A 285,828-nucleotide genomic window follows, 5' to 3' on the forward strand; every position below is an offset into this window, starting at 1 on the left:
GGAGAGACACAGCAAAACCTGTGCCAAACAACGTGGACTTTAGGGTCAGGCAAATGTGAGTTCAAACTCTGGCTCTGTCCGGAAGCAGAGTGGGCAGAGGGCCCAGTGGAACCTCACTCTCCTGATCAGTGAAATGGGGGCGTGGTGGGAGTCTGGGGGGCTGGGGGAGGACCGTGTGGAGCAGGACATGCCGAGGGCTTTGCACAGGGATCCAAGTCCGGCAGGTGTCGTTCGCTGTTGAAAGGAGCACTGGAAAGGGAGTCCAGGCGTGTGCTTTTGTGGACACGAACTTGCTGTGTGTCTCATAACATCTCTGGCCTCAGTAAAAAGGGGCTTGTCCAGTCAGCCCCTCCTTGCAGGTCTCTCCACTCAAGAGAGTTACGGTTCTGAGATGGGCAGAGGGGAAAAGTGCCGAAACCAAGTCACCAGAGGGAGGCAGGCCGAGCACCTAGCCGGTCCCCGGGGGGAGGGCTTGGCCGGGCGTCCAACCGGCCACCCCACAAACCTGACTTTAGTAATCAAAGGTTAATGACACACACCACAGACAACAGATGGCTTTGGGTACGTTTTTGTCTACTTTTTTTTTTTTAAGATCAATATGCATTCTTGCTTCACTTGCCCTTGTAACGAAAATAGATTTTTTAAATGCCTCAAATATACAAACATCACTGAAGCACACACATTCCAGAAATGCTGAGGTACGTGCGGCGACTGCGTGGGGAGCAGGGGACAGCCTGGGCTCGCGGCCACAGACGGTGCCCTGGCCGGGCCCGGCACATAGCTGGCCACTAGCAATGCCACCGACATCCTGGGGGCGGGGGGAGCCGGGGCCTTGGGTTGAGGTACTGAGAGGCCCCCCTCTAGCTTGTCCCTGTCCCAGCCGGCCTGCGGGAAAGGCCTCTGTCGCCGTGGAGAAGCCAGGCGCATGCCACCCTGGGGCCCTGACACCCTAAAATGCCCCACTGATCACCAGTCACTGGGAGAAAGGTCTCCAGCCACGGCCTTCCCAGAGATGCTTGCCCCAGAGTGGCTGGCCACAGGTGGGGGACAGTTCATTCCGGAAACTCTGGACTGTTCCTTTCTTACCCCGCCTCCTACAGAGGATCCAAGATCAGGAAAACTCCTCAGTTTTTTAGAAAAATCTGTCCATCTGTAGATAAAATATCTATTCTTAGCTGAGGGGGACAAGCGCAGGATGAAAAGAGACTGCCACAGGGGCCACCTGGGCCGAGGGTGGCTTTGGTCCCAGCATCTCCATGAGGGGGCTGGTGGCTCTGGAAAGTCACTTCTCTGGGTGACCGGGCGACACCCCCTCTACTTGAAAGACAATGGGACTGGACAGGCCAGGCCTGTGCTCCAGGGAGACCCTCCTGGTGAGGAACGATGCGACCCTCTGGGCCTCAGTGGCTCCGGCCGAGTCCTGGCTGGCGGGTAGCAGTGGGCCACCTGCCCACCTGCACCTGCCCACCTGCCCAGCCATCTGTCTCTGGGCCTCCAGGGACTCAGAAGAGGCAGGAGCCCCGCAGGCTGCGAGCCTGGCGCAGGTCGGCGGACAGCGAGCGGCTCATCTGCTTGGTGGCGGAGCGGACGCTCTCGGCAGCCCGGACGGCCTGGCTCAGGGCCTTGTTGAGCTCCTCCAGGTCGTCCAGGTCGAGCTGGATGGAGTGCCGGTGTCCCCGGGCTGGCCGGGCGGAGGCCGCGGGGGGCCACTCGGCGGCTGGCGGGGCTGGGGGGGCTGAGGTAGGTCCTGCGGCTGCATAGTACCTGAGGGGGGAAGTAAGTGTCAGTTCCATCTGCCTGCAAGCTGGCGTGCTGGGCTCCGGGTGCAACGCAAGGAGCAAACATGGACCCCCGCAGCCCAATCAGAAGCCAGAGATCGGGGAGACCAGGATCGCCCCAGGCCTGGCAGCAAATCCCCCTCATGGAGGGGTGATATGGGAATCCCACTTGCCAAGTGTGGGGTGCTGGAGAAAGGTGGTAATAATTAGGATTCTGCAGGAGCGGGAGTCTGGTCCCATTTATCCAGAGAACTGGGTGGAAGGGCCAGTTCCCTGCCCGGTCCTGCAGGAATGTGGGGTGCTGTTTTAAAGTGCTGGGGGGATGAGCTGACAAGCCAAGAGATGAAGCACAAATCTCCCCAAGAAGTGACTATTGCATTCATTGGGGCCACTAAATTTGGGGCTCAAAGAAACCAGCAGTGGGTGCGAAGGGGGTGTGGCCCGTGTATTGCTGAATAAAGTGTGTGTGGTGGGGGGAGGGGATGAGGAAGCATTTGCCTAAATAAAGCAGGAATGAGTTTAGGAGGACTCGCAGAGTCAGTCACTGGCACCTTGCTTGGCACACTGCAAGCTCTGGTCTCATTCCTGAGGCCCCACTTTCTACTTTGCATTATTTATTGTACCGTGTGCAAAAACAGGTGGCGAAGATCTGAAAAGACGTTTCTCCAAAGAAGATATGCAAATAGCCAACCAGCTCATGAAAAGGTGCACAACATCATGAGCCAATGGGCAAATGCAAATCAAAACCGCACACGAGATGCCACCTCCCATACCTCACACCCACTAAATGGCTAAAATCAAAAAAGACAGTGACAAGTGTTGACAAGGATGCAGAGAAACCGGAACGTTCATGCACTGCTGGTGGGAACGTAAACGGGGCGGCCACTTTGGAAAACAACTCCTGAGTCCAGGCTTTTTGTTCCCTGCACAATCCTGTCATGTTAAACCCACTTTTACTTATTTTTCTTCTCTCTAGTGACAATATTGAGTAATAACAATATTCTCCATGATGGTGAAGCTTCCGTTTGCTCAGCCCGCCCGCCCTACGCTACAAACTCCACAGATCTCATTTGGTTCTTGCCACGTGCCTCACTTCATGCTCACACAGCAGTACACAGCTGAGACCATTCCCCCATTTAGCAGATGGCAAAGTGGAGGCTCAGAGAGAGCTAAGCTGTGCCAAGGTCACAGCACCAACAAGGGGCAGATGGGATTCCAACGCAGCTCCGTCTGACTCTAAACCCGAGTCACTTCTGCCTTGACCGCCACGTCTCTCCCATCTGGGCTGAGGCTACCTCCAAAGTCTGTGCAAAAAGTCCTACGAGATACCTGACCACGCCTCTTCAACACTGTCATCAAAGTCTGGGAGAAACTTTCACAGCAAGAGCAGCCTGAGGAGGCACGACCACTGAATGTGGTGTGGGATTCCGGAACAGAGAAAGGGCTTCAGATAAAAACTGAGCGGACCAGAATAAACTGCAGACGTTAGTTAGAAATACTGCATTCCTGTCGGTTCACTAACGGGTGGCAACTGTGGCAGGCTGATGTCAGATGTTAGTAAGAGGGGAAACTGCGTGTGCAGGGGTGGGACCGTGCGGGATCTCTGTCCACATCGGCTCAAGGTCGCTATAAATCTAAAACTAGTCTAAAAAATAAAGCCTATTTTGAAAAAGTGAGCATTCATCACTTGTGTGCCGAGAAGACCCACGTGGAACTGGAAGATAGTTACGGCTCTCCGTCCCCACGAAGCTGTAAGCTCCCAGGGGGCAGGACGCTCTTGCCAGTCCCAGTCACTGCCGGGTCCCCAGGGCCGAGCACTCTCCTTGGTACCTGGGTTTGTTGAGTGACTATGTGAGTGCTGGGCCCGTACGGCACATTGTCCACACGGGGATAAAACACGGGAGTCCGTGGCTTCTGGGTTCTCAGCTGCCCGACACAGGTCTGATCGCTAATGTACTCAGAGATCCAGAAAAAGGCTAGGAAGTCGGAACAAAAGGTTCTTACACAGTGGCTGGCGGATAAGGCATGATGGGAACCGAGGAGATGTAGGCAAAGCCCGCAGGGGCTGGTGCTGGGGGCGCGGCCGCCAGGTACCATAGTCCAGGGGGCGGCCGGGACGGCGACCCCGCGTGCTTGCTCCTCTGCCTGGGGCTGGAAGTGGCCGGTGTGTTTCTCCTTGTGGCTGCCTTCTCTGCACCTGTCGGGGAGACAGAGTGACCATTGGGGAAGACCCCGCCTGAAGCACCCCCTCCCCTGGGAGAGTGGGCGCTGGGCTGCCCACGCTGGGGAGCGTCACCCTTTGTGAAACGGATCCCCTGCCCCAACGGTTCCACTCCCAGGCTGGGGAGAGCAGCCGCCCAGCTAAACTCGCCAGGTCCCCGAGCCCTGGTCAAGGAGAGCCGAGGGTCTGGCTGAGAAGGAACGGAGCGTCTGTCCCTACCGGAGGTGGCTGGGCCTGGGCCATCTCCCTCTGGGGGGGCTCCAGCTCGACCACACAGGGGACAGTGAAGGACACCAGCGGGAGCTGGTCCCAGCGGGTCTCTGGTGGCAGCACCACCTACAAGAGGAGGAAAAGATGTCAGGAGAGGATTGCGTCTCACTCATGAGCCCTGGCGCCCCCGTGCAGGCTCCTGCAGCACCGAGCTTTCTGCAGGATCCGCTGCAGAGGACACAAGCCGCCTGCGTGTGAGTGACGACCACATCGACGATGACCATGGCAGTGACAGCAAGCACTCAACGCGCCGGGCCTCTGCTAAGGGCCTTTCTGCAGTGTTTCATCCAACAAGCCACTGAGCTAGCTACTTCCCCACTCCCCCATTTTACAGCTGGGAGACCCAGGCGCCAAGAGGGTGTCACTTGCCAAGGTCTCAGAGTGGGGAGCGGCAGTGCTTGGCTCTCAAGCCTGGGCTCTCCTGACCGCAGCCCTGTTCAGCCTCAGTGAGACAGGGCCGTTCTCCACGTGGGAGCGGCCCAGAACAGCCCTCTGGGGAGCCAGGGGGGTCAGCAGAGGCCTAAGGGAGCAGGAGGAGAGTAGACACCGTTGCTCTCTTCCCACGAAAATCCCCAATGCCGAGCCTGGGTGAGTTCCAGGGCGGGTCTGCTTCTCCTTCAGGCCTTAGCTCAGCCCTCCCAACCCCCTGCCCCCCCCAGGCTGAGTCATGCACCCCCAGCCCCACCCGTGCTCCCCTATCCCAGCTCTGACCACTCGGCTTTGTCAAGAGTTCCTTGGGGACAGGGCCTAGGGCCCAGTATGGGTAGGTGCTGAGTGCATGCATGAATGAATGAATGGAGAGGCCTGTTGGGACTCCAGCTCTAGCGAAGGCAGGGCAACATAGTGGTAGAGATCTGGGGCTCTGGAGTCACAAAGACCTGGGTTCAAATCCTGTCTCTACCACTTGTAAGCTGTGTGCCCTTGGGCAGGTGTCCTGCCTCAGTGTCCTCACCTGTAAAATGGACATAACAGTACTACAGTACTTACTTCATACAATTGTGAGGATTAATGCATGTAGAACCCTTAGCATGATGCCTTCTATACAGCAGGAGCTTACTAAATGACAGCTCATTATCACGAGTCATTATCATTGCCTGAAAAGGCCTCAGAGGCCATCTCTGCCAACGCTTTCATTAAGGATGTGGAACCTGAGGCTCAGAGAAGTCAAGGAATTGGCCTAAGGGCACACAGCAAGTCAGTGACAGAACTGGGACTAGAATGCGGTTCCCAGATTCTCAGGCCACTGCTGTCCACACGACACCTCCCTGCGGGGTTTGCGGGGAAGGATGAGGAGTGACCGGAGGGTGGAGGGGAGATGAGATGCGGTCACTGCGGTCAGCTCCCCTGCTGCCGGGAGCCCACCTGTCACGACCCTGCAGGAACTTCTGAAATGAAGAAGGGTGGCTTCAGACAGCAGCTCTCAGAGCAACAGGTGTGACGGCAGGCCACCCAGAACAACTCTGTCCCCTTGCGTGTACCTGCAGCCCCCCGCTGAGCTCAGGCCAGGCCCACGTCTGGCCCAGCCACACACTCCCCTGACAGCCAGAAGCTGCAGCCTTGAATGCCCCTTACCTGCATCCTGGGTCCTGATGGGCTGGCAGTGGGGACAGGTGACTGTGCCATTGCCTTTGGGGACAGTCTTAGGGGACAGAACATGATACTCCTGGCCTGGGGAAAGAAACCAGAACAGTCAGCATCGGCCCCCTGCATGGACGTAGAACTGGGGAGGATTCTGGTACGCTGATTGCTCTCCTCTTCCCCCAGATGGTTTTAATGGTCTCTCTCTGTCTCTCTTAAGCGTGCACATGTGAGTGCACACGCACACGTCATGTATGTGCACACACGTACATGTATAAATGTGACATACATATACAGCAACACACATTGTAAAATCCTTTATTATAAGCTCTCGCCAGACTCCTGCTCTGTTTCATCTCAGATCTTCGTTCCTGACCTACAGCAGCACCCAGCAGACCCCAGCCGAGCCAGGAGTTGCAGGCGGGCCGGGAGAGATGGTGAGCAAAGCCACGGTAAGCGAGGCTGAGCGATGCCACTCCCCGACCCTCCCTTGCCGGTTTGGATCTGAGGGGCCTGGGCGTGGGGTCAGTGGTGTCTCCTCCCCAGGCTCGCAGTGGCTGTAACATGGCGACGAGCATAGCGCCAGTTTCATTGGCTCGTTGGGAGGAGCCAATGGGGCCGCCTCCCTGAGGCTCTCGGCCCTCTGCGCGGCAGGTGTAAGCACTGGGCGTCACCAGGAAGCTGGACGGCCTCTTCGGTCCTCCTCCCCCAGCCCCCATCTCCGGCCTTATCCACCCCCAAGTCTCAGATAAGACCTCCAGGATGTCGCCTGAAGCCACCGTGGAGGGGCTCATCTTCTTCCCCTCCTGTGCTGTTCCGTCTGTGTCACGTGGGCTCACATGTCATACTGTGTAGGTGGCACTGGGGCCCCTGGACTCCCTGATGCTCTGGTTTCTAACTCCTCAGCGTGCTTCTGGTGTCCTGCCTCGTCCCAGGTACCTGCGGTTGGCGGCCCTCCCTCCCAGCAGGTTTCCATGAAGGACACGTCACCCTGACCGTAACTACTCATTCGGTGCTGTCTTCTCTGCTATGGAGCCAGATTCATGAAGAAACGCTATCCATATATAGCGTTTTCATGTTAAGCACTTGAAATACTACATGTCATCTCTTCCTAAAAAATTTTTTTAAATTATTTTATTTTTTTAGAGGCAGGGTCTCGCTCTGTCACCCAGGCTAGAGTGCAGTGGTGATATCACAGCTCACTGCAGCCTCGAACTCCTGGGCTCAAGCAATCCTCCTGCCTCAGCCTCCTGAGTAGCTGGGACTACACCATGCCTGGCTAAGTTTTCTAATTTTTTTGTAGAGACGGGGTCTCACTGTTTCCCAGGCTGGTCTTGAACTCTTGGCCTCAAACGATTCTCCTGCCTCAGCCTCCCAAAGTGCTGGGACTTTAGACATGAGCCACCACGCCCGGCCCCTGTGTGTCATCGCAAGCTCTATGCTGTGCCAGATGCCCAGTTCATGAGACACAGCGCCCCCTGGGGCATCAGAACCTGCAGGTAAGGCAGGTGTAAACGACACACGATGCAGTGTCCACCCTGTATGCCCCAGGGTGGCAAAGAGAAGGTGACCATAAACCCCTTTTTGATTGACCAGCTGAATGGGCTTCCCAGGACCAAGCACGCACCCTGGGAAAGGGGAGGCATCAGGAACTGTTTGCTGAATGAATGAATGAATGAACAAATACACCGAGACTCGAGGAGGCAATGCTCCCTGCTTGTTTTCTTATCACGGAATGCACAGAAGATAATAATATTGGAACGGCTCCCTGGTAAACAGAAAAGCCTCCTCATGACAGGGGAGACCACCCTGGGGATGGCTCTCACCCTGGCCCTCCCTCCCTGGACACCTACCTGTGTACTGGCCCCGGAAGGTGACTCTATCTGGCCGTCTGGCGCTGCCCACCCCTCTCTTTCCATCCTGAGCTGCCCTTGGACCGTCCTCGCTGGTCCTGCTCTTCTCAGAGAACAGCCAGGGGGAGGGCGGCTCAGATTCCAAACCTGGGGTGCAAAGAGAGGGGCATCAGAGGGAGCAGTGAGGGGGTCACATAGCTCGAGGAGTGGGCATATCTCGAGTGCAGGCTCTGGGGCAGGTGCCTGGAGCTTAATCCCCAATCTGCCCCTTAGGCATAAGAGTTGGTGTTTCCGGAACCCTGACCCCACGCTAAGTGCTAGCCTGGACGTGGTGCGTGTGCTGTGTCATGCACCTTTGCAGCGATCCCACGAGGCGGACACTTATCACTGCCCGCGTAGTTATGCTTTAATTGCTCAAGTAGGTAAACGACCTGGCCAAGGACAAGTGGAGGAGAGCTGGGGTTGAATCCCGGCCACTGACTCCAGAGCCAGGTCCCTGCAGGCAGGTCTCTTGCGCTCCCTGAGCTTCAGTGTCCTTATCCGCAGAGTGTGAATAACACGATCCCCTTGCGGTGGAGGTTAAGCGGGATGACATTTTATTAACACAAAGCCCTCACAGACACCCCACCCAGAGCAGGTGTGCGGTACCATAGAGGTGCGCTGTGCTTCAGAGCACCAAAATAGCCTAAAACAGACGCACAGAAAACCTCCACGTTTCCTTGAACTGTGTCGCCGTGGTCTCTGACCACTGAGCCAACGTGCTCAGACCGTGGCCTCTAGACATCGGTCCTGGAAGGTGGTCACTTACTCAGGGACAGTCGGGGTACCTCCCGAGGCACTGAGGAGGACCTGGCTCGCTGCCTTCCTGCGGAGACAGTCTGTCCTTCACCTCCAGGCTCACCAGACAATCTCTCTGTGGATTTACTAGCGAAAGGAAAGAGAGATAATGTCACCGTGGGAGGTTTTATGCAGCCTTTAAAGATGATCTGTGAGAAGGTCAACCTGGAGAAATGTTTATAACACAATGGGAGGAAGAGATTACAGAAGTCAAAACCAAAGACGCTGGAATCAGTCTCACAGAAAATGGCTCTGAGCCTCTCTGACCCTCAGTCTCCTCATCTGTCAAATGGGGATCACAAGGGTGATTGCCTCGGAGGGTTACTGGAAGGAGAAATGAGACAATGTCCATAAAACCTTAGTCCAGTAGCACCCTCCCCACAGAAATGCTCAACAGAAGGTAGCTGATTTCGTAAGTCATCTTCATAAACAAATGACCACTGAGTGGATGGGTGGAGAGGGTGGGCGTCCTGGAAATGTTCTTGCTCTTCGGTTGCGGGTGGGTTCAGGGATATTCACTGTATTGTGCTTTATTATTAACACACAGGTTCTGATATTCTTTTATGCAGCAAACACTACAGAGTGAACGAATGTAAGAGAGAATGAGAGCGTGGACGAGCGGGAAAGGGGTGTGGCAGGGCCCAGTCCCCACGTCCGGGAGAGCCAGAGCCCAGCCAAGCCTGTCTTCTGTGGCTGCCGCCAGGGCAGAGAGCTGGGAGTTTGGGGGTCACCCACCTGCCATAGTGGGAGCCCCAGGCGGCTGGGGAATCCGCTGGCCGGTCCCGGGTCCGGGCGGGGCGGTCAAAGGCAGATGCTGGGTGCGTCGGGCCGCCCTGGGGTGGCCGGTGCAGACTGTCCTCCAGCCGCAGACGGAGCCGGGACACCTCCTCCTGCAGCTCGCGGATGGCCTGGCTGGGGTTGGGGTGGACACAGAAACGAGAACTGATGCACGAGGAACACAGCTGCGGCCCCCGCCAGACTGTGCCCGGATGTAGCGGCCTTTGTCCCTTCCCAGCGGGTACAGGGTCCAACTCTGCCGTCAGATGATTCTAGAACTTCCCTGTGCATCACACCTTCACACCTTTCTGAGTTCACATCCCTGTGCATTTGGCAAACAAAACAGAATCTTTCTTTGAAGCTTGTCCTTCCTAACACGCAGGGGCTGAGTCGCTGTTCGGAAACACCAGCGACAAATTCTCAAGACAGAGGAGAGGATGCAGGATCAAGAGGGGACCGACTGAAGCCAAACGGTTCAGACTTTCGGCCCTCGCTGTCTGGCCAGGCCTGGCTCCTCCCGCCCCCCTCCTGGGTTCCACGGAGAAGTTTCCCGCCGCTATTCAAGCCGATCTCTGCACACCCGGCAGGAGCTCACCCATGTGTCTCCCACCCAGACAGGGAGCCCCAGGCAGGCGGGCAGGGAGCTTCCCCGTCTCAGAAGCCGAGAGGCCCTACACCTCGTGCATGCTCAGCAAACACCGCAGAACCGGCTCCAGGCTTCGAGAGCAAAGTGCCACATGTGGGGAGTGGACGAGGAGACAGCTCGCTGCTGCCCAGCACCGACTGAACAGGGACCGCTGACGGTGAGGGGGCTGGGAGCCGCAGGGCGCCGTCTGCAGGGCTGCCCAAACCCCCGTGAACCCCCCCGAGGGCTCGTTGCATGGGCACTGCTGGTATCGCGGCAGATCCCACCCAGATCCCCCCAACAAGACCCCTACACACGGAGCGGCGTTGGAGTCTGCACTGGGCATGGCCGTCCTCGGGGCGGAGGTGGGCTCTACGTCTCCTCCTGGGCTGGTTTCCGGGGTGCGAGCTCTCAGGGTCAGCGCTTGCCGGGAGGCCCCCAGACTTGTGGGTGAGTGTCCCCTGGTGCCACCTCCAGCAAACACAAGCTCTCGGTGAGTGTGCCAGGGGGTGGAGACCTCTTTCTGGCTATGGCCCAGCCCCGCGTGCGTCCACAGGCGGTGGGTTCCCCTGGCAATCCCCAGGGAGACGTCCGCCCGGGGTTTCCAAGACAAACCGCGAGGGTGGCGGCTGCTGGAGAGCGAGAGCTCCCTGTCCCTGGTTAACCCCTGACGCCGGCACCCTGTCAGAAGGCGCTGAAGGATTGGGACTGGGCTCAGCCACTAGGAGTCACTTCCCCTCCGGGTTGTTTCTATCAAGTTCTCTGTCTGCTCGACTTAACTCCGTAGTTGCCAAGTACCGGCTGCCACTTAAAGTTCATTTTTCTCTGCAAACCTCCTTCCCCGTCTCCACGCAAGGCACCAGCATCCAACTGCCTGGCCAGCCAGAAGCATGTGTCATTCTAGACTCTTCTCCTTCCCTAAATGCGCCCTGAAGTCAATCAGCTACCAAGTCCTGTGGGCCCCACGGCCCAAATGTCTCTTCCCAAGTCATCCCTCCTCCTCCTCCCCAGGATCCTCCCGAGAGCCCAGGCCCCACCATCTCTCTCCTGGGTGAGGCAGCCTTCTCGGCAGTCTCTCGGCCTCTGTTCTCACCTTCCTAGTGGCCAGAGAACCCTTTCTAAAACATACAGCTGACCCCGCCACTCCCCTGCTTAAAACACCCCTCGCTGTCTTCATGATGAGCCTTTATGCACTCAAGGAAGAGTCAGTGAATGTCTCCTTGGAGGTGAGCCGTTGTCTAAACCTCTAACCTTGGCCTTCAAGGCCCTGTGAGATCTCCCGCAGGTCTCCCCACCTACCCCTCTGCCTTTAATGCTCAACACCACACCGCCATACTGAACGTCTGGCTCCTCAAAGGTGATAGCCGTTCTCTCCCCTCTAAGCCTTTGCACATGCCATTCCCTCTGCTGGAGATACCCTTCCATCTCTCTTCCTTCTGATCTCAGCTGAGATACCACTTCCTCCAGGAAGCCCTCCCTGAAGCCTCTAATTATGCTAAATGCCCATCCCCTGTTCCCTGTGCTCCCACAGTCCCTGGGACCTCTGCCATCACTGTACTTATCACGCTGGGGTGCAACTGCCTGTCCCTTTTGTCCATCAGCCTCAAGAGGCCAAGGACAGTGTCTCATCCACTACGTAATCCCAGGACCTGGCATACCATAGACAAATAACCTCTAATCCCTACACTGATGTCAGTGGAGGCTGCAGAGGTAGACTGATTAAACTCAGACCAGGAAGCCAAACGCCAGCAGATGGACACGACTTTGCAACAGGCAACACGACAGCCTCATGACTACACAGGACGAGGCAGCCTCGGGCTGGTACCGAGCAGCAGTCTCCCCACTGCATCCTGGGACAGACACCCCATCCAGCAAAGGCGACTATAAAGGGAGAGGTGGGAGGACTGACTAATCTATTTTCCCCTCTCTGTTCAAACAAGTAAGGGTTCAACTTTCTTAGTAGAAAAACTGCATGTGGATTAAAATAAAACCAAAAACCACAGTAGCTTCTTAGTTCATATAAGAATGGGCAAACTGCAGAAAACATATCCCGGGAAAGGGCAGACTTCTCTAGGAAGGCAGATGTGAGGTGGGCGAGAGGTTTCAGCACCAGAAAGGTGAACTTTTAGATCATTTCCCACTTTCAGGAGAATTGTCCTCAAAGTCTAGGTCAATGAGGTCCCACAGAAACAGTCGTGAGCTGGGAGGCCGGGCACCCGGGTCCGTCCGGGCCTGGGACATGCACCAGCGGCCCGTGTGAGCCGGCAGGTCCCCACCTGCACCCGCCCGTGGGCGTCACGCTCTCACCCATACGAAGGGCTTGATTCCCTAGACGTGACTTACTCTCGCCCCGCTCTGGTGAGGAGGAGGCTGGGGGTGGTCTCTGTCGGTCCACGGGGCAGAGGGGCAGCTGCCGGGGCCGGGGGCGGGGGCGGGGGCGGGGGCGGGCTGATTGTCCTGCTGGGGCGCACTTGTTCAGAAATCCGATTTCGCCCCTTGAACTCCGAGCCGGGGACAGCTAGGGAGGCAGAGAGAGACCAAAGTGAGTTTAGGCAAAGAGGACCCCAAAGCTCAAACTTGGGCAGGGGGAATGATGGGGGAATGAAGAGATGGCGCCCAGGTCAAGGTCACAGACGAAGCTCCTGGGAGGCCAGGGACCCACCGACCTCAAAACCAGAAGAAGATCTGGTTTTTGCTGAAAGTGTGGGGGGCTGAGCTGGGCCTGAGGAGCTGCTTCTAACTAGACTCCCAGCCACCGTGACACCACATTACACCAGCCCGTCCACGTCTGCAGGACCTTTCCTGCAAGGAGTTAATTGCTCCTTCACTTGCCTCCCCCACCCCAGACTCTGTCACCATCTCGCCATGCTGCTCTGGGACTGGCCTCCACGTCCCTCTGAACTTACGGTCACACCTTCACATGAGTGTGTGTTTCTGGGGCAGCATTAGTAACCTTTAACTAACTTCTCAAAGGGATGGGTGAGCAAAGGTTAAAGACCATGAATCTGGCCCATGCATTAAAAATAATGAACTCTTTGGAATGCCACTTAGCACTATACAAAGGAACTAACTATTGATATGTGGAATGATCTGGATAAATTTCTAGAGACCCATGCTGAGTGGAAAAACCTAATCCTGAAAGGTTACGTTTGATATGATTCCATTTACGTAACATTCTTGAAATGACAAAACTGTAGGAATGGAGAACAGAGGAGTGGTTGACGGGCTCAGGAGGGGCGGGGCAGGACGGAAGTGGGTGTGCCTCCCAGGGGCAACACGAGGGCCCGTGGGGAGGGACGTGTTCCCCACTCCGACTGCAGCAGTGTTGACATCTGGCTGTGACACTGTACTATACTTTTATAAGATATTATTACTGGGGGAAACCGAGTCAAGGCACATGGGATATCTGGGTATTACTCCTTATAATTGCATTTGAAAATCTAAAATTATCTCAAAATAAAAAGTTTAATGAAAAAGAATTTTAAATGACGAATCTTAAAAAGAAGCAAAGCTAATCTGAGATGTTGGAGGTCAGCACAATGGTTATGTCTGGGGAGGGGGCGGCGACTGGGAGGCGCTTGAGTGGGGTTCTGGGGTTCAGATCATGTTGAGAGTCCCGTGTTCACTTTGTGGAAATTCATCCATTTTAAGTTCTTTTCTGTATGTTTGTTTTCTTTCGATCAAACGTTCATGTGCATTTTTTAAAGGTAAAAAACTGAATCACACATAGATTGCACAGATACGGAAAAGCGTTCGTGATACAATGTTTAGTGAATAAAGGAGGGTACCAAATAGCCACATATAACATGATCGTATTCCTGTCTCAGATACAGTCGTGCATCGCTTAACATCAGGAACACACTGAGAGATGCGTCCGTAGGCAATCCTGCCGTGGTGTGAACGTCACGGCATGTGCCCACACAAGCCCAGATGGTGCAGCCTACACACCCAGACTGGATGGTGGAGCCTGTCGCTCCGGGGCTGCATGTTGCCATACTGGACACTGTAGGCAACTGCAATAGGATAGCAAATATTCGTGTATCCAAACGTATCTAAATATAGAAAGGGGACAGTAAAAATATGGTATAAAAGATAAAAAATGGCCACCTGTATAGGGTCCTCACCATGACTGGAGCTCGCAGGACTGGCAGTTGCTCTGGCTGAGTCAGTGAGTGAGTGGCAGGTGAATGGGAAGGCCTGGGACGTCACTGTCCACTGCTGTAGACTTTATAAACACTATACACACAGGCTAGGCTACATTTATCTAAAAAATTTTGTTTCTTCAATAATCAATGAAGCTTGACTTATAGTAACTTTTTTACTTCAAAAACATTTTAACTTTTTAACTTTGTTAATCCTTTGTAATAACAGCTTAAAACACAAACCCATTATATAGCTGTACCAAAATACTTTTTCTATCTTTATTTTAGAAGCTTTGCTCTATTTTTAAACTTTTTGTTAAAAACTAAGACATAAACACACACATGAGCCTAGATCTACACAAGGTCAGGATCATCAATATCACTGTCTTCCGCCTCCACACCTTGTCCTACTGAAGGTTTTTAGGGGCAGTAACACACACAGAGCTGTCATCTGCTATGGTAACAGTGACTCCTTCTGGAATACCTCCTGAAGGACCTGCCTGAGGCTGTTTGACAGTTAACTTTTTAATGTATAAGTAGAAGGAGTATACTCTAACATAGCAATAAAAAAGTATAGTATAGTAAATACATAAACCAGTAACATGGTCAATTATTGTAATTACCAAGTATTGTGTATTATGCATAATTGTATGTGCTATACTGCACTTTTACACCCTGGCAGCACAGATTTGTTTACACCAGCATCACCACAAACATGTGAGTAACACATTGCGCTACGATGGCTACAACATCACTACCAACAGGGATTTTTCAGCTCCGTTAAAATCTTATGGGACCACTGTTGTAAGTGCGGTCTGCTGTTGACCAAAACATTATGCAGTGCACGACTGCATATGAAAATAAACACACATCTGTATCAGCATAGAAAACAGCCCACAGGGTCTACACCGAACTGTTAGCACTAATAGTTTTTAGCATATTATTTTTCTTTTTTTCCCTTCTGTCTACCTTCTCTGTAATTTCAAATTTCCCTGCAATGAGCCTTTATAATATTTCATATCTCAAAGGGTCATGCAAGTTTTTCTGAGTGTTTGAATTTTCAATCCCTGCGGTCCGGCCACCCCCAGGCTCTGGCCAACCCGGACTCGTCCACTCACCCATGTCGGCCGCCAAGGCCCGCTCCTGGCAGAAGCGGGGCGCCCCCTGCTGGAGAGGCCTGCTTGGGCTGGACAGGTGCCTCTGCGTTCGGCTCCTGGGTGTGCTGGGCTCAGCGGCTCTTCTGGGGACTGGAGAACCCCTGGTCTTGGGGTGGGAAGCTCCATCCGGGGCCATAGTTGCAGTGAAGGGCTGGGCTAACGTTCCTGGGGCGCTGGGGGGGCGTCGAGGGAGGGACACACAGAGAGAGGCCCTCAGGCTGCGAGTCAGAGCCCTCCACGTGCTAACCCGACCCCACGAGCTCCCAGCCTTTGGGATTCTCTGCGCCTGGCAGGACACTATTTCCCAGGATGCACGCATGTTACACATCCACTTTTTTAATAAACTGCATAGCAATATACTTGCCAAATTATTATTATGCAAAATAATAAAGCTCAATTTATTCTTTAGAATATACAAAGAGAAATAGAATTTCCTTTCTTTGCACGCACCCTTGGGTTGCCATGTGGGCCTCCCAACGGGCCACACCCGGCTCTGGAGGCCACCATCGACAGGGAGGCTCCACCACGCCACTCTGCACCCACACCTCCTCCGCCCTCTCCCTTCCCTTTGGGTTCCACGCAGTCACCCTGAGTGCCCGCTGTCCTTATCTCCTGTTCACCTGACACCACCCTCTCTGTAGTTGTTATTCACTCGTTCATTTGCTCAACAAATAGTAATTTCCCTGTCTCTTGCTAATTAGCTTATGAGACTGGGCAACTCACTCCCCCTCTCTGAACCTGTTTCCTCCATCAATAAGATGGGAACGAGGAACCATTGTTGGGGCGTCACAGGCACTTTGATCCCATGCCATCCCAGGTCTGTGGCACTGACGGGACAATGGTGGGGTCCTGGGATACCTGATGTGGGAGAGCCGGTGCTCTGGGGTCTGGGTAATGGGTGACACTCTGCTGGTTTCTGAGCCCACAAAACCACTGTCTGTCTCCGGAGATGCCATCCAGGGCTCCTGAAAGAGACAGTGTCCCTTTAAGTCTGGGGAATGTGCCCAAGGCACACTGGGAAGCCCTTCCCAAATCCTGGCCTGGGCTGGAGAGGCCGATCCAGCTCCCAGCAGCCAGGCCCAAGGGGTGAGGGTCCTCAGGCCCCAGCATGAGAATCTGGCTAACAGCGGGGACTTCATACCCTGCGAGGATCCTGAGCAAGTCCTGCCTCCCTGAAGAGCGGCAGCCACAGCCCTTGAGAGACCCGGTAGCAGACAAGGACTAGCAAAAGGAGGAGAAAGCCTATTTCCAGCGTGTCTGGCTTGGGCCTGGGATGCCATCATCTTATTTGACTGCAGAAATGCTCAGGCCCAGTGTGTTGGGAAAACAAAACCCATCACATGTGGACAGCTCCTACCCACTGGGCTTAGTGCACGCACAAAGAACACAACAGAATGACACAGGTTCCTGCCCTCCGTGAGTTCATGGTCTGGTGCAGAGATTCCTGACCACGGGCTCACTAGGACTCAGAGGTCTGTGTGTACGTGTGTGTGTGTGTGTGTGTGCACGTGCGTATGTATGCACTATTGCATGAGAGGGCCCTAGCACAAGTCACACGTCCACAGTGCTCTGTGACCCTGCAACAGTTCAAGAGTCGCCACTCTAATGGCACAGAGTCAAGAACAGCACCCAGCTGTGACGAGCCGGCTCTGAGAAACACAGGCAATGGGCTACAAGCTCTCAGAGGAGGCACAAGAGCTCTGGCAGAGGGAAGGGGCCGGGGTGGCACTGGGCATAGGCCGGCACGTCGGGCAGGAGAGTGGCTGGCAGGGACAGGGGCAGCAGGCATGCCAAGAAGGAACGGTACAAGCAAAGGCCTGGCGGCAGAAAGCTCAGGAGACCCGGGAATGGCCCATGCCCCCAGGTGGGCACTTACCTCCAGGTGGGGCCCACCGGCTTGGCGCAGAGACTTCTGTGGAAGGCGTTCAGAGAAGCCGCTTCCCTCCAGGCTGGTCGTGCTGCTCTGGTGGGATGCTGCGGACTTGCTGCCCAGACGGTGGGCTGGCGTGTCAGGGCCTGGGGGGGCTGCCTTGGCCTTGCCTGGGCCCAGCCTGGGCCTGTCTCTGGCCAGGGATGTCTGCAAGCCTGGTGGCTTCACAGACACCATCTGCTCCACGGCCTCCCTGGCAGGGGAAGAGAGGAACATCCCTGAGCCCTGCCATGAGCCGGGCGGTCCTGACCTGGGGCTCGGTCGGCCACAGGAGCCAAGGAGCCCGGGGCACAAGCTCTGGAGTCAGACACCCCTGGGTGCCCATCCCGGTTCTGCCACCTTCTAGCTGTGTGATCTTGGGCAAGACGCTTCCCCTGTCTGAACCTCACTTTTCTCAACTATAAAATGGGGTTGCCAACAAAACCCACCTGAGGCACCACAGAGGAAATTTTGGGAAAACGAGTGAGCTAAAGCAGCGTTTCCCAGATGGCAGCTTGTGCACCATCTCCCTATTCCAGCCGTTTCCCCAGACTTCCATCTACTTACAAGACTTTAGGCCACTATTACGAGCAGAAGACCAGTGTTTCAGGTTACAAATAGAAACTAACTTGAAAATAAGTACGGGAAGCCTGAAAACATTATTATATTCTAATAGATCCTGTTGTCTGCAAAAGCTCTGGGCCTGGGGCCTGCTCCCACGCTCAGTCGCGCTGTCTCTCTCTCTCTCTCCCCTTTCCCAGAGGAAGATCAAGAGAGGCGTTAAAGACATAATAGCACTAACTGAGACTTTCTCCCTGGTGTCATCAGAAGGTCAGAGACTGAAAAGGAGAATAATGTCATTTAAGGCCACATCTGTCCTCCTGAAAGTCACGTCCCCCCACCACCCCAGATGGTCTCCTGGGCTATCACACTGTGGGGAGATGGGACGGCCAAGCCATGTCTAGCTGCAAAGTGCTGTCCAGGCCACTCTGACAATGAGCATCCTGCAGTCTCAGGGTGGTCCGGGACTCTCTGTAGGGAAGGGCTCAGTGACTTACTCAAGTGGGGCGCTGTGACTTTTCTCAGCCTGTGCCAGGTGCTGCCTTGGGGGAACCCTGGTGGCCTCTGCTTTCCCTGGAGCTGGAGCTGGTCCATCAACTTCCAGGGTATGGCTCTCCTCCTCCTCCTCTTCCTCCTCTTCCCCCTTCATCCTCATGGCATCTGGGAGAGACTTCACGCTGAGGTACCTGCAAAAGAACACACAGAGGGGCATGAGCCCTGCCCAGCAGGGGCAGCCAGGATCCAGCTGCCAGTCAGGTCTGGTGGCACTCACCGCTCCAGGAGGCCATGAAAATCTTGCTCCATCTGCAGCTCCTTGTGCCTGAGTGGGGCTGGGAGGCCTCGAGGCCTGTCCTCCACCTCGCTGCTGCCAGAGCTCTCCTCCACGGTCACGTGCAACAGGCAGGGGCCAGCGGTGGCAACGTCGGGCTGGGGCCAGAGAGGTGGAGGCACAGAGATTCAGCAGATACGTAACACCACTTTTAAGTACTAACATCATGCCAGGCTTGGCTGAGTGCTGAAGAGTAAGAAATATGTTATGCTCACTCACCCCGTCACCTCTCTTTTCTTTTTTTTCTCAAGATAGGGTTTTGCTCTGTCACCCAGGCTGGATAGAGTGCAGTGGCACAATCATAGCTCACTGCAGCCTCCAACTCCTGGGCTCAAGTGATCCTCCTGTCTCAGCCTCTCAAGTTGCTGGGACTACAGGCACATACCATCACACTTGGCTAATTAAAAAAAATTTTTTTAGAGATGGGGTCTTGCTATGTTGCCTAGGCTGGTCTCAAACTCCTGGCCTCAAAGGATCCTCCCAACTCGGCCTCCTAAAGTGCTGGGATTACAGGTATGAGCTACTGCATCCAGCCCCACCACCTTTTTATGCGCATGCAAAATGTCGAGACTGGACCATGTGATCTTTACTACTGCCTGCCGTGAATACAGCGCCTCCTATGTGCCAGGCACCACACAGACAGCACTTCACAACAATCCCACCAGTAGGTATGGTTATTACAACCCATTTTACAGACAGGTAACTGAGGCTCAAATGATTTGCCCAAAGTCACACAGTGAGGGGCAGGGCTGAGATTTGAACCCAGATTCCCTGCCAGCAGCACCTCTCCTGACCCCCTCCATCCCAGTATGGCCACCCCAGCCCCCCAACACCTTCACCGCAAGAGCACGGGGGCCTCTCAAGATGATGTGCTCAGATTTTCCCGTTTTCACGTGCGAGGCGCCTGGTAGAGTTTTCCTACCCTCTGGGGCAGAGCGCAGTGGGAGAGGATTTCCCCAACCACAGGGGGGGCAAGACCTCGGCTGTCAGGAACATCCCAGCACCCCGCCCTCCGCCAGCTCCCACGCCACCTAACGTGTCCCGCCCACTAGACTCCCGTCCCCATCCTCCATAGACACGTCTTTGCAGCACAGGCGACAAGGAGTTTGGAGACAGAGACATGCCACTGTTGTCATCCGTGTGACCACACTACACTCAGATTGCAGAGGCAGCGACTGTCTCCCTAGGGGTTGTGGTGTGGGCTGGGGAGGCGTCCACCTTCCACATGTGGACCCGCCTAGGCCTCCCCCCATCATCCCTCAGTACCACACACCAGAGCCTGCGGGTCACCCCTGCCTCCCTTCCCTCCCCTGCCACTCCCAGGCCAGTCAAACACACCTTCTGACCCTCTCTCACGTCCTCACACGCCTCTCCATCTGCCCCGCACCTCAGCCTCAGACTGGTCCACCCACACATCCTCTTACGGCAGCCCCTGCTGAAAAACCCGGCAGCGTTTAAGGCCACACTCACACTGTGACCGCAAGCCCCTCTGTCACGGGGCCCTGCTGCCTCTCCAGCCACATCTCAGGCTATTATTCCTCCTCACTTTCCATACCCTGACCACAGGGCCTTGGCACAGGCTGTTTTCCCTGCTGGATGGGTTTTCTCCTTCTGGAAATTCCTGCTTACCCTCAGATCTCATTTAAACATTACTACTTCAGGGAAAGTTTCATCGATGTCCCCCTCAAACGCAATCACGTTACCCAGGTATCTATTCTCACAGAACCCCATAATTCTCTTTCAGAGCACTGATCAAAATTATAATTAAACAAGTGTGTAAGTAGTTCAACTACACAGAAAACCCCACGAGGGTAGAGGCTGTCCTCCCTGCCTCCCCCACCCCACTGAACCCTGCCCCCCCCGCCCCGTGTGTCACGGTCCTGGCATATGGTACATACTTCACAAATAAGTAGTGAAGAAATGAGTTAATGAAGAAATGAATGTATGGAGGAACAGCCCGATACAGTTGAGCAAAGAGGTACCTTGGGGTAGAGGGTCTTGACGGCTGGCGTGGGGGCTTGTTCTGAAGGAGCAGGCGGATGTGTTGGCTGGTGGGCGAAGGGCGCGGCTGGGCTGCCGTCCGGGGCTGGGTCTGACCAGGACGGCTCAGGCTCCTGCTGGGTCTGGTCCATGTGGTCCTTCAGCTCTTCCAGGCAGATTCCCAGATGGTATATATCTGCCTCCAGCTCCCTGGAACGGAGAAACGTCAGCACCAGGAGCCCAGGACGGCAGTCACAGCAGGGAGGCCCAGGAGGCCACATATCAGAGCAAAGGCCCCGGGGAACGCCCATTTATGGTCCACTTAATGTCATCATTTAGATGATAAGAACCCAAATAAACAAGGTGATAGAAGGCTCCACTGGGAATTAGGAGGCCTCAGCCTGAGTCCCCTCTGCCATCCACAGGCTGTGGGACCTTCAGTAAATCCCACGCCCCTCTGGCCTCAGTTTCCCCATTGTCCAACAAGGGGTTTCAGCTCTTATCTCCAAGGTCCCTTCTCATGGCAGTGCACCCAAAGGGACATAAATCTCAGCTTTCAAGTATTCCACCATTTGGATGTGTTGCTAATTGGGACAGGATTTCTCTCTGTTCCCCTTGTGTACAAATTATGAAGACAAAGTGTCTCCCTCCTGGAGACAGAGGGAAGCCACGGGTCTGTCCCATCTGTCCTTCTGGGCCTCCCTCCCCTGCACGTACCTGCTGGGATCAAATGTCCCAGGTGTCCCCTTGGAGCTGCTGGGCTGCTGGGCGGGGTGCTGCTCCCGGCAGGCCTTCAGGTACTGCTCCTCTAGGGCCGCGTGGGCAGCCTTTAGCCGCTGGAAACCCTGAAAGCAGACCGGGCCAGGAAGACCTGAGTGCTCAGCGCCTGCGGGCCCTGTCTCTGCAGACACAGCGGATGAGACAGCTTGCGGGAGGCCACGGGACTCACGGGAGACAGAGGCCGGGGCTGGGAACCTCTGGAGGCTGCCTGCCGCGGCCGAGCTCTCTGCCGTCAGACTGGCACAGGAGGGGCACAACTCAGAGCCTTGGCACCAGAGAGCACCAGCCCTTCCTGGGTAGACTTACCAGGACCCCAATGTACCACAACAGTCACAGCATCAAGTATACTATCACTATGTCCCCATCAGGACCTAGCACTTGAGAGACTCTGGATCCTCATTCTTGATGTGCAAAACTGTGGGCTTCCGAAAATCAGACACTCTTTCCCCAGATCCTACAGAGGATGCTGTCGTCACATCACGCAATCGAGAACCACGACTAGCATTTGCGGAGCACTGAGGCTCTGTGCTAAAGCGCTTTGCACTTACTCACTTAATCTTCAACGTAACCATAATGAGAGGGGTAAGTTATCGTCTTCATTTAAAAAGGATGAAACTGAGGCACAGAGGAGTTATTGAAGTTGGTGAAGGTCACAGAGTGAGCGAGTTGTAGAGCCAAGATGTGAACCCAGGTCCGCTGGCCCCAGAGCTCCTGGTCCTTACACTTCCGCTAGGCGCCCACGGCAAACACGATCACAGTTAAGACATGGCCCAAACTGCAGCAGGTGGCACCATCATCCCTGTATTACTGTCATCGCCAACCCACTCAGCTCTGAGGACAGATGGAGGCCAAGGACAACTGAGAATCCAGCCCCCGGTCACGCCTGACCTTCCGACTGCTCTCCGCCTCCCTGAATATGGGAGGATTAGGACAGAGGGGAAGAAACAGAAGGGTTTTCATTTCCACGGTCCTTGCGCATCCACTTGAGGATATCATACGGTGCATATCACACATTTTGTAATTGGAAAATGGACGTGGCATCTCTATAATCACATAGGACAATACGTGTGCCATGACATGTTTGTACAAACTAGGCTGCTGCCTTTGCCCCTGTAGATCGGTCCTCAGCTCCTCCCTGCTCTGTGCTCCAGGCTCGGCGGGCTCCCTGCCTGCTGGCTGCCCAGTGGGAGGAGCTGGGGAGCTGGGAGTGGGAACCAGGGATGGGGCCTCATTGAATCTCCGCTGCTGCCACACCTGTGCTGACGGTCCCCTCCTCTGATCCCGACACTCCAGCCTTGAGAGTTCACCTGCTCCTTACTGGGCCCCTGGCTGACGCAGCAGGAATCTAAATCCTGTATACGACTTGACTGGAGTTGCCTAAAACTCTGAAGTCCAAAAGGAAATAAGCCAATAAGAGTTCTGTTAAGAGTCTCTTCATCTTTTTTTTTTACCCTAGTATCCAAACTTTTGGCAACTACTTTTATAACTAAAAAAAAAAATCAAAGGAGATTTAAGAAAAAAAAAAGGAAAGGCCCTTTTCTGGCTGCCGAGAAGCAGGACAATGGGTGGGAAGCAGTGCAGGACAGTGACGATGACCCTGGATTGGGAGACAGACAGACCTGGCTCCAGGCTCAGCTGCCTACTAGCTGGGTGGCCTTCGAGTCTCCTCTCTGGGCTTTGGTTCAGTCCTGTTTAAATAGGGGTGATGACTGCAACTGCCTTACAGGGTTTTGATGATGATAAAATAAAATAGCGTATCCTAAGGGTTTAATACAGGACCCGACACACCACCATCATTGCTTAATAAGTGGTGACTATTGTGACATAATAGTTGTCATCATGGGAGGCTAAGCCAGAGCTGTTTGCTGTAAAAGGAGACACTATGTCTGGGATTCTCAGGTCCATCTGGCAGCAAAAGAGGCTTCAGAGACTCATCCATTGGAGACAGTGGCTGTCTCGCAGCTCATGGGCATCTCCTGAACTGGATCGTACCTTGAGTTGGTCCCGGGCCGTGAGCCGTCCTGCCCGCAACAGCCTTTCAAAGGACTCCACCTGGACATGGGGACGGGAAGGAAATGTGCTCTATTAATTGAGTCCTCCAGTCTCCCACACTCAGCCACATTCACACCGTACAGGAGGAGCTGGGTCTGGCCGCAGGATGTGTGGGTTCTGCCAAGCACGAGAGGCGGGTGCTGGAAATAGAAACTCCACCACCGGCCTCACCCATGGCAGCCTTGGGAAAAATCAAGGTGGAACCTGCAGGAATTTATCGACAACAAAACTCACTCACTCATGTGCGTGAAGACCTATGAGCCAGGATATTTACTGCAGCGTGGATGGAGGGCAGGGGTAACTGGAAATAGCCCAAATGCCTATCCGTGGAATAGTATGCAGCCAGCAACAAGACGAAGGCACATGTGTATGTTCTGAGGCATAAATGCCTCTCAGACCTATTTTTCAGTGTCAAATCAAAGTACAGAGCAATGTTTATTATGCTACCATCTGCATAAAATATATGGAGAATAAAAAAAGGAAATATATGTTTATATATGATAAACTATCTCTAGAAGGATTCAAGAAACTAAAATATTAATTATGTCAGGGGAGGAGAACTGAGTGGCTGGTGGAGAGGAACGGGAGGGAGATTTCTTACTATATGTTCTTTGTATCCTTTGAACAATGTGAATTCATTGCCTACCCAAAAATACATATCCAAATGTAGGATAGTAAAAAACTCAAGGTACAATATAATTTACATACTTATGCAACCATTTCTATAAATACATGTCTGTGCATTGAACATTTTGCATGGGAGGGAGAAAAAGACTTATTTTTCACTGAATAGGCCCTTTGCACTGTAAGACAGTCTTTACCATGTGCATCTATTAAATTTCAAAAAAAATTTTTAATTAGGAAAAAAAGACAGGGATGATTTGGGATTCATTTTTTAGAAAAGCTCTAGATCAGTGTTGAAATATAATATAGAAATTTATATAATTATAATACATTAAATAGAACTGTAGTATGAACTACACATTCAATTTATAATTTTTTGCTAGCCACATTAAAAGTGTAAAAAGAAACAAGTGAAATCAATTTTAACAATATATTTTATTTAATACCAAATATCATTTCAACATGTAATAATATAAAAAATTACTAGGGAGAGATATTATACTCTTTTCATACGGAGTCTTGGAAATCTGGTATGTTTTACACTCATGGGACATTTCAGTTTGGAATGACCCGTGTCAAGCTCTCAATGCCCACGTAGGGCCAGTGACTCCCATATTGGATGGCACAGCTCTCATCATTAGGGCTCAGCTGGTACCCCAGCCCCTGCTGCACGCGATGACTTGCTTTTGCTTTATTTTATGGACAAAGAAGAGAATGTCTCTCTAGTTACAGGACCATGAGTGATGGAGATAAAAAGAAATAAATTACTTGTGCATGCTACTCCAACATGGGTGAGCCTTGAAAACACCATGGTAAGTGAAAGAAGTCAGACAGAAAAGGGCAAATATTGTATGAATCTATTTATATGAAATGCCCGGAAAAAGCAAGCCCATAGAGACAGAAAGCAGCTGAACAGCTGCCTGAGGCTGGGGGAGGAGGGAATGGGGAGTGATTGCTTAATAGAGATGGGGTTTCTTATTGAGCAATGAAAACATTCTAAAGCCTGATTGTGGTGATGGTTGCATGAAATGCGAACATACTAAAAACCACTCGAGCGTATAATTTAAATGAGTGGATTGTAAGATATGTGAATTATGTTTCAATAAAGCTGTTAACAAAAATAGAAGAATGGTGGTGTTTCTCTGAAGGAATTTGTTTTATGGACATGGTGGTACATGTAACTATTGCATTTCCCTTTTTGCATCAGCAACTAGGAAGCTCAAAGCTAAACATATGACTCGGTAAAGAGCTCAGGGTCCAACAGCACATTTTGTTTACTTACTTCACCCCAAGTTAATTTATTTTTTCTACCCTTACTTCCCCTCTGTTTCAGTTTCCTCACTTCCGTTTTCAGAATGCGGTTAAAATGTATACATTTTCATAAGCCGCTTTAAAGCACTTTTGGAACAAAGCCAAATGTATAGTTATAAATAGACCTGCAAACAATTCGTGGTTACTTGGACTGTTTGATGAAAATATAAAGGCCCTTTGAGAGGTAACTGAGAACGGATTTCTCTAATAAAATGAACTAAAGAAAGTGGGGTGATTTATCCTGGAGGTAGAGTGGAGGGTCTGTTACCCTTCCGGAATCCTGAAAGAGCTGAGAGTCTCCTGTGAGCCCACCAGGAGACCATTTCAAGCACCACTGGAGGGATTTTGATGTGATGCCAAAAGGGGGTGGGGTTAAACCTAGTACTGGATAACAAGGAGGAGGCTGGAGCCTGTGGCCTCTAAAATCAGGTGAAAGGCTCCTGTTTTTGAGACAGCTAAGATGACTCGGTGCAGAGGCAGGGGATTGACAAGTGAGTCTCTCAGAGAGCCACCCGCCCAAGCAGGCAGAGGCTCTGCTCTCTCCAGGTGGGTTAAGTCTCTCCAGAGCAAAGCTAGGATTCCGCTCACCTTGGCCAGGAACCGGCTGGCCTGAGAGGCCAGCAGCTGGGCCTGTTCCGCTGAGGGCTGGTCCTTGGCATTGCCTTGGTTCTCCGAGAGCCACCCTGGGGTGGGCATGCAGGTGGGCGAGGAGGGGCTCAGGTCTCCTCGAGCGGCTGGCCACCCTGGAATACACAGCCACTGAAACCTGGGCCAAGAACAGCCCTTCCAGGGGCTGAAGGACAAGCTGAACCTCAACATCACCACCCCCGTCATCGAGGTACAGCCCGGTCACCTCGTGTGCCATCCTCACTGGCAGAGGAAGCGGGCTGGGCAGAGTACCGCCCGCCATTTACAGGGGAGAACGCGGTCTGGTTCTGGCCCGGATCACACAGCTGGAAGGAGTAGAGCCACGCCAGGCCTTGGGGTTCCCAGCCACTAGCGTGTGCTCGAACTCGGGAAGGTGAGGGTTCAAAGCCCGGCCCTTCCCCCTTGCCCTTCGTAGCTGTGTGACCTTTGGCATGTCCTCACCTCCCCGAGCCTTGGTCTCCTTAACTGCCACTGGGTAACAACGGTGCGAACCTCCCCAGGTGGAGGTGGGGATGAACTGAGGTCACCTGTGTCACAGCTTAGTGGAGGGCCTGGCCCCGAAGTGGCCTCCCCAAGGACAGTGTTCTCTGTCATGCAACTCACCGAAGATCACTGACATGCCAAGTGACAGAGCCAGGGCTTCCCCCACTGGACACTTGCCACAACTGTTTGACCTTTTCCAGTCAAAGGGCCCACTTGCCTCCCTCCCCGGCCTGAAGCCGGTGCCATCCCCAGACAAACCAAGTTCCCCCCAGAAGCAGGATCACAGGCAGAAGCAACCCCCCCAGGCACGCTCCTCCCCCAACTCACCTGAGGCCTCAGAGGCCTGGGGGTCTTCGGCGGGGCCGGGCCACCGCTCCGCTGAGCGGGGCTGTGGGATGGTGAAGGACAAGACCTTGGTCCCCCGGGGCACCGTTCCTGCATGGATGCTGTGGCTGGGCCGGGGCGGGTCCGAGTACAGGTTCACCTGTGGAAGAGGAGGGCACCGGCGGAGCTTCAGGTGGGGCCAACCTGCCCGAAGGCCTCGTCTTCGTTCGCTGCTTCATTTAGCCGCTCAGCAGACGTGCCCTGTAGTAATAAACACAACCTGCCCGGGGAGCCCTTGAGGGGCCAAACACTGGCTGAAGGGTTCACGTGCTCTTTCAGTTTCCCTGACGGGACCCTGGCAGGCCCATCATCTCTCAGAGACTCAGAGAGGTTAAGTCATTTACTCAAAATCTCCAGCTGATAAGTCCTTGGACCAGGATTAGGACACTGCTCTACATAGCCCCAAAGCCAATGGTTTTCCACTACTGAAAATGATTTTTATTAATAATACTTGTTATAACATAATTATGATAATCAATACACTGTATAATATAGAACATAATTATTTCTTAACAACAAATATAAATATTTGCAATAACAACTAGGATTATATTGATAATGATGGCAACTAATGGCTGTTTGAATGAATGAGTGAACCGTCACGTGGACAAACGGATCTGTATTGGTAGCAGACCTCCATCATTGGAGGGTGGATTTAGTAAGGCAAACAGCCCAGTGTGTGAGACAGCAGTCTGGAGTCAGGCTGATGACCGAGGAAGACCGTCTGAAGCTCAAACACAGAGGGAAGCCATGTACCATATGGTGATTTAGAGCAGAGTTTGGAGAACTATGGTCTGTTTTTGTAAATAGGGTTTTATTGAACATGGCCATGCCTCTTTATTTACGTATTAGCTATAGCTGCTTCCACACTCCAGCAGCAGAGTTGAGTAGTTGCAAGAGACTGTCTGGTCCACAGAGTTGAAAACATTCACAATCTGGCCCTTTACAGAAAAAGTTTGCCAACTCTGGCTTAGCGTGTGGGCTCTGCGGTCAGAGCCCAGGTTCATATTCAGGCTCTATCACTGCACACCTCTGAGTCCTAGTTGACTTAATTAACCTCTCTGTGCACAAAGTAAGTGCTCAGTAAACAGCAGCCACCACCCTTGCATTCATCACCATCTTCACCATCACCATCCTCACCATCACCATCACCACCATAACCATCCTCACCATCCTCACTACCACCATCCTCACCATCACCATCACCACCATCACCATCACCACCATCACCATCACCATCCTCACCATCACCATCCTCACCATCACCATCACCACCATCACCATCACCATCCTCACCATCATCATCCCCACCATCACCATCCTCACCATCACCATCCTCACCATCACCATCTTCACCATCACTATCCTCACCATCACCATCCTCACCATCACCATCTTCACCATCCTCACCATCACCATCCTCACCATCATCATCACCATCCTCACCATCACCATCCTCACCATCACCATCCTCACCATCACCATCCTCACCATCACCATCCTCACCATCACCATCACCATCCTCACCATCATCATCCTCACCATCACCATCCTCACCATCACCATCCTCACCATCATCATCCTCACCATCACCATCTTCACCATCACTATCCTCACCATCACCATCACCACCATAACCATCCTCACCATCACCATCCTCACCATCACCATCACCATCCTCACCATCATCATCCTCACCATCACCATCCTCACCATCACCATCATCACCATCATCATCCTCACCATCACCATCCTCACCATCACCATCATCACCACCACCATCCTCACCATCACCATCCTCACCATCCTCACCATCACCATCCTCACCATCACCATCCTCACCATCACCATCACCATCCTCACCATCACCATCCTCACCATCACCATCACCACCATAACCATCCTCACCATCACCATCTTCACCATCACCATCCTCACCATCACCATCACCACCATCACCATCCTCACCATCACCATCCTCACCATCACCATCCTCACCATCACCATCACCACCATAACCATCCTCACCATCACCATCACCATCTTCACCATCACCATCCTCACCATCCTCACCATCAACATCATCACCATCACCATCCTCACCACCACCATCATCACACAGCCACCATGGAGGCAGGTCCGTGGAAAAGCTGCACTCCCACCTCTCTGGCTCCTGCTCATTGTGACTTCGGGTGGGTTATCCTTAACTGCCTGCTGCTGCCCCAAGGTCGGGAGTGGGCCGTGTGGGGTGGGCCTGGTGGAGGGGCCTCCCTGCTTAAGCTGCTCTCCAGGTCCTGGCTGCGGCCGAGAAATCGACTCCAAGTGTGGCTTGGCCCTGCTGCCTCCCCCTCTCTCAGGCCCAGCCTCCCTAGATGAAAACAAAGCTGGATTTTCATAATCCCCTCTGCCATCTGCTCAGAGCCGCCTGTGGGGGCCTGCCATCAGCACCTCTCCTCCTGAGGTGACCCCAATCCCAGGGGAGGCCCAGCCCTCTGACATGTCTCCTGCCTGGGGAATCCAGGAGTCCCCTTTGTTTGGGGAGCAAAGAGGAGCTAGAAGCAGAGAAGCCACAGGCCTGTGCAGACACCCACGAAGCCACGAGAAGCGGGGAGTGGGGGTGGGGGTGTGGCACCTGCTGGCTGCTCAGGCCTGTCCCTCCCAGGACCTGTCTCCCTGCACACAGCCAGACCCACCCCAGAAAGCTAGGGCACCGCTTTTAAGCCAGGGTGTCCCTGAGCACTCCCCAAGACCAGATCAGCCCCTCGGCGGCTCTCTGTGAAGCCTCAGTCAGGATTCTGTAAGGGTGGACTGGCAGTTTGGGAAAGATCGGGTTAAACAAATGAATATTCTCTGCGCAGATGGATTTCTCAATAGCCTTTAAAATGCTAATGGGCCTTGTGAATGGGGCAGGAGGGGAGGGTGGAGAGAGAGAGCAGGAGTGTGCCCACCTCCTCTGGGCACAGGGACCACCCTCACCCCAACCCCACCAGGGGCTTCTGGACCAACCAGTGGCCATCAGAACACACCAAAAAAGGTAGCTTTATGTTATCCCCCAATTCTTTCTGGGGTAATTTCTGGTCACCTCAGCTCTTCCACATGTCCCTGCAGCTGGCATGTGGGGGAGGGGACAGGGGAGGTGCCAACATGGCAGCAAATGCAGTGAGATCACCATAAACTCTGGCCACAGGCCAGCGCGCAGGACAGAGCCCACCAGTGACTCCTGGCCAGTACTGGCTCCCTGCCCCCACCCCAGGCCCCAGATCCACTGGTGGTCCCAGGCCAGGCCCTGGGACTCCCCGGTCAGCCACCCTCGCTGCAGATTCTACAGCTATTTAGCCTATTCCTGATAGAGAGTGTGGTGTAAACAGTGGGCTTCAGAGCCAGGTTGCTGGGTTCAAACCCCTGCTCTGGCACCTACGTGCTGAGTGATCTTGGGCAAGTTACTTACCCTCTCTGTGCCTCAGCTTCCCCAATGCAAATTATTAATACTTAGGACAGCTTATTACTGTCTTATGACTAAAATCACCATTAATCTGCCTTATCCCTATGCCTCTCCCACACCCCCGGGCCAGGGCCTGAGCCACGAGAAGCGGGGAGTGGGGGAGTCAGGGAGATGGCCCAGGCAAGGGAGAAAAGAACACCTCCTCTGGAATCAGGCAGACGGGGGTTTAAGTCCCAACTCTGCCTCTTGCACCAGCTGCGGGATGTGAAGCAACAATATTAGAAACTGGCTGAGCCTCGGTTTCTGCGTGTGGAGAGGCTCAAATGAGATGACCCTTAGCCTGGGACTGGCACCTTTTGCTGCCCAGCGGATGTCAGTCTCCTTCTGTGGGTCCCCAGCCACTGCTGCCCACTTACCCACTGGGCCTGGCCCAGGTGTCCAGGACAACGTCCCCAGCCTGGCCCCCTCCTGGGTGGGTCCAGCCCTCCCCTGTGGGCTCTGAGCAGAGCGAAGGGGCTCAGAAGTCCTGGAGGTCACGTCCACTGCTCAGTTGCAGGGCAGGGACACCTCTGTGAACTGGGCTTGCTGAGGCATGCTCTGAGCAGGGTGCTGTCCTGGGGTCTCCTAAGCCTTGGGGGTAGAGAGCACAGAGCCCTGGACAGAGTAAGGAAGCCCAGCCGCTGCAATCCCAACTCCCCTCAGGCCCCGTGGGACCTGCGCCAGTCCCCTCCCGGCTGTGTGGCTTGTGTCCTCTGCACACTGGGACGGCAAGACTGCCCGATACAGCTCCCCAGGGCAGCCGCGAGATTGGGGGGCGAGGGCAGAGTCCAGCCGAACTGTGCTCACCCTTCCCGTGAGGACAGCCCTCAGGCCGAGCAGTCCTTTCTCCAGAAAGTGGGAGTGAACTGTCCTGAACCACCCACCTTCCCTCCTGGGATGCACACACATGCGCGCGCGCGAACACACACACACACACACACACACACACACATACACACGCCCCAGGGGTCTGGGCCGCTGGCCAGGCCAGGGTGCCCGCACAAGGGTGAAGGGCCTGAGTCCTACTGGGTTGGGGAGCACCATGAGAGGAGGTGCCACGGCTGCCCTCCCACGTGTCCTCCCTGCCCGTGGCTGTCACTGTGCCTGGCATATGACAGACAGTAAACACCTTGTAATAATAACATTCCCTAACTCTCATGAAGTGCCTGCCAAGTGCCAGGTAAGTGCTTCCCATACACTGACTCGCACCCGTAAATGCGGGCAGGAGGAGGGCAGGGAAGGAGGGAGGGCCAGGACGCTCCCGGCCTCCACCCCTGCCCACCCCGTGACCTTTGGCTGCCTCTACCCCAACCGGGGCCCCGGGTTCCCGGACTAAAATGGGGAAGCTGAAGGGTTTGGGCCTGATGACCAGTTCCTTTCTCCTCGGACCTTCTAGGAGTCTGTGGCCATGAGAATGTGGCTTCCTCAGAGAGGGTGACCCACCAGGCCCCTCTGTCCCTCCCCGACTCTCTGTCCCTTGCATCCCCGGATCTGGCTCAGTGGTTGGGAGAGTCGGAAAGAGCCCCGCTGGCATCCGGGAGGGAGGGCTGATCAGCCCCATTTTACAGATGTGGCCAGTGAGGCCAGGGGAGTGGGCTCTGCCCGTGCTGGGGAACAGGTGTGGGGATGCAGGACTCCTGGTTCTAGAACAGGCCCCCTTCCGCTTCTCACCATGGCTGCCTCCACCCACGGGCCCCGGAAGCGCCTCTAGAGCTGAGAGCAGCAGCTGTGGCGGGGGAGGGGTCCTGGAGCACTAAGGGGGTGCAGGCGGGTCGGGTGTCTGCATCTCTGCGCCTCAGTTCCCACCCCCTCCTCCACTGCAGCCTGATGGGGCAACAGGGGGGCTGGGAGAAGCAGGAAGCCATGAGGGGCCACCGCAGGCCCACTTCCTCCCTCACCCCAGAAAAGAGGAAGGTCCCAAGTGCAGAACTCACAGCCTCCTCCCAGGACAGGGTGGGGGCTGGGCAGCACTGCAGAGGCTCCCTGGGGTGGGGAGCGCACCCTTCATGCTCCCCCTGCCTCACGCTGGCATCCAGGTGAGGGGGGAGCCTGTGGGCGAGACAGAGGGGAAGGAGAAAGGCAGAGGTGTGATCTGGGAAGAATCAGGCCAGAAAACAAGCACCAGGGCTGAGCAGAAGTTCTGTGCCACTCCCTGGAGGCTCAGAGAGCCTGAGTAATGTCTTCAAGGTGACACAGCTGGTTGGTGATGAGATCAGGAGTCGAACCCAGGGGAGCTTACTCCAGAGCCCAGCTAGAAGCAGAGAACTTCTGGGGAAACTCCTGGGCCCTGAGGATCCCAGCATGCGAGGGTATCAAAGCTCCTCAGCAGTAAAGGCGACAGCCCAGGGAGGGCGGGGTTGCTGCCCAAGGTCACAGAGGGACCTTGGGGAAGAATGAGGACTGGGGTTCCACCGTCTCCAGGGCCTCCACGGATGCAGGAGGCAGTAGCTGTTCCCTAGGACTATGGGAAAGTGTCATGTGCTGGGGGGACCCAGCCCCACGCCTCCAGCCCACCCCAGCCTGGTACCTTGGCCCCCAGGCGCAGCTGGTCGATGGTGTTCTCGGCCTCTGCGTACTTGGTGAGGAGCTTGTGGTAGTCTTCCTGCAGGAAAGGAGAGCAACGCCGTCACACGCCGGGCACACAGCACAGCTCTCCTTGCTGTGAGACCCTGGCAGGCAACACCCCCCTCCATGGGGGCTGCTGGCTTCCTTGGAGTGTAAGCGTCTAGTGGTGTGAGCTGAGCAGAGCAATCTCCAGGCTGGCGTGCGATACAGACCCCCACGCCCGAATTCTGGAGCGTCAGAGGCAGCAGGACAAGTCATCTGCCCCCGACGACGAGTCTGGAAGGGGGGCCTCTGGCTGGTTTACTCGGATGCATGGCCCCATCACAGAGAGCAGCCACTGCTTCACTCGTCCAAATCCCCTGCCCCTCTGCTGGCTCTGCGGGGTCAGACCCGTGTCCGTCTTCCCCACGGCTCCATTGCCAGTCTTAAGCAGTATGTGCTTAACAAGTATTTTTAATGGCTGATTGAGTGAACCCCCCAAGCGTCCCATGGTAGAAAAATAGAAGACTCAAAAATCACAGTTCCACCAACTCAGAGTCACTTGCCTTACACGCACCCAAAGAGCTTCAGTACAAGAAGTCATTACAGAGAAAAAGCAAAAGCAAATGTCACTGATCACTTATGAAGGATGGGAGGGAGCTGACTCACTGTTCTGAAACGAGGACAGAACTGAACACCTCTCTCGTCTTTCCCGTACAGACGAGAACTTGGCCATCAAATAGCTGATGAGGGAAATTTTTACTTCTTAGACTTCCAGCCATTCATGCGGAAGGAGCGACAGTATTAGAACACTACCATTTTGTCACCCCAAATGCAGGAAAGACAGGGTCAAGGCAATGATCACGGTGGTGGGGCGGGGGTGGGGGATGGGGGGGGCTGCTAACATCACAAAGTGTCCCCTGAAGCAGCACACAGGCCACCCATGACGTGCCCTGGCCAAACCCCACGGCCCCGCGGAGCTCACAGTCTAGAGGGGAGACAGTCCATAAACAGATGCTTCCAATCGAGAAAGCCCCTAGACCTACCAATATCCGGGACAAAGAGAGGGCGACGGGACGCACGAAGAGACACCACAGCGCACGTCGTCGGCCAAGTCCAGAACGTGGGCTACTCTACGGGGCAGACTGATTTTCTCAACAACTAAAGTGTAAGGAAGAAGTAAGAGACAGAAAAGACAGAGTAGAAGAGATTTGAAAAAAGAAACGCAAGCAAAGCGAAAGTAAAAACAAAAAGGGAGTAGAGGCTTACAAGGCACAACCGGCCGCATGCAGTGCTAGAGCTGCGCTCGGATTCTGGCTCGAACCAACCCAAGCGAGCAAGCCATTTGGGAGACAGAGGGGTTTGAACGCTGGCTCGGTATTTGATGATATTAAGGACGGGCATTAACATTTAGGTATGATAATGGTATCGTGGTTATGTTTCAAATAAGGTCTTTATCATTAGACATGTACACACTCAAGTATTTTTGGCAAAATGACTGGATGCCTGAAATCTTGCTTCAAAATAACCCAGTGGGGGTGAGCAGGGGAAGTCCGTCAGGAGCCATCAGGAGCTGCTAACTGTGGGTGCTGGGTGGTGGGTGCATGGGGGTTCATTGTGCTATTTTCTCTCTTGCATATGTTTGAATTTTTTCATAGCAAAAGCTGAAAACAAACATCATCCTTGAAACATGAATACGATCACTGCTCTTTTGAGCAGTGCGCCTGAGTCTATCTCACGGCTCCGGTACCTCCCCTTCCACCAGCAGGAGGTTCCTGGGCCAGCCCCAAGGCCTCCCCCACTCAACAGACCTCCATCCCAGGCCAACGGATGCCTTGGTGACAGACCCACAGACACAAGTCCCGCTTACCTGGAGCTGATGAACCAGCTCAGTGGCTTGTTCGGGTGTCTGAAACTCTTGGGGTACCCTGGTGACAGGGTGGGCAGGAGGCAGGTCCTTCTCCAGGGATGCTTCTCCGCTGCTCAGCAGCACCTCCTGCACAATCTCGGCCGGTGACTTGAAGATGAGGGGCCTGGCAGGGCCCTGAGGCTGCCTGTTGTGGCTCCGGGACTTGGGGGGGCGGTAGCTTTCATCTTTGGGGAACCTCACCCGGGGCCCCACCTTGGAGAAATCAGGGAGTGGGTAGTTCAGCCGTCCCCGGCCGTACTTGGGGGCATCAGAAGAGGAGCGGCCAGCCAGAGTGGCTCCCTGCGTGGGTGCTGGTCTGCCCTGCCGGGCTGGCCTAGGCCGAGGATTCAAGGGGCTGATGGAGCCGGTGAATCGGGAGGGGAGCGGCTTAGGTGACGTCTTCGTCTGCTTCCAGCTTTGGTCCTCAGGCTGAGAGCAGGAGAGGCTGGCAGTTCCTTTCCTCCATCTATCAGTGGCATGCTGGGGGTTCTGGGCTGGGGGCGTTGAGGGGTCCTGGAATTCCGTGGGGGTTGCCCAAGCAACACAGCCTGCAGTTCTGTCTTCTGGGTTTAGGAGGTGGTGGCTGGGGCTCTGTGGCAAGGTTTCTGCCAGGGCAGTGGGCTGAGGGACATTGGTCTCTCCTTCCCAGGTGGAGTCCAGGCTGTCACTAGGGTGGTCAAGGCTCACAGTCTCACTGCTCCAGGACCTTGCTGGGCTGAGTCCAACGAACGGGTTGACCTCAGAATGTTCTGAAGGTTTGTCTCCACTGGCTTGTTTACCGGAGGCCACCCAGCCTCTGGCCTGCTCCTGCCCCAGGGCCACAGGGCTGGTGTTCCCATTGCCCTCTGAGCTGACAGCACCCTCATAGCCCATCGCTGGGGAGCTCTCTCCAGCGTCCTCAACCTCAGGACTTTCGAGGACTCCATCTGGCTCCTCTTCAGTCATGTCCAAGTGCTGGTCCTGCTGGGGGAGCCAGTTGAGAGGCAAGCTGGAACTTTCTGGGCTGTCCACATCCTCTGCTTCAATCTCTGGAAAGACAGGTCCCTCACTGCTTAGCATATGCCAGGTCTCCACTCACCGTGTAATGTCACCCCAAGTCACTTCAACTCTCTGGCTTTCATCTGCTCATCAGAGGGGAGAGCAGGAAGCCCAGTGAGCCCCCCATACAGCCAAGTGCTTGTGTGACACCTCCTCTGCTTGTCTCAGAAGTCCTTCAGACTCAAACCCCAAACCCAGGGGTCCCTCCAGGTGTCTCAGCTCAGCAGAAGCTGCATGAGCCAGAAGTCTGGAAGGCATCTTTGCCATCTCTCCTCCCGAAGGCCCCAACCCAGTCTGTCACCTGGTCCTGCCATGTTGCCTCCTACAGAGCCCGCAAGCTCACCTGCTGCCCTGAAGCCCATTACCACCACCTGTGCTCACACCATGTCCTCTCCCGCCTGGACCACTGCGGCCGCCACCTCATCATCTCCTTGGTCCTCACCCTCATCCCCCATCTGAAAACTCATCCGAGTCTTCCTGTTGTTCCCAGGACAAAAGTGGAACCTTCACTGTGGTCCCACAGTCCCTGCCACTCTGGTCCCATCAGCTCTCCCGATCCATCTCCCTCCAGGGCCCCCTCAGGTGTCCCTGCTGCTCCAGCTGGGCCACATACACCTGGGGAGTCCAGGCTGCCACTAGGGTGGTTGAGGCTCATGGTCCCACTGCTCCAGGACCCCCACGGGGACCGTGACTGTGCTCAACTCCTCTGCTGGGTGCTCTCTCCCTCCCTCTGCCTGTCAGCTCCTATCTGTCCTTCAGGCATTAGCTCAACCTTTCCCTCATCAGGGAGGTCTTAGGTCTCTCTGACTTTGGTCAAAGTCTCCCTTTCATAGGCTCTCCTGTGACTGGCTACCTCTGCTTTGTACTTCTCATCACAGTGGCAGTTACCCATTTATTTATGTGATTATTTCATTCATATTTGCCTCCTCCACTACACTGCAAGTTCCATAAGGGCAGGGACCCTCTCTGGTTTTGTTCACTGTTGCATTTGCAGAATTGGTACCCAATATTATTTGTTGCCTGAACAGAAAGAAGGAAAGAGGAGAGGGAACGAGGGGGTAATATAAACTATGTAAAGCTCCCAGGAAATGCATAGTTGTTGTAATTATTACACAGCAGTCACTCGAGAAACATTTAGCCATCACCCACCCATCCATCCAACCATCCTTCCTTTCAACCACCTGTCCACCTACCCACCCACTCACCTGCCCATCGTCCTCCCATCCATCCATCCATCCATCCTCCCATCCATCATCCATGCAGTAAATGTTGATGGAGCACCTGCTCTCTTCTAAGTCCCTGAGTTGGCCTTTGGGATAGATCCAAGGTTTGATGAGACACAGCTGATGTACCACCAAGCATGGACTTTGCCCTGGGCACGTGCACCTTTGTCATAACCCTCGCATCACTCCTCGGTGTTCCTTCTCCTAGCCTGACATCTCCACATCCCTTAACCACCTAGGTCTATAGCACACATACGAAGCCCAGAGAGGTTAAGTAACTTGCCAGAAATCACACAGTGGTTCAGAGCAGTCCTGGATCTTCAAACCCAGGCTCCAGCCACGCAGGTGAGTTTGCTTCTGCCGCTGGGGTAAAGAGCATGGGGTCTGAAGCCAGGGAGCCCTGGGTTCGATCCCGGCTCCTCTGACCCCTCACTGGGGCTGTGGGCAAGTTGCTGACCTCTCTGGCAGTCCTTCTTCAAACCTGAGGCTAGACCCTCCTACCTGGCTGAGGGCGGTGGGAGGGAACGAGAGAGGACTGGGCCTAGCCCTGTGCCTGGCACACAGTAAGGGGGGGGTTACATCACAGCAGGGGTTACCACATGACCCCAGGAAGAGATGCCTCTGCCCTGTCAACCCCGTGCATCTCAGTCACCACTCCTGGTGGAGAGCACAGAAACGGCTCCGGACGGGCAGCAGTAGGCAAACCCCACTGTAGGCAAATCAGGCATGTGAAACTGTGGGGATTGGAACCCCCACAGCCTGCTGGCTTCTCCACCCTCCGCATGGGGCCTGCAAGAGCCACAGGATCCTAAAACTGGGGCATCTCATTCCCAATCAAAGTACAATAGCTACCATGTATCAAGATTTTACTATTCTCAATGATATTATTGCTCCCATTTCACAGATGGGGAAACCAAGATTTAGAAAGAAAGAACTTGCCAAGCAAAACTAGGAATTTAGTCCAAGCTGGTCTCCATGCAAAGAGAATAGTTATTGCAGAAAACAAACAAACAAAAAATGCGAACATTCCTATTGCTAATTGGGATTTTAAAAAGTCTTACGAATGGGCATAACCCCTGGACCAAGTAATTCCAATTACCAAAGATATTATCAAGTAAAGTGTGCAAAAATGTATAAATGACATTCATCTCTGCATTATTTATAATAGAAATAACTAGAAACTATTAAAATGCCCAGCGGAAGGAGATTGGCCCAACAAACTGCAGGATAACCACACCGTGAAATTCTCTGCAGGCATCAGGCATGACATGTACGAGAAGATCTGATGAGCTGGGAAAATGTTCATATCTATTAAGTTAACTAGAAAAAGCAGGTTCCAATGGAGTAGGTAGAACGCTGTTCCATATTCATATCACATTTGCATACCCATACATAAGCAATAGAGTGCTTATCTGGGGATAGGGTGGGATGAGAAGTAATTTTTAATTTTATCTATTTTTTTATTATATTTTCTGATTTTCTGCAATGAACAGTATCACTTATGCTTTAAGTATTTTAAAATTTTAAATTATAGATTTTGTAGAATTTAATTAGAAAGTGCAAAGCTCCCTGTACTTCCCTCCCCCTGCCAGCAGGTGGGGTGTTTGGGGGACGGGACACCCCTAAGCGGGCGGGGGATCAGTCTCACCTTCTCCAGAAGACTCCCCTGACTCGGGGTCCTGATGTCCTTCAGGCTGCAGGTCTGGGTCCCACTCCGGGAGCAGCAGGCACTGCTGGGCGAAGCGGAAGTCCTCCAGGAGCTCGGGGCTGGTGGCATTGGGAAAAGTCCCCTCTTCCCCCCAGCCTTGCACGCCACTTCTATCTGCATCCTTCTCCTCCACCCAGGCCCAGCGCCGCCGTCGGGGCCCCTTCCCCAGGCCCGGGTCAGCCCAGTGGATCTCAGTCCCCGAGCTGGCCATCGGGCATGGCCTGGGCTTCACCTGGGCCACTTCATCTTTGGGAGACAGAGCTGCCGCCGGGGGCCCCAGAGTCACCTCCGGCTCCGTTCAGCACCAGCCATCCTGCCTGTGGCCTGTCAGGGACACAATGAAGGGGTAACATTAATCCTCAAGTCCCCTCCTTTATTCAGAACAAGAAGTCACCAGCAGGAAGTCTGCAATCAGACAGCCCAGCTCCATCCCCCACAGCTGTGTGACACTGGGCAAGTCACTTTGCTTTCCTTTTCTTCGCCAGTAAAACTGGGATAATAATTCCTCTCTTTCTCCAGGGATTTATAAACTACCTGAGACACAGGATGAGGAGCTCAGCGGGCAGCACACCGACCACCAGGTGTTGGGTGAGTGCCGGCTCCTGTTACTGCGCACCCGGCGGGGGCTCCCTGCACGGGCACAGGGCACAGGGCACAGGCCCTGCTCGCGGCAGAGCCAGTAGCCCAGGAGGAAGCAGACAGACAACCAGCAACTACAAATCCAGGTGAGACGTGATGGAGAAGTCAGGACAGTCCCAGTTTAGAAGCCACTTCCTCCGGGAACCTTCCCTGACCTCCCTCCATAAGAATTCAGATCGAGAAGAGGGGAACGGTGAGCAGAACATTCCAGTGCCCCAAATAATTGAAAACAGGCGCTCAAACACATACGTGTCCACACAGGTTCAGAATGGCTGCTCACATAGCCCAAGGAGGAAACAACCCAAATGTCCATCAATGAATGAATGGATAAACAATTTGTGCTATCTTCATATAATGTGATATTATTCAGCCGTAAAAAGAAATGAAGGAAAAAAAAGGAATGAAGCCCGTACATGTGCTATAACGTGGGTGAACCTCAAAAACATGCTCAATGAGAGATGCCAGACACAAAAGGCCACGTACGTTAACAGCATGGTACCAGGGATATGAAACGTCCAACCAGGTAAATCCGCAGAGAGAAGCGGATTGGCACTTCCCGGGGCTGGGGAGAGGACAGTGGGCAGTGACTGCTGAATGGTACAGGGTTTCCTTTTGCAGTGATGAGAGTGTTTTGCAATGACATAGCGGCGGTCATTACGCAACATTGTAAATATACTAAATGCCACTGAATTGCTCACCTTAAAAACGGTTATCTTTATGTTATTATCTGAATTTTACCTCAATTAAAAAAAAAAAAAAAGCATTCCAGGCCAGGGGACCTGGGGGCTGGAGGAGCGAATCTGCCAGGGACTTTCCTGGACATGGAAGTGGTCTCCCAGTGGCTGTGGTACAGACACAGGGGTGGGTGACATTGCCAGCAGGGAGTGGGGGAGGGCAGGGGTGGGCCGGACCCAGGAGGGCCTCTCAGGGCCCGTCCAGGAGTTGGACGTGCCTCCCGGGCATGGAGAGCCCCATCATGGGTGGCTTAGAAGTCTCCCTCTGGCTGCTCTGGGAGAACGAGCCAGGACGGGGGAGCTGACTGCACAGGGACCTCAGGCGGCTGTGGCAGGGGCAGGGCGGGCAGGGGCAGGACGGTGGAGAAGGGCGTCCCCTTCCTGCGCCTTCCTTCTATTCTCTCCTCCTTTCCTGCTTTTCCTTCTCCCTCTCATCTCCTTTCACTGCCTCCTGCTATTCCCCCAAGCACTTCCTCTGTGCCAAGCACTGTGCCAGGCCCAGGAAACACAAAGCTGACGCAGAGCAGGCCCAGTCCTGCCTGGGAGCTCCCAGCCACAGGTTTCAAAGGACTGCAGCATGTCGGCGTGGTGAGGTCCCCCAGGTCAGCTCATGCAAAGGCCTTCTTCTACAGGTGGGCAAACTGAGGCCTAGAGAGAGGAGGGGGCTTGCCCAAAGCCACACATGGGTCAGGCTGGGTTGACAGTCAGCCTTCTGGCCCACGGTCCGGGCTCTTCCCTCCACGCTGTGCCCAAGCGGAGTATGACTCCAGGCCTCCCAGGACAGACGTGTCTGTGTTTACCCCATCAGCCTCGTGAGCACTTGGATCCTGGTCAGGAGCCTTCATTTGCATGGTTGGGAAATGTCAGCAGGCAGCTATTTCTGGACAGAAAGTTCCCCAGGGAACAGCGCAGCCCGAGAAAGGCTGACTTCCTAAGGGCTGGGGTAAGGACATTCTTCCCTTCTTGGCTGCAACCGCCAGTCTTCCTCTCTGCCCCCCCAAACGCGGAGCCCCAGAACTCCCTCTAGATTGCCCTGCGTGCTGCGCCCAGCCCCACCGCCCCACCACACGTGCTGTGCCCGCTCTGTGTCGCCTGGCTGGAAGCTTTACCCACGTGTTCTCCATCTGCCCTCCCACAAACACAGGGTAGGTCATAGGAAAACTGTTTTTCAGATGACAAAACTAAAGCTCAGCATGGAATAGTGACTTAGCCAAGATCACCCAGGTGCTTAGCGTCAGAGCAAGATTTGCAACTGTCAATTTTGGCCCAGCTGTCGCCAAATTTTTTTTAATCACACAAACCATCAGTAAAAGTATATTTTTTGCACACCAATATATATTATACATTCCCCGTAACTTTATATATATGTATTCTCACACTAATACATTATATGTATTAGAAATAGTATTTCCAAAAGTAAATTAAAAGGATGCAATAGAAAATAAATACAGTTGACCCTTGAACAACATGAGTTTAGACTGCACTGGTCCATTCATACGTGAATTTTCTTCCTCCTCCGCCACCCCTGAGACAGCAAGACCAACACCCCTTCTTCTTCCTCCTCCTCCTCCTCCTCCTCCTCCTCCTCCTCCTCATCGGCCTACTCAACACGAAGACAAAGAGGGTGAAGACCTTCATGAAGATCCACTTGCACTTAATGAATAGTAAGTATATTTTCTCTTCCTTATGACTGTCTTAAAAACATTTTCTTTTCTCTAACTTACTCTGTTGGAACAACACTGTATATAACACATATAGCACATAAAATATGTGCTAACCAACTGTTTATGTTGTCAGAAAGGCTTCCAGGCAACAGAAGGCTGTTAGCAGTTTTGGAGGAGTCAAAAGTTATATGTAGATTTTTGACTACATGAGGGTTGGTGCCCCCAACCGCCGCCTTGTTCAAGGTCAACTGTATTTTAAGTAGAAGCTTGAACCCTTGCTTCCCATCCTCTGCAGGGCCTGGGCCACTCCTAGAAATCGCTGACAGTGATCCTAAGCTTGAGTGTGCTTAAGAATCCTCTAAGCATGCAGATTCCAGGGTCGACCTGCAGACAGCCTGCCCCAGTGGCCCCGGGATAGGGCCCAGGAATCTGCATTTTAAAGCAGGGCCTCGGGCAGGACCCACCCTTTGAAGCTCACTAGCTCCTGCTCCCATGGCAGGTGTGGGAGGTGCTATACTTTAGCCGTTGTTTTTCTCTTTCTGAAGTTTCTGCTGAAGAAGGGGCCAGGGGAGGTGTGTGGTTTTCTGACTTTTTAAAGGGCTTTTTTCTAGCCCTGCCACAGAGCAGCCTGCCCAATCACAGACGCCTTTGGGTGCACAAAGAGGAACATCCTGTCTTCTGGGATGACTCAGTCTTCGCAGAAATCTCACTTTGACCAGGGGAAGGAGCACGTCAGAGGCAGCTGCGGTTACTGGCTGGAGTTTTGCACTTGCCCCTAAGGCACCTAAACCTGTGAGCCTTTCCTGAGCTGTCTTCCACGAAAATCCCATGCAAGCCCTGGCCCTCGGTGCCATGGAGCCTGGGACTGGCTGGTCAGCTAGTCAGTCAACAAACACACCTTAGTGCCAACCACATGCCAAACTCAGGCTGGGACGATGCTGTGACAGAAAAGCAGACTGGGCGTCAGGTGATCAGGTTCAGGCCTTGGTGCTGCTGTTATTTATGGTGTGTGGCTGGGCTTAAATTTTGCTCCCTGTAAAATGGAGAAAACACCACCTGCTCTTGCTACTGCAAAGGGGTATCGCCCTGCTAGGGTGGGCCGGGAGGCAGGGGACAGGACTAAAAAACTTTGAAGTTCCCAGTTGACTCAGCTCCTGAGGGCAACAGCCTTGGAACCTTACCCTCCCTCCGGCTCCCTGAGGTCACATTTCAAAGTACCAAAGGTGTATACTGAGCCCCCAGTGGGTACAAATTAACATAACATAAAAGAAAAGAAAACCACCACCCATGACTTCCTACCATATGCCAGGCAAGATGTAAGACACAAGGAATACCGAAAAGAGTAAAAGTGTTCCCAAACTTCAAATGGCAGGGGGTGGCACAACACAGAAGAGACACTGAAGAAGGAAGCCTTCAGATGGGCTTGAGAAAACAAGAGGGTTTCGGGGAGAGGAAAGGCAGGGCATTCCAGGCAGAGGGAACAGCATGGGCAAAGGCGCGGAGGCCTGAAAGTGGGAACTGAGCTTGCAGGAGAGCCAAGGGAGGGTCCCCGCACCCCGGCAAAGGCAGGGCTGCTCAGGTCAGCCTTGATTAGGGCAGCAGGGCTGTCCGGCAAGGGCAGTGGGTCTGGTGATGGCTCCAGCCATGTGACCTGTCCCCAGGAGAGCCGACCCCTTTAGGATTAAGTCCCCCCAAGGAGGGCTGTTGACTTGGGGTCCCCATCAGCCCTGAGAAACTGCCCCTCCTTCTGTACATCTCCCCCCATCCCCGTGCCATCCCCGCAGCCCCAGCTCTCTCCTGGGTCTAACAGACCCCCCCCTCCAACCCCAAAGTGTCTTTCTTCGGTTCCTGGGTGGGACAGACTCCTCTTCCCTGCCACCTCCACAGAGCTTCTCTGCCCACCCCCCCAGCCATTCCAAAACTGAGGACCCTTCCCTTTAGGGCTCAGTTGCTCCCAGATGCCACACTCCCAGGCCAGACAGCCCCCCACCACCTCCCTGTGCCCTCTGAAGCCCCTTCCCATCCAGCCAGGGCTGTCCAAGGCACTCCCTGGCTCCCACCTCGACACTGACACCTCTCAGATGAGGAAACTGAGGCACAGAGAGGTGCAGCCCGGGGACTCAAAGCTGGAGTGCTGCGACTCTGAAAGCAAGGCTGTCAGACTTGGGCGGGGCGGGATGAAGGGGAAGGAAGACCCCCGATATCAAGTAGTTGAGCCCCCTAAAAAGGCTGGGCTGTTGGGCTCAGCCCCCCTCCCCTCCCCCAAGCTGGCAGGGCACAGACCTGCCATTCTCAAGGGGTTTCCACCAGCTGTGTAGAAAGCAGTCCCACAAGGAAGCGCCAGCCACTCCCCCTCTGCGTGTCCCCTCCCTGCCCCCAGCTTGCCCAAGCAGCAGACGCTGAAGAGAAAGAGAAACGGTGCCCGTTGTTGCCGCTGTGGTCCCCATCCTCAAGAGCTGAGCTGGGTCTGCCGGCCCTCGGGACGTCTTTGGCGCCTCTCCTGGCCCTTACAGCTGGCAGAAGGGGCCACTTCTTCTGTGGGCACCCCCGCTGCCACCCGGCCTGCTCCCTGTGGCCGCATCGTCACTGAGGCCCCTCAGCAACCGATGCCACTAACTCTCATGTGCAGGTGAGGACACCCAGGCACAGAGAGGGACCACCGCTCGTCCAAGGGCACAAGAGATCAGAATCAGAGCCGGGACTGGCATCTGGCATCCTGAGGCTTGACGAAATCCCCTACAATCCACCCCTGCCCGGGGCCAGGCCGCCCTGCGCTGAGACAAGTGGTGCAGCTGCAGCAGCGGCGACTTCCTGGCTGGGCTGGGCTGGTCCGGCTGCCAGGACTGGCCCCGAGAGTCTGTGACTGGCCCGTCCAGGAGGAGGGTGGCCTCCCGCCCTCCTCCGTCCCAATCCTTTACCTCTCTCTCGCTCCACCTCCATCCTGCCGACCCGGGTTCAGGGGACCTGCCCGAGAGGTCTTTGTTCCAAACCTGGGGAGCCCCCTGCCTCCATTGCGCCCTGGCCCGCCTCCAGGCCCGCTCTGCCAGCCGTGCTGCTTGCAGACAAGCATCGCTCCCCTCCTCTCCCCGCCCCTGCCGCGGCTGAGGCCGCCTCGCCTGGGCAGGAAGCGCCCAGCCTGATTTCCTACAAGTGTTTGTCAGAAGGAGGGGGTTTGTCTGCGTGCAGAGCCGGAGCCGCAGGAGCTTAACCCCTTGCGGGCCTCTGCAGGTCTGCGCTGCCCAGGAAAGGACTCGCGGAAACCTCTGATGTCCTGGGCTTGGGACCATCTCCACACAGGTCTTTGAGGTACGGAAAGGGACACTGAAGCCCAGAGAAGGTCAGAGGCTTGGCCAAGGTCACAAAGCCTGCCAAGCCTGGGAGGAGGCCTCCAGCTGCCTCAGACCTCTGGGAACCCCTTCCGTTCTGGGCCCTGTTCAACCACGGCATGACCTTGGCCGAGGCTCCCTCCCTCACTAGGCCTCAGGGGCCATCTGCACAATGGGCGTGCAGACTGAGGCTGCTTGTACCCTTCCAGCTCTGACCCTGGGTCCTGTCTGCCGACGTGCAACCTGGCTTCTCAGGGAGGCTTCAAGCGCTCCTGCCAGCTCACCCACTGTCCTCACCCCGAGGGGCCTGCAGCCAGCGTGGGACTGTCCAGGCTGCATGGAGGTGGTGAACTGGCTGGTGGGGTGAATTTCCCTATTGTAAGTGCCCCCCAGGGCTCACCAGCCGCCAGGGGACAGATTTATCCCGATGGCCAAGCTGCCTTTTCCCAAGCCCTCTCCTCCCATCCCTTGATTCACACACAGGTACTCACTGAGCTCCTGCAGTATGTCAGGTGGCAATGTGGTGGCAGTCCATATCCCAGGCTGCTTTTGGTAGCAGCAATGCCCAGGGCTGATCCCAGACCAACAGAACCAATCTCTGGGCATCAGGGATTTTAAGTTTCCCAGGTGAGGCCCTGGCAGACAGTAACGGGCCAGGGAGGAGGGTTATGGGATGGCCAGGGAGGTCTCTGCTGAGGAGGTGACATTCAAATAAGGGACTGGCAGGAAGAGGGGGCTAGAGCAAGCCACAGAAGGCTGGGGCAGAGTGTTCTGGAAGGGCGAGTGCAGAGGCCCAAGTTAGGCGCCAGCTGGGCTTTCCCTGAGAGCAGCCAGGCCTAACTCCCCACAGCAGAGCCACGTGGGGGCAGAGGAGGGGGCCCAGGACCTGGTCCTGGCACACATGGCTCCCAGCTCTGCCCCACCCGTCACCCAGAGGTTCTGAGTCGGGGAACAAAAAGGAAAAGGGAAATTTCAGGCCTATGCATTGTCCAAAAAGCCCTCCAGGTGATTCTGATGAACCCCTGTGTAGGAGAGAACAATGAATGTTGGAATCCCTGCATCAACGCGGACCTGAGTTCAAATCCCGCCCCACCGCCTGCCTGCTCTGACCTTCGAGGCTTCCCCTCTCTAAGCCTCAGTGTCTTACCTGTCTGGGAAACAGGGATAAGAAGCGTAGCCACCCCCCAGGGCTGCCATCGAGACTCAATGAGGTAACGCCTGCCAGCGCAGCTCAGGGACCCGGAACGTGGCTGTCGTTTATTGTGCTATTTTATTCCTATTACTTAGGTACAAGTCTCTGGTCTCCTCCAAAGGCTGGACCTTAATACCTCTGTGTGCCTGGCACGCTGTCTGTGGCTGATGAATGTGTTTGCTGAATGAATGAATGATGAATGGGCTTTCCCAAGGTCAGCTTGCAAGTGTTGTTCCAGGTGCCCTCACGTCCCAGTAATCACCCCACCTGCAGCCCCCAGGCCAACGGGGAGCAGAGCCAGATCCTACTGAGGCCTCTCCCTGCCGGCTCTGGCGACCATGTGGGCCATTGTGCGAGGGGCGGGCTCCCCTGACACCCTGTCACTCCCTCACCCTCCCTCCCTGGTCATTAGCCCAGGCGGCAACGCTGCCATCAACGCCAGGTGGCTGCCACTGCCGGGCACGCCCCGTGGCCCCTGGATAACCCCAAGCCCATCTTAGGGGCAGCCACTTAACCCCGAGACCAGCCTCCAGCGCGCTCTGTTCAACCTCCTTGCCATCCCCAAGCCCGAAGACCCTCCTCCCTGCCTTCGCTCGTGTGGTGCCCCCTCTGGGAAGCCCATCCCCACCCACAGGCCAAATTCGACCTCACCAAAGCAACGTGCCCAAAACTGCGCTCATGTCACCACCCTCCAAACCCAGCCCACCCTAGCTGGGTCCATCTTTCACCCAGACACACTGCCAGAACTATCCTCCTGGACTCTTCCCTCTCCGTCACCTGCCATAACTGATCCATCATCAACTTCTGGTGACTTTATTTTCTAAATCTCACCAGAATCTGTCTGATCTCTGCATCTCCACGTGGCCTCCTGCAGCAGCCTTGCTTGGAAAGCTCTCGGGTCCCCTAATCCATTCCCACACTGCACCAATGGCATCTTCCAAACATGGCCCCTCCAAGCTTAAGGCACTCGGATAGCTGCCCAGTGCTCTGAGGAAGACGATGCAACTCCACAGCCGGCCCGCAACTCCAGCCTCTTCTCCCGCCACCCCGCCGTGCCCTCACCCAGCGTGCTCCTCCCACACGGGCCACCTTGCTGTCCCTGGGACAGATGTGCCCTGCTCCTGCTCCTCACCCAACCCCACCTCTTCTCCCTGTTACCTTCCAGGCAACCTGCAGGTCCCAGCACCAGCGTGCCCTCCCCGGGGGCTCACCATCCGGAATCACACTTAGTGTGTGATTATCTGACTAACGTCTGTCTCTTCACTCAGTTGGGAGCCCTGTGAGGCGCTCACCCTCCTATCCCAGCACCCAGCACACAGGCCCTGCACACCATGGAAATGCAGGGCACATATACTGGATGACCCACTAAACCCAAACCCGACCCAGCCCCCATAACGACCCAGTGAGGCTGGTGTGCCATCCCCATTTTACAGCTGGGTAAACAGAGCCCGAGCAACGTGCCCAAGGTCACAGAGCTGATGAGCTCCAGCAGAGTTTCAATGGCACAAAGACCAGCTCCTGCTGAGCAAGCCTGGTGCTCATACCGCGGCAGCCCGCAGAGATCGTGAGCACCTGCGCGCGACCAGCTCCAGAGTGGAGCTAATTACCAGCTAATTGCAGCGCACTAAGCCGATGTTCTAGCTTTATAACGAGGCCCCGGTTCTACACGGAGCCTTTGGTTTCCCAAAGTGCTTTCTCACCCTTCATAGCCCTGGATGCTTAAGAACGGCATCGGGAGATGGGCAGGCCAGGAGTGTTACTGCATTGCAGAGGCGAGGAAACGGAGGCCCAGAGAAGGGAAGAGGTTAGATCCTGGTTCCCGATAAAGAAACAAGAACAAAACGAAACAAAAATTGGCCCCCATTGCCAGGGCTTGAGCACTGTCACCAGTTAGAGACAGGCCTGTGTGTGGCCACATCCGCACAGCGCTGCCAGCCCTCCCGTGGGAGCCCAGCGAGCCTTCAGCCATGGCTCCCCCCGGCCTCTGGGTCATGATGCTCCAGCACCGCAGTGACAATTTCTCACCCGCTTTCTCACGGCCCACCCACTCAACCACCCCTGCCCTCTCTCCCTCGCTCCACAATCATTTCTGAGCCCCACCTAAGTGCCAACATATTCACCAGACTGGGAGGTAGCTTTTTAATATTTTTTCCTTTAAGTCTACAGGTGCAGCCCAGGACTGGGATGGGCCACACTTGCTGACACGACAACCCCAGACAGTCAATCCCTCATTACCACGTCCTGAGGCCCAGGGGTACAGTGGGGCCACCAGGCTTCTCAGCCACACTGGTGGAAACCAGGGACTGGCAACTTCAGGAGCCCTGGGGGCTGAAGGCTGTGTTATTCCACCTTCTGCCCCTCCGTGGGCTTCCTGCCTCTCCCTTCCCTGGAAAGACATGAAAACCCACCCTAAGGTCACCCTCTCCTTCCTGCCCAGGCTGCTGAGTCTACCCCTGTAGCTGAAATCCACAGGGAGTCCGAGGCAGAGAGCAGGGAGGTCAGGATTTCGGGAGTGGACCAAGGGGAATGGATGGAAGCCTGGCTTGGGAAGTGGAGACCCAAGTTCCAGCCTGAGTGACCTGGGACAAGTGTCTTCCTGCCTCCGAGCTTTGGAACCTAGAGGCTTAATGAGATTATCTCTGAGGTTCCCAGAGATTATCTTCTAACACTAAACCTCCTGGACCCTTTATTCCATTTGCCCACACAGGCAGGAATGCCACGCTGATGAGAGGCTGCAGGGTGCAGGGGCTAAAGGCATATGGGCCTTGTTGGCAAGCAGAGAACTTCAGGGAGAACCCTTGGAAGCTATGTGGCCTTGGGCAAGTCACTTAACCTCTCTGAACCCCAGAGTCTGCATCTGTAAAATGGGGGGAATAACTGCACAAATAAATGGCTTTGCCTTATCAGTGGAATGCCCACACGGCCTGCTCCCTGCAGGGCTGAGTTTAATTTTCCTGACCCTGGAGCTTCCCCAATATCAACCACAGCCCTAGCTTTGAGCGCTAGAGACTCCCAAGTGGAGGGGAACGCTGCCTGCGGCCCTCTTCCCTGCGGTCCCCAAACCAGTTCCAGGGCTCACTGACCCTGTCAGAAACTGTGTCCCCGCTCTGAGCAGGTAAGGAGGGGAGGAAACAAGCCTTCCTCGGCCAACTGAGATATGAAGATGGTGTGGCCCTACTTAGGAAAACACACACTCTCAAATTCATGCTCTTTTCAAAGAATCAACAAAAAAAAATGTGCACATGCTAGGAATGATGTATTGCTAATGGCAAAGCTTTATTGAGCATCTATTAGGTGTCAATATAAAAGACTCTTCATGGATTAGGATCTCATTAGTTAATCCTCATACCAATCTAAGGAGGGAAAAATTATTATGCCCATTTTACAGGTGAGGAAGCTGGGTTTGCACCAAGCTGTCTGAATCCAGAGCGTACAATTTTAATCACTTTGCAACTGAAACCCACAGTAGGTGAAAAGGTTGTAAACCCCCTCAGTGTTCAGTAATAGGGGAACATTGAAATAAATTATATTTCCTCTCAAAGCAGCATTACGCAGCTATTAACAGTCATGCTATAGATGAATATGAAATGATGAAAAAAAATTGTGACGTGTTACATGAATAAGCCAGTTATAAAATAACATTTTTCTAGTTTGAGTCCATTAAGGAATAAAACAGTAAAATATGGAGAAAGAAAAAAAGAGCGAAGGATGTGCTCCAAAATGTTTATAATAATTATCACTGGGTAGTAAGACTGTAGGCAAGTTTACCATTTTTCCTGTTGAAAATAACAGCAGCGTTAAAAATAAGAATAAAATGAATATTTGCTACTCTTAAAACGAAACCAACAAATGCCACCTCACATCTGTGCAGTGCTACCTGCTGACGAGGGACCCTGGGCACCGCCTGCCTCAGTTTCCCACCTGTGACAGTTGAGCATCGAGGTTGAGCTCTTTGACACCCTTTGCAGCTCTGACATTCTGTAATCCCCACACCTTCTCCTTCTCTCTCTCTCTTTTTTTTTTTAACTCGGATACCATGTGCTGTTTTCTGCACATACAGCTGTGATGGAACACGTGGGGACACGAGAAAATGACAAAAAGGAAAGGAAGCAATCAGCCCCCAGCCTCAGCCACTCTTAGCACCATGGGGCATGGCATGTGCTGCCTGATGGGCTCCTCAGAAATAATTAGGCATTTAACAGGTGAAGAAAGGCTCAGAGAGGTTACAAGACTTGCCCAACGTCACACAGCACAGTAGGGCAGAGTTGGGTCTGCATCCACAAATACGGCATTATCCTCCAGATGAACCCCTTACTTGGAGGGGCTGAGTGCAGCCTCCTGGACCCTCCCCTCCACAGTCCTTGGTCCTTGGCTGTGGTCCCAGAGCCCCAAGGAGACTGACAGCTGGGCATCCCACTCTGGCCTTGATCCCCGCCCGGCCCCTCCCCCAGCACAGGCTCTGCAGGGAGAACGCTGGCAAGGACCTAGGGACCGGTGTGGGATCAGCCCTGGAAGCAGGGGGTCTCGCTTGGCAATCGAGCCGGAGTTCAGCTGGCACTTGGCAAGGAAGCCCAGAGCCAAGATGGGAGTGTAGGCTGGGAGGCAAGAGGGACAAAGGAGTGAAAAATGCGAGGCTTTGGGGGCAGGAAGGCCTGGGTCCAACTCTGACAGATCCTCATCTACAGACAGGATAACCCCTCCCTCCGCGGTGTGTACAATAACGGATAATGTGTTCGCACACAGGACATGCTCGGTAAACAGGGGGCTGCTGTCAGCCTCCTCCCAGCTCCCCGGCCAACGGCAGCGCCTCCTCTCAGCCACCCACCGCCACACACCCTCCAACCCCACAGCACAATGGAGAAATGTCGCAGCACCATTCTGGTTAGGCGTCTCCCCTGCTTACCGACCATTGACAGCTCCTGTCACCTTCAGGATAAAGGCCAGACATTCTGGTCTGGAATTCAGGCTCACACTGACCTTTCCTAAGTCAGAGGGCTGCCACACAGCACAACCCACATCATCAACTAGCAGCCTCGTTTCATAAAGGTTTCCTTCCCAAACCCCACGCTCGGGAGCTGTGCAGGGGAGCAGCCCTTCTGGTTTGACTCCCTTTGATACCCTGTGCCACCAGGATGCCCCCAACTACTGGCTGCCAGGCAGAAGCAAGGATGTCATTCCATCCCACGACACCCTTCACATGCAGATCTCTTAAACGAAACAAAAAGAAGACAAGAAAAGCCCTGAATTGTGGTGGTTACTGATTTCCGTGGTATCAACACCCTTACAATGGACAATTTCAAGCTCCCAGCATGCCATCCCTGGATGCAGCACTGGGAAGAGACGGGTACAAGCAGCTCTCATGAGCTAACACCAGCACACCCCTGCACATACCAAAGTAAGGACCAGCTATCCCCAGGGAAGAGCTGTGTGACTTTAGTCAAGTGACTTAACCTCTCTGAATCACAGGCTTCTCATCCGTATAATGGGGACAACAATAATGTCCACCTCAACAACATCATGAACCTAAGCGATATAATCTAGATGATCGACAACAATGTACTGAGTACCTACAATGGGCAGGCCTCTGTACGGGACGCTGGGGAGCCACAGTGGTGACGAAATGAATAGGAGCTCCTGCCCTCCCAGACCTCGCTCCTTGCAGTAAAAACCATGGCACTGTAGCTAGAATACAGCATTCAATAAGCATTAGCTATTATTATCAACGGTATTATTGTTGTCATTCCTTCCTTTTTTGTAGCCTCAGTTTCCCCATTTCCAAACTTACAATGTGGACTGAGCAAAAGCTTTCTACGATGCCACCTCACTTGAGACTTAAAATGGAGCTAGAGTGGGCATTACCATCTTCATTTTATAGAGTCTGCAGGACGGTGGGAGCTGATGAAATCCCCTTGCAAGAAACAGCCCCAATCACATGTTTCAAATGCAAACCGGCTGGACTTTGGGAGGCAGAGGCCTCATGTGGGCACCTTCTTCCTCCTGCAGAAGAACTGAGACCGTTCCTGGGAATAAACCCAAATAGAGAGTCCCCAAAACACCATAGGTTCCATCTCCCTGTTGGTAAGTAAACCAGACTTAGGCCCCTTCAAACAGATGGGCAGCCATTCTGTTTTCTTAACAAAACAAAGCAGCCAAAAAACCCAAAACCCATCAACTCCAGAGAAGATGCCTGGAAAGGGCTTTTGGGAAGTCCCTGTATGTATCTAACTTCAGTCCGTCATGCTTCAGTTTCGGCCCATTTCTTCTGTTCTAAAGGACAGGAACAATGTCTCTTTTCACTGCAGCCTGTCTCAGCTTCTCTCCTCAGCTCCAAAACAGCCTGGGTTTGTTATCAGCAACTTTCCTTTCCAACTTTCTCACTGAGAAGCAGGTTTTAAAACATGGGTAATGATCGCTCCAACCTGCCATTTCTTTCAACAAAAGCCCAGGAAAGGAGCACACGAAGAGTGTCGCCCAAGGTCACACAGCACGCAGGCTCTGGGTCTGCCTGTGCCAGCCCCATCACACAGGGGAGAGACCAGCTCTGCGCCTCCCTGCTGTGCGGCACTGGTCAAGCCGCGCCCCCTCTCTGGGCCTCTGTCGCCTCCAGTGCACCAAGAGGGGACTGGCCTTATTTCTGCAGCCCGCTACAGTTGCCAGCCCTGTCGAGGCTGCCCACCCCACACTGGCCCTCGCTCCACCTCCCTCCCCTGCCAAAAAGAGGAAAAGAAACTTGCGTTAGGCGTCCGGGCAGGGCGCGCGGCTCCGAGCCGCCGGGCTGCGTGGGTTGTTGCTGGGAGAGCGAACCTCACGCAAATCCCAGCACAGAAAAGCCCCACCTCTCCAGTAACCACAGCAACCCCGGCCACGCCTCCGGCCCAAACACAGCCCCGCCAAGGACCACTCCCGGCTCCCTCGGGACCCTCCCCTCCCTGACACCGGCCGCAGCCGGAGGGAGAGAAAAGCCAACGTCTCCATTGTGCGGAGGTGGAGACTGAGGCCGGAGGGTGCGGACCCGGGAACCCCGCAGCCGGCGGGGTGTGGACTCGGGTCCCGATCGCCCGTCCGGGGCTCCCTCCCAACCCCGCGTGGCGACCCGTCTCCTTCCCGAGCCCGCGGGGTCTCCACGTGGGAGAGACGGAAAGCAGCGCCGTCCCCGTGGAGCGGAGCCCGCCGGCGCCGGCCAGTCTTCCTCCCCATTCTCCCGACGGAGAAACTGAGACCCGGCGCGGACCCCCGGAGCCACTCCCCGCGCCTCACCTGACGGCGGCCGCCGCGCGCCCGCGGTTTCCTGGATTGAGCGGCAAACAAAGGCCTCCAATCCGGGCGCGGGGCGGCGCGGCGGCCGCTTTGCTTCCCCCCCGGGGCCCGCCCGCGGCGGCGGGGGGCGGCCCTGGGGGCGGGGCCTCGGGAGCTCCACCAATCGCGGAGAGGCGGCCGCCCGCGGCCCGCCCCCAGGGACTCGGGCACCGGGGAGCCAAATCTGGGAGGCTGCACGTCGCTATTGGAATCAGCCCGACCGCAGACGGGGAAATTGAGGCACGGAGGGTAAGACATTTGTGCTCACAGAGCCACAGTGAGGAAGAAATCAAGCTTTATGGCTGAAACGGACTGTGTCAAACACTAATAGTAATGAACTTGTCTTGAGCATTGATGAGGTGTCGCCGCTGTAAGTTCTCACGATGCTGTCCTCTCCTATGAGGTAGGTAGGTATTACCATTACACACCCCGCAAGTATATTCCAGTCCAAACCCCCATTAGACAAGCATGGAAGCCCGGGCCCCAACACCGACAAGAACTTGCACTGGGTCCCATTGTGAGTACAGGACAGGTATAACCATTGTCCAACAGCACACCTTGAAGGATGGCGGTGTACGGTGTCACACTGACCTAGGCTCTTGCCCCGGTTCTGCCACTTGCTGCTGCATCTCAGGCAAACAGGATTCATACCCCCACTTCATGGGGTTGCTGAGGGGAGTAAATAAACAAACAGCACCAGGCCCATAAAGCCCATCAAAGGCACGAATTTACAGTGCAACTCGGGACCCTAGTACACTAGGGGGTCAGTGGGCCCCAGGGCAAGAAGTGACTTGCCCAGGGTCCCTCATTCAGCTGCATCTCCTTCCTCCTGGTAGAAAGCTCTTCCCTGGGACTCCCTAGACACAGGTCTAGTAGTAATCATAGCAAGCAGCTTCTACTCACTAATGGCCTAGGGCAGGGACAAACGTTTTAGCCAATCCTTATGTGCTCTGGCCCTGAAGTATCAGAGTGGGAAGGGCCCAGGGTGCATTTTCACACTGCCATGGAAGTGAACTGTGTCCCTGGGGTTGGCAGTCTTGTCGGAGAGCCTCCTGAACAGAAGGGGAAGTGATTGGGAATCTAGTGCCTCTCCAAGCCCAGCGCCCCAGCCTTGAGTGGAGACAATTCTAGGACTAGCTACACCCCAGGGCCTCCTGAGGGACCAGGCTGAAGCTGCCCTCTGTGGACTCTGCCTGAAATCCCACCCTCCCTTGGCTTCCTCCCCTCCCTGTCCTGCTGCCCCACTCCCTCACCAGTCTCCCCTGGGAGCGCTTCCTTAATGAATCACTTGCAAACAGACCCTTATCTGGGCGTCAGCTTCTGCAAACTAACCTTAGGCCACATCTGGGTTTTAAAACATTCACGCACATTGTACCTTCTGCCCAGTAACATACCTGTGTGTTTTAAACTGAAAATATTATCTGTAAATACTTAAGTTTTGCCCTCAAACCTTCAAGGAAGGTACACCAAGATGTCCGTGTGGCTCAAGCACCCCTGTACACCCCAGTGTGTATCCAAAATTGAGCCGTGGGGTGGGGGTGGGGCTCAGTGGTGATGTGAATGCTCTGGATGCCCCCATCTGTCCTGCCCACCCATCTGTCCACACCAAAACCCCAGCCACACAGGCAGACCACACTGCACGCTGGTCCCTAACCTTGTTCAGATTTCTTTATTGAAAAATTAAAGTCATAAGCTCTGTATATAAATACAATGACATTGCTGGTCACCTGCAAGGCCTCTGGGGTAGGCTGGGGGTACAGTGGGAAGCTGGGGCCTTGGGGTCCCCAGGGGTTTGGGGAGGGAAATAAATAAATACCATGGGGGGTGAGGAGGCAGAAGGAGTGGGGTGATAATGGGGAGGTGCTCGATGCTTATTTGTGGCACTAAAGGTCCCGCAAGATGCCCCCTGGTAGGGGGCCGTGTCCACGAATTCTCATGTGACCTCACTCTGGACACAGGCTGGGTCCTGGCTGGCTGGGGGGCAGCAGCGCCCTGCCATCCAACCCAGAGAGACAGGCGCTTGCCCTTCCTTTTCCTTCCTGCAGCCCACCTGTATTGAGCGCCTGCTGTGGACCCAGCACAGCACCAGATCCTGACCTGACCTTCTGTTTGCCTCGCCGGCTCTTTTCCTCTCCCGGTTCTGGTCCATGGGGCCGGGATGGAGGGGGGATGTCTTCCTGCTACCCTGGCCATGTGGCCCTGACCCCTCAAGGAGTTTCGGCAAGCCAGGAGGGGGGAGGGCCCGGGCGCAGGGGCCGGACAGTGGTGGGAGGCCCTCGGCCTCGGCCCCTAGAGCATCACATTGAACTCAGTGACCAGGAAGTCGATGTAGTCACGGTCCTTGGTCTTGAAGGCCTCGGCGATGATGCGGGCAGCCTCCCGATGCTCCTTGCCCCGCAGCGTCAGCCCGTTCACTTCCAGGATCACGTGGCCCACCTTGAGCTGCCCACAGTTGTGGGCTGAGCCGCCTCGCTGCAGGGGGAGACACGGTGCAAGGCTTACCTGGATGCCTGAAGGTTACGTGGGCCTGGCTTTGACCACCCACTGGGTCAGGCCCGACTGCCACCCAGGCAGCCACAGTCCAGGTGTCCACTGCCCTGATTAGGAAAACTGAGGCTCAGCAGAGCAAAGGTGACATGAGCTTGGGTCTGCCCTTGGATGCTCTGTCGTCTCTGGGAGTGGCAAAGCCCTGGAGATGCTGAGAAAGGGTCCTTGGGGGGTAGGGCCCTGGGGAACGTACCTGAATAGTGACAATCCTAGGCAGGGGCTGGCGGGTGTTGGCGCCACCCTCGATGGCGATGCCCAGGGTGGCTGCACTTTTCTTCACACGGATCAGAGTGGACGTGGGCTCCAGGAGTCCAGGCTGTGGGTGTGAGGAAGGATACCACTGGGGCCTTCGCATTGGACAGGCCTGGCTGGGGGCTGGGCTGGGCCCTGACACTCCCTGGGCAACAGGGCTCAGACTGCAGTCGCATGCTGGGGGCTCAATTGTGCCAGACGCTACATCAAGCACTTGGTATACCAGTTCTTTAATCCCTACCAAACGCCCCGAGGCTCGGGAGGTTACAGGGCTTGCCCAGGGCTGCCTGGAGGTGGCATCAGGACTTGAATCCAGGCCTGACTCCAAGGACTGTCTCAGTCACCAGTCCATGTCAGACCTGAGGGGGCTTCAAGATTCTCAAGGCCAGCCTCAGCCACCCAATGTCAGTGTGGAGGCAGGACTTAAACGGGACCTCCAGATTTCTAATACAGTGTTTCTTCCGCACACACAAATCCCCGAGTGACGGGAAGCTCACTACCTTGCCTGGGGCTCACTTTCCAAGCTGAACCCTTGTCCCTGGGACCTCCCATTTTCCACCTGGGGCCTGCCTTCCTCTCAGCCCTCTGCACTGCCCACCCTCTTGCTCACCGGCTTGTTGGCCCCCTCTGTGGGCCTCTCGTTCCGAGGCAGCTCCCTGCTACTCCTGCTCTTGGTGGACGCCGTCTGTCTGCCTCGGCCTGGGGCGCTGGCCTCTGCCTCGCCGGCATCCACACCGCTGTCCTCGCTTAGAGTCTGCCCGCTGTCCGAGAGCTGGGAGAGGGTGGAGGCTGCTGGGAAGGGGAACAGGAGGAGAGAGGCAGTTTATACAGCTGGGGTCAGGGAGGGCTTCCTGGAGGCGGTGATAAAACTGGAGGCTGGAAGACTGGGGGAGTTCCCCAGGCAAAGATCAGGGGAGAAATGAAGGAATCTTGGGGCTGAAGGGCAGGGAGACTCCCTGTCACCCTGTCTACCTACTGAAGACCTGCCCTTCCAACTGGACCTGGCCCAGAGGCTGTGACTTCCAGGACACCTGCCTTGACTTCCCAGTACTCAGCCGCTAGCATAATGATTTAAACAGAGGTCAGGAGGCAAACCCAGCCCATAGATACGGGGTTTTTGTTTTGTTTTTTAGAAAACTCACACAATGCTATCTATTTCTAATGGATGGACCAACACATTCTGATGAGAAGATTTCATATAAAAATTAAATTTATAGCTTCCCAAAAAAACCCCAGAAATTCTGCCACAGCTGTCGTGTACCCCTGCACGACCCCAACTGTGGGCACGCGCCCCCCAGCTCACCAGTCAACCCACGCTGCTTCACTGCGTGCGTAACAACCCGGCCCTGAATCGGAGACCCTAGATTAAGAACACGCACTCTGGAGTCCAGCACATCCGGTCTGAATCTGTGCCGACCAGCTGTGCAAGCCGGACAAGTAACACAGCCTCTCTGAGCCTCCTATGTTCTCGTTCTAACACGGGGACCACGGTGCCTACCCTATGGGGCCATATAAAGACTCAGAGACACAATGTACAGAGGGAAGCAGTGAAGAGAACAGGCTCACGCTAGACTGCCTGGCTCAACAGCTACTTTCTGTGCCTTAGTTTCTTCATCTGTAAAATGGGGTAATAATAGTACCAGCTTCATAGGGTTGTTGGGAGGATTAAATGAGTTAATAATACAGGCAAGGCCCCTAGAACAGTGTCTGGCATGTAGAAAGTGATTATTAGCAAGGCTGTTAGCTCTTAGTGTCACGAGTGTGTCTAGTGGCAGCCTTGAGCCATCTGTGGGAGCCCTGCCCTCCCCTCGCTAAGCTGCTGGCCACCGCAGCCCTGCATTCTGCATCCTTGTCCGTGCTCTGCTCCTCACACGGCAGGCTCTCAGGTAAGGTTCCCCGACCTGGCCTGCCTTCTTCCCTGGCCACAGCCGGCCCCACATGTCACTGTAGCCACAAGATGGCAGCAGAACCCAGCTGAATGTCCCCAAACTCACTAAAGGGAGGGCAGCGATCCGGAGCTTTCTGGGAGGGGAGAGCAGGCTCTATGCTTCCCGCTACACCTCCTTAGCCGATGTCCCCTGGAAAACCAGGGGCTGCAGCCTCGGCTGGCCTCCCAGGTGTCCGGAAGATTCTTCCTGCACTCTGACCCTGCAGCCCCGTGTCAGGAGACTTGCCAGGGGTCCCGAGACTGCAACTTCAATACCCGGCTTTCCCCCAGCACCCGCTCTGTGCCAGGTCCTGGAGGACAAGGGCAACAACAGACGCCACCACTGCCGGCAGTGAGCCCTGTCTTCCTGGAGAGACTATGACATGCATGGGGGGAGGCCAGGGCTGGGGGAGCTGGAGGAGGCCTGGCAGGGCTGTCCCCGTTATCTCCGTTTTATGATGGGGAAAGCAAGGCGTGGACAGCAGGCAGCTTGTCCACAGTCCCACGGCCAGTCAACAGCAGGGCTGGGATTCTAACCGGAGTCTGCAATTCCAAAGCCACCTTAACACTGGGCTCAGGGTCCTGTCCCCCTGGCCACCCTGACCCTGAGCCAGGGAACGTCTGGGCCACCAGGCCCCTCAGCAAGCACCAGTCCCACCCTTCACTGTGTGGACTGTGTGGACAGTAGATCGGCCCAGAGAGGACAGGGACCCCCGAGGATCACAGAGCCGGGCACCCCGAGCCCAGCCCCCAGCCCAGCGTCGCGGTACTCACTGCGTGTCTGGGGCAGCGCCCTCACTTCGTTCACGTCCGGCTCGCTGTCGGGGCGGTGCACCTCCACCATGACGAAGTGCTGGTTTGTGCCTGTCTGGTCGGGGTGTCCGGAGGGCGAGGCGGGTGGAGGGCAGCCCCCAGCCACGGTGGCCTCTGCAGAGGGGCTTTTCAGGTGCGGGGGTGACTGCACCCGGGGGAAGGGGCCGATGGGGTGCTGGTTGACCAGGGCCAGATGGGTGTCCAGCGGCCTCCTGGTGCCGGCGTTGGCAGGGGAGACGGAGGCATAGATGGGGGAGGGGGGCGAGTCCTGTGCAGAGCAGGTCCCCGGGGTGGGTGCGGTGCCCGCCGGCGGGCTGCGGTTCTGCGGAGCCGAGAAGACGATGCCCGAGTGGGAGGACGCGGAGGAAGGCGGCTGGAGGTCCTCTCCCCCTGGCTTCCTCGGCTGGCCGAGTGGGTGGTCGTGGCCTTGGGCCAGAGGTGCCTTGAAGCTTGATGGCCCCTCAGAGGTGGATTTGACATCATCCTGCCAAAAGACCCAAAAGGAGTAGAAGGAGTCAGAGCCCATCGCCCTGGAAGAGCAGAGGCTGGAGCGGCCGAGTGGTGCCAGCCCCGCTGGAATTCTGTCCCCGCTCTGTGGGCTCTCGGCCACGCTGCTCTGAATAATGTAGCACCTGAGTGGAAAACTTCTCCCCAGCATCTCGGCAGCTGATAAGTGTCGGGATCTTAGAGGGTGTCTCTGGGGACGGCATCGTTACCTTTGGGAACTGAAGTTCTTGGCATCAGCCAGGGCATGTCACAGGGAGCAAGACTTAATTAGAGACGGGAGGAAGAAGATGGAAACACAAAAAAGCCATTTCTTATTAGGGGATTATCTTGGCTCCTAGAGGCGGGAGGTGTGACAGGGCTGGAAGGAGAGAGAAGGGACAGGAGGAAGATGGGCACATGGGCTGGGGTGCTGTGTGGCCCTGAGCAAGGCACAGCGCCTCTCTGAGCATGACTCTGGGCAATGGGGAAAGGCACACCTACCCAGCAGAGTTGTGTGTACCGCAGCAGGTGCGTGGTGAACAGCGGCCATGGAGGCTGTGGCTGCTAGTCCCCTCTGCCTAGGCCAGCATCTGACACCTGCACAGCTCTGGCAGCCTTACAGCACCGTCCTGCATGCTTCAATTCACTAATTAACATACTCCTTGCCATAAACTTATGGGGGAGTATATTATTATCATCTCCATTCTACATATGGGAAGACTGAGGCACAGAGAGGCTGAGAAACTTGCCCAAAGTCACACAGTGGCCCGTTAGCCAGACAGCCCCACCTAAAATCACCAGGAGCGAGCCATGCGGGCCCTTGCTAGGGATGGCAGAGCAGTGCGCGTGTACGCTGGTCTGCAGCACGGTCTGAGAGCTCACAGCACCAGCCTCTGTCCCCTTGCCCACCCTGTGGCTGCCACAGAGAGGAGCGAGCCCCTAGGGCCTGAGCAGACCAGGAAGGGCAGGACACAACCACAGGGCAGCCAGGGCCTTACCACGGACACGTCTGGGAGGGTGTTGACATTGCTCTGGACGGCCTCGCCAGTTTCCTCCAGGTCCAGAGTGTTCTAGAAATGGACAAGAAAGCAAGATGAGCAAAGAGAAGCTGACAGGGGAAAACCGGTCTGTTTTCTAGGCCATCAAGATCTAGGAGGTCTTATGACATCCTCAAGTGGTTCATGTGACGCCGACCATATCCAACTTCGTCAAGATTCACTTTATCCGTTAAAATTAAGGACAATTTGCCTGCCAGTCACTTTGAAGTTAATTTATCTTTGGGACTTTCCAGTCACTTTCAGGCCTCCCCTGAACTCCTGGTGATGCTGGGGCATCTCTGGCCTCCACTGGAAATTCCTGGGCTCGGCTGTGAGTGCTGTGGGCGCCAAAACCCAGGCCGCTGTCTCCACAGCTGGCTGATGAGTCCCAGGAAGGTGTGAAAATGGCAGAGCGGCAAGTGAGAAGTGGCTGGGGAGAGAGAGAGCGTCTTTCTTTTTTGATTTTAATCCCAAGGTGGTGGTTTAAGGTTTAAATGGGTCTTATTTTGCAAAAATGTCCATTGCTTTCTGTCTTCCCCAAGACACAGGAAGAAGGCTGGTGCTGCCTCAGGTGGCACTGAGCTGCCCAAAGGCCATCCCCAGGCTGTCTCGGGGTGGCCAGGCAGAGCTCCTCTCTGAGCCGGGCTCCCTGGAGGGCGCAGGGAGCCATTTCTTTCCACCCCACAGAGCCAGGATGGCAGTGAGCCTCTGCCACTGTGACGGTTAATTTTATGTGTCAACTTGCCGGGTCTCAGAGATGCCCAGACAGCTGGCAAAACATTATTTCTAGCTATGTCTGCAAGGGTGTTTCTGGAAGAGATTAACATTTGAATTGGTAAACTGAGCAAAGAATACTGCCCTCCCCAGTGTGGGTGGGCACAATCCAACCCGTTACAGGCCTGAACACAGCAAGAAGGCAAAGGAAGGATGAACTCGCTCTCTCCTCTGGAGCTGGGATGTCCATCTTCTCCTGCCCTCAGACATCGGTGCTGCTGGTTCTCAGGTCTTCAGACTTGGACTGGAACTAAACGACCAGCTTTTCTGAGCCTCCAGCTTGCAGACTACAGCTCGTGGGGCTTTTCAACCTCCATGACTGCACAAGCCAGTCCTTCACAACAAATCCTTCTATACACCTAGGTAGTATATGCTATTGGCCCTCGTTCTCTGGAGAACCCGAATCCAGCCACCAACACCTGGCTCCAGTCTCAAGTACATCAACACCGAGCATCTCTGAAGCTCCAGACTGACCAGGGGCTGGGGACACAGAGGAGGTGAGACATCATACCTCTGCCTTTGGGAGCTTACAGACAGTGGGGTCTGCAAACACAGACACATAACGCAGCTAGGGGAGAGGTTATCAAGGAAGGCTTCCTGGAGGAGGGAGAAAAGCTTAAAGCTGGGTCTTACAATTGAGCAGGGCAAAGAAGGGAACCACGAGTGTTTCAGACAGAGGACAGGGTGTACATAAAGCAGGAAGGAGATGGAGGATATTTAAGAATCTTTCAGTGTGGAGCTGCTAGGACTTGAGCCCGAGGGCAGTGGGTTGCCATGGAGTTGTGGTCAAGTTTGCCTTCTAGGAAGAGGCCCTTTTCTCATGTCCCCTGCAGCCACACTGGAACACCATAGGCATGTCAGGGCCTTCACACAGGCTGTTGCCTCTGCCTGGACCAATTCTCAGCTGCCCGCAGGCATACTGTTCGCTCACTTCCTTTAAGACCCTCCTCGATGAGGTCAGCCCCGGACATCCCACCTAAAACCACAACCCCCAATCCCCTGCCCTGCTTCATTCCTCCCCTTCTCACCGATCACATTATCTGCCCAGCAGCCAGGGCGTCATCCTTGAGCTATAAGTCAGGTCTTGTCTCTCCCCAGCTCATGCGCCCCCGGGGCCTTTTCATCTCAGTTGGAGGAAGTTCCAAACCCTACACTCATCGTGCCTATGTAGTGACTGGGTCCTCCTTTCTTGCTACTCCTGCAACATGATGGGATTGTTCCTGCCCCAGGGCCTTTGCACTTGCTGCTCTCTGCCTGCAACATACTTATGGCTCATTTCCTCCTTCTGTTTAGTTCTGACCTCAGTGAGGCCCTCCAGACCAGCTGGGTCTAACACATCACCGCCCACCGCCGTCTCTTTCTACCCCTGATCCTGCTTTGGTTTTCTGCATAACACTTATCACAACCTGATTTTATACTGTCCATTTGCTTATTGCCCGTCTCTCCCACTAGCATACAAAGCTTGAGATGGCAGGACTTGCCAGTGCTCAGAACAGGAGCTCAGAGACTTCTGCTTGACAAATATTTACTAACGAAATTGATGACTCCATGAATGAATCAATGGATGAATGAATCAGTCACTCTAGCCGTCATCGGGGGAGGCCCTGGCTGGCAAAGGAGTTGAGCGAGGTGGTACCTCAGGTCACATCGGGGGGCAGTAATGAAGGCTGGAATGAGGGTGAGGGCAGCAGGTGGGGACAGAAGGCCTCCCAGCTCCACACCCCTAAGGCAGAGTGCACCAGTCACACCAAACAGATCCCTGCCTCGAATGCCCTCCCTGAAGCCGCGAGCATTCCGGGGCAGACAAAGGGCACATGGGCACAGAGACCAGCGACTGGAACCCATAGGATGCTCGGCCCTCCTGGCTCTGAGCCTGGGGAACCCAGAGCTCCTCGTTTGGTCCCGTGATGGCTCTTAGGCAAAGTCATGCTGGGGCAACTGTCCCCACTTTTCCAACAAAGTTAATGCTTATGTGCAAACCTCGGCCTCCTGATCTGCTAACCGCACACCACCTCACAACAAGATGCTGCTGACAGCCGTTGTGACACAAGGACAGTGTGTGCTGGCGGGGGTGGAATGGGGGGAGGTTCTTTGAGAAGGGACAGTTGAAATGGGGCTGTTCTCTCACCCATTGATTAGTGACACTGGTTCTGCCTCTGCCACCTCTGGGGCTTGAGATCACACCCATTCTGCCACTTACAGCTGAGTGATGGTGGGCAAATCACTGAACCTTTCTGTGCCTCAGTTTCCTCATCTGCAAAATGGGGTAACAGCAGTCTTGCCTTATGCAGTATTAATGCCTACAAAGCACTCAGAGCAGGGCCTGCCACAATGTCCAAGGGAAGGTGACTGTCACGTTCACCAGAAACCTTTGCAAATCAAATGAACTGCAAGGTGTACCCCAGATTGTGTGAGCACCTCAGATGGAACTGAAATGGCAGCTCTCCTGTACAAACCCCTCCTCCAAAGCCAGAATGAACCCAATGCTCCCTGGAAACAGCCCCGCTGGGCGATGCAGACCACCCAGAGTTCAGGTAAACAGGGGTGCAGGGCTGGTTACACACAATTACTCCTCAGAATTCGACAGTCACGGCCCTGACTTCAGCAGCAGAGAAGGGGCAGAGCCTTGGAGGTGTCTACAGCAAAGACAAGGGAGCCTCTGCCACCTGCCACAGGAATCCAACCTGCAGGTGACCCTGGGGGAAGCCACGGTGAGGCTCAGATGACAGTGCGTGGTGAGACCAAAGACATGGGATTGTGTCCTGTTCTGGTGCGCCGGGAGCTTTGCACGTGGTTCCGCCGCTCAGCAAGCACTTACCAGGCAGCCGTGCCTTACGAGGGAAGCGCAGGAGGGTGTGACTTTTCCTGGAAAGGATATTAGAGAACTACAAACTGTGGAGGACCTACTGTGCGTCAGGCCCTGTGCCGGGTGTTTCACTTGCATTAGCTCAATTGATTCTCCCAGCAACCCTGTAAGGCGGGCATGAAGATTCTCTCCTAGCACATTTCTTACAACTAAAGCTCAGAGAGGGAAGTGACTTGCTCAAGGTCACGTGGCCAACCTGCAGCAGATTGGGTTTCTAACCCGGGTCTGGGTCAAAGTCCATGCTGCCCTACCCCAACCCCAGAAATGGACACGGCCTTGATATCGTGGGAACCAGAGGGCCCCACAAACAACCTCTCTGAAATGAGGGGACATGGCAACTGTTGGCCCATCCTAGAGCCAAGGATGGCGGGGAGGGGAAGGGGTGGCCGGGGGACAAATACCCAGCCGTGGGAGGAAGGCTTGAAGTGGAGCAAACGGCAGACGGGTTGGAGCCCGGCCCTGCCAGACTCCATCTGCCGAATCCAGACGCTCAGGAGTCCCGAGTCCCCGAGCCATGTTCCTTGTGCATCTGAAATAGCTGCAGACAGCAGGCTAAGAACCCCGGGGACACGTCAGCAGAAATGCCTGCAGAACAGGCTTCCAGAGGAGGCTCAAGGTCAGAACTCACACAGGAGCTGGGCTGTGCGTCCTGGCCACCACCCCCACACAGGTGCAGCTACCTGGGGCCCCTCCCCTGCACCCACCAAGGCCGGAGCCCACCTGAGCGCTTACACCCGGCCTCTCAATTAATCCTGCCAGGTGCCCTTCACCCAGTTTACAGCTGAGGCAACTGAAGATCAGAGAGGGAAGGTCACCTGCCCAAGGTCACACAGCAAGGACAGGGCAGGAAGCCGAACTCTCCGCTTCCCAGACAAGAAAACTGCTTCCCACAGAGCCAGGAAGCCTTCAAGGTCTGTTGTCATTGTTCCTGTCCCTCCTCAAACCTGTGGCAGTTCAGAAATTCCCTCCCTTTCAGAGGAAACAACTCATTGTCTGCATCGGCCCAGTTAGGGCCCAGACGTGGCAGCAGTCTGGTCTGGGGGACTTGTGAGGGGACGAATGAAGAGAAATGACAAGGGGTGATCCCCCGTGCTGACCTCTGCCGGGTGGACGCAGGAGTCTGCAAAGGAGGCAGGTGAGGCCTCGCTCGGGTGACGTCAAAGCCCAGATGCCGCCCGGGTGCCCAGGGCCACCTCAGCAGAACGGGCTCCTCCCCGGGGCCCAACCCTGGTTTCTAGGCCAGAAGGTCCTATTTTCAGCTCTTTGTTCTTCCTGCTTTCCTCTCATGTCAGCCCAACAGGCTCCCCCAGCCCCACCCCAGAATGCACCGGGGCCCCGAGGCTGGGGGACCCTTCCCCCATTAGGTATATGGGGAAACTGAGGCACTAGGTCACAAAGTCTTCTGGGAAAATCACCAGTGGGGACCTAGATTTCTGCCTGAAGGGGCTGCTGACGGGGAGAGAAGGGCAGAGGGAAGAGATCAGAGAGGGAAGAGCGGGAGTAAGAGAGAAGGGAGGGGTCCCTCAGAAAAGGCGGAGAGGGGGAGAGCAATGGAGAGAAACAGAGGCAGCAAGGAAAAGAGGAAAGCGAGGTGGTGCCTGGCCAGGGCTGGGGCTAGGAGGGGACGTTGTCACCCCAGGAAAGATGGGGCTGGGGGTGGGGGGACAGCGATGTGAGCTGGGGGGAGCCAGGAAGTCCTGGGCGGCTGCAGGGCTGCCCAGAGTGAAGGGGTGGGGGCGGGGGGGCTAGACCACTGGTGTGACCAGACCCTGGGTGACAGCTACACTGTGGAGATGCGGATCCTTGGACCCCCCCATTTATCCAAGCATGGGGGAATGGAAGCCCAGAGGCTGAAGGGGAAGGTCAGAGCAGTGGACTGGCTGAAAGCAGCTAACTGGGACCCAGACTGGCCGGTGTGGCTGAGACAGAGGACGGCCCCACCACCGGGCCGCCACTTACCTCACGGGGCGGGAGTCACTGCCTGCTCGCAGCGAGGCCTGTGTCTCCGAACAGACCACGCTTCCTCCTGCCAAGCTGAAACCTGGCCCTGCCTCTCCCTCCCTGTGGGCTTAGGGAAAGGATGTCAGTGGAAAGAGACTGACCCAGAATCTCCAGAAGGTTAGGGCTGGAAGAGCCCGAGGACAAGGGTGGAAGCCAGGCCTCCTGGGACGGCACGCAGGGCCCTGCGGACCTGGCGGGGGAAACACTGCCTCTCCGCCCGCATCAACCTCCACCTGCAACGCGGCATTTCCCCCCTTTACAAGCGGGAAGCAGCAAAGCCTCAGTCCAATCAGCCTCTGTCACCCACAGGAGTCACCGATCTTCCTACCACGTTCCAGCTGTCGCAAAATCTCATTTACACTCATCAAAGAGTCACAATTACAGCAGTCGCCGACCCTCGGCTCGAGCTAGTTATTGCTAATAAAGTAGCTCGTGTTTTACGACGTGTTTGCATATTTGGAAAATGGTACGTCATGATATGATTTCTTTTGGCATCCTGTGCATTTTATTTTTAAACAGTTAAAAACTGTTATTCTGAGAAGGGAGTCCCGGGGTGTCACCAGCCTGCCAGAGGGGTCCGCGGCACGGACACGGTGAAGAACCGTCCTAAGTCAACGCGTGGCCCGATTCCTCCACGTGGGAGCTGGGGAAGTCGGTGCCCTGAGGGGAGCAGGGGCAGCCCGTGTTCACACAGGCTCTGACCTCCGTGCGCTTGGCTCCCAGCACCCCTGAGTCTTACAAGGGGAGGCAAGTGCTCCGTAAAACCACTGCAGACACAGCAAAGCGCTGGCTGGGAGGCGTGGTCCCACTCAGACCCAGCAAGGGAAGTCGCAGCCGCTGGGAGGCATTAACGCCTCGGGCAGGTTATGGTTCTGGGTGTGCAGGGGGCGGGCGCGGAGACAGAGTGGGCTGCTCCACTCACGGAGGAAGGCACAGTCCAGCCTCACTGTGCCCCCTTCTGGTCACTCAGCAGCTTCCCGGGGTGGCGGATGTGGTGCCAACACACCTGCACACCTGGACAGGAGCAACAGCCCCTCGGGGTCACCCCCGTCCACCTGGGCTCTCTCCACACACAGGGGAGGGGAGGCATCTTAAAGGATGAAAACAGGATCACATCACTTCCTTCCTCAAGACCAGGGCACGTCCCAGTTGCCACCTCCTGACCTCGATGGCACCTGCTGCATGGGTACAAGGCTGGCCTTGACCTGTGCAGAGCTCTTTTCCAGCCTTTAGCGTGCGACAGACTCGGTTCCTCCACACTCCACACCTGCATACGCACTCGACCTCGCTGAATCTTCACAGCAACCCATAGACAGTCGGTGTCCTATCAGCCCACTGTACACATGCAGAAACTGAGGCTCAGAAGGCTTAAGTGCCCCGCCCAAGGTGACATGGCTGCCTGTCTGAGGAGCTGAACCCGGCTGGGAGGATTCCAAAGCCCGTGCAATTGAGGCCCTCTGCCGCCAGCCTGCTGGCATGGGATGAAGAATTCAAGAAATGTCGGGCAGGCCTTTCATCTTTCACCTGCTCTCCTGGCCGACATCTTTATGGGGGAAAATGATATTGTTTGAAGGCAGCAAACAATGCTCAAGGCTGACTCTCTGTCAGACGAATGGAAACTAAACGTCATTTGTGGGTGGGGGAGAGCCGTATCTGATTGCCCGACTGACTGCCGCTGGTGTGAGGGGAAACGGCTGCAGACTGAGCCACGTTTAACCTGGGATCGATACCAGCACGGCAGGATGCAGGGAAGTCAGGCTAAATGGAAACTGGCTCCATCTGGGGCAAACGTCTGGGGCATCTGGGTCACGGAGAGCCAGCCGCCTGATGCCACCTTGCCTGTCTGAACGCCAGGGCAAAGGACATCTTCCTACCCCAAGGGAGGCGAATGTCTAGAAGGTCGAATGTTGGAAGAGAACCCTGCAGGTGGCTGGGGAGCATGGTGTCATTTCTGTCTCTGCTCCACACTACCTGGGCCTCCACTCCGGGCCAGGCCCTGAGCTGGCACTGGGGACACAGACAGGAGAGAGATGTGGTCCCTGCCCGCACCCCACCAGCTCTGCCTGTCTACTGGGGAAGGGAAACCCATGAAGAAGTTAAAGCAATGTGACAGGTGACTTAGTGGAGATAGGAAAAGCGTGTGAGCTGAACGCGGGAAGGGATTTTGGCCAGGAGAAAGAAATGTTTTTGGTTCTTTTCCATTAAGATTAGTATTATCTCAAGCTTTCTCTCTCTGGAAGAAGCTAGGCCCTTGTTTGAAGACACAGAGAAGTGAGGGGAGCACAGCGAGCACGGCTATTCCGTGCTGTGCCTCCAGCTAGCATTTCCCTGCACCTCCCGACACAGGGAAGGCTCTCAGAGTTGGAGGGGCCTTGGGGGGTCTGCCTGGGTTGTACAGAGAGGGAGACTGAGGCCAAGAGTGGATGAGGGGCTTCCTTGAGGGCCCATGAGTGGGAGGGCCAGTGTGGACTAAGGATGTGGGGCTCCAGATTCCTAGGACGGGGCCTGGTGCCCTGCACAGCCCACGGGAGGGCTTCCAGGTGGAGGAGGTTCTGTCCTGTGGCCCTACGTGCAGGCAGCAGGGGTGCACATGTCCCCAGGCCTGCTGTGAGTGTATGTAGAGGTGGGGTGGCCCGTGTTCCCAGGGGACATCAAGGCAGGGGCTGGCCCAGGAGCAGGAGGAGCTGGGACCTCGTTACACCTCTTAGCACCTCAGGCCGTATAACATCCCTAAGCCCTTCTTGGCCCACAAACCTCTGGGCCTGGCTGGTTCCCGGGAATGAACCAGTTCATCTTGGTACAAACCTGTCCTTGTCTATTCTCAATAATCAGGGTGGGGAGGCCTGTTAAAACTAAGTCAGACTAAGTCAGTCCCCTGCTCTTACCTGCCAAGGGCTCCCATCTCACTCAGAGTCAAAGCCAACGTCCTCAGCACACCACCTGCCCTGCCCTGCCCAGCCCTGCACTCCCTCTGCTCTGGCCTAATTGGCCTCCTGGACTTTGCTCAGACACTCCAGGCACACCCGCACCTCAGGGCCTTTGCACATCCTGTTCCCTCCATTTGAAATGCTCTTCTCCCAGACATGGGCACAACTCCCTCCCTCACCTCCTGCCGGTCTTAACTGAAGAGGCACTACCCCCTCCCCACATCCCTTCCTGCTTTTTCTCCTTAGCACTTGTCATCACCCAACACACTGTATTTCCGCTGTCCATCTTGTTGGTTGTCTGTCATCCCTGCTCTCCTCTAAATTCCATCATGGAAAGGATTTCTCTGTTGGTCACCACTGTATCCCCCGCACCTGGAACTGCAAACAGCACTTAGCAAGTGCTCAATCAGTATCTGAACAGAAGGGAAGGAAGAGGAGGAGGAAGGAAGGAGATGGATGATGACTAGACGATGCCGAACAAGGTGTGATCCTTTGGGGGAGGGTCCCAGCCAGACGGCAGGGTTGACAGCACCAGCTCAGAGGCGAGCAGCCCTGGGTTGACCCCCAACTCCATCATTCGCTAGCTGTGTGACCTTGAGCAAGTTGCTTCCCCTCTCTGAGCTTCAGTTTTCTTCTCTGTAAAAGGGGGGTTGTAGCAGTACTTGCCACTCCTTTACTGGGAGGATCAAAGAAGATACGATGGGAAAGCATTGTCACAGTGCCATAGGGCACTCTCAGCAAATGTCAGCTACTATTATTATTATTATTAAAGGCCCAAGCTATTAATATGGGCCAGGCTCTGTCCTGAGCACAAGGCATTCAGCAGTGACACCAGTCACAGTAACTGCTCTCATGCAGCTGGTGGTCACGGATGGTAACTGGGGGACTTGTACAGCTTATCAGAATCTGATGAGACAAGAGCTGTGACTAAAGGAAGCCAGGGGCTGGGAGGAGCCAGGGGTGAAAATCACCTCCCTTGAGAAGATCAGGGAAATCTCGGAAGAAGTGGCATCTAAGCTAAGGGCGAAAGCACACATAGGAGACAGTCAGGCCATATGAACTGGGAAGGAGAACAGTCTAGACAGACAGCATATGGCATATGCAAAGGCCAAGAGGTCTCTCAACCTCATTTTACAGATCCCAAAACTGAGCTCAGAGAGGTGGAGCTACTTCCTGAGGTCACACAGGAAGGAAGTGGCAGAGCTGGGATTTGAGCGGAGGGCATTCTCCCTCCAAAGCCCGAGGAAGCCTGACCCACAGGTGACCAGGAGAGACAGTGAGCACCAGGAAGAATCCCCGGTCCCCGCCAGGGCTGGGTGCAGACGTAAGGGGGTGGCAGGAAGGGCCACGACCCCCACCCTCCGCTCTGGCTAAGGGATGCCCACAGTCCCCACCCGCAGGAAGGACGGTACCTCCATCAGGTCTATAAGCCACAGCAGCCGCTCCTGGGGAGGAAGGGTGAGCAAAAGGCAAAAAGAAAAATACATGAAATAAATATTGGGGAATGGGTGGGCACAGCAACAACCCCTTCCCAAAACGCACACACACACACACACACACACACACACACGCACGCAAAATAAACATGATTCTCCAAATCCCTGTTCTATTACCTTGAAGGCTTTGGGCAGGAACAAAGGAGGGCGAGGGGAAGGGAGAGCCCCCCTGCCGTAACCGGCACCCCCTCACGCTGCCTGCCTCCCTGAAGGAAAGGGGGCAGGTCCCCCTGCTCTGAGCAATGACACTTGGCCCTGACAGAAGGGCCTTCAGGAGGTGGTCATGCACCTTGGGGCACGGCTGGGACCATTAATCCTATTTGGCAGACGGAAAGACGGGCTCAGAGCAGGGAAGTGAATTGTCCAAGGTCACACCTGCTAATGAAAGACAGAGCTTCAAGGAGCATCCTGTTTGGAAGCCTCGATCAGAGAAGGCCTGGATTTCAGGGGGGCCCACGCCCTGTGAGGCAGAGAAGCGGAGTCTGTGGAATGGAGCCCTGGGCCGTGCAGGTGGAGGGCACCTAGGTGGGACGAAGGTCAGAGGAGCAGTGGCCGTCCCTCGGCCTAGCGCTTCCCAGAGCCTCCAAGTGGCCCTGGACGCAAATCTCCAGGTGGTCTCCCCAGCCAGGCTGAGGCACGTCAGCAAGAACTGAGGCCTCCCCTGCCCGGGGGTGTGGGCAGCTTTCCTGGGGTGCTGGTGCTAGAGGTTACTCCTCCTGGGCCCACGGGCATCCTCCTAACAAGCTGGGGGACGTGCTATGACTACCCCACTGCACGTGAGGAAACCGAGGCACCCCGAGGTGAAGTAGCTTTTCCACACTAACTCTCCTGCCTGCACTTGTTCTTAGAACCCACCTCCGGGAGCTCGTGCTGGTCCAGTCCCAACCCTGACACGCATGCGCTACCCGGTGGGTCGCGGACTCTCACAGCAACCAGTTCTCAGACTGATTCCCACCTCAGCAACGTGGGGAGGGGCTTCAGGACCACCCTTTTCATCTGTCCCCAAAAGACACAAAACCATCCTACGGCCTTTCTGAGGTCTGTCTTCCCCAGGGTGCCCCAATCTACAGGGAGAGCCCCTCTGGCAGGGCAGGGTCAACTGTCCAGCTGGGGCCCAGACTGGCCAGGGGCAGTGGTTCTCAGGTAGGAGACAGCCCCCTGGGTTGGGACAAGGTCCCTGCAGGACAGTGCTGAGCAGGGGGCTCCTGGGACCCCTGCCCAAAGCCCTTCTCAGGAGTGATGGTCACCTGATACCTCCTAGACCCCCTGGCCTGATCTGCCCTCAAGGGGCCAGCAGGGACCAAGGGGAAAGTGAAGCCCAGGGAGGCTGACTTTGAACCTAGGTCTCCAGCCGCCCAGACAAAGATACACCCCATCCCACCCACTGTATCTTTCATCCCTGATTCTAAAGGGATCGACAGTCTGCAATTCCCCAGGTGTTACAGCCGTGGCTCACGGATCCCAAAGCCCCACCACGTGGGCATTAGCAAGAATAATTTAGGGAGAAACGGCCATCAGGCCGAGGCCCTGCACCCTGAAATCAGCTCATCACCTGGGTGCCACATCCAAGCGTGTGCTCAGAGCCAAACATGCTGCCTGGGGTGGAGGACGGCCTCCTCCCCACCCCCAGAAGTCCTGAACCATGAAACGGCCTCCGTTGCAGCCATGCCCAGCCATAGAGAATGCACGGCAACTTCCGGGGTCATCCCAGGAAGGGGATGAGCACCCTTGGGGATGATGGTGACTCGGGACGGTAGGGATGGGCATAGAGGAGCAGAAGATACCCCCAGAAACCCAGAGCCCCAGAGCCAAAGAAGAGTCACACTGGGAGATGGGGTCTGCAAAAGAAAGAGGTGCACACTCCTGGGCTGTTTCCTGGCAGCTGCGAGCTCACCTCGCCGGTTGACCACATGTGTCTGCAACCTTGACATCCGTGCACCCCCTTGAGCAACTGCTCCCCCTGTCCAAGGGAACAACTAATGCTGTGTCTGTCTCGAGTCTGAGAACCACCAGTAAGAGCTCCCGGTTCAGCATCTGGGAGCAATGGCGCTTAAGAAACCCCACTTCCTCCCTCCCTTTCCATGGAGGAGAGGGATGGATGACCCAAGGGCAAGAAATGGGAGCGTGGGGGACGGTGAGCAGCCAGGCTGGCTCTCCCGGCCTCCAGCCCTGACTCTCCCACCACGTGGACGTTAGTGGCCGCTTGTTTCCCCAGGAGGATAAGCTGGCATGTCCTCCTGCCCCTTCCTCGCAAAGGCCTCCTGGGATTTGCCTCCAAGCATCCTGGGGGCAAAGCCACACCCTGAGATGGACCAGACGCTTTTCTGGGGGGCCGGTGAGTCTGCAGGAAAGTCAAGCTGGGCTTGGGGCTCCACAGACAACAGGGTGGCCCTTTGGGGAAAACAGAAATCACCGTCCAACTCACCATGGCCACTGCCACTTACCGAGAGCTCAGCAGGAGCCGGGCACCCTGCCACACGCGTCGCTGTGCTTCCTCATTTGATCCTCCCACGGACTGTAATTATTTTTCCCACCTATCTAATGACCTGTTTTTTCCCTTTTCTCCCCCAGCCCTTGGCCCCCCAGACTGTGAGCCCCATGAGGCAGGGCCACGTCTCTCTCGTCCACCAGGGGTCCCGCACAGCCCATGCCTGCAGCGGGCACTCAGCAGCTACCAGCTTGTCGCAGGTGGAGAGGCTGAGGCTCACAGAGGCGAGGCACAGGGCAGGTAGGTGGTGGTGCTGGGATCCGAACTCAGATTGGTCTCACTCCAAAGCCAGTATCTTAACTCTGCCCCGGCTGCCAAGCCAGGGACGGGGCAGGGGCAGCTCACCCTGGCGGAGCTGACAGTGGTGGAGGTGCCGTGGCTGCCCGTGGACGATCCTGTGTCACTGTAGGAGACCATGGAGTATGTGTCCCCGGCCCCAGGGCCCGGGGGCTGCCGTGCCTTCATGGACTCGATCTCGCGCCTCAGCACCAGGTGGTCGAAGCGGTCTAGGTCTTGCGGGGAAATGGTGCCTCTCACCTCGGACAGGAGTGAGAACTGGAGTGGGGACAAGAGGGGCACTCAGCAGGTCCCCCCCCTGCTGCCCTCCCTCCTTAACCATCTATGGCTCTCCAGTGCCCTCAGGAGAAAGTCCAACACCTTCAACTGGACACCGGGCCCAGCATGATCTGACTGCTGCTTCCTGGTCACCTCCTTAGCATGCACACATGACTGTGACTCCCCGAACACACCTCGTTTCACGCCACAAAGCCTGTGGCTGTCCCTTCCCTCTACTTGTCTCTAATCAGATCTTCCAAAATGTAACCCCTCCCAGTGGACTAAATTATTTCCTCCTTCGTGCAGCTCCTGAACCTCACACCGACTTCGCTAGAGCAGCGTTCTCAAAGCTGGCAGCACAGCAAGTCACCTGGGGGCTTGGGAAAACTGCCTTCCCCCGATGTGAAGCGTTAACCCGCCGGGGGTGGGGCCTGGCACTGCTTTTTTGAAGCACAATCCAGGTGATGCTAAATGTGCACCCAGTGTTGGACACCAATCACGGGTACTTTGTTTCCCCCCGGAGTCCGGGAGCTTTCCAGAGGCAAGGGCTGCCTCGGTCCCAGTCTCTGCTCAGGGTTCAGTTCAGGCCTGACTCCCTGTAGGATGCCAGGGGGGACAGAGGGAGGTGGGGAAGGATGCAGAGGCCCCCGGGAAGCCGAGGCCAGGCCAGAGGAGGGGTGCGGTCACCTTGGCGTGGGTGTTGAGCAGCTCGAACAGCGCCATGACCAGGGCCTCCACGGAGACGCTGCCGCCGCGGTACTGGTCCAGGTAGTAGGCCATGGTGGCGCGCTCCTGCTCGTTCAGCAGGTGCCGCGCCTGCTCCTCCAGCAGCACCCGCGTCTGGTTCCCCAGGCTGCTCAGGGTCACCTGCGAGCCGGCGGGGCCCTTATAAAACCCCGGCTGAAAGACAGAAAGACAGAGGCCGGGAATGCTGGGCTGCTCTGGGGCCCAGGGGCCGAGCCAAGCCAGCAGCAGCACTGCAGAGGGACGGCGCGGTTTCCAGAGGCCCCCACTCGGTGGTCTCGGCATGCACGGGAACCCCCAGGAGGCATCGTGACAGGTGGCCTCATCCGGTCACAAAGGGCTCACACGGCACTTTGTTATCTCATCCGATCCCTGCAACCATCTGAGTCGAGCAATATTATCAGGGTTCAATAGCTCCCTTGGTAAACTAGATATGATAATAGTAACTATGTTTACAAACCATAGCTCAGATGTGCACACGTGCTCCCGCCCCCATCACCAGCTGTCTGCCCTCTGGTCCCCTCTGCCCTGTCCCCTACACGGAGCTGCTGCAGCGATCTCGTGAAAGCACACACCTCTGGTGTTGCTCCCTGCTTAAAGGCCTTCAATGGCATCCCGCTATTTTAGGTTAGAAGCTGAGCCTGTCACGGTGGCCCGCAAAGCCCCGCGTGATCTGGCCGTCCTGCCCGCTGCTGTCTTGCTCCCGAGATCCCCACGCTCCCCTTTCTTCTGCTCTTCCAGCAAGCCAAGGCCCTCGCTGCCTCAGGGCCTCGGACCTGTGCTGTTCCCTCGGACTGGCTCATCCCTTCCCTGCCCCACCGACTTTGATCCTGCCAACTTGCATTTAATGTTTAGTTCACCGCTCAAGGGTTGTGTCACCACCTCAGTGAGGGCGGTCCATGCCCTGTCCCTCTGTCCTCCCACCCCGCCAACGTTAGGCATCTCGTCTCTTATTCTCTCTCCTAAGCCCCAGCACCCGCCTGGATGGGAATGAGCATCTTTTCGAGTTCGATATTTGTTTGAAGGTCTGTTTGGTTTTTCCACCTCCTCCACAGGGTGTAACCTCCGTGACAGCAGGGACCTGGTCCGTTCCGTTTGCTGCCGTGAACCCTGGTGCCAGGGGTGGTGCCCGGAACCTGGCAGGCACACAGGAGCTTGGAGGGTGGGGTGGGCGGACAGTCGGGGGCCGTGCAAGCTGCCAGCACCCTCTGCCTGGCCGGAGCTCGCCACGGGGGCTACGATGGAGCAGAGACACCCTACGGGACACCCTACCTTGTCTGTCCCTTCTGTTGTGAGGTCTGCGGGAAGCCTGTGGGGAGAGAGAACATCTTCAGGGGCACGTCTGAGGAGTTCAAATGGGCACAAGCAAGGGAAAGGCTGATTTGGAGCAGGAAGAGCGAAGCTTTGAGAGAACCGTGCATTGTGGCCACCATTTGCCACCAGCTTGGTTCAGGGGCCACTCAGGGGCACGTGAACCCCTGGAGAGACGAGCAGTTCCAGCCTAGCCTCCCAATCCGCGTGTGGACAGCAGATCCAAAACCACCCGCGGTGGGCTCCTGCGTTGTGGCCAACCCCGCAGGGCCAGGCAGGTAACGCCCGGAGTGGAGAGAAGAAACGGTGACTGACAGGTGACCTCGGGGCCAGGCCAAGCCTGGGGATGGCGGCGATGGGCAAAGCGGAGACCCCAGATGCAGCCTGCAGGTGCGGCTCGGCCTCAGCCCACGCGGGCTCAGGCTGCCAGACTTCCTGGCTTCTAAGAATCACCCAGAAACCTAGTTTTTTATATGAAATCTGATGTCTTTTTAAATGTTGGCAACTAATCGAAAAAATGCACACTACTGTGCAGGTGAAAGGGAGGAAGAGGGGGAGAGAAAAAGAGAAAGATGCTCTGGGGTGTATCTGGCCCAGGGCCAGGCTGAGACTTCTGATGTAGACCAAAAGGGAACAGGTCACACTATAGGCGACTATGCAGCCACTTGGCAACTGTATCCCATGTTGTGACTTCCAAGACCCCTTCATGCAAATTAACCAGGGGATCCTCATGAAGAGGTCTGGGGTGGGGCAGGGTTATGACCCCACTTTTAGGTGGAGCAAGGCAGGATTGAAGACTGAGCTAAGTGATGTGCCTGAGGGCAAATGAATGAGAGCTGGGTGGTGTAGTTCAGCTTTCCAGAGGGAAACTGAGGCCAGGAGAGGAGAGAGAGGAGCCCAGGTCATGCCCTGTAAATGAAAGGGGCCCTGGCATTGGGACCCCAGGCTCTGAGAGCGGGTGTGGTGGGGGGATGGGAGGGGCTGTCTCCAGCTTTCAGACGTGGCCTGGGGGTGCGCAAGTCTCCAGACCCTGCTGAGTTCGCCGCGGTCTCTCCAATCCGGGAGCTGGCGATCCACTTGGTCTCGTCCACGGTGGTGCGGGCATGGGGCAGCCTCCCGACGTCCTTCACTGTCAGGATGAGGTGCCGGGACGACTTGAGCAGCTGCACTGCCTCGTCGTGCAGGATGTTGAGAAAGCTGCGCCCGTTCACCTCCAGAATCTGGTCCCCAACCTGCGAGACCACCACACAACACAGTTAGGCCAGGGGCTTCACACCCTGATCCCGATTCTCTTGGCAGCCCGCCAAGGAGGTCATCCAGACGCAGAGAGGTTATGCGGGCGCCTGAGGATCACACAGCAGGTCAACAGCAGGGCTGGCCTTCTAATCCTGACCCTGAGCCCATGCCCTTGTCACTAGAAGGGGGCACCTTCCTGTGACCCAGCAACGGCTTTGAGGGGTGGGTCCACAAGGACATTCCCAAGGGTCCCCTGATCAAGAAATAAGTCATCTCATTGGGGGTTTTGGGGGTGGATCTAGGGGTAGAATGAGGTGAGAACTGTGAAGTCAGACTTCCAATATTTTCCTTCTACACCAGAGATTTTTACCTCGAGCATGCATTCTGCTATTGCCTTAAAAATGCAAACAACACTTTCATTTACTAAAGAAAAAAGCAATAAATGAAGAAACTAGCCTCCCATTAAAGTGATACATACTGCTTGGATTCTTACAACAAGCAGGCAGTTTTATTTTGTATTAATAGTTAAAAAATAAAAGCACTTTTTATGAAAGAATTAAAAAATAGAGCCCATCCCCCCCAAAAAACCCCAAACCTTCCAATAAAAATAAATGTGACAAAAATAGAAGAGATTGGAAGGGAAGATGCCGCAGTGTATGATGCGGCTCCTTTGAAAGACCTGCGGCACCTTTAAGCTCTCAGGGCTCTCTCTTGCAGATGGGGCAACTGAGGCATGAGGGTGGGAAGGGGCTGCCCAGGGTTAGATTGTGGCCTTGAAGGGCAGCCCCGCAATGCCAGTTACTCTCGGCTGGTTTTTCCTCTCCCCAGCTTCCCAGCCTTCTGACTGCACAGGATCAACTCCCGTGGCTTTACCCAGCGATTTTCAAAACAAGATTTGAGCCAAAGGGGAGCTTGAGGTGAGAAGATGTGAAGACAAGGCTGAGAACCAAAAGCCTGGTGCCGTTTCCTGCCTTGCCTTGAGCACATCACCTGCAGCTGGGAGTTCCCAGTGCAGGAAGTGGTTGCAAATGCAGACTTTCCCTCTCCTCCTGCACCTGCTGTGATGTGCTTGGGGGGCGGGGGCTGTCGCTGCCTCTGCCTCCAGGACCCCAGGCAGAGCGGGCTGTCTGCGCTGCATTTCAAGCGTTCATCACCACGGACTGCATGCCTACTGTGTGCCGGGCTCTGTGCTGGGCAGGACAGCCTGTCCCTGCCCCATGTGGCTCACAGTTGCGAGTGGGCTCACTTTCGTGCTATCGTTGGGTTTCCCCATCAGCCTCTCCACACTATATCCCAGGGCCCGGCACACAGTGGGAACTCAATAAAAAATCACCCAGTGAATAAAAAGACATGCATTCCCATCCATGCCAACTCCAGGACCTTCTCTGTCATGGCCCAGCAGGGACAAGCACATCACACCAGCCTTGTTTGTCCCTTGACATGTTTCTCCTTACCTAGTATCCCCACCATCCTAAGCCTCAGGAAACTGAGGCCCAGAAAGTTTAAACACAGATTGTGGCCACAGAGCTAGTGAAGAGGAGCGTTAGAGTCAGGCTGGCCCCCAGGTCCATCTGCTTTCTACTACTGGGCTCCTGCCAGAAGCTTTGTTTGGGGACCGTGTGGTATCACCTCAAACCCAGTGCACCCAAAGCTACCGTCCCACCATCCTTCCCTGGCTCTGCCTGCAGCAGCCAGATCTAAAAACCTGATGCCATCACCGACTCTGCCTGCACTCACTCCCCCGAGTAGAGCCTCCAGCAAGTCCCTTCCTCCACCCCCAGCAGCTCCCTTCCCTGGGTCCCCACCTGCTCCCTCTCCAGTTCCTGAGCCAGCATCCTCCTCACTGTGCATTTCCATCTGACCTGGCCACAGACACGGTGCCAGGTTAAGTTCATCAACTTTTGGCTTTCATGACATCCTCCCTGCTTAAAACCTCCATAGGGCCCCCAAAGGAGGCAGCAAAGCGCTATGGCTAAGCATTTCAAAGACCATCAGACCTGGGTTCAAATCCTGGCTGTGCTACTTCCATGCCATGTGACCCCACGAATCCTGCAATAGCTTTTGTGCCTCACTTTCCTGGGGTATAAAAAGGTCTGTATTCCCAGTGACTCGGGAGGCTGAGGCAGGAGGATCCCTCGAGCCCAGGAGTTCAAGCCTGCAGTGAGCTATGATGATGCCACTGCACTCCAGCCTGGGTGACAGAGCAAGACCCCATCTCTAAAAGAAACAAAGACAGGGGTCCTAGCCCAGGATTGTCCTTCTCCAAATTTCTATAGCCATCAGTATCTGTTTTCCAAATGCCACATGCTTTTACCACTGACCCCAGCAATATCTATAATCCTCTTTCTTGTTTTCTGTGTCTCCGAATTCCCTGGTTGAGAAACCAAGGCTTCCAAGAACTTAGGCAGCCCCTTCTGGTCTCCCTGTAAGGAGCTTAAGATGAGACCTAACATCTGGCTCAGAGCTAGGCACGCAGCAAGTGCTCAATAAATGCGTATGCATGAAGGTGTGGATATTGCCAGTTCCCACCTGGGGAAGGGCCTCTGCAGCCCCCTCCTCACCTCTCCCTCTGACGCTAAGAGGCAGAGCTGCAGTGAAGGACAGGACGCTCTCCCGGCACTCAGGCCTTACTGCCAGGCCCCCTCGCACCCAACTAGTTAAACAGCCCGCCCTGCGCCCTGCGGCAGCTCCGCCTCTCAGCTGCCACAGCTGCTCTGAGCTGGAGCCAGCTGCACTTTTCATCTGCTGAACTGCTTTGTTTGCTTAAGTATCCCCCTCGATAGCTTTCGCTTTTGTTGCGCTAAGGGAATCCATTTTAATCTTCCCTTTAACACACCTTCTTTCATCCAGGCAGTTTAATTAGAGGAACCAGTGTCTGAGAGGCCAGATACGTACGGGCATCCTTCTGTGTGCAAGCCTTTCCCGACGGGTCCAGGCCGGGGTAGGGGGCGTGCGGGCAGGGAACAACTCAATTCCACAAGCATCGACCTGGCCTTCTGTGAGGCTGGGGGGAGGCTGCTAGATAAAGTATAGAATGGCCAACCAAACTTGAGCTGCAGGTAAACAGCAAATACTTTAAAGATACACGCATGCCCCAGATATTGCATGGGGCATACACAGACTAAAAAATGTATTTGTCATTTATCTGAAATTCAAATTTAAATGAGCATCCTGCATTTTTATTACCTAAATCTGGCTGCCCTGTGGCAGAGGTGTCAGTGGCTCCTGTAGGGGCTGATTTAGTGCCATGGTTTCCAACCTTCGCTCGCTCTCCCTCACCCTGAGCCGGGCGCCTGCCACTTAAGCAATCTGCGTCCCTTGGATTACCCAGCATGCCACTGGCTCCAGCCTCACCCTAAGCAGTAACATCCGTGAAATCAGGGGTTTGCTGTGCCAGTCACATTTCCCTCACGCCTGTTAAGTAAATACATCCCCACCAGGCTGGTGTGAGGCAGCGTGGAGCTCTTCTGCAATCTAGCCGGGAACAGCCGGAATATGGGAGTCACACTTGGGAGACCCCAACCTCCTGGGGGACGTGGGCCCATCTTCCCAATCTCTTCAATCCTCTTCTGCCTCTTCCTCCTCCAGGGCCTATTTTCAAGCCATTTCTAGGCAGGCTTAGCTTCAGGGTCTCCACGAGGCCCTCCCCAGCTTCTGAATTGATCTAAGTTATTCCCATTTTTCTGTGCCTAGATCGCTCTCATTTCTTCTACTTGTTGGGAAGCTTCCCTGGGTCCAGAATGAGGTCAGGATAGCTGCCTGCCTGCTCGCTGTGATTTAGAGCTCACAGGCCACTTTCAAACAAGTCCAGCATCTCCCCTGCTGCCCACAGCAGCCCGGGGGGCGGCCACCGGGGTGTGCAGTCCCACCATCCACTGCAGCCCCGAGTTTTAAAGCCAGGCAACCGTGACAAAGTAGCTGAATGGCCCTGCACAGCTCTCAAGTACACGTTGAGTCTCAGTTTTCTCACCTGGGAGATGGGTGTGACACTACCAACAGTTCCTGGGCAGCTGTGAGAATGAAACGGGACCACCCCATATGGAGACAGAGCCTGAGACAAGCAAGGGCTTTTGATAGCTCTTCATTCGCTTCCCTTCCAAAGGGAGATGGGTTCAGAGATGTCAAGAGGCCTGCTTGATGTGAACCAGCATTTGAGCACAACCGTCTCATCTGCTTCCTACCACCCTGAGCCACCTTCACCCCAGCACCGCGCTGGCACACGGGAGATGTTTAGTAGATGGTGAGCAGATGGGGAGACCTGTCCTTCCTCCTCTCTCGGTCTCACTTCCATTCGTCTCCCCTTTTCCCTTGGTTTGTGCAACGTGAATTTGGAGGTGGCATGTTTAAAGGTCTCAATCTTGCTCTTTCCCAAAGAAACACTAAGAGCTCTATTTGTTCATTGCAATCTGGCTTTTTCCTACCCACTGAAGCCAACTCGAAGTTGGATGACATATAAGTAAACAAGGCAAAAAATAAAGAGGCAAAGATGCCGCCTCTGTCAGGGCCTTCCCAGGGGCCTCCTGCAGATGGGGAGACCGAGGCCCAGACAGGACAGGGACGTGCCTAGGACCGCAGAGCGAGCAGTGGCAAAGCCCAGACCCTGGGGCTAACCGTGACAACGCTCACACCCCCCAGAACTCACTGGGACGGGACACGCTGGGGAACGGAGAGACGGGCGCAAAGTGTGATCGAGCATCTAATATTGCACAGCCCTCGCGGGCGCTGACGGGGAAGACACGGAAGGATAAACGAATAAAGGTGGCTTGACGTTATTTGTCACCACGGGCGTCCTGTTTATCACCGGTGATGGAGGAGGGCGGCCCGCGGAATGTCCTTCATTTTGAAGTGGAGGAAAGACTCCTCTGTCATCCAAAGCCTGCCGAGTGACAGGCTCGTGTTCTGGACGCCCCGAGGAGAGTGTGAAGGGGCTTCGATGAGGACAGGACGCTGATTTCCCCTGAGCTTGGCCAGCCACCGGGAAGCAGGGAACTCGCGTCCCTCGGGTCTGACGGGGGCCCGGGGCGTGGAGGAGGAGGCCCTTGGAACAGCGGGAGCACTCAGCCAGCCTTGGTGAGCGAGCAGTCCCCCCTTACTCTCTAAGAGACCAGAGGAAAATAATTTTACCATTCTAAGCCCTCCTTCCCTCCAAATGGGAACAAGACCACCAAAGGCTAGTGTGTTACGCAAACTATGCAAAAGGCCATCTGGCTCTGAGCACAGACCCCGGAGTCTAGGTCTAATCCCAGACTCTGCCACCTGCTCACTGTGTGACCTTGGGTAATTTACTTAACTTCTCTGTGCCTCAGCTACCTGCTCTGGAAAATGGCGCCAATATCAGTACCTACCTCATAGGTGAGTTAATACACTTAACCATCACATCCCCAGCACCTAAAACAGTGTCTGGCACAAAGTAGATGCTCAATGAATATTTACTGAATGGACATATGGAAACTCTTGTAAAAGAATATTTAGTATACAGTAGGTGCTCAATAAATGTTAGCTGCATTTCTGGAAGGCAGCTAAGCTCACCACTATACCACCAACGCACTTTAGCTGCATTTTTAAAAACCCACGCTTACCCCTGATGTCACCCTCAATCACTCACCAATTAAATCTTGCAATTCTGTCTCCTCGGAGTCTCCCAGAGCCACCCCCACCCCCCGCCTTTCCGCCAGCCTCCTGCCTGGGCCCTGCCTCTACACGCTGACCACACCCATGAAGCACAGACCGCCATCCCCATTTTACAGATGTGGAGTCTGAGGCCGGGCAGTAAAGTCCTCAGAGCTGGGATTTGGCCTTCGTTCTGCCAGCCAGCAAAACCCCTGCTCGAGCCAATACGAACCTGTCCTTTAAGAAAAGCCAGCCCACCTTCCCTCCACGTCTGATCCTTCTTGGCCCTGGGCTCCATGCCATGCACACAGTAGGCGCTATATGCATGCCTGATGAAGGGAATTAGCGAGAAGAACCCGTGGCAGGCAGCAGGAGCTCCCTCTCCAGAGGTTGTCGGAGAGAAACCCGCCAACAACTCGACCCTCGTGCTGGGCCTGGAGCTGGGAATCCACCTACGGGGCCGTGTGCAGCAGCGCCCGCCATGCTGGGCAAGGACTCTGAGGGAAGCCAAGTTCAGGGCCACGGGCACCACCCTCCCAAGGCTGTACTGAAATGGCTTTTGCAGCTTCAAGCCAGGACCCCACTGATTGCGGCATTACCACAATGAAAATTCAAATTCTATTAAGAGTTTTACAGCAATTATGAATCTTTAATAGTTTTCCATGTCAGGTGTAAAACTTTAATGGGCTGGTTTTTTTTTTTTTCATTCAGTACGTGTGAACCATGCAGTTTTGATGAGACAGCATTAGTTTTTTGCAACAGAAGTCAGTAAACCTTGTTCATATTTTAATAAATTAAAAAGATGAAGGTGAACCCTAAGAAGGTCTCTGGAGCAAGCTCGGGTGAGGGCTGGGTCTGGGCGGGCTCGTCACACAACCCTCCGTGGTTCAGAGCTCTCACAAGGCAGAATTGACCAGAAATGCCGCAGGTGGGACCGGCAAAGCCGCTGACTCCCCACACGGCCCCTGCTTCCTTCTGGTCCCTTCTGCCACGGGCAGGTCTGTCTTGGTACCTGTGTGCTCCTTTCACGACATGGGCAGCCCCCCCGAAGGCCTGCTCAAACCCCCAGAAGTCATCAATGCAGAAACCAAAGCTAGCGCGAAGTCATACCCTGAGTCCAGGTCAGACCTAGGTGGAGAGGCCAGACCTGCGTCCCTCCCCCAGGAAAATCTGGCTTCCAGAGTAAACACAGAAATGACAGGGGCCAAACAGAAAGAAGGACAATGATGGACCCTGAGTGCCTTGCTGAGGCCAGCTACCTTGTACAATTTAGCTCTGAACTTCATACGCACCACACGAGGCACGGAAGGTTCCCTATTTTACAGGTGATGGCAGTGAGGCTCAGAGAGGTGAAGTCACTTGCCCAAGGACACCCAGCAAGCAAGCAGCAGAGCAGCATTTGGAGCTGGCCTGACTGCTATCAGCTACAATGACTCAGAGGCATTCTGAACCAGCACTGCCCAGAATTTTCTGCAATAATGGAAATGTTCCAGAGAGTAGCCACTGCTATTTAAATTTAAATTAAATAAAATTAAATGAAAAATTCACTTCCTTAGTCACACGAGCTCCATTTTGATAGCCACTTGTGACTAGTGGCTTCCGTCCCGAACAACACAGTTCTAGACACAGCCCAAGATGGAACCCCTGACCTGTTCCCATTCCTTCCTCCAAGCCTGATCCCCCTCCAGGGCTCCCCATTTCAGAGCTCAAGCCTAAACCTCCAAATCCACTGGCTCTGTCATAAACCCACTGGATTCTACCTTCCCTTCCAAAGGGACCCTCCACCTCTACTACCTCCACGCTGGTCCCGGCCATCACGGTCTCCCACCTGGACCACTGCCGCAGCCTCCTTAGCGGCCTCCCTGCCTCCGCTTTCACCACCCCCTCTAATACCGTCCCTACATAGCCGAGAGACTGACATAAACCACACATCTGATCTTGTCACCAACCCACCTCCCATCTTCCTCCAAAATTCAACCACATTCGTCATCTCTCAGCTCACTGAAGAGATAGAGCCCTTCCCCTCTCTGCAGATGCTGTTCCTCTGCCCCAAACACTCTCCCCTCCATTCGTCACCTGGATAACACCTACTCAACCTTTAGGTCTTGGCTCCAATGACACCTCTTCCATGAAGCCCTCTGACCGCTCCCTCCAAGGCGGGTGTCACCAATCTTCATCAGGGCCCCCTGCAGCACCTCCCCCCAGTTGGAGATCATGCTGGACTACAGGCGTTGAGTTCAAAGCCAGCGTGCTGCAGCCCCCTTGAACGGCACACGGGAGGCACCCAACAAACGCCTGATGGAATTCGTGAAAGACTGAATAAGTGATTAAATGAGTGAACAAGCAAGCCAGTCCCCGGCTGGTTCCGGTTTCTGCAGACACACAGGAGACATTTTTCCATTTATGTAAAGGTTAAGTGTGACAAGGCCAGGGAGTGTAGGGAGGCTGGGTACATTGCCACCCAGCTCAACAGACTGCGGCAGGGAAAGAGCATCCAATGTTTTCAATCAAAGGGAAGGCAAAGAGGTAAAAACACAAACTACAGCGTGTTTTGATTTTTGTTTTTTGGCGTTTTTTTTTTTTTTTTTTGGCTGGAATCATATTCTGGGAAATGGTGCACATTTAATCTAGCCCCTCATTCTGGAAGAAGGAACACTGGGGTGAGGGGTAGAAGAGGGGTGTCACAAGTTCAAGCCCTCCCAGTCAGTTGCAAAGCTGGCCCGGAACCCAGCCTGCTCATCCACCTGCAAGAATCAGCAAGTTCTCAAGTTCAAGTCCACAGCCTTCCTAGACACAATGGTGACCAGTCGGAAGATAGGATGGAAGGGAAACCCCATTTGTAATAGCAACAGCAGAGGAATAAACTTAGGAATAAACTGAACCAGAACTGTGCAACACCTACGTGGAGCAAACGTCACACACTCCTCAAACACTCAAAGTGGACCCCACAATAGAAAGTCCCCTGTTCTTGGCAAGGGTTGAACATCATCCAGATATCAGTCTCTCTCAGCTCACTTATAAATTGAACATTATCCCAATAAAAACACCAACAAGATTTTGTTACATAAATCAATATAAAAATTCATGCAAAAAAATTGAAATATACATGGAGGAACCTTCAATGCCTATTACTAAGGGGAAGAAGCCAGTCTGACAAGGCTGCACACTGCAGGGGTCCAGCTATGTAACCGGCAAACTGATGGGGACAACAGAAAGATCAGTGGCTGCCCGAGGCCCAGGGAAGGGGGATTAAGTAGGGCACAGGGATTTGTAGGGAGGTGACACTCTTCTGTATGACACTGTAATGTTGGCTATGTGACATTCCTAATCTAGACTATGGACTTTAATAATAACGTCATCAATATTGGCTGGTCAATTGTAACAAATCTACCTCTTATGCACGAACGCAAGATGCTAAAAACAGGGGAAACTGCATGGGAAGGAGGTATATGAGAACTCTGTAGTTCCTGCCCAATTTTCCCATATTCCTGAAACTGCTCTTAAAAAAATCTATTAATTTTTAAGACTAAAATAGTAATTTTATTTAAATATAAGAAAAAATTAAAATATAAAAATTATGTTCTTATTTAAAAAGAATAACAATTTTTTAAATTAAAAAAAATAAAAATGCAAGCATAGCTATGCAAACCCTGATACCGAAGAGCTACCACAGGCGCTGCCAGATGCTCAGGCCTGCGCTGAACCCTCAGTGATTCCACCGTGCGGCACTGACTCACGAGCAGATACACAGACGGTGGACCAGACCAGAAATAGGCCCAAGGACACGTGGAATTTGAGTGGATGACAAAGGTGGCACTGCAAGGCACTCTGGCAAAGACAGACTGTTTAATATGTAGTACTAGGATAAATGGGCAGCCATTCAGAAAAAGATAAAATATCTCACACCCTCCACAAGGATACCCGCCAAGCAGATCAGAGACCTAAAGGGGAAAAAATGCATTTATAGGTATTCAGAGAAAAATGGATAAATTCTTTCATACCTGGGGCATCAGGAAACATTTTTAAAACTAGAATTTGGATTCAACAAAAGAAAGGATTGACAATAAAACTAGATAAAAAATTTAAAAACTTTTGCGCTGAAAATGACTCTCTAAGCAAAGTCAAAGAAAATTCAGTTACGGGCTGAATGTTTGTGTTTCCCCGCCCCCCGCGCCCGCTATCAAATTTATACCATTACCCTCAATCTGACTGTATTAGGAGACAGGGCCTGTGAGGAGGGAATAAAGATTAATAGGGTCGTAGGGATGGGGTCCTAATCCAACAGGGCTGGTGCCCTTAGAAGAAGATGAAGAGACCCCACAGTTTTCCCTTAGCCTGGAGAGGACACTGTCAGAGGTGAGGCATGAGGACAGTTGTCACCAGGAACTGAACTGGCCGGCACACGGATCTTGGACTTTCCAGCCTACAGAAATGTGAGAAAATAAATTTCTATTGTTTAAGCCACTCTGTCTCTGGTATTTTAGTGAGCCTGAGCTGACTGAGATGCAGGGAGAGAACGTTTGTAATATATATCACCGGTAAAGGGCTAATTAGCTCTAATGTATAAAGAATTCTTAAGTTTTAGGGGGAAAAAAGATCCAAAATCCTGATAGCAAAAGGATATAATAAGAGGCATGAACGAGTTACAAAAAGGACATAAGAAATGTCCCCTAAATATATGAAAAGATGCTCAACTTCACTCATAATGAGAACATTTCAAAAATAAAGCTATATCACGATACCATTTCTCATCTGGGTGTGGTGGCTCTCGTCTGTAATCCTAGCACTCTGGGAAGCCAAGGTGGGAGGATCACTTGAGCTCAGGAGTTCGAGACCAGCCTGAGCACGAGTGAGACCCCATCTCTACTAAAAAGAGAAAAATTAGCTGGGCGATGCACAAACACTTACAGATCATATATGGCACCATTCACGGTTGAGAGAAGTGTAAAGAAATGTACAGATGTGTATTAAATCATAATTGCATAAAATTAACTGTAGTACAACCTGTACTACTATAACAATTTCGTAGCTACCTCCTATTGCTATTGTGGTGAGCTCAAGTGTCAGGAGTATACGCTTAAAACACCATGTGACGCTTGTCATCTCTGGATGAGCAGTTCATCTCTCCGGTAAATTGCATCTTGCAGTAAAAAGCGATCTTTCACGTTCTCACATATTTTCATCGTGTTTAGTGCAACATCGTAAATCTTGAATAGCACCATGGTACCCAAACGAAGTGTCACCGTTGATGCTGCAAGTGCTCCCAAGAAGCATAGAAAAGTCCTGACAGTGCAAGAGAAAGCTGAATTGCTTGATAGGTACTGTAGCTTAAGGTCTGTAGCTGCGGTTGCGCATTTCGGGCGGACAATTCATCTTGTAAACAGATGATGTAAACTTACGGTATTGATACATACAGTACCGTGCTGTAAATGTATTTCCTCTTCCTTAGGAGTTTCTATTTGCTTTCTCTAGCTTAATTTTTGGTAAGAATACCATATATAACACATATAACATACAAAATATGTGTTAAACGGCTGTTTTATGTTATCAGCAAGGCTTCCAGGCAACAGTGTGCTATTAGTAGTTAAGTCAACTGTGGGGGTGGATAGCGCCCTAGCCCTTGGGTTGTTCAAGGGTCAACCATACATACAAATGTAGGCACGTACATTTCCTAGCTATGTCCACCAAAAGGCCTGTAAGTAATGACACCCCAGTAGCAACAAGCCCATCTGACCCCCAGAATTTGATGTCTAAGTGCCATTCCCCACTGAAGAGTCAGGGCCCAGCTGGTTCCAAGGCTGGGGTAAGAAAAGTACAAGATGAACCTGAACCATCTTCTTGGGCCAGAACGTAAGGAAGTGCTCAAAGAATGACAGCTGCGTGTCAAAAGGACACAGGAGCCAGCTGGAAGAGACTGCCATACCCAAATCTGGGACACTTTGAGTATCAAAATAAAGAATGCCAATACTGGATTATAACCTAACACACTAAATCAATAAATAAGAGGACAAAGTTCTTTTCCATAGCAAAATGCCAATTGAATTTTTAAAAATTTTGCAAAACACCAGAATCAGGCCAAAATAGTAGGTAAAAGTTTGATGAGAACCAGGATATTTACATTCTCAAAATATCACCCGCAAATTATTCATTAATTATAAAAGGAAAAATAGTAATTTCAGAGTACAGAAACATGGCAGACATTACTGATCCAAGTGAGGGATTACCCTCACTAATGACAGGACAAACTGACACCATGGGACCCACCGATGACCCAGCACCAATGCTGCCAAAATGCATAACCTGACCCAATCATAGGAAACATCAGACAACACAGATAGAGGAACACGCTACAAAATAATGAGCCAGAGTTCTTCAAAAATACCAGTGTCATGGAAAGATAAAGAAAGGCTGAGGAACTGTTCCAAATCAAATGAAATGAAACAGTCAAGAAAACAAAATGCAAGGCGTGATCCTGGACTGGCTCCTGGACTGGAAGAAAAAAGAATCGCTATAAAAGGACATTATTAGGACAACTGGCAACATTTGAGGCTATGTAGATTAGATAAGAGTATTGTACTGATGCTAAATTTCCTGATTTTGATCATTGTTCTGTGGTTATATTAAGTGAATGTCCTTGTTCTTAGGGGAAAAAAATATCAGAGTATTTAGCAATAAAGGGACATGAAATATACAACTCCAATATTTCAGAGGGGAGAAGAAAAAAACAGAATGATAAAGCAAATGTGGCAAAACACGAAAAATGGGTGAATCCAGGTGAAGGGTATATAGGAAAGAGTTCTTTGCAGTATTCTTGCAACTTTTGTGTAAGTTTGAAATTATTTCAAATCAAAACGCTTAAAAAACAACCCCCCAAACTTCCAAGTCCAGTCCACTGCAGGGAGCATCAGACATCAGAGACTAAGGTGTGTTTCCCTTTCTGTGCTTCAAGGTCGTAAGGAAGGAAGTGGACCTCCTCTTCCAAATGCATTCGAACCCTCCAAGTGTCGCCAAGCAGAAAGCAACACAGTTGAGTCCAGCACAGGCGAAGGAAGGTGATTTGACAAGAGCCCAGAGCCAGGGCTATAACAGGTGTTGGCGATATAGCATGCATAGCCTGAGTTTCCCATAGCTGCTGGGACAAAGTACCAGAAACTTAAAAGAACACAATTTTATTATCTTACAGTTCTGGAGGTCACAAGTCTGATTCACTGGGTTAAAATCAAGATATCAGCAGTGCTGAACTTTCTGGAGAGTCTAGAAGACAATCTATTTCCTTGCCCTCTCCAAGCTTCTAGAGCAGGGGTGGGGGAGCTGTGGCCTTCTGGGTCCTTAAATGTGGCCTTTTGACTGAGTCCAAATTTTACAGAACAAATCCTTTTATTTTTGTTAATACATTTTTTGTTCACCTTTTATATTTTTATTTTATTTTTAAAATGAACATATTTAAAATACCAAAGAATAAAATGTTTCAACGAAATAATCCTCCCGGATTGACCAGCACAATTAGAACATTTGTAAGCCAAAAGGGCTATGTGGACAGCTGCTATGCTCATGATTTAGTTCTAACCTCCCCTGCCTGACTGGCGCCACTACGACACGAGGCTGGCTGGCCAGAGTTTATGAGGGTCGAGTATGCCAGTCTGTTATCAGCTTTTGACAACGGTGCACTGTGTTTCTGTTTGAAGTGGAATTTGTGAATAGTTGCATGGCTCAACAGTATTTTTTTAAATTCTGTCTGCTTAATAGCCCATTGCATCAAAGAAGACCAAGAGACTGCTGAAGGAAGAAAACAGATTTTTTAATGAGGATTGGGAATTGCAATATTATCTTGTTTCTGCTAAAGATAAGATGATTTGCTTGCTTTGGGATACTGCAATATCAACATTAAAGAGATTCAGTGCTCATCAGCATTATAACACTCATAAGAACCACAAATATTTTAAATTACAGGAAGAAGTGAGAAAGGCTGTATTGCAGAAATTAAAAGATGAAAAGCAAAAGCAAAGGCAATTCTTTCAAGCAGCAATAAGACCTGGAAATAATGCCACTGAAGCAACTTGTAAAGTAGCTTATATACTTGGGAAATAAGAGAAGCCATTCAGTGATGTACAAATTGTGAAAAAATGCATTGTCAAAGTTGTAGGATGCTTAGACCCCGATAACATTTCCAACAGCTGCCTCCTTCAAGGAGAGCCATAACTGATCGGCAGCATGAAATGGCTTCAACTTAACAGAACAACTTCATGCAATACTTCAAAAGGAAAATATATATTATTCAATCACTTTGGATGAATCAACTGATACTACTGACTTGGTGCAGGTTTTATATGTCATTCAGGCCATAACGGAAGATTTTCTTTGCTATGAAGAGTTACTTGCTTTGGTCACTCCTGCAAATGGAACATGGGGAATAGATATCTTCAACAACTTTCAAGACAAATGCTGTGAAGTTGGACTGAATTTGGTAAATTCAGTCAGTGTATTTACAGACGGTGCACCTTCCATGACAGGAAAACATGAGGCTTTATTTGCACAGATTAAAAAAGTATTAACAGATCCAGATGCTCTCATTTCTTTTCATTATATCTTGCATTAGCAAAATCTCTGCGCTAAAGCTAGTATTTTAACTGACACTTTGCAACAAGTTAGAAGTATTGTTAACTATATTAGTGTAAATGCAACACTGTATCGTCAGTTTTGTAACATGCTAAAGCCGAAGATGAGGTATTCAGTGTGGATTTGCTGTATCATTCTAAACTGTGTTGGCTATCTCAGAGACAGGGGTTGGCCAAAATTTCATCTCTGTGAGAACAGGTGGTTAAATTTCATGAAGAACAGAATCAGCAATGTGAATTATTAAAAACAGATTTCTACAGGAATGAAGCATTTCTGTGTGATATGTCAAAACGACTTGAATATTTCTTTGCAAGGTAAAACTGATTCTATATAGGATATGTGGCAAAAAATCCAAGCATTTTGCAAAAAGTCTTTTTTCAAAACACTTCTTCTTCAAAAGGAAATTTCGGATGAACAGTTTCCCCAGTTAGCAAAGGTCATCAATGAGCAGGATGATATATGCGAATCATCTGAAGAACATGCAGCTGTTGCAGACTTATTAATTGGAGAATACAGTGAAAGGCTCACTGACTTTGAGAATTATAACATCACACTCAAATTAGCATTTCGGCCTCACCTAGTTGATATCATGAAGGCACCGAAAGAACTACAGATGGAATTGATTGAGCTCTTAGTAGATGACATTTTAAAATCATTGTTTGATGCTAGCAAAGGTCCAATTGAAATATAGAAAAAATTGCCATAGAATACCCACGCCTTTGGCAACATGCCGGAAAAATGCTTTCTTCCTTTTCAACCACTTATTGCCGTGAATCTACATTCTCCTACCTAACTCAAATCAGGATACCCTTATGGTACCCATCTAGAGGATCCGCTGAAACTGCAGACTTCCTGCTGCAACCAAATATTCAAATGTTTTCCAACAAAAAGCAGATACAACAATGTCATTAAAAGGTTAGTTAACTTCAAAATTAACAAATAGTTTTCATTTTTTGAAATTCTTAAAAACATAGTAGATAGAGTTTTACAAAATAATATACATTTTTAAGGATTTCTAATTGAAGTTTCTTGAATGTGGCCTTATTTGAATACAGCTAAATTAACGTGGCCTTCCAACATGAAGTGTTCCCCACCCCTGTTCTAGAGGCTGCCCATGTTCTTAGGCTGGTGGCCCCTTCTTCCGTCTTCAAAGCCAGCATCCTTGGGCCAAGTCCTTCTCTCAAGGCCATGTCTCCTGCTCTCTCTTCCTGACTCCCACTCCCACTATTAAGAACCCTTGTGATTATACTGGCCCCACCAGGATAATCCAAGGTCATCTCCCCCTCTCAAGGTCAGCTCAGCAGCAATCTTGACCCTACCTGCAACCTTAATTCTCTTTGCCTCATAACCTGACATAGTCACAGGTTCTCGGGATTCAGATGTATATATTTTGGGTGGTCCTTTATTCTGCCCACCGTATTTGTGGTAACAGGAACATGGTGGGCACTCATGGACACCAAACAGAACTTAACACCAAAAGGCCCCACCGCCCGGTCTGGGTGAGAAAGGGTTAACAGGGCATCTGGCCCTTTCCCAGCTGGAGCACAACTTGGCTGAAAGGTGCTAAGGAATATTCCACAAAAGGTACAAAAACCTTTGCAACTTGACTTCTAGGAATTACCCCAAGCAAATAACCATGATTATACAAAATTTATATTTACAAAAAGAATCTGGACTCCCCTCCTAAATGTCTAAGAACCAGTGATTAGCCAAACACCCTACGGTATATACATACAGTGATTATTATAAAACCATTAAAAATAATGTAGAATATGTAACCACATGTAATGATTTTTCCCAAATAAACATGTTTTAAATGCCAAAATCAACGAAAGCACACAGTCTAAATAAAATAGTAAAAAGGGGGTATATACAAACTGTAAAAATCTCTCCCCAGAATATCTTTTCTCTTAAAAACATCTCTCAGGTCCTGAAATCTGAAGTTTTAGGCCCCTGGCCGGGCTAAGAAGTAACAACCACTGAGAGTTTCTTGAGCAATCTTTGAGGAACGCTCTCTCTCCCCCTTTTTTTTTTTTAAACTCTAATCCCACAACCGATTAAGGAACTCTCTTCACATATATAAGTACGTACAAATAAATATATTTCTCTTTTTAAAAAAACAAAAATGGGATCACATAACACTTTGGGCCTTGCGTTTTTCATCTAATATTTTATAAAATATTCCTTTCTGACATGGAAGGAGCTACATGCTACACTGTTACGGAGGGTGGGAAAGAAAATAGTCTGATCCCAATTTTGCTAAAATGTTTTTATCCATATTGTATTCCATGTAGGCCTAACACACTGGAAGGATACACACCAAAATTATTGCACTAGTTGCCCCTTAAGTGTAGGATTTTCTACATCTTCTCCAGTGAACATGCTTTGCTTTTGAATTCAGGCTTTTTAATGTTATCTTAACATTGCCTATCTAATGTGGTCTTCCACTGTGTTCAAAGGACTGGGGAGAAATATGCCGAACTGTTCATAAGAGTTGTCTCTGAGCTGGGCGTGGTGGTTCATGCCTGTAATCCTAGCACTCTGGGAGGCCGACGAGGGAGGATTGCTTGAGGTCAGGAATTCGAGACCAGTCTAAGCAAGAGTGAGACCCCGTCTCTACTAAAAATACAAAGAAATTAGCTGGGCAACTAAAAATAGAAATTAGCTGGGCATGGTGGTGCATGCCTGTAGTCCCAGCTACTCAGGAGGCTGAGGCAGGAGGATAGCTTGAGCCCAGGAGTTTGAGGTTGCTGTGAGCTAGGCTGACGCCACTGCACTGCAGCCTGGGCAACAGAGTGAGACTTTGTCTCAAAAAAAAAAAAAAAAAGAGTTGCCTCTGGGCCAGGTGCAGTGCTCATGCTTGTAATCCTAGCACTCTGGGAGGCCAAGGTGGGAGGATTGCTTGAGGTCAGGAGTTCGAGACCAGCCTGAGCAAGAGCGAGACCCCGACTCTACTAAAAGTAGAAAAATTAGCTGGTCATGGTGGCACATGCCTGTAGTCCCAGCTATTCAGGAGGCTGAGGCAGGAGGATCGTTTGAGTCCAGGAGTTTGAGGCTGCAATGAGCTATGATGACGCCACCGCACTGCAGCCTGGGCTACAGAGCAAGACTGTGTCTCAAAGAAAAACACCAAAACAAACTAAAAAAGAGTTGCCTCTGAGCAGTAAATTCCAGACAATAGTTCAAGCTCTTTATTCATTTTCTGCACTCTCCAAATTGTATGTGAAGACCATATGGTCAAGGGTAAAAGAAAGAAAATGCTAAAAAGAAACGTAAAAATTTAGGGGTGGGGACGCATGACACAGCACTGGCCGTCATCATCTTCCCAGCCTTCTCTAATGTTTCCCTTGACCTTGGGGGTCTGGGGAGACTGGGACTGGGCCCTGGCAGACGTGCCATGCTACGCTGGAGAGGCAGCCTCTCTATTCCACCCGGTCCCCTCCTCGCCGCTTAGTAATTTGGGATGAATCATTCCTGCCCCCCACTGGGCTCCGCAGCCTGCTGGCACAGATAGCTTGGAGGCTGTTTAAACTCCTCTCGAAAGGTCCTCTGAGGTTTCTCTCATTTGTTGCTCCTTTGAAAACTTTATTTCAATTAGAAATGGCTAAATGTCTGACTTCAAGGGAATGGTTAGGTAAATTATAATTCAGCCACAAGATGGAATAGTCTTATGCAACCATTACAAGTTGCGCTCATGAGAAGTTTTTAATTACCCGAGAAAATGCAAGTGAAAAATGTGAAATGCAAAACAGTATATACCAGATAACATAAATCATGTAAAAATATACAGAAAAAAGAAGGAAAGAAATTCCATAATGAGGCTAGCCGATGGAAACAACCCAAATGTCCATCAACTAGTGAATGTGGTATCACCATACAATAGAATATTATTCAGTCATAAAAAGGACTTTACGGATATATGCTATGACATTATGCTAAGTGAAAGAAGCCAGACACAGAGGCCACATATTCTATGACTCACTGATACGAAATACCCAAAATAGGCAAATGTAGAGAGACAGAGAGTAGACGGTAGTTTTCAGGAAGTAGGGGAAGGGGAGAACGGGGCGTGACTAATGGGTACAAGGATGTTTTAGAGGGGTGATGAAAATGTTCTGAAATTATATAGTGGTAATGGTTGCACAACCTTGTGATTATACTAAAAATCACAGATTTGTACATTTTAAAAGGGTAAATTTCATGGCATGTGAATTATATGTCAAAAAAAAAAAAAGATGCTAATGAAATCTGCCTACAGGAGGTCTGGGTCCTTCCACTTTCTGCATGTGTTTGTGCAGATATTATATACAGGACTTAGTACTTTAGCATCTGGGGGGAAAAAAAAAACTAAAAAGAAACAGGTTCCTCAAAGGGTTTGGGTCAACAGCCCTAGTGCACAGCCCCACTCCATTACTGGACACCCCAACCTTGGAAAGCTCTGTCCTCCTTCCATCTGCCCGACAACAGCTGGAATTAACACACGCTCTCCTGGTGCCATGTGCAGCTCTAGGCTCGTTGGCCAGCTGGGAAGTCTCAGCAAAGCTGTTGGAGCCAGGGTCTCCTTCCCTATCCCATGCTCCTCTCTCCCCACCTCTCCTCTCTGTCGGCTTCTTGGCCCTCTCGGCACCCCGGGGCCCCCCACCCCAGGCCACGGGGCCTTTGCTCCTGCGAGTTCCTCCTTGAAGAGTTCTCCCTTCCCTTCTCTGCCTGGCATAATCTTCCTTCCATGTGCGACGCCCCAACCAAACTACGTAAACTTCTGCTGTTTTAAGCCATCACGTTAGTGGTCATGTGTTACAGCCGCCCTAGGACACTCGGACAGGAATGAGAGTCTACTCCTCTCTCTCTTTGAACTTGTATGGACTTGTGGCAGCTCCGAACAGCAGAGCCAGCTGAGGGACACTGCCAGCCTTCTGAGGCTGGGTCATAAAAGGAATACAGCTCTACCCACCTCTCTGCCAGCACCCATGCCCTGGAAGTCCCCTCTAAGCCACCGTGCTTAAGAGCAGCCCAGACTGACCCTGTGGAAATATGACGTGGAGAGGCCCTTGCAGAGAAGAATGGGGGCCCCTGGCCCACAGCCAACATCAGCCTCCAGACACAGAGGAAACGGGCCTTCCGATCACTCCAGTGCCCAGATGCCAAGTCTTCCGTCTGCGGCTGCAGACATCATGGAGCAGCGATGAGCCACCCCGCCATGCCCTGTCCGCTTCCTGACCCACAGTACCTGTGAGCAGAATCCGTGGTTACTGCCCACCCCTACGTTCTGGGCTGGTTATGCAACCACAATAACCACAGCACTTGCTGCATCATAATTTGCACTTGACATGGTCCCTCAGCGATCCGTCACGTGCCCGGAGCACTGTCCAATATAACTCTATACCTCTCCCAAAGCCCTTCACGCGTGCCCTACGCCACAGCAGATAATCATTTCCTTATGAAACGGGGGTCCAGGCTGACCTCCAATCCAGCAAGCTAGATGCCCCCTGACAGGCAGGCATTGAACTTGGCACTGCCACCTGTGAAGCCAGAAGAGCAGCTGACGACCTTCCTGGAGCCGCCAGCTCCCCAGGCTGCCACCCCACCCCGGACCCTTTGCTCAGCCACTTGGGAAATGACAGATCAGAATGAAAGCCAGCCCCACTGGCAGCTTCCCTCTGGTGGACAAAACGGTTCACGGGGACCCTGAGCACACACGTGAACGCTCTCACCTTTTCCCGTGGCCAAGCCACAGCCGGGTTCTGCTCTCACGGGCCTCCCTGCAGAAACTAAGTTTTTTTGGCGGCGGCCTGGCTGGGAAGCAATTACCACCCTAACAGGGACCTCTGGAAAGACCAGGCAAGAGGAATAAGCCCTTCGAACGTCTGCAATTTATTGAACACCGTTCGGAGAAGCCATTCCAAAAACCCAGCTAAGAAAGTGTCCTAAAGAAGGACTGAGAATGTGGCACAGCCGACGAGGGGGGAGGTTACAACAGTCACCCAGCATGTGGCAGGTTTCTCTGGAAAGAAATCACCTTCCGGCTCCCTGAGAAAGACGTTCATCATCAGAATCAATTCATCAGCTACCTGAGCGTTCAGACGCCTCACCACGGGCACAGGCACTCGTGTGGATAAGTCAAGGCACTTGGACAATCATGGCTACCGGTTTTTGGTTGCAATCACGTGCCAGGCACTGGGCTAGGGGGTTTCTATGCATGAGTTCATTTCATCCTGACAATATAGTGCCTAGGATATAGATGGTATTATTATCATCATCATCAGAAATTGGAATCTACGGAGCCTGAGAGGCACCCCTCCTCCACAATTCCTGGCAAGGGAAGCAAGATGCCAGCTCTGAGATCCAGGACTTGTGGACCCCTGACCACAACTGAGAGGTGGCCACTGCACCTCGGGGAGAGGCAGCCCCAGGGAAATGGCTAATCAGAGAAAGCCCTGCTGCGACAAGAGGCTTTGGAAGAGAGGCAAAGCCCAGTTATCCACGCTGGGCCTCAGCAATGACACGGCAGTTGCTATGCCACCTCTGGCTGAAAGAGCCTCGGGGATTCTCAAGGCACCAAAGCACTCGGGCTGGCGAGGACGTTGCTCTGCCACGATCCTTGCAAGCAGGGGCTGTGGGGGTTGCACACAGGGCTGGCCGGCCAGCGCGGGACTGGCAGGAACAGCCTCGGTTTATTCCGCCCCAGACAGCCAACCCGGGACTGTCCCTCTGCCCAGGCCCCAGGGTGGAAGCTGCCCTGACTCGGGGTTAGAGGACAGAGCCGGGCCTGCATCCTTGGTCACCCTTGGCCAGCCGCTTCCTGGCATGTGACCTTGGGCAAATCACTTCCATTTCCTGAGCCTCACACAAGACAAATGCTAGTGACCTTACAGAGTTATACTGAAAATCAGAAATAGTTTTTTAAAGGCAATGCTGTTTTGAATACTTTATCTGCATTAAGTGCTCACTAGAGAGTCTCAGGCTGCATCTTCACGAGGTTCCTGGAGATATTACTTCTCCAGTTTTACAAAGGAGGAAGCCCTCAGGGAGATAAAGTAACGCAGCTGGAGAGTCTGACTCCAAAGCATCTGCAATTAACTACCTTGTGCCGCTGGAGCTGCCTGGGAACACCATCCCGGTCCCCGTCACGGCAGGTGTAAGTGGCTGCCATTGTGTTATTAGTTTCCCCCCAAATTAACGTTTTCTTGCTCAGATACAGCTTTCATCATAAATTCTTATTTAAATAAAAGTTGAGCTAGGCCCACGCTCTCACGCGGAGATGGCAGACCTTCCATCCTCTGGGCTGCAGGTCCCCACTTTCTGCCCCACGGCAGACACCACCAAGCGACTCTTAGCATCGGCTAAGTATTCCTTCTGGCAGAGCCCAGCTGCAAGCACACAAGGGCAAACACTTGTGCAGCCACACTAATTAAGTGGCACTCGCACGCAAGACAGACTACTTGCTATCTCTGGGAGTGGAAAGAGCACTGGATTTGGGGTTAGATAAACGTGGACAAAGCCCTTCCCGAGGTAAATAAAACGTGCTTTGCCAATCCGAGGCGCTGTGACTTCTGTACGAGGCCACCCCGTCAGTGGCAGCACACAGAGGCGGCCTCGGAGTGCCCTGTGTTTGAATCTCCGCTTCTCTGCCAACTAGAAATATGCTTTGGGGCAAGTCACTTAATCTCATTCCCAGGTTCTTTAACAGTAAAATAGGGATGATGACCCGGAGCTCCTCGTGGGGCTGCCAGGAGGACAGAACAGGAAGATTGAGATACAGCCCTGCACGGGGCTTGGCCCGCGGGGAGTGGTCAGTACACAGCTTGTTTTGTGCCGTTGTGATTCTGAGACATCAGGAACATCCCCGTGGGTGTGTGTGGGCATGAACGCACACGCCACAAACACACAAAAACAGAAGTAAAGGAAACCGATTATTCACTCCTCCCTCACTGTCAGGGAGCAGTAAACTCAAGCTGCCTACAGGGGAAGGCCCTGTCCTGCGTTTCCCTCAGTTTCCCTGAGAACCACGTTATAAAAGGTTGACCCCTCTAAGTTCTATAAGAGCCATGGGGTTGGCCAGAGACGGTGTGAGGAGAGGGAAGAGATGGGAAAGGGACTTCTGTGACTACCTGGGTTTTAATCCCAGCTCCCCCACTACTAGCTGTGTGACCTTGGACAAGTTACTTAACCTCTCTGGGCTTCAGCTGCCCATCTCTAAAATGGGGATAATGCTAGAGTCTCCTCACGGGGCTGCTGGGAGGATTAAATGATTCAGTGCAGGCACAGCACTCACTAAGCAGCAGGGGTGGCACAGAGAGTGCACTCCCCAAATGCTGGCGATTACTGTTATTATTACTGCAAAGCAGAAATAACTGGAAGACTGCTCTGCCCTAATTTACTTCTATTATTACCGTTCCCCATCATTGCCACTACCCCCACACTGCCCTACTGTCTGCCGTTTTCACCTTGCTTTTGCTTAAACACGTTTCGAAAGGCCAGAAGGAGCCTCCAGATTCCAAATGTAAAGGCAGAGTGTGCAGACACGTCGGGCGGGTGTCGCTGATGTAGTGACGGCAGAGAACCGCGCAGCAGCAGGGAGGGCCGACTGCCCAGCCGCCAAGGGCCGTCAGTCTGAGTTTCCGCCACGCAGCTTCAGGGTTACGGAGCTAACAGGGCAGGTTCTGGAGCCAGACCCCTCATCCGGGCTCCACCACTTGCTTGCCGTGTGACCTTGAGCAAGTGACCTCTCTGAGCCTCAGTCTGTTCATCTTTCAATGAAGGATGTTAGGGCATCTGCCTCGGAGACTGCTCAGGGATTCACTTAGGTGGAGCACACAGAGCACTTGGCGGGTGCCCAGCCTAGAACAGTCACCCAGTGGATGCTGGCTGCCATCACTCTCTCGCCAGTGCTCTGTCAGCACATCACCTGGGGCACCAGGGGTCTCCACTGCCTTCTGTCTCCCACTCCCACTGTCCCCATTCGACATAATTTCTACGCAGAGCACACAGCAGACACAAATCTCGGGGCTGGGTCACACACACCTCTGCCCAGCACCCACCCAAACGCCTGCAGTGCTCCAACAACGAGAAAGACTCACTGGGCCCCGGGGTGCCCAGGGAGGGACACGGCCACCCCTCTGCCACCAGCAAACAGCTCTCCAAAGCCCACTCGAGGAAGATGAAAAACTGGGCATGCCCAGGGGACACTCTGTGGTTCTTCCTTCCCCCACTGTCTTCTCTTTGCAGCAAAAGAGAAAACATTAGAGATTTTAAATCACAATAGGAAAAATATAATACCAAGACCATGAAAATACACGTTTGCTACACTTCTGAGCTTCTACTTTTGAGGAGGCCCATCTCAATACTCTGAGGTGGCAACAACTTAGTCAAAATCTTATAAATCAGAGATGTTAGGTTTTGAACCGAGAAGGGAAGCAACTTTCTAAGAGGCTGATGCTAGAATCATACAAGGAACAGAACAAACAGGAAGGATCTCAAGTCACCGTGTAGAGCAGGCCAGACCAAAAGAGAACTGGAAGGACAGGCCACCTTCTGACTGTTGTCACATCTGGGGCCAGGCGGGGCAGAGGCGAAGGACCTTCTTGCAAACATGGGCCAGTGAATTGCTTCTCTTTTCTACAACTAGCACGTACTATTTTTGTAATTGGAAAACACATTAAAGATTTTTAAAATGTATATTATACTCCGCTAAGGTGGGTGGGTGACAGGATCCTTCCCTGTAAACTTACTATTTTCTCTTTATAATTATGAAATACATTGGTAGAAATATTTTGAAATTATACCAAAAAAAAAAAAAAATCCTGTTTATGCTTAAACGTATGCCCACGTCTTAGCATCCACTGGTGCATCTTGCCTGCAGAAATGATCACTGTACCATAATGCTCTAAGGGGCATTTTCTATGCCCACGCTCCTTCTACATTTATTAATGGGAATTCTTCCTCAAGGAAGAGTTGTCTCTTCGCCCCCATCCATTTATTTATTCAGTTATTTATGTAATTACATTAGTATGGCCTCATGGCTACTTACTGTATTCTCCTTTGGCAACTAGCAGCACATTTAGGTTTCTTTTATTTGAAGAGTAGTATTTAGAAACTAAGATCTGGGTGCTAGGTGCACCTATTTTTATTGGGGTGTCCCTAACTCTAGCCCCTCTCAATATATAGAGTGAGAAACCATATATATGAATGATAATGCATATATATGGTTCACACATCTCTATTTGTTTCTGTATCTAACTCGGTGTGTACACATATACAGCATTTTTTTTCCTTTTTTTTGTAAATGAGTCCATACTGCTAGGGCTGACTCTAATCCAACACCACAGGCCTTATTCTATCTCTTCCTCTTTTTTTACTTGTAGCTTTTTCCCAGCGAGAAAGCTGGCTCTCATTATCTAAAACGTAGTTGCTAAGTTTTTATTTTTTCAACCCTAGTTGAAATAAAGTAGTCTCAGATTTCCTGATGCATACCCTTCTGAGAAACAGAAAAACTGCCAGCGGAGCACAGTGTTTGCAGACGGTTCCGGTCTTCGGCCTTATAGTATCAGCTGAACCAACGTTTCCCAGTTACTTAGATCAGCTGCTTTCTCCTCCACCCTCTGGCAGTGCGGTTGGGGGAATCCTTTGTCTTCATTCGTCTCGTCTGCATTCTATCTTCCTACCCACTCCCACAAACATGAACATCCTGGCTGAGTTTTACAAATTTATATGCAGCAAAACTCACTCTGTAATGTACAGTTCTATGGGTTTTGACAAATGCAGAATCATGTGATCATGTGTCCAGAGCTACAGTTTCAACACAAAACCATTTCCCAGGTCTTTGGCACATCGTGAGTTCTTTATATATTCTCAGCACAGAGGTTCCCTGACTCATGATGGTTCAACTTGTGCTTTTTCAACTTTATGATTAAGTAATAACGCATTTAGTAGGAGCCGTGCTTTTGAGTACTCATACAACTACTGTTTTTCACTTTCAGTATTCAATAAATTACATGAAATAATCAATACTTTATTATAAAACAGGCTTTGTGTGAGATAATTTTGCCCCACTGTAGGCTACTGTAAATGTTCTGAGCATGTTTAAGGTAGGCTGTGCTACGATGCTAAGTAGGTTAGGAGTATTAAATGCATTTTCAACTTGAGATATTTTCAACTTATGACAGGTTTATCAGGACATAGCCCCATCATAAGTCGAAGAGCCTATTAACAAGTCCTTTTTAGAAATGTTATTAGAAAGTATTTTCTTTCTGTGGTTTGTCTTTTCATGCTCTTAAATGTATCTTTTGCTGAGTAAGAACTTTTAATTTTAATGAAGTCCATTTTGTGAACAGACTTTTCTTTTATACACCATGCTTTGCCTAACCCAAGGTCAGGCAGATTTTTCTACCACGTATTCATCTAGAAGAACTATAGCCTTACATTTTACATTTTAGTCTATAACTCATTTTGAGTTGATTTTCTTATGAAATGTGAGGTTGAAGTTCATTTGTTTGCACACAGACATTCAATTGTTCCAGCATCATTTGTTCAAAGGACTGCCCTTTCTCTAGTGAATTACCTATGCACTTTTTCCAAAAATCAGGTATATTTGCATGGGTTTATTGCTGGACTCTTTCTGTTCCATTGATCCGCATGTCTATCCTTTCATTAATACTGCACTGTCTTGTTTACTGTAGCTTTATTGTAAGTCTTGAAGACAGGTACAGAGTTCTCAAACTTGTTCTTCTATTTCAGAATTGTTTGGGCTCCTCTAGTTTCTTTGCCTTTCCATAAACAGTTTAGAATCAGCTTGTAAATATCTACAAAAAAGCTTCCTGGGACTGGAATTGGGATAGTGTTGCATCCAGATCAAGTTAGGGAGACTTGACATCTTCACACTATGGAGTCTTCCTATCCATGAACACTGTATATCTCTTTTTTGTTTTGTCATTTCTCAGCATGCAAAAATTGCACACACGTTGTTAGATATTTATACCTAAGTACTTATTAGTGCTATTGTAAACTGTATTGTTTTTATTAACTTTGAATTCCAGCTATCATATAGAAATACAATTGATGTTTGTATGCTGACTTTGTGTCCTTTCACTTTGCTAAACTCATTTATTAGTTCTGGGAGCTTTATTGTAGATTCTTTGGAATTTTTTACGTAGATGATCAGTCACTGTAAATAGTTTTATTTCTTCTTTTCTGATTGGTATGCCTTTTATTTCTTTTTCTTGACTTATTGTACTAACTACAATTTCTAGTATGATATTTAATAGAACTGTTTAGAGAGAAAATTTTGGCCTTGGATTCCATGGAGAAAACTCACTTGGTTGTGGTATGTTATCCTTTTATAGATTGTTGGATTTGATTTGCTAACATTTTGTTCAGGATTTTTGCATCTGTATTCATGATGAATAGTGGTCTGTAGTTTTCTTTTCTTGCAAAGTATTTGGTCTTAGTATTACATAATGTTGGCTTCATAAAATAAGTTGGGAAGCATTCCCTCGTGTTTTATTCTCAGGAAGAGACTGCATAATATTTCTTCCTTAACTGCTTGGTAGAGTTAATTTGTGAACGCATCTGGGCTTGAGTTTTCTTTTTTTGGATGGTTTTTAACTACAAACTCAATTTCTTTGATATATAGGTCATCTATTTTTCTTTCTCGAGTGTTAGTAGTTTGTGTCTTTCAAGAAATTAGTCCATTCATCTAAGTTGTAGAATGTAAACGCAGAGAGGTGTTTGTAATATGCCCTGTCAGGAATTAAGATATTACTTTTCCCATCTTTATTAGGACTGCCATAAAATCAGCCACAATTAAAGAATAAAATACGTTTAAAAGATCCTTATTAAACAAATGTTATATGGTAGCCATGCCTCTTCCCCCAGGAAGAATAGATAGAAAACAGCTTCCAGAGTTTGTCAGGCTTGTTCTCTTCTTCCAGCAGAAGCACACAGATAACAGGTGAGGCCAAAATGCCTGACGGCAAAAGGAGTCTCTGCACCCCCCTCTCGGAGAGTCCTTTCCCTCCTACTGGCCCTCAGTCTGCTCATGTGTAAAATGGGAGGTTTGGAGGCTGGGAGCTGTGAGTGTAGACTGCTTTCTGCCATCCACCCTCCACAGGAAGAGCTGAGGGTGGCACCTAGTGTCCACGAGCAAACGTCCCTGCCGGCCGTGCTGCTACGCAGCTTCCTGTAGCTCAATGGCAGACACCTCCGAGAGAAAGGGTGTGATGGTCAGTTCACAGCCTAGGTGAGTGGGAAAAGCTCTAACACTTCGCAACAGGATTCACTCCTTCAACAAAAATGCCAGCTCTGTGCTGCATTCAGGCCAGGATGCAAAGGAGACAGTGTTCAAGATCAGAGCTTTGGAGTCAAAGACGCCTGGCTCGTGTCCTGCCTCAGCCACAGGCACTTCTTCAAGTCAAGTTCTACTTTCTGAACACCCACTATGTGCCAGGCTCTGTCCTGGGCAGGGGGCTACAATGTGTAGAGAACACAAGTCTCCGCCCCATGTAGCCACAATCTGGAAGGAGAGACTGTCACTAAACAGACACGCCTAGTTTACAGATGGGATCAAGAGTTCCTTCCTCCCAGAGCTGTCGTGAGGGTTTAGAGAGATGGCACATGTAGATCACCTGCGATTTGGTGGGACCTCAGCAAAGGGGGGCTGTCCAGAGGCTCAACCTAGAGAAAGCAGGAGGGGAGAACAGATCCTACAGCAGAACCCAGTCTGCCCAGGGGTCAGCCCCAGCCCAGCTGGCTTCACCAGTGAAGCTGATGCACAGTCGGGCTCCTGCAGACGCCCCGCACCCGTGACAGACCTGCAAAGCAGCGGCTTGTCCCCACAGTCACCGCCAACACTGTTTCTGCACCAGACACTCCACGGGCCGGCCCCACAACCACTAGCAGCATAGCAGGGACCCCGAGAGTGGGACATTCACAGGAACAGAAAGCCTGTTCCAAGAAGCCTCAGCCAGGATGGCAACTGGCTGCCACGAGCAGAAATGAAATGGGCCTTCCACCCCTGGACAACCTCAGAAGTGGAGGCCAGGGGGCCGGGCAGGATCCGGGAACCACACTGGGCTTCGGAAGCTTGGTGGTTTCTAAGAAGACTCTGTGTCCTTTATTTCCTCTCTCTGTAGTCTTTTGGTACTTGATGCAATTAGGGTACCAGGAAGGTGGGAGAGCAAAGCGTACGGCCTGTGGTGGGCCTGCATCCCGGTGTGATCGTGGGCGTGCCACCACACCTCTCTGAGCCTCCGCTGGTCACCTATTACATGCTGCTATTAATGCCACCACAGGGCTACGGGGAGGATTACATAAAAGTATGTCTAATGAGTTCGGTACAGTGCCTGATTCATAACAACTGGTTAATAAATGCCAACTCTTACCATTATGATTATTTTTAAATGCCAGCCAATCTAATCATCTATGTCCTTAAAGGAACAAAGAAGGTTATGTGGTCCATTCTTTGTCGGGGTTTGAAGCTGGGAGGCGGAGTAGTGCAGAGAAATAAGAGAAATCCAAAGATGGACTATGAAGAGGGCATCGCCCCTACTGGGAGGGCAGGAGGGTTCCAAGTTCCATGGGGCCTCCCAGGGTAAGTGCTGGAGCCTGCCCGACCCTCCAAGTGTTTCTCCACTTGGCGCAGTGTTGTCCGGACCCCTCCCCGGACTCACACAGGGCCCCGAGGAGCTAAGTGGGCTGAGCAGCTGGAAGCCAGGCGAAAGGCACATTTTCACTTCAGGAAAGCTCTGCACAGCAGCAAGGAGCCCTATTTACAAATAAAGCCTGTTCTTGGCTCCACCACCCACACAGCCAAACCCCTTTATTCCATTTCAATATGCCTAATTCCACCAAAAGTGCATTGGCAATAAACAGAATTAATCAGTCCTGGATGCCCGGGCGAGTGTAGGCAGGTGTTAGCATATCCAAGGGGCCTTGGAAAGTAAAATAATGGCAGGGAATATGAAATGCTTTACTGTGGAGGGGACTGAAGATGGAAAGGACTTTACTGAAGGCAGGCACTTTATGAGCAAATAAAGCCTTTGATTGCCTGCAACCGAGAGGCAAACTAAAGTGAGTGGAAAACTTCTATGGAATCTTTTTCCTCTGCCTTGTTTCAGTATGGAAATCACTTTATTGTTGCTGTTTTCAAGATTATAAAAAGAATACTTGCTCCATTCAGACAGTGAAAAAGGACGTAAAGAACAAAGTGAAGATCATCCATAATGTCACCACCTGAGATAACCACTGTTGACATTTTGGTGTGTGGGCAGCACAGATGCTCTTGATGCATATGTTTGCATACATACACAACACAAATGAGCTCCTGTTAGCTGTGCGGTTTTCCCAGCCTGTGTTTCCCACTTAATAACAGACCACAGATACCCGTTCACATTAATAACTGCCGCTCTCCATCACCATCTTTTCACGATGTACAGTATTGGGGGAATTGCACGCCCTGTGCGACCTGGTTCTGTTTGCCTCGATGGCGTCGGCGGGCACCTTCTCCCCACCTGGCTTCCTGCATTCAGCCACACCTGCCTTCCTTTGCATCCTGGAACACTTCTTTACACTTCAGGGATTTAGCATTTGCTGTTCTTTTTGCCTAAAATTCTCATTTCCTCTCTCTCTTTTTTTTTTTTTTTTTTTTTTTTTGAGACAGGGTCTCGCTTTGTTGCCTGGGCTAGAGTGCAGTGGCATCATCATAGCTCATTGCAACCTCATACTCCCCGGCTCAGGCGATCCTCCTGCCTCAGCCTCCCAGGTAGCTGGGACTACAGGTGCATGCCACTGCACCCAGCTAAGCTTTCTATTTTTTTTTTTTTTTTAATAGAGACAGGGTCTCGCTCTTGCTCAGGCTGGTTTTGAACTCCTGGCTTCAAGGGATCCTCCTGCCTTGGCCTCCCAGAGTGCTAGGATTGCAGGTGTGAGCCACCATGCCCAGCCTCCTCTTTCATGTAATTAGTTTTGTTCTCTTCTTTTAAATTCCAACTCAAATGTTTCTTCCTCCAGGAAGCCTTCCCTGATATCCAAGACCAGGCTGGTCTCCCCTGGCATATGCTCACATGGTTCCCTGTGCTTTGCCATCTTGGTATTTATCACAATGGTAACTAAATAAACAATTGTGTAATTTTTGTTTTTCCCTTGTCTTCCCACTAGAATATGAGCTCTAGGAAGTCAGAGACTGTGTCCGTCTTGCTCAGCTCAGACACTGTAGAGTGCAGTGTGTGGCACGTGGGTGTAATCAGTGTATGCTCACTGATTAAATATTACAGAAAGAGAAGCAGGACAGACACAGACACTCCTTGCCAGCATGTGCTGTCCACTTCCTTCCTTCCACACAAAAGAGGGATCTAGCTGCAGGTTACTGATTTGGGCCTCTCTCCGTGAATACGGGAACCTATAGGTGAGGGAGAATGGAGCATGTTCCTAGTGTCTGGGCACCCCTCTGGCCCTCTCAGGCCAGGAAAATGTGCAGATCGAGGAGAAAATCTCAGAGATCATCTAGCCCAACCGTCCACGCAGGCAGGCCGAGGCCCAGAGAGGGGAACGATGTGTCTGCCTTCCCATAGCTGGTCAGTGGCAGGCCCCAGGTCCTAGGAGTCCTCCCCTGCACAAGGCAACCCCAGGCTCCGTCAGGCCTGGATTTAAACCCCAGCTCTGGTATTAGACAGAATCTGACCTTGGGCAAGTCAGTTTAATTCTATGAGCCTCGGTTTCTTCACCTGTCTGCTGGGAGCAATAACACCTGTGTTATCACCAGGAGGCGCTATAGTATAGTGGTTGAGAACACAGAGTGTGCTGGCGTGAGTTCAAATCCCAGCTCCAGCACTTCTTAGCTGGGAGGCCATGTTCGTAATAATGAAGATGATGATTGTCTCAGTCAGTGCAGGCTGCTGTAACAAGCACCACAGAACTGGGTGGCTTATCAACAATAGAAATTTATTTCTCACAGTTCTGGAGGCTGGGAAGTTCAAGGTCAGGGTACCAGCAAGCAGATTTGGAGTCTGGTGAGGGCCCTCTTCCTGGTTCACAGGTGGTGCCTTCTCACTGTGTCCTCACAGGGCCCGGAAGGGGTGAGGGAGCTCTCTGGGGCCCCTTTTGACAAGGGCACTAATGCCACCTTCATGACCCAATCACCTGCTAAAGGCCCCACCTCCTAATACCATCACCTTGGGGGGTGAGAATTTCAACATACGAATTTTGGGGGGGACACAAATATTCAGTCTTTGCCTATGTTTACTATAATAATTAATAATATCAGTTTGCACCTCATTTGATCTTTCCCATAATTCCGAGAAAGGGATGCTACTTATTATTAATACACAGGAAAGGGAAGCTCAGACAGGTGTAGGGACACTCGGAGGTCACACAGCTACAGAAGCCAAAGCAACAGATCTGGGATTTGAACCCAGTCTTCCCGACCACAAAGCCAGAGCTCTTCCCACCACACCTGTTTCCCGAGAGGCCCTGAGAGATGCCTCTTCTCTGCACTGTCTGCCAAGATGCAACTTGGGGTCCACGCAAATCTACCTTGACACTTTCTTCTCATCTCATGGAGAATCAAGCCCCCCAACACAGTGGGACATGCCAGGCCATTTGTTACATGGACACCACCTCATCCTGTGCCTTGTGGCCCTGGCCCTGCACATGGACCAGTCCCCCATCTAGTCACCCACGGTCAAGGTGCATGGTTCAGCCAGACGCTCCCTTCCTTCCCTAGCCCCTCGACCCACCAACCCCTCTTACCCCTCAAGGCCCCGCTCAAAGGCCACCTGTGCCCATGGTCATTACTCACATCGCTCCTGTGCCATCCCTAGCGTCAGGATTTAGCCCAAGCACATGGTGCTGTTTATTAATACATCTGCGTCCTGGGTCCAGCATCCTTGCGGACACAGTCTTGCCTCCCTGAGTAGGTTCCCCGTCCTCCCCGCACGATGCTAAGTGTAGCAGTTAAGACCATGGGCTCTGGAATCCAGACTGCCTGATTTCAAATCCTGCTCCACAACCCACCAGCTGTAAGGCCTTGGGTAAGTCAGCTTAACCTCTCTATGCCTCAGTTTCCCCAACTGGAAAATATGGGTAATCACAACCTGTCCCTCAGGGCAGCATGAGGACTCAACGAGATGATTATGTGTGAAGTGAATCTCAAATGTTGGGCACACAGTTAGCCCTCTTTAAAATGTGAGCTAATAATATCATTTCCATAATTGCTAGTTGCTCCCGATGCAACGCCAGCCCTGAAGCCGCCCAGTGAAACCCCAGCCCAGCTCACGGCTTTCTCTCCTCGTCCCTCTCCACACTCCACAATAAACCCTGAAGTCAGGGCCATCACGGGCCATCAGCGGTGTTTGCAAAACAGCAGCCGTGACGAGCTGGGGCTGGTCCACTGCCCACGTCATGCAGGAGGCCACCCTGCCGCTGCTCTGACTGTGAATTAGGGGGACAGCAGCCGAGAGGGCTCCCAGCCGGGGCCAGCCCTCGAGATGGGGTGCTGACTGCTCTGCAGGAAGTCTGATTGAAATCAGCTGCACGGAGCTCCGGGACGGGTCCTTCCCTCCCTCCGCCCCTCTCCTCACCTTCAGCCCGCTGCTCTCCGCTTCAGAGCCCGCGTCCACCCCCGTGATGTAGATGCCAAGGCCGTACTCGGCTCCCCCTCGGATCGTGAGGCCCAGGGACCGGCCATCCCCCAGCACGAGGTTCACCTGCAAGAGGGAAAGCAGAACATCAGAGGGCCCGGGAGAGACACGGCCTCCGGGGGCAGCTGGCTGCGGAGCCCCCGCCCACACCCAGGAGAGCACACTGATTCCAGCCAGCAAGGAGGCCCAGGCCAAGGCCTGGAAGATGCCCTGGAACAGCAGTCCCCAACCTATTTGGCACCAGGGACGGGTTTCATGGAAGACAATTTCCCACAGATGGGGTGAGGGTAGATGGTTTGGGGATGGTTCAAGCACATTACATTTGTTACATCTGCAGCCGCTCCCCAGCGCTAGCATCACCACCTCAGCACCACCTTGGATCAGCAGGCGTTAGATTCTCACAAGGAGCGCGCAGCCTGGATCCCTCGAGTGTACAGTTTACGGTAGGGTTCATGCTCCTATAGAGAATCTAATGCCACCCTTGATGTGACAAGAGGCAGAGCTCAGGTGGTGATGCCAGAGATGGGGAGCGGCTATAAATACAGAGGAAGCTTCGCTTGCCACTCACCTCCTGCTGTGCGGCCCGGTTCCTAACAGGCCACGGACTGGTACTGGACCACGGACCTAGAATATTTCGTTCCTGCCCCAGCTCTGCCTCTGACTTGATGCGTGACTTTAGGGAAGTCCCTTTCTCTCGCTCTGGGTTGGTTCCAACTGCAGTAAAAGGCAGGCAGTGAGGAGACCACCTCTGGGGATGCCTTCAAGGCTAACATCCTAGAGCACTTTGAGCTTCAGGTTTTTTCTTCACACCACAGGGGCCCCGGGCTCTGCCTGCACTGGCCACCATTCACTTACTCAGGGGGGGAATGTTCAGGGTCTCAGCCCAGGCTCCCTCCCTGTCCAGCTTCCCTCCTTAGGATCAGGGCTCGGTTCAGGCTCAGGGCAGCCACCATTCTGCCTCCCTGGGATCTCCTGCCTCCCAGGGGTCTCCTGCCTCCCTGGGGTCTTCTGCTCTGCCATTCATCCTGACGGACCATGGTGGTCATTCTATAAACACAGGGAGCACCCACTAAGTGCAGTCCCAGAGCTGGTCCTGGAACCTAGAGATGATGCAGACACAGTCCTGCTCGGGAGGGGCTCACAGTCTAGTAGGACAGAGAGACTGGTAAACAGACCTTCCCGGTGCAGCGGTGTCAGAGCGTGATGGGCGGCTCAGGGGCCGTGTGGGCGCAGAGAAGGAGCGCTGGTGCTGGCTGGGGGCAGTAGGGGGACAGGGCTTCTTGGTTCAGGACATGGCTGGGTGGTCAGAGGACGCTGACGAATGCAGGAGTACTGCTGTGCCACCCGGGGAGGGGCTGTGTGCCCCCCAGGACCAAGGTGCTCCTCCCCCAGAGCGGTAAGGCCCTCCCTGGGAACTGCCCCAGGCCCCAGGAGCCGCCTCACCTAGGGCCACAGTCCTCCCTGGGGGCGGCGCCTGTCCTGTCCGTGACTAGCTGGTGTGGGTGGGCAGAAGCTGACCGCTGCCTCAACTCAGGTCAACTGTGAGGGGCCATCCCGGCTCCAGAACTCCCCATGGGACCCATGGAGACCTCTGCAGTGACGGCATCATGGCCCACTCCTTCTTTGGGTCGCTCCTGGGTCCCCCAGTTCTTTGCTGGCATTGACCCCCAGGGCACTGCTGCTGTGGTAACAAGTCACCACAAAGCCAGAGCCTCGAAGCAACACGGGGTTGTGATTTGACAGTTTTAGAGGTCAAAACTGTAACATGGGCCAACAGGGCCACATCGCTCAGGGGGGTCTGGGGAGAACCGTTTCCTCAACCTCTTCTAGCTCCTAGAGGCCGCCTGCATTCCCTGGCTCATGGCCCCATCCTCCTCCCCCAAAGCCGGCAGCCCGGCGTCTTCCAACCAACCTCTCTCTGCTGCCGTCACCCCATCTCCTTTCCTCCGACCTCAGCCCTCCAGCCTCCCTCCTGTAAGGCCCCCGGCAAGGCACTGGGCCCATCGGGGTAACGCAGCATAATCCTCCATCTCAAGACTGTCACTTAATCCCATCTGCAATGTCCCTTTTGCCATATAAGGTCCACTCACAGCTTCTGGGGAGGAGGAAGAGGACATCTTCAGACAGGGGCCGTTATTCTGCCTGTCACAAGCTCTCTCCTATAAGCCTCTTCCAGGCAAATCTTGGTCTCTGAGTGCAGTCCCAGGAGCCTGGCCTCAGGCGGAGCTCCCCAGCAATGTGCCCACTGAGCCCTGCAGCCGAGCGGGCAGCCAGGGCGAGAGGAGGTGAGCAGCACCAGACACTGACATGGGACAGAATGTGGCGCTGGAGGTTCCAGAGGGCTGAATGGCCAGGGTGTGGCAGGAGAAGCGGGGGAAGGGCTGAGACTAGCCTGGGGGACAGCGGGGGGGGGGGGGGGGGGGGGGGCCGCGCGGTAGGGAGCCAGGCCACGAAGCTGGGCTTTGAGCTCAGCAGTAACAGGCTCAGACATGGACTGTAGGAAGACTCCTGGGGACAGGCAGCAGGAGAGGGGGCAACTTCCTGAAGACCCCCCATGAGAGGGTGTGAGCCTTCAGATGGGGGAGGGGGCAGGGGTGCTGGCTGAGGGCAGAGTGGGCAGCTCCGGCTTGCAACCCCCCTCACGCCCGCAGGACAGCCCCCTCCGCCACACTGCACCTTCGGGGCATGGAATGGGCCAGACCCCGCCCCGGGGCTGCACACTAAGGCTCCCGGAGTTGGTCCCCCACGCCCCCCGGGGTCCCTCCCAGCTGCAGGACAGAGCCCAGGGGAGCTTGGGCGTCCTTGCAGCCCAGCCCAGGAACACCCAGATGGCAGCAGTCGTCTGCAGCAGCCGCCTCTGAGCACTGAGGATGAAAACAAACCTCCCCACCTCCCTGCCCCCTCCCCGTACACTCTTTGCATTGGACTAAAATTGAGTCTTTATCACAGAACTGTAATAACAGTTCTATCAACCACAGGGTAATCTGCCTCAATCGCTCGCTGGAAATTCAACCGGCTTGGGCAGGAACCAAAATTCATCTACGGGAAAGCAAATGAAGCCGTGAGAGGCAGTCAGGCCCGGTGAAAACAACGCCACCACCACTAGTAATAGTAATATAATAACAACTCGCTGGGTCGGTCACTGGGCGTACTCAGAGTCTCCTGTATCCCAGGTGCTGTTTCAGCACTTTACACGCATGACCTTGTCTAGTCCTCACTCCTCCACGGTTTCTGTCACTATCCCCATTTTCCAGACGAGGAAACTGAGGGGTGAAATGATGGGGCCGAGGTTACACAGCTGGGAGCCCAGCCCGCCTGCAGAGCCAGCGTGCAACCAGCTCAGTACCCTGCCTCTCACGGGCCTGGTCACGCGCTGGTTTTGCCCCTCGCTCCCGGCACCCTTGGGACAAGCCCCGGTGCCTCTCTGATCTTCAGTTTCCCTGTCAGTAAAATGGGAATTGTGAAACTTGCCTGGGGCATGCACTGCGGGTGGCCCAGCCACCAGCCGTCCCCCTTCCTGCCTTGCCATGGAACCTTGGGAGGCCATCTGCAAGGATCACGGGCAATGACCAGGTGGGGGTAGTAAGGGGCATTTGACTCCTGCAAATGGCTGTTCCTGTCCCCATCACTCCCCCGAGCAGATTCCAGACGCTGACCAAGGTGACGGGCGCTGTGGGCAGCTAGGCCCTGCTGTCTCTCCACCCAGAGGGAGCTGCCACGGTGGCCGTACAGACGCTGGGGCCAAAAGGCCAGAGCCAGGGCACACTGAAGGAGCCAGGGACAAGCCTGACAATGTGAACACAACCTGTCCCAGCCACTCACTGGCTATGCAGCCTGGGGTGAAACACTCAGGCTCTCCATGCCTCCATTTTCGCATCCGGAAAATGGGAATAATGACACTATCTGCAAGGACCTTAGAGGTGTGGCCTATGAGTCACATGACTATAAAATCATATTGAAATCTGAAAACTGCAGTGCAGAGATAACTGCTGGGAAGCTGCGGCTCCATCACCAGGTTAATAAACCGCAATCACAGCCCCAGAACAGGTGGTCGGTCCCACAGCTCAGACTGGACCCCCAAGTCAGGGGAAGGCACGGAGGAGCAGCAAGCAGGGGAGGCCTCTGCCTCAGAGAAGGATCTGGAAACATCACGCACATTCCCTCCACCCCAAGGACCCCACGGCAATGTACTCACTCTTTCATCAGATGCAGCGTCCTCTCCACCCATCCCCCAGCTCCGTAGGCTGATTCAAACCAGCCTCCACGTCAAGTGATTTCAAAGAAATGAGCTGCCCCCACTCCACTCAGGAACAATCCCTTCCTGAATGTGCACACAGGAGGGAAGGCCAGTGGAGTACGGGAACCTTCCCCCAAGGTGCATTTCTCACCTCTGAAGGTCACCTTGACTAGAACCAAAAACATCCTTACTGGCTCCAGAAGCTCTTTTTTTTTTTTTTTTTTTTTTTTTTTTTTACTTAACCACTCTCACCCCTCTTGAAAAATGAGCTTTGCACCTGTTCCTTGCTAAAGGTCTTTGCATACCTGCAATTGACTTTGATCTTCTTCCCCCACCAGCCAAGAGGACGCTCAGCGAGTCTCCATGGCCTACAGGTAAAGGTGCTCCCCGATGCACACATTCCTAGCCTGGCACCTCAGTGCTGCAGGAGTCGCCTCTATTCTACTTCTCCAGCCTTGTGTCACAGCCAAACAATACCACGGAGGGCCCATCCTGCTTTCTGACCTCCAGCCCACTGTCATTTTGTTCCCTCTGTCTGGACCACCTCTCCGTTCCACTGCCACGTGGTCAAACCTCAAACGCTGCTTCCTCCAGGAAGTCTTCCCCAGTCTCTCCGGTGGGCAGGCCCTCTCTCCTCTGAACACCACAGAACTCTCCCTGTCCCTTTCACAGGGCATGTATCACATCCTACCTCATGGAATGTGCCAGAACAAGTCCTTTCCAGGATTAAGAGCTCACTACGGGGTACCCCAAACTTGCCTCCTCATGCTGGGGTGGTGCAATAGGGTAACAGGTAGGATAGAGATCTTGGAAATAGAACTGGCCTTTCCCCCGAACACCAGCACATCCCCGCTGTGACCTCCAGCATTGTCACACCCATTAGCATGGCTACTATCCAAAACACCAGAGAATACGAAGTGTTGGCCAGGATGTGGAGAAACTGGAACCCTTATGTACTATTGGGAATGTAAAATGGTGCAGCCACTATGGAAAATAGTATGGTGGTTCCTCAAAAAATTCAAAATAGAATTACTATAGAATCCAGCAATTCCACTTATGGGTATATACCCAAAAGAATTGAAAGCAGGGTGCCAAAGACGTATTCATATACCATGTTCATGGCAGCATCATTTACAATAGCCAAGAGGTGGATACAACCCGAGTGTCCACTAACAGATGAATGGATAAACAAAACGTGGTATGTACCTGTGCTACAGACTGAATGTCTGTGTCCCCTCACAGATTCACATGTTGGAACCTAATCCCCAATGTGATGATATTTGGAGGTGGGGTTTGGGGAGGTGATGAGGTCACGAAGGTAGACCCATGATGAATGGGATTACTGTCTTTATAAAGAGTCCCCAGAAAGCTCCCCGACTCCTTCCACCGTCAGAGGACACAGCGAGAAGACGGCACCTATGAACCAGGAAGAGGGTCTTCACAGACACCAAATCTGCCGGCACCTTGATCTTGGACTTCCCAGCCCCCAGAACTGTAAGAGATAAATCTCTGTCGTTTATAAGCCACCCAGTCTCTGATATTCTGTTATAGTAGCCCAAACTAAGATAGTCTGCAGTGGAGTATTACTCAGCCTTAAAAAGGAAGGAAATTCTGGCACATGCTACGACATGGATGAACCTGGAGGACATTATGTTACATGAAATAAGCCGGTCACAGATGGACAAATACTGTGTGATTCTATTTATAGGAGATACCCAGAGTGCTCAAATTAATAGACACAGAAAGTAGAATGGGGGTTACCAGTAATTGGGGGACCCGGGGTCGGGGCAGGGATGGGGAGTTGTTGTTTAAGGGATTTTAGTTTTGCACGATGAAAAGAGGTCTGGAGATTGGCTGCACAGCAATATCAGTGCACTTAACAATACTGAACTGTACACTTAAAAATAGTTAAGATGGTAAATTTAATGTTACGTGTATTTTACCACAATCTAAAAAAAAAAAAAAAACTCAGAAAATTTGAAATCCATCACCCTGCCCCTAAATTATTTCTCAGTCTTTTCAAGATGGGAGGACTCAGCAAAGAACAGTATATATGGGTCTGACCAAATAGGACTTAGATTCCAAGGCAGCTAACATTTATCGAGCTATGCAATCGGGGAAGGCCTCTCTCTGGTGTGATTCAGAGTACTTCCTGCCTCCTCTGGTCTCCGTGTCCTCCCTGGGGCATGATTCTTTCTGCCCTCTGCATTCTCAGAAGTTACTCCAAGACCCCCTGAGGCCACTTCATCTACCACCTACCCTGGGACCCGCTCAATTCTAGCAACGTGTCTGAAGACGCTGGCCTCGGTCCTACCTCAGGGCCTTTGCATGTGCTGTCCTTGCCACTTGGGATTTCCAGTCCTAAAATGGTACATGGCGGCTCCTTCTCCCTCTCTAGGTCTACAGCTCAGAAGCCATCTCCTCAGAGAGGCTCTCCCTGACCACCTCGTCCGAAGCAGTCCCTCCCTCCCCATCACCCTCTACCCATTTCCGATTTCATTTCCATCAACTTTCACCACCTTAATTATCTTGCAGGACCTCTTAACTTTTACCATGTTAATTATCTTGTCCAATGGCTGAAGCTGGGCCACAACAGGGCCCCATTCTAGCCCCCAGGAAAGGGCAAGAGAGAAAGCTCAGGGCACCTCTTTAAATTAGAGATGACCGAGCTTCCCACTGGTGCAGTTCCAGGTATTTGGCCACACGCAGTTGCCAGGGCTCCACGTTCCGCAGGGAACCTTTTGCAGTGTGGATCTTGGAGCAGGACCTCTCTCCTGCCCACTGCTTTTCTCCCGCCTCCCATGGCATCAGCAGGCACACGGCGGGTGCTCAGGAAACACCGGGTGACTCACTGAATGGGTCCTAGCTGTGGCGGTGCTTCGCCTCTGATTCCTTATCTGTAAGATGGGGACAATGACATCTACCACGGGGCAGCTGTGAGGACTCAGGAAGATGCCGTGAGAGCTCTCAATCAGTGAGAATCTCTACTCTGAGCTCATGAAAAGGGCTCAAGGAAAAGATAAAGCACGTTCTCTGCCCAACACTGGAAGGCTGCCCTTGAACATGACTTAACGCCACAGGCAGCATCTCTCAAGATTGCCAGAGAGCAACGATCCTTGGTGGGGAGGAGGAGTGCAAGCCCACCCAGCCCTGGCAACCTTGAAGCAGCCCCGTAGGCTGCCGCGGTGCATACCAATGAGGTACCCCGCTGCTGCTCGCCTCCAGCAGAAGCCACGCTGATCTCTGCCGCGTCCTGCATATTGACGTTTGCGCAAAGAACACAAAACACATTAAATAAATGTTACAGTCTTGTGGAAAGGAAAAGGAGAGCTGAGAAAGAGTCTCCAGAGGGAAGATGCTTGGCTCGAAGCCCCAAGCCGTGCGGCCTCCTGGCTGTCCGTGTCAAGGTCCTAACACCAGAGAGCTGTTTGCAGGAGCGGCATCCTTGGTCCCAGGAGCCATCAAGGGGCCCAGTGCAGACAGCACCCAGAGAGAAGGCTAAGGCATCAGGGGACCATCTCTTTCTTTTTTAAGAAACAGTCCTGGTCTGGGGTGCAAAGGGCTCCAGGGGGACATCCACTGATGCCCTTGCCCCTCTCTTCAAGGTTACAAAACCTCATGGCACTCTGGGCAACTACCCCTCCCCCACCAGCTACAGTCTTGGTGGCCCTGTCGGTGAAAGTGCCCCGGAGTCCCCAGCAGCCCATGAGGCACTCCCTCCTTGGAACATGAACCTTCAGGGAGGGACACAGAGAATGGAAGGGTGAAGCGTCTCCACCGGCAGGCTGCACCCAGCGTTTCTCAGCTTCAATTCTGGGACTACCCATATCCTTCCAGTAAACTCCAACTCTACAGCATGGCCAGGACTGGTTTCTGTTGCTTACAACCCAAGATCCACTGTAAAAGGTTGCCTGTGGAACACGGACCCCTGGCAGCTGCGTGTGGCCAAGCACCTGGAACTGCACCAGTGGGAAGTTCGGTCATCTCTAAGTTAGAGAGGTGCCCTGAGCTTTCTCTCTTGCCCTTTCCTGGGGACTAAGACGGAGCTGGTGTGGCCCAGCTTCACCCATTGGAGGGGGCAACACCCTAGGGGATGGTAGATGGAGGGAATATGGATCCCAGGGTAAGTCCTGGAGCAGAGCGTGCCTCCCAGACTACCCTGTCCCCTCTTTTCTGCTCCACGAGGGAGAAAGAATCTCTCTCATTTAAATCCCAGTATTTGGGTTCTTTTCTTGCAGCAGCTTAGCCTATATCATAATATACACTGCACAGGTCAAAAAGAAAAGAAAAAGAAAGAAAAATCAATACCCTTCAGTAGGGGCTCGACGGAGAGCCCCGACAGAACCAAGGCCCTTATTTCTAGAAGCTTCAAGAAGCTTCTCTGTTCTGGGTTTGGAGGGAGAACATGCCATCTCAGGGCCAGCCTCCTTCCCACACCCTGCTCACCTTTTTCTCATCCCCGCCTTGCAGGAGGTGCAGGGTGCTCCTCCGGTCACCCTCCCGCTGCCTCAGGGCACTGCCGTGGGGCTGGGGCAGGCCCGAGGGTGGGGAGATGCTGCGGCCCTGCGGGTCCACCCAGGTGTAGATGTGGTTGGTGACGTAGCCCCCAGGGATGCGTCCTGCTGAGTACACGGACAGCACCAGCTTCTTGGAGCCCTTCAGAGCCTAGAGAGAGAGGGACACACAGGTTAGGGAACAGGGGGGATGAGGGACACCCTCCCATTACCCAGACCTCACTTCCTCTCAGGACCCCATACACGAGGAGGAAGCCAGCGCCTAAGTCCCTTTCCTTTTAAAGCCCTCAGTTTTGTCCTGTGGAAACAAGGCCATCTGTCCCACCCCTCTCGTGAAGTGGTCCAAACACAAGAACTATGATCTCTTAGGATACCTGTGCATTAAAGGGTGAACATTGCAGGCCTGAGACTGCTGTCCTCAGACAGACCTGCTTGCAAGGCTGGCCTCTGGCTAGTGTCTGGGAACTTGGACTTGGACAGTGTCCACACCATTCCCTAACTGATAAATGTGGCGCACTGTACCTAGACTGTTTGTGCAAACAGTGTGGTTTATGCTGAACACCTGCTTTCCTTCTGGGGTCTGGAGGGTGAGCACAGGTAGATGGTGTCTATGTGACCAGCCCCTAGTAAAATCCTTGGGTGGTCTCTAATGTGCTCCCCGAAAGACAGTATTACACATGTGTTGTCATGGTTTGATGCTAGAGGAATTAAGCGTGTCCTGTGTGACTCACAGAGAGAGGACCCTTGGAAGTTTGTGCCTGGTTTCCTCTGGACTTTGCTCAATGTGCCTTTTCCCTGTGCCTGTTTTGCTTTGTATCTGTTCAGTGTAATAAACCTTAGCCACAGGTACAAGTGTATGCTAAATCCCATGAACCTTTCCAGTGAATCACAGAACCTCGTGTGGTCTTAGGGACCCCGATAAAATACCAGACAAGAGCGTCAAGAGATACAAACATTGATAGCAATGGCTTAACGTTTATAAAGGCCTGAATGTGTCAGGCACTCTGCTCTGCACCTGGCCTGTATTATCCCATGAAATCCTCATGGAACCCAATCCTGGTGGGGAGGGATCTTGTTACTTAGATGAGGAAATGGAGGGAAATCACACACGGTGAGTAAGGAGTTCCTTTCCCATAGCAACTGATGTTGAGTGTAGACACCACCTTGATAGTACATTTTCCAGTGTGTGGTTGGAAGAACCACATGGGGAGGTGAGCCCAAGCTCTACAGCCTGGGGTGGAAGCTCAGATCCACCATATTGCTTTCCTACAAGGCACCTGCAGCTGAGATGAAGATGCTTATGCAAGGAGACAGGCAGGTAGCCCCAGGATTCCCAGCAAACACATCCCATAGTAGGGACTGAATGTTTGTGTAGAAGCCTTACCCACAACACGATGGTACTTTGGAGATGCGGCCTTTAGGAGATACTTAGAGATAGATGAGGTCATGAGGGCTTTGTATGAAGAGAGAGAGAGAGAGAGAGAGAATTCTGGTCTTTCCTCCAAGTGAGAACACAGCAAGAAGGTAGCAGTCTGCAAGCATGGAAGAGAGCCCTCACCAGACCTGACCATGATGGCATCCTGATCTCAGACCTCCAGCCTCCAGAATGGTGAGAAATTAAATTTCTATTGTTGAAGCCACCCAATCTGCGGTATTTTGTTATGGCAGCCGCAGCTGACTGGCTGTGTGAATATATGATGGTATCTACACATACTGAAATTTTATGCTGCCACAGAAAGCATGTTTACGAAGAGCAATGCCATGGACATGTGAGATATTTTCATCTTAAGTGGGGTTAAAAGATTACAAATCACGTCACACAATACGAACTCGGTTATGTTAACAGAAGCATCATACAGGAAAAATGAAACCAAACAAAACTGAGAAGCCATATGTCAAGACGCTAGCAGCGCTTCTCTCTGGGTGGCTGGGTTATGGGTGATAATTATTTTGCTCTTCCTGTTTCTCAATATTTTCCAAATGTTCCACAATGAGGGGACATTGCTTTCAATATAAAAAAAAATAATATGCCTAAGAAGGGGGAGGGAGCACTTAGATCTCTCTCCCCAGGGCTTGCCCCAACCTGCCACACACTCAGCCCTGCTGATGCCCAAATACAGCGGACGACTGGACCAACGGCTGAGCTTTCAAAGATGGCGGGGAGCCCGGCTGGGCAGGGCCTGTGGGAAGAGGTGACTCTGACATCCCAACCTCCCCCAGAGGAAGAAGAGAGAGCCGGGAGGTGCCTCCATTCCCCCCTTAATACCAGTCCCAGTGGAAGGATAACGAGAGGATGGCGGCTCTCCAAAATTCTGCTTTTAAAAAAGACTTTTGAGAAGATGAGCAGGGAAAGATTTATAGTGTTCTTTTAGCACTCGGTCCCCTGAAGGCAGTCAGGAAAGTCAAACCTCTGTTAATTGGGAGATGCAGGATGGAGCAAGCCCGAGACCAAGTGGGCTCCTGCCAGAACAAAGTGGAAAGTGGGTCCCAGGGCACAGGTGGCGTCAGCAGAAGCCTCTGGGGCCACCTTGTCCTCTCTGTCCCCTCACGTCTTCCCGACCCCTCTACCCTGTTCCCTCCTCCACGAGGGCACAGCTCCCTGCGCTGATGCTGTTCCAACTGGCCCGCCTCCTGCTCGGCTCCTTCCCAGACACAGCAGGGTTGGGCCCCACCATTCATCCAGCAAGGCTGACCCAGGGCCTGCTGTGTGCTGGGGCGGGAGGAGACAAAGTGGGCGTATCCTCATGATGCTCGCAGCCTGGTGAAAAACAAGGCATTGCCCTGGGCACAGTAGGTCCTCATGACACTTGTACCTGGTAAGGGACAAGGCATTGCCTGGCACACAGTAGGTCCTTGTTACGCTTGCAGCATGGTGAGAAACGAGGCATCCCCAGGTCCACAGTAGGTCCTCATGACACTTGTGCCCAGTAAGACATAAGGCACTGCCTGTCGCACAGTAGGTCCTGAGAAAAGACTGGCCTGACTGGGAGAGAAAGTAAATACTGACCCCCCCAAAACCCATCACTCACAGGCATTCTCCTGCAGCCACCTCTGATCTGGAAGGCTGTGGTAGAGTCAGAAACAGAGAGGTGCGAGTGGAAAGAACATGGATTGTGCAGTCAGGCAGAAGGAGACTTGTCACACTTCTGCTGCTTGCTATCAGAGAGTCCTTGGGCCGGCTACTTCTGCTCACGAAGCAGCATGTGTGAACCGAGGAGAAGGACGAGATCCACCTCCCAGGGCGGTGTGGGTTAATGAGGCAATGTGCAAGAAGTTCAGCGCCTTGGCACAGTAGGAACTGGGCACACGACGCCGCCCGCTCCCCTCTCTGCCCTGGAGAGTCTGCGTGCAGAAGGGGGACCAAGCTGCAGAAAAGCACCGTCCAAGGAGTTAAAAAAAGGAGAGCGGGGGAAGAATAAAGAATAATGCGCAGAGCATCATTTGTATTCTTTATTGCTGGCAGTAGTAGGATCCTCTCGGTCAGTTCTATAAATAGGCAAGCAGCAACCTTGAGAGCCAGGGGAGGTTAATGCTTTGGATGAGAACACCACGGAGAGCCAGTGCCGGAGAGGTCGCCCAGCCTCCCACGCGCTGCCGCCCCCAAAGCTTTCCGGAAGGGGACCCTGAAGCCCCAAGCTGGGAAGGGACAGATAGGGTATGGACACGAGAGGCACAGCCCAGGCCACAGGAGGCCAGCCCTGGCCAAGGCCTTGGCCCTCTGTGCCTCAGTTTCCCCATCACAAGACCATGGGACCAGAAAATCTGACAGCCACTCAAGCTACAACCATTTCACTACCTCTGAGTTTTGGCTCTTCCTTGGGCACAAATATGGGGGTTTCAGTGGGTCTTGGAGAGCAAGACCCTCTAAATCCTCCTCTGCCCCTTCATTTTTTTTTCTTTTTTTCCTGGCAAAACTAAAGAAAAACAAGATTCCTGAGACAGCACTTTCCACATCTACGCAGGCTCTCAGAATATGGCCTGGGTGCAGTGGCCATCAAAACCCATGGGACTGGCTCTACCCATCGCCTTTTTTTTTTTTTTAAAGAGACAGGGTCTTGCTCTGTCACCCAGGATGATCCTCCTGTCTCAGCCTCCTGAGTAGCTGAGGCTACAGGTACATGCCACCATGCCCAGCTAATTTCTACAGTTGTTTTTTTAGAGGCGGGGTTTCCACTATGTTGCCCAGTCTGGTCTTGAACTCCTGGCCTCAAGTGATCCTCCCACCTCGGCCTCTCAAATCCACTGCTCTTTAATGTAACTAACATGTGTGTACATCTCGCGGGGAAGAGGACGGGGGTGATCTGAGGTCTAATGCTTTCCTGCCTCCATTTTTGCAATCACTTGCTTATTTTAAAGGGTGCCATTAAACAGAGGAGTTAATTCCTAAAGAAAGCTGGCTGCTTCTTGCCCAGTAGTGACTCCGCCAGCCCTCCACACTCACTCACCACTGCCACCTGCAGCCCTGAGGTCCAGGCCATCTGGGGGACGGTGAGTCCTCGCTCACGGTCAGGTACTCCAGGGCCGTTCATCTCACTTCCCTCACTGGAGCTAGCCTCCATCGCAAGCAGCCGTAGCAAATGAGAAAGCTCTGGCCTGTAAGACAGAGGCCCAGGCATGTCCCTGCTGTGCCACTGGCTTACTGGGTGACCTGGGGCCACTTCCTCCCCTTGCAGAGCCTCGGTTTCCAGAAATGGCAGGTTGGACATGGTGTTCGCTAAGGTCTTGCCCCAAGTTAAACTTCTATGTCCCTCGGGTTCAGGGCTGCAGTTAGAAGGAATAGCTACATTTACTTGCACAGTGGTCAAGGGTCATTCTAGCAGAGAGGTCAGGGGCTTTGGGACATCCAGGGATAGACTCCAGGCAGGCCTGAGGGTTGGGCCTAGGAAACCGTCCTCAGTTTCTCCCCTCCCAGGAACGAGCACTCAAACTGTGCTGCGGGGCTTGCTGCCAGGCCACTGAACCGGATCCTTGAATCTGGTCCAGAACGTGAGGCTTTGAGTTCCACGGAGTTAAAGAAAACACCAGGAGGGCAGACGGAGACTCTCAGGCGTGGCAGGATGCACACCCTAACCCGGCACTGTCGCAGACCTTGGAAGGGACTCGAAGACGGGGGCCCCTCCTCTGAGGCCACAGCTATGTCCTCATTCTTTGGAGACAGCCGCCTGCGGGGGGTGAATCACATCCAACACCTGCATGAAAGCAACCTGCAAGCTCTACCTGTGCGTGCCTGTCCCGCCATGTCTTCCTAAATCCACTGCCTCTTAGCTGTGCCCCCTCACAGAAGTACCAAACCTCTGTCCATCTGGTTTCCGTCCTGCCACATGAAGATCATAAGTCCACTCTCTCTTGAGCTAACGGAGCCCTGTTAGCACAATGCCAGTCACTTAGGAATTCAATGAGCTCTGGCTAAAAAGAAAAAAGGTAAGATGCAGGGAGAGCCCACTGCCAGCAGGGACGATCATCAGAGGGCTATGTTCCCATGCTTGTCATCACGTGCTCACCGGCGAAACTCGGCCCAGGGGCATTCCACCAACCCGGATCATCGAGAAATCTCGACCTGACCCGGCAGATGGCATGGCTGAGATCCTATCCATCACCAGACGGCATTCAGGCGGCACGTTATGATTATGGAAATGTAAATTATATGTGTTATGTCTTCAAACTTAATAACTTGCTACTTAGATTAATGCTCTCAGGAGGCAAATCTGCCTCGCTCAGCTCTTTGGAGCTGTCTCTGAAACCCCCAAATCATAGGCCAGGCTGACACAAGTCTCTGCTCAGCGGAGGGGTGAGGAATAGAGTGGAGGGGTCGCGGGGTAAGGGGGACGGAGGGGATGCGTTAACATAGCAGATGCGCGCATGCTTCTGTGTTCTAAAACGTGCACCAAGTGCAAGCATGAAGTGTACCACAAGGTCACAAGACTATCAGGTTACTGTGCTGAGCAGTGTATGCAGAAGAAGTGTTCTGGAAAAGTCCCAGGTGAGAACACATAACGGTGATTCATCCAGCTAAATAAGGAGGGCACAGACCTCAAGGGGCAAGCTCTTTGCTTTTTGGAAATAGAGATTCTCAACTTCAGGAAGGAGAGGCTGGTCTAAGGCGCAGGTTAGTGACCTGGAAGGGAGGAAAGGATGATGTACACCTGTTGTTGACTTCACCTTGACCAGCTGGGGCTCCACGGTCAGACACACTGAGCAATGATCCTGGCTCTGCTGATGACTTGCTGTGTGACACTGAGCAAATTACCTAACCTCTCTGTGCCTGCTTCTACATTAAAAAAGCAACGAGGACTATTAAGTTAATGTAAACTGTTTATACAGTATCTGGCACATAGTAGGTAATAAATTCATGCTAATTCACGAGTCTGCCAGCTCCTTCTCCCAAACACAAGCCCCAGAAATTCTCTAAACCTCTAATCAACTTGGACACAAATGCACGAGCAAGTCTAACCATCCCTCCTGTCCCCAACTTTCCTCCTCTTAAGAAATATCCTTCTTTTCTTTAATGCACACTTCCTCATACCTGCCCTGCCTTCCACATCCAGCTCCTTTCCCACGGCCTCCAGGAAGCCTTCCCAGATTGCAGTTGGCTCTCTCTTCCGAGAGCACCCATCACACTTCTATAATTTGTTGCCATCTCTACTACAGGCTCTGAGTCACATTCACACTCCTGTCTTTAGGATGATAAGACAAGTTTCTGGAGGCACAGTTCATGTTCTGTCCTATATAACTTCCTTTTCATCCATTCATTTACCCATCCATCCATTCATCCACCCATTCATTCATTCAATAAGATATTTAATGAGCTTTCTACTATACGCCAAGTAGCTCCTAGAAACTGTTCAAATTAGGGCACAGAAAGAGCAGCACATGAGACCTGGAGTGAGGCAGACCACGCTTCTCCACACTGGTGTGAGCACACACACCTCAGATATGCATGGAGTTCGGAGAGAGAAGCAGAAGGAGTGATTAAGAGCTACCGCCCTGGAGCCAGGCTGCAGGGCTTCCACCCTAGCTCTGCCACCGCCAACCGCAACCCTGGGCAAGTTACTTAACCAATCTGTGCCCCAGTTTTCCAGGCATAAAATGGGATAACAGTGGTATTATCTCACAGGGTGGTTGTCAGGATTAAATTAGTTAATATATATAAAGAATTCGAGACCTGGAACATAGTTAAGAGCTACAAAAGCGTGCGGTATTATTCTTATAGAGAACCCAGAACCCGGCGTGGAAGTCTCAACCCACCATCCTTGGTAACCACAGTTAGTTACATTTTGGTGTCTGCCTCTCCTGACTTGTTCTTACATTTCATAAACATGTGTATGTATGTATACAAAACTATCATCTGATTTTTACATGAATTGACTCATATTGAACATTTTCTGCTCCGTCTTTTTTTTTTTTCAGCCAAAAAATGTACTTTAAGGCTCTTTCCTCACCAGTTCAATGACATTGAGCTCATCTCTTCCCACACTACATCCCATTTTCTGGCGGGGACTCACCACCATTGAGTTCTCAACTCCCCTATCAATGGAGATTTAGGTTGTCTCTTGTTTTTTGCCAGCACAAACACTTGCAATTAACATCCTTTCACAGGCCATCTTGGAGCACAGGTGCATCTAATAATCTAGAGAAAAGTGGAATTCCTAAGGCAGCAGGCAGTGTGTTTTTATTCATGTACAACCACATTTCTTTGGGAAGGTATTCCCTTGGGCACGCCTCCATCCCTGTTGTAGTTCCCATAAACACCTGCAGGGGGCAGCACTATGCCATCTGGGCTTACAGAAACCCTGAATTCCCAACACCGGCTGGGGCTGGGTGAGGGCTCCACAATGCTCTTCTCCCCGAGGCAGCGCTTAACTCTGTGCAGGGTTCCACCCTCCTTTGTGCTTCCTTCCACAGGCTTCAGGAACCTCCCAGTTTAGGCAAATCTTAGCTCTATCTTCCAAGCCCATCTGGAAGCAAAATCTTGGGCTCTAAAGTATCGCAAAGCACCAAAATAAAATGAGTAACTTGGTGGTGCCTTAGGGTGGGGACCCCCTTAAGAGTTTTCCAATGGTGGGTACACCTGCTGGAAAGCCATTCCCAAACAGTGTTCCACCCTTTCCTCGCTATGAGACTTCAGACAAGTTATTTAACCTCTCTGGGCCTCAGCCTTCTCACCTATTAAATGGGGCTACTAATGCCTAAGCCCATGGAGCTGTCGTGTGGACCGAATGAGGATGAATGAGATAATGCACACAAAGCACCTTGCACGGGGCATGACACGCAGCAGGTGCTCAGCAAATGGTGGCTGACATTAGTAACAGTAAAATTACAATGGTGACCACGTTTTTTATTCCTCCCACTGCACAGATGAAAAAAGAGACTCAAGGTGGTGGAGTGTCTTACGCAAGGCCACAGGGAGGATCAGAGGTAGGGCTTGGATGTGAATCTCGAACTCTCCAAACTCATGCCTCCTCCCACTTCTCCCCACCGCCCTCTCACCAGCAGCTCAGAGGGGTTCAGATAACACCAGGCCAACCCCACAGCTTGGCCCAAGACAGACAAGCAGAGGGTTTTTAAAGAGGACGTGGGACTTACAGGCTGTAAACAGATGAGAGCCCCTCAGGCCCTGGCACCCTGAGCAGGTGCCAGGCACAGCCACATGGACTAAAAGTCCCTCCCCATTCAGCCCGGCTTTGAGGAAGGAGAGAAATTGGTGATGTGGACTCCCCGCCCCGGTGGCATATTTTAACGTCATGAGAAAGTAAGGTCCTAATTAGCACTCTGTCTTCAGAACTCCTTCCATCTGCACCACTGTTACCTGTGTTAATTACCTCTCACAGGGACCACTAACTGCAACAGCTTCCCCGCCTCCTCTCTCGGCCCCCAGACCAGTCTCTGCAGAGCAGCTAGGATCCTCTTAAAATATAAGTGGACCTTGTTCCTTCCCTGTCACAAACTCTCCCCACGGCTTCTGATGTAAAATGCAAACTCCCTGCAGTGTGTCTCAGGCTGGCCCTGCCGCCTGGCCGGCCTCATCTCTTGCCACCTGAGCTTTCGTACAGGATCAAGTACTCTAAGCTCTTTCCACTGCAGGCCTTTGCACATGCTGCTCCCTGTCCCTGAGCGTATACATCTCAACACACCTACTTAAACGATTGTTTTATCTATACCCCTCTCAATTGACTGAGAAAGCAGGAAATTCTTGTTCGAAGATGTAGCAATAGATAGAAAGCATTGGAGGTGGTAAGTGATTCCACGTAAAGTGAGAAACGGTGAAGAAATGCAATGTCTTCTTGGAATTGACCCCTAACAAGGAATTTTACCTCTCCTGAAGTACCAATGATTTCTCTCTAGTAAAATGGAAATAATCCATTAATTTCTCTTCTTGCCTTGTTTGCCAGGAAGCTCAATTTAAAGATGAAATACTGTTCCTGTCAAAGGGATCACACATGCATACTTTCCAATGTCATTTCTGATTCCTCTACCTTTTTATATGATGTGCTTTTCAGGTTAATTCACTCAATTATTTTTGACCTAAGTAGGAAAATTAATTATAAACATATTAACAAATAAGTAAATGACATATGTAGAGTTTAAAGAGGATGTTTACTCTCATAATTCACATGGTAGATGCTGAATGCAATGACTGCCAAGTGGATGAATAAATGCCAAAATCTGAGCACATCCCTAGGATTAGACACATTCTCCATGCAGTTGGAGGCTGAGATATTTTTCATACTGCCTGGGCAATAACTGCTCTCTCCTCCTACCTCTCTCTCTCCGCTCTTCAGAGTTGCTTTGCAGCTGCTGAGTCTGGCCTAAGAATACATGTCATTTGTAAACATTTCCTTAAAAGTCCAAAAATTATTATTTCTATACTCTTTCAGAATGATGACATACCCCAGTAGTGGCACGGTAACCACTATTTCTCAAAGAACTGTGGCTTCCCGGTAGCATCCCCAACATCTGTGTGCCTGTTGTGGGGACAGGGCCTGGGGCATAGCTGTGCCACGACGTGACCCATCTGCTCCGGCTCTGTGCGGCCACCTCACTTCCTTGAGCTGTTGCATCCCAAGGTAAATCAGCTGGACCGCAGAGCAGCTGTGAGAGCCCCTCCAAGACCCCTCCCTGAAACGCATCTCTGCATAAAGATCATGAGACAACACGACATGTGCTGAAACAGAAATGCAAGGAAGCAGGTGATTCAACAATTGAGGGAATATCAACAAAGACCAGCGGAGAGAGCAGAGAAATGGATGATGACTAGTTAGGAGGAAGGGAACTCGGGTATCGTCTTCTCCCCTTTCTGGTTTTCCTTACTGCTATTTAAGTGTGCCTTTAATCTGGGCCTCACAAGGTAGGTAAACCTTATTTGAAAAAATAAAAAATTACCGTTCATTCCTTCCACCTTCTTTTCTTTACGAGTTTGACCTTCTCCAAGGGCTCAGTGCGAAGATGCACAAGGAAACCTTGGCGCCCGTACTGGGGACACTGGGATCTCAGGGGCTGGAACGGGGACTTGACATTTTAAAGCCCCTGCCCTCCACTCTCACTGCTCCTGCAAGTCTTAGTGAGTTAAGGCTGTGTGAAAAGGAAAACCATGAACAATCAAAGAGAGGGGAAGAAGTATTGACCTTGGGGATAATGCTACCAGAAATTTGCAAGGAAGTGACAGAGTGTCCACCCCTTTGCAAAACAACTCACAAAATGAGGACAGAGCGAATTCCAGAAAGATATTGATTCCTTTTTAATGCAATTCTTCAATTATCCTCTAAGCCTGGCTTTTACTCTCTTATAATTTAAGTAAATTGCTTTATAAATGTTCTTTTAAATTTTGTCTCTTTCTTCTTTCTGTTTTTTCTTTAAGGAAGAACAAGATTCTAGGAGTCATAAATATAATCACTCGAGATGAGCCCCGGTGGGTTTGCAATGGAGTGTGTTGCTGTCCAGGATCGATGTCAAAGCACACAGATCCATCAGGAGTATCTGTTTATTCCAATATCATTTTCTTGGCCCATGAGTAGATATATTGATGGGGTTTATTCTCCTCCCGGACTCTTTATATCCCTGTCTCTCATCACTTTCTGACCATTCTCAGTTGAAATGGTGATGGGCTTCCAATTTAATTCAACCTCAGGCTGAAGAATCTGAATTTAAGGTGGATGCATCAATCATTTCCTAAAAAACCGACTCATAAGATATCAGAAAGAAAAAGAACGAGAGATTTGATGACATTGCAATGTTAAGACTCTTGTGATTAAATGGGCATAGGATATTAATAAGTGATACACAAATATATATATGCAAATACATATACATATATACAAACAATGAACATGTAAAGGAGTTCAACTTTACTATTTAGATTATGCAAATTAAAATAGGATACTTTGTTGTCTATCAGACTGGCAAAAATGCAGAAGAAATATAATATCCAGTGTTGGCATAGTTGGAGAAAAATGAAGAATCTCAAACGCTGCTAAATGTTAGTAGGATGGATTATAAAAAAACAAATTCCTTCCCAACAGCAGTTTGGCAACAGTTAATCAAAAGCCTTAAAATTATGCCTCTCCCCCCAAGCCAATGCCACCTCTAGAAAGACAGCCCAAGGAATTATCAGAGATGCACCTAAAGATTAATGTGCAAGGATGTTTAAAGCGGCAATATGGATAATATTAAAAAAACAAACTGTCCAACAAGAAATTAGTTAAATAAATCATGTACCTCTTCACTACAATATATTATGCAATCATTAAAAATCATGTTCTAGAAACATTTATCAAGGTGGGAAAAGAGTCATGATACCTTGGTGGGTGAAGGAATCAGGCTAGATAATTGTGCTCAGAATGGCAGTTTTGCAGAGAATCCGCAGTGCAAATGTACACACGCAGATGCAAACCGGGTATCAAACTGTCAACAGTGATTACTTCTGGGTGGGTGGGCAGGTGGGATTATCAGTGATTTTTGTTTTCTTCTTTTGTGTTTTTCTGGGCTGTCCAAGTTTTAAAAATTGAGCCCATATATCCTAGATCATTAAAATAAAGAAATAAAACACATACACACACACACATTTGTATTTTAGGAGCTGAGGCCGATTCCGCTATTCCCCATGTTTCCTATGAACCAAACAAAATGACCTTTTAACTTGTCCAGTCTGTGACGGGTTGACGACCACCAGCCTTTCACCCGAGGCCCAGGAGAGACCCTGTTCTCATGCTTGAAGTGAGCTGATCTGGCAGTGTAGACGAATTTAGAAACTTCGCCATTCAATGAGATGCTTTCACAAGTCACCAGTTAATTCTAACGGGGGTTGAGCTGAGGTCATAGTTAACTATCAGGGTATTCCACAGGAAATGCACAACATAAAAACCCAACAAAGGTCAGGGCATGCTGAGAGAGATAACAAAGAAGGAAAAGGAAAAGAAAAAGGAAAAAGAGCCCAATGCCACCTCTGTCCCTGATCGCCAGTCAATAAAACGCAGAGCGTGCCTGGGAAAGGGCAGGGTGGCCGGGGCCAGGGTTTTCTGGTTCCTCGTGGGTTTTCTTGTCAAATGGCTGCAAAGTCATTTCTACAAGAAAAAACTCTGGGAGGAACGTACACTTACTGAACATCTCTGTTCCTGCCAGCAACTCGCCGGGCCGTACACCCTGCTTCTCTGTTAGAAGCAGTGAGAACCGTGGCAGTGGAGGCAGGAAGACCTGGGTTGAAATCCTGGTCCCATCATCCCGTCTGTGTGCCCGTGGTGTGTCGCCTCCACTTCCGGTTCTGTTTCCTCTCCCACAGGGCTATGGTGAAGTCAGTGGGGGACACACACAAAGCCCACGAAGAGCTCGTGACGTCACACAGCAGGTTCCCCATGGCGGTGATATTTATTATTGTGCTAAGTATTGTAAGCATCTTCTGTGTGTTTCTCTTTGTACTTTCTGCAGTGCCAGGAGGAGCATCATCTACGGCAGTTTGCACACAGGCGATCATCAAATGTTCACACTAATAGATGGGCCCAGCGCTTTCATTCATCACTTGCATGACCATTCTATTCCCACTTTAGAGACAGGAAATCTGAAGAGTGAAGTAATTTTCCTGCCATTTTACTATTATTCACATCATAAGTTTACTAAAGAGGAATCTGAGAATCAGAGAGGTTAAGAAGCTTGTTTAAGGCTCCACAGCTACAAAGCGGCAGAGCCAGGTCTGGAAACCCAGAAACTCTGGCCTCAGAGCCCAGGCTCAGGCATTGTGGGGTGTCACCTCTCTCTACTGTTGGGGTAAAGATACAGTCCCTCAGGTCCACAAAACCTCGGTTAAATCCTGGCTCTCCCACTTTCCACCTTTGTGACAACAGGCAAGAGTTTGTGGCAATTTTGCAAAACAAAGCCATAAAAAGTGGTACCTGCCTTGAACTTCATGGAGTGGTTTTGAGGTGTAAGTGAGTTTATGCACAGAAAGCACTGAGAACAGTGTCTGGCTCGTTGGAAGCCCTCCCTTCAAAGTTCATCATCATTCACTGAGCAACAAAGAAAAGAAAACACCAGCAAATAGATTATCTGTGTCATGACCGAAGTGACAGGGGAGGAGGAGAAGGTTCCCGGAGATGGGGGCAGCGGCAGGGTGGGCGGGTCTGCCGGGAAGCTAGAACCGAGGCTGGGCCTCACGGGCTATGGGCATCAAAAGGTGGAGAGAATCAAAGCCTTGTTTCAGAGGAGGGCAGGCTGCTTGTCTGGCCAAGTGTGGACTCCATTTGGGAAACAGCTGGAGAAAAGGATTGTCTGCAGGTAAAGGGATCAGATCACCGGCAGCCTGAATGCCAAGTTGAGGAGCTTGGCCTCTGCGCTGCAGGCTCCTAGCTCACGGGCAGGGTCCTAGGTGCTGCAGGCTCCTAGCTCACGGGCAGGGTCCTAGGTGCTGCAGGCTCCTAGCTCAAGGGCAGGGTCCTAGGTGCTGCAGGCTCCTAGCTCACGGGCAGGGTCCTAGGTGCTGCAGGCTCCTAGCTCAAGGGCAGGGTCCTAGGTGCTGCAGGCTCCTAGCTCACAGGCAGGGTCCTAGGTGCTGCAGGCTCCTAGCTCACGGGCAGGGTCCTAGGTGCTGCAGGCTCCTAGCTCAAGGGCAGGGTCCTAGGTGTGGCACAGCTGGATCAGATACACATTTAGAGTGTGCACCCTGCCGCCGGGATGGAGAATGGACCCATGCACACATGAGCAAGGCGGGACACAGACAGGTGCGTGAGCAGGGCGCTGCAGTTCCGCGGTGGTGGTAGTGATGGCAGGGACAGCGGGAAGCGCGGTCTGAGAAGTGCCGGGGAGAGGTCAGGCCTGGAGAGTCCAGCCTGTTCAGGGCTGGTACCAGAGAAGAGCGGGCCAAGGTCACTGACTTGTGAAAAGTCCACGTTTTGAGGGGGAGAGGAGAAGCCACCATCAGAGGGCTGGAAATGAGCCAGGACTTCCAGAGCAAATAAAGATTCCTAATACTGGAGAAGAGCTGAAAATGTAAACAAAAAATGAATACATACACTAAAAAGGATGCATAAATCCTGTGCAGCGACAGCAAGGCTAGCAGATGGGTGGAGATGCAGACATCCGGGGAAAGAGAGAAAGGAGTTTGAGGAAGATCTGTACGTGGATATTGACCTTGGAAGTAGACTTAAAATCTCAAGATTGGAAGGACTCCTAGAGGAGGAGGGGGAGGACGCAAGAGAGTTGGAGGAAATTTGGGAAAGGTTTGGGGCTCCCCAAAGAGAGACTAGAGGGAGGCACAAGGAGAGAAATGGAGAAAACAGAAAGGGTACACCGGGTCCAGGCACGGCAAAGGATGCCATTCCTCCATCTGGGGACAGGAGGATGGAAATGGCAGAAGGAAAACCCCTCCCCCGACTTGGAACAGACGTTTCCCTACCTACACTGGAGGTTACCTTCTGAAAGCTGGACCGCTTTCTTTTCTTTATCAGAAACCTCTTAATGAGGCTTAACACACCATTTCAGATCTGGTTCAAATAAATTACAGAGTTGGTTTTTTTTTTTTTAAGTGTGGGAGCCCACGGTATCAAAGCACCACTTTCACCTGCATTAATTGCTTTAATGGGCTCTGGGAACAGTCGCCTCCTCTCCCTCCCTATCAGGGTCCCTGGGGAGCCCATCAGGATGGATGCTGAGGATAGGGATGTGGCCGATGCAGGGGACAATGCTGCCACACTCTGGGCCCTGTATCTGTCTTCTCTGCCTCCCCACGTTTTTTAAGGCCTCACAGATAATCAGAAGAGATATGGGGACACACGATTCCCTTCAACCACTGGGCTTTATTACTGCTGTAAAGCAAAAATGCAGACGCCAAAAGCCAGATAGAAGCAATTATGCTTGTAAAGAAACTCTGTCTACGTGGGAATATCGACTACAGTTAGTAAATGACTCTGCAATTCAAACAGCTATGATGGATCATAGGGGCCCCGAGTCCAGGTATTTTCTTCCAACAGCACTTTAAAAAACAAAAAACTAAGCAGGCACAACAGAGGACTTTCAAAGCCAAGTGAATGCAGTCAATAACGTTTTTCATCACAATGTTTGCAGTGGGACCTCCACTGCCATATTTTTCAGACTTTTGATGTGCAACAGTGACCATAACCCATGTGTGCCAGGTTAGATGGTGGGGATATCTGAGTCACAGAATGGTAAAGGGACCTGCCCAAGGTCACAGCCAAGTAATACCGCCAGATGAACCTAGTCCATCTCCAAAATTCATCTCTTGGATTTTCCAATATATCAGTTGACCTTGCACATCTGGAATCTTGCTCCAAAACAGCTAAGGACAGGGACAGGGTGGGTCCATCTCTCTGGTCAAGTCATTATGTGGACAAATGTTGTTGGGGGTGGGGGATCCTAAAGGAAGGTAAACCTCAGTGTAGTTAAGGCCCGCCTGGGGAGCATGTTGGTTCTCAGGCAAGCTAGCATTGGGAATTACCACCTCCAAGGCCCCAACACCTGGTATGTGAAAACATCATTTTTGATGTCACTTTACTCTGTTCTTCCCTGTAGCCTAGAGCTTTAGAGTCCAAGAAAGAGGACATTCGGGGATTTGTTTATGGATGGCTGATGTATTTGCTTTGCATTCAGAGTCGGGAGGATGCTGATATTAGGAAATTCAGGTAGAGAGAAACAATCACGACCAAAGTGGCTGCCAGCTGAAGCAAAGCCACATCCAATTTAGCAGGAGCACAAATTCTCAAAGGGGAAAGGAAGCAAAGGTGCCGGGACTGAAAAGGAAGAAAAGCTAAATCTATTTATGCATTCTCAGTAGAGAATAAAGCAGCTTTAAACACATGTGTGATTGCTGGGGACTCAGCCTTCACCCAGAATATTGGGGCTTCTAGAAACCTGAACAGTTTAAAAAAAAAAAAAAAAAAGACAGAAGATGTATCTCACCCAAAAGTGGTTCATTGATTGCTTCAGAATGCATAAATGATTCTATTTTGGAATCACAGACACAATCAGGCTGCTGAAATAACCCACTTCTGGGGATGGGGTTTGAAAATTAAGAGCAAAGTGACAAATGAACTAGCTGAAAGAGTCTCATAGGGTAGATCCGGGCTGCAGGGGATGGGAAAAGCTATTGCCACCAGGCACAGACCACATATTTAAAAAGGCTTTGCACTAAAATAGTAGCAAAAGGTTTCAAATGTTGTCACACCTAGGAAGTCATTTGATCCCCACAGCCATCTGGGAAGGAGGCAGGTGGGAGGTGGCTATGACCATTTCACAGCTCCCAAGACAGAGGTCAGAGATGTCACGTGAGCTGCCCACGGCCACACAGCCAGCTTGGTAGTGAAGTGCACACTAGAGCCTACGGCCTTCCTCCATGGCTCTGCCCAGCGCACACTGTGCTGCCACCCTCAGATCTTCTTCACATCTTACCCTCAGGAGCCAGAGCATCCCGAACTCACCAGCGCTGGATTAGGAGCAAAATCATTCCATCCATTTGGTAAATATTCATTTATTTAACAAAGCACCTACTATGTGCCGGGTACTGGGGACATGTGAATGAGCCACTTGTCATTGGAGAATCTTTGTTCTCATGGAGCATACTTGTACTGGGGGAGGCAGATGATAAACAAACACACCGATACGTCCTCTTAGCGGTGACAGGTGAGCAGGAGCAAATTAAAGCCGGGTAAAGGGATGAAGGGGCTGGTGGGACGGTGGTACTGCTCTGGAGGGGGTGGCAGGGATGCAGAGGCATGAGGATGTCACAGCACTGAAAATGCTGGGGGCCTGTGGCCATGGATGGGTCTCTGTCTCCCCATGACTCGCCAAGGAGAGGGCCCCTGTGCTGCTCATCTCTGACTTCAGGTCCCAGCCACAGCCTCACGGGCTGGCAAGCGCTGCTCAGAGGATGTACAGACGAATGGCTCCAGCCGATGAGGGATGGGCTGAGACATGCCACTCCCCCTTGACGAGTAGGTCTCAGACCCCCCACTTAGTAAAATGAAGTCTCTGGGTGGTTCTTAATGGGCCCCCAAAAGTCAGGCACAGAAATGTGTCATCTGCCTGCCCTCCAGCAGGGGACTGTCTTCCAGGAGGGCTGGGTTCCACTCGGTTCCTAATCCCAATGATGACCTTGGCTCATCAATTTCATCTCCTTGACCATGACCCTTTTCGCCTCCCTGCCTCCCTGGAGAAGATTAAATGGGAAAGGAAGGACAAAGTACCTGACACATAGTAGGCACTCACTAATGTCAGCCTCCTGTCTTCCCAATAGTTGTCTAGTAAAGCAAAGTTAACAAGCAAGTGCAATGTAAACTACAGACTCTGGGGGCGACAGGATGTGTTGATGTAGATTCATCAGTTGTAACAGACGTACCACTCTGGTGGGGGATGCTCAAAACGGGGAGGCCATGCAAGCGTGGGGCCAGTGTATATGCGAAATCTCTGTACCTTCTGCTCAATTTTGCTGTGAACCTAAATTGCTCCAAAACATAAAAAGTCTATTTAAAAAACCAAATCACAAATGCACTAGCCTCACGGTGCTGCTTCCTGCACCTGACACCGGGAATGCACAGGAAAGGAATAAAGGGAACGTTTGATTCCTGCTCTCTGCACCCTTTCCACCTGCCAGGCTGTAAACATAAAAGGGAAATGTCAGCAGCACAGAAATCTTAAAAATCACCCTGATCCTGGGGCGCAATTAGAAGGCTGTGTGAGCTCAGACTTAATATCAAATTCCTGTTTAGGGGTTTAAAAAAAAAAAAGAAAAAAATCAATTTTGAAAGATTTGTATTTCAGCCTCCAGCTACCTCTAGCCATTTAATGTCATTCCCTGTAATCAGATTCTCTGGTCCTGGCTAGGGACTAGTCTGGGGTCCCCAAGCAGTGGAGACCAAAGGCTGCCCTTCCAGGTCATAAAAGAATCTCACTAGAAAGCCAGTTGGAGCCTAATCCTCTATGAATGCTCGCTTCAGTGCAAAGCCCTTTGCAGGACGGAGGGGGGATTATGACTCCGAGGAGCTGCACATGTGCCTTGAGCGCGAGCAGACAGGCACACGCACAAGGGGCTGCGTGCACTGACAGGTGCAAAGAGGCTGTGTACTGCACGTGTGGCAGCTGGAGGTGACAAGCAGCAACATATACACGATCCAAGTGGTCAGGGGTTAAAGGATCATACTTACCTTTGCAGCTCCATCCAAATGATGAATCTATGGCAAGTAATAAACAACACTGGGTTTGTCACCAGAGGGGAATGACAGAAAAACAAGACGCTAGTGCTGGGGTGATTCTCTATCTCTTTGATGTCCACCTTCAAGTCAGGAGGCAAGAATCTTCTCCTATAAAAATATCGATTCTTAAAAAAAAAAAAAAAAAAAAGCATTCTCTTCTTCCCTACAAAATGCTACTTTGATTTGAACAGGAAATAACCAGTTGAAAGAGGTTTTTGTCCTATATAAGCATCACAATTTTCTAAAACCTTGAGTATCAGCTTGAGTCAACTAAATATATTAGATTAAACTAAAGAAATGGACCCACTCAATATACTGCATTACATTCCTGGTATGCAGCAACCAAAAATCTACTCAATAAAGGGCTTATGAATAGTGAGCTTTCCACATGTCATTGTTGGCAGGACTCACGGGACCCAAGAATGAATGCAGGGCCAAAGAAAAGTCTGTGCACGCCTGTGGTTTCCAAATTGGAATACAGGAACGAGACCAGGGAGAGAAGCTACATTTCAGATACAAAGTTGGAAGTGGTAATAATCTGTAATGGCTTCAGCTAACCATGTACAATGGGAAAAGGACAATCATGTCGTTTAGAACGTGCTGGACCAAATATAATGACATATTAACACGGACAGATTCTTCCCAGGTTATTATGCAAAGGAAAGGAGGGTGTGATAACTCTAATTAAATGAGAGGGCCAGTAACAGTTTTTAACTTCTGGGATATTTCAAATTCTAATATGTTCCTTGGATTTACCCATGGGGATGCTGAGACCATAAGGAAGCCATTTAGTTTTTACCAAGATGAAGCATACACACACACACACACACACACACCCCAGCAGCACCTGTATACACTGTGTTCTGCTACCCCCATAACCAGGGGACTCAGAAAGCAAACGGGTAAGTGGACTTGATTTTGAGCACTCCCAGGGCGGTGCTGTTTGTGCCAGAATCCTATTGTCATTTTCTCATTAACTCTGGAATAGCACAAGAGTTGGTGTTCTTGGGTCAAGAGACAGCAGTCAAGCTCTTGTCAGGACAGCACGTAACCCATCAATTTCCTGATTTGGTAGGATGCTACACAGGAGTGCCAAGACTCTCTTCTCCCAATCCCTTAGCCAACTTTCTTTACTCTGCCTTAAATGAGAGCAATTTCAAAAGAACAAGAAAATATCAGATTAGATATACTAAATGTTTTCTGTGCCGCAGATACCAAGCAAATCAGACTGTCTGAGCTGGAAGGGATCTTGGACAGCCCCTGGCCCATCCACCCTGGAACACAGACAGGATCAGTGACTTGCCCAAGGTCACACAGCAAGTGTACAGCAGAGTCTAAAGCAGCATCCCTGGTCCCCTTGGCCAATTTATCAACCATATCTGGCTGAAAACCTTTGAAAGATCTACTTTTTTATTATCATTAGTTTGGCTCCTGTTCTTTCGAGATAGATTTTTCAAAAATCAAACATTTCAACCTAATTGCAAATAGGAAATGGCTTGCCTTATCTGGACCTGTCACTTCAGATTTAGCAAATGGGTTTCAAGAGAGGGATGGCAGCCCCAATGGATGAAGTTGAAAATCCTCATCGAACTGCTTTGGGTAACGACAGATTCTTGATTTGTCAGAAAGAGAAATGGAGACAACTTTACTCAATCCCCTCTTTAAAAAGCTGCAACCCTCTCTTATTCATAAACTCTTAATTAACTTGATTACTAAAATTTAATTTAATTTTCTTTTTAGTACACATACACAACTGATCTCTCCTTTTGGGATGCTCAGAGGACCCTTTCCCCATCTTTCTGTCACAGAAAAAAAAAAATAAAGATTTTTAAGATCAATAATACATCTTCTACTAAAGGTAATGTGGTACCCTAGAAAAGAAAAAGGATGCATGCAGAAAACGGGTGAAATCGAACAGAGTCTCAAGCCTAGTTAATGGTAATGCATCTTTACCAGAAAAATCCCTGACACGGTGCCCTACAGCACTGTAGCTGACAAAGAGAGGCTCCCAGTGGAGAAAAGGCAGTTCGTGCCCAGTAGAGAAGCTGGGGCCCCTTTGGGATTTTAGTTAAGGGACTTAACACTCTTAATTTTGTGGAAATGTGTCAACAGTTCTCCGGGCGTCCTTTTAAACTGTCCCTGAAACTATCTGCCCATCGTGCAACCCCGCCATGGCCCCAGGGACTAAGTTCCGCCTCCTCCGTTTTAAATTCCACCCACTGAATTACAGTCTATCTCCTTCCCCCTAGTGCTAATGTGACACGCCGCAGCAGCATTCCTTCTGCCTGTTGCTTCTGAAGGATCCAAAGGGTCCATCCCAGGCAGGGTACGTGTCTGGCAGGGGCGGGAAGAGGGGCAAGCCTGAGGCAGGAGCTCATTCTGTCTAAGCAGCTGCCACCGTTGGAAAAATGACAGAGACAGAGACGAGGGCTGCTCAGCTCACACAGGCTCCTGTGCCACAGGCTCCCACACTTCAAGGACAGTGCTGCTCCTATCAACCTCTCCCTGCCGGCAAGTATTCATTCTCGGGCTTCAGAAACTATGTCATAGAGAGTTCAGGTTTTACGCTGGAAGCAACAGAGTAAATGAACGAGTTAAACCTGGTGCTGCTCTGAGTCACAGCCTAAGGGCACCACCGTGTAGTCCAGGGAGGTGCAGACGGAAGATGTGGAACGTGATCAACAAAATGGGGAAAGCGGGGCCCTGCTGGTGAACTGAACTCACAGCCAAGCTCCTGGATCCCTATGGCAGGGCTGAGTGTGGGGGGGCAGAATGAAGGGAAAGTCGTGTTTTTAACATCCGAGTTAACTGACAGCCTTTCCAAAGCCTATCCACTTGTGATGATTAAGTCACCCAAGTCTTTTGAAATTGCTACTAAAATTGAATCCATATTTACAAATGACCATTTGAATCAAGTATCTTTAGAGCATAAATTTATCATCTGGGAACTCTAGACCTTTTGGGGCCAAGGCTAATGTACTATTTCTTTATAAATATACAGAATGCTAGACAAAGGGGGAAGATTGATATGGGGAGAGGAGACAGAGAGGAGAATTGTTGCGTGGAAACTCACAATGAACTTTGCCCGCTGTACCTTGGAACAATATAAACCATCGGCCTATTTCCAGAAGCTGAAAAGAAGTTTCTGAAAGCCACAGGGAGCTTTGAAAGCCCAAGGGGGTTGATGGGCTGGGAAACAGATGAGGGAGGGAAGCCAAGGTCAGACAGAGACTAGGTGGTGGTGTCCCAGGTGCACTGCCAGGGAGTTGGCTCAAGACTCACCTGGTCACAGGTCACTGAATAGCTTACAGGAAGTAGCCAGGGGCCTCTGCTGCCTAGGAGCTTCCCAGTAGCTCTCGCTGGAGTTCAAAACAGGAGGCAGAGGCTTGTGGGGGCAGGGTCACAGGTCAGCCCCAACTCCTGAGAAGCCTTTCTCTGCAGAAGCAGGGGGTGTGCTGATGTTCCTTTCCCCCCAAACTCTTCACTTCTTGCACACATAGGGGTGGGCTGGCTAAGTGCCTGCAAAGGGCCCTTGAATCCACCCATGGAACCAAACACCACCCATCTCATACTCCAACTGGTTTTCAGTGGCCTTGGGCTGTGAGATTTAGCAAGCCGGCACACTCCTTTAAACAGCTTGATTAAATTCCTGGAAGCTTGTTGTCAGGAGGCTATTTTTCTCCATTAACAGACTCGAAAAGCGCAAATACTCTCGGGGTGGCTGGGGAGGACTTATTTTTGACATTCAGGCAGAAGCCTCATTTCCAACAAGGTTAGGGGCCACCTATCTGGTCCAGTTGTCCCATTTTCCAAGTACAGAACAAGAGATTCTAAGAAGGCAAGTGACTTATTCTAAGAAGGCAAGTGACTTTTTCCAAAATATAGAGCCTGGTCCACAACACAGCAGGGTCAGGCCAGAGCTTTGTGGATCACCCAGCCTCCACAGGCCACTTGAGAGCTAATAAAACTTTCTTTCAGAGGCAAAAACCTATAGGACAATGACAATAGCAGCTGGGGGGGGGGGGACCTACTGATTACTAACTATATGCCAAGCAAAGTCTTTATCTCTTTTAATGCTCATAAGAATCCACAGCCATTTTCACACTTTTTAATCATCTATTTGGCCTGATATTTGATATTACCTATCTCCTGCACTGGCCTTTAAGCCCCAGGAGGGCAAGGTCTTTGTTTGTGAATCACTATATTCCCAGTGCCTGGCACCTATTTGCTCCATAAACTAGATGTTACTATTTTTAAGTCAAGAAAAATGAAGCCCAGAAAGGTCAAGTCATTTGCCTAAGGACACACAGCACGGAGCTACTGAAGAAGCTGCTCCACTCTGCCTATACTCTGCCAGGAACTCCTCTCCAAACCACAGCCCTACCTTGACGGCCTCCGCATGGGTCACCCGGGCCAGGGATTTGTCGTTGACGCGCAGAATCTGGTCCCCAACCCGAAGCCCTTCCTTCTCAGCCAGGGAGCCCGGCTCCACCAGCGACACGTAGATGCCCACGCCGTGCTCCGAGCCCCCGCGGATGCTGAAGCCTAAGCCCTCGTGGGCCTTGGCGCGCCGCAGGCTCACGAGGCGCACCTCCCCGGGCCCCGCGCCGTCGGGGCCGCCCCAGGAGGGCTGCCTGTAGGGGGTGGTGGCGGGCAGGTAGAGGCCCTCCGCCGTGTACTGGTCGAAGAGCAGCTGGTCGGAGCGAGGGATGACCAGACGCAGCATGGGCAGCAGGCGCCGCTTGACCGGGCTGTCCAGCAGCACTCGCAGGGTGCGCACCAGGTCGAAGACGTTGCGGCGCGCGTGGTAAGCGTTCAGGCAGTGCGTGAACTGCTCCCGCTCCGCCTCGCTCAGCAGCGCGGTCAGCGCCTGGTGCAGCTGGCGCACGTTGGCAGAGAGCAGCCGCAGCCCCGCGCCCCCGCCGCCGCCCGCCCCGGCCGCCGAGCCCAGCGAGCCGGTGGAGGACGAGCTCACCGACACGCCGTCCAGCTGCGCGTTCATCTCCCCGCCGAGGCCCGGCCGGACGCGGGGCGCGCGGTGGGGTGCTGCTGCACTCGCGGGCACTGGCGAGACAGCTGGATCCCGGGGAACGCGGAGATCGAGGCTGGAGTCTGGGTTCGGGGGGACGCGGAACGGAGCTGGATCCCAGGAGACGCGGAGACGGCGGCTGGAGACTGGGTTTGGGGAGCACGGGAACAGAGGCTGGATCTTGGGGGTTGCGGAGACCGCTGCTAGAGTCCTAGGGGGCGCGAAGACGGCTGCGGTCGTGAAACTGGAATCCGGGGGACGCCAAGACGACAGCGGAGTCTTGGGGGACAAAGAGTTGGGTCCTGGAGCCCGGAGATTGCAGAGGCTGCGGCTGGAGTCCGGGGGGCGCGGAAAAAGCAGCTACATTCTGGAGGGCACAGAGACGACGGGTAGCTGGAGTGGGGGCGCAGCAAAGCTGACCGCCCCGTCACACCATGCCCGGGGCTCCCCCAGCCGGGCCGCCAGTTCCTCTTGGGCTGGGGGACCCCAAAGTCAAAAGTTGGGGCGGGGGTCGCTCTAGTTCCAGAGCACCCGGGGTCACAGCCGATGAAGCCGCGCGGGCGTCCGGCAGGGGGTGCGGGGCATGTCCGGGGAGCCCCGGGATGCAGCAGCCCGGGGACCCCCGCGCCCCTGCGCCGCCCGAGCGCAGACGGAGCCGCACGACTGCAAGCCCGGACTTTGCGAACTGTTGAGCCGCCCGGGGCCGAGTCTTCCAGCTAGTTCCGACGCCGTCGCTGTCGCCAACCCAGCCTTGGTCCCGCCCCCTTGCCCCTCCCCCTCTCCCGCCCTGTCCCCCCGCGGGCTCTTCAGGAAATGACGTCCCGCCTGGCGCGCCTGGCGGTTGCCTGGAGACGGGGTGAAACAGTCCAGCCCCCGGGAAGAAAGGGGTGAAAGTGGGGGTAGGGGTTGGAGGAGCCCCCCCAGTTCTCCAGCCCTGGGGGCAGAGGGGGGAGGGAACTCAAAAACAGTGCTCCTCGGCGGTCGCAGCATGTGCACCAGGATCGTTTTGAAGCGATTAGCCAGCTAGCTAATTCACAATTGTGGGGGAAAAGAGCCAACTTTTTTTTTCTTTTTGCATTTAAAATACTGGACGCTTCAGGTTCGGTTTTCTACCTTAAACGTTGCGCTCCTTTCTTGCACACGCACGGACATTACAAGTTCAAGTGTTTATGTGGACGATCGTTGGGCACCTACTGCGTGCAAGAAGAGATGAATGCAAGCACGTACTGGCGTCTGCGGGAGACTGGGAGACCTGCTGTGCGGAGAGCGATCACACTGGACCCCTTCGCATCCTCCAGTGCGAGGGAAAGCCGTTTTCAGAGACATAAAGTGTGCACACAACGCGCGCACACCCATACACACACACACACAGACACACACACACACACAAATGGGTGCATGTGAAACTGGTGAAATCTGAGTAAGGTGGGTGGATTGTATCAATGTCAATGTCCTGGTTGTGATCTTGTGAATATAAAGGGAAACCAAGTGAAGAGTACATAGAAGGTTTATGTATTATTTCTTCGAACTGCATGTGGATCTACAGTTACCTTTCCCTCCATCTCTCTCTCTCTATGTATATATAAAGCAGGTTGTGGAAAAAGGTATTCTATGCCCTCTCATCCCAAGACAAAATGAGAAGATACCCCAAAGCATGTCCTAGTCTCTCATCACCACCTACTTCCTCAAATATATATAATCTAAGTAAAAGCCCTGCGCTTTTATTCGAAGGGGACTTTCTAAGGAGCTCCATAGCGCCCCCTTACATAGACACACACACACACACACACACACAAAACTGGCACATATCCCTTCCAACCTGAATTGCCTCTCCTAAGCTATTCTCCTATGTATTTTTCCCTGAGACTGTCCTGGAATTGCCATTGTAGAGCCAACTGACTTCTCTCTGGGAGAGGAAGAAATGGTCTATTACCTGGAGGAGTAGGTTTGGGCTGGACCCAGAAGGATGGATCGTTCATTTATTCATTTATTTATTCATTTAGTCACTCTTCATTCAACATTTGCAAAGCACCCATTCTGTGCGGGGTCATATGCTGGCTGCTGGAGACCCAGGTCAAAGAGACAAAATCTCTGACCTGAAGGAGCTCACAGTCTCCCAGGGCAGAGAGATTGCATAAATATGTAAATTTAAAAACCAGTCTAATAAGTGTTGTATTGGCTGCGGGAGCCCAGGTTGGGGGAGGAGAATACGGTAAGGACTTACTGAACATGTGACACCTGGATGAAGAACCCCTGAGGCAAACGGACTTCCTTCTCTGGACAATGGGGAACAGTGGAAAGGTTTTCAATACTGTTGGCTTAATGCCTTCCCCAAGCTGAGGGTAGGAATTGAAGCTATATTTTCCCTAAAGATCTTCAATTTTCTTCTTCACTTCCCTAAAACAAGCCAAGGGTAAATTAATGCCCAGTGAACCTATTTAATATGGTATCTGAGGAAGACTTTTTAAAATAACCAGTTAAGCTACCCTTGGATGTCTGTCTTACACCTCTTAAGTTTAGCAGTTAATAGTGTGTATCCTTATTCCTCCTTCTCAACTGCCGTTGAATCCTTTAATGCAACTAGACCAAGATACTTAAGAAAAAAATCAATCTTCTCCACCCTCAAAATGTATTAATGGCATACCTCAAAATGCCACCAAGCAGGGCTTAATTGTATGCGGTTCAGGTTTTCTGCAAATGTATTTCATGCTCAGCTTTCACTTAGTTTGTGTTCTAATTATAATTACTGTGATTGGCTTGATAAATGCATCCCAGGAGTTAAGAACCTCCCCCCTTCCCAGCATTTTATTTCTGTGCAAAGGATGTTTTCAAGAAGGTATTTTGCTTCAGACAGCAGAAGCCCTGATGCACAGGCAGTCTTAGTAGAAAAAGAAACACTGTCTTCTGCAAACATCAGAGACCATCTGGGATGCTGTGCTATTGTTTAATTTCATAGAGGCCACTTTGGGAGGGCAGACAAGCACGAGAGTGTAGAAAAAGAAATCCTTGGGGTTTCTTCCATCCATCATGCATAACCACCTTAGCATCAGTTTGTACTGTGCCCCTTGGGTAAGAGACAGTGTGTTAACTGTGCTCAAACCTCAAGAATCCTGTTTCATCTATAAAGGTGTGTTCATCATTCAGGAATAAGCTCTTCGGAACCCAAGATGCCTGGGCTTCTGAGGGCTGCACTGCTGCTGGTCTTCAAGTCCTGAGAGGAAACCATGAGTACCTGACTTGGCCCTGGTTGCATACTGCCCTCTTCAGAAGGAAAATAGTATTCTCCCCTGCAGACTGCAGGCTTCAATTTGCTTCCTTCACCAAAGCCACTTTTAATTGCTCATTATTGCTCTCCAACTCTGGCCAATAAATGCCTTTCCCATAGGAATGTTCCTGGAAACTTGAACACACTGGGGAAGTTGAAAAGACAGAAGGAAGAAGAGTGAATAGTGCCGTTTTTCGTGCTTAGCACAACTTAGAAGAGCTTAGAAGTAGCTTTGGGTTGAACCGGATTTTTGATTGTTGTTTGTATCTTATGTGCTTGTTTTAATCAAAAGGCAATGTTGCACTCTGGATATCAGGCAGAAAACCATTATTCCAGTCTGGCAGCTTCCCTTTATCTAGTTGCAAAGACCCACAGGAAATGGCTTTACCTCTCATCTGTAAAATGGTTACTTTCAAACCTCCCCTGTCTCCCCAGAGGGCACTTGCGACCTATGTGTTTCATGTTCCCTGCAGTAAATGAAAGCATGTTACAAGTCATAGACTGTCATAAAGATGTTAGTTATTTTCCCAACTTTTTTATGGCAATCTTAAAAAGCCTTTTTCTATTTCATAGTCATTGAGAGTTTCTCTCCTTTCCTCTTATCCACTGGAATGTATCTTTAGAAGGCAATAGAGAGTAATTTGAGCTGCATTTCCCATGGGACATATAGAAAAATATAGCTAATGTTTATTGAGTGTCAGTTTTAAACACTTGCATTTTAACTCATTCAATCCTTCTACTACTCTATAAAGGAGATACCATCATCATCATCATCATCACCACCATCATCATAATGCTCCTGGTGAAACAGGACACTGAGATGTAGGTAAGTGACTGTATCCAAGGTTACAGAGGTGCTTAACGGAAGAGTTGCGATTTGAACCCAGACTGTCTGGCACCGGAACTCTTACCCTGAACACTGTGCTGTACAATCTCCCAAATATTTGGCTCAGAGATGCTGAACTGGCCCAGCACCTCTGCTAGACTAGTATGAGGATCACATTTTCCCATGGAATAGTACAAGGACATGTTTTCTTCAGAAAATTTGGTTAGGAATATCAGAGGTTAAAAGCAAGCCACATACAAATGCTTTCTGTTTGGTGAACTGACATTTTGCAGTGGAAAGAATGAACAGAGGTTTAGTAAAGAAGACATCATTGTGAGAGATAGAGAGGATTTGGGGACCCCTGGGTACTCAGCCTGGACACCGGAGGAGGAAGAGGCTCAAAGCCATCTGATGCTGGGTGTCGTGAGGAGCCTTTTCTAGCTCTGAGATTCTTGGAGAAAGGATGTTAGCGACCGGAGTTATCACTTCTGCTCAGGGACCACTGCCTGTCTCTTCCCTGCAATGTCAGTGGGGATGGTAGCAGCAGAGAAAAGAGAAACAGTCGCCTCTATGACTCGTAGATAATGCAGACACTATTGATGGAAGTGCAGGAAGATAAGAGAGAGGCGAGAAAAAAAAATGAGAGCACAAAAACATCGGGAAAATAGGAGAGATACAGGTATATTTATCTTGGCCTGGCTGTAATCTCTTAAGAGTCTGTCTCATCGTCATGGAGAATCATGTGATGTTTGTGCAGGAAGGGCGCTGGAGCACAGAGTTGATCTCCAGATTCAAATCTCATCTCTGCTATTCTCTGCCTTTGTGACCCTGGACAAATCACGGAGGGCTTTTGCACCTGAGTTCTCTTTCCTGTAAAATGGGGACAGTGGCGCTGCCATTCACGTTACGTTACTGGGAATATTGATTGTGCTCTTGAATGCAAAGTGTTTCTCACCATGCTTGGCACATACCAGGTGCTCCTACAATGCTCAGCATCCATCTCTCAGTTAAAGCTCTTACCGCATGGGAAGAGCCCCTCAAGAACACAATCAGTCTCTCTGCGTCCAGTGCTCAGCCCAAGAACGAGCACATAGTAGGTACTCAGTGATCATTTGCTGAATGATTCCTTAGTCCCCTCTCTCTTCCCTGCTGTGTCATAGACAGGACAATCAGGGCCAAGGAAGGTTGCTGTCTTGCTTATTGTCCTGCCAGTAGCCAGTGGTGCGTGTCCCAGGCTCTTTCATTAGTAGCTAAAAGGAACATTTATTGAGTGATCGCAGAGCGCCAAGCACTTTGCAGGCATTGTTTCTCTTAATTCTCAGAATCCTGTGAAATGGCTACTAGCATCATTCCCACTTTACAGATGAGGAAACTGAGTGTCCAGGATTTGAGTAGTTTCCCCAAAGTCTATACTCTCACTGCCACTTATATTAAGACAGATGGAACTGATGCGGATTTCTCTGACACAGCTTTAGGGGAACTAGCAGACTATCATGAATGGCAAAAATAAATTGCAGGAAGCCAAGGTGTGGGCTAGAAAGAGGCAGAGCAGTGGAAGTGACCTTATTAGGCATGCTGTGCTATAATCTGATTGCTACGAAGTCTGTAAGAGCTTCTTAAATCAGGGGATTATGTGTTGGTTATACTGGGACACTCGCTCCAACACCAGCCCGGTTCAGATTAGAGAAGCCCCTTGCAAAAACATCCTTGCCATGTACACACCAGCATGGTTAATTGGGGCATCCATTCATGCATACATTTGCTCCGTTCATTCATTCATCATCCAAATGATACTCAGCTCCCTCTGCTCTGCCAGACTCCATCGTGGGGATTCAGCAGGAGCAAGACTGCCATGGTCTCTGCCCTCCTGGAGCTGACAGTCGGGAGCTGTCCCGCTGTGTGCCTCAAATGTGATAATGGGTGGCTGGACAGGAGCATTGAGAGCTGTGAAGTGAGGTCCAGGCAAAGCTTCCCAGCCAGCATCCCCTTCTCCGAGCCTCAGCCCCCAACCCATTTCAGCATCACAGCACCTGGCTCACGACCACAGAGGGACTCGGTTAAATAATTCCAGGTTATGTAACCTTGGAGGAGTCACATCGTATCTCTGAGCCTCAGTTTCTTCATCTGTAAAAAGAGCGCTAAAAAAACAGAGATATGAAAAAGGGGTTGGCCGGCGGTGGCTCATGCCTGTAATCCTAGCACGCTGGGAGGCTGAGGCAGGTGGATCATTTGAGCTCAGTAGTTCAAGACCAGCCTGAGCAAGAATGAGACCCCGTCTCTACTAAAAATAGAAATAAATTATATGGACAACTAAAAATATATGTAGAAAAACATTAGCCGGGCATGTTGGCGCATGCCTGTAGTCCCAGCTACTCGGGAGGCTGAGGCAGGAGGATCGCTTGAGCCCAGGTGTTTGAGGTTATTGTGAGCTAGGCTGATGCCACGGCACTCTAGCCTGGGCAGCAGAGTGAGACTCTGTCTCCAAAAATAAACAAAAAATTTTTTTAAAAGGGGTGGCTGGGAAGCTAATGGAAAGAACACATGTAGAGCCCATCACACAGGGGCTGGGACCAGGGAAACGCTGACAAAGGGTGGCTCTGGGCTGGGTATAAGAAGCACAATGCTTTGAGAAAACCACCCCTTCACTTTGCTCATCTATATAGCTCTAGTTGCACATTTTCTTTTCAACAATGAGGTGTTTGACTTTCTGCATAATTGTCTCATTTCCTCACTGATCCTTAAAAAGCCTTTTTGTTTTGTCTTGTTTTTAACCTCATTCTCCCAAGGACTGTGGAAATGAATGCTGTTCTCGGGACCCTCCATATACTGTCCGCCAAGTCCTTCCTCCATTTGTACAACGAGGGGCTTGGAGGTGGTGGTCTGCAGGCCCTTCCAGCTCTAGGGATTATGTTTTTGTTTCTCCCGCAGAGGAGGAGGTGGGGGCAGGGAAGGAGAGGAGGGTAAGGGGCATGAAGGGTTTCTGGGGGTTCTGGGCTGATGCAGCTGTAGAATTCTGTCCTTGGCTCCACGGCTGACTGGTTTGAGGCTCTTAATGTCTCTTTGTCTCTGGGTTTCCAATAGCAGATAATGGTCCTAGCTGCTTTTCAGCAGGTTTTGTGATTTTTGCCTTTGACTTTGACCATCTTCAAAGACACTTGGCAGACACTGTTATTCCATTTACAGGGCCCAGTGTGCCCAACTACTCGGCAAATTGTATCAAAGAATCTCTGACTGTTACAGAAGAATGCTTGCGCTCTGCATTCTTCCTTCTTTGGAAATGTGATGTTCTCATTGACCTTCTGTGAAAGTAACAGTAAATGGAGTTTCAACATCCTACAATTGTAGTCTTTTTTTAAATTTTAAAGCCAGGTGGAAACTTAAAGGTAACTTCATTTTTTTCATTCAACAAACATTTGTCCAGGGCCTACTATGTGCCAGGCACTGTGTGGTGCGTGAAAGAGCTGAACTCAGTCCTAGTTCTTGTGGCTCCCATCCAGTTGGGAATAACATAAAGAATAATACTGGCTATGTGCTGTGACAGACGATATTAGCAATCTAGTGCTGTGTAACACATTGTTACTCACTTGATTGCTTGAACAACACACATTTGTTATACCCCATTTCCATGAGCGAGGAGTCGGGGCATGGTTTAGCTGGTTCCTCTGCTCAGGATCTCAGAAGGCTGCAATCGTGTCGGCAGGGCTGTGTTCTCATTTGACATCTTCACTTTGGGACGATCCACTTCCGGTTTCATGGGGTGCATGGCAGAGTTCATCTCTGTGACGGTATGACTGAGGGCCCCACGTTTTTGCTGGCTGTTGGCTGGAAGCCACTCTCTGCTCCAAGAAGTTAGAATGTTTTTGCATGTGGCCCACATGTTAGTTGACTACTTCAACGCCAGCAAAAGAGTCTCTCTCTGGTCTGCTAACATGGTGACTTATATAATGTCATGTGATCATAGGGATGACATCACATCATTGTCACACAAATAACCTAAGCAACGGAGTGTCATCCTATCCCCTTTGCCATATTCTATTGGCTAGAAGCAAGTCACAGGTTCTCCCCCAACTGAAGGGGAGGAGAACATACAAGGGTGTGACTCACTGGGGGTCCCCTCAAGGTGTGTCTGTCACACAGAAAATGGCAAAGCACAGCAAGTGCCCAGAGGACGAAGCCCCTGGTTCTTCCAAGTGAGGTCAAGAAGACTTCCTGAAAGAGGGAACTTTTGAAGGATGACCCTTGAAGGAGAGAAGGGTAATCAGATGGGCCAGCTGGGAAGGACACTGAGGCAGGGGACAGCGTGAACAAAGACATAGCAGCAAGAAAGAATGCAGTATGTTCAGGAAACTAAGGAAGTTCTGGGTGGTTGGATGTAGCAAGTACGTGGCTGGAGAGGAGAGCGGCGGGGCTGAAAGATGACAGACGTGGGGTGCTGGGCTGAGCCATGTGGACAGTATTCTGAAAGCAAAGCAACAGGCAGCCATCAATTTGCAGGTGCAGGTTCTGATCTTCCCTGGAGCAGCACCAGGCACCTCCTCTAACAGCTCTCAAGGATTTACAGATCCACTTGTACTCCGTAAAGACCCACAGCGAGCGCAGTGCTCTTGCAAGAGTATGATAGACAGAGCTGCCTAAAAATATGCCTGGGCCTCCACGGCATACCAAGCCATAGACTGTGTTTGTTGGAAGAGACGTCCAAAATCCACACAGGCCAATGGCTGCCTTTTGTCCTCATCGCAGTGTGAGGCAGCTTGGCAGGGTGTGGCAGGCACTGGAGTCAGAATGGCCTGGGTTTGAATCCTGGCTCTGCCACCTGCCAGCTGGTAAGACCTTGAGTGAGTGACTGACCCCTGTGGTTCTGCTTCCTCATCCATCTGGTAGAGATGACAAAGGGTGCAGTGAAGAGGGAATGCGGTTTGAGATGCAAAGCACTCATCTGGCCCGTTGCGTGTGTATTAGTTTGCTAGGGCTGCCATAACGAGGTACCACAGCCTGGGTGGCTGAAACAACAGAAATCTATTTTCTCACAGTTCTGGAGGCTTCAAGTTCAAGATCAGTGTCAACAGGATTGCTTTCTCCTGAGCCCTCTCTCCTTGGCCTGTAGATGGCCTTCTTCTCCTTTTGTCTTCATGTGATCTTTCACCTGTTTGTGTGTGCCTGCCTGTGTCCAAATTTCCTCTTCTTGTAAATCATATCAGACTAAGTCTCACCCTAAAACCTCATTGTAACATAATTGCCTTCTTAAAGGCCTTGTCTCCAAATATGGATACATTCTCAAACTCCTGAGCTCAAGCAATCCTCCCGCCTCGGCCTCCCAGAATGCTAGGATTACAGGCGTGAGCCACCTTGCCTGGCCAAATATGGTGACATTCTGAAGTACTGGGTATTAGAATTTCAATATATGAATTTGGGGGTGCAGGGGGCATATTTCAGCCCATGGTGGTATGTTCCCAACTCACGTGAGATGCTCCTTCCTCCACCTCCAATTGATGAAAATCCTTATGTCCCCATTCCAGGCTTGACTTCTCAGCCTCTCCCGTCCTAACTATTCTATGAGAACTAGTTTGTCTTAACAACAACCGCCCAGAGGACGTGCATGCACTCCTTGCTCGGTAAATAACAGCCACAGCAAGAGCGGCCCTGGCGCTATCCTAACACTGCTGAAATGTGCCTAACGAGTCAGCTGAATCACCTTCTTTAACGTAATCCGCTGGCAGTAATTTTCTGGAACGCACCATTACAAGGGAGCAGCATGATCTCCAGGGCTTTGTGTTGCCTAATTAAAAGGCACTGTAGCAAGAAGGGGATTGCAGTTACATTTCAGAATCATGTTGTTCTGGTTTCGGAGTTGGAGGAAATGAGGACTTTTTACTGGACTGTGAGGAGGTGGGGAAGGGTGGCCGGCCCAGGGACACTGTGGGAGCATTTGCTGGTCACGTGGAGAAGTCTTTGTGCCATTGTTTTTGCTTGTCAGAAAAAGCCAAGGTCACTCCACTGGCTGGGAGTCCTCTTTCCTTAGAGGTGATGGGCCAGGAAGGCCTGGTCGCAGGCTGAGACGGTCATTGGCTGAGAAATTTCAGGGGGAGCTGATCCACCTTCGAAATTGTTCAGTAGCACCCTCTTATTGAACATTTATTAGGGGCTACTAATAATAGGCATACTAATAAAAATACTTAACATTTATAAATGTCTCTAAATCATGGGCTGTTAATTTGGGGCTCATAGCTTCAGAGCATCTGTGAAGTCCCAGGGATTGTGCACAATATTTGTGCATGTATGCAGCACAGAATGGGCAACGTGGGGGTCGGAAGCCAGGAAGGCTTCCTGGAGGAGTGAAAGCCTGCACTGAATTTTAAGGAGAAGGCAGTAGAAGAGGTGGGGAGGACACTCCGGAAGTGAAGACTAATATGCATCTGGGAGTGTGCCAGGTCAAGAAGGTGAAAAAACACAGATCTAACCAACCAAGGTCATTTCTTTTGCAGAATCCTCATTCAACCTATAAACTTCCGAAGAGATGTTCAGCCTCATTTGTGATCAGGGAGTTGCAAGTTAAAACCACAATGAGATACCATTTCACACATACCAGATTGTCAAAATCAAAATATCTGACATTACCAACTATTGGCAAGATCCTGGCACAAGAGGAATGCACTTACAGGGTTGGTGGGAGTGTAAACTGGCACAGCCACTGTGGAGAGCTACTTGGCAGTATCTAGTAGACTTGAAAACATGCCCAGTCTAGAGCCGGCAGCTCCATATCTTGGTGTATTTCCTGGAGGAACTTTCACACATTTGTACCAGAAGTGTGTCAGTTGGTTTCTGCTACATAACAAACCATCCCCAAATGCAATATCATAAACAACCGTCATTGGTTTAGCTCACGCATCTGGGTCAGCTGGGCAGGTCCTCTGGTCTGGCCCAGCTTGAATGATCTCTGCTGGGCTCTTTCATGTGTCTATGGTCAGTTGTAGCATTGGCTGGTAGCTGAATGATCTAGAAGGGCCTCACTCACGTGTCTGTTAGTTCACTGGCTGTTGTCTGGGGCTACAGGAGCAACTGGCCCACAAATCCCTTGTCCTCGAGTTCCACGTCATGATGAACACTCTTGCCTGGGGACAGGAGATGCCTCTAGCCTAGGAAAGCTATAATCACACTTCCTGCAGGATGAACTGATAATATGAATTAGGAAAAGGCAGGCTTCAATTTCTTTTCTTTTCTCTTTTTTTGTAATGCCTTTATCAAAGTATAATTCATGTACCATACAATTTTCCCACTTGAAGCGTACAACCAGGGTTTTTAATATATTTACAGAGTTGTATAATCATCACCACAATTTTAGAACGGCCCTAAAAATCACTCATTTACTTTCTGTTTCTAGAGATTTTCTCGTTCTGAACAATCTCCATTTATACAAATGGAATCATCCAATACATGGCCTTTGTTTTTAAGTTTCACCCATGTCATAGCATGTATCGAGACATCATTCTTTTTTTTTTTTTTTTTTTTTTTTTGAGACAGAGTCTCATTTTGTTGCCCAGGCTAGAGTGAGTGCCGTGGCGTCAGCCTAGCTCACAGCAACCTCAAACTCCTGGGCTCAAGCGATCCTCCTGCCTCAGCCTCCCGAGAAGCTGGGACTACAGGCATGCACCACTATGCCCGGCTAATTTTTCTATATATATATTTTTAGTTGTCCATATAATTTCTTTCTATTTTTAGTAGAGACGGGGTCTCGCTCTTGCTCAGGCTGGTCTCGAACTCCTGACCTTGAGCGATCCACCCGCCTCGGCCTCCCAGAGTGCTAGGATTACAGGCGTGAGCCACCGCGCCCGGCCGAGACATCATTCTTTTTTATAGCTGAGTAATATTCCATCATATGCCTTTACAATAAACATTTGGTTTACCCGTTCATCAGTTGATGGACATTTGGGTTGTTTCCACCTTTTGGCTACTATGAACAATGCTTCTGTGAATATTAGTGTGTAAGTTTTTGTTTGGCCATATGTCTTCATTTCTCTAAAGTACATACCTAGGAGTAGAACTGCTGAGTTGTGCGATACCTCTGTGCAACCATTTGAAGAACTGCTAGACTGTTTTCCAAAAATGGCTGCAAGAAGTCTTAGAGTTTTATAGCCTTCAAGAGTCAGCCTGTTGGGGCCTTTTAAGCTAACACCTGCTGGCATAACGTCTAGTTCCTTCTTTGTTGCTGTTGTTGGTTTTGTTTCTTTGTCAGATTTTTACAAACCAGGATTTACCTGTGATGTGGCTTCAGGCCCAGCCAAATTAACCGTGTGTGGGCAGCTCTGACTGTGCCCCCTTTGGGGCTCTGAGGCCCTGACAAGATACAGGCACAGCAGTTTCCTCACCTGCACACTTTCACCAGGCTCAGGGGCATCTTTCTGTTCCCCGGTCCATCTCACTCCCGTCCCCTCTGCTGCACAGCCTCCCTCAGCCACGCACCCCCCCACCGCCAGACCACTGGGAAAGGGCCTGGGGGGTCATCGCACCAACCCCCCATTTCTTGCTGGGGACTCTGAAGCAGGACGGGGCGGTTGTGTTGTCCCAAGTCAGAAAATAAGTTCATGGCAGAATTGAACAGAAACCCATTTCTTTTTTTCTTTTTATTATTATAGAAGTACTGCGTGCTTTTTATAGAACAATTAGAAAATAGAGGTAACTCCAAAAGAATAAAAACACACTTTTAAAAAGATCACCCCATAATTTCACCACCTATAGAAAACTAATACATTTTGTTTTTTAACTTTCATTTATTTATTCATTCATTTATTCAGTGTGATGTGATTTATAATAAGAAATGTATATTATTTTGGTCTTTGACTTCAGGTGCTGACACAGAGCTGCTAATCCCTTGGGGTTTCCTGGGTGCTAAGAGAGTCTTTCGTTCTAATGAGGCCACTCTGGGTGGGCTCCTGAATGAGCGCTGGTCCCCAGAAAGACGAAGCTGTGATCAGAAGCTTGGAGCTTTCAACCCTAGCTCCCATCCTCCAGGAAGGAGGAGGAGCTGGAGACTGAGTTAACAATCAGTCATGTCTACACGACAGGACTTCATAAATATCCCTGAACACAGGGCTCGGGCTCGCAGAGCTTCCGGGCTGCTGAACGTGTGAAGGTTCCGGGAGGGCGGTGAGCCCAGAGAGGGCATGGAAGCTCCACGCCCCTTCCCACAGGCCTTGATTTATGTACCTCTTCCTCTGGTCGTTCATCTGTTTCCTTTGTGACACGCTTTATCATAACCGGCAAGCACGAGTACGTGTTTCCCCGAGTTCTGTGAGCTGTCCTGGCAAATGATCAAACCCGAGGATGGGGTTGTGGGAACCTTCGACTTACAGCTGGTCCAGGGGACAACCTGGACGTGTGACTGGCGTCTGAAGTGGGGGGCAGTCTTGGGGGACTGAGCCCTGAACCTGTGGGGTCTGTGCTAACTCCAGGTAGATAGTGTCAGAATTAAATTGTACTGAGGACACCCAGCTGGTGTTGAAGAATTGGTTGGTGTGGGAAAAAACCCACACATCTGGGGTCACAGAAGTATTGCGTATGAGTATAAAGAAAAAGTTTGTTTTTCCTGTACACATCCAGTAAATGTTTATTGGGTATCCGCCAATTGCCAGGTACTTTACTAAAGCCTGGAGACATTTTTCTTGGCATATGTATATATTAAATATATACATATGCAAAAGAAGGGATGTATATATTAAATATATACATCTCTTCCTACAAAAAAACAGGATCATCACATATTTTTTTTAATAATATGAATTTCTCTACCATACCAACATCACGTTGTAAATCCCTTTCTGTGGCAATACATATAAATCTACCTCATCATTCTTAATGACTGCACAGAATGTGCCATGATTTATTTAAGCAATCCCCTATTATTGTACACTTAGATTTTTTTAACTTTCCCTTATTACCAACATAGCTATAATAAACAATCTTTTTATCTTCTTAATCCGTCAGACAAATTCATAGAAACATAATTGCAGGGTCAAAAGATGTATTCTTCTTTTAAGGTTATTATTGATGCATTTTGCCAACTCACCCATCAAAAGGACTTTACAAATATAGTCTCCCATGAGCAGTATATAAGAGTACCTATTTCTCACCCCTCATGAACATTCTCCTAAGCCTTGGGCAATTCATTCTTTTCCAATTTGAAAAGCAAAAAAAAAAAAAAAAAAAAAAGATTGTATAAGTTTCCTAGGGCTACTCTAACAAAGTACCACAAATTGTGTGCCAAAAATAACAGAAATTAATATTCACAGTTCTGGAGGCTAGAACTCCAAAATCAAGGTGTCAGCAGGGCCATTCAGGTGCCCCTGAAACCTGTAGGGAGGTATTTATGCCTTAGCCCATTTTTCTACAAGCGTGTCTGTCTTTTCTTTATTATAAGAATTCTTTACATAATAATAATATACACATCTAAACTGTGGGCTTTTCTCCCCTTTTACTCAACCTCAGACATAGCAGGATGTGTCCAGATTTTGGAGAATTTGTGAAATTGTCAGAGTGTGGCTTGCCCTGGGCACAGCTTTCTGCCCACTGGCATGGTGAGAGAATACACTTTTTATAGCCCCAGCTGAAGGATGTGACTTTTGTGGCTTCTGTGTGAGACAAATAGCCTAGATTATACCGCATAAAAAAAAAAAAAATGACCCCAGCAGTCTTGGTGAGTCCCAGCACAAAGATTTACTTCTTGCTCGGACCACGTGTCCACGGCAGGTTGGCCAAGACTCTGCCCTACATCATCACTCCAAGACCCAGGCTCCTAGAGGAGCTCCCGTCTGGGACATGAACGTTAGAAAAACAGAAATCACACTGTTATTTTAACAGAGAGAATTTAATACAGGGAACTGTTTTAATGAGCACTAATGAAAAATCAAAAGAGAACAGTGAGGTAACAGAGAGTTAACCGCAGGAAGCAAAGACCATCCTATAGGTCTGGGGGGACAAAGGGAAGAAGTTGAGGTTATCAGAGCCTAGCAGCTCGGAGGTGGGGCTGGCTACACAGAGCTGGTACCCAGACCTCTAAAGAAGGGGTGCTTCTCAGCTGATGCAGGTACCTCTTGGGGGCCTTAGACTGGCTTTGGGTGGCTGGAAGACCTGGGAACTGGAACCAACCATTAAGCCAGGAGGAAGGGCTGTTGCTATGGAGACACTGACAGGATCAGCAGGCAAATAGGAGTGAGCAAGACCCCTCTCCCTTCTCCCTCCCTGCAGCCTCCTCCCGTGCTCACTAATGGCAAAATGCAAGGGGACAGGTGACAAAGGAGCCTCAGTACTACAGAGTAGAATCCAGAAGAATGGGTTTGGGGCAGAGCTGGCCCTATGGCAGGGGCAGGAGGAGCATGATGAACCATGTCCTGGTCTGCAAGTGTCTACCAGAAGTGCCCCCACCCCCGGCCAGAGCTGGTCATGAGTCCCTGTTGTCAGTGGGGCAGGAGAGTGTGATTCTCCTCCGTGAGGGGCTTCCAATATTGTGACCAGTAATTACAAAACAGCCTGCAGATTCTAGCAGCTTTCACCTGGTGAACATCTGCTCTTCCTCATATGCCCAGTACCTGGTTCGAAGACACTCTCAGGTTTTGTTATCCAAGACGTGCAGCACCTGGGCTCTCTCAGCCCCACCGAGACCTGCTGAGTCAGAACCTGCATTTCAACAAGGTCCCCAGGTGATTTGTGCACATGCAAGTTTGAAAAGCTCTTCTCTGGGGGTCTCTCTTGAACCTTGAACCAAAAAGGGAGTATGCCTTGCACTTAAACCTGGGTGGGATTTTTCCCAATCTACCTGTATCAGTAGCCTTGAATGAGTGTCGGTCCCTCTTAGATTCTGGCTTTAACTTGAGTGCCTATGTTAGTTTCCTACATTGATAGGAATTTTATATTTCTCTTTTATTTTCTACCTAGTCGTAAGGATTTAGTGAGAAATTGGGAGGGACCACATTGGAGGTTGCTAGCTAGTTGCCATTTTCTTGCAGTTTTTTGACTCCCAGTCCATGATTCTAACTCACGTGGTCCCTGTTTTGTAACTTCATTCGAATGCCCTTCCTCTAAGGCTTGGGGTGCGTTCGTTTCCCAGGGCTGCTGTTAACAAACGACCAGAATCTTGGCGACTTAACACAACTGAAATTTACTCTCATGGTTCTGGAGGCCGAAAGTCCAAAATCAAGGTTTCAGTCAGGGAATCCTCCTTCCCTCCGAAGGCTCCGGGGAAGAATCCTTCCCCACCTCTTCCTAGTGCTCCTGGTAGTCCTCGGCTCTCCTTGGCTTGTAGCTGCATCCCTCCAGTGTCTGCCTCCGTCTTCCCATGGCAGCCTCCCTATGTGGCTCTGTGTGTCCTGTCCCTTCTTATAAGGATACCAGTGACTGGGTTTAGGACCCACCCTAAATCCAGGATGATTTCACCTCTCGGTTTACCTAATCACATCTGCAAAGACCCTATTTCCAAATAAGGTGACCTTCTGAGGTTCCAGGTGGACATGGATTCCTGGGAGACACTATTCGACCTGCTACAAGGGTGTAATGCAGGGTGTTTCTGGGACTTACTCCAAGACCAAAATCCCTTTGTTGGCTCCAGTGTTCCTCCCTGTGATGTTCCTGAGCACCCTGACCTTGAGTCCTGACTCTACATGAGGCACTACAGTGACAAGAGGCAAGTGTCTCCTCTGCAGCTGGGATGGCACTAAACCACAAATCTGAATACCATAAGTTAATTAAAAACAAATCTCTTTCCCTTTAGAGCATGCAAATCCATAAATGTCTGCCGCAATTGATTGTACAAAGCCAATTATTTCTTAAAATGCTTTTGATTTTCCATATGCTGTGGATTCTCCCCAAAGCAGCAGCCTTGGGCAGCCTTGAGTAGCAATGATGGCAGTCCTTTGAGCGTTAGGGTAAATCTATCCTTTCCTCAGGGGTGGCACACTCTCACCAGACTGTGAGCTCTTTGGGGACATAGACCAGGCCTTATTCTGTTTTGTATGCACAGAACAGTTTCCAGAAGACAGAAGTTACTCAGTCAGATTTCCCGTAAATGGATCCTGAGATGAAGATTCAAGGACATGTGATTGGCTGGGCGCGGTGGCTCACGCCTGTAATCCTAGCACTCTGGGAGGCCAAGGCGGAAGGATCGCTAGTGCTCAGGTATTTGAACCGGCCTGAGCATGAGCGAGACCCCGTCTCTACCAAAAATAGAAAAATTAGCCAGGCATGGTGGCATGTGCCTGTAGTCCCAGCTACTCAGGAGGCTGAGGCAGGAAGATTGCCTGAGCCCAGGAGTTTGAGGCTGCTGTGAGCTATGATGACGTCACTGCACTCTACCGGGGGCCATAGAGACTCTGTCTCAAAACAAACAAACAAACAAAAAAAAAACACACGTGTTTTATTATGGGAATGCTCCCAGGGGGAGCCCACAAAGGAGTAGCAGGGACAGGGCTGGGGGAGACGAGTGAGGTGGCTGCAAAGTGTAAGGAGGTGTGTGTGTGAACCTCACGGTAAGTGTCTCCTTAAAATTTGAGCCCTGGTTGCCCCACTTGCTTCACCTGCCTAGTCCCATCCCCTGGGCAAGGATGTGACTTCAGACTAAATTTCTCAGCAGCTTGATTCTGGGAGGCCCCTGAGTCAGAGTTTTCCTGATCAGAGGCCAGGGGTCTGCCTCCTGTACTCTCCAGTCGCCGGTTAAGGGCACTCTGAGGGCGGATGTGAAGTCCCAAGGAACAGTCCTCCTACAACGAGCCACAGGTGCTGGCCATTGGAAGAAGCAGCACACCTGGAGGCGGGGTGTGGGGCACAGAGTCAGTAGGAAGCGATCTGGGTGGAGCATTAATGATACGCCTCACCTAAGTTTGTTGAACAAATGAGTGAACAAAGGAAGGAAAAAATGTATAAGTGAATTAACAATCCAACAAATGAAGGAATGCACCGATGTTGAGAATGTTCATTAAAATTCTGTCCTTCAAGCAACTGCAAACTCCCGCCCCACTTAGCTTGTGTGTGGCCTGCATGGAGCCGATGCTTATTTGATGCTGGGTGGCAAACGTGGGGTGGACGTCCTTACAGCAAACTCCATCTGTCCCTCACCAGGAAGTTTTGTATCACCGCTGGATCCGCAGAAAGCCCACTGACATGATCCCAGCACTGATGGGCCTAACAGGAAAAAAGACACTAGAGCAGTGTTCTTCCCTTCTGCAGGAGCGTCCCCTGAGAGACTGGAGGGAAACAAAGAACGAAGTCACTGGTTTATTAGTGCCATGTCCAATGGCCTCTTGCCTTTCCAATCCCTCTGTCCTGCCCATTAACTAGGCCTCCCCAAAGCAGCCCAGCACACTGTGTCACTGCTTACATCCATCATATCACCCTGCTGACTCTCATTACATTCCAAAATATTTTTTCATTTGGTGACTCAGAATAACTGTCTCCATCCCCAGGCTCTGAGACTGGCAGTACAGAGCAGCAGAGAATTCTCAGCTTGCCTGGCTCTCCTGCTGCCGAGGGAGAAGTGGGGGTACGACCAGTCATGGGGCAACACGAAACACTCAAACACTCTGTCAAGCATGGCCCCTCTCACCCTACAGCCACTTTCCCTGTCCACACTCTCATTTCTGGCGGGGGCATCATCATTGTCCTAATAACCCAGGCTTAAAACTGAGTCATCTATTCATTCATTCAAACTCTTACTGAGTACCTACTTTGTGCCAAGCCTTGTGCTGAGCCCTGATCCTGCCCTTTCACTGTTTGATAGATGACCTGTACATGAGTGCCTGTACAGTGCCCAGCATAGAAGAGGCTCCAAAGAGATACTTATTATATGGATAAATGGATGGCTAGATCCATGGGTGGATGGATGGATCAATGGATCCATGGATGAATGGAAGGACGGATGGATGGAAAGATGTATATAGATGGCTGGCTGAATGGGTGGATAGGTGGCTGGATTGATGCATGGATCCATGGATGGATGAGTGGATGGATGGATGGATGGAAAGATAGGTCCATGGAAGAATGTATGGATGGGTGGATGGATGGAAGGATGGATGGGTAGAATGGTGGAATCTCTTGGTTATATCTCTTCAGTATCCTTTCCTCCATCTTCTGGAAATGGAATCCCATTTTCCTAAGGGGGACACATTTCCTATAAGTAATTGGGGCTAAATTTGACCCTTCATATTCTCCACCCTGGCCGTGTGTCCCAGAACTATCCCAAACTTCTGGCCACATAAATTGGTTTTAGTCAAGGACATGTGAGGCCAGCCAGACCAGAGTTTTCCCTGGGACTTTTTGGCTGGTGCCAGCAGTAGAGAACTTCTCTTCCCTGGGTTGCTAAGCTGCTCAGAGGTTTGTTTAAGGTTACTGGAGGCTCTTTTCCTTGCCACAAAGAGAGAGCCTGACTGAGGATGGGAAGATGAGAGGTCAGAGAAGGGAAAAAGAAAAGGAGAGAAAGAGGAGGAGGGAAGGGAGGAGGAGGGGAAAGAGGAAGAAGGAGAGGAGGAAGAGGAAGAGGAAGAGAGATAGTCAGAGACATAACTTGAGCCAATGAATTCCCTTTCTCTGACTTAAGGCAGCTTGCATTGTATTTCTTTTACTCATAACCAAGCGAATCTTAGTGCAGTGTGAGGGAGTAAAGAAATGAGTCAATGCATGATTGAATGAATGAATGAGTTCCCTAAATATCAAACTAGTTGATATTTTTTCTTCCCTTGAGAGATAGACCTGAAAATATAAGGATTTAATGACATGTTCCTTGGTTCTACTGGGGCCTATCTGATTGCTTCTGTGATGTCTGGTGTTGACTCTGACTCTTGAAATGTAAATGAAAAATGAAAAGGAGAAAACAGCCCACTAAAGATAGTAAATTTCTGGGCCAGACACTCAACTCTGGCTACAGATTCCATACTCTAGGAGTTAGTATAAAAGGAAGACTAAACAAAAACCAATACAAATTAATCCCCCAAAGGCCTCTTCTCCACCCTCCCAATCTCATTCAAGCCAAAGTAGTAGGAGGCAAGTGGGCAGTTAAGTGTGACCACACATACATATACGTGCCACCTCTCTATCTGCCAGAACGTTCTCTCCATTCAGAGCTTTTCAAGGGCCCCTCAGTGATTGATAACAAGCATAGTCTGGGGGTTCATGGAAGTCTTCCCAGATAAGGCGCTGCCTGAGCTGCATCTTGTAGACCGGGAAGGACCCAGGGACAGAAGGGTGGGATGGGCTTTCCGGACATGGAAACAGCATGAATAAAGTCACAGAATGGCAAGTTCTGGGCAAATACAGACAGTGGGAGTGGCCAGAGATGACGCTGGAGGAATTGCTGAGGCCAGTTATAAAATTCCTTGTAAATCCAAAGTTTGTGTGTTTCTCTAATTATAATCTTTCAGAATTTGCTGTTTCTCAAATTCTTCTCTGTCTCTGTGCGACATCTTTCACAGGCCCTCTGGGGTGCTATTAAACTATACCAGTCACAGGACCCTACTGCAGATGCACTTAGGAGAGAATCTGTTGGGGGGAGGTCACAACTCTGAATTCGTCTCAAGCACCCCAGGGGATTTGGATGCTCGTCAAAGTTAGCGTGCTGCTCCTGTAGCTGATGGGAGAGAGTAGCAGCTAAGACTGCGTCTGACTCCAGTAACAGAAACCAAGGTGCAATTACTTAATGAAATAGAGATTTCATTTCCTTGCGTAATGAGAAGTCTGGAGCTAGACAGTTCTGGGTTCCTGTGGCTGCTTTAGGAATTCATCAAGAAAACAGGCTCCCTCTAGCTTCCTGCTCCACCAGCCTTAACGTATGACTTTCATCTTTCTGATGCCAAGATGACTCCTCCTCCTCCAGGCGTCAATCTGTGTGTCAGACAGGAAGAAAGATGGAAGCACAAGAAGTGCTTTGTAGCAGTTGAATCCATCCCTCATTATCAGGAAAACCATAGCTTCCTGAGAAGCCCCACCTTGTAGACTTCTGCTGACATCTCACTGACCAGACCTGGTCACAGAAGGCTGTCAGAGAGTCTGGAAAGTGAGATTTTTAATTCAGTGTGTTGCTGCCCCAAGAAAAATTGGGACTTTATTAGAAAAGAAGAAGGGAGATTAGATATAAGGCTAGTAGGATGGACATAAAGTTAATAGGTATAGGGAGCCATGGGGGGCTGTTCAGCAAGGCAGACGCACAGGTGGACGTCAGTTATCTTCGCTGCAGAGCAGAGGATTGATAAGGAGCAAGGCAGACGCAGAGGAGCAGTAGGGAGCCGCTGCAGCCCATCGGGTGGAAGGTCACGATGGCTGATGGGTTCTGCGATGGATTCAGGACCTGCTCAGGTTACACTGACAGACTTGACAGATTGCACAGGATGGGAATGGGGGAATGGGGGAATGGGGGAATGGGGGAATGGGGGAAGGGGCAGGATGGGGGAAGATGTAGCGTCCAGGAAGGAGGAAAGGGAGGCACCAACGATGTCTGTGTGATTCTGGTGTCAGTCCCTGGGACGATGATGCCATTCACGAGTGAGTTTGGAGCCACAAACAGAGAAGCAGTTGGGGTAAGCTGTATTGTCCAGAAATACGAAATCTTAGCATCTCAGGTGGGAGCTCAAACTCCAGAGGTGAATGTGACGGTCAAGGTAAGAAAAGCCGTGGACCACCGAGGCTGCTTAGGTCTCCAGATGGAAGTAGAACCTTTTCTAATTTTCTTTGAAACCTTTGGCCTGCAGGGATTATAAGTAGAGTGTTCCGGGTTCCAAAGTCCCACCCTGTCTCTGGCCCAGGGAGCCACCAAGTGGTCACCATCACCGCTTCTCCAGAAACTGTCCAAGATCTCGTCCTCCTCTGGACTGAAAAACAACAAATAGCAACAGCTAACACTGACCGAGCGCTGAACAGGAGCCATGTACTAAGGACTTCACATATGGCATCTCGTTTAATTCCCACAACTGCTCTCCTATCGCCACGTTACAAATAAGGAAACCAAGGCTCAAGAGGGAAAATGACTTTCCCAAGGACACACAGCTAGTCAAGGTCAAAACCAGTAGGTGAACCCAGATGTGACTCTGAAGTTCTAAATTGTACCTGCTGCTGTGTGACACCACTTGCTAGCCCAGAGCATTTTCTACTTTGAGTTCCAATTATTTACATCCTTGTCTTATATCCCCTGTTGAACTGCAGCTTTCTGAGAACAGAAAATTGCTTTAGACCTTTCCTTAATAACTATTGAATAAAAGAATTCATGTAGGCCCCAAATTATGGCTCTGGGTTTCAATGCAGTTACACTCCCTGACCTTCCCAGATCCTTTCGTATTCCACCAACCCTCCCTCACCCTTTAGGACCAGACTTAGTCCTTTTTAGTGTATAAACACTTGTGAAAATTCTGTTTGTGATTATCTTGATTTCAGGGATGAAAAAGGGCAAATGCCAGCTTGTTAATAAATTGCAAATACCACTATGAGCAACCAGTGTACCAAATGGTTGCTGCTGATTCTATCATAAGAATTTTAGTTATGACAATAAAACTAATTTTCTTAAATAAGAGAAAGCGGTTGAATTGACACAAGTGGGCTCCTGTTTCTAATGTGAGTGTTGGGGCATTCATAAGCCCCTGAGACCCAAGTCCTTGCACCATTTGGGCAGAGATGGGCCAGTGGGAAATAGATGCTATGTATCCGTTGATTGCAGAGGCTGAGGGAGAGGGAGAGGTCTTAAAAGAAAACTGAAACATAGGCTTTGTCTGAGGCTGCCATGGTGCATCCTACTTGTCCAGTTGACACACTGTGATCTGTCTCAAACTACTGGCCTGTAAGAGGATCCAGTTAGGTATCTGGACCATGAAGAGTTACAAACGTCCCCTCTGAGACTAGCCACGCCAACACTGAGGGAAGATGTGAAGGCAGGAGTAGGAAATTAAAAGGATTAAGGGCTGCAGCCACTATTTCCTTCCTTTTAACTGCATATTTCAAATAGGTAAGAGGCTGAGTTCCCTCTCCTCTTTGCCTGTGTTGTTCGCTGGGAAGGATTGGGGTAAGGCCTTTCTTTTCTGCTCTAAGTTCCTCTAGCTAATGCAGACACCAACCTCCAGATTCACATGAATTAAACGCCGGTTTGCTCTTCAGAATATCCTTGTTACATTAATTTAGGGAGCATAATAAATCCAAAGTGAAATATGTTTGCTGCAAATGCTAATTTGCTCGATGAGAATATCAATTAGATCTCCAAGGCATAGAAATTACAGCTGTTAAAGATCTCAAAGGTCATTCTTAGCCTGCTCCAAAGTAAGAAGACAAGTGATTATCTGCTGGAGGGATAGGTATTAGGGTAGTTAAGGTGCAAATATTTAACACCAACCAAGTGTCAGGCGCTGTGCTGGGGACTGAAAGTCCAGGAGTCCTAGAAAGCCACCCACAGATCCTAAGCTATTGCTGACAATAATAATGATAACCACAATGACAGTAATGCCAATAACAACGATAATGATAGCCTGTATATTGAGCTATTACCACATCCTAGATACTCTACTAAGGGCTTTATAAGTATTAATTTATGGAATCCTTGCAACAGCTCTATGAGGTACTAGGTACTATTATTCTTCTCAATTTGTAGGTGAGGAAATTGAATCACAGGGGGGTTAAATTTCCTGGCTTCTCCCTCTGATTAAACTGAAGTAACAGGGATCCTATGTACTCTCCCTCTTGAAACAACTGACAAACCAAACCACAGTTCTCAAGGCATTGGACATGAGTCAACACAGGACAGTGATCCCCAAGAGAAGGAAGCAAATGAGGTGGCCTTCTGATCACCCTGGCACACTATGGAGAAGTTTCCAGCCCTCACTGCAGTTCAGGGGGATCCAGGAAGAGTCCAGTAGACGCCTTCAGTCGAGGATGCAGAACTGAGAATCCAAGGAAGTCAAGGTGGCTAGACTTTGCAGCGCAGAGCACCAGAGGGAAGGGAGCTTAACAGAGAGAGAACTCTGGAACTCTGCAGAAGGTCACCCGCAAGTATTCAGTTTACTGATCAGTACATGCATGGGAGGAAACCAGGAAAAGAACCACCTGAAAGAATTAGAGGGAACATTGCTCAGAGTTCACACAGGACTGAGAATAGTGCCTGTCCCAAGAGCCAGAGTAGAAAACACTCATGATTTATAAGGCGTCAGTTAGAGGACCAATAAGGGCATTGCCTCATTAGTGGAGAAAATTAACACTAAACGAAATGCTGTTCTGGTCGTGCCTAACAAAACGTAAAAGGAAGCCCTAATGATAACACTACTTCCAAATAAGTGCATCTCACAAACATAAAATAGCTCAAAATGTATTTTAGAAATATAAACTGTGACCTGGCCAGATAAAATGTTTAAGTGGATAGGCTAATATATAAAAATTAAGAAGGTATACATTTTATCATTTCTGGTTATAAGTATACTATCCTAGTTCTTTCAGGCCTCTATGAGAAGATGCCATACTCCAGATAGCTTATAAACAACAGAAATTTATTTCTCGCGGTTCTAGAGGCTGGGAAGTCTAAGACCAAGGCATTAGCAGATTCAGTGTCTGGTAAGGGCCTGCGTTCCAGTTCGTAGATGGCACCTTCTTGCTGTGTCCTCACATGGTTGAAGGGGCAAGAGATATCTCTAGAGTCTTTTTTATGAGGACACTAATGCCATTCATGAGGGCTCCACCTCCATGACCTAATCACCTCCCAAGGTTTCCACCTCCAAATACCATCACCTTGGGGGTGAGGATTTCAACCTATGAATTTTGGAAGGACATAAACATACAGGCCATAGCAGATACGAAGCTAAAATGGTCTTTATTCAGATTTATGTATTTATTTATTTGTTTATGGAATATAACAATGTCCAGCACATAGTAAGGTAAAATTTAAAACATCTAGCATCCAATTACTAAAATGACCATATATGCAAACGCAGGAAAATGGGGAGAGAAATCAGTCAAGCCTGAACCAGAAATGACATAGATGATAGAATTAATAGCTAAAGATTTTAAAACAGTCATTGTAATCTTATTCCATATGTTTCAAAGCTAGAGGAAAAATTGAACATGTTAAGTAGATAGACAAAATATATATATTTTTAAAAAAACAAATTGGCATTTTAGAGATGAAGACTATAATATTAGAGATAAAAATACACTGGATAAGATTCATGGCAGGTTAGACATCAGAGAAGATTAAAGAACTTAATGAAACAGCAATAGAAACTATCCAAAATTACATACAGAAAAAAGACTTTTAAACACGAACACAGCATTGGAGAACTGTGGGACAATTTTAAGTGGTAAAAGATACATGAAATTCTAAAACTACAATAAGATACCACTTCACATCCACTAGGATGGCTACAAAGTAGTACTTAGGGGGAATTCATAGCATTAATACCTATATTAGAAAGGAAGAAATATTTCAAAAACATTACAAGAAAAGAAAACTACAGAACAATATGCGTCAAGAACATAGATACAAAAATTCTTAATACAATTTTTGTAAATCAAATCCATTTGTACAAAAAATGATAACTACATCATGATTAAGTGGGGTTTCTCACAGGAATGCAGAATTGGCATAACATTAAAAAAATCAGTCAGGGCCAGGCAAGGTGGCTGACACCTGTAATCCCAGTGCTTTGGGAGGCTGAGGTGGGAAGATCGTCTCTACCAAAAATAAAAAAGTTAGCCAGGCATGAGGGCATGCACATATAGACCTAGCTCCTCAGGATACTGAAGCAGGAGTTTGCGGTTACAGTGAGCTATGATCACGCCACTGTACTCCAGCCTGGGTGACAGAGCAAGACTCTGTCTCAAATAAATAAATAAATAAATAAATCAGTGTAATTCACCAAATTAATAGACTAAAAAAAAAAACCATATGATCACCTCAATGGATACAGAAAAAAGTATTTGACAAAACCTAACATCCATTTCTGATTTTAAAAGTATTAGGAAATTAGAAATAAATGAGAATGTCCTCAACGTGGCAAAGGGCATCTATAAAAAACCTTCAGCAAACATTACACTCAATGATGAAAGGATGAATTTTTTTCTCCTAATTCCACAAACAAGCATTTCCATTCTTATCACTTCTACTCAACACTTTTTTTAGCCAGTGCAATAATGCTAATAATAATAATAACAGGTGGTCAGACTGGAAAGGAAGAATTAAAACTGTCTTTATTGACAAACACCATGATTTTTTAAGTAAAAAGCATACAGAATCTACAAAAAAGCTATAGAACTGATGAGTTTATTAAGATTGCAGGATGTAAGATCAATATAAAAAATCAATGGCATTTCTATATATTAGCAATAAACTATGAGAAATTAAATTTTTAAAATTACCATTACAATATCACACTATCATAAAAATGTAAAATAAAGATAAATATGACCAAAAAAGCATAAGACTCATACACTGAAAACATTGCCAAGAGAAGCTAAAGACCTAAAAATATAGAAAGCTGTACCATGTTCATGGATCAGACAACTCAATATTATTAACATGCCAATTTTCTCCAAAATCTATCTACAGATTCAAATCAATCCCTGTCAAAATTACATAATTTGTTTTGTACAAATTGACAAGCTAACTCTAAAATTCATGTGGAAATGCAAAGAACCTAGAACAGCAAAACAATTTTTAAAATGAAGAACGAAGTTAGAGAACTTATACTACCTGACTTAAACATTTATAAAGCTATCGTAATCAAAACAGGGTGGAATTGGTGTAAAGACAGACAAGCCAATGGAACAGAAGGCCTGGAAATTGACCCACTTATATATGGTTAATTGATTTTTACAAAGGTACAAAGGCAATTTGGTAGAAAAAGGATAGTCTTTTCAACAAATGTTCCTGGAACTATTTGAGATATATATATGCAAAAAGATGAACTTCAATTCATATCTCATACAGTATACCAAAATGAACTATAGACCTAAAGGTAAAACCTAAAACTAGTAAACCTAGGAGAAAAAGCTTTCTTACCATACTGGGTTGAGTAGTGTCCTCCACAAAATCATGTTTTCCTTAGAACCTGAGAATGTGACTTTGCTCGAAATAGGACCATTGCAGATGTAATTAGTTAAATTAAGATGAACTCATACTGGAGTGGGCCCTTAGTCCTACCTTGAGGTAGGATTGTCATAGAATAATCCACACATGTCCAAAGTGTACAATTTGGTGAGTTCTGACACATGTAAACACATGTGAAACCATCACCACAACTAAGATAATGAAGAGACACAGAAACATACATGGAGCTCACCATGTGAAGACAGAGACACAGATTGGAAAGATGGGTCTACAAACCAAGGAATGTCAAGGATTGCTGGTAACCACCAGAAGCTAGGAGAAAGTTATGGAGCAGTTCTCCCCCAGAGCATCCAGAACCATGAGAGAATTAGTTTCTATTGTTTTAAGCCATCTAGTTTGTGGAACTTGGTTATAATAACCCTAGGAAACTAACACACTTACCTTGGGCTAGGAAAAGATTCCTTAGCTACAACACCAAATACACAATTCATAAAAAACAAACTAATGAATTGATGTTCATAAAAATTTAGAACTTCTGCTATTTGAAAGACACTCTTAAAGAATGAAAGATAAGTCATAGACTGAGAGTAAACATTTGCAAATCACATATCTGATGCAGGACCTGTAGTCAGAATATATAAAGAACTCTCAATAAAAAAATAAAAACTATGTTGTTTAAAATAAGAAAATGATTTAACAATTGCTTCACTAAAGAAGAAATGCAGATGGCAAATGCACACATGAAAATCTTCTCAACATCATTAGCCATTAAGGAAATGCAAATTAAAACTAAAATGAGATACCACTACATACCTATTACAATGTCTGGAATTCAAAATACTGGCTGCTATGGTTTGAATGTCTTCTCCAAACCTCAGGTATTAAAACTTAATGGCCAACATGGTGGTGTTAGGAGGTGTAATTGCCGTTGAGAGGTGATTAGGCCATGAGGGAACCTCCCTTGTGGGTGGGATTAAGACCCTTATAAAAGAGGCTTCATGTTGTGTTCATCTCACTTGCTCTTAGACCTTCCACCATGTGAAGACACAGCGTTCCACCCCTCTGGAGGATGCAGCCCTCACTAGACAACTGAACTTGCTGGCACCTTGATCTTGGACTTACAGCCTCCAGAACTGTGACCAATAAATTTCTGTTGTTTATAAGCTACCCATTTCATGGTATTGTTATAGCAGCCCCAACAGACTAAGCCATATCAAGGGGAGGACAGGATATGGTGGAACTGGAACTTTCTTATGCTATTGATGGGATGTAAAAATGGCACAACCATTTGGAAAACAGTATGGCAGATCTTAAAAAGTTCAACATATACATACAACATGACCTAGCCATGCTAAGTCTAGATATTTTCCCAAGAGAAATGAAAACATACATCCATACCACTACTTATACATAAATGTCCATAGAAGCATTATCGGTGATAGTCAAAACCTGGATAAAGCGCAAGTGTCAATCAACAGGTGAATGGATAAACAAATCACGGTATATGTGTACAGTGGAATATTACTCAGCAATATAAAGAAATGAACTATTGACACACATAACCACATGGATGAATTGCAAAATAAATATTGTACACTGTGAATGTGTGTGGTTTATTCTATGTCAATCCTACCTAAACAAACCAGTCCTAAAAACAAAAAGGTGCAAAAACAGACAAACAAAAACAAGTTCCCTAAGGTCATGCATCTAATAAATAGCAGTCTGGCTCCAGATGCTAAATAGCCAAGCATTACTTTATACTGCAAGGTGGATATTATTATTCTCATGCTATTAATAAAAGAGTGAGAATCGAGGGGATGATGTGTCCTCTCCAAGGTCACACAACTGGTAAGTGACAGACCTGAAATTTACACTCATGTCTGTTTTACTCCAATTCCAGTGCTCCAAGTTCTTGCTGTTTATTTGAAGTCTGTGGACACCATGCCCACAGCCTCTGCTCTCCTACGGGGCTCTGATCACCCCCTCCTCACTGTGCACCTCTTCCTCAAGATAGAAAGCCCTCTCTGGACTGCTTGTCCTCACCCATACATCATTACTCAGCTTCTACACCTGAAAACATGGGAACAAATCAATCTGTAAATGCCCAGAAGAGAACAGGACTCTGAGTAATTGCCAATGCATTTTTGTGAAAGCAAGAGCTTGCTGAGCACTTGGAATGCAGCCCCTGCCTGTTTTCAAGAAATAAGCATTCCCAATCGAGCCACACCAGCGTGTGTGCCGCCCTTATCAGTTACAGAGCCCTTTCTTCTCTCCCTTCTCCTTGCAACACCTCAGTAAGCACGGTATTTTCATACCCTCCCCCCACCTTTTATTCAGATGAAGCAATTGATACTGGTTATGAGGCTTAAAAACCTAAACAGTTGAGTCTACATTCAAATTTATCCTTTTTGGGAGAGGGAGGTTGTTTTGAATTCTCGATCTCATGTAGGTCATGGCAGAATGGACATCTAACTCCTTCGTTCAATATAAGCATGAACTTTATATAGTCAGAGTTGTTTAAAAAAAAAAAAACGCACCCCTGGGTTCCTTGATGAGGGGGTGGGTATTGTAGAGGGGTCCTAGCAGAGGCCAGATGGCTACAATCAAGAACTATGCGCAAGAGACCTCTGTCTGAGGCAGAAGCTGGAGCTGACAAATTCTGAGAGCCCTTCCCCATCTGGTGGTCTCTGAATAACAGGGGTCCTGAGCTCATTCTGAGAACACTGGTGCTGTCATATGTGAAGTTAGGGGTGAAAAGGGATCTCTGCCTTGTCCCCTCTCCTGACTAATTCAGCATTTCTCAGCCTCTGGACTGTCTTTACATGTGCGGTGCAAAGCTTTAATCGTTACATAAAATTGTGTTTTGCCATAACTGAGAAAAGATACTGGTCTCTATTGTCCATTGGGTGGAGCATCGAGGTGCAGGGCACAGTAGAATGCACCGCTCCTTGTACCCCAAGGACACATTTTATGTCCATCTGAATTTTGTGAACTATAAATATGGTGATATGAAACATTCATTAAGCTTTTGTTTTGTGTGCGAAATTTGAAATAATGCAATTTCTCCTAAATGGAAGAAATACATTGTGAAAAGAATAATTTTCAAACTGTACAGGGGCTGGGATGAATTATATATTGGGCTTCTGCTATTGACTTGTGGCTGTGCCTCTTGAGCAGGGAAAACGAAGTACCCACTTTCCTTTGCCAGGGTCTGTCTTAAATCATGCTAGGTTTTCAGAAACCCTGCATTGCCCTGTTAAGAGGTGAGGAGCAAAGCACAACATCAAACCAGCTCCAAGGAAGCACTGTATGTTTTCCGGAACATGGAAAAACCTGACCTCTAGAGCAACTCAGTTCAATAGAAATAGACTGTGAACACATACATAATCCTAAATTTTCTAGTAGCCAAATTTAAAGATGTGAAAAGAAACAGGCGAAATTAATTTTAATAATGTATTTTATTTAATCCAATATGCTCAACATGTTATTTCAATAAAAAAATTATTTTTGAGATATTTTACATTTTTTCTTTCATACTAAATTTTCAAAATCTTGTGTGTGTTTTACACTTACAACACGTCTCAGTTCAGACCAGCCACGTTTTAAGTGCTCAACAGCCACATGTGACCAGTGGTTACCGCACTGCTTGGCACAGGTCTGGCATATCAAGGCGTATGGTCAGAGCACTAAAGAAATTTACTTGAAGGGGTATAGTTGGGGGAGTGGTTCCTTCCCTGGAAACAGTGTGATACCTGACTCCTTTATTGATACTCTAGAATATTCCCCCACTCTAGCAGCCATCAGGCGGTAACTATTCCTCCCTTTATCTTGTTGTTTTAAGTCTTTTTTTTTCTTTTCTGAGACATGATCTCACTCTGTCACCCAGGTTAGATTGCAATGGCGTCATCATAGCCCACTGCAACCTCAAACTCCTGGGCTCAAGAGATCCTCCTGCCTCAGCCTCCCGAGTAGCTGGGACTACAGGCATGTGCCACCACATCCAGCTATTTTTTTCTATTTTTGGTAAAGATGGGGTCTTGCTCTTGTTAAGGCTGGTCTTGCACTCCTGGCCTCAAGCCATTCTCCCGCCTTAGCCTCCCAGAGTGCTGGGATTACAGGTGTGAACCACCATGCCCTGCGTGTTTTATGGTTTATGATCCTTCCACGTGGCCTACCCCAAACTCCAGTATTCAAAGGCATTCTCACTCAAGAAGACTGAGAACCATTGAATAAAATATTGAAAGTTACAATACTGGATAGTTAACTAGTTTTTACAATAAACTCCCCATTTGTAGAATGGTGGTATACAGAAATACCAAGAGGATTCAATGAGACAGCTAATGTGAAAATATTCCAGATAACTTTTACATTCCTTATCATCATCTTGGAAAGATATCAGTGGTATAATTTGATTATTGTTATGAATGGTTAAAATTATATTTCCTGGGCCAGGCGAGGTGGCTCATGCCTGTAATCCTAGCACTCTGGGAGGCCGAGGCGGGTGGATTGTTTGAGCTCAGGTGTTCAAGACTAGCCTGAGCAAGAGAGAGACCCTGTCTCTACTAAAAATAGAAAGAAATTATCTGGCCAACTAAAAATATATGTAGAAAAATTTAGCCGGGCATGGTGGCGTGTGCCTGTAGTCCCAGCTACTCGGGAGACTGAGGCAGTAGGATTGCTTAAGTCCAGGAGTTTGAGGTTGCTGTGAGCTAGGCTGACATCACGGCACTCTAGCCTGGGCAACAGAGTGAGACTGTGTCTCAAAAAATAAATAAAATTATATTCCCTGGCTATATTGCTGTGTGTGTGTTTGTGTATAATTTTATATTGCATCCTATATTCAAAGCAGGTATTTGAACTTAAAGTAAGCATAAAAACCCAACCTTAAACAAACAAAAAAAAATCCCCAAATAAATTGCATGTATTTGTTGAATCTCCAACAAACCAAACCCAAATATTTTTTTAAAGTTTTACTGAGAACTGAACCCATCCCAAGAACAACAACAACAAAACAAACAAAAGACCCAGTGAGTTATTTCTAACTAGTCTAGTATTTTTTCGGTCCTTGCTCCAGTTTCAGATCCCAGTCCAGGTTCTCTATACCCATCACAGGGCTCCTCTAAGGCATGAGTCCCCATACTTATGGCTCTTGGTGAGAGGTGGGGGTGGGGAGGTGAAGATGCCTGGAGGCATCATCCAATCATGTATTTTCTTACAATGTGGATGCAAAGGCAGTGAGGCTTGTGTGTTTATTTCACAGCATGTGCAAAAACGAATCATTTGAGATGAACTTCCAAGCTGCCAGGTCAGGGCAGTCTGTCCCCAGTCGAGCATCACAACATGCCTAGGGACCCTGATTTAGAACTTGCTTAAAGGAAATTTTCTTGAATGAGAATCCACTAGGGAACCTGTTTCACCCTATCTTACTTGGAATCAGATTTATTTACCCCTCTTTTGAATGATAGGTTATCATTATGTAGGTGGTGAAAGATTTGAGGCTGCTGACTGTGAGTGTCATACAATATTTCACTCAATGAAACTTAATGAAGAGTAACCAGAATAGCTAAGTTTAATCCTCCTCTGCTTAAACAACCAATGGCACATCCAACTGCAAAGTTGCTAAAGACTCATCTACTGTGCTGCTGTGAAAAATGTCATGGGCTTTGCAGTGGGGCAGATAGAGTTCATATCCTAGTTTTGCTCCTTACGCTGTACCTTAGTTTTCCATCAGTAAAATAGAGATAATCATGGCGACCCAACAAGAGATAAAATGAGATCATATAAGTAACTTCTTGGCACATAGATGGTGCTTAATAAATGCTTTCCCGTCTCAGCTGGCAAGCCACAATTCACCTCCCAAACTGATCTTTCAGGTAATTGCTGGGTCTTTTCCAAATGGCACAGCAGATGGTGAACTTGTTGAATCAACTTTATTACAGCAACTCTAGGATTGCTTCCCACAGATTGGCAGCCAAGACTCAAGCCACCATCAAACGAGAGGATTTTCTGCTCTTGTCCCTAAGCTAGTGGTAAGATACTATCATCTCCTACGACTACAGTGTTAGTTCTTAGAGACAGAGCAATCAATCAGGAAATAATGAGGAATTAATGAGAGCTACATGTGCAGACGTGTGTGCTTTACTGATTAACTCCTTGGAATAAACATTTTAGAAGTAGAATAGTTGGTCAACAGAGCCTGCACATTTTAAAGGCTTTCAAAATATGCTATAAAGTTGAGTTCAGGGATATGCCACTAGCAGTGTATGGGATTGTTCCTTTGCTTATAACCTCATTAAAACCAGCGATTGCCCTTTCTCTTTATGCCTACAAATTTGAAGCATGAAATGGTATAATATCTAATTCGTAATGCTTTGCTGAACATTTTTTCCATATGTCTATTGGCCATTGATGTTTATTCTTTTTTGTTCATGTGTTTAGCACATTGTTCTTTGGAGATTAATTTTTTTCTCATTGCTTTATAAAAGATTGTTGTAGTATAGATATATTAACTCTTGATCATATACATAAAACAACTGTTTGGGTTTTTTTTTTTTTACCAGTATATTGTTTGACTTTTAAGGTTTATTCTCTTTTTTGAAATCATCTAAAAAATAATGAACAACCATTTATCTATCCAATAAACATTTACTGAGTGCCAGCCATATGCCAGGCTCTGTGCCAGCCAATGGCAGTAGAGGAGAAAAAAGCTCAGATCATTGCCCTCTAAGAGATCGTAGTCTTCTAGTGAGGATAGTGAGGAACAGACGTAAAAACCAGTGTCATCAGCACAGTGTAATAACTACTATGGCCAAGGGAGGCACTGGGGCTGTGGGGGCAGAGTAAGGGTATTCTTACCTAGTTGGGAGAGAAGGAGAATGAGGGAAGGCTTCATGGAGGTGGTGACATTGGAGCCAAGTCTCAATTAGACAAAACAAGGAGTGCCCTCTGGGAAGAGGAAAGAGCATAGGAAGAGGAAGGATCCCAAGGCATCGAAAAGGCTTAATCTTTTCAGAGATACCGAAAAGGCTTAATCTTTTCAGAGATACCGAATAATTCAGAGTGGCTAAAGTACATGATATAATGGATTGGGGAGAGGCTCATTCAGGGAAGAGATTTGACAGCGATGAAGTAGGACAAGTAGGCATGGGCTAGATCATATAGGTCCCTGGGTGTCAGCATGATGAGACTGAACGTCATCCTGAGAACCCTGGGTTGCCAATGAGGGTTCCTGGCTGGGAAAGGGCTGGTCAGAGTCAGGTATAAGTGTGAAGGCTCAGACTAGAAGCAAGAATCCAGTTAGCTGGCCAAGTGAACAAGCCAGGAAGGAGGTTTGGTTTCTGATGGGGCAGACAGCTCCTCCGTCTTCTCTGGGCAGGTACTGGGACAAGGTGGCACTGGGCCTCTTTGCAGGTATAAACCTCTCCTGGAAAGATCAGCTCCTGGTTGCTGACATCCCGGACTGCTCCAAGAGGCACAAGAGAAGGGCTCACCGCCACCGTCTCCCAACTCACCTTCAGCCAGCCAGGAACGCTGCAGCCCTGATTCCTGGGATTGCGCATCCAGGGGAGTCAGGAAAGAGGGGTGGCCTAGATGCTGAGGTCCATAATTCTGCTGACTTCAGTTCACCAGGCTCTGACCAGCAGCCTCTGTATACAAAGCCACAGAGAGGAAGACGTTAAGGTCCCTGTATCCAGTACAGGGATAAGAAAAGGACAAAGGGGAAGATAAATATTGGCTTAAGCTTTGCATCATATGAAAAGAAACTAGAAATAAGAAATTGCAGGCAAAGGTTGTGACTATTTGGCTCAAGAGAGGATCTTTTGAATAAAGTATTCATAAGTAAGGCTAACAAAGGACATGGAGCCCAATATGGGGTTTTGTTCTCCATGCAGTGGGGAATCTCTGAAGATCTTGCTTCAGGAAGAGGGGTGTTCCAGAAGACAACCTCAGAAGCATAGACATAGACTGGGAATAAGAGTCTAGTTAAGAGACAATTGCAGCTCTCATGTTGTTCCGAGTGGTGGTGGTGAGAAGGGAGAGGAGGGATGGGTTGCAGAGACACTCGAGAGGTCAAGGACCGGGGGGATTGAGATGTGGGTTAGGGTGATGCTGTCTTACAGCGTCAGTTTAGGAAATCAGCCAGGAAATCCTAGAATCAAAGGCCAAACTGTTGAATCTTCAAACCACAGGGCATCTGAACTGGCAGAGCCCTTGGAGTTCATTGTGGTGGAATAAACATGGCTGCAAATTCTCTGACATATCCTCCTATAGGTGGGGACTGTGTCTCCTCTGCTTGGATCTGGGTGGGCTCTGTGACTGCAAAGTTGCAAATCTGCAATCTGGGCAGGACTCTGTGGCCCACAAAGCCTAAAATAGTCACTATTTGGCCCTTTATAGAAAAAGTGTGCCAACCCCCTCATCTAGTACTTTAGAAAGAGGCCTAAAGAGAAGCAAGCTCTTGCTCAAAGGCTACGAACAAGTTAGGGACAGAATCTGGATGAAAATTCAAGATTTTCTGATCCCGGTCCTGTGTGATTTACATCATTCTATTAATACTAAAATTTATTAAGCATCTTCTGTATAGCAGGCCTGGAGCTACAAGATTAGAGATGATGGGGTCACAGCTGCTCCCCAAGAGCACACTGCCAGCAGGGAAGACAGGCCGGTAAAGAAATAACTATCTAGTAGCCCGGGTGCAGTGGCTCATGCCTATAATCCCAGCATTTGGGGAGACAGAGGGGAGGTGAGAGGATCACTTGAGTCCTGGAGTTCAAAACCAGCCTGAACAACATAGCAAGACCCTGTCTCTACCAAAAAAAAAAAAAAAATTAGCTACGTGTAACCCGTATTCCCAGCTCCTTGGGAGGCTGAAGCAGGAGGATCTCTCGAGCCCCAGAGTTTGAGGTTGCTGTGAGCTATGATGATGTCACTGCACTGTGGCCTGGGGAGACAGAGTGAGACCTTGTCTCTAAAAAAAAAAAAAAAGAAAAAAAAAACATCTAGAACAATCTATAATAGAAGTGAGCACAGCACATGACAGAAACCAGAGCAAGTACTTTTCTTTCCTGGCGCAGTGGCTGGTGACTGGGAAGAGCTCCCGAGTGCCTTCCCAGCATGGGGGCCTCCTCCCTCTACTAACAGCACCCAGTCTTCCCTCGGGTCAGTTCACGTGTTTGGAGCGAGGCCGACCTCATCATTCAGCTCCAGGCCTGGCCGCTGGGCTCTGTTCGGGCATGTCCAGATGACACAAGCCTGCCCATGAGATTCCACCCTTGGCTGGATCTTCTGGGACAAAGGGGAATTCTTTCCCTGAGTGGCTAAGCTGGTGGACTGCCAGCTTGGAGCCACTGGTGGCCGTCTCTGTCACCACACTGGGAAGGCCTGGACAAGACAGAAGCGCTCACAGAGGAAAGCAGAACTGGGAGCTGCAGAGAGCTGCCTTGTGATACTGACTCAGATGTAACTCTGAGCTCTTCCGTGTTGCCAGTACATTTCCTTTTTTCCTTAAACCACCTAGAGTTGGGACTCTCTCATAGTAACTGAACAATTCCAGCCATATCCTCTTCCTAGAAACCACCCACAGCCCACTGTGAGCCCTCCCCGCCCCACCCCCAGCCCAGGCAGCTGCCTGCTGTCTGCACTGCAGCCTCCATCTAGGAATGCAAATTGCAGGAACCAATCCTGCCAGAGGCGCCTCGGAGAGGAGTGGGGCCAAGTCTGATAATGAGTTTGTGTGCACTGTGTGAGCCATTCCGCAGCTATTCAAAACCCATTCAGTGTTTTTCTCTAGTGATAATAAGTACGCTGTTCTTGGTATTGTGTCTGTCACCAGCTAAGCAGTGGTGATATTTCCACTCAGGATTTTGATAGACTTGTGGCCCTAGCAACGGACGTGTGTGTGAGCTGAAAGCACTTGGAGCATCTGGAAGCAAACCTGCCCTTGGAGGGCCTGCTGAAGTCTGGAGGCCATTGTTTTCAGAGATTTCTGGCTGCAGAAAGCTTCTGCTCTCCTTTTGAGGCAGGGACTGCCTCCGGGAGTGGGCATGTCCACTGTGGGCAGAGGACAGCAGGGGAGGGGACGGTTGGCGGCACATTGGGTCAGCCCAGATCTCGGGTCTCCATCCACAGTCCCAAGCCAGACAGCAGCCTTCTTCTCTGCATCCTAGAAGTGGGGAGGAGCTGTCCATTGAGCGAGAGGAGGGGCGCCTTCCCATTTTTCCACCTTCATCTGCAAGCTGTCAGCTACACAGGGGCTGCTTGGAGTTTTGACACTGATTGGCTGGCTGTGGCATCTATAAGTAAACCACCTTTTCCCCTTCCCGGGTGGGGTGAATCTGGATGGTGGGCACCAGCTCTACCTCCACCCCAACTCCTCGTCTTTGGTCCTGCCCCACCCCGGTATTTGACATACACATGTGAACACTGACTCAGGCTCAGCTCTTTCCAGTCCGGTGTGTCGGCAAGAGTGAGTGATAGAGCCTGCAGCCCATCACTCAGGAGGATGGCGGTGAGTCATTAGGAGCGACGCCTTCCCCAGTCTGGCCACTCTGCTCCGGCTGTGCTGGGAGACAGAGAATAATAGCACCTTTTGGACTGGTTTCTTAAAAATAGAAGCAATGGAGCCTGCAGCTGCGGGAGGAGGAGTCCTGGGAATCAGGAGCCCAGGGTGCCCAGCCCAGCTAGGTGACAATTCACTGTGGGGCGCTGGCTTCTACTTTGCCCACTGGTACTTGGAGAGTGTTGTCCTAGGTCATTTGAGGTGGGCTTTTCAAGTCTCTTGGGGGTTGTAGAACATTTCAGCATGTGATATAAACCAAGGACACACCCTATGCAAAATTCCTATACACATCTGTGCAAAATGTTCCACACAGTTTCAGTTCATGGAACCCCCTGACACCCAGGCCTCGGCTCCTGGCAGAGAACTTCTGATCTGTGGGCTCTATTTGTTCAGTAAGTCTATGAAATACATTTCTTCCAAATTCTGCACTCCCCACACCCTCCATAAAACCAAACTTTTCTTATTTTTGGTTTTCATTTATTCACGAAGCATCTATTGAGTGCTATCCACTTCTTGTGAAAAATGGGTATTCCTGGGAGAGAGTAAAGAAGGGGCCTTCACGTGGGGTGTCTGCAAGAAGGGCAGGGGCATTGGAGGTGCAGATGGATTGAAGAACTGACCTGCCAGGGAGCACAGATGGTCAACACTGGCCAATTTCAGGGCCCAACAGCGGTTGCCCACCCTGCTACCCCCTTGCCTGGCTTGTTGTGAAGGCGAGTTCCTGTCCCCAGCACCAGAAATGAGTCATTGTGTCTGAGCCAGCCCTGGCAATCCCATCCCCCTTGGGAAGTGTTTCTAGCCCCAGTTCTGTCCAAAGAGACTTGAGGGAAATCAGCTTGGGGCCCCCAATTTCTAGAAAAAAGATAGTGTCAGAGAGAGAAGACTTTTTTATTGGTGCACCTTCTTTCTGCATTGAGAGGTTGGTATGAGGATTTATGGCTGACTGCTATAGCCCTCTTATGACCTTGAGTTGACAAGTGTGAACATGAAAAACTAACAGCTTAGGAGGAGCCAAAAGGCGGGAAAAGACTGGCCTCCATGATCTCATTGGGCCCTGGACCCTCTGGCTCCTAGTCGTCTTCTTAAGTGAGATAGCAAGCACCTGTTTCATTTAAGCCACTACTGGATGGGTTTTGTGACTTGTAGCCAAAATCATTCCTCACTGATGTAAGGGAACAGTCCCTGATTTCCACTAGGGGTCTGGTCTGGTGCATCATCAGGGCTCAGAGAAGGAAGCGATGCCCTCTACCTGGAGGTGAAGGAGAAGATTGAGGGAATTCCTGCAACTCCTCCCCACTTAAGGTTCAATAATTTGCTGGAACAACTCACAGAACTCAGGAAAATGCTATACTTACTATTACAGTTTACTATAAAGGATACAAATGAACAGTGAGATGAAGGGTGCATAGGGTGAAGTCTGTAAGGGTCCCAAGCCCAGGAGCCCTTGTCCCCATGGAGTCAGGGTGTGCCACACTCCTAGCACATGGATGTGTTCACCAACCCAGAACTTCCTCAAACCCCACCGTTTGGGGGTTTTTATGGAGGTTTCATTACACAGGCATGGTTGATTAAATCATTGACAATTGGTGATTGACCTCAACCTCCAGCCCCTGCCCCTCCCCAGTGGGGTCGGAAGTTCCAACCCTCTAATCACATGATGGGTTTCTCTGATGACTAGCTCCCATCCTGAAGCTGCCAGGTGCCCACCAAGATTTCCCTTATTCAGATACGCTTTTGTATATGGTGGAAAGGGGCCCCTTATGAATAACGAAAGATGCTCCTGGCACTCAGAAAATTCCAAGGGATTTAGGAGCTCCTTGCTAGGAACCAGGGATAGGACAAGGACCAAATATATATTTCTTCTTATACCACAGGGTGTTTTACCAAATATTTATTAAGGCGTCTCAACTTTTTGGAGAATAAATAGGGTTACCAGGACACTTTTGAGAATGAAAGGGAGTGCACAAACCACGACTGTCCTGGGCAAATTGGAATGCGTGGTCACCTTAACATAGGAATAACTCTCTTTTAGGTCACCAACTGGCACTCACCTCCCCTGTGCCCTATCACCCCACCCCCACCCTAGCTTTTCCATTGAGTAGAGAGTCCCATGATGTCACCTTGGTGAGATTCCTTAATTTACCTTCACTTTTGGTCAAAAATATCCAATCACTGTGCCCTGGGAGGTGCAGGGATATGGAGAAATGGGTCCCTTAGCCCTCGGAGTAGCCTGAGTAGGGCTTGGGGCAGTTAGAACTCCTGGACAGCTGCCTTGGACCATGAGTGGTCAACAAATGTTATCCTTTTCTACGAGGTTTGGAAGCCCAGATTTAGGTTATTAGTAAAGTCTCATTTTGGCATTTAAGATACAATCTTTTTTTTTTTTTGAAACAGAGTCTCGCTCTGTTGCCTGGGCTACAGTGCCGTGGCATCAGCCTCGCTCACAGCAACCTCAAACTCTTGGGCTTAAACAATCCTTCTGCCTCAGCCTCCCAAGTAGCTGGGACTACAGGCATGTGCCACCATGCCTGGCTAATTTTTTTTCTATATATATTTTTAGCTGTTCAGATCATTTCTTTCTATTTTTAGTAGAGACAGGGTCTCACTCTTGCTCAGGCTGGTCTCGAACTCCTGACCTCGAGCGATCCTCCCGCCTCAGCCTCCCATAGTGCCAGGATTACAGGCATGATAAGATACGATCTTGTTCATCAAATTATTTCACTTCAATTCCAAATGCAATTAAAGCTCTTTTCCTCTGCTTTTGTGTGTTGTGAGTTAGGAACAAGAGCTCCCTCTGTGCAGACAGAGCGTGCCATGGTTTGGCAAGCACATCTTGGCTGGGGACCCTTGTACTGGGCACAGAACATCCATGGCCACGTGGAGCACAACTCCACGGAATGTGCACCACAGAGGATGCCATGTGACCATTGCCCTGGGCTGCTGATTCTCCTAAGAAGCTCCTTAGACACCATTGCAAATACAGTCAGTTCTGCTATAATATGACATATGTGTTCCTAAAAATCACTGTGCTACGTAAAATTGTGCAATTAAAAACCACAGGGCTAATGCAAAAATGGGGTTAGGGCATAAGACTCAAAAATATTGTCAGTGAGACATTAAAAAAAATATAGGAAACTAATAAAAATGGTAGCATAGTCTTACACATGTTAAATCATTAAGAGATACATAAACACCATGCTATGGTTTGAATCTCCTCCACTGCTCTTTGTGCAAAATATTTAAACAAAGGTTTTTTTTACCTTGGTCTTGATTTGTTTTTTCCTTGACCCTATGCAGCTCGGTTACACTGGAAGCAGTTTTCTGCTGTCACCTAATGTGTCTTGTGGATGAAATCACACATAAGCAAATGCAAAATTTGCATTATGCTCAAATTGTTCTCTAATATATCAATTGCATTGGAACAAATTTGCATTTTCAAAACAAGTGTTAAAGCAAAACAGACTACAGATGTCTGGCCCAGACATTTTGGACCTCAGCAGTAGACAGACACAACTTATTCACATGCCAGAGTCCCAGTGACATGATAGTTCTTTTAAACTTGTGGAAAGAGAGATGCCAGGTAAATATTTTGATAATGTTCACAAAAATCCATGACATTTCAATCATCTCTGATCTTTGTACTCATCTTCAAGTAGAGCTTTTCTTCATAAGGCTTCCTCTGAAAATTGACCTCTCGTTCATAAAAATCATAGAAACTCAAGGTGAGAAGGGATTTGAAAATCACTTAGTCCAACATCTTCATCTTACAAAGAGGGAAAGTTATGTTGCTGCTGGTGAGCTCCTTAAGGCAGGTCCTGGGACAGATTCATATCTGAGACCCTCACACCCAGCTCAGGACCTGGTACAACCAGGTACTCAAGGTGTGCTTGCTGCTTTGAATCAAAATGAATCACAAACCCAAAGGGAAGGTGGAGTGAAGACCAGCAGGGCAGGAGAGCTTGCTGCGTGGCCTCTTGAATTACACCATCTGGCCAAAGGCACTTCCTTCCAAAGCCAACCAACAATTCCCATTGTTCTTAGTCCCACCTTCCAGTTGTTTCCTAAACCACAAGAAATACAGAGGCCTCATGGTGTTCAGGGAAGACTGAATTGAACCTTTCCTACTTCTTCTATTTGATTGTTTTTGCCTACATCATAGTGGGTGATGTGGATTATAAATGGTCAGACTACACACTCTAAAATGTGACTCCTCTGAGAGTTTTTAATCTATCCAAGACACAGACGGGCACAGCAGGGAAAAGTGAAAATATCTCAGCTTCATTAGGGGAAATTTATAGCTTGCCTAGGGTCGCCATGGTGACCAACAGACAGAAATCTATCTGCAGGTGTCAGTATCTACAGAAGATCTCAGGTAAGGGACAGAGCTAGTTTTATTGACAACAAACTATGTATCAGGTAGCTTAGCACACATTGCTTTATTTAACCCTCACAAATAGGGAGATAGTTATTATCCCATTTAGAATTGAGGAAATTGAGGCTCCAATGTCCTAAGCATTTGAAAGAATGAGGATGTGCCTTCACAATAAAAAAACAAAAACAAAACAAGAAGTGTCAAAGTGAAATGTCAAAGATATCAACTGTCAAGGTTAATACTTAAGAAAATTGGACATTCCATACTTAATAATCTAATAGAACAGCCATGGTTAAAAATCTGTTCAGAGCTCAGCAATTGACAAGGAAATTCAGTTATTTCTATTGCATACAGCATGTTAAGATAAAAACCAGGATCACAACTGAAAACCTCACTCCAGGACCATCAGAATTTTATAAATTTTACGTAATTATTAGAACACTTACATCAATAACATATCCATATAGGCTGGGTGAAGCGACTCAAGCCTGTAATCCCAGCACTTTGGGAGGCCGAAATGGGAGAATTGCTTGAGGCCAGGAGTTTGAGACCAGCCTGGGCAATACAGTGAGACTCTATCTCTACATAAATTTTTTTTTTTTTTTTTTGAGACAGAGTCTCGCTTTGTTGCCCAGGCTAGAGTGAGTGCTGTGGCATCAGCCTAGCTCACAGCAACCTCAAACTACTGGGCTCAAGCGATCCTACTGCCTCAGCCTCCTGAGTAGCTGGGACGACAGGCATGTGCCACCATGCCAGGCTAATTTTTTCCATATATATTTTAGTTGGCAAGACAATTTCTTTCTATTTTTAGTAGAGACGGGGTCTTGCTCTTGCTCAGGCTGGACTCGAACTCCTGACCTCGAGCGATCCACCCGCCTCGGCCTCCCAGAGTGCTAGGATTTATAGGTGTGAGCCACTGCGCCCGGCCTCATCTCTATATAAATAATAATAATAAAAAAAAATTAGCCAGGCCTGGTGGCACATGCCTGTAGTCCCAGCTATTCAGGAGGCTGAGAGGGAAGGATCGCTTGAGCCCAGGAGTTGGAGGTTACAGTGAGCTATGATCATGCCACTGCAATCCAGCTTGGGTGACAGAGTGAGACTCTGTCTCTTAAAAAGATAAATAAATAAAAAAAAATTTTAAAAACCACATGCTCATATAAATGTAACTTAAAGAAGATTTAGCATCACTTGTTATTTGATTCCATCTGTGCCTCCAATGCTTCCCATAAAATTCAATACATCAAATAAGCCTAATTAGTTTAACATCTCCACTAGATGAGAGATACATCCTTTGAGGCTCTCCAGGGGCCCAACTAGAAAACCTCAAAGTTAATTCTAGGTCAGAAACATTTAATTTAAAACTTTGATACTGGAGAAGCCTGCCAAAGATGTCAAAAGCTATAAAACATTTAATTAAAACAGAATCAGAGATCATTATAAAATAATAGTCATTCACTTAATCAGAGTGACAAAATATTTCAAAAGCAAATGCAGAAAGATACATGGATGTAAAAATATACAACCTTAACTCTTTTAAAGCTCAGTTTTCCTAAGTAATCAAAAACCTGATAAAGCCAACATGAAGGCTGGGCACGGTGGCTCATGCGTGTAATCCTAGCACTCTAGGAGGCTGACGTGGGAGGATTGCTTGAGCCCAGGAGTTTGAGGTTGCAGTGAGCCATGATCATATCACTGTACTCCAGCCAGGGTGACAGAGCAAGACTCTGTCTTAAAAAAAAAAAAAAAAAAAAGACAACAGGAAGCATAGAAAATTATCTTGATAAAACACAAAATCTTGTTTCCTAGGCCAATTACCGAAAGATAAAGAAAAAACTCCCACAGTGTGATTGCTTCTCCTTATGGAAAGCCCATTCAAGCAACCTGGAAATTGAACCTGATGAAAAAGTATTTGAATTCAATTAGATACTGTAAGAGTGTGTGTTCAAGGTTATTAGTATACACCATATTACAGAAGAAGTGAACAAGAAAACTAGTACCTTGAGAAGGGGAATGTTTGGCTCTTAGAAAAAGTAAAAGCACATGAAATTTCTCAGCTACATGAAATAATTCAGACATATATAGAAAAGCAATGGTACAGAGTCAAGTTATACTTGGAGAAAAACAGTGCTTTTCTAAGCCTTCAAGACAAACATTTCAGCGTTAGGCCACAACTGCATAGAATCAGAGAAAAAAAATACAGGAGCTGACCAGAAAGTTGAGGGAGACAGTCATCACTTTAATTAAACAAAAAATGTACCCTCTCAGGGGAAGAAAGAGGAAGAGCAGTAGGCAATGACGTACGACCTACAAATCACGTGCAGGGAGATGCACCAAAGGCTGAACTTCTGAGATATAAATCTGAAAAACTTCAAATGAAAGACTCTATTTAGAGAAATGAAATTACTACTTGAAATGAAACAGATAGCATTTTAAACCTAGAATCAGGGAAACTAAACAAAAACTGTAAAACAGGAAAAAGATGCAGTTCAGAATATGGTTGAAAATGTAAAGAAACAGATTTTCAGAGTTAAAACCCAAAATCGCTTGTGATTTGTTTTTATCAAAAGCAGATTATACTCTAAGAAAACCTCATTACTTTAAACTTAGAGAACTGGTTTTGTATCAAAATTGTGTCCAATTTTCAGAAAAAGTTATAAACATTTTTCTTCAAGCTTTAGTCAGTTTGATTACACAAAAAATTTATTTCGCGAGATTCATCTTTCACCAACCTTTTGCAACTTGCTCAAACCTTTTATGACTTGCTTAAGCCTTAATTTTGTTTTATAATTTCTTCTTTTTTCATATTGGAACAATCAATCATTTTACCTTAGGATAAAAATTTACTTTTCTGTTTCCTTTATCATTTGACCACACAAGATTCTTTCTCAAACAAAGCTATCTGTTTAACTTTTCTTACCAAAAGTACATCCTCATATTTATAACTTTCTTTTTATCTCTCTCCTCTTTACTTGTTACTTTCTGTCTTATTTTTATTTTCTTCTTAAATATATATTTTGAAACAACCTTTACATAACCTCCAAATGAGACAAAATTATTCTTTTGTAATAAAAATATATTTTCATGTCCTTTAAAAAATTTTATATGAATTAACATATCTTACTTTCTTATACACTTTGTATGTAGAATTATATATATTAATTAGAATTTTTAACTCTTAATAGCTTTGATTTTTAGTGAAAACTGAGGAAGTAAGCAATTTTGAACTATCATATATCAACAGCTTATGAATATATATCTTATAATTTTAGAAACATAAGCTTTCTCATTGAACAATTATTCAGTGTGCAAGAAGACATATTTATTAACAGACCTAAATATCTATTGTCTTTTTTTTTTTTTTTTTTTTTTTTGTTGAGACAGAGTCTCACTTTGTTGCCCAGGCTAGAGTGAGTGCCGTGGCGTCAGCTTAGCTCACAGCAACCTCAGACTCCTCGGCTTAAGCGATCCTCCTGCCTCAGCCTCCCGAGTAGCTGGGACTACAGGCATGCGCCACCATGCCCGGCTAATTTTTTCTATATAGATTTTTAGTTGTCCATATAATGTCTTTCTATTTTTAGTAGAGACGGGGTCTCGCTCTTGCTCAGGCTGGTCTCGAACTCCTGACCTTGAGCGATCCACCCGCCTCGGCCTCCCAGAGTGCTAGGATTACAGGCGTGAGCCACCGCGCCCGGCCTTCTATTGTCTTTTTATAAAATTTAGGAAGCCAAGAAAACTTACACTTACGTTCAGCAATTTATATTTCAGTATTTTATCTTATTTGGAAATGACCCAGACATTTAATAAGTATCTATTACTTAATTTAACATAACATAATTTTAAGACTTTAGATTAAGTGAAAAAATTCATTTTATAAACATTTATCTCATTTACACTTACCTTATTTGTTTAGTTTTAACAATTATGCCTAGATTACTTATGAAAACTGAACGGTATTAGACACAGCCAGTCATTATTTCAAGTTGTCTTTCTGGTAACCATTTTCATAGAATGTGAAAGCCAGGTGTTCACCTAAGAAAGGCCCCTAAAGTTAAACATATGGGTATTTTCCTGATTATTCAGAAGATACAGCTGTTTTCATTTAATCAACACTATTAAGCCAGTCTTATCCATCAAAGAGTTACCTAATCAAAGATAATTTGGCTTTTAAGGGTGGATTTGTAGTTTTATGACTTTAAAACATCTATCAGAGACAAATATAAACCTGTCTGAGCAGTAAACCTAGGCAAAATTTATGCCAACAATTCTGAAGATGTTGCTATATTTATTTTACCAACACTTTTAAAATTAGTTTATTTACCAAAGATTTACCCATGTCACAAGAACTTAAAATCATCTAGGTTAATTACTACATTTCTGATGAATTACTTGCTTTAAGCACTTAATTATTTTCCTTCACATCAATAAAATGAAGCTCTTTGTAAATTAAATATCATCTATACATTAAGTATATAGGCACAAAAACATAAAAACATACAGATGAACAAAAATAAAAATCTTACAGTTTTCACTTTAAAATTCTAGTCATGAGACAGTAAGACATGGTAATATAAACTCACCAGTTTATACAAAGACAGCTGGATTCAAATTACATCTCTGACAAAATGGGACAAATTAAGGTCATATTCATATGGCTAAACTTAAGAATTTGATTTGTCCTGATAGGTAATATTATGAAGGCTGTGGACCAAATTTTGGGCAACGCAGTTTCCATAGTTTGATTATTGAAAGCCTCTTTTACAATTCCCCCACTTTGTTTAGTTCCAAATGACTTGTTTTAGTGAACTGTTGGATGTTTATATTTCAGTTAGGGCTTGATGAAAAAATAAACTTCCCAGTGGACTTTAGTAACAGATTTATCTTAATATAAGTAAAAAAGTCAGCAGATTAAGAGTAAACAGAAAAAATAGAGGAATTAAATGCTTCTATATGCATAGAATATTCAGACTGTTTAATATTGAGGTTTTCTAAGAAAAACAAACTTACAGAATTCAAATAATTCCCCTAATGGTCATAAATTATTCTTGGTGTTATTTGCCCATCAGTTTAAAAATGTACATGAGAATGGACCATAACTTTTGAATGTATAGGCTGCTGGAGTCCCAGAGGGTTTGTCATACCTTAGAATCTTGAGGATCCCATCTTATTTCTTATTGATCTCTTGAGAGCAAGAAGAAAAATCCTACAAATCTAATTGGGAATGTCAGGGGTTTGGACTGGTGCTTTGTTTTACAGTGTCCCTGGCACAGGATTTTTTTTATACTTGGCAGATGGCCTTTGCCCTAGTTGTCTGACCTGTGACCAAGTTTTCCCTAGTCGCATGGAAATTTTCTTGAGACTGGCGGGCGCCCTAGCAGTAATCTTGCCTGTCCACGGGTCAGTTTATCTTAACACAGGAGACGTTTTCTTCAGAGACAAGAGTCCCTTACAGATGCTGGTGACTGCCCTAGTGGCTTTTAATTGGCCCACCTGTGCCCACCATTTAGAAGGCTTATTTTTTGCTCTTGGAAAATGTTCAGAAACAAGTATGGAAAAGTAAAAGAGCCGAATCATTTGTAACAGAACCAAAATGAAACCCAAATAAGAATGTTAAGCTGGGGGCGCAGACCAAACAAAATATTATATCAGGTGCACAGAAAAAACAAAAGGGAAACACCAGAAAAGACATGCTTCGCAGACAGAACATGAGTTCTGTAGAAGCCAGGGTCCTCTCCAGGATGACGTCATCCTCACATCAGGCAGGGCTCGCCAGAAAAGACAAAGGTCTTCTGTAGTCCCAAGAGGGATGCAAGGTCCCTTCGTAAGGAAGCCTTGTAACCAAATCAGATCCCAAATAAAGTCAAAGAGCTTCTACCAAAAAAAGGGGAGGCTCGGCCTGAGAGAAGACTCCCTAGGGCAGAAAAGGCAAGCCAGGGAAGCCAAGAGCTCAAAGGGTTCGCTCACGTGAGTACCGAACATGGGTTCCAAGAATCTGAATTCAGGTCCCACTTCTGACTCCAAATGGTGTCAATGTAAGTAACAGACACAGAGAGGGGCTCTGTAAAAGAACATGGTATTTGTTAAGGTGTGAGGCCCATACTTGGGGGCAGAAAGAATTCTCAGACAGTGATTACTCTATACAGAAGTCAAAGTATATTTATTTTTCCTGAGAAAGAGTGACATAGAGAGATAGAGACAGATAGAGTGAGACACAGAGAGAGAGAGAAAGAAAGAGAGACAAAGGCCACAACACACAGAGGGAGGAAAGAAATGTCGGGTGCCGAGGAAAGTTACTTGGTGCTTTTCAAGGGTAGAAAACACTTTTTTTCCCTCTCTTTCAGGGGACTGATAACAAAAGCGGCTGTGAAGCTGCTGCGTTGGCTTTTTTTGTTTCTCACGCAGCAGATTGATACAGAAATAAGTTTCTTCTTGGGACTGCAAATTAGTGCAACCTCTGTGGAAAAGAATTTCGAGATACCTCAAAGAGCTAAAAATAGAAATACCATTCGATCCAGCAATAGCACTATTAGGCATCTACCCAAAAGAGCAAAAATCATTCTAGGGCCGGGCGTGGTGGCTCTCACCTGTAATCCTAGCACTCTGGGAGGCCGAGGCGGGTGGATCGCTCAAGGTCAGGAGTTCGAGACCAGCCTGAGCAAGAGCGAGACCCCGTCTCTACTAAAAAAAAAAAATAGAAAGAAATTATCTGGCCAACTGAAATATATATAGAAAAAATAGCTGGGCATGGTGGCACATGCCTGTAGTCCCAGCTACTCGGGAGGCTGAGGTGGTAGGATCGCTTAAGCCCAGGAGTTTGAGGTTGCTGTGACCTAGGCTGACGCCATGGCACTCATTCTAGCCCGGGCAACAAAGCGAGACTCTGTCTCAAAAAAAAAAAAAAAAAAAAAATCATTCTATAATAAAAACATCTGCATCTGAATGTTTACGGCAGCATAATTCACTATTGCAAGGATGTGGAAACAGCCCCAGTGCCCAAGTCCTTTGGTGTTCCAGGCTTGTACATTGAGGTGTAGGCGGGCCTTACCTTAGCTATATCCTGGACCTTAAGACAAAGAGGAGAATGGACGTTGACCTGCATGTAGGTTATAGGCAGTGGAGTTGGAGTCACTCATGGCATTCCCGTGGCGGAAGGCTTTGTGATCGGCAGCTGTATTGAACACATTCCAATCACAGGATGAGGTAAAAGAATTTAACAAGCATGACACAGATGGGTCAAAGTGGATTAAACAGTATGCTGGAATTAATGCTATCTCAGAGAAAGCATTTTCCACTGATGTTTGGCATGAGAGATTCTTGGGATCTGAGATCTCTTTTTATCCAGAGTTTGCTAATCCAGACTTTACACAACCTATCTCAGAAGTTGTAGATGAAGTAATTCAGAATTGTCCTGTTAATGTCTGACATCCTCTCTACAAGAATATTGTCCTCTCTGGAGGTTCAACCATGTTCAGGGACTTTGGACATCACTTGGAAAGAGATTTGAAAAGAACTGTAAGCTGCCAGGCTGAAATGAAATGAGGAATTAATTGAGTGTCAGTAGACTGAAGCGCAAACCTGTTGATGGACACGTCATTACGCAGCGATATGCGGTTTGATTTGGAGGATCAATACTGGCTTCCACGCCTGAGTTCTACCAAGTATGCCACCCCAAAAAGGATTATGAAGAAATTGGACCTAGCATTTGTCATCACAATCCAGTGTTTGGAATCCTGTCCTAAAACTGACTTCATAGTTATTGAGGTTAGGGAGGTGGGGAAGAGATCATCTTTCTGATTATCTGCTTCATCTGGATGGCTGGTGTTGAGGTTTCAAACCTGCCTTGAAATAGTAAGACCAAACATGATTATACAGGAATATTTCAATAAGTGTGTCAACATGCAGGTGTCGAACAGAGTGAAAATGATTGTTTTTCTTTAAATATTTGAATCTTACGTGTAACACAAAGAAGTGGGTTTTAGTTCTTTCTGTGCCCTGATATTTTGTATAGTAATGAATTATCCAAGATTTCATGGGATTTTTTGGTGGAGATAGTTCCATAATGTTTGAATTGTACATTTCTAAGTGTGTAATGCAAAAGCTTGTTTATATTTCATACATTTTATACCTTGAGAAAAAAAGGCAAAGAAAAAAACTGTAGTAATTGCAGGAAAAAAAGTGACCAAGTAAAGGATAAATTCAAAAATAGCCTCATGAGACTTGGCCTGCACACTCACAGGGTTTGAGTGACTATGAAGTGTTTCCTTCCCTCTCTTCTCCTGGAACTAAGAGCTGGGATCTTGGATTAACTGATGCCTGCTAGTGCTTTTCGGATTACTCGAACTCTGTTTCTCGATTTAAAAGAAAAATACAAGACTGTTGGACCAGTATTGTAGTTCTGTGGTATCATTTCTTATTTTTAAAAAACTCAATAATTTAGTTATCAAAACTGATACATTTAAAGGCTATCATTCTAACAAAAGCACATTTAAAAAAATACTTATTTCTCACTCTTTAATCTCTTTATAGGTTAACTAGTAAATCTATTTTCTTTAAACCTCTGCAATAGTTCTTTAAATTCACAACAGTTGGTTAGCAAGCTGATTTTTTATGTGTTCTATACAAATAATTGTGAACTTGCAATATATTGAATGCTTTCGTTTTGGTAACTGTATCTCCATTTGATAGTTTCATTTGTGTAACTTATTTGCGGTTTGAAAATTTTTTTGTGTGTGCTAGTCCCTAACATCATTGAAAGTTAATTTTTTTGGCTTTTAAAGTATCTAGATCATGAAGAAAAATTGATGAAAATAATTTAAAACTGAATTTTTTTTAAAAACACAAAATACATGGGACAATTAAGGAGATTATTCTATTCAGGCTATTTCGATAAAGCCATCCAGATGTGACGATCAAAGTGTTGTGGCAAGGTGGCTTTGCCTTACACGGTGATAGGGAGGAGTAGACAAGTGACAGGTGAGTGATACACAGTTGGAATTGTTTTGCAATTAGGGGACGTCTCAGCCGGCTGAACAGGAAATGTTTATTTTTGTGTCTAGCTAGTTTCAGGGGGCACAAATAGCTCTAATCTTAGTTAATCGCTTGAAAGTTGGAGGGTCCATATTTGGCCTTATCACAGACAAACATGGGAATTACCTGTGAATCTCATGGCAGGGAGCATTACCTAAATTAAAAGAAGGAGTGGTTCTTCTAGGAGAGTGATTTCCAGGAACACAAAAGGATGTGGGGATTATGGAGATATCTTAACTGTTGCTGTTTTCTAGGAGCACAGAGTTTAGGTAAAGTTCGACATTGTCAATCTCAACGTTGGAAAAAGTATGGAAATTAAATTATATTTAATTAGATATTAAGTCTCATTTATTTTATTTATTCATTTTTTTGTAGACAGAGTCTCACCCTGTCACCCTGGGTAGAGTGCAGTGGCGTCATCATAACTCATTAACTCCTGGGCTTAAGCTATTCTCCTGCCTCAGCCTCCCAAGTTGCCAGGACTACAGGCATGTGTCACTATGCCCGGTTAATTTTTTCTGTCTTTAGTAGAGACGGGGTCTCACTCTTGTTCAGGCTGGTCTTGAACTTCTGAGCTCAAGCAATCCTTCCTCCTCAGCCTTCCCAGAGTGCTAGGATTACAGGCGTGAGTCACCGGGCCCAAGCCTCATTTGTTAAAACAAAATAAACAAACAAAAAAGCAGGACACGGACACACACACACACACACACACTCTGCGCCCCGCCCCCCCCCCCCCCCCTTGCAGATGCAGCAAGAGCAAGCTCTTCAAATGCACTCCTGCTGTTCCTCTGCTGGCTTCTTATTGCTTTTTACCTTAAAGATCAAAGTCCTTAGCAAGGCCTCCAGGCCCCATCTGAGCAGGCCCTGGTCTGCTTCTCTGGCCTCGTCTCAGAACCTTCTGCCCCTCCCTCTGTGCACTCCAGCCTCACTGCTCTTTCTACAACATTCCCTGTTCTCTTTTGCCTCAGGGCTTTGGCCTAAATTGTTCTTTCTGCCTCAAAAGCTCTCCATAACTGGGCATGATGGCTCATGCCTGCACTCCTCTAATCCCACCAGTTTGGGAAGCTGAGGTGGGAGGATGGCTTGAGGTCAGGAGTTTGAGACCAGCCTGGGCAACATAACAAACTTTAAAAATTAGCCAGGTGTGGTGGCACACGCCTGTAATCTTATCTACTCGGGAGGCCTTTAACACCCATTTGTAACAAAGGCCTCTCAAAGTCAAAATAAAAAATAGTCTAGAGCTCACATAGCAAGTGGCTTCAAGAGGTAATTATTTAGCTCCAGGCGGGAGTGACACATGCCTGCTGTTGCATTTCAATGCCTCTCTGGGCCTGATAACTGAAGGGGGCTCCCATTCCTCAGATAAAAAGTTTCTTTTCTTTTTCAATCCCAATGTGAAAAATGTATAAGGTGGCTGCCTGAGCCAGAGGCCAGGAGGAAGCCCCATGTGGGAGTGGAGGTGGGGCATTCAGTTCTTCCCTGAGTTTCCCATGGGGCAAATCAGGCCCTCACCCTAGATTTTGTCACAGGATTACAACCCAGGGGCCCCAAAAAGCCTTTATATAAATTTTAAGAAGGTGCTCTCTTTGGGCCAAATGGACAGAGTTGGGCTTGGATTTTAGCCAGTCTTGCCTCCTTATGCAGTTCACAACCTGGCCAACCATGTGCAGTGGCCCTGGAGACTCTCTAGAAGCAGTCACTTTGTCTGAGGTGAATTTTCTTTTTCTTTTTTTTTTATATATGAGACAGGGGTCTCACTGTGTTGCCCAGGCTGGTCTCAAACTCCTGGGTTCAAGCAATCCTCCTGCCTCAGCCTCCTGAGTACCTGGGACGACAAGCATGAACCACTGAGCCCAGCTCTGAGGTGAATCTTCAGTAACCAAATACACTAGGTCATTTATTATTTTTTTGTTGAGAAATCACTATCGCAGGGAGGCCAGATATCTCAGTTCTTGTGAGCAGTGAATAGGTCCTAAGCTAGTTACATGTATTAACTTATTTAATCCTCATAATAGCCGTATCATACTATTATTAATCCTATTTTTTTTACTTTTTTATTTATTATGGGTACATAATAGTTGTATATATTTATAGGGTCCATGTGATGTTTTGATACAGGCATAAATGTGAATTAGTCAAATCAGGGTGATTGGGGTCTCCATCACCTCAGGCAGTTATAATTTCTTTGTGTTAGGAACATTCCAATTCCACTCTTTTACTTATTTAAAGTATACCCTAACTTATTGTTGATTATAGTCACTTTGTTGTGCTAATAGTAACCCCATTTTTAACGTATGAGGAGTTGGAGTCCCAAAGGGGCTAAGTCAAAAGGCCGCACTCAAGGATCCAGAAGGCCACATATGGTCCCAAGGCCGCGGATCCACGGACCCAAACAGCAAAAGGAAAGCCATTAAAATCAGCTTAGGCCAGCGGGCGGGGGAAGAGAGCCCGGAAGCCTTGCGCAGGCGCAGTCGGGGAACTCCCCTTTTCCCACTTCCGCCCCGCCACGTCCCGCCCTAGTCACGGGACTCCTAGAGCGGTCAGCTGACACGACGCAGCGTAAGTCACGTGACCGTGGGGCGGGACACAGGCGCAGATTGTGGGCGGCCGGGTCGGTTGACCCGAGGGGCCTTGGAGCCGATTTAGGCCGCTCGCCTCGGCTTCGGAGTTGCAGCCGCCATGGCCAGTCAGTCGCAGGGGATCCAGCAGCTGCTGCAGGCCGAGAAGCGGGCCGCCGAGAAGGTGTCCGAGGCCCGCAAGCGTGAGTTTCGGGGTGGGGCAGGCGGGCGTGGCGCGAGTCTTAGGCAGGCGGCTAGGCCGCGGGAAGGAGTAAGTAAATGAGGCCCGAAAAACTGCGGGGCGCGGGCGTGGTAATAGTTGCGGAAACTTGTGCGTTTTGAAGCTCTCTGGGGCTGGAAGCCACGATGTTTGTAGTAAATTGGGCGTGGAAACAATAATGGGTTAGCGTCCTGGGGGTCCGGAGGCGGCGTGAAACGCTATCCACACGGAACTCTGTCTCCTCTCCCATTACTCCTTTGGGAGTAAGTCTCAGCGAAGGGAGCCACGATGAACACAGCTGCTCGGTGGAGAGTTCTGGAGTCCTCTGCCTCTTCTCTCTACTTCTTTTTCCATCTTTAAGTCAGTCGCCAAAGCTTGTGTATCTTCCACTTTTCCCCCATCTCTACCTCTTGTTCTTACTCCAGGACACATCTTCTCTGAAGCTCCCGTAGTAGCCTAACTTGTCCCTCACATTTTTTTGTGTGTGTGGCTAATACGTGGCAAGAGCAGTACCCGGTGCATATGTTTGACTTCACCATCATGGTGTTCAACTTCCCAATGAAGGAAGCAGATACTGAATTGGTTAATTGCAGGTGAGATGGGGGCTAGAGTTGAGAAGTTCGAGGTTGCTAATGAATTTAACAGGTGGGTCTAATCTAGTCTGGGGAGTGGAAGAAGCTATTTTACTCTCCTCCAATCCATTCTCACTGCAGTCGACCATCCTTCTAAAAATGCAAGTAATGACTTCCCCACTGTCTTACAGGCAAATGTCGAGTGCCTGTGGAGGAGGCTCTTTGTGCTCTTCCCTAATCTCACTTTTAGGTGCTCTCCTATAGGCATAGTGAATCGCTGTGATTCCTGGAAGGCATCTTCGTTTCTTTCACCTGTGGCCTTTGCACACTTTGTTTTCTTTGCTGGGAAAGCGCCTTTTCCCATTTTCCTCCTCTTTATTCTCTAAGCGTTAGTCTTCTATCAGATCTCAAAATTTAGGCAGCAGTTTTTTCTGGAAGCCTTTCTTGACTCATCATCTCCTCCCCTCAGACTAGGCTAGGAGTCCCTCCCAAGTGCTTACTTCTGTCATTGCAGTGCAATAGCCTGTTTGTTTATATGGCTCAGTTACTAGTGTAAGTTCCTGGAGAATAGGGACTGTGTCTAATTTCACTTTATCCAGTTTCCTACCTCTCTTTTACAGTCGGGAAAAATGAGGCTTGGGGAGAAATGGATTTGACCATACTCTGGGAAGCAACAAAGTTCAGGCGGAGGCATCCTTTCCCATGCAAGGCTAAGATATCAAGGAATGTTGATCTCAGTCATTCCTTGGTGTTTCTCTCCAAGTAGATATCAGCATGGCTCTTCTACTTTCTCTATTAGGGGCTGTGTCAAACTCCTGTGTTTCATAGGAAAAGCTTTCTTTGAGGGTGCTGGGTATGGGAAGAAGCCTTTCCTTGCTCTGGTGACTGGAAAGTTCTGTGTTCTTCCGAGAATATTTCCAGTCATGCCCTTGGTAGAGTATTTCCAGAATGACTTCTCAGAGCTTGTCCCGCGGTGGCTCATCAGTAACAGAAGCTGTATCTCTTGGGAAGGGTGTGAGAATATTTGGGGGAAGTCAGGAAAAAATACTTGGAATGTGATTGGAACACTTCTGAGTGCCTTTGAGGTAGGGGCACGTTTTACACTTTATCCTGTCAAGCCTGATGCAAGATCTTATGTATCTCAGGGAGCTATGACATATTTGCTGAATGAATAAAGATGTTAGTTTACGGCTGATAGGCATCTCAGAATTCTTAATAGTTAGGAACAGAAATATTCAGAAGAGCTATAATACAATTTGGAAAAATGATTGCCTTTCTTGAACTGCAATTATGGTTGACTTGCCCAGTTAATTGAGAAGAGGCAACCCCAAAATATCATGAAATCATTGCTTTGGGCCTTAAAATTAAAAAAAAAAAAAAAAAAGTTTGTTACGGTTTATTTCCCTGGAGTGAAACAAAACTCTGGCTCCCATATGTAAGGCTCAAGAAAAACAAGATTCAAGAGAAATATGATTTCCGTTTAAATGTTTTTGATTGCCAGATAAACCTATCAAAATTGAACATTAAAGGTGTTTTGCTGAAAAGCAATGAATGGTATTATTTTAAGTCATAAATTCAGGGAGTTGTGGGAATAGGGAGTGATGTATTGTGAAATTATGTTGACCTGTATAATGTTTGAGCTGTGAATGTTATTTATAGATAGATGGTTTGGAGATCTTTGGCTTTGAAGTATGACCCAATGATTGGGGTAGAGGTGAGCAGAAGCTGATAGTAGTTGCCCTGAAATAATACTGGAGTGAATATAGACTTGTAGAAATAGTCCTTGGGGTACTCAGAGACCTGTTAATTGTTTCAAACTAGCCTCATGGAGTGTTGATGTCATGGGGTCATTACAGGTCCAAAATTCCGTTCTTAATCAGAAGGTGGAAGATTAAATTCCTTTTCATTCATCCAGTTGGGCTCTGGATGATTGATGTACAATGAGGGATAACAGCTAGATGCAGGATGTCTTTTGCTGCAAAGTAAGTACTCAGGTTGATTGTGTAGGACATTGGTCCTCAACCTTTTTGGCCACCAGGGGCTGGTTTCATAGAAGACAATTTTTCCACGGGTTGGGGTGGGTGGCTGGGCAGGCGGAGCTCAGGCGATGAGGGATGGGGAGATGGGGAGTGGCTGTAAATACAGATGAAGCTTTGCTCCCTTGCCCACTGCTCACCTGCTGTGCCCACCCTCCTTCCCCGCCTCACTTTCCTAAGTTTCATGGAAGACAATTTTTCCATGGATGGGGTGGGGGTCAGTGGAGCTGTGTGGCCTGGTCCCTAACACCCAGTATTGGTCTGTGGACCAGGGCTTGGGGACCACAGGTCTAAGAAACCCCTCTTTTGTTTCCATTTGCATATCCAAGAAGTTTGGTAAGCAGAGATTGAAAGCAAAGAGTATGTGTTGGCTGGTCTTGTGGTCTGTTTTCATACAGGCTCTGACAGAACCTAGAGATTTTTTCCTGCTATGTGTTGTGTTAAAAACTACCCTCTTGTAGAAACCGGAACACCCAGTTCGCCACAGGTCTCTCAGCTGCTTGCGCAGTCTTAACTGCCCAGTCCTCCCCATTCAGCATTCCTTCCCAGTCACCACTTTCATTACTTCCTTGTGACAGGTGCCCAGTTTTAGTTTCCAATGTATTACATCATCTGTTTCATTAGTTAGATTTTAGGTTGATGTCCTTTGGGAGCATATTAGCCTCCTTGCTAAGCTTCTGAGCAGAGCTCCAATTGTACTCAGGAGCATACTTAGATGTTTACTTCGTGAGAAAAGGAAGAGTTCCCCAGGTGGCTAATGTTACCCATTTTATGTTGGTTCTTAGTTGAGATTGAGAAACTATTCTGACACAATCTACATTTTTTCCATCATTTTTATGGGCCATAGTTATGGAAGGTATTTCTTTCTTTTTATCTAGCTATTTCCTAGTTCAATACAGCCTATAGGAGGCAGGAACCTGTACTTAGCTCTGAATTCCCTCTTTCCCATGCACATCTCTTGGGACTGTGTCTTAAAATTTTTTTCCTTTGTTTACAGTTAAAATACACCACCTCAGTCTCTGCTTGCTTTTCTACTTGTCTTTTAACCACTTCCTGATGTAGCTCTCCCTTTTGAAAACAGGAAAGAACCGGAGGCTGAAGCAGGCCAAAGAAGAGGCTCAGGCTGAAATTGAACAGTACCGCCTGCAGAGAGAGAAGGAGTTCAAGGCCAAGGAAGCTGCGGTGGGGCCCCATTTGTTTTCATTACTGCCTTAGTTTCCTGAGGCTTCCCCTCTTCCCAGGCTCTCCAAATACCCAGTATAGCTCAGAGATTCTGATTCTGGTAGAATTTTGAAAATTTGGTTATTACATATTTAATTGGATAGTCAGGCTGAGTCTCAGGGTGATCAGTTTTTCCAACTGACATTGAATCCTAGTTTTCATTTATTTAGTTAGTTAACAAAATCTGTCAAACCGTTAGCATGTGCCAGGTACTGTGCTAGATGGTGGGGATCAGCTGTGACCAGAAGTAGACATGATCCCTGCCCTCAGGGGGCTTAGCTTACTTCCTGGAGACTCAGTAATAAAATGCAAGTCATGCAAATCTGCAGCTGTGAAAAGTGCCGTGAGAGTCACAAACAAATCAAACGTAGCCTCTCTTTAGTATATAGAGAGACATTTGCCAGTAGTATAGACTACATTATAGTGCATACAATAATAGTACAAAAACAGATAACAGGGAGTGCAAAGGAAGCAAGGAAAGTTCTGGAAAGGGGAAAGGATGGAGGAGGGCTTCACAGAGAAAAAGCACTCTATCAGGACTCTTGGGTACAGATGACAGAAAAAAACAATTTAAACTTGTTCAAATTGAAATTTATTGGCCTGTGTAATTTAAAACCCAAGTGAAAGGCTCACTTTACCTTGATCCAGTTACTTAAATAATGTGCTCAGGACTCTTTTGTTCCTTCAGCCCTGCCTTTCACCTTGTGTGCTTCATTCTCAAGTTCGGTGGCACCAAGCACACACCCTTCCAGGCCCAAGTCCGGTGATTGAAGGCACATACCTCCTTCCTAGCATTAAATAGTAAAGGTTTGATCATCTTTGTATTCTGCAATTACAGTGTTATTAAAACTTAAAATGTTTTTCTGACTCTTCAACTGGAGCTGATGGTGCTGTAAGTTGTCATACTGCCCACAAGACAGTGTACACTCTGGTGTCAAGGCAGCGGTCGCGTCTTCATATTTTTACATTCTGCGCTGCAGTTGCTTATAGAGGTGGTATCGGTATTGCAGTGTGAAGTCCACGGTCTGGTCTTTCCGGCAGTATTCCACTGTAGCCTCTGCAGTTTTTGAGACAACTTACTAGAGCTTGGCATATGGTTCATATTCATGGAACGGAGGTAGTGGGGTTCCCCTCTGCCCAAGTAGGGGTTATGGACTTAAATATATGAGTTGGCAACTGAGCTGAGTGAGATGTCTACCTCGTAAAGGAAAAAAAAGTGAATGATAGCTTCCTTGTAGGTTGTGAGAAATAAGTAATGAGAGAATGCTTTGTAAACTGATGTTCATATAATACGGCAATAGCAGGTTAGGTGGTAAAAAGGGTCAGACAATGAAATTATTGTATGTGTAATATTAGTTCCCCCTTAAGCTGCATATTTTACAGTTGATCTCATGTTGCTGAATAGTATATAGCTTCTCTTGTATAGAAGCACCATAATTTAACTGGTCCTCAATTCTTGGCTCTTAGATTCCAGTCTTTGATTAAGGCCACATGTTAGACTTTGGAGAGAAGTGAATATGTCTCCCTGGGATGATTTCCTAGGAGTGGAAATGCTGTGCCGTTTACCTTTCGGTAGATGTGGCTCTTAATAACTTGGTAGTTAGTACTACAGATACCTACTCCCCATGGGCTCTTTAGTCACCAGGTTACATTGTCTGCTAACTATTAATATTTACATTCATTGATGAGCCTGGGTTTCTCCAAAAGTCAGCAAATAGCTTACGAGACATTCCTGACCAATCAGAGCATTGTCCTGATAATCCCTCTGTGTCACTGCTCCCTGTCTCCAGGCACTGGGATCTCATGGCAGTTGCAGCACTGAAGTGGAGAAGGAGACCCAGGAGAAGATGACCATCCTCCAGACCTACTTCCGTCAGAACAGAGATGAAGTCTTGGACAACCTCTTGGCCTTTGTCTGCGACATCCGGCCAGAAATCCATGAAAACTACCGCATAAATGGATAGGAGGAGGAGAACAAAGCGCCTGTTCCATGAATTGGCATTTTAGATGCCCACATGGAATAAGAAGCTTTAGCAAAACTCAAGTTACGTTCTTATGAAAGGCATTAAATTATTTCTGTATATTATATAGTAGATTCCTTCACTTTTTGGCGAGTAGCAAATCTAGCTTCTTTGTACAGACCTAGAGCTCACCTAAAGATTTCATCTTTTTACCTATTTCTTAGAAATTTAGTAGGTATACATTATCTGTTTTCTTATGCCTTTTAGCTCAGTTACCATATGTATCAATGTTGACTTTTTGTTTCTTAGATCTAGTAAAAAACAAAACAAAACAATTCTTCAAAGAAAGAAAGGGATTAAGTAATTTTTTTCCCTAATGCTTTCTTGAAGGTCAGGGGCTTTATCTATGAAAAAGTAGTAAGTAGTTATTTGTAACTTGTGTGAAGCAGCAGCTAGCCTGAAAGTAGTCCATTCTTGCTAACGGTTAGAACAGTGTAATTGTTTGGGCTGCTTTTAGTTTCTCTTACTCAAAATTACTAGATGATAGAATTCAAGAACTTGTTACATGTTATTACTTGCTGTACTGATAGTCATTTAAAAGTAAAGACTCTTTGTCATGCATTTTGCCCCCTCTGGTTCATCATTTTTGATAATGCAAAGTGCACTTTGACCCAAATGTTTTGTAGAACTTCACTTGGGAAATTAGCACATGTATCACATACATATTTGCATACTTAATTAGAAAATGTTCATGATATATATCTTAGTAGGAAGGGAATTGCTTGTGATTTTACCTAACAACTGTTTTGAAAAACAACAAAGAACAGGTTAGTTTGCCTTTTCTCTAGAACACCTTGTTTTGGGGCGGCCTTGGGGACGTTTCCTTCCTGGTAGGCTAAATCATGTGCGTAATACCTGTAGTACCTTCGCACTGGCATGCTAGAGTTGAACGTCCTGTGGCCCTCTGTTAGCTGAAAGTCTTTGGTTGCAAAATACCTACCTTTGGTAGGTAGAAGCAGTTGAAAGAACATTATGGAATTTCCTTGCTTGTTCTGAAATACAAGGTAATTAGACGGTCTGTTCTGTGAAAGGGCTGCATGTGCAAAACGGCCCCCAGATGCCGGAGGAGCTGAGAAACCAAAGAACAAGGTAGACAAATCCAGTTTGTTTGTGCAGGGTGATTTATTGGGGAACTTAGGGGCAGAAGTGTGGTCTTGGGTGGCTCCAAGGTGGGCGGATCTCCATACCGTTACTCCCAGACCCAGTGCTTATATCCCATAGGGAACGGGTGTACATGCTCTGCAGAGACAATTAAAGGCAACCTTCCAGAACAGGCAAGAATGCTGTTTGTGTCATGGCCCATAATTTGTGAGATAACATCAAGGTTGCTTTGATTGAGAGCAGAATTTGTAATGAGTACATGGCCTTACAGTAAAGACAGTAAATAAAGTAGCAGTCGGGAGGCATTCATGGGACTAGGGTTAATCAGAAGTCAGCATGGTGGGTTAGCATCCAAGATTGAGTCATTTTTGTCTTCACATGGTCTTCTAAAAAAAAATCTCGTATTTAATGTGACTTAGGATGGTTTGGTCCCAGGCTGTATTTCTCTAGTCACTGTCGATTTCTGAGTTCCCTTTTATAGTAGAATTTCTCAAGATTTACTCTACGAGCTTTTCCATTTTTTACTGTTAAAATACTGCAGGCTTGCTACTTCACTGAAACTGCTTATCAAGATCAGCAGTGATGTCCTGATGGAGAAATTGAATCCTCTTCCTACTTGACCTTCAGTACTCTGACAGAATTGACCATTTCTTCCCTGAACCACCCCTTTCTTTACTGAGCTTGCCTTTGCAGTGGTGTGCTTCCTTGCTTCTCAGTCTCTGCCTGATTCCTCACTTTCCCTCAGGTTTTGTTCTTGAACTTCTCTACACATTCCCTTGGTGAAACCATCTTCATTTCATGGCTTTACCAGCTATATTGAAGACCTAAGTTTATCTCTCTACCTCATTTCTCCTGAACTTGAGTCATCGAATTGCTTATTTGGTATTTTGACTTGCACGTATGGTAAACATCTCCATCTTAACATGTCCCAAATATACCCAGTTTTGCAAGGCTTTACTGTCGGTATTGGTTTAAGTGTAGCAACTCCTAACCTCTGCTAGCTGAAGATACCAATTTCCTAAGCTGGAGGAACATGAACAACACTGGAATAAACTGGTTTTAGACGCATTAATTTTTAGCTTGGTTGCCACCAATATCTTTTATTCTGGATTAATAGAGTCATGCTTATTTATATGACTACTTGACTCTTAACTTTTGAGTCAAGCAGCTTAATATTGCTAGTCACAGAAGCGAGCAAGATGGGAATATTTGAAAAGGGCTGTGATTGGTAGTCAGTTGAGAGAACAAGGTAAGACCTGACAAGTCAAGCACTTGGTGACCAAGGAGAAAGGAACCTAAATGGTTTGAAGACCGAGTGAATGTTAAGGAAGGGGAGAAAAGGATTTGGCTGTGAGGGGGGTAGAGATGCAGTGTTGGCTAACGGACGAGGCAGTTTGGGGGAAGTGCTAAGTGGTGGCGGGGAAGGAGGAAGAGAGGGAGAAACTGAGGTGTTCTGGGTGGGGCCAGATCCTGGATGGATCTGAAGGACTTCGGCCCCAGGGTGCAGCTGAAGGGCTGAGCTCTGTAATTCTCAAACTGATTGTTCCCACGGAACTGGTTGGTGCTCAGGCCTCTCAGGCCAGTTGAATCAATCTTGGGTTAGGGTGCGGGGCAGGAAGAAGATTTTTAAAAAGCTTTTGGAGTTCCTTGGGAATTCTAGGAGTCGGGGGCTTCCATTGTGGTTTGCCCTGAGAAATTAGTATTTTAAACCACCAAAGACAGTGAAGCAGATACGTTGATTTGTTTAAATTTGAACATAAAAAGGATATACACATGCTTATACTTATATGTGCAGAATATGTTCAGAAGATAAGAGAAATGTAATAGTGATTATCTCTGAGAAGAGAGGGTCTAGGTTTCAATGGGAGGGTTTCTTTTATATGCTTACTTTATCACAGAGCTATTTAGTAGTGTCCCTGGTCTCTACTCACTAGGCGCTGGTAGAACCCCTTCAGTTGTGACAATCAAAAATGTCTCCAGACACTGCCAAATGTCCCCTGGGTGCCAAAACCACCCCCACATTAGAACCACTGTTCTATAGGAACAACAAAAGAATTATTAAAAATAAAGTACTACATATGGTGCCTGGAACATTCTAGGTGCAAATGTTTCCTAATTTTTAAAATGTGCTGTCCTTTTCTCAGACTCATCATCCTTGATTACAAGTTTAATAATGGGTCAGGATAGGACAGGCTGTGAAATCTCAGTGGCTTAATACAACAAAGGATTATTTCTTGCCAAGTTCGATACAAATCGGGTGACTTAAGGGCAACTGTTCTCCATGGGGTTCAGATTATAGTGGTCCCTCAGTATACTCGGGGTATTGGTTCCAGGTCTGCCCGAGTATACCAAAATCCACACATGCTCAAGTTCCCAAGTCATCCCTCTGTATGTGGGTTTCATATCTGTAGAAGACTGTAATTTTGATTTGCATTTATTTAAAAATTTTTTGATTTGCATTTGCTTAAATCTTGAGTATAAGTCGACCCTCTAAGTTCAAAACTGTTGTTCAAGGGTCAACTGTACTTTCAGTTTATGGCTCTACCATCTTAGCACATGGTTTCCAGGATTGCAGAGATGGGAAGAAAAACCTCACAAACATGCACAAACTCTCAATTTGCTTCTGTCCTGAAATGACACGTGATGCTTGTTCTCAGTCTCTTGGTCAGTGTGGGTCAGGTGACCCAACCTAACTGCAAGGGAGGCCAAGAAATAAGGGGGAGCCCATGGATATTACATGAATAATAGAATGTACCTGCTAATTGCTAACAATGGCTTTCTACATCCCAGCTAGTTCTAAGAACTTTTGCACTTACATTAACTAATTCAGTCCTCGTAGCAACTCTTTTGGGATACGAGGCAGAGAGAGGTTAAGGATGTGCAGTGGTGAGACAAGACTTGGACTGGCAGTCTGGCTTTAGCATCTGTGTGCTAACCCACTGTGCAAACTCTCAGTACTGCACTTCATAGTGGTACACCTTTTATGTATCTTACCCATGTGATTCTTTTCCTTTCACTTCTCCCAAATTCTAGATTGATGCTCCTCCATTGCCCTCTAGGTGAGTTTATGTCCTGTGAACCTGTTGCCTAGAGAGGAGGATGCCCCCAGTATTGCTGTTACAAGCATAGAAACTCTTTGACCATCTGTTCAGTGCCATAGCTCAGACCTGCCCAAGATATCCCAGATGGAAGGTGGAAGGTAGTTTACATACGTAACCTTGCAGGTAACAGATTGTTCAGATTTCCCAAAGAACTGCCACTCCTACTTTATGGGTGGGGGAAGAAAACCCTCTGAGGTTCTGAAAGGCAAAGTAACTTGTCAGAAGCCACAGGTCCAATCTCTGCTCCTAGTGAGGGAGGCCTGTTATGTTCCCAGCACTTTATATAAACATAGCAGCCCTGCAGGTTGGGCGTTGTAATCCCACTTTCAGGCATGAGAAAGCTGAGACCCAGAGGCTTACAGAATGTTCTAGGTCACAGAGCAAGGAAGTGACAGAACTGAAAGTCAAGTCAGATCAGCACACAGTCTTCAAGAGAAAACCTACCAGGCTCCGCCTTCAGGCTTTCTCCCAGGATTTTGGTGGGCGGGGTACTCGGCCTCCTGTAATTCCAGCAAAGCCTCTGGGCCTGGTTGAGTGAGGCCTGATAACATTCTGCCTTTCCTGGCATGTGGCCTTTCTTCCACTCAAGGCTGATGGTACCAGAAGTCAACTGAAGCTGTTCAGCGGAAAGTACAGGATGAATCTTGCATGTCTCATTTTTTTCTGCTTTTATTTTTTTCTCCTCTTCAGGGACAATCTGGCAGATCTCAGAGTGTTTTTCTCCTGTCAGCTGATCTCACATCACTTCAGTGGCTCTGAAATTACTGCAAAAGCTCCTGCACAAGCAGGCAGTTCTTGTTTGCTCCCCCTTCCCCCTTCCCAGGCAAGTAGGCAGGGCTTAAGGGGCAGGCTAGGCATAATCTTCTTTTTTGTCATATTCTTTATTGAAAGATTTGGCCAGTGGTTTGGAAAGATCCAGAAGCTGCCAGATCATCATGTCAACATCTATCTTTTAAAAAATTTTTTAAATGACACTGACTGGCTCCTGGGTCAAGTGTGAATGAATTTCAAGGCACGGCTTACTGTGTCTGGGGGGATGACTGACGGGGATGGGTAGGCTTGGAGAGTCAGGGAGCAGACAAATCCCCTTTTTCCTGCTTGGAAATAACTTGCAAAGGGAACAGTGGCAGCATTCTAGAACAGAAGGCTGCCGCTGAAGATAAGGTTCAGAGAGCGTGTCTGGGTTGTGCACTCCTGTCGTAGGTGGCTTTTAAAGATGAAAAGGCTGGGCACTGGAGCTCTCCAGTTAAGAGCCCAGTTATCTGCAATTACCCTTCCCTCTCCCCAGCCAGGTGTGAGTGCCCCCTCTTCCGGCCCTGCTCCGTTTTATTCCCTTTGTTCTTATCCCTGGCTCTTTCCTTTCTTTACATAGTGTAGAAACAGACCCCTGACATCCCCAGGGGCTTGTTGGCCTTCCTGACAGGAATTCAGGGTATTTTTCTTCTGGGTTGACCCAGTTTCTTGACAAACAGCATGTGATTTGTCTTACTCCCGGCACTCCTGCCAGGGACAGCTGTGTGTTCAGTCCCCAGCTCTCACGTGCTGTTGACCTATATCATGGGTGTCTCGCAGTGGAGTTCGTCCTTTGGCCATGTGACTCCCAGGAGCTGAAATGGATGTAATGGAGCCACTAGCAATGGCATGTTCTGTGGGACACACTTTTGGAAATTACTTTAAAAATAGGTCACTTAATATTAACATCAGCTTTATGCCAGGAACAATTCATGGTGCTTTACATACGTAATCTAATTCTCCCACCATCTCTCTGAGGTATTATCATTTCAGTTTTACAAATTAGGAAACTAAGGCTCAGAAAGATGCAGTCAGTTGTCCAAGGTCACTGAGCTAATTCATGGCAAAGTCTGGATTTGAAGCGGGGTCTGACTTCCCAGCCTGAATCGCCTATGATTTAGTTCAATTTGTTCAGGCTACGGCAACGTTTCAAGCGGTATGTTTCTTTAAAAAGTTTAGGAAGTCAGTGAATCTGAAACTGGCAGACCAGCTCCAAAAAACGGGAACAAATCTGTGATCTTTGCCCTTTCACTTACTCATCCAGTGGTGCTGAAGCTCTCTGGACCGTCTGCCGCAACACTTTACGGTTCCGTCGGGCTGGGAAGAAGTTCATTCTCTTAGTTCATCCAGGTTGGCAAATTGCGTTGGCAGCGAGCCCTCAGACGTGGGTCTGTAACCCTTGCAAACACGACAGGACTGAGGGAGCAACTGCTGAGTAAGGGTGGCTTTGGCTGGGGTTTGTGGTTATTTGGCTTTATCTGTAGCTGAGGCCCTGACGATTTCATTCATGTCTGCTCACGTGCTACTTCAGATGCATCTAACAAATACCGAGGGCAGGGTGCTGGGGCATAGCAGTGGGCGTGGCAGAAACAGCCCTGTGCTCAAAAGGCCTACTCTTTCTGGGAAAGGGGACACCAAACAATGACCATACCACGTGATGGGTACGGGGATAGGGTAAGCAAAGGTAACTGAGAATGGGGGCCTAGCCTAGGCCCAGGACAGGAAAGGGCTCCCAGAAGAAGGGCCCTATCAGCTGAGACCAGAGAATGTGTCAGATAGTCAGGTGACGAGGCGGGGAGGGGGTTTGTGGATAACGTTCCAGATGGGGAGGGAATGGCAACCACTGAGAACTAGAAGTGAGAGAGAGCATGGGGTATAGGAGGAACTGAGAGATGCTCTGCATTCTTGGAGCTTAGGGAATTTTAGGGGTTCGGGAAAGTGGGTAAAGATTGGTCCAGGGTAGGCTGGCGGGGAGGGGCTCAGGTCCACCAACAGAGGATTGTGGATCCATCAAGGTATCGCCACTGAAGCCTGCTTTCTAGCAGACTTGACTAAATTTCACCGCCCTTGATTGGATATTACTGGCCTTTCTCCATTCTGCATGGAGCCCCTACTCCCCAGGCCTCAATGCCAGGGCTGGCTGAGTGCTGAAGTTTCTGAGACACAGACCTTTCTGCTGTCCAAGAATGTACCTCCCTTTTACTGAGCACTTTTTGCTAAGCACTTCATCATTTCATTTAATTCTTGCTATCTCTCCCAATTTAGCAGGTATAATATTATTTACCTTTTATAAATGAGGTAATTAAACGTCAGAGAGTGAACTGAGCTGTCCAAGGCCACATGCCAGTGAGTGGAGCCTGGTTAGCCAGCTCCAAAGGCCCCTGTCTTCTGACTCTCCCTTGTACAGGAGACTGATGTGTCAACATGTAAGTTCATGCTGGAGTGACCAGCGATGAGAATGAAGAGTGACGGTGGCCTGGCAGAAACAGCAGGAGGACTACATCTGACTTCATGGAGGAGGCGGTCTTCCTGGAGAGGCAGAGTTCAGATAGATGTGAGCAAGCCACACACCTTTGCAGAATCCTTTTTAATATACTATCAGCATTTAGTAAACCGTGGCATCCCTTGGGGTTGTTCCTCCCATGCCCCCAAATTGTTTTTTGGGAAACTGGGCACACTAACTAGGGGTCTTGCGTGTATTGCTCACTCTTGCCCAGTACAATGCCTGGCACTTAGTATGCACCCCGTGTTGATCTGTTGGTGAATAAATGAACGAACTTCATTTTTAGTAGCCTACTGCCTGGGTCCCCACTTGCCTGGTGAATGAGGGTGCCTGGGTGGTATCCACAGCTCAGGTTCTCAATCACTGCTGGCTGTACCCAAGCACCGTGCCTCCGTGGGCTGGCCGAGCATGCAGCCAGCTGACTCCTGCGGTCTGAGAGTCCTCCAACAATTTGGCAATATCTGTTGAAATTAAAAATGCATGCATATTCTGATTCAGCAAGTCTACTGGTAGAAACGCAGGCCGTGGCATGTATGCAAGACATGGCTATGAGCATCTCAGCAAGGCCTGTGGGCAAGAGTGGGAACCACCTTCATGTCCACCGAGAGAGGGATGTGTAAAATACAGACCCTTTCTACTTCCATATATGGAAGTTTGTGTGCCCCTTAATAGGAAATGAGGCAGAGTGGAGTGTTCTGGCCGATGAACACCAAGGTACTTTGTTGAATGAAAAAGCAGGGTGTCCAACAGAGCAGGAAGGCTCCCTTTTGTATAAACACACACACACACACACACACACACACACCCACCCCTACCTGTACATACTGTACCGAAAAACACACAAGGTTACTGCTTCCCTCCGGGGAAGGGGCCCTTGCTGTGCATTGTAGAGCCCTTTGAAATGATGAGCGATGATGGTGGGGGTGGCAGCCAACATGTAGTGAGCCCTTGTGTGTCTGGCAGTTGTGAACACCAGTGAGCAGTTATTATGTGTCCAGTTAGTTGCGAACACTTCACACAGATTAGCTCATTAAATCTTCCTGCAACCCCATGAAATAGGTATAATTATCTGCTTTTTACAGAAAACGAAGGCACAGAGAGGTTAATAATTTACCAAAGATGATATAAGAAGTGGAGAGGCCTGGATTAGAGCCCAGGAGGTCTGATCCCCAAACCGACGCTCTTACTAATGCAGCGCACACACATTTCTTCATTGAAAACAAGTCCTGAGAAACTTCTGATCCCAAATATTGCCCCATGCAGCGATCGCGTGACCGTATGTCTGACACGAGACTGGCCCTCACAGGCAAGCTGCTGCTTCACCTGGCCCAGGTCACCGCGCCTGGGCCCGGCAGAGCCCCAGGCTCCACGCACGTGGCCTGCAGGGACACACAGGCTCCTGCGGGCGTCCCGGGGGGCGCCCGGCTGATGAAACGCAGCCTGCAGCTCGGCTGCGGCGCGGGCCCTGGAGGAGCCGTCCCTCTTGGCCCCGAGGCGAGCCGGGCGGGCGGCTCCTCTGGGCGGGGTGACGGCGCGGGGCGGCCGGGCCGGGGGCGGGCCCGGGAGGGCGGCGCGGCGCGGCGCGGAGGCGGGCGGGGCGCGGGGCGGCGGTGCCCCGAGGCTGCGGCGCGGAGGGGCGCGCGGAGGCCCCCGACTTTCCGAGTCCCCCGACTTTCCGCGTCCCCGGGCGGCGGCGGCGGCGGGGGCGGCGCGGGCGGTGAGTGCGCGGCCCGGGCGCGCGCCCGTGTGCCCGCGATCCCAGGTGGGTGCCGCGGGGCTCCAGGGTCACGAGGCCGCCTGGCCGCCTCCGCGTCGGCCTGCATTTGGGCCGACTGCCCGGGGTCGGCGCCGCGGGCCCCTCCGTGCGCCTGGGTCCCCCATCCCCCGCGTGTCGGGCGTGGGAGCCTCTCTCGGGCGCCTCCTGGGGCCCGGGGCCGGGGCAGGGCCGGGTGATTTCTCGGGGGGAAGGACCCCTCCCCCACAACCCCGGCAGCAGACCTGGACAGGACCTGAGGGCAGATAGTGGAGCAAGACAGCTGCCTAGGGCCACGACCGTGTATGGTGGGACATCCTGGGCCTCAAGGACCCGGGTTTCAGTTCTGGCTCCATCCAGGACTGGCTTCTTGACCTTGGATAGTTCACTTTCTTTTCTGGGTCTTAACTGTCCTCATCTGTAAAATGGAGAGCTTGGACTCATTGTCTCTCAAGGCTTTTCCACCCAAAACGCCTGTAACAGGCACTCTTACGGTCTCCTGTTGGGTTTCCAGTTTAACAAAGAAAAACAAAACCTGATTTAGGGAAATGGTAGTTTCTGTCTCTCTCTCTCTCTCTCTCTCTCTGATGAATCTCAGTGATGCTCGCAGTTCCTGGGGAGGCTGGGCGCTCAGCATCTACAGAGATGGAGACTTGCTCAACAGGACCTAAGGGTACTTCCCTTTCCTCTAGCTGAGAAAGGGGAGTTGAACTTGTGCAAGAGGGGTAACTGGAAGGTCTGGTTAAAGTGCAGAATCAGCAAAGGGAACTCCAGGGAGTCCATGACCAGTTATTTGCTGGGTCCTCCAGGCTGTGCTCGCTCCCTCCCTCTGCTCTGCCTCCACCCTGGTGTCTGTCTCTCTGATGTCACTCTAGGGCTGGTGCAGGGCTGAGCTGGATGGAGGGCTGGGGTAGGGGGGCGTCAGGACCTTGGGGTCTTGCCAACCTCCTGCCTTCTGCAGCCTCGGGGTTGGGTGAGGGGCTGTGCGGTGAGGGCACGAGCTGAGGGGGTGCAGCGCCAGCTGCCCTGCTGGGCCAGTCCTGGCCTCTGGTCTGTACCCCTTCCTTCTCAACACTGGCTTCTCTCACCTCCACTTTTGCCCATCGGAGGGGCCTCCTTCCTCCAGGAAGCCTCCTGAAGAACCCTTCCCCCGCCCCTAGGTGCTCCCTCTTACTGCCTTGTTTTGTAATTTTCTGTTCCATATTTCTCTTTCTAAGAGTTTCTTCCCCACCAGATGGTGATCTCCAGGAGGGAGGGCTGAGCAGGGACTTTAGGTCTTATTTCTGGTTTCATAGTCAAGAAAGCACAGGGCCTGGCCCTAGAAGGTTCTTAGGGAACATCTGCGGATTAAAAATAATGACAGCTATGTTCCTTCAGTGATGCCTGTTTGCCCAGTGCTGTTCTGAGTGATTTACATGTGTGAACTCTTTAAACCTCACAACAACCTGAAGTTACCATCATTATCCCCACTTACATGTAAGGAAACTGAGGCAGAGAGTACAAACTTGCTCAAGGTCACATGGGTGGGAAGTGGCAGGACAGGCAGGTAACTGCTAGTCAGTACAGGAAACAGCCTCCAGGTGAATGAATGAATTCTGCCAATTAGAACTTTGTGGGAGGCTGATGGGGCCAACCAAGGTGCTGCGATTTCTTCCCAAAGACAAAGCCTCATCTTGGGATTTTGCAATTAATGGAACCTTCCATGCGGTCTGCAAGGATACCTGTGCAGCTCCAGCTTGTGCGTGGTCCTTCCTGGCTTCTGGGTTCCCCAGGCCTTTCTGAGAACCCACTGCTGTCTCTGGGTCGTAGACTCCTAGCTATGATGTCCCTGGATTCCTTGTCTGGAATGTGGACCTAAGGATTACATCTGCCTCGTAGGCCTAGGAGGTGATCTAAGGAAGCAGGGAAGGGCTTCAGTGATTATCAAGTGCAGGGCAGACACCCTTGTGGCTGTTTTTGTTACTTTCATGCCTCTTGGGAGCACAAGGTAGGAGGAAGGAAGTAAGGCATGGTAAGATTGACTGGTTAAATGCTTAGTATATTTAGGGGAGGGCCCACCGTGGGCCAGGCCTTGACCTAGGTAAGGAGGAGAGGGTCCTACTCTCCCCAGTGTAGCACTGGAATTTGTTGCTAGATCTTGCCTGGGAAATACTCTTTGACTCTGACACTGTCTCTCTTTTTTTAAAGGTAGTTTCAGGAGCAAGCTCAGCGACAGCCAAGGCCAGAGTCCAGAGGTGCAAAGGCATGGAAATCATGGGTTTGGACCTTGGTGCCAGATGGCTTGAGTTCACCTCCTGGCTCCACAGCTGATAGGCACCCAGCCTTGGGTAGGTCACTTCACATCTTTAACCCTTAGTTTTCTCTCCTGTACCACAGGGAAAACATACTGAGGAAAGGGGCCTGTATGGTGAGCAGAGTACTGATGTCATGCTTGCCTTTCCTTCTGTTACAGCCCCGAGCAGTTGTACCAGGTAGGCTGCTGACCCCATTTTACAGGTAGAACAGCAAAGTTTCGGTTGTTATGTACCTTGACTGGCTGAGTGGAGATTCACATCCAGGCATTCTGGCTCTAAAGTCTTCAGTCTTTTCATAATATTTTGCTGCTTTCTGGCCTTAGAGCCTGATACAGGGTGGGAGTGTGATAATTATTAAAGGCTCATCTTTTGTATATTCTTGGTTGGGAGAGGGGGGCTCCCAAGTGATTTTCTGGAGCTTAAAGTCAGGGCCAGCTACAGGTGCATGTAACCTGCACGGTTGCAATGAGCCCCCCACTTAGGGAGGCATCCTCCCCCCCATTTGGTCTAATGCTCTACTGTTGCCATCTTGAAATTCTTCCTTATTTTTGAATAAGAGGCCCCATGTTTTCATTTTGTGCTGGGCCTCATGAATTCTGCAGCCGGTCTTGAGAGAAGCAGAAGGTGGTGAGGACATGGGAATCAGGTCCCCCTTGAGGGGGCGTGATCAGCGGCAGTCAGCCCTCGGGCCAGCTGGGAATGAAGCAGATGTGTCCAGTGTGCCAGTTGGACACTTCATGTCTTCAGCGTTGAGAACGAGGGCAGCAAAAGATGACTCTAGTGGACTTTTCACCAAGACAGTTGGCAGGGCTGTTGAGTCATCCCAGGGGACTTAGGTATGGTTTTCCTTGGTGAGGGGTGATTCTCAAGCCCCCACGCAGGCACGTAACAGAAGTCAAGTGTGCAGGTTGCAGCCAGAGCAAGTGGCACTGGAGACTCAGTTTTTCGTCAAGGAAAATTGAAGGGCATCACTACTTTTGCTGATGAAAGTGGCTAAGGGTGAAGCCTGCTGTGCCTCTCAATGACCCAGCTCTGGAAGCTCTGGAAGCATTTCCAAGATCTTTTAGAACGAAATGCCAGGAAGATGCATGCATTGCTCATCTCACCGTTTTTTTTTTTTTTTTTCTTCCCTGTTAATAACTATTTAAGAACCAGCATTGCCATTTTAGCTTTGGCCACCTGGAAGCTCAAAACCAAATTCTTGGCTCAGGCATGGGAACTGTGTCAAACCTCAAACAGTAAAACAGGAGCTAATGTTTATGGAATGTGTCCTTTGTTCCAGATGCTGCTGTATGTCCTCTATAGGTGTCATCCATCATTTCTTTGCTGCACTCTCTGGGGGAGGTTCCATGATTTGAAGAGCTGAAGCTTGCCCAAGTTTGCATAACTAGGGGGTGGTGGAGCTGGCATTTCAGCTGGTTGGGCTGAGTCTAGAGTCCATGTTCTTGAAAACAAACCTCCCCCCCACCCCAAGCTGGTGAACTTGATTGCCTAAATATCTGGGTATTTCTGTTCTTTGTGGTTGCCACATTTTTTTTTTTTTTGTGCGTGTGATTTATATTTTCTACCATCTGGTTTTTTGAATTTGTATTTTGCAATGTCTTGTGGGAAGCTATCTGAGATCGTTTGTGTCAGCAAGGGTCCCTGTAGTGACTATATCTCTCTTTCGAGTGGCTGCTGGGGCATCCTCAGTAAGGAACTGGAAATCCCAGATGCCTGGGAGTGGGACCTGGTCGGCCCTCAAGTTCCCCATGGGCCCTTGGCCGCTGCTGAGCTGGAGAAGACCCGAGACCAGAAGGGAAGTTCTCGGTCTAGGCCTTGGGGGGTTTTAGTTTCTCCTCCTTCCAAGAGTTTTTCTCAGCATGATCAGAAAGACCAAAGTCAGCAAAAAGGCTCCTGGTGGCTCTCCCTGGCCTTTGGTGACTTTGGCCTTGGAGAGAGTCATAGGGAGCCCAGCCAGCCCAGGCCCAACCTTAAGTTCTTTTTTGTGCTGTTTTCTGAAGGCAAGTGAAGCTGAGGCGGCCGCTGCAGAATGAACCGCAGCCCTGAGAAGGGGAAGTAGAAGCTCAGCTCGCTCTCTGCCATGGCCTGTGAACCGCAGGTGGACCCGGGGGTGGCTGGCCCCTTGCCCACCTCCTCCCCTGGCTGGGGCACCCTGCCTGCAGGGAGCCCTCCTGGCTGGGGGCAAGGTAAGGTCACGACCTCTCATTCTCTAGCCCCTCTCCTCCCCGTGCTGAGCTGGATTCACATAGCATGATGGTGGGGAGGGGAGGGGCACAGGAGTTCCTTTAGATAAGGATGGGCATCCTTGGGGTACATCTCTAGGCTACTTCTGTCATTTCTACCCAGTTCTCTCTGTCACCACCTCCTTAGATCAAGCCATCATCACCCTCTGCTTGGACCCCTGCTATGGCTTCCCAGCTGGTCTCCTCTCCTTCCCTCTTGCGTTCATTCTCTGCATGGCAGCCGTAATTCTTTCTAAAATGCACATCCAGCCACGTCACTTTCTGCTTCAGTGTTTCCCATTTGGCTTAGCATGGAGATCCATCATTCACCAGCTTGCGAGGCCTGCCTTAATGTTCTTTGCCGTGCTCTTGTGCCTCAGGACCTTTGCACGTGCTGTTCCTTCTGCCTGTTCTGTTTTTTCCCTGCCTCCTTTCCCCTGCTTAATTTCCATTCATGCTTCAGAGCTCAGTTCAAATAGCCCTTCCTTGAAGAATCCTCCTGAGGCTCCACCTGAGTCAGGACACTCTGATATATTCCTCTTTCTTCCTACAACACGTATCACAGGCTATAAATTATTATCTATGTAATAAAGTGTTGAAGTCCAGCTTCCCACTAGATTGCAAGCTCCAGGAGGGCAGGGGCCCTGTGTTTTCTTGTTCATCCCTATATCTGCAGTACCTAGCACAGGACTTGGCCCATAGTAGATGCTCAGTAAGTATTTTGTTGAATGAATGAATGAATGAATGAGAGGCTAGGTATAGGCAAGGGGAAACACTCTCTGAATTGTGCAGGTCCACAGGAACGCGGCTGATTACTTAGAGGATTTGAAACTTGACTGCTTAAAAGCAAAAATTTCTTTTATTACTACTGTTATTAGGAAATCAATTATGTATATACACATACATATACACACACACACACACACACACATAGTAGTAGAATGGAATGGAATGAAATAATTTTTCTTTCAAAACTTTGAGGACATTGCTCCACTGATTTTTGGCAGGCCAGTTCTTGTTCCTTTGTAGAAAATCCCTCCCCCTGCCTTACCCACACACCCCCAAACACTCTCTTCTTTGGTAGGTTTACTTAGCCTAGGTGTAAAAACAAGTATTTCCAAGTGAAGGACTTGCTTTTCTCACTTTAAGGAACAGGTGAGAGCTAGTATTGCCAAGAATGCAGGAACTCTTGGTGTGAAAGGCAAACAGAGACATCCTGAAAGGTCTGTGCATGGCTCGGGCAAACACTTAACGTGCAAAGAGCCAGACTGGGGGAACGGTTCGAATTCTCCATGCCTGGAGTCCAGTGAGGGGTGTTCGTTCTTGCTGGGACGTGGAGAGCTTGTCCGCGTGACTGCCTGCAATTTGTGTTCTCCCACCTCGCATCTCTTTCTCACTTTCATTTTCCCTATTATTATAACACTGGGCAAGTTCCTTCTCTTTTCAAAGGCTCAGTTTCCTTTTCCCTGTTAATGATCCCCCTCCACTTAGGGCTCATGGAAGATTAAATGAAATCACGACCGAAGCCTAAGCTCAGCGCCTGGCACAGAGCAAGGGGTCCGTAGCCGGAACCTTTCTTACTGTGTGTCTTTGTTTCCTTTTTGTCTAGTTTTCCTCATTTGCTTATTTTCTAATGTAATTTTATAATTTTATGGCTTTGTGTTGTATTTTTATGAAGCTACCTTAAATCCTTTCTGAAGGTATGGGAGGGTAAAAACAAATATAAATAAATCACTGATGCTTGATTCTAACTTTCGAGTTCTGACAAGCTTGCCTTTAAATTATGACAACAATTGCAGGCAGTTTTTCTGCACCCATTTTGTGCCGAGCACTTTATTTTCATCATCTTAATTAGTTGGAAAGTCCTCTGCAGCGATGTGATCATCCCCTGAGTGAGGAAGCAGGCCCAGGGGTTTAGGTTGCTTCTGGGCGTTTGCCCTGTTAGCGAGAGGCTGAGCTACGGTGCGAACCCCAGAGCTGTCTAGCTTGCGCTTTCTGTGCCTCACTGCCCTGCCGCCACATCCCGCCCGCTCCACAAAGAAGGAAAACAAAAGAGAAAACAGAGAGGGAGTAAGAGAGGGAACAAAATAAAGTTCTTTTTGGCAGGACATAGGATTCTATGGAACCCTTGAAATCAGAGATGGTACCCCAGGGTATGAAAAAGGAGCCTTATCAGGACCTTATCAGAGTCCTATTGTCTTTATTCATTTATATATCAAAGATGTATTTAGTGCCTACTGTATGCTAGGCACTCAACCCAACTCAGTGATGAACAGACCAGTGTGGGAGTATATAGTCTGCTGGGGAGGATAGATTGTACTCAAGTAATTGCATACATATGTTTTCATCTTTTATTTTTTTAAATTTCAGAATTTTATGGGGTATACACATTTTGGTTACATAATTTGCCTTTGTACGGTTTGAGTCAAAGTTATAAGTGTGCCCTTCACCCAGTTCCTGTGCGTTGTACGTGTTAGGTGTGAATTTACCCGTCCCCTCCTCCGCCCTCCCACCTGCTTGATTTCCATTGAGTTTTACTTCCGTATGTGCACATACCTGTTGATAGATTAGTTCTAATGTAGTTTTAAGTACATGTGGTGTTTGTTTTTCCATTCTTACAATACGTCACTAGGAAGAATGGCCTCCAGTTCCATCCAGGTTGTGTATTCATCTTTAACGAGTGCAAGGTAGAAGAGCAGGTAGTCATGGGTAGGTGCAGCAGAAGAATTTGATCCATTAAGAGTTTGAAATGTCAGGGAGAGCTCCCTGGGAAAAGTGATTGAACTGGGATACAAAAGATGCATAGACTGTAACTGGGTGAAGCCAGGTGGAAGTGGTTTAGGGAGAGGGAATGGCATATGCAAAGGCCCTGGGGTGAGAGAGAACACTACGTGTTCAAAGGGCCAATGGGGCTGGTGTGGAAAGACACAGAACCGATGTCTCAGGGCAAGTCTGGCAGGAGGCTAGTTCTCCTAAGGACTGGAAGAGCGTGGTAAGAAGGATGGTTGGTGACCACAAAGCACCGGGAAGCTGTTGAAAGTTTTACTCAGGGGATAGGTGTCATCTGACTTGTGCTGTGGCCACTGTGCCGAGGGAGAATGCATTGTAGGAGAGAGTCGGTTTGGAGAAGCTGGTTAGTTAGGAGGCTACTGCAGAGGGGCAAGGGAGAGGTGGGGATGCCTGGAGGTGCATGGAGTGGACAGAGGTTTTGTGGACCCCATGGGCAGGACTCCGTGGTGGATAGGGTACAGGGGCAGAGAGAGTGTTTGGATGGGCCAGGGTTCCCAGGAAGGTAGAGTGAGTCATTTGGCCTTGAAGACTCAAGTATTGCTCAGAGCTAGGCTGGAGTGACAGGACCTTTGGGCCAGCAGAGAACATAATTATGGTTTAATCTTTCAGTCCTGCCTCATCAGCGAAGCAGCAGCCACAGAGAATATGGCACAATAGCCAGGCCTCAGCCATGCGTGGCTGGACTGGGATCCTGGAGTCTCAGGGTGGGAATCGCCCCCTACCTCCGGCTGCTGACCAGTGGCTCGTACTGTGGTACAAGGAGGTCTCAATCCTTTTGTCCAGAGGTTCTTGGAACTGAAGGCAAGTAGGTTTGGCTTCTTGCTGCTGCCATTTGTCCCTGGACTTGGGGAAATTTCAGTCCGGACCTTTCCGGCTGGTCTCATGGTCTGGCTTCATCCCAGCACTCTAGGGCAAGAGTTCTGGTAGCTGTTGTGACCAGACTGGGTTGATGTGTGTTTTTTGAGGGAATAAAGACTGAATTTATGCTTCTGAAATGCTGAGTGAGTTGCAGCTATGCTTGGGGGAGATTATCAGTAAATCAGTGTATTAATTTTCCATTGTAGCTACAACAAATTACCACTAACATAGAGGCTTGAAAACCACAGATTTATTGTCTCATAGCTCTGAGGGTTAGAAGTCTGGCACTGGTCTCCCCGAGCTAAAATCCAGGTGTCGGCAGGATTGTGTTCCTTTCTGGAGTCTCTGGGGAGGATCGATTTCCTTTCCTTTTCCAGTTCCTCGAGGCTGCCCACATGCCTTGGCTCGTGGCCCCTTCCTCCGTGGCCAAAGCCAGCAATGTTACAGATCTCTGTGCCTTTCTTCCTTAGCATCTGCCGCTTACTCTACTTCTGCCCTCTCTATGTGTAAGGATCCTGCGATTACACGTGGCCCACCCAGACAATGCAGGATCATCTCTCTATGTCAGACCAGCTGATTAGCAACCTTAATTCCGTCTGCTACCTTAATTCCCCTTTGCCATGGAAGGCAGCCTAGTCATAAGTTCTGGGGATTAGGGTGTGGACATCTTCAGGAGGGAGTCGTCGTTCTGCCTACCAGAACCAGTTATCTCTTGCTTAGACTCTCTGAGCCTGCTGGGAATTTAAGTTATTCAGTTGAGCTTGCTTTGCAGGGCTCAAATAACTACATTCCACTACATTATTCCCTCAGGGTAGTTAGTTGTTCAGTCTCTGTTTAAATATCCCTGGTGATGGGGAACTCACTGTCGCCCATTCTTGGCGGGGATAGCTTTCACTCTTGGGAAAGTTCTTCCTTACATGGTCTCAGATTGTGACCCAGTGGCCTCCTCGCTCTGGCCTCGGTTCTGCCTCCTGGGGATTTCCTGGTCAAGTCCAGTCCTTCTCCATGGGGATTTGAGGTTGGCCACCATGTGCAGGTAGCTCTGGGCGCATCCGAAGTGACATTTCTGGTCTGCCTCTAGAGCTCCACAATGGCCAGGTCCTCACAGTTCTCCGGATCGACAATACCTGTGCGCCCATCTCCTTCGATCTGGGAGTTGCGGAAGAGCAACTGCAGACCTGGGGCATTCAGGTGAGCGCTGACTTCATTGAATCCCCGCCATTTTCCTTTCCATCCATCTGTCTGTCTATCCTTTCATCCAGTGATTCACCAAACATTTATTAAACACTTACTCTGTGCTGGCTGGAGGAGAGTATATAAGGAAAGTGAATTAGAACTTTTTTCTCTTCCCAGTTAATTCACTTAACAAATATGTTTTTAGATGCCCACTCTGTGCCAGGCCTTAACTGGCTAACCATCATAGAGGTGGACAGGACACACGCTCACGGATCCCATTTGGGGGGACGGACGTGTGTTGGGTAAAGCAGGACAGCAGGATAGTTGTGCTGCAGCAGAGAAACGTACAAGGCATTGAAGACATTCACGGGAGAAAATGATAAACTTGCCTGGGGTGGGGTTGGTGGTTATGTGAGCTTTGCAGAGGAGCAGATACTTGATCTGGGGTCTTGAAGGGTAAATAGGAGTGTGCTGAGTAGACAGAAGGAAGGGTATTTTAGGAGAAGGAACTGCATATGCAAAGGAAAATGCACATCAGATAGTGCCACAATACCTTTAAGAACAGTGATTTGAGGCACAGGCTTCACAGACTCGTAGAACTGGATGCAGATCCACTTCTGCTACTCACTGTGTGACTTTGGGCAGGTGACTTAACCTCTCTGAGCCTCAATTTCATCATCTGTAACGAGGACAATATTTATAGCTATTATATAGGATTTTTGTTAGGATCGAATGAAATAATGCTTGAAGAACATTGGCTCTGTCTCTAGCATACAGGAAATGTAAATGGTGGCTATTTATTGTTCTGAAGCACTTATATGTGCTTCAGAAAACAGCTTCAGAAAACAGCTATGTTTTCTCTCTTCTCAAAGCCCCCTAGCGTGATTAGGCCTTCTCTGTGTTAGCCAGGGAAGATTAATTAGGGATGGGGAAGACACACTACTAATTGTACTCTGAAGATTTTAGAATTTAATTCTTTGAAACTGAATCGTTTAGAACAACATTTTATCACCATTGAAGGAAAATATTCCCAATTGACAGTGCTAACCCCCCATCAGCACAAACTGGTTTATTATTCCATATTTCCTCTGTACAGAAGAACCTATTTCTTAAAAAGTTGCCTTTAGATTGGGGTTCTTTAACTGGCGAACAGTTTACATGTTCTACCATGTTCCTAAATATAATTTTTGATGGTTAAGTTCTGTTTTCTTAGGTCTGCTCTAGTAGGGCCTTTATGCTCTGCAGACATTGACATTTTTGTTTGGGCAGGAAGACGTGAGTGCTTTGGTCCGTATTCACAGATATTGATAATAGCACCTGTGTATCGAGTGTTCACTGAGGGACCAGCCCTGTGCCAAGCACTATGTACGCATTATCTTGTTTAATGTGTGCCCCAGCCGTGCAAGGTGGGTGCTGTTATTATCCTCATCTTACAGAGGGGAAAACTGAGGCTCAGAGGAGTGGGGTTACTTGCTCCAGGTCACGTAGCATGTGAGTGGCAGGGCCGGAGTTTGGGTCCCAGGCTGTCTATACCAGGGCCTGTGCCTTAACCACTAGGCTACCCGATGCCTGCTGTGGGGTTCTGAGTCCCAGGCTGCAGGGCTCCTTGTCCAGGATGCCGTGATGCCTGTTCTCTCCTGAGCTGAGAGCTGCACCCTGTGACTTCCACCCAGTGCTCCAGGCTCCTCATTCTGCCCCGTGGGATGTCCCGGAAAGTGCCTGATCCCCCTTCCACATGACAGTCACATGAACTAGAAATGGCATGCTTGCTGGCGGGAAGGAGGTGGGGAGTAGCCTCTCCTCTGGCTGATTGGTCCCTTCCCCTTGGGTTCCGAGCAGGTCCCGGCCGACCAGTACAGGAGCTTGGCCGAGAGCGCCCTCTTGGAGCCCCAAGTGAGAAGATACATCATCTACAACTCGAGGCCCATGCGGCTGGCCTTTGCTGTGGTAAGGAGGCTGTGGCCCGCTCCCTGACCCTGCCCTGGTCCCCGGTGGCCCTGCTGGGTTCAGCGCTGTGTCCTGGAGCCTGTTGATGTGGGTGAGGGGTGTGGGGGCTGGTGACGCAGCTGCCTGGGAAGGAGCAGTGCCTCATGGACTGGACTTGGTATAAGAGGAAATTTACGGGAGAGAGTTGTAACCAGCTCACTGCATACAGGGTGGGAGTCAGGGTCTGCTGTGGGCAAAGCTTGCGATTAGGAATCTGCAGACCCACCGCGGCTCTGGACTCAATGTCTGGCCTTGGCCGAGACTTTCCCTCTCTCTGGGGCTCGGTTTCCCCATATGTTCATTTCAGCCGTAGTGTATATATACATATACATGTGTGTGTATAAACACATATACATGTCCATATAGATACACATAAACACATACATGCATACACGGCAGAGCCAGGATTCAAACCCAGGCAGTCTGGTGTCCGCATCTGTGCTCTGAACTGCTACGATTTGCAGCTGTTTTCTACATGTAAGTGGTCCAATAGCACATCTGACGCCCACATCCCACTTCTAGGGAGAAGGGACCCTGTGTTTGTTAATTCCCTAATAAGTACTGGGCTGTTGCATATGTTACCTTGTTAACCTTATAGCAATGCCATGACGTAGGTATTTTTATTCCTCATTTTACAGATGAGGAAACTGAGGCTCAGAGGTGTTATAATTTGTCCAAAGCCATATAGCAACTGAAGGATCAGTGTGGGCTTCGGACTCAAATTTATCTCACTCCAGAGCCACCTGTCTTTTTCTGTTTTATTTGAAATCAGGGTAAATAAGGATTAGGAGTAGCTCCTAACCCCTTTAATCCATGTTGTTTTATAAACAAGGAACATGAGCTCATTCCCATGGACCCCGGTGTCCGCATCAGTCCCTTGCTTGCCCTGGGAGCTGTTGGAATCCAAGGAAGGTGTCAGGAAAGGGTGGAAAGGGTGTCCCCTGTGCATGGAGCCGCTGCTCCATGTGAGGACTGGTGTTCCTGACTGTGTGTGCTCTGGTTGCCCCAGGTCTTCTACGTGGTGGTGTGGGCCAACATCTACTCCACCAGCCAGATGTTTGCCCTGGGGAACCACTGGGCGGGCGTGCTGCTCGTGACCCTGGCTGCAGTGAGCCTGACCCTGATGCTCGTGCTTGTGTTCGAGAGACACCAGAGGAAGGTGAGACACTAGAGACCCCTGCCACACTCCCTCCAGGAGGGCTGTGCAGGCACGAGGATTCCAAGTCGGAGTTTTCTCTTTGCCTGCCTCAAAGAATTCCTCCAGCCGTGAAAATTCACACTAGCCTATATACGCCCAGTGACTAAAAGAAATCAAATGACACCTGTGATTAAATCCTGTCTGTTTTCTTCTATCTGATCCTGTGTTTCTAGAAGCAAGCTGTGTTTTGAGAGAGAGTCTGGGAGGAGGGCACCAATAGCGAATATTCTTACAGTGCTTTAGTTAACTGAGCCCTTTCATGCGCCTCCTCTCCCGGGATGCTCACGACAGCCCTGTGAGTGAGGGAGAGTTACTGAGCCCGCTTTGCAGCAAAAGGTGCCTGGGGTTGAGGGATAGGGAGAAGTGATTCCCATTCATCCTTCCTGTGGTGGCCGGATGCTGACCTGGTGCTCTGTTGACAGTCTCTAATCCTAGCGATGACCTTTGATGCAGAGAAGTGGACAGTCAGAGAGTTTAGGTAACTTATCCTGGATCCCACTGTTAGTGGCAGAGCCAGGGTTCAAAGCCTGAGCCCTCTGATTCCTGATCACATTCAGAAAGAAGGTTGATACTTCCCAGCTTGTATGGTTCTGTTGGTAGCCTGTTTCTTCAGTGTCTGTCTTTTGTTACATATTGAGCACTTCATATGTATTAACAGTAGGTTGTCTGTTAAATGCTTTATTTATTAACTCATTAAATCCCTCAGCAAATCTCTGGGTAGATGCTGTTACACGCATTTTCTAGGTGAGGCGTCTCTGAAAGGCTCGCGGAGCAGCCCAGGGCCGTGCTGCTAGTAGATGGCAGAGTTGGACTCAACTCAAGGCCAGGACACCCAGATTCCAAGCCATGTTCTTAGTCAATAGCCCACTGTATTGGCTTTCTATGGCTGTTGTAACAAATTGCCATGAACTTGGCGGCTTTAAACAACATAAAATTACTATTACATAGTTGCGCAGGTCAGAAGTTCGACATGAGTTTCCCTGGGTTACAATCTAGGTGAAGGGAGGGCTGTGTTCCTTCAGAAGGCTCTCGGGGAGAATCCGTTTCCTGGCCCTTTCCAGCTCCCAGAGGGCCCCTGCACTCCCTGGCTTATGGCCCCTTCCTCCATCAAAGCCAGCAATGGCAGGACCCCTCTTTCTCTCACCTCCTTCTCTGACCCTTTGCCTTCTTCTTCTGCTTTTGAAGACGCTCATGATTATATTGGGCCACCTGAATAATGCAAGATAATCTACTAATTTTAAGGTCAGCAGATTAGCGGCATTAATTTTACCTACAGCTTTAATTCCCCATTGCCATATGACAACATATCCTCAGGTTCTGACAACTAGGACTTAGACGTCTTTGGGGGATCATTGTTCTGCCTGCCACACCTACGCTGTCTTTCCAGCTACTTGGGAGGCTCCTGTCCCTCTGTCCCCCAGTACCTGGCACAGTTCTGGACTCTGAGAGCCTTTAGCGAACAATCTGCTCTTGCATGACTCGGGAGGGGAGGGCAGGATGTTGAGCAATGTAGTCAGGGTTTGGGGTGTGAATTCTATTTAGTGCCTGTGTTCACAGGGACAAAAAGGAACTTTATGGCTTAATCATTCTGAAAGGATCTTTGTTGGGCTTTGCCAGGAGCCTGACAAACTATGCCGCCCTTGGGGGTCTGTTGGAGCTTTCATGACTTATGTGTTTGGCCTGTGAAATATAAATTGAGCTGGCTACTCCAGCAGCAGGAAACTTTTCTTGGAGAGGGGGCAGAGGCAAAGCGTTTGGCTTTAGCAGAAGCAAACAAAAAAATCTGGCACCTGGCAGGTGCTTCAAGGATGCAGATGTAATTCATGCAGTCCAAGGAGCGCCTGCTTTGGGTTTCTGCCTCCTCCTCGCTCTTCCTCCTTTTATTCAGCTGCGATTTATGAAGCCCCTGCGAGGACCAGGTAGTGTGCTTGGCACAGGTCGGAGATGAGCATGACCCGGGCTCGTTACTCAGGTCGGCATGGAGGTCCCAGGCGCACAGCAGTGCCGTCATCGCTGTTTGCCATTCAGAAGACGCCGCCTTTCCTGCCTAATAATGGCCACCATTTAACGAGCACCTACCGTGTACTCTGTGCTTGGGGCCCAATGTCTATATCCAACAACCACCTTATAAGGAGGCAGGATACCTCTGCCATTTGCTAGCTCTATAACTTGGGGTAAGTTATTATTTAACCTCTCAGGGCTTCACTGTCCTCATCTGTGAAATGGGATAATAATTGTAGCTTCCTCATAGGGTTACTGTGAAAATTAAATGACTTGATACACACAAAGTCCTTATAATAGTACTGGTGTAAAGTGAATGCTTTATAAGTATTGACTGTTACAGTTGACTCTGTTTGCCAGTGGGGAAACGGAAGCTCAGAGAGGTTAAGTAACTGGTCCATGGCCACACAGAATCCTCAGGTCTGCCTTTGGGTCTCAGCCCCAGGACCTCTTCCTGGTTCCCTTGTCACTCAGGACCATGCAGATCCCCCTTCCTGACCATCGTCACTCTTACCGTTAGCCTCCTGTCCGTGGTACCCGGCATCCTTGAGGGCCCCAACATTTGGCATACGCTGCCTTGTTTTACCTTTTTGGTGCATCGTTAGCCTTTCTCAAGATTGGCCGGTTTGTAAAGGCAGGCAAGACCCTACCTTGTATCTCCTACAGAGTGCAGTGCCTTGCTGGGCATAGGGGAAGTTGCTAAAAATATCTGTGGCCAACATGGTACAATGGAAAACACAATGATTTTAAATTCACCGTCATCATCGCAATGATATTATTAGCTGACATATAAGTGTTCACTCTTCCAGATGTTCTATGTGGACGAACTCATTTCATTCTTATTATAACCCTTTGAGGTAGGGGGCATTATTATCTCCAATTTGGGGGCGAGGAGATGGAGGCAGAGAGATGTGAAGTGATTTGCCCAAGGTTATACAGGCAGTGAGGGTGAAGAGTCAGGAATTGAACTGTTGATGATGTAAGTTTCTGAAAGGATGAACAACACTCACTAAAGTTCTAGGTGAAACGAAATAGAATCACCCCTTGATTTTCATAGTCGTGGGATTCCTGGAAAATTCAGTGTATATTAAGCCCATGCAGAACCCCACTTTAGGTATATATGTGCAGTGGAGTTAGGCTGGCTGATCAGAGAGCTCTGAGCAGATTTTCCATCTGCATTCATGCCCAGAGAGGCATTTGGAGTCCAGGTAGGAGGCCAGGGGACAGTCTTCGACTGCAGAATGGTCTCTCATGGGACATGTCCTTCCGCAGAAAGCACGTGTTTAGTATCCTTGGCCATCCTCCACTAAGTGCCAGCACTGTTTGTCCCATCCCCATGACAACCAAAAGGGCCTCTTCACATTACCAGAAGCTCCCTTCGCGGGTCCTGCTGCTTTTGACAATCATTGTCCTTGATCGGCTGTTTTCTTCTAACTGCATCAGAAAGTCCTCCTGGGCTGTCTTCCCCAGACCAGCGTTTGGGGTCCCCCCTACCCTTCCTCTGTCCTCCCTCCCTGCCTGCTGGCATGTACTTTGCCAGCTGAATACATGGCATCCCTTGGTTTGGGAGGGAAGAGAAGGAGGCTGATTCTTTCACGTAGGTGCTTTTTAGGTGGAGCGGGGGCCTCCCTTATACAACAGATGCTCAAACCCATCCAGTCCCCCACCTCCCACGAATAGCCTGTGCACCCGCCTGAGTCCCAGGCGCAGGTGGAGTGCTTCACGCACGATCTCCGTGAAGTCTCACCACATTCCTAGGAGGCAGGGACACTCTTTTATTCTGCAGCTGGAGACACCAAGGCTCAGGCAAGGGCGTACCGTGTCTCTGCCAGGAACCAGCTCTGGCTCAGGACGGTCTGACACAGCTGAATCTGGCCCGGCACCCTCCACCCCATTTTACAGGGGAGGAGATGGGAGCGTCCTGTGGCCAGGGATTGTCCTGAGGCATCTGGGGGTGGGACGGTGTGTGGCTGTTGCCCAGGGCCCAGGTGCTCCCTGGTGTTTGTCTTACAGGCCAACACCAACACGGACCTAAGGCTGGCGGCTGCCAACGGAGCCCTCCTGAGACACCGGGTGCTGCTGGGGGTGACGGACACGGTGGAAGGATGCCAGAGCGTGATCCAGGTACTGTGTCCCGGAGTGGCGTCTCAGTGGCCCGCTTTTGGGCTGGGCCAGGGAGCCTCGTGTTCTCCCACCCCGTAATGTCGCTGGGAGTCTGCTAACGAGATGGCTGTCGGCAGCCCTTCCCTGCTTCCGTGCTTCCCCGCTCCAGTGTTTTCTTCCTGGAGACGCCTCCTCTGTGCAGTAACCGGTGACTTAGAACCTCTGTGGGGCAGGGCTGGGAGGGAAGCTCTGATCGTGTCCAAGCCTCACTGCTCATTTGACGTTTATTCAGCAGACAGATGGGGCCTCCTCTGTGCTGAGCCCCGCGTTGGGCACTGAAGACACTGAGGGGCCCATGCAAGGTCCCCGTCCTGCGGGAGCTCGGAGTCTGGTGAGGCCGACAGGCACACACACAGTCAGCAGCAGCTCTCTGGCCCTAGAGCAAAGGGACAGCCCCCGACAAGAGCCTGCTGCGTGCCGGGCCCTGTTCTAGGCACTGAGGCTGAGCAGCGGACACACCCGGGCCCTGTGTTTGTGGGGCCGGTTACACCTGGGGCAGGGTGGGGTGTGAGACGATCGTGCCCGACATCAGCATCAGGGGGTGAGGCAGATGGCATCACAAGATTCCTGACAGCTCAAGTGTGACATCGGAGACTGGGAGCTCTTGGAACCTGGGGGTCCTTTTTACCCTCATTTATTTCCAAATCTTTATCAGTTGGTGCAGGAGTGACTGGCCAAGTGTCCGTTGAATGCGTGGATGGCGGACGGTGAAGAATGGACACATCTTCTCAGACAATGAGGCTCTTTCAGTTTCTAAATAGTATCTTGGGATGAGGCGACACAATATCAGGGAGCCCTTCAGATTGACGGGGGGTGCGGTGGTGGTGGGGTGCTGGGGAGGGTAACGAGTGAGGGTATCGATGGACCAGGAGGGGCTGTGGGGTGATAACAGTTGAAGCAGGATGATGGGTCTCTGCCATCCACTTTTGTGTATGCTTAGATTTTCATAGTAAAAAGCTTTAAAAGAATTATTTGAAAAATACTCCTTTGGAGATGAGACAGTGAGAGAAATGGGTATGAGTGATGTGACTTTGGGTCTCGTGGGTCAGTCACTGGGAGGAGGGAGGTCTGCGGTCCCGAGGAGGTGGCCCATGGATGGGGGTGTGAGACAAGGGCCACCAGTTTCCTGCAGAACTTCACTGTGAGGTGTGGCAGGTGTGGTCCCCACAAGGTGTTGTCACGTGTGAACAAGGAGGGTTTAACCTGGCCCCTGGGGACCCTTGAGGTTGAGGTGGAAGGGGAGGCCAGGGCGGGACGAGGACTTCTTATCCCGTTCCCCTTCCCTGGAGCACCCAAGCTGATTACTGGCCGCTGTGGCGAGTTCATCTGCATGTTCAGTTCCAGATTGAAAGGTCACTGAGGACAAAGATGGTAGCCGCATATGGAACCCCCAGATGTCCAGGAAGGCAAGGAGTCTGTCTGGGGTGCTCAGCGAGTTGTGGGGTTGGGGCACAGCCATTTTGAACAGGGTTTGACGTTTTCTAAATCTGCACAAAGCCATTCTTCCTCCAGCCCTACAAATGAGACGTGGTCCTGGCGTGGGACTCTGGGGGAGAACAGAATGGCGCGTTCCTGCCAGAGAGCAGGCTGCGTCTGGTGGGCCTCCGAAGGCTGGGCCTCCGGCGAGGAGGCGGGAGGGGGAGAACGGTCGCAGGGAGGGACCGTTCCAGGTAGGGCTGGCTTTGGGCCACCGCTGTCATGGCTGCTTCTCCCCACAGCTCTGGTTCGTCTACTTCGACCTGGAGAACTGTGTGCAGTTTTTGTCTGACCATGTTCGAGAAATGAAGACTAACCAAGAGGTAAGATATCTTAAGTGAAAAAACAAAACAAAATGAAAATAAACCAGGAGTCCAAATTGTATAGGTTGCATTACCGCCACGTTGGAAAGATGTTTAAGAAAGTGACTTGGAAAGAAGGGGGACTACTTCCATGCGGTGGTGGCGGTTTTTGCCTAGGGGAATAATGGTTGCTTTTCTGCTTCTTTTCAACTACTTGTATCTTCCACATTTCCTTTTTTTTTTTTTTTTTTTTTTTTATTTCAGCTTATAATGGGAGTACAAAAGTTCAGGTTATATATATTGCCCATGCCCTCCCCCCCACCCCGTCTGAGCTTCAAGCGTGTCCATTCCCCAGACAGCGCGCATCGCACTCATCATGTAGGCACATTTCCTATAGTGAGCATACATTTCTTCGTAATAATAATAATAAAAAAAAATTCTGGCAGACCCGAAAGGATCATGTATTTAGATGACTTTCCTTTGTTCACAGTACCTTTCTGACATTTGTTAAGAAGATCAGAGAGTTCTTGGTCTGATTCTACAGAGGAGGAAACAGGCTCTAGAAAAACCTGTCACCTGCCTGTGGTCGCGGAGCTGGCCGGTGATGCCCAGGTTTGGAGGCCAGGCCTCCTGTCTCCTTCCCTAGGACCTGCCTTTCCTGGGCCCTGGCTGCAGTGGGTCTGGAAGTCAGGATTGTGGTTTAGCTCTCATCCTGGCTTGTTAGATCCTGGGTGGCCTTGGGCAAGGCCTTTAACCTCAGTTTGTTCACTGCAATGTGTGGGTAAAGATACCCATGCTCCCAGGCTACTCTGAGCAAACGAGAGCATGGAAGGAAAAGTATTTAGAAGCTATTAAGAATGGTACTCTTATAGGGAACTATGTGATCTCACCAATGTGGTTCAGTTCCAGATTCTTCTGAGGTCAGCGTCTGCGTCTGTAGATGGATTTGTCCTCTGCTGGGTCTGCAGCTCACGCAGGGACTCAGCCTCCCAGAGATCACCCAATTTAGGACACACCTGAGCCCCTTCTGTTTCCTTTGCAGCCCTTGCTGAGAAGCAGATTGAGCCAGTTGTGTGTTGTTATGGAGACTGGGGTGAGCCCCACGACAGTGGAGGGGCCTGAGAACTTGGAGGATGCTCCCCTTTTGCCCAGCAGTCCTTCTCCCCAAGAGAGACCACTGATGCAGACTGAACTTCATCAGCTTGTTCCTGAGGCTGAGCCAGAGGTAACGGGCCCTCTGAGTTGGTAGAGACTAGCCCGGTAGTTTTCAATCTTTTTTTCTTCACCCCAGCACTTTTAAAAATAGTTTATAGGAATCATTTTATATTTACTGGAATTTTTTGTTACACTTTTTAATATCTTGGATATTCTTTCTGATAGTTGCATTGGACAGTTAGTTGCATATTGTTGGATTATAGCTTAACTATGAACATACTGATGAATATGTGGGTCTTTATCAATCAATCAATAAATCATCTGTTCATCTATCCAATCTGTCCAAATTGCAGTTGGATATTTGAATCTTACATGTATCTCTGTTGACTTTTAATTCTTCCAGCCCCAGCGTTCTGCTGGGTCCTGCCATCCAAACTGTCTGTTGGGTGTGGCTACAGCACTGGTAGACCAGAAATCTGAAAATGCGGTTTGCACCTTGTGCTACGTTCTCCTCATCACGAGGACAGACCCACTGTCAGGGAGACAAGCAGTGAGGGGTGACCTCGGGTGACCTTTGGAACCCCAGAGGAGCACTTATGTTTTCTTTCCAGCCAAGAGGCCGGGGGATTCAAGGTCCACACCAGCCCAGCCTTTCTCTTTCGCGTTGGTAGGGAGTGGGAAGCCTGCAGATAGGACTATTTAAAAGAGAAAATGATAAATGTATTAATCTCTTCACTTGAATCCTACTGACTATTTTTTAAAGAGCAGAACAGATTCATAAGGTCATGTACTTTATTACGACATGCATGTTTGGCTTTCTGTGCAACAGCCCATTAGATATGAGGCCTCTAAATTATTTTTCAAATTCATTCATACCAATAGCAATACAATTTCCTGTCATGAATATCAAGTGTGTGTGCACATGTTTTTAAAGTAGCTGCCCTTATAATTTAGCCAGGGAAAACATGAATGATGCCCAAGTCTCAGCATGGGCCAGACCATCATATCTCAGTAGGAACCCAGTGTCTGTGAAAGACAGAGAGTTACAATGACCTCTTACATTTTTACAGATTTTTATCATGCATAAAATTCTTGAGCATACCCTCTGGGGTGTGGATTATTTTCTCTTCCTTGATGGGTAAAATAAGGTTCCAGGAGGTCAGCTGACTTGCCCAAGGTCACAGAGAAAGGGCAAATGTGGCAAAGCCAAGGGCAGAAGCCAGCTTGCTGATGCTAAAATAGGCCAGTTTTCTTGCTACAGTTCTTTACTTCTAACGTTATTGATTTTAGAGTAAATTGGTGAGGAGACTGATCTGTGTTAGTGAGTGGTAAACTATTTGAAGTTTTTTAATATTTTCTAGCACAAAGGACAACTCGGAACAAAAGCCAATCCTAGGAACCATGAGGAGTTTCTGCTTTTTGAATAATAATGATTGATGCTAATGATGTTGATGGCATCTATTGAGCACTGGGCCCTGGGCTACACGCCTCCTCTCTGTCTGTTCCTTTAACCCCCGCTCCAACTCAGTGAGGTCCGCGCTACGATTTTCCCTATTTTACCGATGAAGAAATAGTCTCAGCAAGGGGAAGTGACTTGCTAAGGGTCAGTCACAGTGTGGCTGAGCTGAGATTCCATCCTGGCCTTTTTGACTCTAAAGCCTGTTCTTAATTAGTAACTCTACAGACACACGTAGCTTTGGTGTATCCCACACCTTATTTAGTTACGTTCAGAGTGGACACAAGTATTGTGAAAGACCTTCAGCACCATGCTTAAGGAATTTAAGCATTTTCCCTGTAATCCCAAGTGAGAGTCCAGTGAATGGAACTTTAGAGACCACATGTGTTCATAAGAACATGTATTAAATCCGATTTTTTTTTTCTTTTGAGACAAGATTTTGCTCTGTCGTCCAGATTAGAGTGCAGTGGTGTGGTCATAGCTCACGCAACCTCCAGCTCCCAGGTTCAAGTGATTCTCCCGGCTCAGCCTCTTGAGTAGCTAGGACTACAGTTGCACACTGCCACCTGGCTAATTTTTTTTATTTTTTATTTTTTTATAGAGACAGGGTCTTGCTATGTTGCCCAGGCTGGTCTTGAACTCTTGACCTCAAGCAGTCTTCCCGCCTTGGCCTTCCAAAGTGCTGGGATTACAGGCGTGAGCCACCATGCCCGGCCTAGCAACCTCTTTTAATACATTAGGGTACTTACGTAAAGAAACCTACCAGGAACCTAGTATGCACTGCAGAATCCTGCTATCATGCTATGATGGGAATAGTCCCCTCCCCACTTAACTGGTGATTTTCTTTAAGTGAGTCACTTTGACCTCATGAACTTTACAGACTTCTGGACATTTGAAAGTGGAAAAAGTGTGTGTGTGTGTGGTCGGCCAGGCATAAATCAATGGTAATTTCCCTACTGCTTTGAGGTTGCGTATCTTTTGTGCATGTTATTATTGCCAGTCAGCAGTTAGTTAGCCACCTTGGGGTTGAGGAAACTGAGGCTACAGGAGCCCCACAGCCAGTCAGCGCAGAGATGGGGCTCTTGACCAGGTGACGTCTCCCCAGAGCCACAGGTGCCGTCCTGGCCTGGTTCTTCCAGTGATCATCACTCCCTGGTCCAGGGGCCAGAGGCTGGCTTGGCCTTCCCCTGGTGCCTGAGCCCCACGCCCCTCAGGGTGCCTTCCTGTGGCCCTCACTGTGCTTCCCTGCCTCTTCTAGGAAATGGCCCAGCAGCTGCTGGCGGTGTTTGGTGGCTACTACATCCGGCTCCTGGTCACCTCCCAGCTCCCCCAGGCAGAGGGGACACGACACACAGACTCTCCGAGGATTCCATGCCCCTGCCAGCTCATAGAAGCCCACATCCTGGGCACAGGGTGCTGCCCATTCCTGACCAGGTGACCTAGGGACCAAGGTACTCATCTTCCTCCAAGACCTAGAAGTGGGGGAGGCTTTAGGAGCTCAACACGGCCCATGTGAGCCCCCGGTGAGAGCAGCATCTGGGGCATTGCAAAGGGGGTCAGTCACGTCAGCAACAGGGGTGTCATGCTCGCTGCGGGACACGGCACAAAAATGCTGACCCCTGGCCTTTGCAGAAGCTGATGGTCGCTGAGCTGGGCCCAGCCCGAGCTACTCTGTGCTGCTCAGAACCGTGGATGTGGATGGACGGGCCCGTCTCCCATCCTTTCCAGGGTCCGGAGAGCCCAGGAGATACAAAGATGGTGACTGGGGGAATCGATGCATCCAAAACTTGGTCTCAGATGATGCTTCTATCCCCAACCCCTCATGTCAGTTGGAGCAACTGAGGCCCAGAGAGGATACTGCTCTTTGTGGCATGGCCTTGGATGTCTAAAATTGTAAGACTTCCTCTTTCCAATCTGAGGAAAATAAGTCAGTTTCAGAATTCTCTGCATTTTTATGTTTTTCTCCCTCATATTTTAAGAAAAACAGTGGCACCTAGCACACAGGCCACAGAAGACAGAGCGGAAGACGGGACAGAAGAAAGAGACAAAGGCAGATAACTTAATATGAAAATTTGGAAGAGACTGATCCTGTTTGACTTGAGGATTTATTTTGTTGAAAAGTGTGCATGCTTATGTTTGTGGTTATGCTGCGGATGTATAACCACAGTCGTGTTTTCTGACGCTAATATTGTCCTGGCATGAAGTGTGATCAGTCACTTGTGGAATTCTGTGATGAGCTCAGAGGCTCTTCAACGAGTTTGAAGACCCTTTGTTCCATAGGCCCAAGTCCCAAAGCCCTGACCTGGTTTTGGAAGGGTCCCCAGCCCCCAAGACCCACCTTCATCTATAATTTTGGCTTCATCTCCCACGTAGCCCCTTTATAAGTTGAAACACTTTCCTGGTCTGACATACCTATTCCTTTCTATCTATCAGACTCCTATTTATGCTTTAAAGCCCATCTTTCCTTACCCTTCCTTCAGAAAGCCAGCACACCCAGCCCTGCTGCTCTCTGACTCCTTTAAGTTCTTGATATGGCTGCCACCTATACTGATGTTCTGTGTTATTGATTCTATTTTCCTGTGTAAATGCTAGGTTTTCTAGCTAGACTGTAAACTCCTCAAGGATAAAGACTGTACCTTCTTTTTGTGCATGACCTGAGCCTGCCAAGAAAAAAAAAGTCCTGTGGATTGTTTTGCTGTCTTTGTAGCACCTTTTGCAAATTGTTCTCCAAACACATTTGAATGATAAAATTTGTATGGACCTGGGTTCTGGACCCGATCTGCCACTTCTAGCTGCGTAACTCTTGACAAGTTACTTTCTTTGGCTGGTCCTCAATTTGCCCATCTATATAATGGGTGTATAATGGATCATTCTTAAGGGCCCTTCCAGGACCATAGTTCTGAGAATTTCCAACTTGTTCTACGCCCTCCTAGCTCTTGGCCTGTCTGTTATGCCTTTGTCTACATGCAGAAAGGTCCTGCAGCCCCACGTGGCTAAGGTGTCCTGGTGTGCCCCTGGACAGAACACTGGCCTAGCTAGCGGGAGACTGGATTCTTGTCCCCAATCTGCTGCTTCCTAGCTGTGTGACCTTGGCTAAGTCACTTAAGCTCTCTTAGTGTCACTTGAATCCTTCGTAAATGGATCTGGTGAACATGAAATGTAATAATGTGAGTGACTCACCATTTAAGAGACGGGTCTGACTATGCGCTTTCTCTGTGCCAGAGAAGAGCGATCGTGTGTGGACCAGCCCCGGAAATGGCTGTTGTAGGCATCTATCTTCAGTCGAGGTTGCAGGCAGCTTTACTCAAAGAAATTATTCACTAAGGTGATCACTGTCTTTCTGACCCGACACAGAGGAAATACTGGCTGTGAATGTGACCAGTAGAAACCTGTATTTATCATCCCGTCATAAAACTGTAGTATGTGTAACAACAGAGAATAAAAATGTATTTGTTAAATGACAAAGCAGCAGTTTTTCAATTTTAATGTCTATTTAAAGAGCCTTTATGTGTTCTTCCCTGCTTTTTCCTTTCTTTAGGATGTCTAATGGTCTCACCTGGTGGGTGGTCATTCAAGGTGTGCCCACGGGGTACATCTCTCTGCATCTGTGCCTGGGTTTTCCCTCCTCATCGCTCCCGTTCCAGGGTCACGTTTCTTCTAACCCAGGGTCCGCCACTAGGGACAGCATCCTTCCTGCCGGCAAGTCTCACTCCTGTGTTCTGGGGACGAGGACCTACCTGGCAGGTGGTTGTGAGGATTAAAGAATATAAAGAATGTTTAGTGCTTGCAACTTTGAATTGCAAGTTTGAGTAAGAGCTTAATAAATTGTTGCTTTTTTAAAAAAAAAATTCTCCCTGTCTTGTATACAGTAGGTGCTTGAAGTAGTATAGATTTTTGTTGATGTAGTAGGTCATTGTGATGTTTATTCAGTCTGCATCAGACCTCAGCTATTTCAGCACCATGGGGTATATTTATGTGAATGAAGAATTTAGTCCAGTCTCTCTGGAATTTAGCGCTGGGGAGGTTAAGAGCAAGCTGGTGACTTGGGGCCAGATACTCACCCTCCTGTGCTTCCTGAACCTCCATTTCTTCATCTGTTAAGAGTGGGTGTGTGATGAATGGAGTGATGCATGGGGAGCTCAAGGCCTGGTCCACAGTAGGGTCCACAGCAAGGGCTCAGTCAGTGGAGGCCTTTCTGCAGCTGTTGGATGCTGTTATCTTCTAGTTTATTTCATTTATGTACATTTAGCTCTGTGATTCCTTCTGAATTTGTTTCTGTGAAGGGCACAAGGTCTGTGTCTAGATTAATTTTTTTTTTACATGTCGTTCCAGAACCATTTGTTGAAAACCTCATCTTTGCTCTGTTGTGTTGCTGTTGCTCCTTTTCAAAGGTCAGCTGACTGTATTTCTGTGGGTCTATTTCTGGCCTCTTTGTTCCGTTCCACTGATCTGTTTGCCTATTTTTTCCCAAAGCACACTGTTTTAATTACTGTAGCCTTATAGTAAGTCTTGAAATGGGGTAGTATTCGTCCTCCAGCTTTGTTATTCTCCTTCAATGCTGAGTTGGCTATTCTGGCTCTTTTGCCACTCCATATAAACTTTAGAATTGGTTTGTTAATATCCACGAAATAACTTGCCGAGATTTTTGATGGGGATTGCATTGATTCTATAAAGTTGGCAAGAACTGACATTTTGACATTATTGAATCTTCTTATCCATGAAGATAGACTATCTCTCCATTGTCTTAGTTCTTTTATTTCTTTCATCAGAGTTTTGTATTTTTCCTTATACAGACCTGGTACATATTTTGTTAGATTTATACCTATTTCATTTTTTGGTATTATAATACCAAAGTGGTGTTATAGTTATACTAATATAAATGGTATTGTGTTTTTAACTTCAAATTCCACTTGTTCGTTGCTAGTATATGGGAAAGTGATCAACTTTTGTTTATTAGCCTTGTATTTTACCTCCTTGCTATAATAACTTATTAGTTCTAGGAGTTTCTTTGTTGATTCTTTTGTTGATGAGACGATCATCTTGTCTTCAAAGACAGTTTTATTTCTTTCTTCCTAATCTGTATACCTTTTATTTCGTTTTCCTGTGTTACTGTATTAGCTAGGACTTCCAGCATGATGTTGAAAAGTAGTGGGGAGAGGGAACATTCTTACTTTGTTTCTGATCTTAGTGGGAAAGCTTCTAGTTTCTCACCATTAAATATAATGTTAGCTATAGGTTTTTTTCATAGATATTCTATATTAAGTTGAGGAAGTTCCCTCTCTATTCTAGTTTACTGAGAGGATTAGCTTTCTTGTGATTAGTGATTACCTAGTATGACTTTGTTCATCCTTTTACTTTCAACCTACCTGCATTTCTTTATTTAAGGTGCCACCCTTATAGGCATATAGGATTTGCCTTTTTGTTTTTGAAATTCAGTCTCTTCTAAATCAGAGTGTTTACTACATTGTGTCTGATGTATTTACTGATAGATTTGGGCTTGAATGTATTGTCTGTTTACTCTCTATTGGTCCCCTTTTCTGTGTGCTTTTCTTTTTTGTCTTTTTTTTTTCCTTCTTTTGGATTAAGGGTTTTTTTTGGGGGGGGGGTAATTTCTCCTTTATTAGCCTATGAAGTATACTTTTCTTTTAGCAGTTACCTAGAATACAACAAGCAACCTTAACCTAGTGAAGTCCATTAAAGTAATTACGTCTGCCGTTTCCTGGACAACCCAAAAACCATACAGCTCTTTCTCCTCTCTGCCTATTGTGCTAGTCTTGCCAGGGATTTCAATTTTCTCTGTATTTTAAGTCATAACAGACATTCTTATTAATGCTTTATACAGTCAATATTCATTTAGATTTATTTACGTTACCTTTTATTACTCTTTATTTATTACTTCTTTAATACTCTTTATCCCTTCCTGTATTTCTATGCATTGATCTAGGATCCTTCTCCTGGGACTCACTTTAGAACTTTTCTTTAATACGGTATATTTACAAACACCTTTAGTATTTTCCTTCCAGTGCTGATCTTGTGACAAATTCAGTTTTTTGTTTGCTGAAAAATTATCTATTTTGTTTTTATTTTTGAGAGATATTTTTAGTAAGTAAGGAATTCTAGGTTAGTATAGTTATTTTCTTTCAACCCTTCGAAGATGTGATTGGTTTCATTATTATTTTCTTTTAACCCTTTGAAGATGTCATTGGTTTCCATTGTTTCTGTTGAGAAGTCAGCTATCAGTTCTGTTGTTACTCTTAAAATTTTCGTTTTGCTTTGGGTTTCAGCAGTTGTATTCTGATGTGCCTAGCTGTAGCTTAGGGTCTGTAGCAAGTCTTGAACCTGTGACATGATATCTTTCATCATAGCTTCTACCTTCTCTTTCATCTCCTTTTAGGACACTAATGATATACGTTAGACCTTTTCACTATGTCTCTAAGACTTTTCTTATTTTCCACTCTTTTGGTTCTTTGGCTCTTTGTGATTCAATCTGCATATTTTCAGCTGACTTATCTTCTACTTCATTAATCTTTTTCTTCTTTTTCTTTTTTTCCTAGAGACAGTGTCTCACTCTGTTACCCAGGTGGGAGCACAGTGGCATGGCTTGATCATAGCTCACTGCAACCTCTGTACTGATGGCCTAAAGCAATCCTCCCACTTCAGCCTCCCAGGTAGCTGGGACTATAGGTGCATGCCACCATGCCTGGCTAATTTTTTGTAGAGATGGGGTCTTGCTGTTTTGCCCAGGCTGCTCTCAAATTCCTGGCCTCAAGCTGTCCTCCTGCCTGGGGCTCCCAAAGTGCTGGGATTACAGATGTGAGCCACCATGCCTGGCCTCCATTACTCTTGCCGTCATTTGTGTTTAATCCTGTCAATTGAGTTCTTAATTTCATCTATTGTGATATTCAGTTCTATAATTTTTATTTAATATTTTAAATAGTTTCCAGTTCTCAGATGAAATTATCCATCTTATACGTTTTCCTCAATATTTAATTGCACTTATTTTATTTTTAGAGATAGTTCTCTTCTGTTGCCCAGGCTGAAGTGCAGTGGTGTGATCATAGCTCATGGTAACCCCAAACTCCTCGGCTCAAGCGATTTTCCTGCCTCAGCCTCCCAAGCAGCTGGGACTACAGACATGCACTAGCATGCCTGGCTAATTTTTAATTTTTGTAGAGATGGGGTCTCTCTATGTTACCCAGGCTACTCTCGAACTCCTGGCTTCAAGTGCTCCTCCCACCTTGACCTCCCAAAGTGCTGGGATTACAGGTGTGAGCCACTGCACCTGGCCTAAATGTACTTATTTTAAAGTTCTGTCTGCTGACTCCAATATTCAGTCTTCTGTAGATTTCTTTGTTTTTCTTTTGCTTTCCAGTCAGTTGATCTTATCTTTTGATATTCCTGCTAGTTTTTTAGTGAATGCTAGACTTTTTTTTAACTTAAAAATTGAAGAGATTTACAAGGCTCTAGATCTTCCTTCAGAGAGGATTTACACCTGCTTCTGGGAAAAGTAGGATTGAGATAGATTTGACCTTGGGCTTACCTTTGTGAGAGCTGGTCTATTTCTGGTTATCCCTTACTCTCAGGGTATAGCCCTTCAGGGGTTAGCTGAAAACCTATTTAAAAAAAAGTTTTTTTTTAAACGAGGATTCCTCCTTCACAGTGAGCCCTGAACCTCCAATTTTTGTTCCCCCGAGCTGCGAGACTGTTGAAAGTGCTGCTCAGCTGTTTAGCCTGATGCACTCTGTTTAGGACTTGGCAGGTGCCTTGAGGGGATCAGGTCTCAGTGTCCATGTCCTCTCTCTGTACTTCCGTTCTCTCCAGGATCTTGGCCCCTCAAGTCCTGACTATGTTGGTAGCTCTCTGATGCATCCAAACATATTTAAGAAAACAAACAAACAAACAAAACCCCCGAAACCAAAAGCTCTTTAAATGGCCCTCAGTAGGAGGGTTTTTCTCTTATAAGCTAGTCGGCCATATGAGAAGTAAATCCAGTTGTGGCTTCCATGCTTATTTTTATCATTATTATTTAAAAATCCTTCCAAGAAAGATTCCACTCTAAGGCTTAGAGCCCTTTGAAAAAGTCACAAGATGGGAGACTCTTTGTATCCCTTCTGTGAAGGGGTTTCTAAACTATCAAAGCAGGGAGTGACATTGAAGGAGCATCTTTTATGTGCAAAGCACCTGCTGTAGTTGTTGCAGAAGCAGTTCCAAGACATGAGGAACCTGGGGTTTGCTGGGGAGGAAAGTGGGACGTTGGCATGGGAGGTGGTGAGGAAGGCATAGGATGAGAGGAATCTGGGCTAGAGGGTGGGTCCAGGGTGTTTCAGCACGAGCAGCACTGCACATCTGCACTGGCTACGCACTGCACAACTCTAGGGCTGCAGATCGCAGAGTTTTGCACAACCTGCCCCCACTGTTCCCTATGGCCCTGAGTGTCACAGGGAGTCACATAGTAGGCCAGCAGAATTGTGCCCTCAAGCTCTGGACATTTACTACAGCATCCATTTGTAGCTGCCTGTTACACTAACTGGCCTCTCCTAAGCATTTGCTTGTTACGTTGGTTAGGAGTGACCGACAGAATGTTTTAAAATGATAAAACCACATTTCTTTCCAGTTGCTCCACGTTCGTAGGAATCTCAGAAGTAGGGCTGGGAAAAGGGAAAAGAGGAGGGACGCGGTCGTCTGATGCAAGCAAGGACTTTAATTGGGGGCAGCTCCTCCCGGGGTAGCTTTTCAGGAGCTGGAGCCACTCTTGCTGGTGGTACCAGGATGGCTCAGACGTCTTCTCCTCCTCCGGGGGAGTTTCTGAATCAGTCTTCATGACTCCTGGCCATCACCTTCTTCCTGCGGGGAGCGCTCCAGCAGCTGCGTAGCCTTAGGGACCCGCGTGGGTGCTGCTGGCTAGCATGCTCAGGGTTGCCCAAGGGTAAACACTTTGAGCATCATCCGGTTGTCAGTGGGGAGGCCTGGGTGTTTCCTCGGCAAACTTTTTCGCTGAGAATTTTTGTTTAGACCTGAAAGAATGAAGGAAAAAACTTACCCTGGGATCAGGCTCTGAGTGATGTGTGAGTCACCAGTCTTGGTCAGATCCTGCCCGGGGATTGCTCAAATCATTCATGGCTTTAAGAAAAGACCCCATGTATGAGCTAAGAATGCCCTGAAACTAGGGCAAGCAACTGAGATTTTAGAGTTTACTTGTTACCCAGTGTAGCGCGCTGATCCTTACTAATTCGTGTACACAGTTACCATTTGTTGAGTGCCTTCGTGTCGGGCCATAGTCTAGGCACTTACATACGTTGCCTCACTTCATCCTCCTAACGACCTGCAAAGTAGGCAATATCTTATCGTTACCCCCATTTTGCAGAGAAGGATGCTGAGGCTTAGAGGGGGAGTGTTAGTGACATGTTTAAGCTCAGTAAGTGGCTGAGGCAGAATTTAAACTGCTATGCAGGACTGAAGCCTGTGCTTTCAACTAATATCTAATACCTACTAACTGATGCAGTCTTTAGGCTGTGTCGTTACAGGCTTGAGGAACTACTTCCCTTCCACACCCTCAAAAGGCTGGAAGGAATCTGAGTGTCCCAGCCGGCAGTGGCTGGGGAGCCAGGCCCAGAGGAATAACTCAGATGTTCTTGCCAGCTACCTCACACCCATGTCTGGAACCTACTCAAGGACCGTGGATGCTGCTGCTGCGACATTCTTTGATTCCTGGAGCCAACAGCGGTAGGAGGCCCTTCATTAGCTTTGCAGCAACAACAGAAGATCTTGGCCGCCATGTTTCGGTGGGCCGCGGGAGGAGGAAAGGGCATTCAGGCACAGCCCCAATCCTGCAGCCCCCATCCCAGAAGCCCATTGTTATTGAAGCACTGGGTCATACTGGGCCCTCCCCTCTCCCCAACCTTCTGTGGCTCCCTGTGCCTGGCAGGTCCAGGCCCACCTGCCTGGGCCTGCGTCTCTGAGGGCCAGTCCTTCTACTGTGCAGGTTTCTCCTACCTGAGGAAAGGACTGGGAGCCTCTACTCTGCCAGCCTTTATCTGCAGGGGCACCTTCTTGAATCAGCAGAGCGTAGGGGCCGGCACAGTTCTCTGGGCAGGGCTGTTTACTAGATGAACGTAAGACTGTGGCTGGTAAATGCCAGTCTCGTCTTTCCAGGTCCTGTGGCAGTGGCCTATACAGATAAGCTCGTGTTTAGGGTCAGATTTACTTTCTGCTTTCTAGGTGTGTGTGCTCTTGGGCTGTTCTGTGATCTGTTGGAGCCTTACTTGTCTTATCCTGAAAATGGGAATAGTCACACCACCTTAGAGGAATGAATGTTGAACTGTATATAAGCTGGCGGCTCTGATGGTCAGTGCCCCGAAGTGCTCACTGGGCTTGTCTTCCCGTGTGGTCATTGGCTCCGGTTTATTCCAGCTGGGCCCAGGTCCCGCGGGAGCATGATCATGATGCTCAGTCTTGCTGGTTCCAGTCCCGGCATTGCCACTAACTTGCTGTGTGGCTCTGGGCCAGCCCATGCCTGTCTCTGGACCTGGGCTCCCCATCTGCAACAGGAGGCGAGTAGAGGCTACATCATCCCTGCAAGGATCTGTCCAGCTCTCATGGCCTGAGGTTGGAAGTCCATCTTATTCCCGGCCTCCTTTCTCTCTTCTGGGCCCTGGCCGTCTCCCGCTCTTGCTCCCCTTTCCCTGTGGCCAAAGCTCCACTCTGGAAATTTCCGTCATGGTGGTCGTGTATCAGTCACAGCACACTGAGTTCATTCCCTGGCCTCATCCTTGGGTCCCTCCAGGGCTACTGCCTGGTCCCAGCCACCACCCTCTCCCACCTGGATTACTGCCACGGCTCCCAGCTGGTCTCCCTGTTCTCCATTAGCGTCAACACAGCCGAATCCTCTGAGCGCGCACATCATGCCACACCTCTGCCCAGAACCTCCCAGTGGCTTCCCACATGCAGAATGAAAGCCACAGTCCCTCCCTGGGCCTCTCTTGACAAAACTGCTAATCAAATCCTCACTTTGCCTGCTGCCCCAGGCCCACAGCTCTCCTTGCCTTTGCTCCACCTTCTGTCTGGAAAGCTCTTTCCTCAGAGATCCACGAGACTCATTCGCTCTCTTCCTTCAAGCTTTGCTCAAAGGCCCTCTTTTCTGGTGAGGCCTTCTCCGGCCTGTTCACCTGTTTAATTTTTTCTATTTATCCTCACTGTTCAAGTCCCTCACCCTCCTAGCACTCCCATAGCCCTTCACCCCCTCATTCTTCTCTGCAGCCCTTGTCACAGCCTAGAATTTATTTCTTTGCATGCGTTCTCTTCTCTTCGGTAAACCCACGAAGGCAGGGAGTCTTCTGTGTTCATTGCTGGGTCCCCAGTGCAGGGCATAGGGGAGGCAGTTAATAGACATTTGTGGCGTGGTTGGAGGAAGCTGTATTTATCCCACTTTGGTCCTGGGTACAAGTGGGTGCTGTCACCAGGGAGCAGCAAGGAATGTCACAACCAGACTGGAAGCTGACTGTTGGACAACAGTATCCTCAATCCTATGCCTCATTTTCCCTTCTATGAACGGATTTCCCTGCTCATAGAAATGGATAGAAACATCTTCATTCAGGACTTCTTCATTCTCCTCTGTGACTTCGATCATAGAAGTTAATGGGAAGAAAAACAGGCCTGGTGTCAAGAACACTGACACTCGCTGAGCATCTTGGGCGGGTCCCTGACATCTGTGAGCTCATTTCATTTTCATCTCCACTCTACAAGGCAGGACTTTGTCCCAGTTTCCAGCTGGAGGGAGCTGAGTGTCAGGAAGGTGACTTGTTCAGGTATTGCAGCTGCGAGAGGAGCAGCTGGGATTTTAATGTAATTTTGTCTGACGCCAGAGCCTGTGCTGTCCACACACTTCCAGAATGAGACGATCAGAACTGCCTTGTCCTCCGAGAGTTGATGGCAGGTGGTTTTACGTGGAAAGGCTCCATCTGAAGCTCGGCAGAGCAGAGCACACTTTTTTTTCTTTTTTTTCTTAAATGGACTTGAGATCCTAATTCCTGCTGCACCTTGCTGTGTAATTTAGAGCAATCTAACCTCCTTGAACCTCAGTTTTCCAGTCTGTACAATGGGGTGGTAAAACCTACCCAAGACTGTTGTTGTGAGGATTGGGTGACATAAAGATGTCAAGTGCTTGGCGTGCTGTCTGGCACACAGTAAGCGCTTAATGACATAAAGGACCGTGATGCAGGAGAAATGCTGGCTGTGGCCAGGTTGGGTGTTTCTTGCACTACCAGTGCCCCCCTCTAGAGGGAAGAGCCAAAGAGAAGGGCCCTTGAGTTGTCCCCAGTGGGCTGCGAGCTTCAGGTCTCTAGTGACTCCACGGCACTCTGGTCAGAAGAAGAAAGATCAGTGAGGTCAACAGGGAGGCTTCTGGATCTGTAGGGGCAGCTCAGCACAGGTGGGGAATCTGGGACACAGAGAGAGAAGCAGTGGGGTCAAGGCAAATGAGGGGTGGTCATTGCTTGTAGCAAAGTGAGTAACTGTCCAGGATGGGTGGGGACATTGTTCCTTCTAATACAGAGAAATTACCGCCTCCTGCTCTTAAGGTCTAACCTTGCCTCACTCACCTGCAGCGGGAGTGGACAGGAGGCTGTCTGTGATGTCACAGAGCTGGGGAGCCAGGGAATGTTGAGGAGATGGGGGGGTGTTGGGCTGGCCCACAAAGACAGGGAGGAGGGAGGACGTCTCCTGACCCTCTCCCCCGTGGTCCGTCCCTTTGTCCACAGTGTCATGCTGTCTCCTGTGCCTATCAGGTCTGCTGGAATGTTCTGCCTTGTGTATCTTTTATCCCTTTTGGATCCGTAGGCTAGCCAGGCATGTTCTTCTCGTGGGCGTGCTAGTGGCAAGACGCAGCAAGCCCCGCCATGAAAACACATTTCTAAGCCCCTGCTGTGTCTCATCTGCTAAGTTTCCATTGGCCAAGCAAGTCACATGACAGGATATGGCAAAGATGGGTGGAGAATTGGGGCCAACATTCCACTCTGCCACAGGGAGATACCATTACTGTGTCCATTTACAGTTGAGAAAACTGAGGCACAGAGAGTTTGTTAGGTATCTTGGCCAAGGTGACACAGCTAGTGAATGGCAGAGTGAGGGTGGTTCCGAGGCTGAGGCACTTTAAAGGCTCAGGGTTGATACTGTCAAATCGCCTTACGAGTGGCTTGTACCAATTTAGCTCCTTCTCCACTAGGAAGGGAATGCTGGGGCATTACCTGCTGCCACCTCCCCTCCTGTCCTGGCCTCTGTGCTGTGGTGGCAGAAACCTGCCCCAGAGCTGGGCTGCAGATTGTCCCCATGTGATTAGATATGGCCCACCCAGATATTGGGGGTGATCTCCTATCTCAAGATCACTGGGTAGCAACCTTCATTGTATCTACAACCTCAATCTCCTTTTGCAAAGTAAAGTAACATGTTCCCGGGTTCCCAGGAATAGGATGAAAACATGTCTTTTTTTTTAGGGGGGGGGTCATTATTCTGTTTTCTGTACAGTCTTTAAATGCTTGTATCAAGAAAATAAGAGAATGAAATAAATTACCAATTCAAAAAGCTAGAAAAAGAACAACAAAGTGACCAAAAGAATATATAAGATTTAAAACAGAAATTTCTAGAGTATAGAAAAACAGTAGATCAAATTAATAAATCAAAATTAAAAAAAAATAACAAAATAGAAATACTCTGTAGCTTAATCAAGAAAAAGCGGAAGGAGTGCTCTACAGCCAGGGGCCACTGGGGACATTCCTTGGTTATGTAACAGAGAGAATGGCGCTTGAAAAAGGGTAAAAATGTTTTCTGTCTCTTCAAGACCCCCTCACCCTTTTTGAGAACTAAAACATACATCCCTGCCTCAAGCCAGTGGTTGGGGGGGGGGGGCAGGAGAGTGTCCTTTATTCTTTGTGCCACAGGAGATGGCTGGGGGAATTGCCCTGGTAGGAGGTCACGAGATTGTCTTAGCTGAAGATGGGATTGTGAGATTAATCAGAACCTTTAAAAGCTCCGTACTTTTGCTCAGAGGCAGGACGTTGGTACTTTGAGAGAGGAGTATGCCAACCTCCTCATTTGCCAGCAAATTAATAAATTTCTCTTTGATTCTCCTCAAACCACTTGTCCTTGTTCTTCTGATGCAGCCCTGGGGACAAGTGGGGACAACGGCAGAACTTTCAGTAACAGTTGAACAATTTGGGTTGATTGCTTGTGCTGAGTCACTCACTACGGTACACTAGGAGGCATCTCAGTAAGAGGGTGCTGGAAAGGCTTGCTGTGGAGCTGGGCTTGTGTTAGCTGATAGGAGTTAGGGCTTAAGAAGTGTGGCTGGCTTTGCTCTGAATTGGATGCTGTCCGAGGTGGAATAATTGTATGATTGAGCATTTTGTTAAATCTTATCTAAAAGGAGGAAGAATGAATCTAAAGCTGTACTTGGTAAAGACGCAGCAGCACTCAGATTAGCCAGGGTAGAGGTGGGTTTGGTCATTTTTGCTGTTTAAACAACGTGCATATTTTTGTCTATATTCAAACATGATGATACAGTACTCTGCTTTTTTTCCTCACCTATCACAGTCACAGATGGCTTTGTTTGATGTTGATGTGGTGTGAAATTGTTTATGTTCAATTTGAGAGCACCGAGGCCTAAGTATAATAGGAAAAAGTTGGAAACAACTTAAATGTCCATCAGCAGGAGAAAATGGATATAAAATAACATAGAACTTAGGAAAAAAACAATCAAAATTATATGTACAGCAGACAATATTTTAAAATGTACCAAAATTTATATATACAGAATAGAATTTTTAAAAACATACAAAACATGTAATATATTGTTAATGGATGGTGAAAATATATTTTAAATATAAATTTACACATAAATATATTATTAATTATGATAAAGCTATAAAAATATTTATGATATAATAAGTACAAATTTAAGGTAGTGGTTATATCTGGGAAAGAAAGAAAGTGAATTGGGGAGTACACTACGGGCTTCAACAATTTGAAATACTCCGTTAAAAAAGATTTTTAAAAATAAAAAAAAAAGAAAAAGTGGAAGAAAGCACAATTATATAAAATTAGAAAGGATAAGGTGGTATACCATTTCTCACCTATCAGACTGGCAGAAGTTAAGAAGTTGCTGAAAGTATGGGGAGACAGGTACTCTCAGATATCATACGCAACTCTTATGGAAGAGAATTTGGCAACATCTAACAAACTTATGTATGTTTTTTCTGTTTGGCCGAAAAATTCATGCTTAGGAATTAGAGCTAAAGGTACATCATCCAAACACAAAGTATGTGCACACAAGGTTATTCATTGCAGCATCATCTATAATTGCAAAATATTGAAAATAATCTAAATGCCCGTGTAGAGGAGAGTGGTTGAATAAACTATGAGCCAGCCACACAGAGCAGAACTAAGCAATGCATAAAAAGAATGAAGATCTCTGTGAATTCATAAAAAGTGATTTCCAGGATATATTAAGTTAAAAAGACCTAAGTAGAAGATAGTTTCTATAGTATGCCGCCTTTTGTGTAAGAAAGAAGGGGAAATAAAAACTATTTATGTATTTGCTTATTTTTGTAAAAAGAAACAGGAAGAATAAACCAGAAACCATTATGTGCGAGAACAGGGTGGAAGAGTTTGGGGGGAAAGTGACACTTCTGTGCCTGTAACTTTTTGTATTATTTTGACTTTTGGAACCAGGTGAATGTTTTATATAGTAAAACAAGAAAATCAACGAAGATGGGAGGAAAAATGTCCTAAAATTAAATACAAACAGGAGTCAATGTACCAACTGTATTTCAAATGACTAAAATAACTATGATGAGAAAAAAAAGTAACTCAGCAATTTTTGAGGGCAGTTTTTGGCTGTAAGTCTTATATCAGTAGACAATAAGATCTGCAACTAATCTCTGTATATTCCAGAGTTGAGCAACTATATTGAGGATAATAGGATTCAGGTCTTTCCTGGAGAAAGGAATTACAAATATGCAAAGAGGAAAAACTAGCACAAATCCTGTGGTGTTGGATGGGATTGGAGATATCAGTATAAACTACTGGGTTTTATTATCGTCCTCCCTAGTTCTCCATGTGTGTACATATATTATGTGTAGCTACATGTTTATGTGTGTGTGAGCATTTCCTAGCTCTATCCACTGAAAAGGCCTAAAAGCAGTAACAACGAGCACACCTAGCACCAAGATCTTGGTTTCTAAATACAGTTCTTCCCTAAGAAGGACCAAGGCTCGTTGAAGAAGTGGCTGATTCTAGGGCTTAGATTATAGGGTAAATATGTCGTGTGCCAAAAAATGATGGGAATATGTCAAGTCACAGAAGTGAGCTTCAAGGGGGTTTCCATTGGTCAAATCTGGGGCATTTTGAACATCAGAATAAATCGTAGTAATGGATTATAGACCATTTAATAAAATAAAGATTGCATGAATCTAACCTTGCATAAACAAACATATAAATAAATAAAGGAGAAGGAGGAAAGCTTTTGCTTATAGTAGAGGATTAACTAATGAATGTAGAAGAAATGGTAGAGTTAGAAAAATCACCCTTTGACAAATAATAATTGATTCTGGCAAGAATCACTTATGGATGCTTCAGTTAGTGGGTGAAAGTTTAGTGAGGAACAGGATATTCACAGAGTGTCAAAGTATCCCCCTCCCAAATTACTTCTTAGTTACAAAGGGGAAAATAAGAACTTGCGGTGGAGAGAGGCAGCAGCAGGCTCCACCTCAGCTGCGTGATCTAGGCTGCCATCCCCCATAATGGCACCTACCTGCATCAGGTGCCTCCCGACACAGTGCACGAGGGAGGACACAATCTGGCCTCCGTGGTCTTCCTGCGCCCATGGAAAACGTGAATCTCATAATAAGGAATCATCAGACAAACCCATATCAAGGGACGTTTTATAAGACAATCATGCTCGTATGCTTCAGAAATGCGAAGCTCGTGAATGACAAAGACAGAACTGTTCCAGGCTGAAGGAGGCTACAGAGACATGACAACTACGTGCAATTCATGATCTTGGATTGGATCCTGGACTGAGTGAAAGGTAGCTATCGGACATTTTTGGGGACAGTTGATGACATTTGAATGGTATTGTATCAATGCTGAATTTATTGCTTTTGATAACTGTACTGTAGTTACGTAAGAGGATGTGCTTGTTCCTGGGAAACACATCTTTAGGGGTCAAGGGGCATGATGTGCACAACACACTCTCAAGTGGTTCAGGAAAAAATAGGGAGAGAGAGAAAAGTGATGAAACAAATGGGAGAAGACAGAAACAATTAGTGAATCTGGGTAAAAGGTAAATGGGACTTCTTTGTATTATTCTTGCAACTTTTCTGTATGTTTGAAATTATTTCCAAAGCTATCCAGAAGGCAAAATCATTTTTTTTTAGGTTAGTTACATGTGACACTATATTTAAAAATGATAAGACATTATTTGGAAGAGACACTCCCTAGTAAGTAGAAGGGGAAAAGAAGAGGGACCCAGTCCTCTGATGTGACCAAGGACTTTAATTAGAGGCAGATCCTCTCACAGTGGCTTTTTCGGGGGCTGGAGCTACTCTTGCTGGTGGCACAAGGACGGCTCAGACATCTTCTCCTCCTCCAGGGGAGTTTCTGAATCAGTCTTCATGACTCCTGTCCACTCTCCTCCCTCCTCCTCTTCCTTCCACTCCTCCTCCTCCACGTCCTCCATTCTCCGCCTCCGGGAGGCTCTTCTGCAGCCATGTATATGCAGTGAGCGACATGGGTGCTGTTAGCTAGAAGCCTCAGGGTCTCCCAATGAAGCACGTCTGGAATGGCCAGCGCTCCTGGGAGTAGCGATCTAGGTTCCTCTTGTAAAAATTCCTCTGGGAAGCTCGCGTATACAGATCTGAAAGGAGAAGGGAAAAAATTATGCTGGGTGAAGGCCTTTGAGTTAGGCTTGGATGAACTGTCCTGGTTGTTGGTATCCATCTCTGATCATTCCTTAGATTCTCGAATCCTGTGGGAGCCAAGGTGGACCCCAGCCTAGGACTTAGAAGTCCTCTGAGATAGGGAGGAGTTTCTTGCAATAGGTTTTGCCGTGTACTACATTGGTGGCCTCAATGATGGCAGAGTGTCTGGCAAAGCACAGTGGCACGGAAAGTAGAATCCTGGCTCTGACACTAACGTCAGTTTCCAGTGCGCTTGTGGAAAGCCCCTTCCCCTCTGTGGTCCTCAGCCCTGTGGGGGTGGCAAAGGCAGAGGGAGAGGTGGGCGAGCCAGTGGGACTTCTAGCTCCATACCCGCAACTGAAGTAGAGCAGGTCCCCTTTGATATTTCATAGAAACTGGACTCTGGGTGAGATTTTGTTTGCGAGGAGGGTTTAGCTCTTAAGGTGACTGGGCTGGATCATCCTTAGCTCTCTACAGCCTGGCCTCCTGCGATGGTTGTGAGCTATGTGAGACCACCTGGGCACAGAATCAGTGCTCAGCAATGTGGCTGCATGTCTTCTTCCTGGGCCGTGCTACTGTCCTGGGATTGGGCATCTGTCCTTCCACGGCCCAGAGGCATTGTACCCCCGACTGAACTATTTTCAATCCACAAGCATTTCCTGGCATTGTTTAGGTGTCATGCACCCACCCGGCTGGATTGGAGGGAACAACAGGGAACAAAGCTGATGGGAGCTCTGCCCTCTTGGAGCTCACTGTCTGGTGGCCAAGGTAGACGTCACACAAACATACGAAAGTTACACATACAAGATGACGCCACAAGGGCTTAGGAGGAAAATATGGATGTGTATCCTTTTCCCCGTAGACCTGCTCCTCCTCATGCAACTCCTAGCTTGGAGAATCACGGAGTTGGGGCTTAGACTCCTGGGGTCTCCAGTGTGCTCTGGAACACGATGGCAGCTGCCAGATGGGAGTGATCCCATCTCTCCTGTCATCACACTCAGCTAAGCGCAAATATCAATGGGGCCTTGTCGTGAGGATGGGGTCCCCTCCCCTGGGGTGCCTGGTCAGTGTTAGGAACTCAATTTGGGACTCACCCTCAAAATCACTGCTGGTGAAGGAAGCTGTCTGTTTTGGATGGATCAGGGATTTTTCTGAAGGCAAGCAGGAGGTTGCTTTAGCATGCTTGGGGTTTTGTCCACCAGGCCCGTTCTTCTGAAGCTGCATATCTGGCAAGGAGAATTCCGCAGGGTCAGGTGGGGAGGCTCAGATGAGCAGCGCACATGGGAAAGTGGTGGTTAGTATGGGGGAATGTACCTGAATCTACCTCCTCCTGTCCCTGAGGGCTTCCCCTCATAAGCAGATGTTGGATTCAAAATATGTATTTATTTTAAAACATGAACTTTTTTTTCTATTTATGAATGTAATGCCTACCTATGATAGAAAAAGTTAGGAAATGTTGAATCATATGGAGTAGGAAAAATATGCCCCCAAACACCCCTCCTTCCAGATATTATCACAGTTCTAGTCTTCTAGCTCTGTGGCAGAGCTGAGATTTGAACTAGCATGTACGGCTCCAAAGGCAGGGATATTAACCACTGGCTTTACACTCTTTAGTCCAGGGCTTCTCAAACTATAATGTACATTCAAATTTACCTGGAGATCATGTTGAAATGCTGGTTTTGATCCCATAGGTCCGGAGCAGGTCTGAAAATGCATTTCTAACAAGCTCCCAAGTGGTGCTAATATTGCTAGGCCATGGACAACACTTTTAGTATAAGACTTTAAACTCTCTTGTTTATTAGTTTGGGTACCTAGCCACCCAACCCCCACCTCATTTTAAGTTGGAATTATCACTCATAAGATGCAGGAAGTCTGGAGGTATCTTAGCAGGGGAGGAATGAACAAACTGAAATCTAGAAAGGCCACACAGTGTGTTCTTATCAGGTATCTACCATGGGCTGATGGCTGATGCTCTTGGATTTGGTTGGGATCATTGCAGTTGCTGATGACACAGGACTCCTCACACTCTCTGCAGCATAAACAGAAGATCTTCCAGGCCACACTTTGGTTGGCTGCTGTGGGAGGCAAAGGAATGGTGGCCATGGGTGTTGGGGCCTGAATTCCAGATGCTTGTTGGAAATTGACTGTGGTGTAGGGCACACTGGGTCAGCCTCTCCCGAGACGTAATACTCCTCCCCTCTCCCAAAACTTCCATGCTGTGCCATGGCCAGGAGATCCAGGCCCTTCTGCCCAGGCTTCCCTAGGCTGCCAGGCTGCCATTTTTACTATTCTATACAAAATTTTCTTACCCATGGAAAGGAGTTGAAGCCTCTACTCTGCCACCTTTGTCTGTAGGAGTGCTTTCTTGTTGAATGAGCCGATCTTAAATTTGAGCCCAGTTCATTGGACAGGGCTGTTTCCTAAATAAATATAAGACCACAGCTGAACCATTGTTGTCCTTTACCTGCATTCAGACTCCAGATAGGCTCCAACTATAGCGAAATCCCAGCTCATGCGGAAATGCACATAAACATGCTCAGGTTTTAGATAGATCTGTGTCCTACCCCGTTTCTAGGTGCATGTTCTTGGGTAGATTCCTTACCTTTTTTGAGCCTCACTTTTGTCTTGTGGAAATGAGAATACCAGCGCCTACTTTGCAGAAGTAAAGGGTTAAACACGTGAAAAGTGACTCCTGTGGTGCTAAGTATACAATAAGTGCTCAGTCAATGGTCGTTCCATTCTCCTCATTGGCTTCAAATTATCCCAGCTGCTCTAGGTCCCATGGGGAAGCACAAAGTCTTATAGGTTTAAATCCTGGTTTTGTCACTGACTTGCTCTATGGCTTTGGGTAAGTTCACGCTTGTTTCTGTGTCTTGTGCTCCTCATCAGTAGTGAGAGCAAGTTAGGCTAGATGTCTCTTCAAGAATCTATCTAGTTCTGATGGTTCCAAATGATAAGGCCATGTTTTACTCCCAGTCTTCTTTCCAGATCTTTGGATACATCCTGTTCTTATTCCCCTTTTTGTGGTGGAACCCCCTTTTAGAAAATTCTTATTATGGTATTGGTTAGGTGTTCCTCACGACACCCAATTCACTATGTAAGTTGCCTCCCTCATAGACACTTGCTTTTCACTTTCTCTACTGCTATACCCTGGCCAGAGCCATCATCTCCTGCCTGAATTATTGCCATACCCTCTTAACTGGCCTCCCTGTTTCTTTTACCCTTGACCCCCTTAATAATTAATACAAAAGTTGGGGTAGTTCTGTTAAAATGTTTTTTGTTACCCTTCTGCTCAAAACTTCCAATGATAGGAAAAATTGGGTATAATAGATGAAGAAATATAGTATTGAAGTAAGAAATGAAAACTCTGAAATAGAATCAAAGCAAAATTCTAATTCTATAAGAACCAATATCTGAAGGAAAAATATACTGGGTAGGATTAACAACAGACTAGACAAAACAGAAGAAATAATCAGTGAACTTGAAAAAAGTTCAATAGAAATTATCCAAACTGAACAAGAAAGAGAAAAAAGACTTAAAAAGCATGAAGGAAGCAGGAGCGACCTGAGGGTTATTACCAAGCTGACTAACATACATTTATAGACATGTATATAGCACATATCTCAGAAGGAGAGGGTCAGCAAAAATATTTCAAGCAATAATGGCTGTACGTTTTCCAAATTTGATGGAAAGAATCAATGTAAGTGCTCAGTGAGCACCAAACATAAAAAAAATAAAGGCACATTATCATCAAATAGCTAAAAACTAAAGAATAAGATCTTAAAAGCAACCAGAATAAATAAAGACACCACACATTGAGAAAACAGGACAAGAATGACAGCTAATTTTGCATCAGAAACAATGCATGCTAAAAGACAATGGAGAAAAAAAAAGACAATGAAGTAAAAAGTTCTGAAAGAAAAAAAGAACTTGTAAACCCAGAACTTCATTTCAGTGAAAATATCCTTCAATAATTAAGGCAAAATGAAGACATTTTAAGCTAATCAAAAATGAAGAGAATTTGAATTTAGGAGACACAGGCTATAAAAACATGCTAAAAGATTGAAGGAAAATAATACCAAATGGAATTCATAGCTACAGAAAGGGATGAAGAGGATAAGAAATGGTAAACATGTGGGGATAAATGCAAAAGTTTTTTTTTTTTCTTTTAGTTCCTCCTCCCCCCCAATCTGTCAGCGGTTTACCTTATTCCTCAGATGAAAACCCAAAGTTCTTACCTGGGTCTTAAGATGCTCTAATCATCATCCTTCCCTCCTTTCCACCCCTAACCATCACCACCACCACTACCAGCTCTCTGCCTTCAAGTTCTGCTACTCTCCCCAATTCCATTCAAGTCACAACAGTCTCTTTGCTAGATTTTAAAACACACCAAGCTTTCAACTCAGGAATTTGTGCTTGTTTTCCCCTCTGCCTGGAATGCTGTTCTCTTAAATAACTACATTTTATCATTACTTTCAAGTTTTTGCTTAAATGCTACCTTTTCTACTGAGAGTTTCTCTGTCCACTGTATTTAAAATTGCACTTCCTTGCCCAACACTTCCTAACCCCCTTCCCCCACTTACTTTTCTCTATCATTTTCTAACACTATATAATTCACTTACCTACTATATTTGTGGTTCTGCTTCTCCCCGATAAATTATAAGTCACTAGATTATAGGCCATGGATTCCATCTGTTTGGTTGATTGCTCTATTCTCAGTGTCTCGAGACACTGAGTACCTACCATGGTGTGGGCAGTCAATAAATGTTTGCTGAGTAAATTATCAAACTAGCATTTATTCCTCTTTTGTCTCGGGTGAAAGCATTTGCAGGCACTGGGGGCAGTAAAGAATTGGGTGGTAATTTTTGTGTCAAGAACATCACAACCCATGGGACACAGCTTACCTCACTCATGTGCTAAGCTGCCTCTGATGGTTTCATGAATCAATTTTAGTTCTGCTCTCTGTTTACTGGTTGAGGCTATTTTCCTTCCCCATCCACTGCAAACCAAATCTATTTGCCTTCTTCCCATGTTCCCTATTTGGCAGAGTGATCTTATTATTCACTTGATCTCCAGAGCCAGAAGCCTGCCAAGCTCCTACCATCCTCCCGCATTCATGAGTCTTTTGACTTTGCTTTCCAAGTATCTCTTCAATCTGTCTGCTGACTCCCTGGCCATTTCCCTCATCATGGCACAAGCCACCATCACCTCTCACTTGGACCACTGCTAAAATTTTCTCATTGGCTTCATTTGCTTCCACAGGGAAATTAGATCTTTTGTTTTGGGGATGCTCCATTTAGCAAAGATACAGTTATCTGATTCTATGTAAATCCCATAATACCACGCCTCTGCCTTGAACCCTTCAGGGGCTCCCCCAGTCTGTGGATCCAACTCCTTTTGTGATCACCACTGTTAATCTTTTCAGCCTCATGGTCTCTTGGTTGCACTCACTACTGTATAGCCACAAGAGATGCTGTTTAGGCAGTTCCCCCAATCACCATTTGACTAAATGGAGCCTGTTCACACCTGTTCCCTCCACCTGGGATGTTCTCGCCTCAATCCTTCACTCATCAAACTTCAGTACTCAGCCCAGTGGTGACAGGAAGCCATCTCTCAGTTGTGGGATGAGTTAGGGGTCCCTCCTTTGTGATCCCACAATACTCACCTCCCACCATGTTTTCTTATATCACAGCCTGTTGTAGTACAGTGACTACTTACCTAACTTGTGGTAAATGCTCAAAAATACTTGCTGAAAACATTGTATTGTAACTGCCTATTTAGTTGTCAGCAGTCTGGATACTAGTCCTTGAGCTTTTTTTTTTTTTTTCATTTATTTAACATATATTTATTGAGCACCTACTATGTGCCAGGTACTGTTAGATGCTGGAGATACAGCAGTGAACAAGATACTAAATAAATGCCCCACTCACATGGAGGAAGGTGAAGTGTTTTATTCACTTTTGTATCCCCAGCACTCAGAAGAGGCATGAGCACAGAATAGGTACCTTATAATAAATATTTACTCTGACTGTTGGATAAAAACTGTGTGTCCAGTAGATCTTTCTCCCTCCCACTAACTGATCTTTAACTTCCTGCACATAAGCTGTTACTTGTGGTTAGATACATCCAGTGGGCTAGACACATGCAGATGTCCCCATTGTGTGGGAGCCTTGGACCAAGTGAGGGGCACTCACTGGGTCCCTGTAGCCCCAATCTCCAGTAGTCTTTTGGATCTGCTGCCAGGTGGGTTTTTCAACATGATTTAAGCTCTACTATATTTCATTGAGCTCTATTTAATGGATTTATTTTATTTTTCTAGGATTTATCAACAAATAGAAATTTATATAAGGCAGTTAGATGTTTTGTTTTGGAGATGCTCCATTTAGCAAATATCCTTGCCATTAATCTGTTTATTCTTCTACTATTTGCTTTAGTTTCAATTTTCTTCATCCACTTATACAAACACTTGCCTTATGGGGTTTTGCTTTGTTCCCGACTGCCTTGCCTCTGCTGAATATAGAAGGAAGGGCTTCCTAAGGAAGGAATGGGGAGCATGGGTCTGACAGTGCACCACCAGTCAGCCCCAAGAACTAGTGACCAGAGTTCTGTTAAACTGGTGACTGATTTGCCTAAAGGAAATTGCTAAAACTTGGACTGGGGTCCCCCGAAACCTTCATGAGCATGTGTTCTGTCTTATTAAATTGCAAAAGAATGTCGCTTTACTTATTCTGGAGGCAGCAATGTCCTGGCCATTGATCATATGGCCTCTCTTAGGCACTGCTTGGCCAAGGGATTCAAGACATTGTACACCAGTGCAAACTTTTTGCCACTGTAGTATACTGTTGCCTGTTTGTCATGGTATCAACTATATTAAAGTTTCTGCTTCTTTCTGGAAAAACTCCTGCTTCATGTACATATACACTCCCACTATATGTAGTCTCATGTGCTTATCTTTATAAATGGCCAAATTTCACTAGATGATTTAGAATTACTTAGATGATTTAGATAATCCTAGATGAGTTAGGATTACCATGGACATTATGAAAAACTTTTTATGTCAAAAATTAGAGATTTAAGAGGAACTCTAGAAAAGAGAGAAGACAAAAATGCCAAACATTCAATAGAGGGCTTCTTTGATTGGCGTGCTCTGGCGTCAGAAAGAAAGAAAAATAAAAAAGAAAGATCTTATTCCTACTCCAACCTTCTGACACCTACTTTCTTTGCCTCTCTCTTTCTCTCTCCACTCGATCTTTACCACCCACTTATATTCTTCCCATTCCTTCCCCTGGCTGCCTAAATAAACTTCCTGCAGGGAGCATGTTTCTAGAAAATAACAATCACATTGCACAACACCTCCCTAAAACTCCTGCACTGGAGGTGAACCCAGCGAGGCTGAATTTAAACCCTGGGTAAGAGTTGAGTGCAAATACTTAGAATCTCCCAAATTTCAGAACAGCAGGAAGTTGCTGTATAATTCAGGATTCTGTTAATTACTTATTTCCCTGGACTATCATATTTGTACCAATTAGTTCATTTCATTGTTGACCTTCAATATAGAGAAAAATGTTTAAAAGCAAAATGGAAAAGACCAGAAGATTTAAATAGCCCACTTATTCATAATTTTTAAAAAATGGCCTTGAGAAGTTAAGAAAAATAGGAAGCACACCACATGAAACTATTTCAAAAGCTTTTCTCTTGAGGGTAGATTGGTCAAAGATTCAAAATTACATACAAAATTGAAGATGAATCAATAGGTAACTTAGACTTCGGGATACTTTCACAGAACATTCTGGGGCCAACCAAGAGTTTAAAAAACCCACAATTGACCAATTTAAAATCCTTAGCTAAGTAATTATGGATAATAGACTACCTCTGGATTTTATTTTGGCTAATCAGGGTGGTCTGCACCATTGATAACACTTCGTGTGGTACCTGGATTAATTCCACAGGTGAGGTTAATCTGTAGCTAAGCCAAAAGAAAAAGCAACCTGGCTATCTAAAGTAGATGGTCATACCTAGGAAACCATGGATCATGATTCTGGAGAGCCGTTCAGATCCTTCTTAAAATACTTTTAATTATTATTGTCTCACAACAGTCAGTTCTTGTCATTCAGAGAGCTGAATGCTTTTATGAAGCCTCTGGTCCAACAAATGATGCAACAGATGATTCAAACAAAAACAAGGCTGGGTGCGGTGGCTCACGCCTGTAATCCTAGCACTCGGGGAGGCCGAGGCAGGAAGATTGCTTGAGCTCAGGAGTTTGAGACCAGCCTGAGCAAGAATGAGACCTCATCTCTACTAAAATAGAAAAATTAGTCGAGCATGGTGGCTCACACCTATAGTCCCAGCTACTCGGGAAGCTGAGGTAGGAGGATTTCTTGAGCCCAGGAGTTTGAGGTTGCAGTGAGCTATGATGATGCCACTGCACTGAACCCAGGGTGACAGAGAGAGTGGAACCTGGTAAAAAAAAAAAAAAAAAAAAAAAAAAGAAGAAGAAGAAAGAAGAAATCAGGCTGAATAACACTCAAGGTGAAAACCAGATCTCTGCAGATCAAAAAATGGAACTGTGTTTTCAAGGAAAGTCGATGACAGTGGTGAAAATCTGGACAATATTGGAGAGTCTTTCCTGCAGCTTTGGTTTAGGAAGACAAAAGGTGGAGAATAAAGAAGGAGAATAAAGAGAGAAGCTCTCACATTCCTAGGTAAATACTGATTGCCCTGTAACCATGGTAACAGGCAATCACCAGGACCTGTGCTAAACCCATTTACACTATTAATGAAACTTGGCCTCAGTGACCATTCTCCTGACACTAACTGACACATGCCGGTAGTTACACTTCACAGGTAAAGGCCTGCCACTCCTAAGCACTCCTGCCTCTGACACATCACCGTTCCATGCACTCAACACCTCCCCAAACCCCTTACATACCAGCCTTTAGCTTTGTTCAGAGACTGCCATGGAAGCAGTTTCCCCATTTAACCAGAAATACTGGGTGCAATGAACACTATTCTGGTAACGGGTACACTTAAGCATTATACAAGGTATCCATGTAACAAAAACATTTGTACCCCCTTAATACTTTGAAACAACAACAAAAAGAAATGTAAATGAGGATGCTGATGCTGTCGAGATGTTAGGGAGATGCTGAGGACGGGGTGGGGCGTTTCTTGCACTACCAGTGCCCCCCTCTAGAGGGAAGCAGGCACCAAAGAGAAAGGCCCTTAGGTTGTCCCCGGTGGGCTGTGACCTTCAGGACTCCTGCAACCCCAGTGAGGTCACACTGGAAGGCTTCGGGATCTGTAGGGGCAGTTTGGCACAGGCGGGGAGTCTGGGACCCAGACAGAAACAGTGGGGTCAAGGGAAAGGAGGGGTGGTCATTGCTTCTTGTAGCAGAATGAATAGGTTTCTGGGAGGGGTGGGGACTTTGTCCTTTTTAATACAGAGAAATTACTCTCTCCTGCTAAAGTCTAACCTTGTCTCACTCACTTGCAGCTGCAGAGTGGACAGGAGGCGGCTGTCTGTGATGTCACAGGGCTGGGGAGCCAGGGAATGTTGAGGAGATGGGGGAGGGTTGGACTGGACCACAGAGGCAGGGAAGGGGAGGACGTCCGGGGACCACGATGCTGTGCTGGCCACCAGGCTGCTCATCTGGGAACAGGTCCTGGAGCCTCTTGTGAAGCAGGCTGAGGACGGCCCTGCCAGCAGGGGGCGGTACAGCACTGGGCACGGACGGTGCTGCGCTGTGGAAGATGCCGGGAGACGCTGAGGAGGGGTGTGGTGTTTCTTGCACTACTGGTGCCCCCCTCTAGAGGGAAGGAGCGGGGGAGAACGGGGCGGGGGGTTGGACTTGGGTCACAGTCTGCCTCTGTCCACCCGCTGGACACATGCACTTCATGCCCCGAATTCTCCCTCTGCAAAATTGGAATAATAATAATTACATGTCGTATGTGTACTTTTTAAGGATGAAATGAGGTCAGGTAGACAAACATTTAACGTGGTGCCTAGATGTAGTAAACACTCCGAGAAAGGGTTAATATGTGCAAAAATAAAGTGACATTTTCTCCCCAATCTATGTTTCAGAAAAAGGGGGATCATTTTACATTGGAGCCCTGACAAAATCTCTAACCTTCTGGAGGCACTGTTTCAATTCCGTTATTGAGGACAGCCAAGGACTATTTGGGGAAGCCAAATTAGGTTAAAATGTTCTCAATCAGTGCTATCTTTGGATGCTTACTGAGGTCACCGGATACAATAGAAGCAAAGAAATTCAGCAAGAAAGCAAGAAAGCAAAGAAATTCAGCACAGTTTGGGGTCACTGGGGCGATGCGGGAGAGCGATGTGGCCTTACCATCCTAAGTATCTGATGATGGGTTAAATAGCCTTTAAAAGCTCACCTGTAAAGCAACACTCTTAAGTGGTAACATTGAAGGTCCTCAATTCTGACTGCAATTGAAATTCTCTGGAAGTGCTTTAAAAACGAAGAACACCAGGGCCCAATCGCAGATAAATTAATCTTTGTGTGGCGGGGTGGATCCTGGGCAGCAGTATCTTTACAAAGCTTTCCAGGTGATCCTTGTGTGTAACCAAGGGCTGCTAATTTCCACCGTGGGGACACTAATCCTATATATAAGTGGTGGTGCTCAGCTCAGGCTGTGCTTTAAAATCGCGTGAGGACCTTTGGAAATGCTACTCCCAGCACCAGCTCCAGGTCAGTAAAATCACTATTTTGGGGCCCTGGGCCCAGGCATTGCTAGATTTTAAAGCTCTCCAGATGCTTTTAATTCACAGCCAGCGGTGAGAATCACTGACTTACAGAGCAAATTTTTAAAAAAATCCTTAATTTTCTTGATGTGACGCAAATGGATCCTTTTAGTTCAGGATCAGCTTTTCAAGAACAGCATTATGTATGGATTCAAAAGCACTATTTTTAAAATAACTTAGAAATGAAGATAATATACTCTGGAAACTCGTATTAGATGAAAACTGTGAATATACTGATGTTAAAGATGTGTGTGAAGCATTTGAATGAAACTCCTTTAGAAAGTGGGAGAGTGACGGTAGCAATACAGGTATTTCCAAATTAATATAGTTTATATAATGTGCCATTGTAAATGCATATTGGGGATCGAATCCTTGTAAGTCTATGCTTGGCTATTTCACCAACAGCAATAAACATATGTTCAAGTTGGCTAAACTACTTAAAATCTTTGCATGAGGAAACTGGGGTCTTGCCTTCTGTTTGGAGTGGCTTACCATTCAAGCATGTGTGGTATGGTTGCTTTCTCCCCCTTGGGTCTGGGAGGAGAGATGGGTCAGCAGGCTTCTGTATTAATTTCTGGTTCGAGTAGAGAATAATAAAATCTTGACCCGAGGCGTTGGGCTCAGACGAGTGGGTGGATTTTGAGTCTGGTGATTTCACAGTGCATGAGCTTTGGGGTCAGAATGCCTGGGTGGGAAGCCTGCTTTCTCAGTGCAATAACCTTGGCCATAGCTGTTAACCCCACTAATTCTCAATTTCCTTATCTTTAAAAAGAAAATAATAATAGAGTTGATATGAGGAATAAATTAGACCAGCCATGGAAAGCTGTAAATATAGTGCCTGGTAGAGAGGAAGCACTCAATAAATGTGGCTTATTACCATTATTTGATATTGAGAATGAAGGATATGGAAGGGTCTGGGCTCATGCCTGTGTGTCTTGCTTTCACACCTGTGGATGTGAAATTAGGGAATTCAGGAACAGGAGCAAGTTTTGAATAAGGATAAAGTTAGGTTTTTCAAAAATTTTATTTATAAATTGACAGGAAGTTGCAAAGCAATGTACAGAGGTCCCAGGGGCCCTTCACCCAGCCTCCCCCAATGTTAACACCTTGCCTCACTGTATTACAAGATCAAAACCAGAAAAGTAACATTGGTACAATCCACAGGGCTTATTCAAAGCTCAACAGTTATTCCTGTACTCGTGTGTGTGTGTGTGTGTGTGTGTGTGTTCAGCTGCATGAGATTTTATCACATTTGTAGCTTCATGTAACTGCCACCACAATCAAGATAACTTAACTGTACTGTCACTCCAAGGATCCTTTGTGCTTCCCCCTTCGTAGCCACACCCATCCCTCTCCCCACCGTCTCTAACCCCTGGAAGCCACTAATCTCTTCATAATTACGTCATTTGGCAACTGTTACATAAATGAAAACATGTAGTATATATGTATCTTTCTGAGATTGGCTTTTCTCAGCATGTGTCAATAGTTAACTTCTTTTTATTGCTGAACAGTAATCCACCCATTGAAAGATTATTTGGATGGTTTCTAGTTTTTGGATATTACAAATAAAGTAACTATAAACATTTGTGTACAAGTTTCCAGTGAAAATATGTTTTCATTTCTGCAGAATAAAATGCTTTATTATACAATTGTTGGATTGTATGGCAAATCCATTTTTAGTTTTAAGACAAACTGCCAAATTAATTTCCAGAGCGACTGTACCATTTTACATTTCCAACAGTAGTGTCTGAGTGGTCCCATGTCTCTGAATTCTCTGCAGTATTTTTTCACTATTTTTTATTACAGTCATTCTAATAGGTGGGTTCCAATATCTCATTGCGATTTTAATGTGCATTTTCCTAATGGCTAACGATGTTGAACATCTTTTCATGTGCTTATTAGCCATCTATACATCCTCATTGGTGAAGTGTCTCTTCATATCTTTTGTCCATTTTCTAATTTGTTTTTTTAAATTCAATTTTTTAAATAACAGCTTAATTGAGATATAATTCATATACCATAAAATTCACACTTTTGAAGCGTACAATTTGATGGTTTTAGCATATTCATGGAGCATAATGAATTCCTGGTTATTTTCATCATCTCCAAAGAAACTCTACATTCATTAGCAGTCATTCTCCATTTCTCCTTCCTTTCAGTGCCTGAAAACTAGTAATCTACTTTCTGTTTCTATGGATATACCTATTGTGGATATTTCATATAAATGGAATCATACACTGTGTGGCCTTTTGTGACTGGCCTCTTTCATGTAGCATAATGTTTTCAAGGTTCATCCATGTTGTAGCATATATTGGTTCTTATTCTTTTTTGTTGACAAATAATATTCCACAGTATGGATATATCACATTTTGTTTTTCCATTCATCTGTTGATGGATATCTGTGTTGTTTCCACATTTTGGGTCTATGAATAATGCTGCTAAGAAAATTTGTCTGCAAATTTTTGTGTGGATGTATATTCTTATTTCTTCTGGATATATACCTGGGAGTAAAATAGCTGAGTCATGTAGTAATTCTATGTTTAGCATTTTGAGAAATTGCCAAACTGTTTCCAAAGTGGTTACACCATTTTGCAATGATGCCAACAATGTATGAAGTTCCCAATCTCTTCACACCCTTGACAACACTTATTGTTGTCTGTCTTTTTTATTTCAGCCAGCATAGTGCATTTGAAGTGGTATCTCATTGTGGTTTTGATTTGCATCTTCCTAATGACTAGAGATATTGAGCACCTTTTTATGGATTTATTGGCCGTTTGCATATCATATTTGGAGAAATGTTTATTTAAATGCTTTGTTTTTTAAAAATTGATGTATTTGTCTTTCTATTGTTTAAGAATTTTAAAAAATATATTCTGGATACTAGACCTTTATCAGATATATGGTTTGCAAATAGTTTTTGCATTCTGTGGGTTGTCTTTTCATTTTCTTGATAGTGATAGTGTCTTTTGAAGCACAAAAGTTTTTAATTTTGATGAAGCTCAATTTATCTAATTTTTTCTTTTGTTGCTTGTGTTTTTGGTGTCATGTCTAACAAGCCGATTACCTAACTCAAGGCCAAGAAGATCTACTTCTGTGTTTTCTATTAACATTTAAAATTTCTTAAAATTTCCAAGAATTTTATAGCCTTAGCTTTAGCTTTCACATGTAGGTCTATACTCCATTTTGCGTTAATTTTTGCATATGGTGTGAGGTAGGGTCCAACTTCATTGTTTTACACATAGCTATCTAGTTGTCCCAGCACCAATTGTAGGGAAGATGATTCTTTCCCCATTTAATGGTCTTTGAAATCTTTTTGAGAATGAATTAACCATAAGTATAAGAATTTAAATTTAGTCTTCAGCATACTGCATTTGACTATAAAGGGGCAGTCAAATGGAGGTTTCCAGAAAGATCAAATGAGATATAGAGTGTGATAGATTGCATTGCTGGTCCCAATTCTTTATCCCTGCCTATGGTTAAACCTTTGCCATGCCCTCATCATGGGCAGGGTGTGTTTCCTTCATTCTGATTTTGGATTTGAATAAATGACTTGCTTTGGTCAATGGTTTGTGGGCAAAAGGAACAATATCACTGTTCTGAGCTCAGGCCTTAAAATGCATCCTATGTTGCCATCTGTGCCCTTGTTCTTCTGCCATTGCCGGGAAAGACTATGCCCCCTTTAACCCATTAGTCCCCAGAGGAGGGTGAGTGACACAGATCAGAGCAAAGCACCCTGGCTAAGCCCAGCTTAGATCCGCTGACCCCCGTGCTACTCACAGAGAAGAGAACTATGATAAATGACTGTTGCCTCTGGGCTTTGGGGTGGTTGGTTACACAGGGTGGCTAAGTGAGACACAGGGCACGAGATCTCTTTATAGCTCCAAAGTACTGTCCACATGGGAGGAAAAAGTGAGATTGTTCACTTCATGTTCTTTTGATCCACTTCTGTTTGTGAACAAGAGCTCTGATCAGTTAGAGACCTTGGGATGTTTGCTAGGTGCGGGCATCAGTGAAATATTTCCCCAGAGTGTGGGGCCCAGTCCCCTGCTGGGAAGGGGCAATTTAAGGTCAAATGTGGTCGTGACATTATATAGCATGGGATCATAACATGACAGAATGACTCCCTTTTTAGTCCTTTCAATGACAGAAAGGGAGAGATTATAGTTAGGTGTTACTCACTCAGTAATGCCTACAAACAGCGGCCAACTTTCCTTAGTAACCAAAAGAGAATAGCCTGCAGGCTCAGAGCCTTGCAGATGACAGCATCAGGTCAGAAGGTAAGCACGTCGTGTTGTTTTTATTCTGTTTATTTTTGTGTTGACCTTTTCTGTTTATGGTAGTGATATGTACATTGGTTTTGATGTAAAAGAATGAGACAGTTTAAAGAAAAGCATTAAGAAAATAAGAGTAGAGGGAATAGACAAGAGTCACAGTGATGTGTGGGCAAATGGAGTTTAGGAAACTCTGATTTAGGTACACCATTGTGTTTGTCCGGGTTCTCCACAGAAACAGATTTACGCATCTCTCCTGTCATCTGCAAGCCGGAGACGCAGAAAAGCTGGTGGTGCAGTTTGAAGGGATGAAAGCTGGAGAGCCAACGGTGTGGAGTCCAGCGTGAGGCTGAAGGTCTGAGGGTCAGGAGCACCAAGGGCAGGAGAAGGTGGATTTGCGAGTCAGGCAGGGAGAGAACGAATCCTCCCTCCTTCTACCTTTGTGTTCTATTCAGGCCCCAGCAGATGGGATGATGTCCACCCACCCTGGGGAGTATAATCTGACTGACTTACTCTACCCATTCAAATGCTAAACTCTTCCAGACATACCCAGAAATAACGTTTTCATCAGATATCTGAACATGCTGTGATCTAGTCAAGCTGACGCATTCGTTTAACGATCCCAGCCATTGTACCTATGACCTATCTAATGAATGTTATCGGCTGGGTTCTTGTTTTCTTCCTGAGAAGCTGTGGAAGGGCATCACGATGGATGCAAACTCATCTCTTGTTCATGCTTTTTGAGCTGGAAATTTGGTTTATTCTTTTAGATGGTTTCAGATCCTCAATTTCCAAGAATTCTAACCCCCGAACGTTCTTCAGAGCCCCAAGGTGATTGTCACAAATAAAACCCTCTTGTGGCTCTTACATAATCGATTCTGAAGAACCTTTTGCAAAAATCCTCCTCTGTAATCTCACATTCTAAAAATAGGCTTGACTTTTGGATTGTTGCTTAATAAAAATATATTTTTCGATTATACTGGAGACGGAGAAAAACATTTCCAGTATCAATTTGAGACTTGTGGGAAAATGGAGAGAATAAAAGTTTCACTGTTCTTGTTGGAGGTTTTGGTATTGAAATTTTGCCACAGTGGCAGACTTCTGAGTGTGGTGGGGCTGGGGAGGAAGGAAGGGTGAATACTGTCACCAGTCATTTAATATGTTACTTATTACTCAGATCTGACACCCCATGCAAAGGTTGCCTCTGGGAGATGAAGCTTGCATCACTATACATGCTGTAGTCAAGGAGAACATCTCTGAAATCCTATGGTTTCTTTGAGTAATCAATGAAACTTCACAGTGACATTATTTGCTGTGGATCCCAGCCAGTGAGCGTCATTCTGTGCCGTCCTGGGCAGTACCTGAAAGGGCTTAGGTTCCAAAGAGGTGATGTGAGTCCCTTTGCAGGGCGCTCTCACTCACTGGGTAGCACACAGAACAATGTTACGGGGGCAGGTCATCTCTCAGGAACACCTGGTGGGAAATTCCTCCTAGTGCTGCATTTTGTGCTTTCTCTCTCCCCTTTTGGAAGAGTGGGGTAGGGAAGAAGGGGCCACAACAATGTAGGGTAGAGGGTAGCATGTAATCCAGAGTCTATAGGCTAGAAGGACAACTTCTCAGCGAGGATTTCCCAGAGCTGTTGCCTGCTCTGTTGATCTGTCTTGGTGCTGCGTGTGTTATCCTAAACCTCTTTGGTACAAGTATTTCTGTACACGATGTCTGAATTTATAGAAGCCAGTCTCCTGGATCACCTACAGGGTACAACTAAGAGCTCTAAAGTCAGAGGTCCAACATTTCTGTTTTAACTCAGCCCTGTATCAGACATCGTGTGCAAGGTGACAGTCCGTTTCACCTTGTCAGTCCTCATGGTTATAGTTATTGCTTATGCCCCTTTTCACCTGCTAATCTGTACCTTCCGTCTAAAACATCGCCCCAATTCAGCAGGAAGTAGCTTGATGATTGCGTCGCCCCTCCTTCCATGGATGTGGGAGGGTAAAACTGACAGTGGGGAATGAGGAACAGACAGAATGGCCTGAAAAAGGGTAAATAATGTGTTTTGATTCTTCAAAACACCCTTACCCTTTTTGAGAACTAAAACCTACATCCATTCCTCAGGCCACTGGTCGGGAGGGGCAGGGGAGTGTCCTTTGTTCTTTGTGCCACAGGAGATGGCTCAAGGGACTTGTCTGGGCGGAGGTCACGAGGTTGTCTTAGCCGAAGATGGGATGAATCAGGACCTTTAAAAGCTCTGTACTTCTGCTCAAAGGCAGGACGTTGGTACTTTATACAGGAGTCTGCCAACCTCCTCATTTGCTGGCAAATTAGTAAACTCCTCTTTTCTTCTCCTCAAACCACTTGTCCTTGTTCTTCTGATGTGGCCTTTGGGGACAAGTGCTGAACTTTCGGTAACACAATCTGCCATGGTCCCTTAGTGTCCCTGAAAGCCTTTCCTGGGTATGCCAAGGATGCAAAGCCCTGACTGCTCCTTACTTAGGCCATTTCTCAGAGATGTGTTCACAGTGTGCAACCTTGAGAGGGGAGGTAACATCCCTTCCCTAACAAAGAGCAGGCTTCCTTACTGCCCACTGTGAAAGCCGTGATTCCCCAAGCTCAGTGATCCTTGACTCTGACGCAAACCCTGTGTGTTCTCAGCATCTACCTGAGTTCGTATGTGTCATCCCTCTGGGACTTGAGGGCAAGGGGGACCAGTGAAACTATGCTGATGCTTATGTTACTTGCTGTGCTATAAAATCCTTTATTGCTGAAAACAACCACCACCACCCCACAAAAATCCAGAGTCAACATGTGGCTTCCCACATTCCTTCCAAGGATGCCTTCCCCTTATCACCTGGTCATCTGGAAGGTCCACGGCCAAAAATACAACCCACCCTTAGTTGGATTCAGACTTCCACCTTTACCACACAGGGCAAATCACTTCCCTTCTCTGAATCTCACTTGCTCATCTCTGAAATGGAACCCACAATTCCCACCTTGCCCCGGGCAAGACCCAGCACGTATGAAGTTGCCTTTTGACCTGCACCGTGTGGTGTATCTTGGAAGGACTTCTGTGCCTTCCCCAATGACATACTGTGCTGCCTTTGGGTAGCCACCCAATTCTCTACATTTTTGTGTTCACAAAGCTCCACCATGTTACCTGGCCCATGTGGGGATGGGGTAACTGTTGACTGAACAATAAATGGACAAGCTTGGGCCCTACCCTTTACATGATGATTCTGTACTTAGCCTTATAACTGATTTTAAGACAGCGTGCTAATCCACAGGGATATGGAAGAGATTATTTCTTTAGATTGTTCTGATGAAACCCTAAAAAGTGAAATCAACATTCTCAGTAACCAACGAAATAAGACAAATCTCGGGCTTTGACAGGGATGTGGTAACCCTACAAGAGAGCTTATGGGTCCTTCATTGGAAGTTTCAGCCCGACACTGTGGGTTAGGGGATCCCTGGGACCACCTTGCCCAAATGTAGGCAAGAATCATCTTAAGGGGAGTGAGCATTATAGTAACATTTATGGGTGTTAATTCTGTACCAGGCAGTGTGCTAAGTGCTTTGTTGGAGACAATTGCCAACGATGAAATCACAGCTCAGCCTTGGACACATTGTGTAGCTTCTCGGAGGTTTAGTGTCCAGGCCTGTAAATGGGATGACAATGCCTAACAGGGTTTTTAAAGGATTCATTGAAACATTGAACTTAAAGTTTTAGGCAGAGTGTAAATACTCAGTACCTAATGTTGCCGTTCTGTTGTTATAATTCATACATTTCCTATAAAATTCAGGGTAGCCTCGAGCTTTGTGGCAGATGGAGTGTTTGTTCTGTTGGTTCTGGGCTTCGGTGCCATTTTGAGGTTTTTTTTTCCTCAAGGAGAGAGATAAATACTTGAGTTTTAGGGTAAGAGGATTTCTGAGTTGTAAATTACACGAGTCTGATTTATAAAGTCGATAGTTGCTTTCATCACAGAAGTGTAAGGCTTTATAGGACTTTGAGAAAGCGGTAATTAGACTCTGAGCAAAGGTTTCTTCCCTCTTTTATAAAGTGCACGTACGGGCTATATAATTTGACGCTGGCAAATTAAAATATATTTTTTCTCTATTCCTATTCCGAGCAGGCACACATAAACGTGGCTTGGCTGGATTTTGAATATCTGACCACTCCCTTCCCAAATCTTTCTGGGTCTCACAGCTTCCTTAGACTGGGCCCCAAGCAGGAGTTGAGCAGCATAATTGGATCCTTGTTCTCTGCACACCGCTGGGCTCCTGAGGGTTAGAGCTGGAGGCCTTAGAAGCTTAGATGCCTGCCACCGACAGCCGCTTCTATATAACTTGAAAAGCGGCAATGAGCGAGCTCAGGGAGATCTCTTTTTCCAACAGAGGTTTGTGCTGGGCATTTGCCCTTTTGTTCACTAAATGCTTTCAGACTGAAGGGCAGTGTCGCCTGCGTGTGTAAATAGGTACATCTCTGCTGGCATCTGATAGAAGGCCAACCCCTTCAAAATCTTCAATCTGTGATCTCTGGCAAGGAAAGAGCCTTAAGGGGCTTAAGGAGACTAACCCTCTTTCTTGCTCCCATTGTATAGGTAGGAACACTGATGCCCAAAGGAAGAAAAATTTGTCCAGGTCACAAGTCAAGTCCCTGGTTGAGCTGTGCTATGGACCTAGGTCCAAAATATGTTTGCACTTGCAGCAGAAACTTCTAATAGCTTCCTTATTTCCATCCTCCACTTTTTTCTTAATAATAGGACCTCTAATTTGTGGCTGGACATAGAACTGTCTGGTATAAAGGTACTGTTTTCCAGTCTTCTTTGTGGTATAGGAGGCTATGAGACTAAGTTCTGGCCAATGACAAGCTATAGTGTCCTATGCGACTTAAGAAATGTTCCTATGTCCTTCTTCCTTCCCTCTGGCTGGAATGTGGAGGTGACTCATTGCCACAATGATGCTGAGTAACAAACACTCACAACAACTCAGTGGCTTATGGCAATGCCTGTTTCGTGCTCACGTGCCTGGGATGGCCAGCCAGGCAGTTCTACTGAAATCGGCTGGGCTTGGTCACACGTCTGGGGAGTTGGCTGGCTACTGGATGGTCTACAGTGGCCATGGCTGGGACAGTAGGATGGCTTGACTCTGGTTCACATCTCTCATTTCCCAGCAGGCTGGCCCATGCCAACGGAAGAGGCCACAAGTGATGCGTGGAGACATGCAACTAATTTTTCTTGCCTCTGCTTGTGTTACAACTTGTTGGCTGAAGCAAGACACAGGGCCAGGCCCAGAGACAGAGTGGGAAGGCACTTTCCTGCTACCTGGCAAAGGCATGGGTACAGGGAAGGATGTGAGTTGGGACCTTCATGGGGCCAATCTTTTGCAGATGGATGCCTGAAGGAATGGAGGGTTGCATGGAAAGAGGAAAAGGCAGATGGGGGAGGAAGTTCTATTCACTGTGTCCGATATGAGGGAAAAGGAAGCACTAAAGGTCAGTTTCCCAAGTGTCCACTGTGCTCCTGGGCTGCCCACCCTGGGGCTACCTTGGCCTGGGGACCTGCCCATGGCACACAGGGGTACCTGGAGCTTTGCTCAGACCCGGGTTTGGGGTGTTTATATCATGACTTGCTCCTCTGCTGGGGAATCTTTTCTTCTGAGTCATTGTGAAAGGCTTCGCAAGCTTCACCTTGTGGTTGGGAAGTCTATTTTGGAGATGAGAAACCTTTTCAGAGGCCCTGAGTGCATAACACGAAAACAGTTGTGCTGTGGCTCCAGGACTAAATGGGGAAGCAAGGGACATGGGTTTCAGCCCTGAGTCTGCCCAGTCAGGGAGGGGGAGAAAAAAGCACATCAGAAATAGGAGTCTTGGGCAATTTGTAAGTACTACAGAATCTTGTCAGCAAGAGAGAAGGCCAGAAAAAAGTTTTAAAGAATATATTTTCTACCAGTCTTCATGGTTCTTGGAGCTCCTGATAATATATTTTTTAATGAGAACAAAAATTATTTTAAAGAAGATAATTTTAAGGAAAATAAAACTAAATTTGATAATTTAGTTTTCTATTATATACAGTGAAGATTTCTTTCTTTTTTTTTTTTTTGTTTTTTGAGACAGAGTCTCACTCTGTTGCCAGGGCTAGACTGGCATCATTACAGCTCACCGCAACATCAAAATCCGGGCTCAAGGCATCCTCCTGCCTCAGCCTCTCCAGTACCTGGGACCATAGGCACGTGGCACTGAGCCTGGCTAATTTTTCAGTGATGATTTTTTGCCATTTCTTGTTTTAAATACCTTCAAAATAATGCTCAAATATTTATGTAAGTCATAAAATGATGGCTACTATAAAAATTAAAGTCATAAAATGATTAGTGTGAAATTTAATGTATTATTAAGTTGAAAATTAATGATGATTTTAAATTTCATAACCATGAATGTAAGAGACTGAGCAATAAGTGGATCAGGTTTTCCTCAAAGATGGACAAACCTCAGTTTGTTTTGATGGTATTAGGGTAAATAATTTACTTGGTCATTTTCCCTCTTTAATAGAAGTAAAAGTGATTCTGGCAATTTTCCTGAATTTTAAACACAAAGTAAATGCTTTATTTGCTTACTAGGCCTACATGCAAGTAAAATTAGATCCAATTTCTTGGTATCTGCAGGGCCAAGGTCAAGGGCACTAAAACAGACCCATATCTGAGGGGCTGAACTCTGGAGACCTGAGATGGATCTTTCTGATCCTGTTTTAGAGCAAGCCAAATGTGACCATCATCAAATCCCAGAATGTCAGAGCAGGGGTACCTAAAGATAAAAATTTTATCCAGCTGCCTTCCCCCACTATGCAGTTCTGGGGAATGACGAGGGCTCAAAGAGAAAAAAAAAAAAAAAAAAAAACTTCCCTACACAAGTCTTGGGGACCACCAGGAACACTGGATCCTCATCCTGGTTCTCTGCACATTGCATGGGATCACCTGCTTCCATCCCACACAACTCACATCCTTTCAATGGCGACTGGCCAGTTCCTAGATGCACTGGTTCAAAACATATTCTACATTTGCTTTCAGAGATAGAAAAAGATGTTACATAATATTGTCGCAGGGACTGATAGCTATTTCATTCCCTCTTTGCTTGAGTAGACTCAGCCTAACCTGCATAACTTTGCTAAATGGATCTAGGGCCTGTCTTATTCTGTCTCCATTATTTTATCCTCTTCCTCCATGGCTGGCACTGAAATATATCAAAGGGAATGCCTTTTTGGTTTGTGATTTCACTTCATTATGGATTCAGGATGGGTGAGAGATTGAAGTTGTCAACACCAGGTGCCTGACAGCTGTGAAGGGCTCCCTAGGACTGACTCAAAGCTCCTTTGATCAGAGGCCAAGTGAATCTTAGAAGGAGTGGCCCAGAGATTCTTTCCCTGCTTGAATCACGCAGGACAGCAGTTCCTGTGGGCAGAATGATGGCTCCCAATAGAGGAGAAGCTGTCAACGTTGAGATTCCCCGGCTGATTCTTTTGGTCAAAACTTTGCAGCTGGAGTCTCACTTCTTTAGAGCGAAGTGACAGTCCCCGTCTCCCCTGCTGACTGGCCAGGAGTGGGGATGCCACCGGTGTCTGATTTGCAGCCAGTTCTGCACCTTGTGTTCTTCCGAATAGGAGGAAGATGACCGCTTCCGGATTATTGGCTTTGGGAGGCATCCAGGATGCTGGAGTTTGGCGTGAGTCTGCAGAGATTCTAACATCCCACGGTTTTCTCAGTGGATTCCTTAGACTCATTTTCCTTCTCTGACCTCAGTTTCCCCATTGCTAAAACTTATGTCCATGTAGGCAGCACCTCAGGGGATTCGGGAAAGGCTGAACAGAAGGGGCCCTGGCCCCTTGCACAGGCTTTCAGCAGAGCAGCTCTATGCTTATAGTTTCATAAACTGAGGAGCTGTAAACTCCAAAGTGTCAGGGAGCCAGGAAGGGCCTCCATTCAGGGTGTGTGTTTTCGTCAGTTCTGGCAGAGCCAGGATTCTGCCCTTGGGTTTTCTGGTTCACCTCGCAGAAGGCAGAGGACTGGATTCCAGGAGCTTGGGGGTCCCTTCCTGTCTCACTCTGGATGCTGTTGCAGTTTCCTCCCAGAGAAAGGGAAAGGTCCCGTTATCACACGGTGGTGTGAGTGGAAAAAACCCAACCAAAACCAAAACCCCCCAACTTTTACTATCCACGGGGCCTCTTCTGAACCTCTCTGCAGAGAGAGATCAGGGATGCCCCGAAATCGAGAATGCGGTAGAAGGACTGAGAGCAGGCTGCTCACAGCGCGGTGATGCGATGGCTGCCTAGTCATACCAGGACTCAGGAGGCGCTCGGAGCCCCAACCTGCGGGCTGTCTGAAGGGCACAGCGACTCTGTGGTGCTGGGAAACAAGCTCGGTGTCTCTGTTTGCGGGTTCCCTGCATCCAGGGGACAACTCACTGGGGCTCTTCCCACCACCGCCCGGCCACCTCTCCACCCACCGCCCTCTGGCCCTTGGCCCGGAGCCCCTCCTGGTGGGGGTGACTTTTACACTTAAATTTTTTGTACTCCCTTTTTCTGTGTTTTCTTCAGAATTTTTTTTTTGCTTTTTTTTGAGACAGTCTCACTCTGTTGCCCGGGCTAGAGTGCAGTGGCCTCATCATAGCTCACTGTAACCTCAAACTCCTGGGCTCAAGCGATCCTCCTGCCTCAGCCTCCCAAGTAGCTGGGACTACAGGCATGAGCCATGACGACTGGCTAATTTTTCTATTTTTTTTTACAGAGACAGGATCTTGCTCTTGCTCAGGCTGGTCTCGAACTCCCGGCCTCAAGCAATCCTCCTACAACGGCCTCCCAGAGTGCTAGGATTACAGGCATAAGCCACGGTACCTGGCTTGTGTTTTCTTCAAAATTTGTTATAAGGAGCCAACTTGCTGTGGGAAGTGTGGTGGTGGCCTGACGCCTTGGGGCTGAAAGAGCCCAGGGCCTGAAGTCACCAGGACTCTTTACAGACTGATGGAATCTGAGCCAGAAAGGAGCCTGGGCAAGACCGTGCAGTCTTCTCTGGATGGTTGCCGCCCCGGTAGAGCAAAAGCAGAATGACCCCTGCCATACCTCTGGGGTCAGGGGCCACTCAGGAGGGTGAAGGGAAATGATGTCTGTGAGGCACATGCTGTGGGACAGGTATTCTGTCTAAGTCGTCCCACTTAAGCCTCACTCACGATGCACACTAAGGGAGGTGTTAGTATCACCCGGTTTTGCAGATGCGGCTCAGGGAAGGTAAAGAACGCATCTAGCAGGGGAGGTCTCTAGCTCCCTCTCCCTAGACCGCAGGGAATGAATAATCTCTTGGCATCCTTTTCTTTGGACCCCTCTGCCTTGACAGGTGTGTGCTGTAGGAGATGAGCTGTCATGCTCACTCTGCTCTGCGTCTTTAGGAAAATCCCCTTTCCTCTCTGGGCTTCTGTCTCTGCTTCTGTAAAATAAAGTCCTTGGCGTTAGGTCTCTCTGAGCTCAAGGATTCCATAACACGTGCCCACTTAGTGCATACATCCATTCTCCCCAGCTCCAGAACGGGCTGTGTAGCTTACTGGAATGTTGGTGTCTGTTCCAGTGATCCCACAGACAACTCAGAGCTCATGGGAAAGATGACAAGGACAGGCATCAGATATTGTAGAAAAAATGGTGAATGATTTGGCAATGGACCGAAAAGATGACTGGGTGTCTTCGTTGGAAAAATAGGTGTTTCTAAGAGGAGTCTGTGCCTTTCATTGCCTTTGAACTCTTTCAGAACTCTAAGTTTTAGATGACTGAGAGTGGGGCAAATGTTTCTTGTCCAGAGATATGCAAATCAATTTTTCTGGTGGAAATAGAATTGGCTTACCACATATCCTGTGGAAGAAACCAGTTTTGCATCAATTTGTAAATTCATTTCAGCATTTCTTATTTGTGTATATGTGGTTCTTGGAATTCTTTTTTTTTTTTTTTTTTTTTGAGACAGGGTCTCACTCTTGCTCAGGCTGTTCACGAACTCCTGACCTCAAGCAATCCTCCTGCCTCGGCCTCCCAGAGTGCTAGGATTACAGGTGTGAGTCACCACGCCCGGCCGTTCTTAGAATTCTACTTTGAACCAGTTGTGGTATCTTACTGGTTCCCTCACAAATTAATTAGCTAAATAAAATCGTTGATATGTATTTATGTTTCAATGAGGGTCATGATTATATCCTTTTGTAGAGAGCATCCTGTAACAATTTATAGCTAACTCTGACACGAGTCTGTTTGGCATTGCTGGTGGGTAAAGGGCTGAAAGTGCAAACCTTGCTGTAGACTCCAGCCTGGAGGCTGCTTTTCTGGTCCGGAGGATTTTCAGGACATCCTCTTCCTGGCAGGTCCCATATGGCTTCTGCTTTCCCTGTGTGCTGCCGTCACTCCGGGCCCTGGGGTTTCTCTCCCTGCGTTCCCTGGAAGGGAACCCATTCTCCCCAGCTTGCTACTTTTAAGCAGCCCTAGAAGCTTGGCTAGCCTGCCACCTACTTATGTGTTTATATGTGACACATCATGATTGGGGAGTATATAAATACCTACCGTGGGGCAGCGATGAGCGTTCAGTTATGTTGCATGTGTCTGAGGGTACTGGCTTCCCGATCCCTGTCCCCCCATCCGTCCCTTAGCCAGGCAGGTGGAACCCTCTACCGCTTGATGACGACATCTGGGCCGGAGGAGCCATCCAGAGTAGGGTGTTAGGTGTCCCTGCTTCTCGGAGCAGGTGATGGGGCTTTCGGAGGCCTCCAGTCTCGCCCGGAATGATCTTTTCCGGGAATTTTCTCACCAGCACTTTACTGTTTACAAAAAGTATTTCCATCCTTCCTGAGTTGAGCCCCACAACAGCCCCTTGAGCTAGACAGGAGAAGCTTAATTATCCGCTACTTTACGTATGAGGGATGTGAACTTCAGAGAGAGGAAGTAACTTGCCCAAGGTGAGCGTGGCAGGGAAAGGACCCAGACCAGGACGTGGCAGGTCCCAGCACCTCTAGCTCTACAATTCGCTCTGATCCCAGGCTTCTAGCTTCCCCCAGCCTTGGCTGTTTTAGAGGTTTGTGCCTTTGGTCCAAGAGAGGATCTGAGGAACGGGTGGGGGGAGAACTTTGTCCCACCCCTTCCCTGCTGCTTGGGATGTCCTCCTAACCTGACTTTAGCTGCTGTTAGTTATCCTTTGAGATGAAAATACAATGGGATTGTTTGGCTTGAATGTTGTCCCATGGGCAGTGGGGACGCTGGGACGCTCCTGGTCTCTCTCACTGGCAGCATCGGTCAGAATACATTTAGTTGCAGGTAAATGTATTGATTTACGGTGACTTAAAAACTAGGGATTTATTTCTCTTGTATAACAAGGAGTCTGGAGATAGATGTCTCAACATCAGAATCGGAGATTCTATGATTTTCTCACCCTGGCTATCCAAGAAGGTAGCCACCGGACACAGGTGGCTATCTAAATTTAAATTTAGATGAGTCAACATTAAAGAAAAATGAAAAAGAACCCAGTTCCTACCAATATTTCAAGTGGGCAGTGGCCACTGGGTTGGGTCAGTGCAGACGTAGAAAGTTTCCATCACGGCAGGGAGTCCCGGGGAGCACGTGCAAGGTGGTTCCTGCAGCTGTGGGTGTGGCGTACGTGTTCAAAGAAGGAAGGAAGATAGAAGGTCATGGTGCTACCCATGTTCGTTCCTTCTTATCAAGACAGAAGCACTTTTCCAGAATTCCTGCAAGACTTCTGCCCGTGTCTCATCAACCAGAACTCTTCCTAGCTGCAAGGGAAACTGGGAAAATGAGAAGCTTGAATAGGGCTGAACGCTTTGTGGCCCTGAGCAGAATTGGGGTTCGGACAGCAAGAAGGAGAGAAGGATCTTGGGCAGGCGATTCTGCGGTGGGGAGAGGCGATAATTTCCTGTCCCCTCTACGCTGGGATCCTCTCCCTGCTGGGTTTGTTCACTCAGTCCATCAGCTGTTCCTGCATGTGCTGACCTCTCAACTTGTCTTCAATTTCCTCAAAAAACAAGAAAAGCAAAAACAAAAATAAAAATGCCCACGTAAGGCTTTTGTGTGCAGAGCACTTTACTAGAGGTTCGGGGGACGTGAAGGGGACTTAGATCATGTTAATGCAAATCCCTTAATGCTAACAGGGGACCTTCCAGATCTTAACATCTGTCTACGCCACGCTGCCATGTTGCTCTGCCATCCTCCTGTTTCTCCTCTCGCTTTCTCTACTTACCCTTTCTTCGGATCCCCACCCCTCAGGCCTTCCGAGTCTCCTCTTATTGAGCAGAGGAATTTAAGCTGATGCTCCTGGTCACTGGCCTGGGCCTCTCTTTGCACGCACAGACTCTTCAAAGTGGTGGGCAGTTGTCTTCAACTCCTCGCACGCTCCCCACTTTCACGAGTGCCAGAGAAGCTGGGAAAGGCTATTTTTTCCCTCTGATAGAAACTGTAGCACCTGTCTTTGGCAGAAACAATCATAGCTAGTTTTGATTTTACGTAACATTTTTTCCCTTCTATACAACATTTGCGGTATTGAACATCGAAAGAGCCATTAATCAAGCATTTTGGTTAAGACTGGATATTTTTTGAAAAAAAGGGATACAATAAATATAGACTTTTGAAACAAAAGGATACAATAAAGTCTTTTTAATCCTGTAAGCAGAGTGTCCTGGGAGTCAGATCTGAGGATGCCGCGTGACCTTGGGTGCGTGTACTTCACCTCTTTGGACCTCAGTTTTTCCAGCTGTGTAGTGAGAGGGTTGGATGAAGCAGGGATCTACAAACCGTAGCCTTGGGGCCAAATCGTGCCCCAGGTCTGTTTGTGTATGGCTCCTAAGGTAGAAGTGTTTTTTATGTTCCTGAAGCGTTTAATAAAAATAGAACAAAGAAGATTTGACAGAAACTGGATGTGACCCACCACAGCTAACATATTTACTGGTTGGCCCTTTACACAAAAAGTTGGCCCATCCTTGGATTAGATGGTCTCTGAGAGTTTTTCCAGCTTTCAGGTTCTAGAAGCCTAGGATGCTGGTGGCCTAGACGATTCAGGGTGTGCTGTTCAAGTCCAGGGCCTTGTGGGCTCACATGATGACAGTGTTTTCCCTCATCTCTGGGGTCTCTGCATTCCCATACCTGAAGGGAAACAGGAGGGGACATGACTAAGCAGGGGCGGGGCTGGAGGCTTCGAGATGATGACTTTACGGTAAACCTGCTGATGTGGTCTGTGGAGAAAGAGTTCCCTTAGCAGGTGAGCAGCAGGCGCCCACGTCAGATCCTGGAACCGCGGGGCGGAGCGTCTGGCCTTCCTGCCGCAGTCAGACCTGCCCATCCGAGTGGCATCCCGGAAGGCAAATGGCAGCCTGTCCGTGGGCAGGTGCCGGCAGCTCCGACTGTGGTCAGCCGGGCAGCGCTGGCACCAGGCCCTGGCTCAGATGGTGTGGGGATGGGGGTGGGGGCACCGAGTCACGTTTTCTGCCCTGATAGAAGGCTTTGCATGGGACAGTTGGCCTCTTGCTCTTCTGCTCTGGCCATCTGGGGCCTGCCTCTCAGGGCGGGAGGGGCCAGTCCTTGGGAACCAACCGAGGCTTCACTTCTGGTCGTTCCCAGTGTGACCCTGGGCGAGTCACTTCCTGAGTCCTAATCTATAGATCTTCTTGTTGGGAAGGCAACAGGAGATACTATATGGAAAGTCAGATACAAACAGAAAAGTACTAAAAGGCCTCGAAGTTTCAAGTGGAGATGTTTTCAAAAAACGTGCCATTTATTGAACATTTACTATGAGCTGGGCACTTGGGTAAGCCTTTTACATGGTTTATTAATGTGACCCTCACAACAACCCTCTAGACACATTTGATTATCCCTGTTGATGGACAAGGAGACCTTTTTAATGAATGACGTGCATTTTTAAAGGGCGGCACTGGGCTCAGACCAGGTGTGGCATGAAATCTCTTGCTCCTGACTGCTTTTCAAGACCTAGAAAGATAATACACTTCTGGAACACGCTTTTAGGTGCTGTAAGGATTCCTGTGTTTGCCCATTTGGTTCCTTCCTTCCGTTCATGGGAAAGACCAGTATTCCTGTGGCTTGCTGAGTAATCCCATGGAGGGCTCTTCCTATTAAAGCTCTTAACTGGAGTATTGATATTGTTTAGTAACACTAGAGAAAAGGAAAAAGACAAATGTTCTCAGAAGATAAACAGACACACACACACAAAAAAAACCAACAAAACAAAACCAAAAACAAAAACTCAATCCAAAATAAAATAACAATAGCAATAGCAAAATAGGGTTCAATGTGGGAGTTCCTTTTTTTTTTTATTTTAGAAAAAGTAATTTAACTTAATTTTTAAAAATTGACAAATAATAATTATACTCATTCTTGGGGTACATAGTGATGTTTGGATGCTTATCTGTATAGCGATCAGATGAGGGCAGTTACATACCCGTCATCTCTAAGGTGGGATTTACGTGTTCTGTATATGTTGCATGACCCCATAAAAGGATAATTATTCTTTAGATGTGACTGGACAACTGTAATTCCAAAATGCCTTCATTCCACAATTATCCATTAGTGCAGGCAGAAAAGCGATGAAAACCAGCACTGAGAGAAATGGGATAAAATCAAAGGATTTTGAAACCTCTGAGAGCACAAAATCCACCGAAGGTAGATAGTTTTCTAACCACGTTTATTTCTATTGTCTTAGTTGCATTTTATGCAAGCCTTCTGAGGTCTGGAAAGCATGATATCTCTTGTCCAGAAGAGGAAATGGAGGCTCAGGGAGGTTAAGGGACTTGCTTAGGACCAAACAAGTGCTCCCCAGCGAGGCAGAACTCCAAAGACTCGCCACCCCTGGCTGCCCGTCTGGGGAAGGCAGCCTGCCCTGATTTCATGGTGTATGAGGTTAACGGCGGCAACCATGACAAACAATGGCTGACTCTGTGTTTAATTACTTCTCTTTTAAACTTCACAACAACCCTGCAATGTAGGTATTGATAGCCACTGAAGTCTTACAGATGAGTAAACCAAGACTTAGAGAGGTGGCACTTTGCCCAAGTTCACTCAGCTAATCAGAGGTAGAGGCAGGATTTGAACCCAGCTCTGCCTGGCCTGAGAGCCCACACGCTTGCCCACTGTTTTCTGTGCAGTCACTGGCACAGCCAGGGAAGGTTTAAGCGAGAGGGAGGGGAGGGTATACTATAGGGTATAGTATAGTGTATAGTATATAGTATAGTGTATAGTATATAGTATAGTGCATTGGGATTTTATCTGGCCCATTGGTGAGCTAGGGAGCGAGTCTGGTGGGCAACCTACACGCGGGTTTGGTGATCAAGATGGAGGGTGTGTCCAGGAAATCATTGTGTACCAAGGCAGCTAGAAGGATGGTCTAAAAACAGCAGGCGAGTGTGGCTGGTTTGGGCAGGTACTGTGTATGTGCAGGCATGGGTGTCTTTCGGCTCAGTATTCAGGAGCTTATTTATTAACCCCCTCCTAAAAGATTTATTGAGCTCACTGCAAGATGCGTAATTTTTATCTCTATTTTAGAGTCAAGGGAACGGAGGCCTAGGGCTACGCGGTGACTTGCCCAAGCTCATACGGCTGGGAGGGGCAGGCTGGGATCGACACCCAGTTCTCTCTGGTACTGGGCCACTCCGCCTGCTGCCTTTGTCTGCCTTTTCATTCAGTCTGGGGCCCTTCTCTTTCAAGCAGCGCTCACTGCCATATTTCTAAGCTGACTTATCCCAGCCCCGGCTTCCGGGGAAGTCCAAGCTGGGTCCAGGCATGACAAAACTCGGTTCCCAGAGACCAAAATGCTGCTCCTGGCTATGAGCTCTTAGAGATGTCTGAGTCAGCTAGCTCCTGATTTCTCGTCCTCGTTCCCATAGCAGCACCTTTTGTGACCTCGTTCCCTTAGCAGCATCCTGTGTGACCCGGGCAGCCCTTTCGCTAGGGAGATTAGTGGTAGCAGCTAACAGCTGCAGGCTCACGCCCATTCTCTGTCCGCACCGGGAAGACTCAACTACTTTGTAGGTGTCGCCCCTTCAAGGAGGGCTCGTGCAGCTCTGCCAGCTGTCTTTGCATGACCTTGGCTCCACACCTTCCCTCTCCTGGACCTCAGCCTTCCCACCTGCCAAGGGAGGGGACCCCTGGAGAGCGTCTAAGGGAGTAGCTGAGGCCTCTGTGGCTTCTATGTAAAATTCTAAGGTTTCACTTTGTTTTTTAAAATCTTGATCTGTTAAAAGACTTTAATATTATAAAAACACCCCAAACAAATGACAACATCTCTCTCAAACCTTTTTTGGAGGAAGGCATGTCTTCTTATTACAGTGTGACCGGTGCCCAAATATAATTGGTCATTCTCCACTCTTTCCTAGAAACGGGGAAGATAAATTTAGCTTTGGAGCAATTACTCCTAATCTAGTACAGTGTCTCCGCGCCATGGTCACAAGCTGAGCTCCTAATAGCACATCAGGATGAAGACACACACATTTTCCACCCAGGGGAAATGTCTGTTTCTGTGACCAACCTCCTCCCTCTCCCTCTCCCAGAGTGCTCAGTTCTTGGGCCATTCAAGAGCCTGCTTTAGGGAAAAGCCCATTTTCCACCTGACAGCAGAGCTTTCTTTCTGAATTAGCTTTGGACACTGCAGCCCAGGGAAGAAAGATTGCTCCTTTTGCTTTACTAAGTGCTTTTTATTTTCCCTTTTGGCTACTGATTTCACAAACATCCCTTTACCCATCACCACCCCACCCTCACCTCTGTGCTAATCAGAAGGATGGGTCTAAGATTACCGGTAAGTGGGATGTCAAATCTGGAACAGCGTCTTACCAGGCTGCAAAGAGAGCTGCACAGATACGTCTTTGGTTCCGTTTTTGGCCACTTGTCCCTGGTGTCTGTACAGTATCTCCCGGCCAGGACAAAGATCTTTTCCTCTGAATCATCATACATCAGCCACTCCTTCCCTATGCCCACCTGAGCTCTGGACATGTGCAGAGAAGCCTGAAGTCTACTTTTTTGTATTCAGAATGTGTCCCCTTGAGACAAGTGGATTTGACTGAAAAAAAAAAAAAAATAAAATGCAGAATTGACCAAGAATGGTCTGCTAAGGTTGCACTGAAATTGCTAACACGCTGCCTGTCTCGCCCACCAAGTCTGGGGCCACCAGCTCTTCCGGGGCTTTGCAGATCGAAAATAAATGTAGCTGTTTGGTCCCCTAGAAAGCCACAAGATAGTCCGGGAAAACACCGCTTTCACAGTGTCCCTGCTTTGCTCAAGAAGACTCAGTTGTTCTTGGCAATAGTTTCTGTTCCTGTGTAACAAAGTATCCCCAAACCCAGCAGCTTAATATCACAATAGATATTTATTATTTTCCATAATTTCTGTGGGCCAGGAATTTGGGAGAAGGTTAGCTGGGGGGTTTTCTGCCTCAAGAAAGAATGTCCTCACTCATTAACAAAATGGATAATATGGTTCAATTCATTAACAAATATGATAGTATGATTGGTCTTCCCAGCTTTGGGGGTAAACATGGTCACAAAAAATTATTAGGAAATATACTTTGAAAGCAATAAAGCATGAAGAATAACATAAGTTGGGTGTTCCCAACCTGCCCTAAGAAGGAAAACATTTCTAATACTGCGGGGACTCCTGGGTGCCCCTTCCCTGTTGCGTCCTCCTCTGGGCCACCTCTTCCCTCAACAGTGGCCGATTCCCTGAATGAGCCTTTTGTTACTCCCAGTCATTTGTCTTTTTGTTTCTTCCTGTCATTAGTCCCTAAACAATACTGTATAACAACTATTCACGTAACATTTACGTTGTATTTGGTATTCTAAGTAATCTAGAGATGATTTTCTTTATTTCAAACTATTAAGGGGTACAAATGTTTTTGTTACCTGGATACGTTGTATCGTGCTTAAGTCCGGGGTTTTGGTGAATAGCGTTCATTGTATCCAACAGGTAAATTTTTATCCCTCCCCCGTCGTTTTTCTTATACTTTTACTGCACCAGCATGTATGTGTCCCTAAGCAATGTGTAGCGTTTTAAAAATTTTTAATTTTGAAAATTTAAAATCTTTATTTCTTAATTTTTTTAAACAAATGGCTCATCATTCAACTTGAAGCAATATATAGCTTTTAAACTATATTACGTTGGCATACTTCACGTATGACATAATTTTTCTACAATTTGCTTTTTTTCACCCAACATGGTATTTTACATGTGCATACTCTTGTTCATCCCTTTTTCATGCTCTAAAGTATTTTACTGCGTGGAAATACCATACTATCTTTATTTATTCTTTCGTTGATGGATATTTGGGTTGTTTATAATTGCTTTCACATTAATTGCAGGAGCTCTCCCTGCTCTGAATAGCAGGAAGTTCTCCATCTCTCTCTTGAGGCTCCACCCTCCCAGCCACCGAGATGTCCGGGAATCTCAATGACTTTCTTAGCACTAAGGGATCAGTTCTGCTCAAGAGTTGCATCAGGCTGTGGCTGCCCTTGTTGTTGGATAGTGACGTGGTGTCACTGCTCATTCTTGTTCCACATGGTCTTTGTGTCCTTATTCCCTGACCTGGTAGGATGTACAGGAGAAGAGCTGAGTTTGTGAGTATGAACCATAGAGCAGTAACCAACCTGGAGTCTGGGAGGGGCACTGCTGCCCTCATGCAGGGGCACAGTCATTAGGGTGCGGCTGCAGCAGGACATAGGGACAGAGCCTCCCTGACCAGCGTCCCACCAGCCTGGAGAACACTGATCCAGATAAACTAAGCAATAACCAATCAATTATTGTTCCCACCCTGTGAGGTTAGAATGCTGTTGTCGAGGCCTTTAGAAGCACTGCCTTGGGTGGTCTGTGGGAACAGCTTCATTTTTTTTCATTCTTTCTTTTTTTTTTGAGACAGGGTCTTGCTCTGTCACCTGGGCTGCAGTGCAGTGGCGTCATCATAGCTCACGGCAGCCTCAAACTCCTGGGCTCAAGTGATCCTCCTGCCTCAGCCTCTTGAGTAACTGGGACTACAGGCGTGTGCCACCACGCCCAGCTAATCCTTTTTAACAGCAATCTCTTAGTGTCTGTAATTTAGTTTCCTCATCTGTAAAGAACATTACCCCATGTGATGAAGAAAACTGTGTCACTGATTGTTTAGCTGGAAGCAACCTCACCTAGTAGGGGCCTCCAGCCTTCCATGCCCTGCCTCCTTCCTTTGGGCAGTGACTATTGCCTGGATTCTGGGCAAAAGTCTGCTGGGTGCCTGCTCAGCCCAGACGTCTCCAATGGAAGGCACGGCCAAGATGCTGCTCTTAGAATGAGAGGACCAGGGCTTCTGCCCTATTCCTTCCCATCCTAGCTGTGCGACCCTCTTCGTGCCTCTTCACCTCTCTGAGCTTCATGTTCCCCACCTGTAAACACAGGGAAAACCACCTCTCTTTCCATAGAACTGCTGTGAAGGTGGAAAGAGACAATGAACTTGAAAGCGTTTGAGAAGTTGGAGTGGGGAGGGTGAGGGTGAGGGTCTCATTATCTACGGAGGCAGCACGCTCTGTTGTTGTTGGAAGACTCTGAGCTTGCAAACGTCAGGCCCTGCTGCCCACGGCCCTCTGGAGCTCTGCGTGGAAGGTGTGTGGAACAGACTCTGCACAGCCTTTTGGGAATTTGAAGACTCCCAGCACAGAACGTACCCCTCGAGTCTCATTTTCACCAAAAAAAACCTTTCCTAGTTCCTTCAAAAATGACTTGATGGTCCACAAAATGCCATATAATTCTAAGTTGGTATCATTGTTAATGAGACCATTTATTACCGTCACAATGGTGAAAATGATGACTTCCCCTGTTGGGGGCAGAGGTGGATGATGATTTCCATGTCCTTAAATCCAGGGAACATCTTTAAGCCCTCATCTGACTTGATTTCTTACCTGGTCACACCTCTCAAGACATGACACTCCTGGTTACCTCCTACTTTGCTGGCAGCTCCTCCCTGCCTCTGTTCCTTCTTCTTCAGACCAGTCCCTTCAGTGTTGTGATCCTTGGGGTATGTCCTAGGCCCTCTATTCTTGTCCCACAGCATCCTGGGAAGTTCATCTAAGCTCATCCATGGCTTCAATTGCCTGTCATCTGCTGCTGACTTCTAAGGTCATCCAGTCCAGACTACCCCCCTGGGTGCCAGGGCTAGAGCTCCAACTGCCTGTGAGACACCTCAATTTGGATGTCTTCTGGGCACTCTCCATCCACTTCCCCACCCACCAAACCTCTTCTTCCTACATCCTATATCGCAGTGACAGTCTCATCCATCCACCAGTTGCTCAAGCCAGAAACCGGGGAATCATTCTTGCCCTCTTTCTTGCTTTCTATCCCACATGTAAAGAACCACTGAGTCATGTCAACACCATCTGTTTCTTCATTCCCCTTGCCACCACCTCTGTCTCGGACGCCAGTAGGTCATCTGCAACAG

General features: G+C 48.7%; 5 protein-coding genes, 1 long non-coding RNA gene and 1 pseudogene across 12 annotated transcripts; 4 read left to right on the plus strand and 3 right to left on the minus strand.

Moving 5' to 3' along the window:
* Positions 1–1,435: 1,435 nt before the first annotated feature.
* AKNA (AT-hook transcription factor) lies at positions 1,436–40,027 on the minus strand. The gene is made up of 22 exons (XM_069476712.1): positions 39,237–40,027; positions 38,643–39,026; positions 34,695–35,761; positions 32,808–32,882; positions 26,743–26,899; positions 25,873–26,027; positions 23,290–23,349; positions 21,235–21,362; positions 20,520–20,727; positions 18,481–18,635; positions 18,206–18,394; positions 17,115–17,361; positions 16,097–16,203; positions 15,200–15,411; positions 12,283–12,457; positions 9,273–9,449; positions 8,509–8,624; positions 7,701–7,847; positions 5,842–5,937; positions 4,219–4,335; positions 3,783–3,975; positions 1,436–1,764 (listed from the first exon to the last, which is right to left on the minus strand). Exons 2-22 carry the CDS (start codon positions 38,911–38,913, stop codon positions 1,503–1,505), a joined length of 4,314 nt encoding a protein of 1,437 aa, XP_069332813.1. The 5' UTR covers positions 38,914–39,026; positions 39,237–40,027; the 3' UTR covers positions 1,436–1,502.
* A 4,955-nt stretch (positions 40,028–44,982) lies between these two features.
* Positions 44,983–46,123, plus strand: LOC138388468 (uncharacterized). 2 transcript variants are annotated; one of them, XR_011234127.1, is made up of 3 exons: positions 44,983–45,045; positions 45,275–45,692; positions 46,063–46,123. It is a non-coding gene; the product is annotated as an uncharacterized lncRNA (long non-coding RNA). The 2 variants fall into 2 exon arrangements; XR_011234126.1 differs by having other exon boundaries at positions 45,275–45,443; positions 45,549–46,123.
* Positions 46,124–55,334: 9,211 nt separating this feature from the next.
* On the minus strand, positions 55,335–142,760 carry WHRN (whirlin). Of its 2 annotated transcripts, none has more exons than XM_069474582.1 (12): positions 141,690–142,760; positions 118,552–118,770; positions 109,809–109,934; positions 76,807–77,009; positions 75,739–75,775; positions 74,410–74,622; positions 73,513–73,722; positions 60,577–60,648; positions 59,054–59,576; positions 56,963–57,141; positions 56,294–56,416; positions 55,335–56,025 (listed from the first exon to the last, which is right to left on the minus strand). In XM_069474582.1, the coding sequence occupies exons 1-12, from the start codon at positions 142,305–142,307 to the stop codon at positions 55,843–55,845; spliced, it is 2,706 nt and encodes a 901-aa protein (XP_069330683.1). In that variant the 5' UTR covers positions 142,308–142,760; the 3' UTR covers positions 55,335–55,842. The 2 variants fall into 2 exon arrangements, with proteins under 2 accessions (XP_069330683.1, XP_069330682.1); XM_069474581.1 differs by having other exon boundaries at positions 56,963–57,144.
* A 47,613-nt stretch (positions 142,761–190,373) lies between these two features.
* On the plus strand, positions 190,374–192,135 carry LOC138385996 (actin-related protein 3-like; annotated as a pseudogene).
* A 3,873-nt stretch (positions 192,136–196,008) lies between these two features.
* Positions 196,009–202,585, plus strand: ATP6V1G1 (ATPase H+ transporting V1 subunit G1). The gene is made up of 3 exons (XM_069474583.1): positions 196,009–196,184; positions 199,891–199,991; positions 201,821–202,585. Exons 1-3 carry the CDS (start codon positions 196,103–196,105, stop codon positions 201,992–201,994), a joined length of 357 nt encoding a protein of 118 aa, XP_069330684.1. The 5' UTR covers positions 196,009–196,102; the 3' UTR covers positions 201,995–202,585.
* An 8,314-nt stretch (positions 202,586–210,899) lies between these two features.
* On the plus strand, positions 210,900–234,439 carry TMEM268 (transmembrane protein 268). Of its 5 annotated transcripts, none has more exons than XM_069476715.1 (11): positions 210,900–210,922; positions 213,493–213,628; positions 215,599–215,784; positions 220,550–220,659; positions 222,484–222,591; positions 223,640–223,789; positions 227,843–227,953; positions 229,711–229,791; positions 230,813–230,995; positions 233,640–233,815; positions 234,014–234,439. In XM_069476715.1, the coding sequence occupies exons 3-11, from the start codon at positions 215,679–215,681 to the stop codon at positions 234,018–234,020; spliced, it is 1,032 nt and encodes a 343-aa protein (XP_069332816.1). In that variant the 5' UTR covers positions 210,900–210,922; positions 213,493–213,628; positions 215,599–215,678; the 3' UTR covers positions 234,021–234,439. The 5 variants fall into 5 exon arrangements, with proteins under 5 accessions (XP_069332816.1, XP_069332818.1, XP_069332814.1 ...); XM_069476717.1 differs by lacking the exon at positions 210,900–210,922 and adding an exon at positions 211,259–211,310 and having other exon boundaries at positions 213,489–213,628; positions 233,640–233,832; XM_069476713.1 differs by lacking the exon at positions 210,900–210,922 and adding an exon at positions 211,259–211,310 and having other exon boundaries at positions 213,489–213,628.
* Positions 234,440–249,830: 15,391 nt separating this feature from the next.
* Positions 249,831–253,300, minus strand: TEX48 (testis expressed 48). Its single transcript, XM_069472153.1, has 3 exons — positions 252,195–253,300; positions 251,424–251,591; positions 249,831–250,286 (listed from the first exon to the last, which is right to left on the minus strand). The coding sequence occupies exons 1-3, from the start codon at positions 252,430–252,432 to the stop codon at positions 250,183–250,185; spliced, it is 510 nt and encodes a 169-aa protein (XP_069328254.1). The 5' UTR covers positions 252,433–253,300; the 3' UTR covers positions 249,831–250,182.
* Between the last annotated feature and the right edge of the window lie 32,528 nt (positions 253,301–285,828).

Source organism: Eulemur rufifrons, chromosome 7 (assembly GCF_041146395.1).
Source record: "Eulemur rufifrons isolate Redbay chromosome 7, OSU_ERuf_1, whole genome shotgun sequence".
Lineage (NCBI taxonomy): Eukaryota > Metazoa > Chordata > Mammalia > Primates > Lemuridae > Eulemur > Eulemur rufifrons.

What these genes read in the sequence shown, in the direction of transcription:
- TMEM268 (XM_069476715.1), top strand. Translation starts at nt 215,679, where the DNA reads ATGGCCTGTGAACCGCAGGTGGACCCGGGGGTGGCTGGCCCCTTGCCC. An exon ending in TGCAGACCTGGGGCATTCAG is followed by an intron (nt 220,660 to 222,483) that starts GTGAGCGCTGAC and finishes GGTTCCGAGCAG; the next exon opens with GTCCCGGCCGACCAGTACAG. An exon ending in AAATGAAGACTAACCAAGAG is followed by an intron (nt 229,792 to 230,812) that starts GTAAGATATCTT and finishes TTTCCTTTGCAG; the next exon opens with CCCTTGCTGAGAAGCAGATT.
- WHRN (XM_069474581.1), bottom strand. Translation starts at nt 142,307, where the DNA reads ATGAACGCGCAGCTGGACGGCGTGTCGGTGAGCTCGTCCTCCACCGGC. An exon ending in AAGGCGGGGATGAGAAAAAG is followed by an intron (nt 109,935 to 118,551) that starts GTGAGCAGGGTG and finishes TCCCTCTTGCAG; the next exon opens with GTGAACCTCGTGCTGGGGGA. An exon ending in CAACAGAAGGGACAGACAAG is followed by an intron (nt 74,623 to 75,738) that starts GTAGGGTGTCCC and finishes TCTGTCTTTCAG; the next exon opens with CCGGGGTTTTATAAGGGCCC.
- AKNA (XM_069476712.1), bottom strand. Translation starts at nt 38,913, where the DNA reads ATGGCCAGCTCGGGGACTGAGATCCACTGGGCTGACCCGGGCCTGGGG. An exon ending in TTTCATGGCCTCCTGGAGCG is followed by an intron (nt 18,395 to 18,480) that starts GTGAGTGCCACC and finishes GTTCTTTTGCAG; the next exon opens with GTACCTCAGCGTGAAGTCTC. An exon ending in GGTACCCCGACTGTCCCTGA is followed by an intron (nt 7,848 to 8,508) that starts GTAAGTGACCAC and finishes TTTGCACCCCAG; the next exon opens with GTTTGGAATCTGAGCCGCCC.
- ATP6V1G1 (XM_069474583.1), top strand. Translation starts at nt 196,103, where the DNA reads ATGGCCAGTCAGTCGCAGGGGATCCAGCAGCTGCTGCAGGCCGAGAAG. An exon ending in GGTGTCCGAGGCCCGCAAGC is followed by an intron (nt 196,185 to 199,890) that starts GTGAGTTTCGGG and finishes TTTTGAAAACAG; the next exon opens with GAAAGAACCGGAGGCTGAAG. An exon ending in TCAAGGCCAAGGAAGCTGCG is followed by an intron (nt 199,992 to 201,820) that starts GTGGGGCCCCAT and finishes CCCTGTCTCCAG; the next exon opens with GCACTGGGATCTCATGGCAG.
- TEX48 (XM_069472153.1), bottom strand. Translation starts at nt 252,432, where the DNA reads ATGGCCACCATTCCTTTGCCTCCCACAGCAGCCAACCAAAGTGTGGCC. An exon ending in AAGATACCTCCAGACTTCCT is followed by an intron (nt 251,592 to 252,194) that starts GCATCTTATGAG and finishes TGCTCATCTGAG; the next exon opens with CCTCCCCACCTGACCCTGCG. An exon ending in CACCAGCAGTGATTTTGAGG is followed by an intron (nt 250,287 to 251,423) that starts GTGAGTCCCAAA and finishes TTCTCCTTTCAG; the next exon opens with ATCTGTATACGCGAGCTTCC.